We start from the raw sequence: 234,225 nt of genomic DNA on the forward strand, positions 1-234,225 counted from the left end.
ACAATGCAATGTAGAATCAATCATTAAGTCAAGTTACATCAATAAATTTGTAATTGATTACATTTCAAATACAATCCTAAACAGGTGGGTTTTTAGTCTAGATTTAAAAGAAGTCAGTGTTTCAGCTGTTTTACAGTTTTCTGGAAGTTTGTTCCAAATTTGTGGTGCATAGATGCTGAAAGCTGCTTCTCCTCGTTTGGTTCTGGTTCTGGGGTTGCAGAGCAGACCAGAACCAGAAGACCTGAGAAGTCTGGAAGGTTGATACAACAACAGCAGATCTTTAATGTATTGTGGTGCTAAGCCGTTCAGTGATTTGTAAACTAACAACAGTATTTTAAAGTCTATTCTTTGAGCTACAGGGAGCCAGTGTAGGGACTTTAAAACTGGTGTTATGTGCTCTATCTTCCTGGTTTTAGTGAGAATGGGAGCAGCAGCATTCTGGATCAGCTGCAGCTGTTTGATTGATTTGTTGGACAGACCTGTGAAGACGCTGTCGAGAGCTGTTATGCTGCAACTTTTGGATGTATTAATCAATTAATTATGGTTTCATAATTAATGAAACCATAATGCAAGTCAGCCAGATTTTGAAAAAGAGAAGAACCTCTGAACCATCACAAAACTCCCAGATTTTCTGTTTCTGGGTAATTTAAATCTGCATTTCCTCAGATGATGTTCTGGGCTTTTTTAAGGCCACCTGCTTGAGTTTGAGGCATCTTTGGAGTGATATTTGTTGTGATGTTTTCTTGACTTTGTGACTGTTTCCAGACTGGATGTCAATATCTTGTCTTCTCTTTTTTTAACATTGTTACAAAATGTGTTGCTTTTGCAGTTTTTTAATCCACTTCATGTTGTCAAACCAGTTCCGTTTAAGAGATTTATTTATTCCATAAGTCAGGCAGGGTGTGGATAACGAAACTGAACTAGTAAATGTGGTTAATTCAAGTTAATAATTTAAGCAGGGCTATTATGTTTATTTATTTACACTGGGCTTTATGGTTTAGTCTGTTAAAGTTTATTCAATGATCTGAAGCACTGAGGTATGACGAAAAAACAAAAGCAGGAACTCTGTAAGAAAAGGAATACATGTTTTTGCAGAGCTGTAAGTAGTTCACTTCAGATCTGAACACAGGTACAATTACCTGGATGACTCATCCTACTTGCACCTGAGCGGTGAAGCGGCAGATAAATCAGTTTTTTCTCCTTTAACATAACATTCCCTTGCTGGGAGGGTGAGAGCCACACAAAAACGAAAGCCCAGGCATGCAGGGTGAGGCTGACCTGAATTCCCATGTCAGAGCAAAGGCCAGAGATGTTGAATCAAAGGTTATCAAACTGATGATGGGAATATGTCAGGATCCGGCCGACGGCACGAGCCGTTCACACACAGCAGCAGAAAATCCACTGGATTACTTTTACAAACCAGACCAGAAATAAAGTAGTGGAGCAACAAGGTTATCTTTATTTCCAAGAACATGCTCTCTTAGATCAGATTTGCATTTGAGCTGCGATGGAAATTGCATGTAAAAAAATAGCAGTGAGTCCTCTTCCTCCTGAAAACCAGAAAAACAGGAGCAGAGCTGCAGCGACGCACCGGATTTGTCTCCTTCTAGTGGGCAGTCTGCAAACGTTGCTGCACATTTTCAACATCTGAGTCACTTTAAACACATTCTCTTCAAAAGTTTCTAACCATAAATACTGCAAATGTTTTGGCATGTAAAAGTGGATATTTCACATAATAAATACAGTACAGAAGTAAGCATTTACAGGACCTCCTTTTGTCATAAGCTCAATAATTACAATGTCTATTTACAGTAGGAATAGACTGATTTGAACGTGGCTTCACTTTAACAGTACTTGTATGAGGAGATCAGTGCTTCAACAATTGTTTAAAGCTTTAGCGCGGGCTCAGAGACGATTAAATAAACATAAAAACTTAGACATAACCCCAAAACAAACAATATAATCACAGAAAGAAAAGTAAATGTCTCGTGCAGGCAGCACCAGCAGATGTGTAGTTTGTGATGAAGGAGTCCATTTATAGTCCAATAGATATAACCAAAACATTGTTCTAAAACAGGTAAGCAAATATAACAATTTACAGTTATGCAAATATATTTTAAAATCTGTTATATTTTCTTGCAAATGTACAAATAGCGACTAATGTCTGACACCTTTGAGTTTCTAGTCACAAGGTTTGTTGGTAAAAAAAAAAATCTCAAAGTTCTGTCATCAGCAGGGCTCTCAGGATCTTCTCTCGGTCCAGTTTAATTTCCTCTCCGCTACAGACACACAAACGCAAGAAATTAGCATTACAGGATGTAATAAACACGGTTGGAAATAAGCCCGTTTCGATTTTTGTGGGTTTTACAACAGAAAGTGTCCAAGTTTAGGATCAAGAAACAAAAAATAATAAAACAAAAAATAATAAAATCATTATCAAAATAATTAATTATAATAAAATTAACCAAATTTTATTATGATTAAATTTGGTTAAAGAGCATAAAAGCGGGCGTGACACCAGGAGGATAGCATAAGATTCAGCCAAGTTCACATGCAACGGGACATTTTACTAAACGGGCATAAAACTTGAAAGCACACAGGAGAGAAAGTGATGACACTCACATCTAAGTGTGACCAAAGAAAGCAAAAAAATAATCAATGTTTCAGATCATAAGACCAATTTTAATATAAGGCAAATATAACCTGAGTAAATACAAAAGAAGTTCTTAAATTATTTCCTTTATTAGGAGCAAAACCCAGTAACTGTTTGTGCAGCGCGTGGCCAAAATGGCTACCATCACGAATTTTACAGGAAATAGCAATGAGTGGAGGAATTTTGATCCCCAGTTTAATTTTATGCCACAGAGTTTCAGTCAGATAAACCTGGTATTGAACTATATCCAATTTTTTTTTAAATCTAGTTTTTTTATTTTGAAGCCATTCAGAGATCTATTTGCTGGAGGGTTTTGGATCATTATGCTGCTGCTGCGTCACCAAAATATTTATGGAGTCCCCAAAAAAAGACTTTCATTAAACAACCAAAAACCATCTGAAGTTTTTGATCTATGATCCCTTTTCTCCAAAACAACTTGGTTACTTTGTTTATTTAAAAATAATTCTTGCTTGGTTTACTGCGAGTACGTTTGAGTTTAAAGACTGATAGATTTCCACGACCTTTAAACCTGCTTCATGTTAAAATGAAATTAATTTTAACGCTCCAAAAAATGTGGAAAATTCATGATTTAGCAATATAATCGGTTTAGATAGCTCATTGTTGCTATTTTGTATTTACTAGGGTTGCTTTTGATTATTTTTGGATGATCTGAAAGACTTAAATATGAAAGAGCGCATTAATGAGGGGCAAGCACTTTTTCAAAAACAATGAACATTAAAAAAAGGCATGAAAATGGCTGCAAGTCTTACTTGTACACAGTACTGGTTTAAAGCTACTGAGGTGTGGATGTGTTACCTGTTGTTATGGGCAGTGAGGTAAGGGGCCAGGTGGGGCATGGAGCTACGGTAGTAAGAAGGGGAGAGGTGAGGGGAAGGCGAAGGAGAGGTACAACACGGACTACCCAGCTCCAGTGCTGGCATATTATCCACCTGGAATACACATCAATATTTGCACAGGTACAAACAATCATCTTTTCACTCAAATACAGTCAGAGACAGAGAATTTTCCCCCATAGCAGTGAAAGGATGTCCTCATTCTTCTTAAGTTTTTAAAGCTGCAGTATGTAACTTTTATGTTTTTTACTTATTTGTTAACATTATCATGATGGTGTAAGACAAATAATCTGTGAAAAAAAATCAAGCTCTTCTGCCTCTTCCCAGTGCTCCCAGTACTAACCACAGAAATACACCGCTCAGTCAGAAGCAACCAATCAGAGCCAGGAGGAGGATCTTAGCGCTGTCAATCATTCTTATGACTGTGGCTCTAAGAGTAGAGTAGTCGTCTTGTGATTGAAAGGTTGTAGGTTCGATTCCAGCTTCCTCCTGCCACATGTCGATGTGCCCCTGAGCAAGGTCTTTAACCCCAAAGTGCCTACCAGTCTGTGTATGAAGTGCTTTGAGTGGTCAAAATGATTGGAAGGGCGCTATATAATTTTAGTCCATTTACCATTTACGCTCGCTCTCACAAATGCTAAGAATAGTTAGCATGGCCACCAATGACAGCGAATAAATGACTTTTATGAAACTGTGACTTGTTTCTCCCAATTAGCACATTGAGCAGCATTGATTGACAGCGCTAAGACCCGTCTCCTGGCTCTGATTGGTTGGTTTTGTGCAGCTCAGGGATGAGATTGATCTTTTCACAGAATATCTGTCTCATACTGTCACGACACGGTGATAGTTTTAACAAATGTAAAAAACATATTTCTGTAAACGTCACATACTGCAGCTCCAAGGGGTCCATATGCTGTTATAAGCTGAGTTACCTGCGGGTAGATGGACGGTTGAATCTGTTTGTCCAGGGAACTGCTGGACCCTGACTTTCCTGCGCTCTGAGAGGAAATGGCTGCAAGCGCTTCTGGGAGATTATCTTCGTCTTCGTGGTTGCTGTTGAGGATCAGACAGGATGACTTGCATGCCTTACAGGGAGGAGTTTCCGCTTCAAGTACCATTCATCTGAGAAAACATTGCTAGCTGGCTGAGGTTTGCTCACAAGCTGAACTGTCGGACCAGACGTTTCCTCCGGTTGGAGCTCGGGTTGCCCTTGGTCTGCAACTTCTCTGGGGTGAAACTACGATCCTGCCTGCGGGGCGTCTTCTCAGCTGTCACGCTGGAAGCTGCTGAGTCTTGGGATGAACTCTGACACCTGGAGAGCAGAGCGAGGGGACAGGAAATTAAACCACAACCTGCAGATCGAGGTACAAACACAGAAAGGAGTGGGCGAGATCCCAACCTGTCACTGCTGGTGTCATTTGAGCTTCTCCCTCTGGGTGTCGGAGGAACATCCTTCTTCATTGTGCATGAGAGAAGAAGTAATATTCTGAGTTAAGCTGCCAAAGTGGCGGCTAGATGTCTAATCTGTGTTAGATCTCATACCCTGAAAGCTGCCTCCATCTGGGCTTTGAGGATGTTACATTTGAGATGATCTGGGAGCATCACTGGGGAAGCAGGAGGGTGCAGAGACTTTTCCGATAGTTGTTTCTCTTCTCCCTGCCAGCAGAAGGAGAAACATGAGGAGACCTCAGAGGTAACAAGCAGAACTGGAGCACATATTGCAAAAACACAAAATATTACAAAGTATTTATCTGTGAATCTAGAGAAAATATCTTATTACAGTTGAAATAAGGCCAAAGTGACTTAAAAGTAACTTTTCAGCAAAATATAAAATATAGGAGCTTGTTTTAAGTCAATAATTATTTCACTTAAGACATGGGAAAAACATCTTTGTAGAAGTGAAATCATTTGTTAGTGGAACTGCAGGGTGGGCCATAAGTATGTAAGTAAGTAAAAGGTTATCAGTAAGTGAAAGGTTACTTGTGTACTTATTTCAAATGTCTTAAGATATTTGAATGAAAAATAGACAAAAATACTTGGTCAGATTTTGTGTTTTTGAAGTGCATTGTGTGAAAATGTGTCTTGCCCACCTTGTTGTCAATGTTTATGTGCAGCGAAGGCCAGGGAGGAGAGTCCCTGTCCATCTCCAGAGCTTTGAGCAGCGACTGAGAGATGTCCATGCCATCTGCAGGGCAGGGAGGAGCTCGACGTTCTAAAACATACAAGGTTTGTTTGGAACCTGGCAGTACATATTTATGTACTTAATTCACTAACTTAAACAGCACAGTTAAATATATTTCAAGAAACAAAGCAAAAGATTTTAATCATTTGCATTTGCACAAAAGAGCTTAGTCGTCGAGTCTCCAACATTTCTTTTCTTCATGCACTCAAAAGGTGAAGATTAAACCTTAAATAGACAATATTTTCTTTATCTCATAAACGTTTCATTCATATTTAGAGTTTATCCCTATTTAAAACAGAGGAACACAGTGGATGAATGTGCTTCTCAGTGTCCTGCAGAATGTTTCAGGTCATGTCTCATTACAACCACAAACTTCAATGTAGTTCATTGAGATGCTATGTGATTGACCAACAAAAATCAACTCAAATCAGTGAGGAAAAATGATTATTTACATGATTAATAAATTGAAAACATGTATTTGGTGCCTTTTACTTTCCTAAATAGAATCTAATGTTTTCATCTACCTTCTGAGTGGCCTACTCAAAGTCCTCAGACCTAAATACAATTGAGATTTTGCAGCGTGATTTGAAAATTAAATTTGGAAGAGACAAACCGCAACCGACTATTTACAAGTACCTTCTCACTTATGTACTACTTTGCGTTGGTGGATCACAAAAAAATCTTTAAAAAAAATATTAAAATTTGCTGTTGTAACGTGACAAAATGTGAAGCGATGCACTGTAGTACGTGATCTCTAAAACATTAAAGTTAGTAAATCTAACTTTGGCAAAAACTCATATATGCAGTACATCAAATAAAAATTTTTTTATCCATTACATGAACAGAAATATGCATGTAGAGTAACATGTTTAAAAGCAGCACCTATAAGAAACAAAAAAGCCAACATCAAGCCAAGTCTTTTGACAGATTTATCTTTAAAGGCGGAGGGTACTCACTGTTCTTGGTGTGTGTGTGGCAGAGTGTGTCTTGGCTGTGTGTGTGGCGGCGGTGACGATGGTGGGTCTTGCCAGAATACGAATTTTCATTCTCTGATGAGCTGTACTGATGGTCTGAAGCAGAACTGCTCAGCGGGAAGCTGAGGATGACACACGCAGTCACAACAACTCCCTAAACAACAAGCCTCCTAAACACTTTAATCTGGAAAAGTGGAAATAAATGTCCGTCGTTTTAACCGCAGTCATTCTCATGTCTTTATTCAGTGTCTTTAGAGCAACATTTCCAATGAAGCGGATTAATAAACAAAACAACTATGCTATGTGACTAAACCATAATACAATGGTGAGCAGATATAATCCAGAAATATACATGTGAGGTTATTTAAAGATGCTAAATTGCCTAAATGTGGGAGCCATCATAACCCTGAGCCATGGGCATCAAAATGATGCCTCATTATAGGCAGTTTTGAGGCTACACAAAAATGTTAAATTACCCCTAATGTCTTAACTATTTGCCTCCAATTATCTAGAACACGTGTCAAACTCAAGGTCTGTGGGCCGAATCCGGCCCATGACAGCTTTTTATGTGGCTCTCTAAACTGTAGACTAAACACTAAGTGTGCTTAAATATAATGTTATCAATCAAATCAATGCAGTTTTTATCTGTTTACTGCACAATTATATCAATTAGTCCCTCCGGTTTCTTGAGAATTATTGTGGAAATTCACGCAAAATCAACAAATTACCGCATTTTTCGCAATACTACATAATTAGGAGTTTATTGCAGATTTTTTTCAAAAATTGTCAAATACTTTCTTACTTGTACTAAACAGCTGTCTCAACCTTAACTGATGTCAGATTACAGTCCATAATTTAAACAGCGGCTAATAATGTCGCATTTACCGTCAAAAACAAGTGCAAATATCGCAAATATTTCCAGATTAGTACCACAAACACGTTGATTTTTATTGCAAAAAAAAAAATCACAAAAAGAATCACTGAAAAGATGTTCAATAACATAATTTAGTTTAAAGAATTCATTATATTTTAATGGTTTATGAACAGGTTTTATCAATACATTTTGGCACAACCAGCCCTTTGAGAGCATTCATGAAGTTTGGCCTAAAACATAAATGAGTTTGTCAGCCCTGATCCAGACTTTCCTGGGATTTTCTAAAAACCTGTCAGTCAAAAACAACTTTTCAAAAAGTCACTAAATATATGGATGAAGATCATTTTCAGAAATTGCAAGTAAGTCTGGCTATTTGGAAGCTAAATGTAGAAAACAAGAGATATGTTGTCAGTAGTCCTGCATATAACATGTACTGTAAGTATAATAACGTATGTTTGAAAAAAACTCTTCTGATAAAATACATTTCATGGTCATTTTCCTCACTTTATCAACATATGATCCTGTTGAAACATCCATGTTGTGTGGCTGGGTTTTCCTACATAAATAAATATATATTATATTCAATTTAGTTCAGTTCAAAACGTTTTGACATTATGCCATTTCGTCCGTTTTTATGTGAAGCTGTTGGACGTGTTGCCCATAACATAAAGCACCACAGAAAGAGTCTTTGTTAACTTGTTATAACTTGTTTATTTGTCTTAGAAGCAATATGGCAACATTCCTAAAGGTCAAAGGTGATTCAAGTAAACATGAAGGGGAAAAAACAACAACAAAGAAACAAACACAAACCAACAGCAGAACAACACTTATTGTAAACATTTGGTTGATTTCACAAATCCATGACCTGAAATAACATTAACATAATGTTTATTTAAACATTATATGTTTAAATAAACATATGATGTTTATTTAAGTTCTCATATGCAGAGGCCTACTTCTATTTCACACAATACATTCAGTAGCTCAACCTCTAAAGCAGCAAAGACTACAGGCTCCCTTTCACCTGCTCCCAATTACCTCCACTCAGCATTGATATCACTTTACTTCTGATAAATTTAGGCAACTATACATAGCTGTCACAATTTTTATAAGGCTAGGAACAAAAGACAATGATTAAAGCATATTTAATATTCTGAAGTAAACATGCCAGAGACTAAAACCTTGATTGGAAGTAAGGCATTTACACACACTGCAATAAAAACACCCCAATCTGAACTATGTTCAAGTGGAAAATCTGTTCTCTCCTCTACAGTATCTTTAAATAAGTGGACAGAGACACAAGTTGAAAGGTTATTCTGAATCAGAAAGTCAAAATAAATGACTTGATATCAGTTGGAGGCTGCTGATTTGGCTCTGATATCGTTAGATATACTTTTTCACTGCTAACCAGTAAAAGTATTTAAAATCAGCCACACACTGTTAAGTGTTTTGACTGTATATTCCCATTTATCGTTTTTCCACAGACATTACAGGCGACCAATCTGAGTAAAATGTAATTCACCCAAAAAGCCCACAGCTCCAGCAAGAAGATTACATAAACGCATGAACATAAATTATTGTTTATGACTTTTTTTTTTAACTGTTATTTTTTCAGGGTGGAATGATTTTACATTAAATATTTTTAATGTATCAAAAAACAAACAATTGGTTTAGACAAAGTTTATTTTACACAGATTTTATTTTTTCTGATCCACACAGGCCTAACGTTAGCGGCTACAGCTAAGGCCAGAATTATTCATGATTTTTAATCTCCTAAAAAATAACAACAAAATGTAAAAGGAGTATAAAAAAAATTGCATTATATATTATTTATACTCTTTTTAATAATCAGTGGACATGTTTTCAATTAGACTTCTTTAGCTCCTCTACAGATTCGTCCAATTATATTTAAGGCTTCATCTGGACGACTTCAAAATATTAATATTCCTTCCAGTCTGAAAATTTCTTTTGGTAAAATTTAAAATGTACTTTACACCTGCCAGGAGAAATCTGAATAATTTCAGGGTTAGCTGCAGTGGTTTCTTTTTATTAGCATGAAATGATTAGTTTGACACAATAAGTCGAACTAATCACTCATGTTGTAGATTTACACAAGCTGAAGTTTTTCAGAGCAAATAAAACTCACAGAATCCAAGACCATCCGTTTGAACTATTTAACAACTAACCACACATTAGTGGAGGTGTTATTTCTAAATGATTGGCGCTTTCCTGCAACCATTTCACCCTGGAAGAACAAGGTTTCAAATAAGTCCGTAAAAACTGAATGAGTGTATGTAAACTTCTGACCTAAACTGCATCTAAAATGTCTTCAGTGAGTGAATGTTTACGATGCATTATGAGCCTCAGAAAGAGTCAAATACAGGTGTTGTAAAACGATGAACGATGTTGATAAGTCAGAAATATCGGCAGGAAAAATTACAAGAACTAAAATCCCTGAACAAGTTCTGGTCCATTTCACCTGGCACGATATTTTGGCCCCTATTCTGCCCTCTTTGGATGTTTAAAGCCCCACAGTCGTGCTATAAGGATCTTTTCGGCACATAGAAGCAGAATGACGCCGACACTGGAGTTGGAGTGACAGATGAAGACGAAACTGGTGATGAAAATGAAGATGGAAGGTCATCGGCAGAGCTTCCTTCCTTTGGGGCGACAGTCTGTGTCTGAAACCGACTCCGGGGTTTGAGAAAGGTCAAAGGGCGGTCATGACCTTGTCCCTGTGAACCACACTGAGGGATCCTTTGAGGACGGAGACGGTTCGTTCAGAGGCAGGAGGATGACTGTACAACGGACTCGAAGCCTCAAAGGAAGGCCTGAGCACAACAGATGGTGGAGACCACGATCAAGACAAGTGGAGGCGTGTGAGTGACGTGGAAAACAAAGACGACGGAGCCAGGGTGCATGCAGCTTGACTTACCTGTGAGACGGCGTGTGACCGGAGGGCTGCAGGTACACCGGGGGCGTAAGAGCCGTGTGGGGCGGATGCCAAGGCTCGTGACTGATAGGAATGTTGTGTTGGTACTGAAGAGGATCATGGAGAAGCTGAAATTAAAGATCTCTGTAAGCCAGGCTGGTTGCTGCTGCATTTCTGTGTCTGTGTGTGAGACCAGCTGCATTCCCACACTGAAAAAAATAACTCTTTGGATGAACATAAAAAAATTCTGGAAAGGATTTCCACCTGATTACTTTGCTTTATTTCAGCACCATGTGATTCTGTTACTCCTATTTAAAGCAAATGTGTTAGGTCAACTTAATTTATTAAGGTTATTCCAATGTAAAGCAATTGTGTTGGCTCAATTTATGTTATTATGGTTATTAATAACATAAGTTATAACACCCATATTTTCAAAACCCAGCCACCTTACTGTATTTTTATGCTGCAGTTTTTACAGCCACTTGTTACAGTGCAGTTCTTAAATACCAATAGTGCCCTGCAGAGAAAAACAAATATCTATAGTTTAATGTGTAACTAAAACTGCTTTGAAGTTTTCCCAGGCGCAAAACAGTTATGTCGCGTGATCTTCCATAATCTCGCTAGACCCTCCTCAGAGGGAGATTAATCTGACTATAATGAATCATGTCATCTCAACATGATTACATTTCATAAACGTTAAGTTGTTGAATTTCTTGTTTATCCAACATGATTTTATCACGTTTTTGTTTCAAACATAAAATTATTGTGTTAAAAGTGCATGATATTCTTTTGTTAAAGTAATAAACCCCGAAGTTCATTTTTTTTGGCGGGAGATCAATCTGACTAAATTGTATCACGTTATCTCAACTTGAATACACTTTATTCAAGTTGAGACAAAAAACAATTGTTGAGGCAATATTCATGGGAATCACACGAGATATTCCCACGGAATATCTCGTGTGATATCCCGTGATTTCCCATGATCTCGCGTGAACTTGTGTGATATCCCGTGATCTCGCTCGTCGTCTTCAGCACAATATCAGACTGACTATAATGAATCATGTTATCTCAACATGATTACATTTCATAAACATTAAGTTGTCAAATTTCTTGTTTATCCAACATGATTTTATCACGTTTTTGTTTGAAACATGAAATTATTTAGTTAAAAGTGCATGATATTCTTTTGTTAATGTAATAAACCCCCCAAGTTCATTTTTTTCAGCGCATTAACCATGAAGTTGAGCACACTGAATTTATGAAAATAAATTTACTTAATAGAAATGCGGCGATTTTGAAAAAGCTCACTCTTTTTAATAAAAATCAGGATGAGGTTGTTTTTCAGTTATATAGAAATAAATGCATTTCACAAAACTGCGTGAAAACATTTTTTTCACATCACAAGTATGATCAACTGCTGGGAAACCATTATATCCAGAATACGTTTTGATCATACGGGTTAAATAGTGCTTTATTTAAAATGGGAAAACATCCAACAGGAAAATATGATTTTTGTTTTCAAGAAGAGACAGTAAAACATGTTTCGTTGTTCTGCTCCTAACATTCAGTTGAGAGAAGGGAATTAATATGTAGACTCCAAGATAATAAATAACAATTACATATACAAAATATTTTGGACAAACTTTTGACTTTTGAATGTTTTAGTTCTTTACTGAAATACCTTTAGAAGACAAAGTTTGTAGAAAGGATATAGAGAATTTAGTTTTGTTTTGGGTCTATATTAGAAATACATCTCATTCCACTAACATGTTTTTTAATGATTTATTGTGAACAAGGTTCTTCATATGTGGTTTTATTTTAACCCTTCCAGACAAAACGGAACGGCGACGATCCAGCTAAATTTGCAGTACCGTAATTCCGCCACACTTTGCGCTATCTGAAAAAATTCAACGGTTTCTGAAAGGAGAGACATTGCGCCGATATCCAAATATCGGGTTATTACGGTAATTTCACCTCCGCCGTGGCAGGAAGTGAAATTAATCTGAGGAGCGCTCTTTTAATGGACGGTAAATTGCGAAAAATAACTTGCTAGATATTGAAAGTTCCAGTTGTTATGGATAAATGGGCAAATATATTTAATCACAGGACATTTAAAGAACTGCGTACAATTAAAATAAGCAAAAATATCCAGGTGGAGATTTAAAACTTAAGCATGAAAGGGTTAATTTTCTTATTTAATGCAAACACAGCAATTGCGAGATTGTGTTTTGGCAGAAGATAAATCAGAAGACAAACGAAAATTTGTGGACATTTGTAATGGAAACACAGCTAATGAGTGTTATCTACAGTCACTCACCGCATGTGGACTGGGGTTGGGGCTGGCATGCGAGCTGGAAAAGAATGTCAACAATCAGTGGAAGCAGATGGAACTAAATAATACATTTACAGTGAACCAAAAACACAATTTCAATGTTTGGAATGGAGAACAAAACCAGTGATAAAAAATGGGAGCAAATGCCTCCACATCTTTGATTCTTTTACACAGATGGCTAATCTTTGGTGCTTTTGTTAAGGCATTTATGTGGGTTAAGGCCAAGAGTGACTGATAAGACAGTGATGTGATTTGTGCACTGCATATGTGTGCTTTTCAGAGAGTTTTACCTGATATGTAGAGGCTTTGCAGGGGAAATAGCAACTGAAAAAAAAATATAACAGTGAGACATATTAAGGAAAAAGCAGAAATTAAGGTTTGTTATTTAGTCTTTATCTCCATGTTCTTGTTTTTGAGTCAGTTCAGCCTCTTTAGTCTGATCAGTCACAGGTGTTCAGGATGATGATGCAGTGTTGATTTTCTGCCAGGTATGTAGGCCAAAAAGTTTCATTTTTCTCACTTTCTATGTCCCCAACATGGGTTGTTACTTTAAATGCTACTTTCTTTCAGAAGTGGCTTTCTCTCCAACAGAAATGCCAGATTTGTGGAATGTATGAGTCAAAGTTGCTACGTTGACAGATCTCTGCAGCTCCTCCAGAGCTACCATGGCCTTCTTTTCATTTTCGGATGACATATTGAACAGCTTGTTTCAGGAGACTTCTGGTTGTACTGAATTTACTGTTTAAATACTCTCTCTACTCTGATACTAGGGAAACCAAATGCACACCACACTTTTCAGATTTTTTTCTCTCAAAACAATGCATTTGTCCCCCAGCTGACAGTGGTTCACTACTCTTTGTTGGTCTCTTAGATGCAGTCATAAAGGTGACTTATTATACTTCCTTGAACATGTTAGGATTGGTTTATTGGCTATAAAAAACATGTTAATTATATTTTTTGCACAAAATCATTCTTAGTTAATGAGATTTTCGTCTGGTCAGTCCTGCCTCTTTTGACCTTCTTCAGATCAACCTGTTTTAGGGCCTCTTGTCACTTTAAATCCAAATAAGCTACAGCTGGCCACGCCCCCCAACTAAACATTTACACGTTCACGTGAAAATGGCCACAAACATATTCACAATTATACAACCGTACATCTTTGAAACCAACCAACAGGAATGCAGAAAGTTGTTTAAGAATGGTAACAAGACACTTGCTGTTTTTTTCCAGCAGCCATTGTACAGCTAATACAGTGGTAAAACCAGCTGATCCAACATGCAGGAGTTCCCATTGGAACTCCAAGTTGCTAGGTGACAGGCTGGGGTTACTAGGTAACGGCACAGTCAGTGGCCATTGATTGTGACTCAAAGTTCAGGAGGTTTTTTGAAACGGCTCATTTTCCAGACACCAAAACACTTTAACTTATTGTCAAAAAACGCCTAGGTGTTTTTTTTTATGTGCTTGGGCTGTTTTTAGAAACAGTTAAAACCCAAATGGAAGTACAAAAACATGCAAAATGTGAATTTTGCATAATAAGTCCCCTTTAATAAAATGTACAGAAGTCTGTGGTTGTATGACAACCGTTATGATTAGTAAATCTAAATCTTTCAGATGTTTGGATGATGATATACAGTACAGACCAAAAGTTTGGACACACCTTTTAATTCAATGAGTTTCCTTTATTTTCATGACTATTGACATTGTAGATTCACACTGAAGGCATCAAGGCATCAAAACTATGAATAACACATGTGGAAATATGCACTAAACAAAAAAGAGTAAAACAACTGAAAATACCCCTTATATTCTAGTTTCTTCAAGGTAGCAACCTTTTGCTGTGATTACTGCTTTGCACACACTCTGCATTTTCTTGATGAGCTTCAAGAGGTCGTCACCTGAAATGGTTTTCACTTCATAGGTGTGCCCTGTCAGGTTAATAAGTGGGATTTCTTGCCTTATAAATAGTCATGAAAATAAAGAAAACCCATTGAATTAGAAAGGTGTGTCCAAACTTTGGTCTGTACTGTACGTAGTTATGAATGAGCTCACCAGCATATAAGGTGAGCATATATTTTAGGCTTTTGCGCTCGTTAGGCCACCGTACCTCACAGAAGGTGGGAATTATGGGGGCTTTAAGAGCACAGAGAAGAAAGACGATAATAACCTATAGCCTTGAATTTTGCAGCACTTTATGTAAAACAGACCGGCGCTGTACTTAAATCTGCTGAACCTGTCATAGCAAAACATAATATTAGTCATTCTTAAAGAGAAAGCCTTGAAAAGACCCTGCTGCCTCCCAGGCTGGAGCTTTTTTCCTTTCTTTCAGGGCTCTCAATGCTGCAGATTTCAGCCATTTAGGCAAAACGGCGTGTGACCTTTTTGATAAAGCATGAGGCGCAGAGGACAAAACAGGTGCGGTTAGTCATCCATGTTTCCTATGTGCTGATAAGGCTCACCTTTGCCCAGCGACTGTGTGCGGGAGGGGTAGCGTTTGCTCGGCCTCCTTTCAAACGTGCTGGCTCTCCTCAGTCTGCCTCCATGAGTGGCCTGATACTCCGTCTTTCCACTGAAACAAGCACAAAGACGAGTTTAGTAGATGAAAATGGTAATTACCAATCTGTGTTACTGATTTCTGTGGAAGTACTTTAAAAGATCTGACTGGAGTTCAGCAGCAGGATCCTAAAAGCATTAGCATGGGAACTGTGCAGACTCCAGATATCCTTAGTGGAGGCTGATGGGTAAAGCTACATTTTTTATAAGAGCGGATGCCCACAGAAACAGTCATCACTGCAGCTCTGTTACAAAAGAGAATAGAAACAAAAACAAGTCTAAAACTGAATTTCCATATGCTTCCCATTTACTGTGAAAGCTAGCATTACAGCCAAGCTAAATACTACACGAAGTTAGAAAAATACGCATTTTAAAACACCACTGTGCAATTGTTTTAAAGGCTGTGGGTCTTTTTATATGCTGATTATTTCTTTTCTACAATGCGGCACCTTTTAAGCAGACAAATATTGTAGAGTCTGTTTAGTATTTAGCTTTATGCTAATATTACCAATGGTTAAACAAAATCAGCAGCAAAAACCAGCACATTTCTTTATAAATGAAGATGCTAACACAATGCTGTTCACTGAAGCCATGTTACAGGGGACATAAACAAAATTACCACAGCAGAATCTGTAATTATTGGTCTTGTTTATGTACATGTTAGCATTAGCACCTCTGTCCAGCTAAATGCTACTGGGAGTTAGTTTACTCTCAACTGAGCCATGTCTGGAAATACATGTACAAACTGTTTCTTTATCATTAAATATTTTAACTTATGTATCCATGCTGCGAGTGCTTAAAACCTCAAGTCACATTCCTCATTTGTGCACATAATCTTGGCCAATAATGCTATTTTTATATAATAAAAATGTAGGTAACCATTGGTAAAATGATTATCCCGTGTGCCTGAATAAATATGAGCATTTCTTTGGCTTTGTGAATTAAAGATGGCTCAAGTCAAAGCAAGGCAAACATAGCTGCTATGTGAAAGAGAAAAAACAAAGTAGAAGAGGAATTTATTTCCTCTTAGATCAGTTTAGGAGGATACAAAAGAGTGAGAAGGTGACCCAGGTGTGCCTATTACATTAGCTCTCGTAGAGCAGTATTCAAGTGCTTGTTTGCACTTCCACCATCTGCAACATTAGTGTTTGTGCACAAACCACAACAGAGCGCTATCACGGCGCTTTGATCTGCCCGCTCCAACAAATGACAGGAAGTGCCCTTCAAGTGTGAGAATTTGTCTGGTAATAATCACAAGAAAACAAACAATTCAAGGGGAACGTCTCAGTCGCCATAGGAACAGGTGCACGTAACCATAGCTACTCGGTAACCATAGATACAAAGGATCTGTTTAATGTGACACGTAATTTCCCCCATATGCCGGCAGCAAGTGTTGACCACAACAACCCCGGCGGGCCTGAGCGCGTCGTCCGGCCGCGGGGCGGCTCCGCCGGGGGGGAACCGCCAGGAACGAATCTGTGCTCTACCTGAATCTGAAGCGGGAGCCGAGCCGCGTGAAGTCGCTGCGGCTCGCCTTGCCGGCGGTCGGCTGGCGCAGGCGGAAGAAGGCATGGCTCTCCACTGCGCACTTCCACAGGTGTTTGCAGGTCTTGGCGCTGGCCAGCTGGAACATGAAGGTGTGCTCCTGCTCGCGACCCTTCAGGGAAAAGGTTACATTAGTCTTCTTTTTATTTTGAGCCAACAGCTGGTTTGTTTTAGGAATATTAAAGGAGACCAACCTGATCATCGTCTTCCACCACCATCAACGTCAGGCGACTCTTTTTGAAATCCAGCCTGGTGATTTTGGGCCTATGTGTGCAAATAAAAGCAAAAGTGAACACTCGTTTAAATCCATTTATATTATGTAATTCATTATCAATTACTACTAGACAGTTCAACTCACAAACACTAATAATCAATTATATTAAGACCCAAATTTTAATGCTTATTTGCTTTCACTGACAATCACTGAAAGTCAAGTCAAAAGTCTTTCTCCTGTATTTGTGGATTTAGTTATCAAACTTAAAGTAAAGTTTGACTTTATTTCCATGGGAAGGAAATTTATTTCGATGACAACCAGAAGAAATCAGACAAATTAATGCTTCTGTCTTTACATAAATTACACAACTGACCACAAAAATAGATCATTTTTCTTTAAGTAACTTTATCTCCGCATTGTTTCAGCTCTAGTTTACCAAACTAGTCGGTGTAGTGAAACAGATTTAGTATGAATAATGTGATGAAGCCTGATTGCTTCACTACAGCTGTAAACTTTGTTTAAAAAGTGTTTGCTGCCGTGGGTAGTGTACATAATGCCTTATTATTGTTATTTGAACCATAAAAAGTTGTTTGTGTGCTTACCAAAAGAAAAGCCCAATTTTGTTGGAGCCTTCAAAAACTAAGATGCCAGTCGGGGTGAGGCCTAGTGCATATTCTCCTCCATCTCTGCCCTGAAGAAAAAAACCTGAACATTTAGTTTCTTATCTCCACAATGACATGAAGGAAATAATTTGGTTCCAGTCAGAAGTTTACATTCAATTATATTTATTATTTTTGAGACGTTTATGATTAATCTGATCCATGCACGTATGTGGATGTAGCAAGACAACATTTTATAAAAACAAAAACTTGATGCACAACTTCCCGTTGACATTAAGCTAATGGAAATGTCTTCCAAAAGTTGTAACTTTTGAAAATGGGAAATGGGTTGACAGTGCTTAAAAGCAGGGTATTTTCCAGGAAGCCAACTAATTTAATTAAACTTTTTTACTTTCTACCAAGAGAGTCAAATATGCAGCAAGACCTACACTGCAAAAACACAAAACCTTATCTTGTAATTTCTTTCTAGATTCTAGAGAAAATATCTTAGTACACTTGAAAGTTACAAGTAACTTTTCAGCAACGTATAGGAGCTGGTTTTAAGTCAATAATACCTTAATATTGATGAAAAAGTACTGGTTCCATTGGCAGATTATTTAACTTATTACAAGACATTTTTCTCATGTTATAGTGGAAAAATCTGCCAATGGAAAAAGTATTTTTTTTGTCAATATTAAGGAAATATTTACTTGAAATAAACTTTTATATCTTGTCAAAAACTTAATTATGAGTTAGCTTTGTCTCATTTCAAGTGTAATAAAATATTTTCACAATAAATAGACCAAAGGTTCTTGGTAATATTTTTTGTTTTTGCAGTATAAACCAGAAGCCTGCTGATGTTATTAATATTAGTGTATCCATATATTTGAAGCTTTCAGTGTATTTTTGCTCTTGTTTAAATTACACAATAATAATAATAAAAAAACTGTGACCAGGCCAAAAATTCTTGTTTTTAACATAAATTTCGATATTTTGTTGCATAATACAACACTAGGGAGAAAAAAACAGCTGCATGATGAGTGTATGTAAACTTCTGACTGGAGCTGCACCTGTGGAGGTGAAGTAAACTCACACACCTTGACAAAGTGCATATCTACGCCATAAAGTTCCAGCCACTTGCATTTGTTGAGAAAAGAAATCTCTGCTTGAGACGGGCTCTGTCCCCTGAAGGAAAAACACAAGATTAGTTTTCACAGTAAAAATAATACAGTCACAGTCCCAATGCGCTCTCAAAAAGAAATGTATCAGCTGCGCAGTCTGTAACTATCCGTTTTGATCTCACTCTAAGCATAGCCTGCCCCTCGTTTGTGGCTAGGTTGACCCTGTGAGCCACAGCATATATATGCAATCTAATCTGAAAGGGGAGCAATCGGAGCAGAGCTGGGTTAAACACTCCGTAGAATCAATCAAGACCCTTCAGAGATTAATCCCATAATCCTTTACACAGACCAGTGATAGAGAGGCCGAAGCAGAGGGAGCAAGCAAAGAGGGATGGTGAAATTGGAAACCTTCGGATGTGAAAATAATAATAATTTTTTAAAAAGCCGGTGTTGACAGGTGGCAGCAGAACAACTTCCTTTTCTGCTCCAGATTCTGCTCTGCTTGTTAGAACCTCACAGGAGAGAAGCAAGCCTGGGTCAAGTGGCCGGTGGCTGGACGCCCTCCAGTAAGCTGCTTTGACACAGCACAAGGTCTTGGCGACCAGTTAGCCAGGCCACTGCCTTCCTGTGCAACTCCGCTCAAAAAAAAAAATCTAATTTACAGCAGTCTGGACTTTTTCCCTTTGACTCGGATTATCTCCAGTAGATTTTTGACCAGGCCAATCAGCAAACAGAAGGAGAAGTCGTAAACAATGACATCAATTTTCAGAGCTGTTTTAGAATTGCTGTTTGGCGGTAGCTTTAGCAAAAGCAGTGGAGGAAGTTAACAAAACCATTCAGTGTTGTCAACGTTTCCAAATATTAAATTCACATTAACAGATGCCTCGTTTGGGTCGTCTCTTTTCTTCTCGCAGTGCAGGAAAGTTGTTTATAGCACAGGCAACTTTCGGGAAGCTTCTTAGCGTTGAATTGCGGCATTACATACGCCACGAACAAACATTAGCGATTGGGTAAAATTGTAAACTTCAACAGAGCCCACGCCTCCAGGAAGTAATGGTTTCTCAACAGCCAAGAGCCTTGACATCTTTGTACAAAGCAAAGTGTAGGACAAGGTTTTTACCAGGCTAATGTATTAGTGTACAAAGGTCCCGTTTTAGAACAAGGGAAAACAATTTAGCTGCTTTGTTTCTTCATCCCCACCTGAGATCCAGCCAACTGCTGAAGATGTCTGCCTCCATGGCCTCGCTTTGCTTGGGAGTGAAACGAAACTCCGACACCAGCTCCGGGGAGTGCTCCAAGGGGTCGCAGTCGCCCAGCTCACCTGTGAGTGGATGAACGAAAAACATAAGCATCTCCCAAAGATCTGATCATTTCAAGTTAAATCGCTCATCTTTTACAAACAAGAACACGAGTTAAGAGCAATAAAACTGCTGCCTTTCTTCTACCTTCCGCCATTTTTTATTCTTCTGCAAAGAATTACATTGCAGCAACTTCCTGCAAGCTGCATAACAGTAAATTAGATTGTCTTTGTAAACAAAATAATTACTTTTTGAGACGGCTAAGCTGCTCTGAATTTATCGCGCTTGATGCTCCTTGTCGGTGCATCTGAGGAAATCTTTGTAAAACAAGATTAGAGGAAATCTGCAGAGGGACAACATCAATAATGCAAGAAAGCGGTTGAAAATCATAAATTGAGCCTTTTTTTCAGCAGACATTACTCCAAGCATGAATGCCCAGGAGAAGATTTTACAATATAATCAACAATAAAAAAAACAAACCTGTGAAATAAACTTAAATGAGTGACTTAGGAGGTGTTGAAATGACTTTAATAAATATTAGACATGGACATTTGGGATGAAGAGCTAAATTTGCAAATTTAGAACAACCTTACTTACTTTGTAAACAATATGCTGCCAGCTCCACTGACACATCATACGGACATTTTAATCTGAAATTAAAGGAAAAATACACAAATTAAAACAAATGTACAGCCCCTGCTGATATTGACAATATGGCTCACTGCACAGGGTGGCAGAATGGGTTACGTCGCATACACAGGGGAAATATCTAATGAGGAAATTCTGAGAAAGACTTTAGCTCAGAGGTGTCAAGCCACTCTTTATTTCAGGCCACATCAAGATCATAAATGTGGCAACATTTATGATTAAAACTACCCATTAAACTGCTAAAGTATGAATAAATAGGTTAAACAACATTTAACTGTTTTCACATTAATGTAATTTGGCAGAACACAGGTAAAAACTGCTTTGAGTTGGATGATAAAATAATATGTAGGCACAAAACTGTTTTCTTGAAGGCTATATTTATGTGTCAAAAAGTTCTGGTGGGCCAGATTTGGACCTTGAACCTTGAGCTTCACACATGCGCTTGAGGTGCTTCCACATTTAAACCAGGGTCGGCTCTGTTAGCTATCGTTAGCTATTGGAGCGTTAGCATTAGCAGTCTTAGGAATGTTGTGCAGCTATGCTATTTCCCAGCTGGCGCTGTAAAGTATTTTTGTTTTTGCTTCAGCAGAGCAACTTGCTCAGGAAGGTAACAGTACTGCGACTTTGCTCTGGTACTATCCGTGAAAACTAATACTACTTTATGCAGATAGTTATGTGGCTATAGGAACAAACATGGAGTGAATGGTTAGTGGACAATTAAACTTAGCACAAAATACATTTGTTTACAGGCTCTGGAGAGAAATAATATTGACAGATGTTACGTGAGTCCTCTTTATAGGGTTTTATTCATATCCGTTATGTAATCACTAAGATACTCATTATATAAATCAGTGCATCATTTAAAGCTGGATTGATGTTGATATGATATTTGAGAAACCTTTAATCTGTTTATAAAAACAAAGAAAAAAATAACGGTGGGGAGGATTTCTTCTGTACATATTGGTGGGTGAGGGGGGCCCAGAACGAGGGGTTTGCCCAGGACGCCATTCAGGCAAGAACCAGCACTGCCCTGGAGTGATGTCATGTGCTGGAGAGACATAAAGTGGCTGGATGCCCTACACAGTGTGAGTGTGTCAAGGAGGAGAGGAGCAACCCTTTTCCTAAAATAAGCAGCCTCTGCTGTTCTTGATCTTGAGCTTTTATAATGGAGCTGGACTCTGGGGACGAGTGGCCCAGATAGGAGCACTGACACACTGAAGTGAGTGTTTGCACAGTCAGGTCGGGCTTGTGTGTGTGTGTGTGTGTGTGTGTGTGTGTGTGTGTGTGTGTGTGTGTGTGTGTGTGTGTGTGTGTGTGTGTGTGTGTGTGTGAAACAGATGTCGGTGTACTGACTCCACCACTACTGAGAAAACTGTAGTGGAGGTGACCTGTGGGCTAGAGGTGGGACATCCCCGCAGTGGGGAGGGAAGTAGCTCAAAGTGACTTATAAGGATGTTGGCTTTCAGCTGTTTCAGGCTTTATTCTTAGCTAACCAAATTATCGAGTTAAGAAACAATGTAGCAAATCACAGAATATGCAAAAATATAGTACATAGTACATTTTAGATGTAATCACACCCCTTGAAGGTTTTCACATTTTGATTTGCTACAAACGTCAACTCAAACTTCAGTGGATGTGGTTTGACTTTTATGAGCCACACCAACACAAAGTATCAAAGGACTGTTGTAATGTGAAGGGAAAACGTTTCAAGTTTTTTCTTATAAAATAAAAATCAAAAAAGTGTGGCATGCATACATATTCCAACACATCAACCCCTCTACTCTGATACCCGTAAAATATGTTCCAATGAAATAAATTGTCATTAGAATTTGAGCAATTAATGAATGAGGTCCATCTGTGTGTAATTTATGTATCCAAATAATATTGTACACGTGGGCTCAGTTGTCATCCACACTGACCTCAGTTCATCATGAAGACCAACGAACACTTCACACAGATTATTAGAGAGCTGGATTAGTTCAAAGCAGGATTAGGTTATTAAAATCTCCCCAACAAGGTGTTCTGGTAGATGGCACCAAGATTTGACTTTTTGACCTACGTACATGCAATCTAAGCACAGGCCAAAAGTGGCAGAAAACCTGCTAGAAACAGAAATCTGGTTCTACAAAGTACTGACTCAGAAGTGCTGAATACAAATGTACACACAATGAGGATAAAAAATAAAAAAAAATATATATATATATATAATTTTCATTCTACTTCACAGTGTTCCTAATGAATCTCCCACAAACCACAAAATCCTCTCAAGGCTGCAGTTATTCTTATGGCTTATGCACCTTCTCGCCCCTTTTTCCTTCCACTAAACTTTCCATTGATATGCTCCCATGCAGCATGATGTGAACAGTCAGCTTCTTTAGCAGTGACGCATTGTGGCTTACCCTCCTTGTCAATGATTGACTGCTGAACAATTATAAAGTCAGCAGTCGTCACTATTAATGTGTCGGCAATAATTTAACATTTCTGTATCAAAAACCCTTTTTATGTGTTGTATGCAATGAGAAACTACATTTGGGTTTTTATTAGATGTAATCATCAAAAACAACAGTAATAAAAACTACATACAGTATATGTATATTATATATGAGATTCACTTTTTGGCTTGAATTACTGAAAAAAATTCATTTTTACTTTATATTCTAATTTACTGAGCTTCTATTGTGTTTATGGCATATAAACAATCAGCTGCAGCTGCTGTATGTCAGACAGTAATATTCACCTGAATGCAAGGATTTATTAGGATTTACTTTAGTTGTTGGTGCTTTAAAAATCAAAGCTTAAATAATGTCATCTGTGCACCGTGGAGCTTTCTTCTTCTCTGTGTTGGAAAAAGAAACTTACTTGCCAGACAAAATGTCCTGTCGAAGCTGCAGCACAAAGAGATACCTGTTGGTGTAAAAAGAAGATGAATCAATCAAGGTTTTTTCCTCCACTCTGACACATAATTTGCTTTAACAAGTCTCTGTCCATTTGGCCCTGATTTGTATCTGCCCACAGCAGCAAACTAATTAGCCCTACATCCCCTTTGGACCTTTACGGCTGGCTCCGGAGAGCTCCGTCAGCGCGTGTGAATTTTTACCGTGTGAATTCCTCTCGTAGGTTATTTGGCTCTGAAGAGTAAAATTTCACTCTGAAGAAGAGTCGGTAAGGCGGCCCTTCTAGAAGAAATAAAGAGAGACGGGAAAGGGCAGGGACAGATGAAGCAGTGATTCAAGCAACATTAATCAAATCAAAACCGTCTTGTACTTTATCTCATTGTTTAATCTTATCCTTCCTCTTAAGTCTTCCCATCTAGTCCATCCATCACTGTCCCAAGACCAGATCTCTGTATTCCCTCACTTTTATCTGCAGCCTTACTTTTATTCCTGCCTCCATTTTTATGTTAACAACCATCAGATTGTGTCAGGGTGCAGATCCACCCTCCACTCCATTTATCCCCCCCTCCTGTTAGGAGCCGGAGAGCAAACAATGTACGGCTTCCAAATGCATGCGCTAATCAGCGAGTCAACATTAGATAATGCTCCACCTGCTCCCCACTCAACACGCTGCACATTTTCCTGCACAAACCAGATCGACGTACAGAGCCACTGACAACTTACCAGGAATCTGTTTCTTCAAAAACTTGGACATATCCAGCCAGTGCTGGGGGGGAGAGAAATGAGGTGAGAGTGAGTTACATAAGCATGCGGTCCACACTAATTGAGAGAAACTCGTTACTCACGGAAACTTGATCTGTGTCCATGAACTGCAGTCCAAAATAATCCGTCTCAACCAGATCTATGTGGTACATGATCTGATCAAAAAGGTCCTGGCCTTTGGATTTGCTCTGCAACAGAAGAATAAAGGAACTAAATGAGTGTCTTTGAGGGTTGCTTTGAAGGAGCCAGACTTTGTGTTGTCTTTAAAAAGATTCTGATGTGCAGCTTTTTGATCTTTCTTTAGGCTTTAACTCATTTTCTGCTCAGTATCTGGTCAGTACCTGACCGTTTCCAAATCAGGCGAATGTCTTGCTGTGTTTGTGTCTACACACAAAGAATCCTAAGAGACATTATTGCCAGCAATCTGGATAAAATGAAATGCATTTTCTTCATGTTTAGGTGAATTATTACAAAAGAACCGAAGCTAACAATGTTTAACAGGCAGGAGTTGCACTTTATTACCCACAGGTGGTAAAACGTGGCACACAGTAGATGATCAACAGGGATCATACATATCTAAAGTCAGGACTTTGCTGTGTTTCTTCTAATATTTCTCAGGTTTCCTGTTTTTTTTTTTCACATCAAATTACATTTTATTCTGACTCAGTAAAATGACTCAAATTGACTCAAAACTTTAGAGTTCGCGATCCATTTTGCCCCAGTTTTCAGATACAAATGTAAAAGTTTACCAGGAATGTATTAGAGACACTTAAACTGTGGTTTGACTTTAAATATGGAACCTGAAAAAAACATAGCCTGGTAGGAAACAAGGAAGAAACGGAGACAGGACAGATAATGGATGGACGGACAGACAGATGGATACAGGATCACTAAATTAAACGTGAAATATTTTTCTCTTAAATTGCTTCTCCCATAAATCCAAACTTTTCATGTGAAAATAGATGAAAAAGAAACTCCAGAGGGATCAACAACACAAAGCAGCTGGTTTCTTTATGGCAGCGTACAAAGACATTAGGATTGAAATAAAGCTTCTGCACAGTGGACTCGATCTCCTCTGATGAATGAACTCCGTCTTTTATTAAACCGAGTGCAAACATCCAGCTGGTAACAGCAGGAATTGCCTATGAATCCACCTTTTGTCGGCGTGAGAGAGAAAGCTGATGTGAGGGTGTGCTCTGATGGGACGGGCAATCCCTGGAGGGAGAGGCCCGCATTCATGCAGCTTTTGTCATAAAACACAGCCAAGGACACGGATGAAGCACAAACTGCTGCAATTCCTCCTGAACTTTATGGGAGCAGTTTACAGGCAGATGAGCCTCATCGGCCCACATTAAAGCCTGACCCGAGACTGGTCCACATAAAACTCCCAGGGTGTGTAAAAACATGACAGCCTTGTACCTTCAGTGTTGATAACGAGTCCAAACTTCCAAGCAGCAGGTGTATGAATGAGTGAGATAACGCAAATACTGAAGGCAGCATGCAGCGTGTATTACAGAAGTATTCATAATACTTGACCTTTTCCACATTTGTCCAATAACAACCACAAACCTCTGGGTTTTATTTTTATTTTTATCTGATACACCAAGAGTAGTGTGTACCTTAATTGTAAAGAAACTATTTTACAAACAAAAACTTGTGGCTTTCATAAATCAACCCCCTTTACGTGAATACCCCAAATAAAATCCACTGCAGCCTCATTCTGTACATAATGTGGTTTCAGTATTAAAGCCTCAACACAAAGCAGACAGTTTAGGGATAAAGTTGGGGAGATGTTTAATTGAGCGAAGTCTTTATTTCTTCCAACTCTTTTTCAAACAGAAAAGTAGCGATAAGCTAATTATTTTGTTCTTGGTTATATACGCAGATGTTTTTTCTTGTCTTACTGATTCCTTGTTTTCTTGTTTCTAAAACCCTGTTTGAAATAAACAAACAGCTCAATAAATAAAAATAAACATTAGATGATAAAACAATAACTCAAGCACTGAACGTCTGACACAGCATTGAACATGGAAAGAGACTGAAACCACTGCAAAAACTCCGAAAAAAAAACCCAAGACATAAACATCAACCTCAAAAGCTGCTCCTAAAAACTTTTGATAAAAACTGATATGTAACTAAATAGTGCTTTTAAATCTTGAGGTTAATTTAGTAGGTTTTCTAACACATATTAATTTATCACTAATAATATACTCAGATCTGCATTCATTACTGATAAATGCAAAGCGGTGGCTTTATGAACTCTCTGTAGGATCGTAGTTTGATTGGCTGGCTTGGTTTCAGTAAAATGTGAAGAATGAATTATTGGACATGTAATGTAATTAATTATCATACTGGGTTTTCACCATTTCATAATCTCTTAAATCATATTTGATTATTATAAACCTTTAAAGGGAATACAGGTGGAAATTAGCATTTTTTGCTGTAACTTGGTACCATGAATCTCTCCTTTCAAAAGGTTAATGAATTATTGTACATTGTCTTTGTGCAAAATAAATAAACATCCATGAGGGATCATCCAAATTATTCCTTTGTTATGAGTCCATAAACAATATGCTATTTTTCCAAAATATGGAACGTCCACCCATAAACTGTTTTCATCCTCTCTTTGTAAAAGTTTGATCGTTTTCCTAGTAGTAAAACCCAAATATCTAAATCATAAAATATACACTGAATGTATGACACTTAACAAGCTATGGTTTTCAAAATTATCTATTTGTTATGGTTCTGGAAAAAAAATTTACTCTTGAGAAATTAGGTGAAAAGTTTTGTATTGAGCAGAGAAGCAGCCAACAGGCCTGCAGTGACTCCGGAGGAGCTGAAAAGAGACGCAACTCAGGTGGGAAAATCTGTTGACATAATTGTTAGTCATGAAATCCACAAATTGGAAAAATGACAAAGAGAAAACCATAGTTGGAAGAAGACAATAAGTATGTAAGTAATGTTTTCTGCATATTGAAGAAGGTGCTCTAAAAGCAACATGCTATGCATAGCAGAAAACCTAATACACTATCCACATGCTGAAACAGGGAGGTGGTAGCATCATGATATGGGGTCAGCTTTTCTTAAAAGGGACAGGCAAGGTGCTTAATGCTGATCGTTGGAGCTAAATAATCCTAAAACAAAACCTGCTAGAAACAGCAAAACACAATCCTCAACATCTGGAGTTATAGTGGAATGATTTAGACTAGACTATGGTGTTAGAATGGTCTAGTCAAAGTTCACGTCTAAATACAACAGAAAATCTTCATTAAGATGTGATATTTGGTTTTCACCATCCAGTCTGACTGAGCTTGGCAAAAAAAGAGTCTTTAGATGGACGTTTATCAAAGCGATAAATCAATTAACTGCATGATAAATTAAGAAGAGGGCAATAATTTCCATGATAAATTAAGAAGAGGGCAATCATTTCCATTTGCATGCCTGTTTGTGTAGTTAGCCACCATTTTGAAAAATGCTAGTTTGCACTTTTTAATTTCACAAAAGTCCTAAGTGGCAGTTTTGCCTGTTTCCCCAGTCTGAGCCTAATATTTAATCAAAATAAAACAATTTTGCTTTATTGAGATTTCATAATCCATTTCACTAATTGCTTCAGTTATTTTGTTTATTTATTTGGGATATTTAAAGTGTTAAATGTTCATTGGAAATTACAGTTTATTGATTTGTGATAGGATGTCCTTGCATTATTATGCCATGATTATGATATCAGTTGAAATGGTGTCAACACCTTGACATTTCTGGGTCAGTTTATCATCCAGTCCGTTTGCCATTTTTCTTCCACTTCATAAGCATGCACCACTTTGTGCTGATGTAAAATCTAAATAATAATGAAATTTGTGGTTGCAACAAAGTTTAAGCGGTATGACTGATTTCAGTAGGTGCTTCTGCAAGAATACTTTTTAATGTTTTCCTTCACACTGCTAAGCTTTTAAAGGGCTTCAGCTGAAAACGGCGCACCTGTATCTGTTCCCCGAGGGAGAACAGGAGCACATGAACAAACCTGTTCCAAAACACCTGTGACTAAGCCTCCACCTCAACGAGCCATGTTTCACTTTGAGCGGCTATAGCTCCGGAGAAGCTGTCGTGACTTTGTCTTGTTACCATAACCTCGCTGCAGCAGGACAGCAGGATAAAAAAACTCCTCAATGTACCGGCTGCGTTTTTCACAGGTGACGCACGCAACAGCTTCGGTGACACACACGCTCAACCTTTAAAATAATAATACAAAAAAAAAAAAAAAACATCTAATGAGGAGTCACTTACGCACACATGCCCACACACACTTTGCTCATCATCCCACCCACCCACCATCTCTCTACACGCGCTCGTATTTGTGGCACAAAGTCCCCAATTGTGGTAAATCAGATCAGGGAGTCAGGGAATACAGACAGACTGAGGAGGGAGACGGGAAGGAGAGGGAGGGGGAACACGCACAAGAAACAGGGTGGGGAGGGGGAGGAAGGGGAGAGCGATGATGAGCGAAGGGAGATGGGCCACAGAGGGAGTGTAAAAGGAGATTATGAGAGGAGAGAAGCTAGAGCGGAGATTGCTTGAGGAAGATCAGATGTAAGGATGCGGAAGAAAAGAAAGGTGGAAGGAGAGGCTGCAAAAGAGCAAACAGCAGGGGAGATACTTCTAGCTGCCTTAGTTAGACTTCCCTGCAGCCAGACAGAACGAGAAGCGCTAAAGTGTCTCATCAGAGCACCGCCTGAAGCCAACTGTACTGTAAGCATTAGGAACTTCAGCGACATTGCACAGATTTAAGTGGAAAACATCCAAAGGTTGAGTCTGAATTGACTCATTTGTTTGCTGCACAGTTCAAATATGATAGGAAAAGCTACAAACAGGAAGTTTGCTCTATGAATCCAGCAATCAGAATTTAGTGGCCAATGTCCAATCTCTGATTTTTGTCAAGTTTAAACAGATTTATTCAGATTTTTAGCCAATTCCATTTTCTCTTTAAGAAGATATGAAAACAGCACTTAAATATTTTTTTAGCCTTCCTGCCATAGGCAATCATTAATTATTCATAGAAGTAGAGGTGACATATGCACGAGGACAGTCGCTGCAAATAAGCAACTTATTCATATTTTCAAATAAAAAATAGATTTATTTTTAGCATCCCATGTTAGCAATTAGCACATTTATTGTGGCTAGCATTCCAAAAACACCGGTTACTGTGTATATTTTGAAAGAACAAAAAGGCTGCCAACATTTTCCAATCCATCATATTTCATGACAGACGGGCGTTGAAAAGTTAAACGGGTAAAATTAGAACATCTGTCTTCACATTTTTATCTTCCATACTTCCTGCTGAAGAATTGCTCTCTCTTGCTCTGTCGCAGCCTTAATTAACCACAGGTGTCTCTGTATATGTCTGGACATGGCCTTGATATTAGTTTCCTTTCAAACAGCCTCTAGTATTTACTTTCTTAAGAAAAACATATATTTTGGGAAAAATATAACATGTGGTCCATATTTTAATGTAAAGGTGGTGGTAATGCATCTTAAGTTGTTTGCTAACCGCAATAAAAATTCAAGAAAAAGGAAGTCCATGAGAGGGCCAGCGATTGGTGTTCAATCTGAGTGAACAACAAAATGACAACACAAAGTACAACTTTCCTGTGTTGTTTTTATATTTAAGGCTGTAGAGTTGTGAATGAGTGACAGATGATTAAAGTGGGTCATATTTAAGATTTGTTTAGGAATGGCACCCTTACTGATAGGAGAACATCACATCTTTAAGCACCCATATTTATTGGTAGCTTGCGCTCAAAGTTCATGAATCTCTGCTTACTGTCTAATAAATTAATCAAAATTATTTTAAGCCTAACTTTCTCCATGTAACTAAAAACCCACCCAATAATCCATCACGGAGACCATCAAGAAGACCTTAAAGGACCCTAAAGTGTCCCCGAGCCCCACCTTGACACACACTGGCCGAGCTTTGCCTCTCGGTAAACACTCACAGGTAAATCCACGCTGACATCCGTGCCGTCCAGCAGCAGGACGCGGCAGGTGATGGTGCTCCTCGCCGCTCCCCCCGCCGGGATGTGGACCGTGGCTCCCCCGCTGACCACGGCAGGAGCGTGGACGACCTGCTGCTGATGGGGCAGCAGCAGGGGGTTCCCTGTCACCCCTCCTCCGTCCCGCTCGTCCGTCTCTCGCGTCTGGAAGCGGGAGCGGCGGCTGAACGTCCGGCGCAGAAAGCCCATCATCTTCCTGATCCAGAGGGCGACCGGGTCCGCGGTGTGTCCGTGAAACCTGCCCCTCGCAGCGGCCGCTGCGGTCCGCCTCCTTCCCCACGTCCTCCCCGGGGCGAGGAGTCACTTAGCAGGCTTGGAGGAGACTTCAGGGCTGCCGATCAGCAGCAGGAGGACTCCAGCCGCATACTAATAAAATTGAACCAGATTAAACCAACCAGTTGATTTCCACTCGCTGGGTCCGGAGTGAACGTCTGGACTCCTCTTCCTCCTCCTCCTCTTCCTCCTCCTCTTCCCCCCAGTCCTGTCCTGTCCGTCCACCTGCCTCCTCCTCGCTGTTGCGCACCGACTCTAAAATCCTGGAGAAATCCCGTCCGAGGCTCCGCAGCGGGGACCTTGAGTCACACACCGGAGCAGACAGGAGGAGGAGGACGACGGGGAAGCCTCCACACCTCTGGACCGAACGGAACCGATGGCTGCAGCGTCCTTTCCCCACCGCTGAACCGAAACTACCAGTTTACCTCACAGGTATAAAGTCAACCAGCGAAACTGGACAAACAGCATGATCTGCGCCTGCGTAAAAACCCCGAGCAGAACAAACTTCTTTTCCTCCCGACGGGCCGAGCCAAGAGAACCAAACAACCAGCGCCACCTGTCTGCCAAGGACCCCACCTGGAGCACCGCAGGGGCCCGTCCGAGAGGCCCCCAAGCTCATGAAGGAGCATTTCTAACATTATGGTCGTATGTGAGGATTTTTATTTTATTTTTTTGTATTTTCGCATCTGTATCTGCATACCTTTGAAAATAAAAATGGAAAATAAAACGAGCAAGAATAAATATATTCAAGTATGGAGGTCCAAAAGTGCAACAATTTGTAAAATAAATAAATAAATAAAAAATATTTGTCTGTTTTTAATTAAAAATGGAACCACACGAATAGATAATGGATCAAATTCAAGTCAGTAATACATTTGTAAAAGATCTAAACATAAAAAATAACACAAGTGAAAAAACATTTAATAATATAAAACGTTTAATTTTACTTTAAATAAAAATAATTTTGATGCACGATAGTTTTATTTAATTTTTCTTGACATTTTAATATTTTTCAGCTGTTTTTTATTTTTTAGCAAAAAACATTAGGTTACTATTTTTTGGTGATAAGCAGTATATTAAAATTTCCTTAATAATTTAGAAAAGTAGTAATTATATAAAGGCCAGTCCTACAACTTGGCTTATTTATAATTTATAGCTCAGGGATGTAAAAAAACGTGTCAAAAATGTGAAGTTTTCTTTTCAAGATTTTTCATTACAACATAAACAAATAAAATACCTACAACCCAAGTTACCTATCCTATAAAGCTGCATATAGTTTCTACAAGTATTTTCCACAATCTGGAAATTATCTAATCTCAGGAGTGAGAGAATATTTAAAATCTATTCATTTATTGACTCATTGGTCAGGATTATGAATTAATTTTAGACTGCAGTCTAAAATATGACCATAGCAAGATTGCATTATATCACACAAACTCTTAAATATGTATAATTAATCCAAACTGGTATGATTATTATGCAGCTACAAGGACACTACAGTTCTGAAACCAGCATTTCATTTTATAATAGCTTTTTAATCTAATATCTGATCACATCTCGATACTTTGAGCTTATTTATGATGCTTTCACTGTCATAATGCCGCATAAGGACACCACCACGCTTTGGTTAGAGTTCCCATTTTCCAAATGGAGGAAATGACGAAGCAGAACCATCTGTATAAATCAGTGAGTTTATTTAGAGTTTGAATAATTTAAAAAGTGATGAACAGTAAATCTGGTGATCCTCTGGCAGTCACGAAACAGCTCTGCTCCCTCCTTGACCTGATACCTGCTGCAGCCATCTGAAGTCAGCGCTGCTCCTCATCTCAGGAGTCGGAGATAAACTACACATCACAACCGTCTGACTTGGCCTCTGCCACCCTTGATGGACTCATTGATTGGGAAGCTTCAGTCTAAGGCACATGTAGCTTAACAAGTGGAAATGTCCCTCCTGAGACGCCTCTTGAACAGAAATTAGCAGCTCACGTCAGTCCTACATCAGTCTCTATGGAGACCACAGCCTCTATAAGCTTACTGTACCTTTTAGCATAATCTAAGGCCAACTATGTTTAATATTCGTACTCTCTGTTTCTCCCTCTCGTCACAGACAGCTGTGCTCTGAAGCTTGTTACACTCTCATTATCCAGTGCGTGTTCTAGCGCCATAAGCCTGGCAGAGTTTAATCTGCTGGATCTCTGCAGAAGTCCCTCCTGTTAACAGAGGCAGAGCAGCGCGTCTGGTTTGGTCCCATCGTCGATCCGGATTACGGTGCTTTGGATTTCTCCTCTTTCTCTTTGTAGACTCGAAGAACGGCTTCACACACGAACTGGAACTGACACTAAACGGGAAGAAACGGCATAATATGAGAAGTTGGAAGAATGGTCAATAAATCTCACGAAATGTCGTATGATCATTGATTTTTTTTTGTGTGCTTCAAATAAGTTTAAAAGCCTGGTGTATTTGCAAACCTTCACAAAAACTCGGTTGTTCAACATTAGTTGATGTGTGTGAAAATACCTAAATGTGCTAAAAGGGAATTAATAATGAAATGGGAAAAAAAAGACCAAAAGGGGTTTTTAACAAATGTAATGTCAACATGTCCAACTGTTTAATAACAGCAGAAAAAGTGGATCTGAAAAATCATTAAATCTAAATATTCATATCCATCCTTTGATGGATGTTTGGATATTTAACTTGTCACTACTTCAGGGGATCTACAAACAAACTCGACATTTCAAAATCTCCTTTGACCTTAAGATATCAAAAAAACACATTAGAAACAAAATCTATAATATTTCTGTCTGGAAAAAGGTTACAAAGTCTTTTCTAAGGCTTCCAGGCTCCAGAGAACTACTGTACAGTGAGACAAAACATTGGACAGGAGTGAATCTTCCCAGGACTGACCAGCTTATAATTTCAGAGAATTCTTTTTAAAAAAAAGAAGATAATTTTTATGGACGTTTATCTGTCAAAATCATTCCTAAAATCCCCCGCCCAGCACATGTTGCATTTTAAATACAGGGATATGAAATGTCAGCATTGGTGTCGTATCAATGTGCATCGGTGGAGGAGGGAACTAAACTGGAGCCATCTTTAAAAACAATGTTTATTTCCTAGAATCACAAATGTAAATAGGTTCCAACCTCCACTGGTACTTTTACAGGATGGGATTAAAGTTACGAAACACTCCAGGTGTGGTTATAGTCAAACATGCCAAACACGGTGGAGGATTTGTGATGCTGCGGGCCTGTTTGTTGTTTAAACACCCTGAGCATTTTGTAAGAGGGCACAAAATCCTGAGCTCTTTGAAATGCCATAATATTTTAAAGAAAACCTTGGTGCACTTTAAGTTTATTTTGACACCACCGCCTGTAAAGGCAGAAAAACAAATTCTGAAAATCTCGCCATTAGAGACTCGCAGGATTACTTTAGTGGGATATTATGAAACTGCCAAAAAGGCATATATTTATCTTTTTTTAATGGGTTCCAATAATTGTGTATGGCATGTTTTCACTCTTAATATAAACAGAGATAAATGTCCTCTGACTGTGCATGTTTTTATTACGGATACACAAAAACGTAAGGGAGAACCTGAGGAAGTCTTCATCAGCACATCAGAGGATGAAGCTCTGTGGGTCTTTTTCACAATATGGGTGATGGTGGTAGCTGCCGAGCCAAAAGGAACAAGCTGCAATTTTCCCAGCATGAGTAACACTCTCCTGTCCCTCACTGAGGTGTACAGAGCCTGGCTTCCTGCCTCCAACACTCGACTAAAGCCTCTCATCATGACCATAACACCAGAGCAGTCTGGGAATTAATGAGAGTCAGGGACAAGCAGGATTTTTTTTTACTCCTGCTTCTTTGAAAAGTGCTGAAGGTGTTTTTCAGAAAAACCTTGAGTGTGCAACTAAATTTTCACTCTTCCAGGAATTCTTTATTAAACCACAAAGATGAGGTTTTTTTTCCAAAGAAATCGAGATCTCAGCAGAAGTAGAAAGAAAACGTGATGAAATTCATTTTTACTCTCACTATTCCTGTGACATGGGTGTTTTAACTGACTCAAAAGTAAAAATAACTATTTTCTAACTAAAATGTTATATCTAAATGATAGGCATTCGCTTAAAATGTACTCCTGGCTTTTAGTACTCATGTACCACCACCATCAATACATTTTGTTTTTTGTGACAAACCAACACAAAGAAGTGAATAACTGGGAAGTGGAATAAGAGGATATCTGGCTTTAACTTTAATCTGAAACGTGCGGCATGCATTTGTTTTCGTCCACTGTAAAGAGAAAGCCAGAATAATTATTATGAATAACTAAGGGTATTAATGGTCAAGATGAAATCATTTTGAGGTGTTAAAATGGTCCAATCAAAGTCCAGACCTAAATACAGAATCTGATTTGAAAACCGATATTCAGGTATGCATGAAATGACAATTAAAATCACAATATTCTAATCATAAAGAGCTGCATGGATGCAATATTTGGAGGTCTAATGCATGCATCAATTTTGCAATATTCAACAATAAAATCAGAATTGTATTTTTCCTAGAATTGTGAAGAATTAGAAAAAATAAAGACTTCCAGCTTTAGTAGCGTTGAAATGTGGCTCAGCTAATGAAATGTAGTTACTCAAGCAAGCTGAACAGAAATGCAGGCCACACATTTCATATATTTAGCAGAGGAAATCTTTACCTTCCACATCACAATTATGATCTATGAATCATAAAATTCACTAATGGTTGTGGCTGTAACAAGACAAACTGTGAAAGAGCCAAGGGGTGGGAATAGTTTTACAAGGAAGTGTATTAAAATAAAACCTGGATTACTGTGAGGGTATTTTTAATACAAGTTGATGAGTTTGACACTTCCTATAAATAAATCGTGCATTAAAAAGCAGTAGGAAACAAGACAGCTTGGGGTGATCATCATGCAGCATAATAGAGAAATTAATGAGCCAAGTAGCAACAGTGTCGTTTAACAAGCAAGTCTTTTGTTTTTAATCTCTATACCGTGGTCTGAACCATCATGGCTCGCTGGTCTCTTAGTGTTTTCACAATGTCCAGCGGAAAAATTGGCCGACCCGCGTCTATGAGGCCCAGCGCCGTCTCCATGGTGATCAGGACACCTGTCCGCCCAATCCCAGCACTGAGAAGATGATTGAAAGCAAAACATTGGGTACAGTTCACAGGTGCCAGAGGAGAAAGTCTGACTAAACCGCAGCCTCGTGTGTTACCTGCAGTGTACCATCAGCGGCTCTGTGGCTTTCCTCCTCTCCCTCACCGAGCTGATGAAGAGCAGGAAGTCCGAGGGGTCGTCGGGTACGCCGTGGTCCGGCCACGCGACGTACTGCAGGTGTGTGACTGAAAACTCTTCTGCTAACTGGATGTTACAATAAAAATACAAATGAAAGACAATTGGAATATTGCGCGACAATAATCTTGCATGATGAATGTGTAACCTTTGGAAAATGTCACCCCAGTGAGGCGGAAACAGTCCAGGTCAACAACCATGTGATCAGTAAGTCAGATTAGGAAGCAATGTAAACAGAGGATAGAGGGAAAGACCGCAGCAAAAAACAAAGGAAGACTGGGAAGGAAAACGGCTGACTTTGGTGTTTTTAATAGGCATGTGGCCTGAGACTCCATGCAGGGATTAATTCGCTCCGCCAGAGGAGCAGATGGACCCACACAGCGGTATCTGTGTATGCATGTGTGTGAGCGTTCATATTTCATGCCTCCTTGGGTGTAATCTGTTTATTTACCTGTTCGGCATGGAGGCTGATGTGGAAGCTAGCACCTTTAATCTGATCATCTATCCTGATACAATCAGGTCTTTTTGCGTTCCTAAAAAAAATCCTGCCCGATTCCACCCATAAGGAGGCAGAGGGGTGGAAAATTAGGTGAACACGCTAACAACGCACAGGCAGCAACACCCACGCGGAAATGACAGCGTGCCAGGAGAGGCCGCAGCCCGCAGCGAGCTCTGTTATGTGACATATGGAGTGAACATGCTACACGCCGCTGCAACATACCAAGGGAAAATGTGCATGGACATGAAGGCAGGTGTGCAACCAGGGCTGCAGCTGACAACTGTTTCATTGATTATTCATACAAAAAAAGCCTCAAAGGAAGGAAAAAAAACTCATCCAAATTGCTCTCACTCAGCACTGGCACTTCATTGATTATTTGTCAGAAAATTTTCAGTTTATAATTTGACCTATAAACTGAAAAACATTGCTCCACATCATAATTTCCCTACAGGCAATCAGGCTTTAAAATATTCTACCTGAACAAATCAAGAGGTATAAAAACCCTCAGGATGCAGTGCAGCTGCTCGTCTCAGCTCCATCATCAGGTTTACCTTTTTGTGCCTCAGAGTGAACTGCCTCGTCACGTACGCCAGGTTGCACTCCTCTGAGTGACACTTCACCGACAAGTGGCCGTAATCCTTCACCTCCGGCGGATGCGGCCAGTACTGGTGGCACTTGGTCTGCAACACATATGACATCACCAACGTACTGCGTTAGTCCTGGCATGAGTAGCCAAAAAAATGTACTCAAGTAAGAGTAGTACTACTTCATCATCATATTTTTACTTGTAAGTAAAAAGCGAGTGCATCTGAGAAATTACTTAAGTGAGAGTAAAAAGGGTATCCAAGTATCAACAACTGGTCAAAAATCAGTCATTTAATATTTAATAATTACACCAGACAGACCAAAATATGAAGTTATGAAAAAAAGTTGGTATTTTAAGGACAAAAATAAAAATAATATAAATAACAATTACAAAATAATAATATCAGGCAACATATTTTATTTCCTAAATCAATTTCTTTCAATATAAAACTTATAAAACTTTAAAACGGGGGAAAATAAAAATCACATTTTGCACATTTTTATTTTTCCATTTTAGTCTGAATTGCGTCTTAAAAAAACCCCAAACTCTTAAAAATAATCACTTATTGCCATTTTTTTGGCAAAAAGTCAATGTTTTTAGCCATTTTGAAAACCTCCCGGTTGTTAGACCACACTGCGCTGTTACCTAGCAACCCTACCCGAGCTCAGCTCATCACCTGGCAACCCAAATGGAGCTCCAGCACATTTAGTCAGCTGTTTTTTGGTTAAAACAAACTTGTTCTTCATTAAATGAAGTTACTCAGAGTGTGTAAAGCATCCAGATATTTTACTCAAGTAAGACTAGCGATACTTAATAACAAAATTACTCAAGTAAAAGTGAAAAGTACAGTACAGAAAAAATACTCCTAAAAGAAAATTATTTCCAAAAAGTTACTCAAGTAAATGTAACTGAGTAAATGTAACCAGTTACTATCCAACCCTGGACATGAGTAACATGTCAGGAAACAGTTTGCAGCTGAGCAGCTTTCCTCCACTCTAAGGAAATCAAGCTCATATTCAGACAGCCTGCTCTGATCCACAGGGCGGCCAGCAGACAAAAGCAATTCATCAGCGGCAACAAGTGGAGAGCTCAGCGTCGACGCATATGTACGTAGGTGCATGCAGTGAGGGGAAACTCCCAGACACTTGATGAGATTCAGACACAATGATCAATTAATGAGAACATCTGGTTTCTAAGCAACAAGAAAGCCGGGACAGAGGCACGCTCTTGTTCTTCCTCTGCGTCGGATTATTTATCTCATCGGCATCTGGCTCACGCTCGCGTTCAGCCATTCTTTACAGCGTGAATCCCTGTAATTACTCACAACTGAGCCATCGGATCATTGCTGTGTGCAAACTTCACCACTGAACCCCCTCTAATCACTGTAATCAAAATTAAACCTGACACAGCATGTAATAATTTGCCAGTTGTGCTGCGCTAATTGCCATGTTAATGCGTCGCTGATATTCAGTTGCATAATTTTAAGACGTTTCTGCAAAACGGTGGCTCATAAAAACTAAAAGAAAGCATGTTGTACCCGTCCCCTCTCTGTTAGAGTTGTAAGCATGATGATGGTGTGCGTCTGTTGCTCCCATACAGTTTGCCAAAAGTGAGTGCAGGTCTGTGGAAGTGGACCTTGAGCTGCAATGTAACGTAAACACACTCCAGACTCAGGGGGTGCCACCTAAGAGACACACACACACACACACAAGATGAACAGGATGAGTTTACACTAAAAGAGACGGGAGGCAGTTTCAGGTGAGTGATGTTCACCGTGATGTGGCTGGCATTGATGTAGTCTTCCTTCCCCAGCAGCAGCACCACTCGGGTGTCGTCGTCTGAAAGCAGAGAAGGGCAGCAGCTGGTGAGGGTCAGAACAGAGCTGTCAAAATTAAATTTCTCAAAGCCTAACATGCGGGATCCGGGCACAGCAGGGGACGAGCGAAAGCAAACAGGCATGCAGACACAGCAAGGAGCACTTACAAGGCAAGACGTCTCTGTAGCGGTTCTTTTCCTGGTTCTCAGGTTGCCGTGCACAGCTTAGGGACAGACCAGGCTTCCTCTTGTATAAATTCTAGGAATTACAAGCATGCAAACACACGCAAACATGCATGTAAATACACACAGAAAAATACACACACAGGAATTAGAAACATTTAAGGTCATCGCTGATTTTATGAACAGGATCCAGCTGAAGATTAGGGCCAACATCTGTCCTAAAAGCAGCATTTAAAAGTAGAGATGCTCAGATAAATCAGCTGATTTTTTGTTTGATTGGCCCTGACATGCTTGAGATGTTCAAAATGAAGTCAGATTAAGCCCAGAGATGTAAGAAGCGATTTAAAAAGAAGCTTTTGTACGGCATATCAAGACTGTAGACATGATGGCTGAGAGAGAGCAAGCCTTTCATCAGATAACAGGAAGGCTGATAAGAGTAAAGTACTCTCGTTATTTTGAGCAAGGAACATATGCTGCATTTAGAAATCCACTTTTTGAACCTTTTCTTAACTTCTATTAAAGTTGTTTAAAACAAAACACACAGGAATTTTTGGCAATAGGTTAATGATTTTTAGTGTGTGGAAAATTCTTAAGTCACAACTGAAGGGCACTACGCCGTAACCTAGCAACCCCAGTCAAGCTCAGTCTGTCACCTAGCAACCCAAGAAGCTCCAGCACATATGTTCAGCTGATTTTACCGTTGCATGTGCTGTACAATATCTGCTGTTGGTGTTGAATGAATATTCAGAAACAACTTGCTGCATTCTTACTGGTTGTGCAGGAAGCTCTGCTTTTGCTCTTCAAAGATGTACGACACATACTTGTGCATATGTTTGCAGCTATTTTTATGTGAGAGTGTAAACGTTGAGTTGGGGAACGTGTCCAGCAGCAGCTTATTTTCATTTAAAGTGACAAGACGCCCTAAAAGGAGCTCAAAATAGGCAGAACTGACCAGATTGAGATGATTTAAGAATGATTTTGTGCAAAAAATGTGATCATCATGTTTTGTAGTCCATAGACATATCCTAACATGTTCAGGGAAGAATTATAGGTCTTAATACGTAAGAATATAAGGGGATGAGATGTAGATCTTAGCCACAACAAAAAAACCAGTGCATCTCTACTTAAAACACTTCTATATAACAAAAAAGTACCTCAAAATGGAAGGACAGCGTGCCAGACTGTATCCCTCTCTCTAGCTGCTTCATGGATTCCTCCAACGTGGTGACCCGCTCCAGCTGACCCGGGGACTGAGGCTTGTTTTCCTGTGCTGGGATGGTGAGCGAGAGGGCGGCGAAAGACAGTTGCAGCTGAGGCATGACCCGGCCCGAACCTGGATCACGAGGACAGTCCAAGGCTGTGAGCAGCAGTCATTTGCATTTCTCTTTCCATCTCAGCACTTTCCTCTCACATTTACACACCTTTACGTCTTATGAGCAGAGCCAGCTGCCTGGAGTGCGACTCTCGGCTGGCTCGGATGTACATGACGACCTGGTCGTGTGTGTGTTCGGAAATGTCCCGACCGTTGATGAGCAGGACCAGATCGCCCTCCTGCAGTCTGGGTTCAGATCGACCGGCCTAAAAGAAACAACACACAAGCTTTAAATCAAATTTAAGGTAGCAGACAAGAAATGACTTTAGAGGCATAATTTGCCTCCAAAAGAACAAATAAGCTTATTTTTTAAATTAATTGTCATAATTTTAATTTAAAGGATCATCTCAGGTTAAGAAAAATCAACAGTCATCAATTCCCATTAAATAAATTAAACTTTTTTTGCTGTTGACTTTTTTTAAGCTGACCATACTTCTTTTGTTTCGTCAGTAACTTTCTGTTTACTTGGGCTAGAACTATGACCTGACAGATGGCAATTTCTCTTAGCCACTCTTCAAAATGGGCAGGAATAGAAAACATGCCAGTTTAGTACAGGTCTTGGGTCACAGGATTATATTAACAACCATTAGATGTCATATACAGTGGGAAAAACAAGGACTTAATATGCTGCTGATTTTGCAGGTTTTCCCATTTACAAAGACTATAGAAATACTTAATTTTTATCATTGGTTATTTCAACTGTGAGTGATAGAAAACAGAAATCCAGAAATTCAAATTGTGTGATTTTTAAGTAATTAATTTGTATTTTATTCCATAACATAAATAAATCAGAAAAACAAAACTTTGATTTGGTAACAGAAACTTTTCTTTGCAATTACAGCTATCAGATGTTTCCAGAAAACAAAAAACAAAAAAACAACCCAGTATTCCTGTCATCAACTTCTCATTCAGGTCTTTTCTTAATGTTTCTTCTGGAATAATGGACAGGTTTTCTAAATATCATGTTCACTTTTTCAAAATATTGGTTTAAAACCCCAACAGTGAGATTGTCTTTCTGATAAAGGTTTTGGTGAATTCAGAGCCGGTGCTCTAATGTTTTACATTAAACGTGTTGCCTTTTACAACAGAAAAGGAGTAATTTTATGCTAATAGCAAGCTGTCCACTGAACTCTGATCCAGAACCGCACGGCATTCTGGGGGATAAAGGCAGAGAATATACTTTAGTCGCTCAACATCTCTCGGGTAGCTGAAGAAAAGGATGGTGGCGTTAACCAATTAACTCACTCACTCTTTGGTTACCTAGCAACAACTTGCTGGGCAACTTGTGGTTACCTAGCAACAACCTGTAGAGCAACAGCAGTTTAAGGTTTGGCCTCTGTGTGTCATAGCTGCTTAAAAATAAATAACGGCGTAGAGTAAAAACTGTGGATGAAACAGAAAAGATTTAAAACAAACAAAACAAAAATCAGTAATCCATATCGACTCTTACGAAAGACTTAAGTCTACAAAATCTTTTCTGTGTATGGACAAACATTTTAGACAAGCTAAAGAAAGGGCAACATTATTTCCCCCGTAGCGCCGTTGCTTTCATCTTCTACCACTTTCACACACAAAGTTGTTGTTCGGCGTTTTGCTGATTGTAGACCCAAACATTAACACTACAGAATGTGAGAGAGCTCTTTAGTTTCTTAGACGTAATCCTGGATTATTCTTTGACCTTGCAGCAAATTGCACAGCAGTGATCTTTGCTGGCCAGAGACTCCTGAGGAGAGCAACAATGGCCTAGAATTTCCTCCAGTTGGACACAATCTGAGTACGATGTGGTTTGAGTCTGAATGGTTTTATAACTTTTCCAATCCATACGAAGGGGAAACTTTAAAGACTTTCCAAAAAATATCTCGTTTTGTGGTATTTTTGCAAAAATATATATAATACAACCTACAATAAAAACCATATGCTACTATTTGTCCACTGATTTTTTAACGAAGCTTCAAAAACATAATTATTTCAGTCTGTTCTTACCGGGGAGTCCGGTTTAACGTGAGATATGGACAGAGGCATCTTCTGATCCACTCCTCCCTGAGGGGAGTTCAACAATTTCATCAGAGGAACAAATAATCATAAAAAATTTATATGCACCGCGCAAGGAGGACAGAGACATACTTTCACATTAAAGCCAAATTTCCCCTCGTGGTCTGGAGTGATGCATATCAGCATCAGGTCGCCATCACCAAGAGCATCCTGCACGAAGAGCTTGTCATGAATATGCAGAGAGTGACTCGAAACGCAGTAATCAGAAAGTGCTGAGGTGAAAAAGAAAAACCTTGTTGTTGTGGAACGGGCTGTCTTCTTCCCCGATGCTGTCTTCAGTCTGCACCAAACCCTCACCAGATCCTTGACTGTTAGGACCAGAAAAGCTGGAAGACATAAAATATTGACAATGACTCTGCGGCTACATGGTTCATTACAGGTCAGCTGATTTTAACTTCAGTGCTTTGAAAAAAAACACCTATCCCCTGAACAATTTCTTATGTTTCCTCTATGTATTTTTTTGTTACTTTATGTTATAGATTGACACTAAATAGAGCATAAATGTGAACATAGAGGAAAATAAAACATGGTATTTCACTCATAAAATCTGAAGAAAAAAATGGTGAGAAGTTACTGCTGCTAGTCTTTAGGGGTCTGTCTACATTTTTTTTTTTACAAAATAATCCAAGATCAGTCAGATTGAAGGCATCTGTGAATGGAAATATCTCTATTTTTCTACAGATTCTCAGCAGAATTTTGCCTGGACTTTGACTGGGCCATTACAAACACATGATTTTAGCTATTCAGAATAGGCATGTAGGTTCACAGAAAGTATATAATATATAAAAATCAAGACTAAAAACATACTGTACAGTAAGGACTAGAACATAAAATACTGCACAGTTATCAAAAATAGTGTACTCCAATCCAAGGAACTAAGCAGGATATATATTTTTAAAAATTACAAAATAAGTTTGTGTATCTGACCAGCTTCACTGCCTCTGCAGAACAAAAGCATCTCCACAGCATGATGCTGCCAGCACCATGTTTCTCAGTGGGGATGGTGAGATAAGAGTGCAGTTTTTCCATCACACAAGTTTTGCATGTAGATTAATAAACTTTAGTTGATCTGATCTGATCTGACCAGAACAACTTCTTTAGCATGTCTGAAGCGTTCCTTGGTTTTCATCATGCTGTTTGTTCACTAATGTTCTCTTACATCTTCAGAGGAAAGCTGTGTAATATTGATATAAATATTAAATTACGTAATGGTGGACTCCCATTTACTAATTAAGTGAATTCTGCAGTGATTGGTCGCTTTGACCAATTTATTTAGTCAAAGCGACCAGAAGAGTGAACAGAAGAGTGAAAACAAATGTAAATCTGCCTTTTCTTATATTTTCATTTAGAAATGAATAGAAACCGGCCGATTTCCTTCATTTTGGGGGATCGGCTATCGGCCTATACCGAAATGTGAAGCCGGTCTTATCCATGGATCTTATTGACCTCAGCAACCAGGTCATGTCTGCACATTTGCAAAAAGCAATAGTCGCCTCACTGTTGCCAACTCAGCAACTTTCTTGCGATATTCAGCAACATTTCAGACAAACAAAAATTGTTATCAGGCAGAATCAGAATCGGCAAGACAGGCTTTTTAAAGATCGGTGATCGGCAATCGGTGCATCCTTAAAAGCATCCTGAGCTTGTGGAGTCTAGGACATAAAATCCCAATAAAGACGTGAACACAGGAACATGGGCTCCTGTGGTACTGACTGATGAGGCGATGCGTCTCCTTCGCTGTCCTTGCTGCTGCCCACAGAGGCCCTGTACGTGTAGAAGACATCCTCCCCCTCTGACATGTCTTTCAGGTCCGTGCTGAGCTCCACCGATGACGGACGAGGCTTTCTGATCTCATGGCGAACTCGGGGACTTCTCCTGCCGCAGCAACAAATCGGATGTGTAGCTTGAGCTTTTTTGTTTATTTTTATTTTAGAGAAAATCTTTGCTGCAGTTAATAGCGGCAGTTTTACCAGTTGGGGGTTGATGGCGGCGATCTGGAGGGCAGACTCTTGGTCTCGAGATGCTCTGACGAAATAGACCTCCGCAGAACCGGGTTCCACACCATCCCCCCTACGACCTTCTGGCACACTGGACCTCTGCCATGACAGAGTCAAATGTTTAGAAAGCAGCAGATTTCAAGTGAAAAACAAGCAAATATGTGGGATAAATCGAAAGCTCACTCCTCAGTTTTACTGTTGCTCAGGCCCAGGTGCTGCGTTATGAGCTGCTTGTAGCCCTTAACTGTGCTGTTGTTGTATTTGGGGCTCTTGGCAGTCCGGCTGGATGAGAAGAAGGAGTGGTGATCCACACAGGACCGCCATAAGTTCTTACACGTCTTGGGGCAGGGCAGGTTTAGAGACACCTCACAGTCTTGGGTTTCCCCCTGCAACTCAAAGAGTTAAGGGTCTTTTCACATCGTCTCTGTTTTGCAACAGAAGATAAGTTTGCTGCAAATAAAAGACAACATGGTTCAACGTGTTTTTCAGGTTCAGAAACAGGACATTTGCTTAAAAAAATAATATATTCAAAGCCGTAACAAACAGTACAAAAGTAAATAAACATTTTGCATTCACGATATAATATATTCAAGCCAAAACTCCTCAAGTGTCACAGTGTTAACTTTACTTGGTTCAAATGCAAAGGAATGTTGTGTTATTGCATTTTAACCAATCGAATGGTTATTTTCTTGTTTAACAAAATAATAAAATTATTTATTTTTATCTTTTAATGCACTTCTCATATTGTATAAAAAAAGCTTATGTGAAATGAAAAATCAGTCAAATGTGCCAATTTTTTATCCGGGTGATCATCAGAATAATCAATTGTTAAAATATTTGTTAGCGGCAGCCGTATAATGAATAAATGAATAAATAAGTGGATGGATAAATGGACAAAAAGATGGATGTCTGGAGGACAGACAGATCTTTATCCCTACATGTTGGGGAATAAAGACTATAAATACAAATATTTGTCAATTTTTGTAATTTTTCAAACTTATTCAAACCTGAAATAAGTCAGAACTTTTAACAAACTATGTAGAAACCACAAACTCCATTTTCTACACATGAACAATGGATTTTTAACACACAGAAACAACTCCATTGATTCTGATCGTATCTGTGAATCAGCAGAAACGTTTTCAAGAAGCCAGAGACTCACATGTTTACGTTTTAGGTGAACAATGAAGCGTCTCCTCTTATAAGATATCTTGATGATGTTCCCCCTGCATGAAAGTGTTAAATTTACTTGAAGGAAATGCAAAAACAAGCTGAATGTTGAGCGGCAGCGTTACTCACCAGGGGAAGAAACTGGAGCAAATCATATTGCAGAACATTGCAACACCACTGGAGGCCAAACCCACCATTAGAGGCGTATTGTTGGTGTCCTGAGAGACAGCAGGATGGGTCATATTGGGATTAAAAATTGCTTTAACTTCAGTTTTAATTGTTGTTGACTAATTCAAGGAGTTTCCATTTAAGTGCCAAAGTTCTTGGATGATAAACCAAATGTTTTTGTTTAACTGGTGGAGCTTTGGCGATAAATCTTAAACAGGAAAACCCTCCTCTTATTGATTAACTTAAGAAAACAAGAAGGTGTGCTTTCTAAGCTATAGCATATTTAAAGTAACAGCATTACTGTGGCAGCATGCAGCTCCACTCCATACAGCTCCAGCGTCCGTGCAGTGTTGAGAAAACACAGCTCCGCCTCGCTCTGCTTAAGCCCCCTAGGAACACACACGCAGTCACATCCAGCAACAGGAATCATGCAACAAACCTGCCGTTCTTTTCAACTACAGGCACCAAACTCACTTGTGCTGCGGATGCAGGTCTTCCACTTTAGACAAAAAGTCTTCATCCTGTTCGGGAATGAAGTGGCATTTTGAGAGGTACCCCGGCTGTCTGGATGGACAGTGATCCCCCATCTCCGCTGCAGGTGATGGAAACAAACACTAAGCACCCACAGGGAGACATAAAACCCCACCTGCACACACCTGTGTATCCCAACGTCTCACTAGTGTAAGAAAGCTGCTAAATAAAAGCGCTGAGAGAAGCCTCCCAGGAGTAATTACTCAGGCAGATATCATTGCCTCATTAATCATTTTATTTTCTCTTTTAGAGGAGACACGAGACTCACACTGCACAGCATAAGAAGCCAGCACTACAGCTGCACTCAGCGGGCACTGCAACCTGCAATCAGACACCGTGATTACACATCACAAGATCCACAGCTAAACAAATACTGAGCACCGAGGAGGAGGAGGAGGAGGAGAAGGAGAAGGAGGAAGAACGGAGGAGGCGCTCAATGTGAAGCGGGACAACTGACCGTCCTTCCCTGATGTCGCTCCTGATCTGGAGGAAGTACAGGTGCCTGCAGGGGCGACAAAAGAGGAACTTTATCAACCCACGCCTGCTTTCCATACCCTGAAAAAGCCTCTCTTTCACATGCTGGTGTTTGTTAGACACACCAGCAGCTCAGCGTTCAGAGGACACAACCACACTGAAATGTTTAGACGAGTATTGACAGAAAGTAATGGATGTTTTCTACACACTTTTAATATCTCCAGGGAGAAATTGTTTGTGGCTCTGATAAAATGCCTCAGTTACAACAAGAATTTCAATGGAAATAGTTTGTCAACAAAACAATCAGGGTACTCTGAAAGGAAACACATTTTAGTTTCCCAACAAAACGAAAACATACCAAAAGTGAAAATAAAGTCTCAGCACTCCAACCCTTATTCTCCAGTTGATGTATATTTTCCCATTGCAGACACTCAGACAGAAAAGTAATGAAACCAGTGAGTGCACTATAACCTGCTACCTGGTTCACTACCAGCTGCACAACTGGAATAACTGGCAATTGGAATAGCAAACTAGTTCATGTTTGCAACAACATTTTGTCGTCTAAATCTGATCTTCATACAGCAGAGAAGACAGCAACCTCTCTGGCAGGAACAGAGGCAGACAAGTCATTAATTTATGATTTAATTACAGCAGTAATATTCTAAAACATGAGTAAAAACATTCAGCCTTTACTACATTTATGCTACTACATTGGAGGCAGAGAACAGAGATAAACAGGAGCTCTGATCTGGATTATTACCTGGTGCTTTACAGTTACAACTTCTGATATTTTCACAGTGGCTACAATCTGAAATGAACATTAAAACATACAAATATCAAGGAAATTTGTAAATACAAATGCACAAATCAGAGAAATTATGGCTGATTTCTGATCTTCCACTTTGTAAAGGTTTGACCTGCTGATACTAACTGGTTCCTGTTACCTTTAACAATAAATAACACAATTATTTTCCTCCTTTCTGTATGAATTGAATAAACAAATAATTTTACAATAAAATTCAAAAACTATTTTTTCAATTAGAGTTTGTTTTCACACTACTCAAATAATCAAAGTAGAATAACAACAGCAATAATAAGAATCTCCATCCTTACTGTAATTTCAATCGTTTAAATGAGTCTCCAGAAAACTATTCCTGGAAAAAATCCCCCAATTGGAAATGTGCCATAAGTCGTTAAAATGGTAAAATATGACCCCAAATGTTCATTCATTTCTCTTAATTTTAAAGTGGCACTTTATTTTATTTCTGTTTTATGCCATCGCCCTTGGGATCCAAGCATTTTAATTAAAATTCATCAAACGCCCTGATTAGCTTCTTAGGAGTGTGGTTTGCACAGTTTTGGCACAAACATCAAATGATGCAGCTGTCCAACCATCAGAGGATAAAAACTGATGCTCACAAAGAAAAACAAAACGCTTCAGGATATAAAAAGCCAAAAACAGAAGTTGAGACATAAATCAGGAAATAGTAAACAGAAAAAGTGTGAAACAATGAAGCTGGGAAAGCTCAAAGGTAAAAGCTAAACCCGTTTAAAAAAAGAGCAGTATATCAAGGCTTCATAAAGAAACATTTAGCGTAGAATCTCAAACAAATCAGAAAGCAAAGCCTGTTGCAGGCTTTTCCGACGAACCCTTTAAACTGACGCATGACGTAGAAATAAAAGTGTGCAGATATGTTTAAAAAAAAATGTCTGAACTTCATAAACCCACAATCTGAGTTTTTCAGTAATGCCTCAGGCTGGTGTAAGAGCTGGAGGCAAAGGGAACAATTCACTAAAATAAGAAAGAGTGAATTCAGCTAAACAAACCTGCAAATTTAGGAGGAAAACGACACACCCTACATGGAAAAACACCAAAGCGAGAATGGATGGCGACTCTAAAACATCTGATCTGACAGCAATTTAAATCTTGTTCTGGAAGAATGGACAAAATTTAGAAAAAGCCATCTGTCATACCAGTTTGGACCCTTATTGTACCGTTTTTACTTTTAAAATCTGAAGAAATGTTTGACTTTTAAAAGGAAACAGTCATACTTATTTGAGTATTCATAGTACCAAAAACCTGAATATTCATTGCTGACAAGGTTTACTTGCTAAATACTGAAGCTTCAGCAGTTTCAACAACTTTTCAATCAGTTATATTTATGAGAAGCCTGGAAGTTTCCCATCAAGATGTGAACAAAACAGTTTGATTGATGTAAAATGTTAATAATCAGTTCACAGTGACATGGAGCTGGATTATCATGATAGAGAAGTACTGACCTGGTCTGCTCATGCTGCAGAGAGTTGGGATCAGAGATGAAGAACCGCACTCTGAAGGTCAGATAAAAGGGGGAGGCAAGACCTGCAGAAATGATCAAATTGTTTAAAAACATTCCTGTGTCTATATTTAACCACAACTACAACCCTGTTTTCTGTTGAACTCCTTCTTGTTTTGGCATTTAAATGTGGATACTACAGAACATTCACCAACAAAAAAAGATACCTTTTATCTGCTTCTTGAAGGGCTTCTCTGGCTCTACCCATCGCTGCAAGAAGAAAAACATTCATCAGCCATAATAGCTATCTGAGGCTATAACAAATAACATTTATGTAAACACGCCCCACGGTTATCATCAGCTGCAACCAGTCGGAGAAACACATTACAAACTTAAGAGTAAATGCGCGGCAGATGAAGTGTGAGCTCACAGGAGACAGCGTGTTGGCTGTGATGGAGGCGATGGCGGTGCTCGACTCTCTGATCTGAAGACTGAAGAGCTGCTTCTCCTGCAGGCCCAGGTGGTTGAATACCAGGTCCAACAGAACCAAGCCTTCATCCTGCTTCTGAAAGATGGAAACAGCAAACTGGCGTCAAAAGTCAGCCAGACTTCCTGGTTGCTCATTTTGTGCACACTAGTAAAATGTTAGACTGAAGTTCTGCAGGTTCTTGACAACAACAAGGAAGAGTTTTCTGCCAAGAAGGAGTTTGTATACAAACTTCAAACTTCTCACATTTTGTATGACTAAAAACACAAAACTTAATTAATTTACTTGGATTTTATGTGACAGACCAACAAAAAGTGGTGCATAAATTTAAAGTGAAAGGAAAAAGTTACATGGTTTCAAGTATTTTAATTAAGATCTGAAATCTGTGGTGTGTATTTGTATTCGTCTGAGTTAATACTTATTAATACTTGTACAAGCATCTTTCTCAGTAAGTACAGCTGCAGGTCTTTTGGTGTAAATCTCTAAGATAAGATAAGATAAGATAAATCTTTATTGTCATTTATTGTCAGGACAACGAAATTCAAAGGGTGCCATCAGTCGGTGCACATGCCCAAAAACAAAAAATAACTGTCTCACAATTCACACACAACGCAAGAATCAACAAACAACTGGCAGAAAAAAAATAAGAACAGCCACATTCTCACATACATCATTTATGATGCTTAATGCTTGCTCTACAAACTCTACACATCTGGAGACTGAAATGTTTGGCCATTATTTGATACGAAACATCTCAAGATCAGCCCAATTTGATAAAGTCAATGTAAGCAGTGGGCCTTTTAACTTTGACTAGACCATTCTAACACCACCACTGTAGCTCTGGCTGTATGTTTGAGGTTGTTGTCCTGCTGAAATGTGAAAAAAGTCTCAGTTTAAAGTCTTTTTGAGCCTCTAAAAGGTTTTGTTCTTGGCAAGTTTTCTTTTCTACTATGTGTTGTTCGATCACTTTAAAAAAAAAAAAAAAAAAGGAAGAAAATTTGAAGTTGTATGGGCTGTGAATACTTTTTGAAAGGCACTTTATTTCTCCAAATTTGATTTTTTTTTTTTCACCGCCTTCAGGCATACCTAGAAAAATAATTTTCACTTCATTTCTCATAAAACCTCTTAGGGAATACACTCCAATACATCTTAAGGATGCAATGTGTATTCTGAGAAACCAGATTTCGTTTTTAAAAGTAAAACAAGAGGTAAGTCATTTTAGGAAACCACATTAAAGTTTGGGAAGACTATACATTTTTCCCCAAGATTTTAAACTTTGGTTTATTGAAGGTCTGATCTGGTTCACAGGCTAGTTTCACCTCATGTGTAGTCACAATTCTGGCTCATTTCTTGTGTTTAGTAGGTAAAATGAATAAAATAGCAAGATTTAAACAGCTTAGCTAGAAAAAAAGAAAGGAAATACTTATAACTGGTGAGGCACTGCAAATAAATAAAACGGTCCAGAGAAAAGCCTCCGAAGACCTTCAGAAAGCAAGAAAGTCTGGCATGAAGAAGTGAGGAATGACTCAAGATGCTTGCACGATGGTGTAAACTGCACTGTTGCTGTTCAGTGATCTGAAGCTGCACCCTGTTAAAACCTCTCTGAGGCCCCACAGCCTGAAAACCCTTCTGGTTTAAGCATCATGCTTTCTCCTCAGAAAATCGAGTTCTCCAACTTATTACTGCATAATAATATGCAAGAAATAATAATTTGAGATGGAAATGATACGTGAAGCAGGATCTGTTTTTATTTCTGACTAACTCCTGTGTTTTTGATCAGCAACCTTTACTATCCAGACTATTTTTCATCTGATAAATAACATTCAACAGCTCTTTTGTTTTGCTTTCCTTATTTGAAAGAAACCAGGAAATTTGGATAAAACATCATTTATTGATGAGTCTGACCTTGCTTTTTTGTTGACTGAAAGAAACTGTGTTTGCATATTTTATGCATCTTCTTGCGAAAGAAATACTGCTTTTATGTTTATATTGATGATGTGTAAAGAAAGCTACAAATAAAAGAATCAAACAAGTTAATACTTTTCTCTACCTCCTGTATGAATGTGAATATATCTGAAATAAACAAGCAAGTGGTGCCCAAATACAAAGTGTAGAATATTTACTTTGGCATTAAGCTAAAGAACTTTAATTTCATTTCTGTTGTTAAGGTTTTAGATAAAAGGAAAATGAAGGGACTTTCCCCTCTGCTGTCACAGCCTACGTCTCAGCTGGACGATTTTCTTTTAATCTATTGGCACTTAAAAGAACCGAAATGAACCTGCAGTTTATTTATCTTGAATTTATCTTAGTTTGTTTTTTTTTTCAAACTTGTTGACTTCCTCTTTGCTCTGAACCCTGCAGTGAGATTTACAGGGCTCTGATGCAGCATGAACAGACAGAGAAGTTGAATTAAGACTGAACTGATATAAATTGACACAATTATTACATTTAGAGAATAAAAGGAAGTAAGTAGATGACACACATCCAGGCTGAAATCTGGTTTCCAAATGGCCATAAGGAGCAAATTGCTTTACTGTAATAGCTGTTTCATTCGTCGCTCTGAGAGATAACCCACAGCTCATCTACATCCACATCTTGTCTTTCCTCAGACTCTGTTACAGGAAGAAGACTCTCATGTCAGGGTGACCTTGTTCAATGTAAAATACAGCAAACACAATATTCTGACTGCAGAAAACACAACAGACTCCCGTTTATGCAGTAACAGAACCCCCTGCATGCTGTTTTCTTTACGAAAAGGAACAAAATATGGAGATTTAGGTCCTTCTCACACTTTATAACAATAATTATAAGTAAGTACTCTAAGTGGGCAGCTATGTTTAAAGTGTGATACATTTCCTCTCTGATAATTGTATATTTATCACAACAGATATCACTATCACTGCATGTTTTCCTAATACTGTGCACCCCTACAAAGCTTGCTCTGGTAGTTACCACTTCATTAGTTGCACATGTTCATCTGCTTAGTCACACAAGTAATGAATCAGTAAATCACATGGCAGCAGCTCAGTGTATTTAGACTTGGTGCTGAACCTTAGATTGAGCGTCAGAACGGGAACGAAAGGGGATTTAAGTGTTGGTGCCAGAAGATCTGGTCTGTGTTTTTCAGAACCTGCTCGGCTACTGGGATTTTCAGGGCCAACCATCTACTGCACATGTGTCAAACTAAAGGCCTGAGGGTCAAATCTGGTGCGCCGTAGGTCTTTATGTGGCCCTCCAGACTCCAATTTACATCAATAAGTCCTTCCAGCTTATCACAAATATGCAGAATTCACACAAAATCAACAAATCCCCACAATTTTCTGATTTTACTGACATTTTTTCTCAAAATTGGCCAAAAACGTTGGGTTTAAGTGACTGCTAGGTCAGCCTTACTTGACGTCAAGTTATGTCTGTGACTGATACAGCGATTAATAAAAAGTCATATTTAATATAATATATTAGAGCAAATATCGTAAAAATTTCTTACAAATATTTCTATATTATCACCACAAAATCTGTGATTTTGATTGCAAAAAAAAAAACACAAAAACAATCACAAAGTCCTGGATGGACTGATCAGTGTGAGAAGATGTTCAATATTACACTTATTGAATGCTGAAACAGCTATTTGCTGATATTTTACCAGCTTAATGGGTTTAATCAATATATTCTGGAACAACCGGCCCTTTAAGAACATTCAGATTTTTGATATGGCCCAAAAGGAAAATGAGTTTGACACCAATGATCTACTGGGTTTACAGAAAATGATTCAAAGAGGTCAGATGAGAAAGAGCAGCCTGGCTGGAGTTGGCAGAAATTCAATTAATCACTTATTAAAATCAAGTTATGAGGAACATCGTCTCCTGAAGTCAAAGCTGAAGCAGCAGAGCTGCACACCAGGTGCCATTTCTTTTAGCTGATAAGAGGAAACTGAGGCTGAAATTCAAGCGGATTCCCCACAATTACACAATAATAAACTGAAATAAAGAGTTTCAACTTCGTTTGCAAAGTTCAGATAGTAATGTGAGATTTCAGCAGAAAAAACATAAACATATAGCTCCGTTCTGCCTTGTATCAAGGATTCAGGCTCAGTGTAATGGTCATTATTTAAACACTACAGGCTGCCTCAGTGATGTTTCTGACCATATCAGGCCCTTTATGAACACATCTTCTAATGCAACGTGTCGTAAACCTCAGCTCATCTCAAATACACCGGTCGCAATAAGCAATAAACCAATTAGTAACGTGATAAATACAATAAGCTCAATCATTTGAATGACTGTTTTTCTCGTGTCTTTCTACCAAAAACTGAATGAGAAAATGCTTCTGTGTGGTGCATCGATCTAAGCTAGCTAGTTTTGTTTATAGAGACTTTATAATTCATTTTATTTGCTGTTTCAGGTGTTTTGTTTATTTATGTTGAATATTAACAACATCGTCCAGCTCCAGTGTTAAATGTTTATTATAAATTAAAGTTTATTGATCTTTGAGAGGGTATTCTTGCGTTATTATGCCATTACCATCATATTTCTTTAAATGGCCTCAGAACAAGAATGTTAATGTTCATCGCAATAACTTCTGGGACAATTTATCATCCAGCAAAATTCATCTTAATCTCAAACAACTTCCCATAGCAAGACAATGAGTTCGCTGTACTCACTGAATCGCCTTTGGGACGCTGTGGAACGAAGAATTTGAAAATGGATGTGGAGACGATCAATCTGTGGTCATTGCATGATGCTCTTGTGTCAATATGGACCAAAAATGCTTGAGCAATATTCCTGACACCTTGATGAATCTGTACCACAAAGGAAAAACGCAGCAGGGAACGAATCCCAGTAGGATGTACCTAATAAACTGGCCGGTTAGAGCAGATAAGGATGATGGAAAGAGGTTGTCTTATAGAGGCAATGCTGCAAATTAGATGATTCTAAAGTATAGGTGGGCTTTTAATGTATCGTTTATCATGAAAAAATTATCACAATAAGAATTCAAATTTATTGTTTTGATTAGTTCCAATTGAAGATGTTTGAAAAGCCAACTTTTCTCTACTGTGTGTTCCACAAGAGCATCAATCAATATAAATTTGAAACATGTTTAAATGTTTAACTGTGTGATTTTCAAGAGCAGTATTTGTGTTTGTGAATGTTTCATTGCCATACAGTTACCTAGAAAAAGTAATAAATGTTTTTAAATCATCATTTTTGTCATTATCACAACCTCACCCTTAAATTTTGCGATAAAAATCAAAGTCCACATCGCCCACCCTTACTCTAAAGTGTGATAAGCATCGGCACGCTGCAGGAGAGGAGTGTGTCCTTCAAACAGTGGGAAGAGGTGGACTATTAGTTGAAAAAAAAAATAAAAAAGGAGAGAAGAAGAGTGTGCCAGCGCGGCGGATCAGAGCACCGTGTAACCTGACATCCACGGAGGAATCAGCGCGCGTTTCCACGTGTTACGTACGCTGACTCTGAAGGTCTCGATGGTGCCGTCCAGCAGCTGAACGAGGCAGAGCAGGTCCGGCTTTGGCATGTCTGTTACCACGGTAACCCCTGCCTCCCTCTCAAGACAAACACGCCGCCCTCGCCTCGCCGCCGAGAGGGGACCTGGACACACACACACACAAGCACAAACACACACACATGACCACAAGAGAGTGTCAGATGTTTCCAAGCTGCTGCCCTTCCAATGAAAGCGCCTCCCTGGGGATGACACTGCGCTGTGAGTAATTCATGCTGCTGGATGCAGCATCAGCCTGGAGTGAGTAATGCGCTGTGAATGCAAAGGAGTGACTGACTGTACGTAATCTCTTATTATTTGGCCTGGGCCTGAACATGTCTCTCTCTCTCTCTGCCTTTCGAAAGCAGCTGAATGATAAGAATGTTAAACATTTTCAGATTTGAACACGCCCCATCACCACCAGCAGCAGCAGCAGCAGCTCTGCTGGGAGCAAGGACGTACATAATAAACACGTTCACTACAAACGCATGCCCTGAAGTCTGAGCGTATCCCCGAATGCATATGTTCATACATGTGTCCTGTCTTGAGTTTCCAGGTGGGTTGATCTGGCTCCCAGCACACTTTCTGAAAGAAACACACACACAAGGTCTGGGTTAATGATTGAACACAGTGACACACACTGAATATATTAAAACTGAGCTGGTCCCAGACGGGTGGCTGTTTTCCACAATAACCCTCTCACAGGCGGCCATCTAATGAATTTACAAGTAAATTATGAAGGAAGTTGGTTATTATGGGGAAATTGGGATCTCACTGGCTGCTTTGCATCTAGTTATGAGGAGGTGAAGTTTGTCCAAAATTAGCAAACAAATCTTCCAGCTTTAGTTTATGAAAGACATTTAACTTCCTCTGAAGTAGTTAAACGTGTAAAAACACTTCGTAAGAATAAAATCCTGAGCTTTGGCTGTTTTATTTTACATGTCAGCCAGTAAACAGGGTGGATCTGAGAGTTTCAGGCCCATGTTTCAGTTTCCAGATAATGAACTCTGCTGTAACCTCGCTGTACTTTGAGCCACAGCCCGAACAAGGAACCTGTTAACAACCCCGACTCCCCTGCAGCTACACCCAGACGGCCAGGAACGCTCCGCCGACAAACTTTCCTCCAACCACGGCGGGGCTCGCCACAACAGCTCCGGCCAAGTTCACGTTTCTTCTGGGAAGAGAAAGAAAATGCGATAAAACAGTCGAGTTAAGCGGTACTACCTCGGCGGTGTGGCGTCAGAGAGCGGGGTTATATCCTTCAGAGTGTCCGCGGCGAGGAGCTCGGGACGGGGCGCGTCGGAAAAGCCAGGTAGAGTTAGGTAAATATCCGGGACAAGTTTCACATCCCTGGCTGCTGTGACTCCGCGCGGCCCCGCCCCTAAGCTGGGCGCGCTCCCGGTGCGCGACACCTCCAGCGCAAGCTAAGTAGTACAACTAGCTTGCTGAAGCTGTGTGCAGGTTGTGCAGAGAAACATGAAGGGCCATCTGAGACGCATTTTTCCTTTTTCATACATAAATTTGATCTTTCACAAGATTGTATTTTACGTCTTATATGCATTTACTTCACATGCATTTCGTCTCGCTCACAGATGTTTTATGTCAGCTTCACTCAGCTTGTTTAATGTCTTATGAACTATCTTCAAATGCATTGTACCGCTCATATAGATAAGTACATTTTGTGCATATTCTCCCTTTTTTTGTTAAACAGGCTTTCTGTTGCATGTTTTTCATTGTGCATTATTTTATCATAATATTTATATTGTTGGTTTTCTATGCAGCGTTAGTAATGGCTTTGTCTGTGAAAGGAGATTAATAAATAAATAAACTTTACTTAGTGGCTTATTTTAGATATAAAATTCCTCTTCATAGACCTTGTTTCAAGAAACGTCTAGATTGACTCAACTCATCTGATTTAGTGGTTTGACCTAAATCTAAAAACTTCTTGAGATCCATTCTGTGACATGTATTTGTGTTTTTTATATATATATAAAGCTATAGCTTGACATTTTCATTTAACTGATTATGTTTTTGTATTTGTTACTGCCTCTTGAAAAAGTAGTAGATTGCATAATCATGCTACATGAACACCTTGTAGCGTGTATGAATGTGTGAATGTATGTATGTAAAGTTTATGTCTATGTTCCAGAAAAATTGGTATCCTGTAATAGATTATTAATGTATTTGTATGTGAGAGTGGAAGAATCAATTATGGCTTAACGACCCTTGATAAAATCCATTAAGCTGATTAAATGCTATTCAGTGTTATTTTGTGGAATATTACAGCAGCGCCTTGTAAAAAGTCTTCACACTTCACGACCTAACTAATAAAGAGTTCACCTGTGTGTAATTTAAGTCAGTATAAGAGATAAAATGCTGCTTTTTATGTTTTATTCACAACACAGAATACGTTTTAAGTATTATTTGAATTTCTATTTGAAACATGGCAGTGGCGGCATCATGCTGGGGAGATTATTTCCTGCAGCAGGAACATGGAAATTGGTCAGAAATATAGAGGACAATGAAAGAGAACCTGTTAAAGGATGAGTGGAGCAGAGGTTCGCCTTCCAGAAGAATTAATTAATCTACACAGAAATCTGTTTTAAATTTTTTGTTTTTTGTTTTATGCACTAAACCATTTTGTTGAATGGTACCTCATCCTGAGAAATAACTCTTACATTTCATTTAGATATTCATGTAAAACCAAAGTTTACAATATTGTAATATTTTATTGAGTAGATAAAAAAGAAATCACACTCAGATAAATAATAAATGTTAAGTGCAGCAAACAATCAAGGAGAGATACACGTACATATTGTAAATAAAGATGCAAAATATCTGTTCGATGATACAATATTAGTCTAAGATGATAAAGATGTTTTAGCCCTGCCACAAACTGCTTATCTTGTATTTTTTATCCACCTGAACTTTAAAGTATTTAGTTGAATTTAAGAATGTTAAAAAGAAAACTTGTACTCACCTAAAACCTGTCAGAAATTAACTTCAATAATGAAGCTACAATTTAACCTTTTTAAAATGTACTACCTTATAAAAGGGAAGACTGTTAAACAGTGTACAAAAACACTAAATAAGAATAAATTGCTAAATCAGATTAAATTGAAACGATAGACTGCTTTCCAGCTTCCTGTGGGCAACCTGCTGTCGCCCTCTACAGGATACTGGAAGTATTTCTGACGTTTCAAAATCAATTTTATTTACTGTCTGAAAATACTTTGTAATAATAATAATAATAATAATAATAATAATAATAATAATAATAATAATAATAATAATAATAATAATAATAATAATCTCAAATTCCACAGAATAAGACCAAAACAGGAATAAAGAGATGATAAAACTCAGAGACAAAAAAAAAAACAAAATCAAAAGTACACCTGTGTCTATCCATTATTTTAAAAACAAAGTAATTTCTGCTAAAATTTATTTTTATGTTTTCTTGTAAATCTATATGAATTTTTAAGTCAGGCTCAATTTCGAGAAAAGTATTACACTAAAAGTCAAACCTGGAAAAAATGTTTTTTATTTATTATTTATTTATTAAACTTGATTTTAAATGATTTGTTTTGTTTCCCAGTGTTTCTTAACATTAACAATGTATGACTGTAATCAAATCACATGACAAACTCAATGTGCAAGAAAACCTCAATAAATCCCTGGGAAAAAGCTGGAGTACAAATTTTTGTCTTGTCATAACACACATTAACAGGCAGCAAAATTCATAAATAGCTGAAATTAGCTCTACTTATGAGCTTTTTCTTACTTGGTGTTGTGTTGTAAGTCATTTTCAAACTACAAAAACTCCTACTTAGACTGCTAACAATAAATTAATCAAGTGTATGTGATTAACATTTCTTGCAGTTGTCCCTCTAAGTCGTCTGGAAGCAGCAGGATCGTACTGAGAGTCATGGAAACGCTCTTTTCCGTCACGGCTGCTCCTCCAGCGTTAGTGCAGCACATTATAAATACGGTTTGCAGCAGAGGTGAGAACACTTTCCTGCAGTCTTAAATGTCAGATGACTCAAAGCTCCATCAGTTTTCAGAAAGTGCCGCACTTCAAAGCTCAAAGGTATTTGCTATAATGCAACTCGAAGGAGTTATATCACAAAGCATGATTTTTTTTTTATTATTTGTTCAGGCTAAAGCTTTGTTAGTGATAGAATGTAAGTGACCTTGCTGAGATGAAGCCTGATTAATTATATATAACAGATTATAGTTTGGAATTGAACTCAGGGACAAAGATCTTCATTTTTGGAGAAATTTTATGTGACCTAATGAAAATAAAATTAAAGTTTTTGACCACAACATCCATTTTTACACTTTGAGAAATAAGACCACAATCCCACCTGTGAAGTGCCAGCATCATATTTTGGTTGGTGTTTTGTTATTTTTTATTTATTCATTTATTTTGTTTGCTCTTAGAGGAACTTGTGCATTTTACAAAATAAATAGCGTCATGAGAAAAAAACATTATGCAGAGATATTAAAGCAACATGTGAAGACATCAGCCAGAAGCTTCAATGTCAATGTTCAAGTCCAATTGTATGATGACCCAAATCATCCTGCTGATTACATTTTTTGAGTATCTGTCACAGAAAATCACAAAAGCCGAAAACAAATGTGAGAGTAAGGATTCCTTTCAGCCTGGTTACTCTGGTTCTGTCTGGACAAAAGGGCCAAAATTCCAGCAAATTATTGAGAGAAGCTTGTGGAAGGAAACCTAAAACATTTGACCCACCACGCCCTACAGTTAAAGAAAATACCAAATGCCAAGTAATTATACATAAACCTCTGAATTTGAGGACAATTTAAAAAAATTTCTCGTCATTCTGATATTCAGTGAAACAAAAATACTTATGGAAATCCTAACTGAACGAAAACGCAAAAAGGTTAATAACCAACAACAAAATAAATGTTGATTTTATCCAGTATTAAGTGCAAACATTCATCACTTCCACTTGGAAAATTTTATGTAATATTTTAATAATTCTAACGAGTTTGTTAATGTCATGTCTGTACAATCGAAGCTGCAGTTCTGGAAACACTCCAGACCGAAGAGCTGGAGCTTCCTCGGCGTCCCCTCTGTCCTCACATGTAGGAATGCTGTTGAGCGCTCAGATGTTCTGCGCCACTTGTTGCATTCCCTGAGAGGAGAAACCAGCTCAGACCAGCTCGACGTTCGCCACTGAGGGCAGCTGGTTGGAGACCAGCACAGACTGGTTGGTTGAGCCTACAGATTGACTGGGAGCAGAGGGGTGTTTACTCCTTCCCTCACAGACACAGTCTCCATGGCAGAAAGGAAAACTCCCCCTGTTTCTGTCAGAGGATCAGCTTTCTGCAAACCCAGAGCCACGGTGCCCTCTCCGCTCTGACCTATGCAGTGTCTCCAAATTTAGACCCCCAGAGACACAGGAACAAACCCGATGTTATTTCAGTATCAGAACTTCATGTCCTCCATCTGATTTACATCACTTGAATAAACACAGGTACAACATTTTCATTCATTGTTTCCTACAAAACTGTTAAACTCACACTCACACTGAGAGCCATTGTTTGTTTTTCTTTTCTATGCATAGTTTTACTCCTCGTCTTTACCTCAGACATCGCCGTTCTTTTCTGTTTCACTCAAGAATTTGTTTACCACCAGCAGCAGAACCGGACCCAGCCTCTCTTTTCCCCCCTCATTACATAAGAACACATTAGTGTCAAAGTTTGGTTATATAAATCAGTTCTCGGTAGAAAGCCTTCCTAATGTCACTGGGTTGCTTGCATCTACATTTTGCGCAGCGATTAACCGTGCTTGTTTTATTTCCAGAAAGACGTCTAAAGCCTTAGTGGAGAATTCAAAGCCGAACACGATTATTGTAATTCAGGTTTTTCTCGTGCTATGCTGTAAAATTATTGAAAAGGGCCAAAATAAACAAACAAACAAACCAGGGCTTTAGAGAGAGTCTTTTTACTTCTTAATGATTTTAAGATCCAGCATAGTTCATTTTTATTGAAAGGTCATAAATCCACAGGTGGAATTTGTTCTCATGTTGCTGTTTGTAAATGAAGAAAAACTCATACCTCTTGTCTGTCTCACCCTGAATTTAAAAAAAATCTGCTTCTTAAAGCTCTGCTTGTTCAACAAGCAGTATAAGGTGCCAATCAGCACATTTTCAGCCAGATTTATGAGCGTGATACTGAAGGAGCTCACAGTAGTGATTGAGTCCTTGAACATGTGTGGGGTACACTATATAAGATTTTTTTTCTTCAAACTACTCCTTTTCACTAGGAACTTATGTTTGTGTTAACATGTGACATGTTCACTTTTAAATGAATGAAGTAAACGAATAAATAAATGTTCTCTTTGTGAATGCATGGATTTCCAACCACAGTCCAGAAACATGACTGTTATGTTAATTGCTTCCTCTAAATTACTCTTAGAAATGTGCGAACACCAACATAAATACTGCAAAATTGAACTTCAAAACTAACAAGTCCGTTAACCTTTCTGTATGTATGTACACATTTTTGAGCTAAAACTTTTGTTTTAGTTATAGCATTCAGTCTTCTCACAAGTGTCATTAATTAGAGAAAATCTGAATAAAGAGTCCTAATGATAAACAGATCTACTGATTCTCACGTGGGTTTCCTCAGTTCCTCAGGGCATGATAATGTATGCTTATTATTGTTACTTTTGGAATTAAAAACAACAAACATACATATAAGTCATTGTATTTGGCTGTTTTGGACTCTTTTTTTCATTTTTTAATGTTTAATATTCCCTGCACACATGTTCACACTTCACAACGGGAGGCAGATGCTTCCCTCAAATCAATTATTATGGACCAACCGCAGTAGAAAGCTATAAACATGTTATGCCTTCATCTCTCAGAACAGGTTTGAAGTCTGACTTGGGATGAAATTAATTCTCACTTGACTAAGTTTACATATAAAACCTGCTTCTGCTCTGCTTCAGAAAGAGAAACAGATTTCCACCAGGATAATGACAAATAAAACAGAACCATAAGAGAAAATAACTCACCGTCACAATAAAGCGAGTATGTGTAAGTTAACTTCTGAAGTATGAAATGACACGAGATGGAAACTGATCACAGAGGCAACAAAGAATGATTTTTATGCTATTGGCTGTTTCTCCAGTATTTCCTGTATGTCTAGATTCAGTAGAATGACAGTAAGAAGACATGGGCCTGGCGAAAATCTCCTGAAATCTTATAGGAGATTTTTTTAAGCTCTGATGAAACCAGTCTTTAACTTTTGGTTCTCAATTACTGAATACATGTTTTCCACAAAACAAAACTCTGTACACCGGCAAAAGAGAATAATATCTGTCATAGTGGAACATGGTTAGGCAGCATCATGCTCTTTGTTGAGGAAGATGTGACTCCTGCATTGGAGGTTAAAATTAAATATACACTTTCTTAACAAGTAAAAGGTAAATCTTTTAAATCCTTTCAATAAATTGGGCAGAAATTTAATTTAGAAACCAAGAATCTGTTCCAAAATCTGCAGCTAGGAAGCTTTCATAATACAGTGGTCAACAATGAGATCCCTCGGGTAGGTAATGAAGTTAAAGACACAGGTACAGCTGTAGCACATCATTTTAAATGAGTTTTTAGCTACGTAAGGCTTTTTTTTTTTTGCCTTACGCAGGCACTCTAACATAGTTCATGTTACACAGCGGTAGGAAAAAACTTGAGCAGCAGTTTGAGCTGTCAGAGATTCTCCAGTCACGTGCAGGACACAGCAATACACAAAAAACTGGAAAACGTCAATACATTTATTTATCAACCCTCAAAGAAAATGCAAACTATTGGGCATAGATGAGACATTATTTAGTCATGTGCAAAAGTCTAAGTTTTTATAACCCGTATAGTATGTTAGGATGCAGGAACCAAGTGACCCTGCAGTGGTGTAGCCCTTCAAAGAGCGGATCAGTGTCCCTTCATGCTTCTTATGGCTGCAGGTTAGAAAGCCATCAGACGCACACAGAGCTTTGGTAATGGACAGCGCATGAACTCAAAATGCTGCAAACAGAGTTTTAGTTTAAGGGGATACTGACTTTGACAACCAAATAATTATCTGTTTATTTATTTTTAGTTTCACACTTGTATCATGCAGAATAAAAGTCACAATAAAGGTTGAAACAAGATTTGTAATAAATCCATTAATCTCTCATTTTTACACTACAAATACATTTTAATGCACCCTTTCGATACCAAATGTGTAGATATATTCAGCAAATTATAATACAATTGAAAGGTTCATTTATTTCATCTACTCAGATTACAGAATAAAACACATTATAAAGATTAATTACACACAAACCGATGTTGTCACGTCTTTATTTCTGTTAATTATGATGAGTTTGTCCTTACCAATAAAGATCAAAGATTAGAATATTACTACAAATCAATTAAAAAAAAGATTTTTCATACAGAAAAGTGAACTCAATGTCTGCTTAAATGTTATTTTTAAAAATACCCAATTAGCCTCATCAAAACACATATTCTAATTTATTGAATATGACTCTATTCTGTATGAAAGTGCAATAAATTATATTCTCACTCTGAATACAAGTAAAAATGTGTCCAATCAGATTGCTGTCTTGACAAATCACTCAGTGTCAGTCAACACGTTAGCAGTCATCAGACCGTATCACAGTCCTAAAACTGGGTCAGTAATGATCCAAACAGGCCCTGCCTGTTTCCCAGACGTGCCACAGACAAGACGTCTGATAGCACATGTTTGGAGCGCTGTCAGGAATTTACACACGTAGTACAGTTTTCAGAAATCAAAAATAGCCCTAAACTAGTGGGTGCATTCAGAAACTGAGAAGCAAATCATGAAAGCTGAACTTGTCAGTAAAATTAGGGCAACACGTGATGACAGCACTTCATTTGAGTAAACATGCTCCTGTCTGTTTGCTATTATGCAGGGTCCTTCCTTCCTATAAGTACTTGTGAGTAGTATAGTAGCTATAGCCATTTGGCTTTTGTGTTTTCTTGATTAAAAAAATATACATTTCTGTTTAAGATCATCAAATAAAATTTGGTTTAAAACAAAAATAAAAAAAAAAAACATGATTTGTGTATAATTTACCTAGGATTAGCCATGTCTTCTGGTTCAATTTCACTTCTCTCATCCAGATCTGATTACTGCCAGACCAGTAAAATAAAGAAATGGATTTAATAAAACCTACATGATGACATGAAGTAAGCTCAAAGTTCTCAGAAAGCAACTAAAGAAATAAATTTTTTTTTAGTTTTGACATGGCTAAGCACCAAATGTTTTGAGACTCCACTCCACAGTAATGAACCTTCCCCATGTATCCTCCTACCACAGGCCCATCTCACATTTGACAAAAACATTTTGATAATATTTGACTGACAAGACCAAAGAAGAACTCTTTGGAAGGTGTGTGTCCCGTCACACCTGGCACAAAACTAACAGAGCATTTGAAACAAACGATGATACCTGCAGTCTCTGCTTCTTCTGGAGCTGGGTGAATTGCTGTAATTGATGAAACCCTGAATTTCTCTTCCAGAAAATGTTGGGTGAGAATGACATAAAGCACATCAGTACATCCTCTGTAGGGCTCAATAAAGGGACAGTTCTGGGGTCTGGATTAAAATCCAAATGGGATGCTCTGACCTTAAACAGGCTGTTCATGCTTAAAAATGTGTCACATTACTTTGTTCAAACACTTCTGCAAAGAAGAGTGGGACAAAATTCCTTGACAGCGATCTAAGAGACTCGCTGCCTGTTAACCCAAATGCTGAAAGGCAGTCCTTAACGCCAAGTGTGGCATAGATAGATATCAGGGTCAGGCTACTTTCTCACCTGCTTTAAACCGCTAACATGAGGCACCATGCAGTCATGGATCTGCTTTGGAGCTTTTTCAGTCATGGGTGCTAAAATCGACTGCCAGGATGCTTTAATTGCAACGATTATGTTGTAAAACACAGCTATGAAGGCCTTCCCTTTCAAACTTAAATACTTGGTGAGAACAAGTAATTGTTTAATCAACACCGGTAATACCTGTAGCACAGCTGTAGAGAAGAAAGTCCCTCATACTGGCCATAAGCGGCGCTCATGTTGAGCCTCGCATGGTGTATTTATAAGTTGTCCGAGGGAACTTGAACGCATCGCCTAATGCGTCACAGGTCTTAAATTGAGCAGCAGGGCGGTTGAAGTTTCAGTCCCGACGGTCCGGTTTGAGAAGGACGGTCGGTCTGAAACCAGAACCAGAACTTGTTCTCTTTTTAATTTTATTTTTTAAATAATTTTTTTATTATTTAAATTTATTTTTTAAACAAAACTTCCTCCAGATGACTCTGACTCAGGAGCGACCGCTGACTTATGCCAAAATGAAGGGGCTTGTTACATTTATCTCAGGTAGGTCGTCATTTTTAAGCTTAATTGAAAAGTAAAATTAGCCTAAATATCGTCACCTTCCTAAAATACTGGAATAAGTAAGTTTGTGCTAAAAGTGTTCCCCCCCCCCCCCCCCCCCCCCCTAAATCGTCTTTTGAAAGCAAGAGGTGGCAATTAAAAAAAAAAAAAAAGCCTTTAATTTCTTTTTTCTTTCTTTTTTTTTTTTGTGGCCAAAATCACGTTTAGCAAATTTTGACATTATTTTACGAAAGTCAATATAGGAAACATCGCAAATTATTTGGAAAATGCCTTCAATAAAATATTCCTCAATAGGAAATATGAGTTTATATTGAATAATTTCATTTATAAAATTAATATTAAAATAATTTAACACAAAATTGCTTGTGGATGTCACTTAGTTACTCCAGAAAGCTATTAAATTTCGTTTAATGTTCAGTACGACCTCACTCTGAAAAGCTGCCAGACATAATCAGACTAAATCCAGCTAGTACATTCTTATGTAATGGACTAACCCACCCCCTCTCTGCCTGTCCGTCCGTCCATCTGTCTTACAGATGTGCTGAAAGAAAAGAAAGTTGGCTTCAGCGATTTCTTGCACAAACTTGTTTCCACCCACAAGCCCTGCCAACAGTAAGTTAGCAAAGAAAATAAGACTTTCTTTTTTAAAAACTTTGAGTCCAGCCCTTTAACTCTTAGCTGTGTTTGACCTCCCGATTGAAGCCTGGACACCCAGAAACTGCTGAAGAGACAGAGCAAGCTGAGGAGACAGAAGCAGGAGAAAGCTGCCTCGGTGAGTTCAGATCTGGTGGAGGAATCTTAGGAGACGCTGCCTCGACAGCGGATGAAACCCAATCCCACCTTCTGACTGACTATCCCTCCCCTCTCTGTCTGTCTTATTTTTTCAGAGCCTGGTGAATGCAGAAACCTCACAGTGAGTCACACCCACTCACAGCGTTTTTCTTGGCATGAGAAAAAGTTTTGGCTTCACATTACAGAGCAACCCCTTTCTTTTATAGCAGTCAATTGAGAAGCACAGTGAAGGTCCATGGGAGGGTCCCCTAATTGGCTCCTAACCTTGTGAGCCCACGTCACAGGTTGTGGCATTAGCTATTATGAGGGCTTTTTGAGAAAAAACAAATAAACTTAAAAGAACTAGGGTTAACTTATTATGTGGCCACATTATGTGTGTAGCACCATCACTCCATTTACATACTTGTCTTACAATCATTAATACATTTCTTGCTACTTACCACTGTTTTCTGTCTTTGTCTTCATCAGGGTGAAACCCTCAGACTTTGACTACCTCAAAGTTATTGGCACAGGAAGCTTTGGAAAGGTATTTATTTTTTCATTAATATATTAGTTTTTATCTATAAAAGCTGTGAAATGATCAATTAAAACATTAAATGTATAACAGGTGTTGCTGGCAAGACACAGAAAAGAAGGAGGTTACTACGCAGTTAAAGTCCTGGACAAGCAGATGATCATCAAGAGGAAAGAGGTCTGTCCTTCTGTGTTTCGTTGTGTCTGTTTGCCCATCTGTGTGTCTGTTTTTCTGTCTAACTGTGTCTGTGGGTTGTGTCTCTGCAGCAAAGGCATGTGATGGTTGAAAGGAGTGTGCTGCTGAAGGGTCTAAAACATCCATTCCTGGTGGGGCTGCATTTCTCCTTCCAGACGCCGAAGACGCTCTACTTTGTCCTGGACTTTGCAAACGGAGGAGAGGTATGTGGGTTAGAGAAATCCTTTGTTTGATTGAGTCGCACAAATTCTCTCTAGAGTTTTATTTCTGTGTTTCTTTCAGCTGTTTTACCACCTGCAGAGAGAGGGTTCGTTTCCAGAACCCCGAGCTGCTTTCTACGCTGCAGAGATTGCCGCTGCGCTGGGATATCTCCACTCTCTGAGCATTGTTTACAGGTGCACAGATGAAACATGGCTTTGGATAACTCTGTCAGCAGCTCTGCAAGTTTGGCTAAAGTTCAGTTAAAGAGCTTATAGAAAAAATAGTAGACTTCTATAAATTATGCAACATAACTAATCATTAGCTGAAACATTTAGGCAAGTTAAAATACACATTTATTCTCTATGGTTGGTGTTTTTACTTCATATATTAAACGTAATAAGAGGAAAACTACTGAAATCCCTGATTTCAAGTCAAACCTTAATTATGTTGTTTTGTTCACAGTAAATGAGCTCGTCATAAATAAGTGATGCATTTTTATATCCCAATGGAAACTAACTGGTTTAGTCAGAAGAGCATTTTTCAGAGACAGGACGGTCTACCTTACTTTCTCTGAATGGGTTTTTACTGCCCTACATAAGGAGCTTTAAAGTTTGTCAAAGTGTAAAATTGCCTCAATTTCTCAATTAGAACTAGAGAACATGAAACAAATTAATGTCACCAAAGTGTTTCTCAAAAATTAGAAAAATATGTAAGTGAAAGCATCATAGAATGAACAAAATTTCAAATTATGAAGCTAATGAATGTTATCTAGAGGTAATTGAAGGTCTTATGAGAAATCTAGGGCCTACAACGAAAATGATTGACTTAGAGATATTTTATTTACTAAACAATAGGCCTTTCACATCAACAAATTTTGCTGGATGTTAAATTGTCCCTGAAGTTATTGCAATAAATAATAATAATGTTGTTTTTAGACCATTTTCAAGTAATATATTAAAACGGCATAATAATTGAAGAACACATTCTGAAAACTCAAAGTTTCTATTGAACATTTAAAACTGCAACTGAAAGATATTTTAAATATCAGAAATAAACAAAACAACAAATAAAATTAATTATGAAGTTTCTGTAAACAAAACTGTCTTTCGAAAAGGAAGAGCCGGACTGAAAACTTTTGTCATCCAGTTTTTGGTAGAAAAAAAAGAAAAGACAAAAACAATAAATCATGCAAATGTAAATTATTGAGCTTGTTTTATTTTAACAAGCGATGAGCTGATTTATTGCGACAGGCCTACTGAACACTTCTTTTCTGCTCCATGTGTTTCTGTGCAGAGACCTGAAGCCAGAAAACATCCTGCTGGACAGCGAAGGCCACGTGATGCTCACAGACTTTGGTCTTTGTAAGGAAGGCGTGGCTGTAGGTGGGATTACACACACCTTCTGTGGGACCCCAGAGTACCTGGCTCCAGAGGTTCTGCTGGGCCAGCCATACAGCCTGGCTGTGGACTGGTGGGGACTGGGAGCGGTGCTGTTTGAGATGCTCTCTGGACTGGTGAGTCTCACTGGATTAAGCTTCGTCTTACTGTTTTCTGCATCTTTAATTCACTGTATCGCCTGTTCTGCTTCCCAGCCTCCGTTTTACAGCTCCAGCAGACTGGAGATGTTGGAAAATATCCTCTACTCTCCTCTACGGCTGCCCAGCGGCTTGTCTGAAGGCGCCCACTCTCTGTTGAAGGGGTTGTTGGAGAGAAACATCTCCAAGCGCTTGGGCCAGAGACTTGATATTGTAAGTGCTTACAGAACAGAGAGCATCCAGAATGAATGAAGAGGCTCATGACCACAGGATTTTATTTCTGCTGTTTTCTCAGGAAGAGCTGAAGGAGCATCAGTTCTTCGCTTCCATCAACTGGGACGACCTCGTAGCCAGAAAGGTCCGGCCCCTATTCATCCCTAAAGTGGTACGGATAAATCAGAAAATGGTCAGAAACATAATTTCAACAAGTTCCCAGTTGGTTCTGATTGTCTTGTCGTTTTCTAGACCAGTCCTTGTGATGTGTGTTACATCGCTCCTGCGTTCACACTGCAGCCTGTCCCTGCCTCCGTCAACGACAGGACGGAGGCAGCCGCTTCCAGCGCAACCTTTTCTGGATTCTCCTTCATGAACCCAGCAGAGCCAGACTCATAACGCCACCAAGTCCTCCTGGAGTGGGATTGCTTAAATATTTATTAAGTTATATATTTTTTTATGTAATGTCTATTTTTTGTACTTGAATGGGATATTAAAACCCTGATATGGTAATTTGCAGCATGTTTCATTTGTTGATTTTGAATAAACAGTGATATATTTTTAGATTTTCACTGATTTCTCAATATGAGTTATTTATACAGGAGAGGCGGGTCACTATTTCAAGTCCTTCATATCTAAATAGCAGAGCCAGGAGCTGGTTTATATAAAAAAATGTTTATATGCTTTATTGCACAGGTCCCACTTATAAATACATTCACTAGTTACATCTTATCTTACTGGCTTTTTTTAATATTACATACTTAAAGACAGAAGCAGAGCACATTGCAAACGTAACAGGAAAACTCTATACATGGCACTTGTATACAACACACAGCTGAATTCCATTATTAGCAAAAATACATACTGCCCTTTGTGTTGTGACAAACAAAACAAAAACAGTTTATGAATATCAAAAAGCTGAATTATATCAGAAAATATAGCTAATTTATCACACAGAGTGATCTATTTTAAATATTTATGTTTATGGCTTACAGATATTTAAAACCCCAAATTCTGTTTCCCAGAAAAATACATAAGACCAATAATTTTCTGTATAGAAATGTAATGTCATGCTCTACACCAGGGGAGCCCTAGTCCAGTCGTTAAGGGTTACAATCCTGCGACTTTTACATGCATCCCTGCTCCATCACGCTTGAATCAAAAAGCTGAATTCCCTCATCAGCAGTCAGTCGGCTCTGCAGAGGTGATTCGTTTAATTCAGGTGTGTTGGAGAAGGGATGCGTCTGAAAGTTGCAGGATGGTAACCCTTAACGACTGGACTAGGGCACTCACAGTCGGTCATGAAGAAGACTGCTGAGCTGACAGTCTGACAGCCTCCACAAAAGATTGTTGCTAAGGAAGCTGACTACTCTCACAGTGCTGTATCAAGGTATATTAATGGAAAGTTTAGCTGAAGAAAAAAGTATGAAGAACAGCTTGTTCAACAGTTAGGGAGAGATTCACATGGTGTGGACTGGAGTCAATGCTTCAAGATGCAGGACATGAGATACAATTATCAGTCTTTGTGTTAAGCTACTCCTAAACCAGAAACAAGGTCAGAAACATCCGTTAGCTGGGCTAATAGAACGAGAACCGGACTAGACATGGCCCAGTTACCGGTATCAAGTTGTTCCAAAGGTTTTTCACAGTTACAGTGTCAGAACTGCGAACATTTTCAGTCAAACTTTTCTCCATGTTTAAGTCCTTTTATTGAGATTCAAGAGAAACCGCTGCAGTGACTGGACTGTTCTCTGGTTATAAGGAAACAACACAGTGCTCCCCTCCCCTACATGTTTCTGCACACTGCTAGTTAGCTGCCTCAGAAAGGCTTTCCCTCCCTACAAGGAAGACAGTCTGCTTGGTTGCAAGAAACATGGACGGTTATGGTAACATATTTTTCTTAAATTATACAACCAACAGTATTAAAATAATAAAAATTAACTACAATATTTTAGCAGCTCCAGAAATAATGAATTTTTTGAAAAAGTACATAACTTGTAGATCCCTTCTTTTCAACACGCTTGAATCAAATGGCTTGTCAGTATCTTTTAGCTCTACAGGTGCCTGTTATCGAGGCATTTGATTCATGTGTGCTGGAGAAGAGAGGAATCTAAACGTTTTAGGACGGTAGATCTCGAGGACTGGACTTAGGCACCACTGTCACAGAGAATCAACGGCTCGCTGTAAAAAAAGGCAAATATGAGACATGAAATCCATAAAATGGATACGAGTGACAGAAAGGAAACTATTAACACAAAAGCAGAGACTGGTCGCCTCCATGAAATAAGTCAAGCAAAAGGAACCCTCACCATGATTGTCTGTGTTTATCACAGCAGAAACATTTCCAAATAGCCAGATTTGTATTTCTTGTCAGTGAAGGAAAACAAATCAACCTTTTTTAGGCTGCTAACTGGTAGTGTGTAGCAACATGTAGGGGAGGGGCGCACTCTGTTCTTCTGTGACCCCTAAAGCCAGAGAGAAATCCCATCACTCCACTACTTTCTCTGGCATCTCACTGAAAGAACCATAACCAATGAGAATAGTATGATGGAAAGCTTTGGCGGTTTTGAAACTGTAACTGTTTAAAGCCTTGGTAAACCTTAAAGCTGCAGTTGATAACTTTTATTTAAAAATTATTTTTTTTTTTTTACATATTTGTTAAAACTGTCTCTGTTGTGACAGTATGAGACAGATAATCTGTGAAAAAATGTTTGCCCCTCTGCCTTCTCACTGTGGTCTTACTGCCATCTACATAAATCCTCTACTCCAATCAGAAACAACCAATTAGAGCTAAGAGGAGGGGCTTAGCACTTTCAGTCATGCTTGTGTATGCGCTGCTCACACGTTCCTCCACTGCCGTGAATGCTTGGGCTAGTTAGCTTAGCCACAGATGACAGATAAACAGTTTTCTGAAACAGCAAGTTGTTTGTTGTTTCCCTGATTGTTTTTGACTGAGCTGTGAATTTCAGATTGTCAATCAAGCTCCTCTGCCTCCTCCCAGTGATCGTACTGCTATCTGAAAGTCACAGCTCAGTCAAAAACAACCAATCAGAGCCCAGAGGAGGGTCTTAGCAATGTCAATCACCCTTATGTACGCACTGCTCAATGTGCTAATGGCAGAGAAACAACTTACTGTTTCAGGGAACTGTTTATCCATCATATGTGGCTAAGCTAACTAGCCCGAGCATACATGGCAGTGGAGGAAAGTGTGAGCAGCGCATACACAAGCATGACTGAAAGTGCTAAGCCCCTCCTCTTAGTTCTGATTGGTTGTTTCTGACTGAGCTGAGAATTTCTGCAGGTAACAGTAGGACCACTGGGAGGAGGCAGAGGAGCTTGATCTTTTCACAGATTATCAGTCTCATATTATACAGTCACAACATGGTGACAGTTTCAACAAATATGTAAAAAAAAAAAAAACATATTTTCTTAATAAAAGTTACCAGCTGAAGCTTTAATACCAGTAACCAGTCCATGCTGAGACCAGTGGGTTTTCTCTTTTGCCCAGTTTGGAGGTTTTTGTTGTTTCTGGTTTGGGGGTGACTAAACATGAGAACAGGACAGTTGTAGCCCATATTCTGTCAGTGGAAGATCATGAAGCTCTGAATTCAACTACTGTCCAAGTCTTGTAAATCTCCCACTAAACACTTGACTTCACTGTAATCACCCCTTTTCCTACTTTTCTAGTATTACTATTTTCTTTCCACTAAACTTTCCATTGATATGCTTGGATACAGCAGTCTGTCAGGAGTCAGCTTCTCTAACAATGACCTTTGTTGACTTACCCCAAACTGGAGGATCTGCTAGCAGTCTTTTACATTTTAACAATCAATTTCACTGGTTTTATGTAATATTTGAATTTTCTAAGAGACAGAATTTGGGGCTTTTATTAACTGTAAAACATAATCATCAAAATTAACAGTAATAAAAGCTTGAAATAGATCACTCTGTGTGTAGTAAATGTATATAAACACAAGTTTAACCTTTTTAACAGAATAATTTAAATGAGCTGATGTTATCCTAATTTTTTGCCTTTCCAGCTTGTCAGTAGTAGCTGAAGGTGGCGTAGCTCTGCTCACTCTGACATGTGAAGTAAGCAATCAGCTGACCATTGCAAATCATCAAAAACAAGCCGCTAACTGTGGAAAAAGGGACACAGAGAATGAATAAAGAATAAACTCATTATTGATGGTTGCCATTGATGTTAGCTTACCTAAAGCCAGCCACCACTGCCAAACTGTAGGAAACTCCAACATCACTGCAACGGAGAGGCAAATCATGCAGTTACACTGCAGATTTGGTCATTTTGCTGTGCACAAATGTAGATGTGCTGTTCTGCTCACCCAGGCTGGTGATCATGACATGAAGAAGTGTGACAGTGAGGGCGTAGTCCCAAACCCGCCTCTTCACCACTGCAGCAAACAGTATGCCACTACAAAAGTAGGTCAGCTCCAAGGAGAGGAGGTTGACTGGAGGACACAAGTAAAGTGATGAAATATGTTACCTGTAGAAAGCTGACAATCAGTGCTGCTGATCACACTGTGTATGGGATATGCTCACCCAGGTATTTGGAGTTAGACTCAGCAGGTTCAGTTTTAAAATCGAATGGAATCAGCCCGTCAAACTGATCCAACCTACATAAGGAAACATCAGCTGTTAGAGCAAAAGACTCATGTTTTTATCATTGTCTAAACCTAAAAAGCAAATGGATATCAGTAGAATTGTGCACAAATTTCTTATTAGTCAGACTTTCCTGTTATCTTTTGAAGTGGATATCATTAAAGTATTTTTAAAGTTTCTCTTTTGACTTTGGCTGCTGTTTCTCCTATTTCTTTTACTTGACCATAAAAGCATATTTTGCTTTGTGTGGAAGGAGAACAAGTGGAGGATTAAATAGAAAACGTCAGGCCTAAAAACAATCCAAATGTAATTAATGGTGATATTAAGGCCCAGTTTGCAAATGAATAAGAGGGACAGCCTCTATTAAAGGCGTAAAACTCTAACCTATTCAGAAAGCCTGAAAAACAGTTTTAAAACCTCCCTTTAATGTTCTGGTTCCTTGGAAGTGAAATGTTAGCCACACTTATTGGTGGCACTACGGATAAAGATGTCTAAAAGGAGTATTCATATTTTCTTGCAGTAGCATGATCTCAGATTCAAAAGAATAATAATAAACCATAATTTTAGAACACTTACTCAGAAGTAAAAACAATCTATGGCAAAAATTTTGATACATAACATTCATTTTACTTTAAATGGAAATAAAGCATGTATTTTAATTCTATACATTTATAAGACTTTGTAGGAATTTGTGTTCAATAATGCATGACTTTCTGTCTCCTTGGGGTATAAATGTGACATAATACAAAAAGATATTTCTTTAAGGAACTTGTCACTCAGCTGGGTGAGGAGCTACCGCTCGATGTCAAGGGAGTTACAAAATATCCAAAGCTTGCATTCAGGGGAAACCAAGTCTCCATAATAATTATTAAATGCTGTTTACATTCCAGCTATCTGTTTGTGAATGGTGCCTAAAGATGTTCTTTTCTGTCTTACCATCCGAAACATAAACATGTGGAGTTTGCTTTAACTGGGACTGTTTGTTTTTGTCAATAAGCCTGAAGTAAAAACTCCAGGTCAGTCTGGTTTGAGAAAAAAAGAATAAAAATGCTGATAAAATACCTCATGTTCCAAACACCCTTGGAAAATTCTTAGATTTTATTGTATTGTGAATTATTTGAAATATACAGGATTTAAATAAAAGTCAGGTGGACTTGACCAGCAAATTAAAAATGCTTGTATTTGGCTCTTTTAACGGGATCAGTGATCTACATAAAACACTGTTAAAGGAATAGTTAAAGAAACTCTATGTTTCAACCTTGTGAAATGTTACACAATGAGGCTAAATGATGTCCTGTTATCAAAAAATGTATGGTAGAAAGTATTAACCACCGGGCTACTGATAATGTTTCCATATGGTTATTTTGTTATAAACAGTTATTTCTTAGGGTTATATTTAATCCCCTACGTTGAAAACTATGTTTGCAAATGGATGTTTTCCCTTCACATGTTCAGTGTGAGATTATCCAAAACCTGGAATAAAAGATTAATTTAGTAGAAGACATTGTACGATTCTTGACAATCAGGCAATTCATATAGAAATGTAAGATGAAATGAAACATAAAACACATTTATGAGTCAAGTAAGGCATCAAAAGACTTCCGACACGGTTTAATTTGTGTAATTTTAACTAAACTACTTCTAGCAAGATATAGGATACGCCTTTAAAAAAAACTGAGCATTGATTTCATTTGAAAATTGCCGATATTTAATTATCTCGCTGCTATCTGCGTTTGAAAAACGTCCCCCCTGCAAGATCAGGGTCGCTCGCTCTGCGTGTTAGTAACCGCGTTGCTGGGCATTGTTAATTCCTGCGCTTGTGCTTGTGCGCATGCGTGGGAAATTTCTACTCACCTGAAAGCACCGAAGCACACACTCCCGATCATGTAGAAAAGGGAGTAAAATATGAGCAGGCACAGCAGCAGATTGAGCAGCACGGTCTGCGGGGACAGAAAGACAGGATGCGCCACCAGTCAACAAAACCTGAAGCTGAACATGCACAGTATTAAAATGTTAGTGTGGGATCCACGTTATAGGCGAGCAGGGAGCTTTCTGACCAGCTGCTGAATCATGCATGAGAAAATCGGAACGTGACACAGTGAAGCGTGTGGCATCCACACCACGACTAGCTGGTTTTACAACACATCATTCGCCACAGAGACGCTCCCGCGGATTGCTTTAGTGCAAACAGCAGCACATCACAATCTATTGCCGCTTACCTTTGAGTCGACCGCTTTGCCTTTGAATGCCATTTCATGGTTTGCAGCTTTGAAGCCACTTGATGATGTAACGCAAAAGGGATGCAAGCTGCAATCTGCCGCTAATCCCAAGGAAGCTGGGACACTTGCGCCATCTAGCGACCAAACGATCACAAAACACGGAGCAGCGTCCGCCGCCGCTTTTACGTCCAAGGAGATGAACTCATTTCGTCGCCATTTCGGAACTTTGCATATGTGGTCATTTCGTACACCACGTCTTCGGGTAAAGAAGCAGTTCTGAGGCCAGATGTTTCTCTGCGTTGAAAGCAAGCTAAGCAGATGAATAGATCGTTAAATAAATACATAAATAAATAAATGCAGAATTCAAACTTAAAATATGTATAATACTGTCTAACCATGGGTGGAGGTGGTGGGAGAGAACATTTCTACTGCTGTCCATTATTCCCCTGCCGCCATCTTTGGTAACGCCACTTCGTAACTTTTGTGGGGTTGTTTGGTCGTTTCGTACCCTACGTTTTGATTAAAATCCGTTTGCTGAACCTTCCTCCAGGTGAATTCACTTCCTCCTCAGTTTGCACCCACTTGTTGACATGTCACACTGTCCTATTCGTAATTTTTTAGACAGTAAAGAATCCACTTTTGAAGTTGGGGAAGTGTATTTATTTTCAAGAAATACATGAGTCATAAAAAATAAAATATTAAATCGGATTTACTGATAACTTTGTGCGGGGATTATATAACCATTTATTTTGTTGATCTAAATTAGGGCCTGCTAACTTGAGATTAACACCCCAGCCTTAAAACTGCTCAACTCTGGGCGATCTCCTGTTGGAAGATATTATTAAATATTCACAGGAGTCCAGCAGGCAATCAGTAAATTATATTTTATTACTTAATGTCTGCAGGGATGAAATAGGTGCACATTCTAACACCGCAAAGGTGCGGAATGACAAAGAGCTGAAAATAAATAAATAAATAAATAAATAAATAAATAAATAAATAAATAAATAAATGGGCATGCAATGATTTCAGAACGTGGTTATGAAACGCGGAAGCAGGGAGCAACGTAACGTCGGTATGGCGTGGTGAATTGGGCAAGACTTGACCATAAACCACTATAATTTAATATTCGCGTACGGAGGAGGACTTCTGTTAATCCATACAGTTCAAGTATGTCAGAAGCATTGAATCCACGTCTCCAGTGTCTTGCCTCAAAATAAGACGACACGCGGTGTGCATTAAACCACAAATAAAAACACATTACAACCACAAAACGTATTGCGCATTAATTCGTACAATATGCGTGGTTAAACTCGGGGTTTTTTTTGTTGTTTTTTTTTACACCATGGCTTCGTTTTATTGTTGTGACGCAAACTGCTGCCAGCAACACTGTTCGGCTAAAGCCAGTCTGGACTCTTGTGTTACAATGTGTTCAATCTGTTAAGGCAAGAAACACCACTTCACGTCAGACTGTTGTGTGTTAGCACGCTGGTGTGACAACGTGTTTCCGTATGCCGTGGACCACACTCGTATAAATATGCCGTTTAACGGAGGTGGAGTGTTGAAAGCAGAGATGCAAACGAACGTTTTCACCATGCAGGAACCAAACGCTCTCCAGCGGTTATAATGGAGCCGCTGCAGCCCCTGTCTGCGCTCCGTGGATACCCACACTCCTACTTCTGACAGTGGGGGAAGGAGGAGAGAGGGATATACTTTAAACGCCTGTTCGAGAGCAACGGGGAAGTTCGAGCCCCACTAAGGCTCCTAGTGTCCTTTAAATCAGTCCCGAACCGAGTTTTGGGGCGTGCTGCGAGCAAACGGCAGGCCTACCGACAGCGAGCTGAACTTTTCCCGAGACCCAAACTTGTCAGGCAGCCGCATCTCACGCGCATGCGCATCGGTCTTATCCAGCTCTAAATAAGAGTTAAAACAGAAACGAGGTGAGTTCCACAATTTTTCTAAACAAAACGACCGTTAATTCTTTTTTTTTTTTTTTAAATCTCTGTTAACGTGAGGAAAAAATTTAAAACCCGATCTAAGATTGACTAGTTGGCGTTTGTTCGCGTTATTTCCACTTTGATTTAAAACGGCGTGAATAAATCGTTTTTTTTAAGTTTCTATTGAAGAAATTAATCGGGCAACATTGTCAAATCTCATAACAGCAGCGTAGTTTTATTGTTTATGCTTTTGTGATATTCCTTGAAATATCGGCATTTTCAGATAGTTATTAACCGGGAAACTTATTTATTACAGATTGTCCTTATCTGGCTGCATCCAGTCACAATGCTACGGCTAGCTGTTTAGCAGTCGTCCGTTCATTTCTACGGAGCGGTGTTGTGCCGAAAAAAGCGCCCCAGCCGTCAAACGCATCCACCGTTTAGAACCGCATTTTGGGGCATTTATTTTCACAAATACAATCAAATAAATATAGTGGTGGCGAGGTGAGAAAACATTTCCCAGTCACTTCCATCTGATTTATTGGTGCAAATATGCGTCTTAAAACTGGGGTCTGTTTTGACGGCAGGGGTGCTTTCTACGGCACAACACCGGCGCTAGCTGACGGTTAGCTTCAGCTAGCTACCGTAGCAACCTGGGCTGACATTCCGTGACAAGGAGAAAGTGAAGAAAAACGGGCAGACTCAATGAAAACACTCGGTCAGGAAATTACATAGCCAGCCTTAGCTTTTGTTTGACGCGAAGGGACCTCGCATGATTAGTTTAAATGGGCAACTTGAGTAATTAACATAGTTTAAACATGTTGGTGGCCTCTTCCTATGCTCCGCCATTTTGTATAGGGCGAATGCTAATCATGGGCGCTCTTACATACACTTTATTTATAGCTGGTATAAAACTGATGCATCAATTGCAACGTCAAAACTCAAACAGGACACATTAACCCTCACTGTTGTTTACTTTGCACATGGTTGTGACGGCGTTGCAAACAGAAAATAGGACATTAATTCAGTGTTGAACATGCGTCAGGACTAAAACGTTTAATCGTAATAACATGCGTTTTTAAACGCTTTTAAGTTTGGACAGTCGGTGCAGAAAATAGTGTTCTTTGTGAAATCGATGAACAAATTGCCATTTCGCTTGCTTGCAACCAGGCAAACTCTGGTTTTTAAGAGATACCGTTAAAACAAGGAAAAGACGAACTTTTGTGATTAACTCCAAGTTGAGACGTATTTTCCCTTGTTTGTCAATGGTGTTAACAAACGTTTATCCTAATGAGGTCGTTTGTTTGTGTATTTGCCCGTTAGTTGACCGGCAAAACAATATTATTATTGAGTGTTTTGTCTGAAACAGAAGTGCATGGTGTACCATTGCAAGCCTGCACGCACTCGCCATCTAGTGGTGATGTTGGGTATCACTGTTTACAAGCGCAGGTTGAATCTGCGTTTTGGTATTTGAGAAGACAAAAACATAACACCGACCGCCTCACTGCAAATAAAAAAAAACATCGATAGTTTAAATAAATGTACAGACTACTCATAGCTATAGGATTCAAGTGTTTGCTCTTCTGTGGATATTATGGCTTTCCAGGTAGGTCATATCAGAGGAGTGGGAATGACTGACACTCCACCCAGTGATGGACCCTCCCAGGGAGCTGAGTTTGACATGATGGGAGCTCTGGACTGGAAGGATGGTATTGCTACACTTCCAGGCAGTGATATCAGGGTACACGTTTTTCTTTGGTCTTGCTTTTAATCAAATATAGTGCCGTTCAAAAGTAATCGCTCCTCTGTTTCAGATTTTGTAACCACTAAGGTCAAAGGATTACATTGGTATCTTTTTTAATAGACCAACACAAAATAGTGGATAATTGTGAATGAAAGGGAAAATCTGTAAAGTGTGGCATGCTTTTCTATTCATCACTAAAACCTATCATGCCTTTGCTGTAGTAACGACTGCAAGCCTTTTTGGAGTATTTTTCTGCCAGCTTTGTGCATGTAAAACCTAAAAGCTTTCCTCATTCTTCTTTGCAAAATTGCACAAGCTCGGTCAGACTGGATGGGGAACAACAGTGAATGTGCAATTATAAATCTTACCTCAGATTCTCTACTGCATTTATGTCTGGACTTTGATTGGGTCTTTCTAACACAAAATATGCTTTAAAGTAATGCTCTGTGGTTTTGGCTGTATGTGTGGAGTTGTCTTCCTATTGGAAAGTGAACCTCCATGCCAGTTCCAAGTCTGTTGCAGTCTTTTCTTGGGATGTTCAAAGATTAAGACATTCTTTAATAAATTAACCCTGCTTTAAACGTCTCAATATTTCCCTGACCTGTTAGCTGTGTTTTTAGGTCTACAGAATGCAGTTTTTTTTTTTTTTTACTAATGTTTTCTAACAAACATTTGAGAAAAAGAAGAGCTGGATTTATACTGGTATTCATTTACACACAGGTCATCAGTATTTTTTAATCAGTTGGCGCCTGGAGGTGACTGGCTGCACTGGATCCAATTTAGGGCAACTAGAATAAAAGGGGTCTAAATGTGTGTTACTATTCTATTCTTTGTTTTCTTTCCACTTCTCTGCTGTGTGCATGTTTATCACATAATATCAAAATTAAAATACATAGCAGTTTGTAGTTTTAACAAAAAGCAAAAAAGTTTAAGGGTTATGAATACTTTATTGTAAATCTTAGTTTAAATGCAGAGAAATAATTTTGCTTTACATAATTATCTGGTTTTCCCAGGATCTGAACAGGAGATAAAAGAATCTGGAGCATGGATGCAAGTCCTGATTGGTATATCTGCTCATTTCTCTCCTCGTTTCAGTTCCGCATGACAGAGTTTGGTACCCTTGAGATTGTCACAGACGTAGAGGTCAAAGGGCAGGAGGCAGAGGCTAATCGTGAGACCTTGAACCCAGTGCCGTCTCACACTCCCACCCCTCCACCCGAAGTCCAGTCACAGGCCAGCACGGCCACAGCTCTGGTCAATCGGAGCAAACCGGGCTCATCTCAAGCTAAAGGTACGACGGTCTCCGTTAATCACTGACATTGTAAAGAATGTGAATTATTTAACTCTTCAGAATCCCCTTCTATTCAGTAACATAAATCTTTCAGTTTAGACCCTCTTATATTACAAGTGTTTGAGCTTCTGGGGCTGTGCTCTTGTTTTCAGAGGGGGACCCTGGCATGGAGGTTGGCCCCAGGGTTAAAGCTACTTCTGGTACAGATCCGGGTCCAAACGGGGAGCTGTTAAGGTGTCGGTCCTGTGGTGGACCCGTTTCTAGGAACGCCCTTATAGAGGGAAAATACTGTAGCTCTTGTGTTCAGCCTTCAAGCGGCAGGTAAAAATAAATATATGCAAGATTTTCTCAGTGCTGCCTTCTGGTATTGTTTGATGTGAGCTTTCTTATTTTTTTATTTTTTACATTTTTTGTTTTTTGCAGATCTTCTCCAGCAGAAGCCCGTGACAGTCAGGCAGTGGAGGGTGAGCGACTGGGGAAACGTGTTCGGAAAAAGAGGAAGATCTACATGGATTCTGGTGATGAAGAGGATGACAATCAAGAAGAACCAGAGGTGAGGACAACAGCGTGAACATCACCTTGAAATTTAGTCAATTATTGGTTATCTATGTTTTTATAGAAGTTGTTTTACTTTACTTTTTTGATAGGAAAAGGCTAAGTCTACCAAAGGCAGGAGGGGAGCCAAAATGGCCAAACTTGGTAGGTTACACTGAAATGAAGAAATAAATAAAGTTACACAAATAAATGAGAGTAACAAAAATAATTGAAACTTAACCTTGAACAAATACTAAAAGTCATTGAGAATAATGAAAATGTAGGGAGATTTACACTTGTATATAATCTTAGTAACTCTAAAGGGAAAAATGAGACCAACATTTCCCATCTTTTCTATAACTTTTATCCATCCATGAATACGTATGAAAAAAAGAAAATATGTTTCTTTCCAGACATCAATACAAATTCTTTAAATTTTTTTACATTCATCCATGTGTGTTTTTTCAGGTTACATTTTTTTTATTTCTAAATGCTATAATTCATTATCAAATTTTCCGTTTTAAACTTTTAAAATGTGCTAAAACAGACTGAGAACTCTCCATACATCAAAAATGAACCACTCTGGCATGACAAATGTTTAGGAACCCAGTCAAACATCAGTTATATGTCATATTTGTGTTTGTTTTAATGTCAGTGCCTGCCACGCCCAATAAGAAGCGGGCATGGAGCTGGCCGGCTTACCTGGAGGAGGGGCGAACTATTGCTGCACCTGTGAAACTTTTCAAAGAGGTACAAACTGTAATTTTACCATCACTTTATTTAAATTTTTGTTTTTGTTTTAATGTGGTGTCTTATTTATCCAATCTAATGGCGTTGTGTATTTGCCTTGCAGCACCAATCGTTTCCTCAAAGCAGGAACAGTTTTAAGGTTGGAATGAAGCTCGAAGGTCTTGATCCATCTCACCCGTCTCTCTTTTGTGTGCTCACTGTTGCAGAGGTCAGAATACAGATAATATCTTGTCTTTCTTTTTCAGAAATCAGAAATTTCATCCTCACAGACTGTTTTCATGTTGTGTTACAGATCCAAGGTTACAGAGTCAGACTCCACTTCGATGGTTACCCTGAATGCTACGACTTCTGGGCTAATGCTGACTCGTGGGATCTGAAACCAGCCGGGTGGTGTGAGAAGAATGGACACAAGTTATTACTGCCTAAAGGTAATCCCAAACATGATTATTTATTTTACATGAGATTGGAGACAATCTTTTCTAAAAACCAACTGTATGGATTTGTCTACGTCACTGTAGGCTGTAAAGAAGGAGAGTTTAACTGGAGTACGTATGTGAAAAACTGCAGAGGCCAACTGGCTCCAAAACATCTTTTTAAGAGCCTCAACACAGTGAGTCCTACACAAACGATGCACCACTACATAATCTGATTCACCCTGACTGTGTTGTAATTCATTTAATCCTCGTTGTTGTTCTGGTTGTAGTCTGTGACTCCATCTGGATTTAGAGCTGGGATGAAACTGGAGGCAGCCGACAGGAAGAACCCCTCGCAGATCTGTGTTGCAACAATCGCTGCTGTTGTCGACAACCGCCTTCTGATTCATTTTGACAGCCTGGATGACACACACGATTATTGGTAGGAAGTTTATTACCCAGGGTTATTTCCCTCTCTGCACGCTGACGCTTTCTGTATCCCCCTCACTATTTTCTACCTCTATTGTGGGATTATGTGGATAAACATGCATAAATGTCCAAATCTTTTGGTTTTTAAATATCTGTATATAAAATCATATTTATGTTGCTATACTGCTTGTTTTTACTATGTAAGGTGTGATGCCAGCAGTCCGTACATACATCCTGTTGGTTTCTGTGAAGAAGCTCAGTTGACTCTAATAACTCCACCCGGTAAGACGCTTCTGGCTAGTTTTCATGCAACAAACATTACTAATATCTTACTGTTATCACAGATAAATGGCAACAAAATGATAGAGTCTGTAACTAAATTGAATTGTGCATGTCGCTCATTCATAAATGCACTGTGTAAATAATGTGTAATCTTTGGTGTCCTGTAAGGTGTGTTTTTTTGTTTTTTTTAACAAGGTATTAAAAGTGAGAAATTCCACCAATAATTCAAAGTTTCTTCTTCTTAGAACATAAAGATCCCAAGAATTTCTCATGGGAAAAGTACATGGAGGAAGCGGGAGCACAAGCTGCTCCTGCAAGAGCTTTCAAACCGGTGCGACTGGTTCACTCATATTTACTGTATTTTTGTTTTGTCTCTTAGACCAAAGAGGCAATGCTGCCTAAAATATTTTTGTAGCTTCATATCTGGTCTCTGCAGACACAAAACACCAATAAGGATTTAACTTATGGTCACTGTTGCATTTTTATTACTCTCTGCTGGAGATGCATGTTGTGGTTTCTGTGCCGCTAAAATAATCTTTATGTCTTGAGTTGAAAACAAAGCTGACTGTTTCACTAATGTCCAGAAAATGTCCAGTTTTCTCTATTTTGTTCTTCATCTTAATTTTTTACGGTTTTGAACCCATTTTATCTTTGCAGCGACCTCCTCATGGCTTCCAGGTTGGGATGAAAGTGGAAGCCGTTGATAAGAGGAATCCCATGCTCATCCGTGTAGCTACCATAGCGGACACAGAGGACCACCGACTGAAGGTATGAAATGTCTCCAGAGGCATTTTTCAAACTCCCTTTCTGCTTTTCTTACACAATTCATATTTATTCTCCTTCCTCCTCTCATGTAGATCCACTTTGATGGCTGGAATATGGATTACGACTACTGGGTTGAGACAGATTGCCCAGATCTGCACCCAGTCGGATGGTGTCAGAAAACTGGACACCCATTACAGCACCCCAACAGTAAGACATGCTTTAACTCAGCCTGCCTTTTCATGCTAAACTTCAATAAATGAGTTTGCAGAAATCCCCACAGCATTGCGTTAATGCTGCCTTGTGTTTGTTTATTTCAGGCACAAGTGATTTATTGCCTGCCCCGGGACAAGGCTGTCCCACCCCAGGATGCAACGGGGTTGGACACATAAGGGGACCTCGCTATGGGACACACTACACGTTAGTTGCTCATGTTTAGGTTTAGCTTCCTCTAGCCAGTCTGCAAAAGTATGAAAATTTGGCCTGGAAAAGCATGCAGGAGCTCTGTTTACAGTAATTCATCCACTCCCTCCTGCCTTACTGCAGGAAATATATGTTCTTTGTTTCAATTGCTCTATGTTTCGTTAAACTGAACTGCCGCTCCCCTGTAAACCCGAAAAATACCCTCCTGCTTTCATCATATTTAGTAATGGTGTAAAAAGAGGACAGGGGACTTTGTTCTCAGATGTCAATAATATTTGTGTGGGTGGCTCGCGATCTAAATGTGTTGCTGCTCTCTGTGTTTGTGAGAATCAAAGTGATAATGGCAGCCTCCACCTCCTATTTGTTGCAGGATGTTTGTTGCCAGAAATGTAAAATACATCCAAATGGCTGTTTTCTGCCCGTATAAAACGTTTAGCTCTTCCTCCTGTGTGCAGCCAGGTGAGCTGCCCTTACTCTGAGGTGAACCTGAACAAGGAGGGCTTGTTGCCAGATCGTCTCGGTGGAGAGCGACCTCTCGTCCTCAGCGGGCCTCCGGCACGGGGGCGACGTCCCGACCCGCACTCGAACAATCCAACCCAGACCACAGTGGCGCCGGCACAGAGCGAGCCGCTCCTGGATCCTCAGAGCAGGTCTGCTCCTGAAAACAATGTTTTCACAAGAATCAAAAGCAATTCACTTAAAAACTCATGAAAATCACAGCGGTGGTAAAAGGTTGGAGGCTTGAATAGATTTAAACTTATTTCTAGAAAACGTTTCAAAATATATATATGTATGTTTTTGCTTGTTCACCTCTACACTCATATTGTGTTTTCAATCATGTATTTATAGGAATATTTGAAAGGATTTGTATCTGAACTATAGTATCTGTTGCTAGGAAACCAGCGCCTGTGGAAGCGGAGCATTCAGAATGCAACAACCAGTCAGAGCCACTAGGTGGAGCCAACGAGCAAAGCCACAATGGAACGAGGCCTAAAAGGTGGGACTCATCAGCGCGACGCTTTCCGGCCAAAACTATCATCTAAACTTTTATGGGTTTTTTTGTTTTTGTTGTTTTTTTCAGAATGGCTCCACTGCCCAAGTATCTAAAAATGCACTATGTCAAGGATGAGATTAGTGATGGGAAATGTAAGTGGGGGAGCTCTATACTATAAAGCAGGCACCTCGGTGCTGCATCCCACTGACTGCTCCTTTGTTCTCCGTCTGCAGCGTCTCCAGAAACCATCTCACTCCAGCAAGCACTACACGAGTCAGTGTTCCCCCCCGGCATCTCCGCCTCCCCCCCGCACAGAGTGGCTCTTTGCTGGGACAAACACTGCCAGCTGCTGCCCGAGGTCCTGGGACTGACTGCCAAGAGAGTGGCCACTTGGAGCGCTGAGGAGGTCAGACATGCCTACACACTGTTTAACACATTAAAAACAGACATGCTCCTCATTCACTGATCCAACATGAACACAACCGGCTGTTCAGATGAACGGCAACAGTGAATGGATACTCAAGAAAGAGCTTTTCTGATCACCTTCTCTGCCTGGAAGGTTACCAAGAGGTGTTTGAATTTGTAATAACTTACGATATCAGGGATGCAAGAAGACATTTGAAACATCCCAAGATGTATCAGCTTTTATACAGTAGTTTTATATAACGGGAAGGCTACAATGTTGCCTAATTTTTTTCTTTAGAGCTTTTAACCTCTGTTTCTTATTGAACATGGTGGATTTGAAAGCGTTAGCAGCTTTTTCAGCATCTCAAAGTTAAAATACATTTCTAAATTCTCTGGGCCGATGTCCTTCAACTTTTAGATGCGTCTCTGAATCAAGTAATTAGCAGGACGCCGTAGTACGTTTTTGTATGCTGAGGACATAGATAGATAGATAGATAGATAGATAGATAGATAGATAGATAGATAGATAGATAGATAGCATTTATTGTCATTGAACAGAATTCAACGAAATTTCCATTGTCTAATGGTTCCAGGACTCACCCAGAGCGCTGTTTTATAATCCAAGCCTTGATAACCAGGCTAATTTCTAATAAAATGTCGACTTTGTCCTTTTCATTAAAATCCTGTTTCACAGCTACTGCTCTCTCACACATGCTGCGTGATGTTGCCCTTACACTTAGGATAAATAATTGATGACAGCTCATGGCACCAAGGAATCTATTGTGAATGTTCTTCTTCTGTCGTCTTATATCATATTTCTTAAAGAGAAATGTAACCAAACCAAGCTAAAGTCAGAATGTCAGGCTTCACAAAAAGCAGAGCTTGGCGATCAGGCTCAGAACTGTGATCGATGTATTTTTACAGAACGAGTCGCAGTCTGCACTGGTCAAGATGATTTTTGTCTTGGTGTCTTTGTCCACTAGGTGGCCGGTTTTGTCAAAGGACTCCCAGGATGTAAAGAGCACGCTGCTACTTTTAAAACAGAGGTGAGCACTTCCCTTTGTTTCCTACGATTAGAGGTTCAACTAACACCTGGTCATTACAGATAACAACCAATATATTCAACTTTTTAAAGTCAAGCAGCTTAATGAAATAAAATGAAATGTAGACGCAATCTCTTTTTCTGTACACTTCAAAATCGAACTGACTAAACTGTTACTGTTGATTTAAACAAATGATACTTAAATGAGGATAATTAAATTAACATGGGAGGTCAGTCCAGTGAGAGGCTTCTGTTTTTCTGCTCACACAAAAAGGAAGTGGCTTCCAGGTTAGTTTTTATGAAGCAGATTGGGACAAGGACTCTAATACAGCAACTCTGCAGCCATAATTTATTGTGTTGACTCAGTTTGTTTAATATTTAATTATTACTGGCAAAGATGTGTCATCTGGTGTTTGGGGTTCTTTGTTAGTTTGCATGCTGTTGCTAATTTACGCAGTTTCAAGCATTTTAACTATAATTAAAAACATTTAATTAAATATCTCTTGCTAATAAGATGAACTTTATACAAAATGTGATTTTTTTTTCACAATAGGTTCCCTTTAAGGTTTACATTCTTGTCCACATTAATATTTGCAAATTCAGGTTTACATGTTTATACATCTGAACACAAGCCTTCATTCAAGCTGATTCAAAATATACAATTACTGAAGTTGGAAAAAAAATAACAAAAGCAATTTTTTTTGTTCTCTTTCTAGCAAATAGATGGCGAGGCCTTCCTGCTTCTCACCCAGGCAGACATCGTTAAGATCCTGTCCATCAAGCTGGGACCGGCTTTGAAGATCTACAACTCCATCCTCATGCTGAAGAACGCTGACGAAGAGTGAGACCCGACTGCAGGGGGAATCTCTCCCTCCACGCCGGTCTCGACTCAAGTCTCAGATCGGACCTTTTGTTAAATAGAAGAGAAGAAAATCAACTAGAACAAGGCCAATTAGTTTCTCTGCAGTGGTGCAGCTACGAGAGGGAAGAGAAGAGAAAGCCTTTGTCTGGAAGGTGTAGCGTCTCGCCCCTCTTTCTCTACGACGGCCAGCTTGGGAGAGCATTTTAAGGCACCATGAAGATTTATTAACCCGAGTTGTTTTGTTTACAGAATCTTGAAAACATGCAGGCGCCTTTAAGGCTTCTTAACATTGTACAGTTTACAGATTGGATTTATTGTCCCAGATGTTGGATTCTTGTTTGTTAAGAAAAGGTGCTGTGGCTCCGAGCAGGTAGAACAAGTATTATTATTATAAATCTTTTGTTTGTTTCGTTTTGAGAAGCTGCAAAATACAATCGGAAAAACGGCGAGAAGATTTTTAAAATGTGAAACCCAGAGGAGCAGAGGCACTTTGGCTTTTCTCCTATAAATTAGAGAGAGATGACTGCTCAGCAGGCTCAAAGAGCATCAGTGTTTTGGTCATTTGGAGTTGGCAGGAGGTTCGATTCAATAAGAATGCTTGAAACGGCGTCCTTGTTTGTGTGCAGAGACGATTACGTGTATTTGAGAAACGGAGATGCAACTTCCCACTGTTCTGTGTATGTTGCGTTTCTGGTCCGCGGATCGTTCTGAGCCGAGTTGCGACGGCTGGCTCGGTAAATCAAGGAACCTTTCCCGTCTCTGTAGATGCTGAACCAGCTGTTTTTGTTTGTTTTTTTTTCGTAGAAAATACATGAATATGAATGTTAAACAACTTAAAGTTGTTTTGATATCCACCTTTTTGTTCCTGGTTCGAATAAGCTCTGACTTTGAGTGTAAGTAGAGCTAAAGGAAGAAGCCTCTCTCTTTCTTCTACCAGAGTTCAGTCCTGCTTTGTTATGCAAAGACTAATGATCTTTCTGTACAGGCAAGAAGGACGTGAAGACCGTGAACTGACTAAACAAGCAATTTTAAAGGCAAGGGGAGATTCCTTTGTAAATATGCCACAGCGGGTTGGATGTGTACATCAGTAACGGTTCATATGCAAACAGCTTTAATTTATGTTTTGTAAATTATGGGATAATGGTACGCTGCTCTGCCTCCTCTGAGGGAACGTGTGAATGGGAGACAATAAATGAGATGCACACTGTCTGCTGTCCTCATTTTAACCCCCGCCTTGTCGCACACAAACTCACTGATCATCTGAAGCTGCGCTCCACGTCTCTGTTGTTTACACGTCGGCCATGTTTGGCTAATCAACCACAGCGTTCTGAACGCTTCGTCAGAAGACAATCTGATTTCTGACTTCAGCAATAGTCAAACTAGTTTTTAATTTTATATGGGGTTTTTTGTGTTTGTATGAATGTGGAAGTGGTGAAGTAACTTGTAGTGTCCTCTGCACCTCATATATTTATTCATTGGTGTGGGGGAAAAAATCCCATAGGACTAAATGATTTGTTCTAACAAAACCACCGTTAGAACAATTATGGGCACCACTGTTGGTTATACTAATGCCGCCCCCTGTTAGGAGGTGATATCAGTGTTAACACATTTTTGTGTATTAGATAGTAATATTCTAATAACATTAGTACACATAGTATCCTTTAACACTTCACAAGGTTTGACCTTTCGTTTCTCTACAGTAGAGCAGTGGTGTCCAAACCTTTTACTCCAAGGGCCAAAACTGGAAAATTGTAATTACTGGTAGGCCATAAAGTTCACTAAATGAAAAAAATTTAAACATTAGTTTATTGGGATTTATTATTTTTTTTAGTCTTACCTGCTCAACAATATAAACTTTTATGAAATCTGTAAATCATTGAAGATCCAAAACATACAAAAGACTGTTGACTTTTTAAAAGAAAAACAGGATTTCCACACTTCTGGGGGCATAAATTGTTTTCTATTTTGACGGCCAAATTCTTTAGCATTCTTGACTTGTGGTCAGGAGTTGAACAAAATCATTTCAAGGGCCACAAATGGCCCCTGAGCCACTCTTTAGACACTCCTGCTCTAGAGAATCCAAAGTCTTTGGATTCTTTCTTGCGCTCTCTCTGTTCTCCCAACATAAGTTTTCTCACAGTATTTAAATCGGGACGGGGATGTCCATGGAAGAAAATAGATTTGGACTTGATAATAATCCTACATTTCAGCTGAAGCCATCAAAGTTTTTTCCAAAATGTCGCGGTACTTCAACAGCCACCTCATGACCTTTGGAAGAGAAACAGACCCACAGCATTGAAGAACCTCCACCGTGCTTACCAGATGAATATATATATTTTTTAAAAATCTGTTTTTATATATATATACATATATATATATATTCATCCTTTGTCTCAAGTCAAACCAATCTGGAGTGTTTGACTCAATCTTAGTCAGGAAAGGTTTTTTACAGGCATCTCTCCCAAGCAGTCAGTGTTTATGTCAATTGAGTATAAATATTGTACTTAGTAAACAAGTTCATTACTGCAGTGATTTAAAAGTGAGTTATTTTTGTAATAAATGTCCATCAGAAACTCGGCGGTGACAACATAAGCAAAGATTCTCATCTAGCCTCATTAGTCACAAACGTAATTATTGCTCAGACTGTAGATATGGACAACTTTAGCTAAGCGGGAGAGCTGCACAGTATATCGAATTAAATTATAATTGTCATTGCAATATTAGTTTTGCAATATTGCTGCTACACTGGTGGCAGTAAATGGTGGTGTATCATGTTTCAAAGGCAATGCATCTCCCCCTGCATGCCAACAGTATGCAAGAGTTTGCAGGAAATGGAAGGGGAGTTGTGATGTGTGCTGACCATAATTAATACCACAATAATTAACAGAAGTATTTAAATTACACGTCTTGCTGCATCATGCAGTCCTAGAGAGAACCAAGTTATGAAGACAAACACACATCTGCCTTTCTGCAATCCATTTTGAAGAGTGGAGCAGAGAGAAACGTGTCACGTCACGTTCAAAATTTCTTAGACATTCAGATCAACTTTGTAATTACAAACATTATTCTGTTGCATCATTGCGGGTGCCGGTAACTGTCACTGATGATTTTATACATAAGTAAACCCGGGATTTTTCCCTTACAACATGTTTTCAAATGAAAATTCTGATTTCTTTTAAAGTTTTCAGGGAGGGAATATGGCGCTGAAATGAAATATTCATCTGAAGGCTTCTTCACATCTTTACCGTTGGTAAGTGTGGAGAGTGCTGTAGTGCATAAGCTTACTTCCTGTCCTTCAAAAGGAAGTAGTATAGTTCATTTTTAAACAATTTTGAGTTAGCACCAACGTGTTTATCTAACTGCACTTTGGGTAAATGTAATATCCCCACATTTTTTTTTACTCATAAATGTGTTTTAACCAAAAGTCGTAAGATCGTTTGTTGCATAGCATAAATTTGATCAAATTTTCTTTAATATAAAATAAGACTTCTTGGAGTTTTGAAGGACGCTCAAACTTAAATCAGTTAATGTAAAGTCCTGTGACATGAATGAAAGAGTCAAATGTGGCCTAAATTTTCAGTAAATGTGTGCTGCTGCTCTGTTTCACATTGAACTCAAACCCAGACCTGCTGCGTGTGTCGCCCACATGCACAAATTGACCTGAAACCAGCGATATTCCTGTGTGGGCTAGATCCGGCCCACATGCACCGAAATGAAGCTCATTAAACTACCTTTCTGCATGAAGTTCACAAACAAAGTTGCCCTGTGTTGCATTTGCTGGCGTAACATCTGGTCCTGTGACACGACAAACCGAGACACAAGGGGGAGGCGGCGGGGGAATCAACATGTGGCCCAAATTTGAGGTAAACCAAATAAAACTAAATTCAGTTCATGTGAACCACACAACCTCCACAGTTCTGCTTCAGCTACACTGTTAGACCTTTTATTGTAATTTTACAGTAACTTACTGGCAACAGTGTTGCCAGTAAGTTACTGTAATACTATGTACTATACCCATAATGCAATGCAAATTACAGTAACTACTTGTAAAGATGTCTTATGGTAGTTTTACTGGCCTTTTGTGGTATTTAACTGTAAAAAATACAGCAAAGGCTAACAGTGTACAAACTTTGAGATTCGTTGCTTGTAGAAGTGTCCACACAGTTTTCACCTTTTCACATTTAAGGTGTTTACAGCCACAACCTTCAATAAATATCATTAGTGTTGATCTCTGCATAAATCTGGCTGTTCTGTGAAGACCTCAGAGGTTTATTAGAGAATAATCATCATCAGAAAGACCAAGAAACTCTGCAGACAGGTTAAAGACAAAGGTTAAAGCAGGGTTATATTATGAAATATCTAATGAGGCCATGTTCAATCTATCATCTGAGGAAGACGGGGAGACGCACCTGTAAATCCAGAAGCTGCACAAGACGAGCAATAATCAGCAAAAATCTGGCCTTTCCAGAAGAGTGGCAAGAAGAAAGAAGGCCTGACAGTGGAGATGAGGTGCTCTGGACAGATGAACTGTTTTACCACCTACACCGTCTCTCATCCTGAACACACCAGAGATGATGGGAAATGAAGATAAATACAGGGTAACACTGGAAGAAAACCTGCTAGAGTCCACAGGACTGGAGACCAGGGCGGAGGGTCACGACCAGAAACCTTCAGCCAGAGCTGCAATAAATCAATGCAAAGTCCAAACATAAATGCATGTAAAGATTTGACAAGACTTGAAAACTTTCCTTGATAGTAAAGGAGAGTGGACTGATTCAAAATCTCAGGTATTGGATCGGTACTTTAGCTTCAGATTCACTTTTGAAATTTTACTTTTGTATATTAGCTTCTCTACCTCAAAAAAGATTTTGTTTTGATTTGCTCCTAAATTATAATATTTATGCCCTTAGCTGTTTTTCTGTTTAGTTTTTCTATTGATATTGATACTGTTTGTCATGTTAGTAAGTTATTAAAGTATTTTAATAACATTTTGTCCAAATTCTGTTTGAACAAAATAATTCAATGCAAAATACAAAAGAAAGTTTGTCAAACTTAAATAAAAAAAGTGTTGGTATCGATATTGGTATCAGGAATGGTAGCCCTGCATTTAATCTGACAAAAATGTAGCTTTTTTCCAAATAAATTCAATTCAATTCATTTATGTAGCACTAGAGACACGTCACTTTACAAAAAAAGGTCAACTCAATCCAAAACAGATTTCAAGTCAAGTCGATTTCAAACTGATCCAAGTTATCAAGCAGTGCAGATAATTTTTCAGATTAGTTATAAAGTTTTCCATCTGGAAACCCAGCAAATGTCATGAAGTCACTCCTGGGTGGCCATGTAGCAACAATCTGACTGGAAAAACAGCAGGCCAACATTTCAATCTCTAGGTCACAAAAATTACTAATAAAAAAGTGAAACTTTCAGTTGACAAATTCTGGGAAATTCAAGAGTTGTGGTAACTTCCGGACTACTACTACTAATAAGCAGCATTTAATGTTTTACTTGGCATAGAATGGTGGCTAAATTTATAAGAAAATCCTCCCTCAAATCTAGGACTGCGTGTATTTTCAGTCAGCAAAGATGTACATGAATGATAATTTATAATCAAGTGGCATCATTTCCTTTGCTGGGCAGAAAAGGGGGGCTGCACTTTCTGTAACTTCTACAGAAAACACGACTGACTGCTGATGGGTGAGGATAAATAGTCCCACGGTGGGCTCACCGTGGGACTGGCCTGGACCAGCCTCAGATTCCCACGACCCCTCCTCTCCACACACACAGAGGAGCAAGCAGGCTGCAGAGGCGCACAGGCGGACAGCGCGCAGACAGAGAGGCAGAGCAGCGCTGCACCACTTTTTTCCTCTTATTTACTATAAAAGCTACATTTCAGGCTCCGCTGTTGCGCATTGCACTGACTCACACTGTGCAGAGAGGAGGGTTAAAAAAAAACCCCACCTAAAACAAAAACGTCCAGATCTCAGGAGGAAATGAGAGAAAGAGTGGATTAGCCGAGGATCAAGAGTGGAGGAGTGGGAGGAATAACGAAACTCGGGATTATGTATTCTGATAATGCCGAGGAGCCGGTTTCTGCTTCAGATTCACATCCAAAACAAGGCAAGTACCTACTGACTGCATGCACACCGCCTCAACACATTAAACGGGTTATTGTATTGAGCAACAGCGCAGATGGATTAAGATGAACGCTACAGATTCATGCGTAAAAACACTTCTCCTAACTTGAAATACGGCCGGTCTCAATCCGCCCTCTGAGTCCACTCTCCCCTCGGGGGCAAATTAAATTATGAGTTCAGTTCAGAGGACTTCCACGGAGCCGCTTCTTAAGACCGCAGTGAGATCGTGAAGTGAAATCACAAGCGCTGATGGAGTGGTCCAATAACAGAGAAGTCCGGGTTCGGGCTGAGGAGGCTGTGTTGCTCCACAGGGAGGAACTGCAGAGAGGTTGGCATCTCATTAACTCGACCACATGTCTTATTAAAACAGCTATTTCCTGTTGTGTGCAATGCAGAGTAAAGCGTCTCCCTCCAGCCGCCAGACGCTCATTCACAGATGCTAAAGGTGGGCGGATCGATCCAAAATATCGATACCTAGTTGGTATCAGTATCGGATTGATGCTAGAGTGTTAAGATTAGATTAATACTTTAGTTATTTCATGTTTGGTATTGCAGTTTCTCAACTACCTTAAAAACATGTTTCTTGTTCTCATTTATACAATATGAACAAAAATCTGATTTATTTTTCTACTTCTGCTTATCAGATTAATGTGATAAAGCATTTTGTAGACACCTAAAAACTGTTCAAATTCTGTTTTGAGTTTGAGCAAAAACAAAAGATTAAAGGAAAAACCACAAAAACATCTAAATATCAGAAATTTGAAGACATATGAAGCTTGAATAAAAAGTATTGGTGAGATTTGTGCTGTATTTATTTGGTATTGTATTGTTATTAGTATAACACAACTCTAACAGATGATGCATTCAAAAGAAAAAGAAAAAAGAGCTCCGTAGGTTCACTGAGGTCACCCAGCGGATAATTGGATGTCCTCTCCCAAACAGAACTGGATAGTTCTCGCTGCTTCAGCAACATAAAGAAAATTCTCCAAGACTCATCACACCCCAGACATGCACTGCTTGAACGCCTGCATTTATTTGGGGAGACATTTCAGATCTCCAAATACTAAAATCAACAATGAGGAACAGTTTTACCCACCAGCCATCACCATGTCGAATGCTGCCAAGTGGTCGATTTGACCTCGTTGACTTTTTACTCAAGGGATAAGTGTAATATAAGTAATTATTTTGTCTGTGTTTTTATCTGGAGAATTGCATCCAAATTTTGTGGTACAATGTTTCATGAAGATTTTATTCCATTCTGTGTTTAGTCTGAGGATGACGGCTGCCAGTCCGCCCTGCAGCCCTGCCTCCTCCCACTCCTCACCCGTCTGCCTCCCGGCCTGCCACAAACACCTGAAGAAAGGAGCAGCACTCCAGACCAAGCTGCGTCTGGGCTCCCCCCCGGGCGTGTGGCTCATGCTGGGCGCAATGGTGGTGCTGGTGGGGATGAGCGTGGCGGTGGCGGGCTACGTCTCCGCCGCACCGAGGCCGGCCGTGGGCGGCCGTGGGAGCACCCACGTTGAGAGGATGAAGCTGGCCGGGCCGGTGGTCATGGGAGTGGGGCTCTTCATCTTCATCTGCGCCGCCACGTTGCTGTACGAGAACCGGGACCGAGAGAGTCTTGTTCGAGACCCTCTGAACGACCTGGAGGACCTGAAGGGGAGCAGCTGCTGGGAGGATACTCAGGAGCAGTGGGAGCACTCGGATGAGGAGCAGTCAGCGTGGACCAGCCCGGTCCACATTCTGCCTCCCGCCAGCAGTGACTCTCCTCCTCCTGATGCAGGAGGTGCAGCTAATGAGGAGGGAGACCAAGAGCAATATGAGGAGGAGGAAGAGGAGGAGAAGGGAAAGTTGATACTGCTCACCCAAGTTCTGCACCACCAGGCGCCCAATCCTCACCCATCCTCACCCTGCCTGTCCGCTTCTTCTGACCCGGTTCACTCAGATTCAAGCAACTTGAGTGAAATCGACTTTAATGACCGGACAGAGTCTTTAGAGCTGCCCCAGGACTGACGCTCCGCCTTGCACAACCACCGGACTATGCACTGCTCAGTGAAGAAGAGCTTAAGATTTGTTTGTATGTTATAGTGCCTCTGAGTGGCACACTGAGTCACTGTCTCTGAAGGGTGTTTTTGTCCTACATTGCTCACTGACTCATCCACATTTGAAAAATTTTAAGCTGCGCTGTTTGATGTCAACTCGCCATCTTGTCTCACAGCTCCGCCCAGCTACCCATAAAACTCCACTTCTGGAGTGACCAAACATGGACCTGCTGTAAAAGTTATTTGGGTGCCAACGTGGGTGATAAATGCTTCCTCTCACACTCATCCTCTCCCCAGAGGTGGACTTTTCCTTTCTTAAGAGGTTCACAAAAGAGGATGAGCCAGATTAGGTCCTGAATGAGTCTTTATCTTATCTCACGTGCAGTATAATCTTCTCTTTATCTCGGGGAAAGTTGTGTTTCGGTGTAAACAAGAGCAGCACTAAAGCCACACTCCTCTCACTCGACTCCTACAGCCATGCTATTAATACCAGCTGGTGCTCGATTGCAAGATTCGGACTTCTTACTGTAAATTTCAACAGTTTCTTTGGATTCCCACATTCAGCTGTTCACATTCCTCCCCTTCCTTTAGTGCGGCGTCGAGAGATCTGAGAGAATCTGAGAGTGGACGAACAGAAACGAGTAACAGCATTTAAAAACACAAATTCTGGTGAGGCTGCGATGAGTTATTCTTGACGTAACTGAGAAAAATCACTCCTGTCGGTTTGAGTAAGTGATGCCTCACTCTCCCACCATCGCGACCTCTCATCTCCCATCTCTTCATCACCTCGTTTCCTACGCTTTATTCAAATTTTCATTACTCTATCTCAATTCTTGGCTTGTGCACAACTGAGAAAAGAGCACAAAAAGTAAATAAAGCACAAGAAAACATTTGCAAGTACAATTAAAGGGATGTTTCAGAATAAGATTCTGTTGTAAGGAGTTAATATTATCTCTTATCCCATCTTTAACTCTTTGAATTAGTTGAGCTTCGACAGTGAAGATACCAGATAGTCTAAGAGGGAGATCAAGACCAAAGTGGACTTCTGTCATCTTAAAAAACCCCAACCTCAAAAACATCATAGCGGTAGAAAAAAAAAACAATATTTGATTGATTTTTATAAAGGATCACTTTCCTATCAGATTTTTCCTGACAAGCAATCTTTGAGATGTTAATTTTCAACTTGTGCTTCACATGGAAGATTATTGGTGGGACTCCGCCTCCAAGCTCCTTCGCAGGTGTAAATAACTTGAGTATTTTCTATTGTCAAATGCTCAATGCCAACATGAAAAAACCCAAACTCAAACATCCTAGACGCTTATGTAATTATAGTAACAACCTTTAAAATGTTCTAATTGCATTGGACTGTTATTTTATTTTATTTTCTTACAGAAGACACAGAATATTTACAGCTGAAATAAAGCTTAGAGGTGGTGCACTACCAGTAATCTCCCCTGCAAAACAAACTTAAAATACAACTCAGAGCAACTATCTGAAAGAAGATGAATGTACACTTAGCACACAATAAGAGAATTTGTGTTTGGTTAATAATTTCTTTATTCTGACAATGCTTCTAAGTAATAAATCTTATGCTTTCGGAAAGCCTGTTTATCTCCCTTTCAATGGTGCTGCATTTGTAGGCAAAATGTATTTGTAGAATATAGTAGGGGAAATAAGTATTTAACACACCGCTGACTTTTGAAGTTACTTACAAAGAATGGAGAGGTTTGTAATTTAATAAAAATAATTAGCATTTTACTGCATGAAATAAGTATTTGACACAATAGAAAAATGTAACTTAATATGGTTTGCAGAAATCTTTGTTCCTGTAGTTGTTGACCAGGTTACACACGCTGCAGTAGTTATTTATTTTCACCAGTCCTTCATACAGATCTGAAGGTTTTGGGGGCCACTCCAGGAAACTGAAATGCTCCTAAGAAAGATTCCTTAGTTCTCTTGGTGGTGTGTTTTGGGTCATTGTCATCGTGGAAGACCCGGCGATGACCTGAGGTTGTTGTCCCAAGATCTTGCGATGGAATCCATCCATCCATCCATCCATCCATCCATCCATCCATCCATCCATCCATCCATCCATCCATCCATCCATCCATCCATCCATCCTCAGTAAGTTCAATATCCATCTAATGACATGATTATTTGACTCAGGCGTGTTGAAGCAGAGCCCTTAAGGAGTGGATTTGACGATCAATAGTTTTGGTTCCTTGGACAGCTTTTTGGTCTTACCTGTGGTGTGGAGAGGTTGGAGTCTGAGTGTGTAGATAGGTGTCTTTTTATTCAGGTAATAAGTTCAAACAGGTGCAATTAATACAAGTCGGACAAAACTACTTCTTAAAGACAAACTAACAAGTTCATTCTTTCTGGTAGGAAGGGAGTCAAATACTTATTTAATGTGACAAAATGCTGCTAATTAATTTGTTTAAAATCATACAATGTGATTTTCTGGATTTCTTTTACATTCTGTTTCTCACAGTTGAGGTGAACCTACAATGATAATTACAGATTTCTCCATACTTTGTAAGTAAATCGACACTGAATTAAATATTTTCCCCACTGTATATGGGGTTGTCCCATAAAAAATTTCCCAAACTCTCTATGCAAATGTGAAAGTGCTGTTTTTGGTTTCATACCTGAATTGGATGTTTAACGCTTATAGAAACTAAACGAATTGTCAATTTAACTACAAACTAATCCCAACTAACTTTAAAAAAATTAATTTAACAAACATGAACCTCAGTAGTGCCTGTCAGAAGTGTCTCAAAGTTTGAACAAAGAGTGGGGAAAAAAACAATCAACAGGTATGAGTTTTTAGAAATGTAAATTCTTTTGGTGAACGTTTACTTTGGTCTTGGTCACTTTTAGCTTCAGCATCCAGAACCTACTAATCAGGATTTATGCAAAGCGAGGACATAGAGAGCTATGTATTGCAGGTAGGGTATTAACTACTTATTTAGACAGAAACCCAGTTTACAAATCCTGACCTATCCCTTTAAGCCAAAATCAGCCCATTAGCACAGATGGGGAGGAAAGAGGGTTGGATTTTATTTTAATTATCACCAGCTTTTTTCTCTAGTCTCTAATTAAACAGGAGATCAGTTTGAACATTTTTATAGGTACCTAAGGACTGCTAAGTATTTCCTTGCAGGTCGGGCTCATGCTGAGATCCCGCCATGTAGATGACGAGTGAGACTGGAGTTTACAGTAATCTGCACCCATCCATATCAGCCGCAGCTGTCTTGGCAGGAGCTCAATGCTGTTTTAGGATGCAGGATGTATATTTCAGTTGCAGCGGGTGAAAAATGGATCTTGATTTGAGCCGTCAACATCTTCCACAAAAAGAAATCTGCCCACTCTTCCCTCTCACACTTAAGGGGAGTCCTGCTCAGTGTGAGATGATCTAATGCATTTGAATTCAGTGAGAACGAGGCTGTGCTGTGAGGCTGCAGTCACTGATAATTTATTTATAAAACTGAGTGTGACAGTAAACCGACCAGAGGGAATAATGTCAGCGCATATCTAAATGCATGCAGAAATGACTGCCGCTACACAAATGGAGAAATCTTCTCAAACGTAGATCTGTGTTTGTGTCTGTGCAGCAGCGTTACATAAGTCAGCAGTGCAGGTTTTATGCTGCATTGACAGTACAACTGAATCAAATCCTTTACTCTCAGAGAGTATTGTGCTCATGTGAGTGCATTGATACATATCTGAGCAGACGGACAGGAAGCAGTAAGCTACTTAGCCCTGCGCTGACTCAGTATGCAAGTATTTCTCTGTTCCCTATAAGAGAGAAGCTTCAATCAACATTTTTTACCTAGACTTAACCAGCTGGAAAAAATTCTGTTTATTACTTAAATAGAGACACACCAGATCCCAGACCAGCGAAATCAGCTAAGAAGTCACGGAAAGTTAACGGCGCTAACGAGGAGAACTGTGTGTCACTGAGAAGGCATTTACTTTCTGACTGAAACAATATGTCAGCGCTTTAAAGGTGTAACATTGACATTTAATCCGTGTTTAAAACTGCCAATAAACCAAATAGTGTTTTATTATATTAAAAGAAACATTCTATACAACTTTCTATGTGAATTTTATTTCTTTTTCTCTGCAGCTGCTGTCAAAACTTCAATAACCCACAGCCCTTCAGCAGCTATGATTGGTTCTAAAGGTGCATTGCTTAGCTAATCCAATTTCTACCCAGCTCCCACTTACGTGGCGAGTATTCATGGTGCAGTCAAAGGGAGATACCTGCTCAGAATGAAAGGACTACTGTTCTGTGTTTTTGTCATCATGATGCTCACACCTGCTCAAGGTAAGCCGGCTTCTTCCCAAAGTCTGGAGGTGTTTCTGCTGCCCTCAGAGGGGCCTGGGCATTGTTGCATGGGGGCGTTTTCAGCAGCAAGGCAGGACCTAGTTGTCTAAGTAGTGTTAAATCCAACAGCTTGTTCTGTGGGAAGCCTTTACAAATGACTGTAGGGATTACATAACAGTCCAACAACTGGATGTCGAAGTTAAAAACACCTTTCTGAAGGCTACATGTGAAAAGAATATTCAATTAACAACTTACGTTAAGTCTGCAGACTAACCTGCATTTGTGTTTGCTTATGATTAAACTGAAAATTAATATTATGATCAATAAAACATAAGAAAAAGCAAAACATCCACCAGATAAGTAATTTTCATTCCCCGTTTTCTGCAATAATTGCTCCAGAATCAAAACTCATTACCTTCATTATCCGGGGAGCAAAATCTGCTAATGATCATCTTCAGTAAGGAAATGTTGCTTTTCAATATTAAATAAATCCCTGGCTCATCATTAAAGCTTTTCTTCAAATCATTTCTAATAAAAAAACAAAATAGAAACTGATCTACAAAAGTGTTTGTGGTTAATTTGGGCATTATTTTGCAAAATCTCTTTCATATAAAAATTGCAGACAGAATATTAAAAAAAATCTAAAATCAGATTTGTCAAACAGTTCATCCAAACCACAGCTAAACAATTTATTGGATTTACTGTTGCTCTGTCGCTTTTGCAGAATCAGAGAAATAACAATGCAACAAAAACAAAGTTGGACCAAGCCCATGAAAAAACAAAATGTGTCCTTCCCTCTGACTGAACGCATCTTCATTCCTGTTTAGTCTGTTGGGTTAACTGAGCTCACACTAACGAGATCAGAGCAGATAAGGATTGCGAGTCTCTGAAATACGACACAGCTCACACATCTGAAGGCCCTCAGGAAGAGATTAACTAAATCTAAAACTACCTGTGCATTAATGTGCTGTCCACTAACTACATTAACAGAGGAAGTAAACAAATACAATTAAGTGGTATTCTTAAATAAAATAAAACACTCAATGTAGTAACCTGAGGAGGAATAACTGAGGTAGGACTTGCTCATTTTATTTTACAGACAAACTTTCCGTTCATGCCATCTACTTATTCCATTACCTTCTTGCTAGAAAAAAAACTAAGTGACTAACTAACTGACCAACTAAGGTAAGGTATCCACTTATAGAAACACGTTCCCCCGTTCCAGACTGCTGCAGAGTAAACAAAACATTTCTGAGATGTTTAAGTGCTAAACAGAATGTGTTGCATATGGACTAGTTTGGTTTATGTCCTCTTACAACCCTGTAACACATCCAGAACCACTTCAGTAAGTTGACAACCATGCTTGATGCCTTTCTACTAAAACCTTCATTTTAGGTTTTACATGTTTTCATCCTAAAATTCAAAACTTTTCCCCTCTCAGATTTCCTAGGGGGATATTTTCTCTACCGTTTTTCTAAGATCTGGGACCTTTCAGTACAAAATACCCACCTTGAAATGTTTAACTAGTCATCGGGTAAGTTCCACTTATCATGAGGCAACAAAGCTGAAATGAGTTTGTATTTTAGGAGTGTAGTATAGGGTGATTTTACTGCTTTTTTCCAGCATCTGGACTAACATAAACTAGCCTAGTAAGCACAATAAATGCTTTCAGTGTTTGGCATTTTAACCAAACATCTCCAGCTCTGGTTCAAGCTGAATTTTAAGTTTTCTATAGTTCAAAAAGTGGAGAGAAATGGCAGTTTTTAAATGTTTGAGAGTGCATCCTGTTAGTGAGTCAAAGTACTGACAAATTAAAGACACAAACAATCATTTAAGTATAATTCACTATAAAAAAAAAAATACTTCATGATAAAATAAAAGTCTTGAAAGTCATTTTTACACCCTGAGCAGAGGGTTCAACTGTGTCAAAACCCTCAGTATGAAGTCACATTCTTCAGCTAAAGAAAATACATATTTTCTTTCCTTTAAAATCAATTGTAATTCAAAAAAACATAGCTCTATTACGGGATTATCATTGCGACTCATTGTGCTCAGGTGAGGAAGAGGAGCAGCTGATGGAGTTGGAGGGACTGAAACCAGAGGAATCGTACCTGGAGTGTTTCCGCTGCGATCTGGGCTTCTGGGACGCCTGCTACACGACAGAAACCAACTGCAGCCGCGGGGAGCTCTGCTACACGGGCCGAGGGAAGGCAGGTGTGCATCTGTTCATCTAAAGGCACAAAGAAACATGTAAAAGTTAGATTCATAAAGTTTGATTCATATATGGATTACTCTGACTGCACTTTACCTCGTCTCCTCAGCTGATTCTCTGGATATAAAGACGCTGGGCTGTGCGAAGGCCGAGGAGTGCAACGCGAAGACGACGGTGGCGCTTTTTTTAAATAATACAATCTTTATTATGACCAAATCCTGCTGTGACACCCCTTTCTGCAACTCTGCACAAGAATTACCCATATACACAGTTTTTCAAATAACTTTGGCTGGTTTAACCATCAGTCACATCACTAAAGCCTTGGTTGGATAAAAAAAAAAAATACTTTTATTCAGTTGTGTTGTTGAAAAAACACAATTTATGTCGCTTCAAGCAAAAACACTACCAGATTTGCAAAATATTGGTATTGAGTATCAATAAGTAAACACTTGATATATGTAGCACAAACCTTGTACATTTATACAGTAATTCCTTCACAAAATAAACAATGTGCTTGAACTGTTTTTTTACATCAATAAATATCTTATTGTTATTAGCATAACACTCTGTAAACATCCACCTTGTTTGGAGGTGAATCTCCGTTTTTCAAAAAAAAAGCAAACCCCAAACATTTTCTCACTGAACACGGAGCGGAGAAATGCAGAAAGGTGTTTGCAGCACTTCCAGAGTCTAGCTGCGGTTCAGGAGCTCTCCAGCAGAGGGCAGAAGCTCATCTTTCATGAAGCTCTGCAGATCCACATCTTTGTCCTCCAGATCAAGACTCAAAAACTTCTGCACCACAGATTGGCATCTGTTGACAACATACACTTTCTTGTCTCAGATAAGTTTCTTAACTCATTTTACATGAAATAAAGTTCAACAAACCTCTTGGCCTGCTCGTCTGATGATGCTTTGTCAATGCGTTTGATGGGTTTTCCTGTTCGGTAATGTTCAGACGCCTTAGACAGAAAACACAGTCCATCTGTGAGCATGCCCCTGTGTGAGGGAGTGTGTGTGTTTGCATTTCCTGACCTCCATGGCTCTGTGTACAAGGCATGTTGGCAGGCCTGCCAGTGCAGCAATGTTGGCAGCGTAACTGGATTGGCAGATCCCTTCCTTCAGCTGGTACAAAAACACCAACTCATCTCTGTCTACAGCTGTTTCTAAAGTCTAAAACAAAAAACCAGAAACTAGTTTGAGGTTTTGTTCTTCAACTATTCGGTCAGATGTTTCCTTAACATCTTAAAATGACAATATTACAATGAAATGCTGCAGTAGACACATTTGTTTATGCTAGGTTGGTTGTTTTTTCTCCCTACCAGAAAAGACAGCATGCCAGTGATTGGTAGCAGCCCCAACTGCATCAGACTGTGGAAGTTTGTAGCCAACAGGACGTGAGGAACATCCACCGGAGGCTTTTTTAGCCAAAAAGAGACAGATGCAGCGAGTAAAGACAGCCCATCAACCTGAAGGAGAACATTAATGCTACTGTGAAGCTATTGGCCAAACAGCTCTCTTGTAATTCAATCAAAGCACTTCACATAAACTGCAAACAGCATGTTTATTGATCTGCTGTCAGAAAATCAATTAACAAGACGTTCCTGCCAATAAGCCTGGAGAAACAACATATCTTTCCTTTCTTTTAGTTTAAGCAACAGTCTGCAACTATGTACCGGTAACTAAATACTAAAAACAAACAATCCCTTCACATACAGTGTTTCCTGTTACGCTTTATGCTGAACAGATTTAACAATGGAAACATTTGTTTTCATGCTATCCTGTTTGATTCTCTGATCATGTCACCATACACCAGCATGCATCTCCTAATAGAAATAAAGCAACATCAGCAGCAGCAGCAGAGTTTTATGTCTATCAAGTAAATCCATCCAAAACTTGGAAAAGATTTAACATTGTACAGAAAACACTGTTCCTTCACAGGCTGGATTTACAAGAAATTAATTGTTCTGGAGCAACAACAAGCAAATAACACAACTTCTTATTTATCAGGAATCATTTGTTCATATGTGGCACTGTGATGTGACATATGCAACAGAAAAAAAACATGCAACATCCTTAATGTCTTTAAATATAATCTATCAGAGGTGTGAGTAATAGTTTAACTGTACACTGTTGTACTGACTCAAAATTCTGTTATTTTTGCATTTCCACAACATTCTGGATGTCTGAGAACAAAACATTCACCTTATTGTTTTTTATTATCATAAATGTGTACATACATCAATTATGTATGATAATAATAAGATTACTGAAGTTGGCTTCAGCATAAAAAATTCTGTGCAGTGTTTTTCTTATATCTGTACTAACATAGATCAGCTCTACTTCAATTTCTATAACTCTTTGATTCTTTAAATGGAGTTTGTTATATTTATACAAAGGGGGAAAAAATATTGTTTGCTTGGTGGCATCTAAACAAGAGTCAATTCAACAACAAAAGGTTCAGATTAAAATCCGGATCTAGAAGACGTAAGTTTTAAAGCTTTGAATGACTCAGCACAGTTACAGGTGGCAAATTAAAGAACAATGTAAAAAAAAGATCTTATTTTGTCTTTTAAACAACACAATAATGTCTGGAAAGTGTAACGCTTTCACACACTAATTATATTTTATCCAAGACCAAGACTGCTTATCAAACTCTTTGTTAAAGGTTTACTCTTGCTTCCTAAATTATCAGTCCCAGAGTTCATTTCCATACAATCAAGTAAGGCTGCACAATATATCAAATAATCTTAGTGTGCATATTCACAATAATTAAGTACAACTTTGATGAGCATCTGGTAGATTGTTATATATTTCAAGGGGCATACCTCTTTAAATGTAAACTGCATTTGGCCAGTTGGATTGGCCTTGATGAGCTAAATTGAAATAAACTTCAATCAACAAAATGCTTATGCTCAGAGAAAGTGGTGTAGATATTATGATAATGAAGAGAGAGCGAGAAAAATTTGTGTTAATCACAATCAATATAGTCAGCACAATCAGTAACAGGAAGTAAATTATTTGTCCTCCTGCCCTAACATAAATGATTAAACAGTCAATGCTTCATTTCTTCTACAATGGTATTATTTTGTTCATGGGTTTTTGTCAGAGAGGAAATTGCATGGATTTAAACAGCAATCACAGAGATATTTATTTGTGCAGATTTAAGCATTTGCTGTTGTTCTCATTGAGTCTGGTTCTGCTTTATTTTGAGGTCATTGGATTTCTTGCACAGAGTGCTGCAACAATTTTCTTCTTACTGTGTTGGTGCCCTTTCCAAACTCATCAATGAGCACCAATGAGCTGCCAGTGCTGCTGTTAAGAGCCAGGGCCATCTGGAGAAAAAGAGCAAACCCTTAAAGGAAAATTGCTGTTTCTCTTTGTTCTTTGTGTTTGCTCCAGCTGTAGAAAGAACAACCTGGGTTTATTAAAAACATGTAACAGGTGAAGATTGGGAGCAAATGCACCACTGTTTAAAATGTATAAATCCACATATAGAAGCACATGCTGGTGGTTAACAATGTATCTGTGACGTACCTGGTTGAGATCTATCATAAAGGTGCTGAGGCCCACAGACACGGACTCTCTGCTCTGCATGCGAGTGAAGATCCCGTCCACCAGACCTACCTCTGCCTCTTTAGCAGGCACGTCTGAGCCAATCAGAGCCATGAACACAATCAGACCCACCTGGAAATATGAAACAGCAGGGAGCAGTGACTGCAAGGCCACATATGGACAAGCGTGCTGAAAATGCCACATCGGGTTTTTCATAAAAAGTCTCAGTCTCTGAAAGCTAGAGTATAAGATGAAAACAAAATAGTTGTTGCTGCTAATTTGGTTAGAGGGCAATTATTTTATTCATATAGGCCCAGGTTGGCTTGGATCCTCCTCCTTAATAAATGAAATCATTTGAAAACTTTTTTTTGTATTTAAACTATTTGATAACATCATGTGTGACAAGAAAACAAAATCCGAAGGGAGTCAAACACTTTTTCACGACACTATTTAACCCAAAAGTAGGCCAGTGACTACATTTTACCATGCAAATGATAAGTGCCTTGGTTTAGATTTACATTAATTTATGTATTTTATCAATAACTAAACCAAGTTAAAAATCTTACATCAGCAGATATGGTTATCTGAAATTATTCTAACTTTGGGACTTCAAGTAAAACAGTCATGCATGTAAAGTTTCATTTAGCAATACAGTATATAAAATATTTAAATTGGTAAGTTAAACAAAAAATAAGATGAAATTGTTCCTAAAATTTTTCAGATTTAATATATCAGAGAGCATATTAAGTCATATACTCAGCCACTTATAAAAACAAAGAGTTGAGAAAGGAGCAGACAGACATAAAATAATTAATCACAGTTTTAATTGCACCATACAGATATCTCGATACTTGTTTTTTATGGCCAGGATCAGATGCTTCTACCTGTTTGAGGAAGATGCTCTTGCCAGATGAGTTTGGACCAGTGATGACCTTGATTCTGCCCTCTGATTCAGAGCTCTGGTAGGAGTTGGCCACAAACACCGGAGAACACAGTTCCAGCAGCGGGTGTCTGGAAAATCAATACAAAGCACAGGAAGAATATCTGGGTCCATCTTGCAAATTAGTCACCACAAGAGGGAGTCGGTACCTTCCCTGTGTTATTGCTATTGTTCTATGTCTGGCGAGCTTGGGTGAGGAGTAGCTGTACTCCTGAGAGGCGCTGCTCATCGCCATCAGACAGTCCAGCTCAGCCAGGATATCCAGTACCTAGACAATTATTACAGTGAATATTTTAGGCTTGGCAGAGATAAAAAAGCAACTATACTTTTTTCAACCATTGCACACAACAATACTATGGACTGAAAAAGCAGATTAAGCTGTAATAGTGGCATATAACATGGTTGACAACACTGAAGCACAAATTCACAAAGCTATTTGTGCACATTAAATCTGTGCAAAGTGAAGTTTGTATGTCCCTCTAATTCTCAAGCTAAATGCAAAGAAAGATGTCCTCTAAACTGTATCGTCTCTATGCATGTAGTTGGGGAAAGGTCTGCCTACTTTCATTGCTATCCTAGAGCAAAATGTCTTTGTCTGAAATACTAGAGCTGTTTGCAGTTGAGCGTACAGAAAACTTAGCTACTACAAGCTGGTGGGAGGTTTGACGCAGGTGGAGAGAAAAGGAAAAATGTGACCTTCTGCACTGGCAGCTTTACAAAAAAACAGGGCACGGATGTCACAGTAGCTAGAACGGATCTTCTCTTCCGATTAGGTTTTTCTGAAAATCACGTATCTTGTAAAATAAGTGTTTAAAGTTGTTTTTAAAAACAACTGTGTTTTTTTTGTTGGTTTCTTTTTTGTAAAATTCACAATACAAACCTGATTACTGTGAAACGTTCAAAACAGAAAGAGTTCACAAGCAGATTATTAATCATGAAGCTTAAATAAACTCAGATGAGACCTGGAATTATATACAAGTGCAAATAATAGGATGTACTTCCTGTCAAGAAAGCAAAATGTGATCAGTGCAGTATGTATTTATATAAACTAGATGGAATAATCTTACAATCTGATACATTTTAAATTCAATCTATCCTTTTAAGTATTGAATGAATATATTGAGGGGATAAATTCTTCCCCTGGGCTTAAAAATCTGCAGTGGTGCATTAAAAGCATCCACATCGAGGCAATTTGAACCAGATTCTTCCCCCATAGTCAGCTGAGAAGAGCCTCATCAGGTCAACATCTGGAGCTTCCAGCGATCATTTCTACACCTGCTGTGTTTGTAGCTGAGCTGAGAACAGCTGTGAGCTGATACACACCAGGTGCAAATTGCTTGCAGCTGCTTTCACTTGTTTGCACGCAGTTACTGCAATCTGTGATTTAAATCCAAGGCAGAAGTAAAGCAGCTAGCACATGCAAAACATTTGTAAATATTTATCAGTCTGAGCAAGTGTTATTTCCCAAATTGCCCTCCAGAGAGTTCCATTTTTATGCAGTGAGAATCCCTATATAGAATCCCTATGATAAAACAAAACGTATTGCTTCTATTACATTTGCCTAATAGTTGATACACAGACTATCCATTAACAACAATGCATCAGCTGACCTTAAACTTCCCCTTAAAAATAACATTTGCAATGATCCGTTAAGAAACAAACATTAAAACTTCTAAAAGGTCTCCATATTTGTTTTTGTTATAAAGTGAACAATTTAATTAGATGAAAGCATTAATCACAACAAAGTCCACCCACATGCATTAAAAGCTTTACACTGATGCCAACAACAATTTTATCACAGTGGGAGTCATTTTGAAAACACTGGAACCTGCTGTTCTGAATGACGCCCACCAACCTGATACAGAGAACTGCTCCTTTCCAGGATGGCACTCTGCAACTGTGTCATCACTGCAGTCTCCATGTCTGAGAAACAAGATATTTACTCTTAGCTGAACAGAAACCAGAAAATTGCTTGGTGAGGGAAATTAAAAGACCTCTAATGTCACAGTGCAAGTCTCCCAGGAGGCTGTCCAGCTCTCTGGTTCTTTGACTACGGTAGTGCAGCCGGTCGTCTGAGAGGAACTGGCTCATAGAAGCATGCAGATGCGTAAAAGACAATGTTGACAAGTGAGTTAATGTAAAAACCTGATCAGACCTTTTGACCACACAGACACACCATGAACTCAAGTCCCTCCATTTCAAAATCCTCTTTTTCCACCATGCTGGGCAGTCGAGGCACAGAGAGCAGAAATCCAATCTGGAAGGAGAATTTTACCTTGTTGTATTATCAGTTTTCATAATTAGAATAATATGAGTTATAACTGGCTGAGGTGACAAAAAAAATCTAAATATGTGGAAGTATCTGACCAGGGGGAGGTAAATGACACAGCAGGAGGAGATTCGAGAGTCCAGATGTTCAAGCTCTCTTCTGGCAACATCAGTCAGGAAGTCAGACAGCCCCATCATCCTCCTTTTCTCTGAAAAAAGTAGAGCCAAGACAGAAGCACATAAAGATCCAGCACATCAGAGCTGAATGGGTGAATCTGTGTGCATACTCTCATCAATGGAAAGATCAACGTTGGGTTTGACAGTGAAGCGGTTCTCTTCTAAGCTGGCATCAAAATCCACCTATAAAAATATTACTACACTCATTAACATCAACTCTGTCCAGCTTACAATAACAAAATCCATAAGATCTCAATGAAAGTATAAAGTTTTATGAGTAACAATGGATGCAATTTAAGAGGAAAAACTCACAACTTTGTTTATGAGAGCGGCGATGTAGTGAAGATCCTCAGAGAGTTTCTCACTGATCTCCCGAAACAGCTGAATAGATTGAGGAAGGTGCCGCATTGAGTCCCTGATGCACACTGCGCTGTATACCGTCTGACATCCAGACAGAAACATATCAATGTTTTAGAAGCTGTGTCAAACAATAAAGACACATAACAAAGCTACAGAATAGAATGGTTCCAACCTTGTAGAGAGTCTGCCAGTCACTGACTTTGGTGCTGGAGAGAGTCATGCGACGCAGGACACCCTAACATGTACAGATATCCATGAAAACTTTCTTTTCTTTTAAGGATATCTTATTATATACAATGCTTTACAAAATTATACACAACTCTTCAACCATTTTCACAACCTTTCATGTAACAACCACAAATGTTTGTTAAAGTTCAGTTGGTTTGAATACCGTATGAATACCGAGAGGCGTTTAAAGTGGACAGATCCAAAGTTAGTTACTGGTATGTTTCTGATGTTCCGTATCGAGGCCTGCAAGGTGTTCAGGACGTCCGAGTTTCGAGGTGAAGTAAAGAAACGGATCACTTCCTGTCTTCTGTACAGCACTGCAAGGTCTCGTGTAGGTCGAAGAAACCACTGACTGTCAGACAAAAGCAAGAAAAATAGGATTTCTTTACACTGAAATATACCAAACAAAATATTTACTTGTTCATAATTTTGAAGATAATCATGATACCTGAATTTGTTTTATTTTGCATCACTGAACTTATAATTTCTCACCGTAGCAATTTGGATCCAAATTTGCTCCTACATCGGTTCAATATTCCTGTAGTGCACACAAACAAGAATTAATTGATATAAACTGTTTTAAATAAGAGGAAATTACATCAGAAAAGTTCTACCATCTGAGGCGCTTACCATAGAGACTTAGTCCTTCCTTTTCACCTGACTGCAGTTTGTAGACTGATGGGTGCAGATCTGATTTAAAGATCTGAAGTACACTAGAACAGAAAAAACACCATCATATACAAAGCTAAGCATAGTTGAACTGATTTACCTTTTTACTCATTAAAGTAGAATGCATTTATTTTACTTTATTTAACTGAACTTGTAGTGAAAAAAAGATAAAGCAGAGACAATCAAATAAATCTCACAAAAGTGAGAAACACTTAAATGACTTTATTTTAAAAATTACTGCTTTGAATGTAAAGTTCTGCATGTTTACCAGCTGCATCTGTCACTGTTTAAATAACCTGATTTAAGTGATGAATAATTTGTCATTACCATGTCAGAAACTAATTGTTCACTAACTTTGATCAGGTGTGTTTCTGTCAGATAAACATGGTGACTACAGAACACTAAAGGCCAGGATTGAATAAAAGATTGTTTCTAAGGTTTAGATTAATTTTAAAGGTATATTTTGAATACTTGCCTGTAGGTGTCCCGGTCGATGTAAACCACTTCTTTACTATAAAGAGAAAAAAAAACAGACTAAAATTTTGACCTTCTTTTATTAAAAACATTTAAATCACTAGTCTTGGAAATATATGACTTTAATAAAAAGTATCAGAGATTTTTTTTTTTTGGCTTAATCAAATGCTATAATCACTCAGATATCTCTCAGAATAAGAGACAAGCAACACAAAAGGGTTTAGAACCACAATGAATGAAAACAGAGTGTAATATAAAATCTTCTGAAGTAATTTCAATTTACATTGAATTATGAATGAGATTTACAAATATTTTATTTAATTTATTTCCATAATTTGTCAAAATTCTAAAATATTAGGAAAAATTAACTGATACACGGGTTAAGCACACTGGCACGTAATGTTTTGTTTACAGAACAAAATGGAAGTAAATTGGGATAAAACACAGAAACATTTTGATGAAGGGGCAGCTGACTTGAAGTACCAAGAAACCTTTTAGAGGGCCTCATACTGGAATATAAACAGACACCTTAAGGTGCTTGTGAGTGTGTCTAACTGCATGTTTGTGTGTCTCACAGTGTGTAGGCATGAAACTGCAGGATTGGGACTCCAACAGTGCTGTCTTCCAGTTCTACTCCCACTCTCCTCCTGTCCAGACATTTCAGCAGAGCTCCCACTGCCCTAAGCTTTCCAACAGGAGAACAGACCCTTTCAAATGCTAGAACACGACTGATTCATATCTGGGCTATAAGGACAGGGTAACATAGAGATCTGGCTCACCATCAAGGGTGAGTCAAAGGTGATACAGGAGGAAAGATAAGACATTTTGTCCCTCTCTGAAATGCAAGCTGGGAGGAAAGGCAGATGGGCGGAAAGAAGCCTCTGCTTACCGACCTCCAGACCTGCAACATTTAAACATGATGAGCAATTTTATGTTTGTTTTTGGAAAATATTGTTTTTTTCTTATAAATCTTTAGCCTGAAAACTTAAGAGGAAGTATGGAGTTTGTAATTGTGTATATTTTTTACCAAAGTCAACATATGGATAAGTAACCACCTCGGGTTTATAGTGTGGGTCAGAACCTGAAATCCAAAACATGAGTTTAGAACAATCCTGATTAACTGATTAGTTTCACTTAGTCCTGCAGCTTTCCTAATTAGGATAGCTGGAAAAACAGGACACAACCGCTTTCACAATCAGTTTTCCTCTTATCACATTTACCAGCTGCAGTGTCAAACATCTCTAATCTCAATAAGTTCCCTTGACACAGAAACAACTCATCCAACAATACATTCAAACAAAATACTTAACATTTTTGTTTTTCACTTGTTATCTGATATTAGTGCTGTTTTTTCAGAGCTCACCAAGTTGCTGCAAATATTGGGTCAAGCAGCGTTCCTGCTTTGCACTGGTTAGAATTACATGGGGCCTGACCTCCTGAATGACTTAACAACAGAAAAGAGAGATGTGTTGGAGTTTAATAGGAGACGAAAAATAAAACGCTGCTTAAAAGATGAAGCTGTAACCTCATTTGTAAGAGTGAAAGGTTTGTTCTTTACCTCTGGACAACAAGTGAAGCTCATAGTCATCAGGAGAATCCACCATATAATGTAAAGACGAGTCTCCACTTTCGTAGAAACAAAGGCCCAACTGTCCCCGCTGCACTAAAACACTCAATAAAACCTAGAAATAAAAAATGTAAATATCACAGAGTTTATTCTGATGCTTTTAGAATCAATGCCTCCAGTAGTAAACAAGTCCATCTTACTGCTGCTGTGTCATCTTCCTCCTCTTCATCTAGATTGCTGCCAGGGTCCTTGAAACCTATGGCTCCTCTTGGATCTTCAAGGGCAGCTGCCATTAGTCTGTTAAGAAAGAGCTGAATTAAGCTGATACTGGATAACTCTAAAATGTAATGGTCCTTTTAAGCACTTAGAGTACAACTACCACAATTGTGGATTACTTTGTGTTGATCATTTACATAAAATCTAAGTAAGGGAGGTTAAGATGAAAAGCTAATTACTGAGATGTTTCTGATGTTCCGCTAGGTGGCTTACACCTTCAGGACATCCAAGTTTTGAGTTGAAGAGAAAAGACAAATCACTTTCTATCTTGTGTAGCAAGGGTCAGAGAATACCTGTGACAAGACAACAGCAAGAAATGTTGCACTAAAATAATAAAGATGAATAAACCCTATAAATATTCAACTTAAACTGTGTATCCATACATATTTTTGATCATTGGTCCCCACTTTGTGTTGTAATTATTTAATTGATGCCTTGTAGCTACAGAACTATTTTTAATTATTTACATCATTTTTTTAAATCTTCTGATATGTTTTAACAGTAGCTCATTTGAATACGTTAGAAATAGTAATTATATCCCCACATTATTATTCATGAGTGCAGGTCTTATTTGTAAGTTCAGTAAAAAGTCTGAACTAAATTTGATCAGCTGTAATTATGAACCGTAAAGTACCTAAAATTACCAAACCTGAATTACTGTGAAGTCAGAATTGTTTCAGCAGCGTTTGAGATTTGTAAAACATTTAATCTGACTGAAATTATTATTCTAATATATATATATATATATATATATATATATATATATATATATATATATATATATATATATATATATATATATATATATATATATATATATATATATATATATATATATATATATATATAACACTCTTTGAAAATATAAAGTAAAAATAAAAAGATTCTGTATAAATACCCTCTACCCAACCACCAGCTACGAACGTTGACGACTGTAGTTAGCAAGTTAACAAAGTAAGCTAACTCGTCTTAGCTAGGTCATAAATGTTTTTCTTTCCCCACCAGATCAAACCGTGTTTATTTCCGTACCTACTTGAGGCCTATCTCGTGAATAAAACTAGCCTTAAACTTTTCCACACGCCTCTTAAAGCAGCTCTTATATTATTACGAAGAAAAGTTTTTATTTGTGGTCAAAATCCGAATATTCAGTGCGCCTTTTCTCTCGCGAGCCTTTTCCTCATCTTGTTGCTGTGGCAACAACGCTCTCCCCATCCCCGTCTAAAAACATTTAATACCTCTGGCAGCAGTTGGATTTAATGCTTCTGTTTTTAAATAAACTTATAAAAGAATCACATAAATTTATAGTATTTCGAGACTGTTTTAGTCAGCCCAGGCTGTTTTGGTGAACGTGTTTGCATCAATGCGCGGTCTAAAATGGTCTAAAAAGGACAGATAGACATAGAAGGTGAATTTCACTCTCTGTTCTCCAATTTTGAAGCTTTTATTGTCTTTGCACAATTTGTTTTTCACATAAAAAATATCCAGACTACAACTAAATGAAATCTGTTCAAATCATTTAGTATAACAATAGCGGTTCAGACACAGTTCATCAAATACTGGTGGAGTAATAATTGCACCATCAAGTATTACCTAAAACAAACAGTGACACAGAAATGACATGTCAGCATCAATATACATGCATGTTTGGATGGCAGAAATTGGTAGATAAGTTCAAAATAAAATTTTTGACTGGCCCACATTTTGGAGTGGCCCAGTCAAAGTTCAGGCTTGAACTGGAATTTGAACCTGTGGGAAGAGGATGAGGTGGCCAGCAGTAATAAGAAGTAACAAGAAGGATTAATTACCTGTAATGCCAATGAAGATTTTACCATTGATTATGGAAATCATTTTTGACAAGTGATTTTTTTAATTAAAATGTAAACATTGTTTGTTTTGTTTTTCAAAGCTGATACCCAGTATACATTGTTTTATTGCCTCTTGAGACATACCTGTCTTATTCCATATCAGAAATGCACTTGTTGGTGGAAATAAAACAATATGAAATTTAAATCTGCCAGGTGTGGATAATTTTGTGCTTAACTTAATTTAAAACTATGAATTCGATGACATTTAGGGAAGAATAATAAATACATTAAGAAAACTAGAACTTTTCCGTTTTAATCATTTCAATAGCGTGAACAAAAAAATATGCTGTAAAATAAACAACAAGATACACGTGCACTCATCATTGGATGTTTCTTACAACTCATCAAAGTTGCATTTTCTGGATCACAACCTGAAATCACATTTGCTTCAAAGTATTAAAATCAATTTCAACAATTTAGGAATATTGTTTTCAGCATGACTGTTTTTAAGCTTAGCGTGACATTTCCATCTACCAGCTTGAACAGGCCGTACTGACGATGCTTTAATATTTCAGAAGTAAAAGGAAAAAAGAAAGATCTGATACCTGGAAAAGGTTTATGTATCCGCAAGTCTGGTTTATTAAAACAAACATTCAGACTATTTACATGTGTTTGTAGTTGAAGGAGTCCTTATCAGGCTTGTGTGAAGGTTTTTAAATACCATTATCCAAAGTGAGTTTCTCAATTATAAAACTATCAATAAATAGTTGATACAATACAGTACAAACAACTTGCTGGTATTGCACAAACAATACAAACAAATGTATTTAACAGAAAATGCAAAAGCGTTTGCATGTAAATGTGCAAGGGAATTAGAAAGAGGAAAGCAGGTAGTGTTGGAGTAAAGGTGGTAGAGGCAGTTTGTCCACTTGGTTCTGCCCTTGTTGCCCTAAATTCTGCAGAATTGATAGTCCACACAGAGCCTTCAGGGCAGGAGGATTACCTGCAAATGTAGTAGAAACAAATATGTCAGTATTAAACTTGGTTTGTCAAGACAATTCAAGTGTTGGGCCCTTACGTGTAGTTCCATTCAGATAGCGCAATACAATCTGTGCTCCTCCTCTCACGCTGCTTACTGCTGGGAACAGTTCCACTCCAGGAGGAAGGCCCCTGAATGCAACACCCAGGAAGCTGCCATGGACAGCAAACCCCAGAGTCCCTGCATCAGCATCCAGGACCAGCTGGACGCGTTCAGGAATACGGAGAGGTGCATCTGTCTCTTTGCTGTGCAGTGAGTCTGAGGATTTCAATCTAAGAGACCCCCTCCTTTCACACGGAAAACACGCCAGAGTTTCTCCACCATGCCAGAGCTGATTGGTTTGTAGTTCCCATCCCCAAGACAGGGAATCTCCACCCACCAGAACTTTATAACCCGAGTCTTGCAGAGGACAGTCCTGCCTCGAAATTCCTATGACTGCATGACTTCCTCTGTGCTCAGGGTTCCAAGTTACCTCCCACACATGGAGCCCACTCTCCACCCCCACCTCGGCCCTGACCCCATCGCTGCTGAGCTCGGCAGGTGCGCGTGTCACTTCCTGCTTGCACTGAGAGAGCTGGAAGTGAGGAGAGTGGTGCTGCGAGCTCCAGTGTGAGCGTCTGTCTCCTGGAGACACTGCGGAGGAGTTCAGGATGAGGGCGACTCTGGACGAGGTTGGGACGGCCAGCGGAGGGAAAGCTGATGGAGAAGAGGGGACTCCGTCAGCTGCTGGGCCGTTCAGCCAGGCAGACAGGATGAGACCCATTAGGATGAAGATAAATCTGTGTCAAAGAAGAGCTGTGCAGGAAACAGAAAAACAAACACGCTTGTTAAAAAGAAACAGGGTAAGGCCAAGATATTTGACCATGAGTTAAAATTAACATGTAGGTCAGCAACTGGTGATAAAAGTTACAAATAAACACAGACATGGACAACAAAGATAGTCTAAGAAGCCTTGAAATAAACACGACTTTCTATTTATTACCTCTGGTATGAGCACATTTATTTAGCATGGGAAATAAAATCCATCAGTCCTCAAAAAAAAAACCCTCAATGATAGGGCAATGGTTGGCAGCCCTCTTATTATTATTAGTAAGACAGCACTTAGTATGCTTAACATGTGGTGGAAAAACATAAATAAAAGTCCTTGCAGTGGCGACATTTATCTAGGGCAGCGTTGGGTTAATGCAGTAGTGGTGGGGTGTCGTTTGATCAGTTCCTCTCTGAATTAGTTTTGTGTTGTTTACATGTATCAGTAATAAGTTGTGTTGAGTAAGCGCACCCTGCTTGCTGCTGATCTTAGCACGCCTCGTCTGAGGGGATTTCCAGGATTTTGATTGGTTTTTAGGAACTACGGCACAACAATCCTCCACAGGATCCTGATTCAGCGTAATGAAAAATAGTTGAAAGAAATAGTTCACTGTGCCACATTATATTCAGATTTTTCCCAGGAAAAAGGAACTCCTGAATCACTAATAGGAAGTTGCAAGAAATCAGATCAACTTAAAAGTAACGTTTAAGCTATAAATGTTTGGTTACATTTATTTTTTAAAGGTAATGGTAGAGGTACCGGCAGTGGTGGCTTTCGATATGGGCGACATGGGCGAAAGCCCAGAGTGGCATCTTATGGGGGACGGCATAAGCGCACACTTCCTTCTTCTCCCATCCGGTCCTCAAATGCCCCAACTCTTAAGTGCCCCCAAGCAACAAATTCGTTGCAGGGTGGGGGGATGGGGGCGTCAGAGAGGCTAGGACCGCCTCTGGGTTCATGGGATAAAAAGTTACATTTTCTAAAATATAGCAAAATTAAGCTTTTGTGATTGAAAATTTATTTCCAGGCTTTTTGCACATATTTACCAGTGAGACCAACACATTTGTCTGCAACAATAGATCAAATCCGGGCAAAATATAAATAATGTCTCTGGATGTACTACACTACATTAATTCAGTGATGGAAACATTCCTGCTTTTATTGGATTTATAAATATATTACAGGCATTAATCTCTATCAGATCCCTATACCGAATCAGAATGAAATATTTCACCTTTCACTTCACCGCGTCTTCCTTCAGATGGCATCAACTAAATTTTGATGAAACAGAAATTTGTGATAAATGAAAAACATAATTAATTTAAAGCTGCTGCTTCTCTAGCTGGCTCAGAGTATTTCATCTGTAGGGTAAAACAAATAATATCCTGTGGATGAAATAAGAAGTTGAGTCTTACCAGTTGGTTTGGGTCCTACCCTCTGTCTGCACAGCTCTGTGTCTCTGCTTTATAGTCATCTCTTATCAAGCATCCTGCGGGTCTTATCGCTGCCCGGTGAGGTACCACCCCCGTCTGACCTGGTTTTTGGTATCGACCTCCGGGACAGGAACAGCACAGTCCATCACTTGGGTCTGACGCCATCCTCGCAGAGACAAGGACGAGAGATCCGTGACGTGTTTGTAAATAAATGAGACGGATGCTGGACGGAACGACCTACATCCTCATCACTTTGCCTGCATCGACCAGATTCAGCTGCTTTTTTCCTTCCCTAGCGGGTTCTGCAATGGATGTAAACATAAATGGCGAAACACAGGAATAAAATCACACTCGGGCTTTTGATTAACAAGAAGAGAAAAATGAAATAAAATCCAAAGCGGCTCATTATGTTGGAGCATAAAGGCGGCGTTGGCGCAGGCAGAGCGCAGGGCTAATAAGCCCTGCGTAGAGTCTTACAGGCGAATGTTCCCTTCTAGTTACTGATCAGACATTAGGGTTTTAATTTGTCAGTCATTCAGAACAACTTATATAAAAGGCGCATTTATCTGTGAAACTTGGTATGACACGTTGAAAATGCTGTTTCTATAATCTAATATCTGGGGCTTTTACCAATGTCTGTACTTAATTTTTGGGATGGACTGTGTCTTGTAATGTCTTGCCCCTAGTTATTATTCAGAACTCAAACAGTAGATAGGTCAAGTTGTGACAGTTGTTTCAGTTTTAATATGAATTATTTAGCAAATAGCAATGCTTTTTCTTTTTCTAACTGACAGCTAAAGTTTAGTATGCTGTATGTTTCACCACAGAGCAATAATCTCTCCAGCTTTGACTGTAAATTAAAAAATGTATTAGGTCTGGTGCAACGATTTTCTTCTGAAAGATTCCTCAGCAAATATCACAACAATTATAACAGGTTCTTCTTCTCTTAGCATGAAATTTATGTTTGAAGTATGTACTTTAATTTGCCCAAGACAAAAGTAGAACATAAAGTAGATAAACACATTCTGACATCTGCTGCTGTGTGTATTTATACTCTTTATAGATATCTCTTATCAAGCAGAGGGTTAAATTAAAGGAAAAAACTCAAAAACTGAAAAAGAAATTCACTCTTACCAACTTGACTAATACAACTTGATTAAATGTCACATAAAGGTAAAAACAAATAAATAAATTAAGATACATTTTAATTTATTTTCTGCTAATTATAAAATTTATTTCATAGTTATCAGGAATACACATAAAAATGAGTTGTACAAATCATCTTGTTCTTTCATATAAAAATACACACATTTATATAGATTTTAAGCAGTACGCTTACACACTTTCATGCTTGCAGAAATAATAAAATAAATAATGATATGAGTAATCGACCTCATTCAAATACATTCAAGCAGGAGCTTTGACACAGCCATGGAAAAGTCTATCATTGATCTTGACTCGATAAGTATGCCACAAATAAAACTGATTGGTTTTCCCAAATTTTGCACTTTTTCTAATCTCTAAAAGACAAAAATCTAATTGTAATTGATGCAGTGGATTTCACAATGATTTTTAATAAAGTGACATCCTTTAAATATGTTTTGTCACATCACAGATTAATTTGAAAATGTTACCCAATAATTTAGATTATTGTATGATAAATCAAAAGAAAAAAAAGGGACTTTTCACTACCTTTGTGGACTTTTTACACAACCTTAAAATCAGATTGAAGTGGCCTTGCAGTTCTTAAAATGGGTCTTGTAAAAATGCCAAACAAAGCATTAAGCTGGACAATGTTTGGTCCCTTGTCCAGTGTTTCATGGAGGGAGAAGCTGCAATCAAACTCAACACCTTTTGCAACTGATCCAGCTAAACTTAAACTTAAAGGTTGTTTTCGGGAATCTCCTGTAGAATGTATAAAAGAAAAAAATAATGTAAAAATTTTTTTTTTTAAATCACTGAGTTAGATAAATGTTTCTAGAAATGACTAATATATTGACTGAATTCAAGAGCATACCTCAGTTGTTGGGACTCTCACCTGCTCTGCTGTCAAAAAAGCAAGAAAAGCAATTGACGTACCTGCCACAGCTGTACCTCTGATTAGCTCATTTGGTTCCTTTTATCATTTTCTACTTCTGCTTCAGTGTTTGTTGTGTCTTTGCTGCATTCCTCCATTGCACTACTTCTTACCCTCCCAATGCTCCTTGTCCTATCAATCTCATTCAGAACCTGTAGGTTTTCTTCTTTTATTATACAATAAAACCTCATATTCCTCAGCTGCATAAAAAATATTCCAAGCTAAATATGGCTACCAGAGAAATGCACCTCTGTCAGGTAAACCTACGTTTCAGATAATTAAGAATAGTTTATAATCTTGTAGGTCTAATTCAGCTTAGTGGGCCATTTTGACCTAAACTGTTTGATCAACAAACCAAATTGGTTCTCTACATTTTAGTAACAATAAAAAAGCAGAGCTGAGAGGTGAACAAACAACATTCCTTTGCACCACCTGTCATGACAGTGAAGGTGTCCAAGTAGTTCGTAATTAAGTGCTAGGTGTGGCTATTCAGAGAATCAGGATAAGTTACCGTTCTCACAAACAAACGCGTATTAACTTTGTTGTTAAGTATGAGGAAGCATCAGGGCCTCAGGGTTTTTCACAAGTGAGACTCACTTGTAGTGACTTTAAGAAAAGAAAAAGTATAAGAAATATATTCTAAAAAGAAAATTACTGACATATCCCAAATTGCATAAACTGAAAATCACATTATAATCATTATAATTGGCAATCACCTAATGAATGCATTGTCTGGATATTTTTCAGTTTTAAACAGATTTGTATTGCTTTCTAACAGATGAAGACAAAAATCTGCCACTTCTCTCCTGTTGGTTTTCCTGTTTTAGTCACTTCACTGACTTGCTGGTTAGTGGACTGAGATTCCAAGCTCAGTGGTTTTTAATTTAACCCTAATCCTATTCCTAACCCTATACACATAGTTAAACAAACACAGAAGGTTAAAATAAATTTTAATTATTAATCTTGTTTGCATGGTTGTTTTTTTTTAAAACGGGTGCAATTTGTTAGTTTGATTTCAAATTAGTCAGAAGATTGGTTTAGATAGTGATGTGGATTGTTTGGGCAGTATCTCGACGTTAAAGGTTTTTAAAATGAAATGCAATGACTTTGTATTTGTATCATCCCAGTGATGAACTGGAAGAAAATGACAAAGAACAGGTTTATTTATTGCAGTTTTACAATAGTGTGTTAGTACAGTATGAAATAAATATGCTGCAATATTTTTGTCTGCAGAAATGTGTAAAAGGCTAAATGATAAAAACTTCAGGCATGTGAAGGCTTGTAGTCTCTCAAATATTAAGACCAGTTTCCAGTGGTTGATAGATGTGTGTGGGGCTTCTCAACATTTCTGCAGCCTAAAGGGTTTCTTCTGGACATACATCCTAGATAGCAAATAAATAAAGTTATTAATCAGGTGTATACAGGTGCACACAGAAAAGATGAAGAGAATAAAACTCACCTCTGTTGTAGGCACCACCACCCGTCCTGGATTTTTAAAAAAACATACCAAAAAAGGTTAGAAAATGTTTCAATAAAATTGATTTAAACATGAACATAATTTAGATACTGAAGTCAGCTATAAAAGTGTTTTTAAGTTTAAAGTGAAATATTGCCTCACCATTTGATGTTGTCTTGTAATAGATGAAGCCAGCAATTGAAAACACCAAACCGAGCAGCAGCCCTGCTGAGCCAACAACAATCTTACTCCACTTTGAATCCGGCTCCGGCTCTAAAATCAGATTCATCATAAACACTAAATTAAACTGAAATGCTCCATATTTGTTTCAATGTCTGGTTTTACATTTATGCCAGTGCACCCATCTATGCATTCATCTATCCATTTGCCATCTTATGAAACAAAGAAGATTTTGAATTTAGAGAGGAAGTTAAACACTGTGTCTCAGTTTGACACAAACTTAATGTGTCAGATCTGACATGGTTTGACTACAGTCATCAAATTACTATCATAATATTTGGGGTGCTCATCATTGAAGTGTTTTCATAAGGAAGACAGTCTAGATGAATAACCGCTGACGCCTTGAGCATAAAATGGTTTATTCATATAAACATTTTCTGTGTGCATGAAGACGTTCTCACCCCAGTCATAAAGATTTGGTTTCTTGAGGCTTGCATGCTCCACCATGCAGGTGATTTTCTCTCCAGGTTTAGGTGTGAACTCCAGGTAGGTGTGGATCTGATAAAGCCAGTTCCCATTGGGCAGCTCGTCCGTGGATGTCACATCAGATGTGGCCTCCTTTCCGTCTCTCAGCCACGTCACCCTGATTTGCTTTGGATAGAAGTCGTACGCGCTGCAGATGAGCATCTGCTGATGTTGACTGTACTCTGCCTTCTCTAACCTCAACTGAACATAGGGCTCCACTAGAAAACATGGACAAGACAAAAAAGATTAGACTGTATTCAATCCAGGGATGTGTATTTCATCCAGAAAAATACATCAATTTGATTTCCCTTGTGCTGCCTTGTCTGTAAATTACCTGGTGTTAGTAGTTTTTGTGCCAGTGGAGTATTTCTTTTGCAGAGGTTTGTTTTCCATATCTCGTGAGTAATAAACCCAGTATTGTTGTTTAGAAAAATGACAAGTGCTTCAACTTTTTCTGTGTACCCAATCGCTTTTCCTACAGTGCTGTTGTATTGTCCTTCCAGTATTTTGTTGAAGTAAATCTGATCCAGTAACACGGCATCATGACCGTCAGTTGAGCTAAACTGGCACCGTTCCAGCACAGTCAAATAGAAAGCACCTAAAATAAGGAAATATTTTCATTAAAATGGCAAATGCTCAATGATTACAGAAACACATTTTACATCTGAACAACACAGAAGCAACTGTAATTGGAAAGCAGTAAAAATACAAGTTGCATTAGCTTAAAGTGACTTACCTCCTGGTGAAAACGCCAGAAAAAACACCAGGAAAACAGAGCAGCCCTGAGCCTGAGCCATCCTCTTAGATTGGCAACAGAGATCCGAGTGAGAGCTAACTGGTTCTGATCAACAACAATGAGGAAGTACAGAAACAAATCCACCAATGTTACTGTTTTCAGTGCAGGCGTGGCGCGCTTGCTTATCCATAAATAGTTTTTGTTCTCCAATTCTGTTAATGTCAAATAATCTGTCTAACATGCAGTTTTAGTAGTACAAAGAATAAATGTAAGAAATAATCAAGTGTTTGACTCTCCTGTTGCCTTTCCTCATGTCACTCATTTGTTTCATATTCTCTCTCTCTCTGTGTTTCTACCAGTTTGAGTAAGTTTCTTTTTATTCTTTTAACTGTTTCATTCTTCATCATCATCCTTCGTAGTACAAGTAACATCACTTCAAACCATAGAAACATGACTTACAGCTTAACACTCACACCAGTTTTTTGTTTATTAAGCAAGGGTGAAAAAATACAGACAGTATTTATAATTTTTTAAAATATTTATTTGCATTTATTTTCCAAACATATATTGAAAGATGTGTGTTAAGGCAGTGGTCCAGCTCTCCACAACAGTCTCAGTTTCTTATGTAGTCATTTAAAAAACATCAAGTGCCCACCCCATGAAATCCTGAGGTAAACTATAATTTAGGCCTCATAAATTTAAAAATGACATCTAATGTGGTGTAAAACATTTTGTTTATGAGTAGTATGCAAAACATTATGGGATGCTGTACATGGGACCTAAGAACAGAGACCATCTTTGGCAAAATAAAATTGTTATGAATAATAAAAAGAAAACTTACAGAGGGTAGAGCAGAAAGATTGAGCAACAAACAATCAGGAGCTGAATTAATGTCACTCCTGAGGTCACAGCACAGCTGGAGAAGTTGGTATCTCAACATGGTGATGCCAGAGTAGCCATTGTTTACAGTATCTCTTAAAAACATTGATTTAAGCTTTATTTCCTTGAGAAAACACCACTTTTAATTTATTCAGCAGATGCACTACAAGTGTGTCTTGTAAAATAAACATGTTTACACCACAATATGTTGTTGATGTGAAGTGCTACCAGACTGAAACGCAAAGTTACTCCAACTACCCTAGCTTAGGGTAAATGGAGTTTCTCCAAAATTTTTAGTATGAAGCCCAAATTCAGGGGGCGTTCCAGTTGCTTTTTTAGAGTGGGAAGTCGGATTTTCCGAGTTCCAACTACAGATGGGAGCCTCAAAAGAAACTACAGACTAAGGATAAAATAACAAGACTGATCTAAAACAACTACTAAATGTACAACAAAGAAAGCACAAGAATAAACTAAGAAATTAAACACAAAGTAATAAACTTTATGACAACACCTTTCTGACAATAATGAATACAGAAATGAACGGAATATGGCAAGACCTAACAAACAAAATAAACAAGGAAATGATTTTAAAAAACACAAATGAGAACCATAACCCAAATACCTGAAGATTGTAACAATTTACCATATTTAAAAACTAAAAAACTATGCTACATGTTGACTCTTGACAATGAAAAACACGCCGACTGTGACTCCCAACAAGCCCACACCAAGACCGACTCCACAGTAAATATCAGGCCAAAGACTTTCATCCTTTTTGATGATTTCTGCTTCTGTAGAGAAAGTTAATAAATATATGAAATGCCTTACACGCACAGAAACAGCCTTTATTGGTCTTTGTAATATTCTGCATATATAATAAAACTCTTTACCCCAGATTCTTGTTGTAGGTGACTCCAGTGCGGGATGCTCCACAGTGCAGGAGTAAATGTCCCCCTCACTCGGTGTGAAGGTCAAAGTTGAGAACTGGCGGAAGGTTTGATCTTTATTGGGATGATATCGACTGAGTGACACCCCCTCTGATATTGGGTGGCCATTTTTTGTCCAGCTGATGTTGATGGAAGGTGGATAGAAATTATTTACAAAGCAGATGAGGCTGTTTTCAACTTCCAGCTCCACCTCTCTAGAGGAGAAGATCATGGAGTTCGGAGCATCTAACGAAAGTCAAAGAACAAACCAAAGTTTCACCAGCATTTTATCAACATTGTCATCACAGAAAACTAACGATAGGGTTTATTTACCTTCTTTTTGTGGAGATTTATCTTTGTATTTCAGCACACCTAGTATTTCTGAACACACTTCCTTGTTATCATGAGCATCACGAAGGATACTCATGCCAACTAAAACCTGGCCAGGGTCAGGATCAATGAAGGTGGGTACAGTGTAAACTATCTCGTCTGTTTGGAAGTCAACATATAACATTTCCTCACCATCAAATTCAAATTGTACCGCAGTGTTGCCATTCTCAAAGCAGCCCAGAAAATATGTTATTTCATGGGGAACTGAAAAACAACAAAGAGGAAATAAACACTTAAAGTTGGATACAGAAGAAAAACACGTGCTTCCTATTTCTAAACATGATTTTGTAACATTTTGTATACACCAATACATTCAATAACATCCAAAGTATAACATTTAATAAACAACATTTAACTTTATAGTTGAGTTTGAGCAAAGGTCATTCTTACCAAGAGAGATGACGTTAACAGTGTTCAGAAAGAAGATTATGGCAGTAGAGCGCTTCATGTCTGAGTGACAGCTTCTCACTAACAATTAGCTTTTCTTTATAGGTGTGGCCAAAAAGGGAGTTTACAGGTAAACATGTGACAACAGTAGTTCAGGAGAAAACAAGCATCACTTTAGAGAAACATTGGATGATTTTGCAAAACATGACCAAAATAATAAAAATCAAGCTTAGTTTAAGTATACAGGATTCTATTAGAGGTATTATGAGCTAAATTAGACACACCAACATTATGTTATATTTGAAACCTGCCTGCTCTTGCCATAAAGTAATACAGATAATTAATAAGATAAGACATGCCTTGTTCAGATTAGTGTATCATTGTGACTCAAATTATTTGGCCGGGGCATTAATCAAACATGAAGATGTTCATTTAACACAACACTAAATAAGGAAGATATGAAAGGTGAACAAGCAACATTCTTCAATGCCATCTATTTTTACCAGCTTTCGTATCCAAACATGTTTGCTACTAAGATTTCCTGGTTGTGGATCTGGAGCGTCTTCCAACCAGAACCAGGAAAGTACCGTAGATTTTAGTGGTGGATTAGCAATGGTTGGTGGGGCTTTTATGAGCTATCAGCTTGGATTATCTCTGGAATAAACGTAATGGTGTCCTGGTGGAACATAAATGCTAACAAACCATGTGTTTTTTTTATATTTTGAAATTTAGAAGGTAAAAGTGTAAAATGAAAAAGCAGCAACACATCAAAATGTGTTGCAACGTTCCTGTTTTGTCTCCTAAATCATTATTTAATGTCGAGGTAAATCCCATGTCCAATTTAAACTGAGTTTTCCATCTTCTTTTACTTTTCAAGCCTGTTTTTTGGGTGCAAATGTAAATTATAAAATAAAATGTTTGGCTTTGGTTTTCCATAAATAATTTATATGCCATTCTTTTGTGAAAACATAAAGAAGATAGAAATATTAAAAACATCAGTCACATTACAGACTACATCTGTTCTTTTTTCTTTATGTCAGTGTCTTCTAGACCCTTAAATACACTAATTATGTATGGATTTTACCAAAGTACATTTATAGAATATCTGAGACCCAGAAAAAAAAAAGTTTTTGAATTTTTTTTTTTTCACTACATGACTCTTTGGAGTGAAAAACATCACTACAATTGAAAAAGTTTCAAAACATGTTATTATTTATTTATTACAGTATGTCCTTTGGAGAGGACATCGGGACTCTCTTGTGGCAAATATGAACACATTTTGAGGCCCAGGATGTCCTCTCTAAGGACCAACAGGATTTAACACAGTGGCATGTATGGTTTCAGAGTTATGAACAAAAAAACCTATGTCCTCCACAGAGGACAAAAATGTATTGCTGGGTCTCAGGAGGATATGACAGGCAAAGAAGATTTAATACACAGCAGAATAGAAAAGGTTCTGCAATGTAAACAAAATCCTCAATGATAACAACACAACACTAACTTTTACATTTTCAACAAAAATAATCACATTTTAATTATATTTTATTGTAGACGTATCTATGTGACAGTATATAGCGTAGGTAGCATCCATCCATCTGATAATAAATAAATAGATAAACTGAACACAGATTGATCTTAATAATCATGAGCTTATATAAAATGTTAAAGTGCATTAAGAAATATTAACATATATGTAAAATGTCTACATTTATAATAAAATAAATGTGAAAATCATTACAAAAGTCTTTCAAATTTAAAACATTACATATCCCTTTGCTGAAGCATATTGTGAATTAATTTATTTCTGTCAGCCTTGACTGTCAAAGTGAATCACCGTGAATAACACCGTTAGAAAAGGTAAATAAATAAATAAATAAATAAGGTTTTAAACTAAAAATATTTTCAAGTTTCATTTGCTTCTTAATTAAACAACTGTAAATCCAGTGCTTTTCAATTAGTGCAGCGTTTCCCAATTCCGGTCCTCAGGGCCCCCCTGCTCTGCATGTTTTAGATGTGCCTCTATTCCAGAGCAGCTGATTCAAATGATTGCATGACCATCAAGTGCTGCAGAAACCTGTTGATCACCCATATATTCAATCCAGGTGTGTAGCAGAAGGGAAACACCTAAAACATGCAGGGCAGGGAGGCCTGAGGACCGGAATTGGGAAACGCCGAATTAGTGAATTTACCATTATAAGAGGCTAAACTGAGGAATGAACAGAAATCATTGCGCTTCTTTACCAGTAGGTGGCGGTAGACCTCCATAGATGTCAGCGGTGCTGCGCGTGGAGCAAGCCGCCTGTTGGTGCTGTTCTGGGGCATGAGGCTCAGAGGAATGGGGCCGTCTTCCTCCCTGACCCTGGCCCGTCGATAGAAAAAAAAAGGGCTGGGGATGCACGACGCGGCAGATGAAACGCAGCTCTCCGGGCATAAAACCAGGACTGCTGATGCCGCAGAAACATGGAGTGTCGCATTTTTTGCGGAATAAACGCAGTTGTTGACCTGCAGTGAGTTTTTAAAGTCCAAACGTTTGGTTTCTACTTTACTTCTTGAGCCGTTTTGCTTTGATACCAACATCTGCAATGATGTGGGCTGTGGACCGGAGCCGGACCGCTGTGATTGTGCTCTGCCTTTTGGGACACCTTACCTCCAGAGCTGCAGCCAAAACCTCAGCGGAGGGCGCAGCGTCGCAAGGTAAAAACGAAAAAAAAGTTAATTTAATGTTTTTGCTTTTTTTTTGTGCGGTCAGAAAGGAAGGCTAGCTGGCCGCCGTAGAAGCTAGCGGAGCGGCTAGTCAGCTCTGATGCTGAGGGGGAATCTAACCAAGCTAACGTTAGCATGTTAGCTGGAAACACACTAAAACAAGAAGTTTACCCTCTTTAAAGTGGTGATAATACACTGTGAGATTAAACTCATAATTTAATAATTCACTCTAACCTACGGGAATATATACATAAACCCCAGGATGGTTTAAAGAATACTCCAGCTGTTGGGATTTGTCTTTTTAACTTAGCCTTGTTTTTCTTAAGTAAACAGTTTTAACGCTCTTCTTTGTGTTAAAACATAGTGCACTTTATTTCAAGTGTTTCGATATTAATATTGCATGCTTTAGGTGTGAGGAAGTTACCATATTACCTATAAAACTGAGCATTCTTGTTTAAATCAGTGACCACATTTAAACCAGTGCAGGTTCCCGGTTTATTATCTTCACTTTAATTTCTTCTCAGTGTTGTTGTTGTTTTATCTGTGGGGTGAAATATTGAAACAGCACAAAATAACAATAGATAACCGTATTTCTATTATTTTAAAGCACAAGTTTATGTCAGAGATAAAACAGAACAAAAATCTGTCTTTAATTGTTGGTTTTTATGTGTTGATATGCTCACTTAAATTACTATTTTACTTTTTGCAATTGACAGCCAAGTGATTTGTTCTTATTATTTTATTTTTACATATCTGGATGCAGCATAATAAAATTAATTTTATGTTGAGTGATGCATTAAAATTGTGCTACAATATAATTTTCAATGTATAGATGTGAGTTTGAGTTATTTTTAATGTCAGTGTTTTAAACTTATAAAGCAGAGCTCAGCCAAAATGCTGCAAAACAAAACATTCAGTGAAAATGTTTTTGTTCTGCTTTCTGTGCTGTTTTTATGTGAGATTTACTTTTTAACATTATCCAAAACAAAAGAAAATGTTTGTTTTTTTTACTACAAACTATATTTAGTATTTTTTTTATTCAAAATTCACAAAAACAAAATTTCACACCACATTTTAAGATAACTAGTAAACATACAGAAAAGACTTAATAAACAAATTGCTGCAAAACATCTTTGCAGACTTTTGATTGTTCTCTTTCAGTTCCTCCTGGCTTGACATGATCTCTACTGGTATATTTTATTTTGTGATATCTTAAATACTGAAATAGGCACCGAACATGGCTGAGTTTTATGAACAAGCTCTCCTAATTAAAGGTGTTTACCTGGATGTAGACGCTAGTAGCTTACTCCATTATAATAGTCTTGAAATTCAATTTAGTCACCGTGCAGAGAATATGATAACAGAAAACAGGATTATGAAATGGATTGAAGGTGAATGTTGAGTACTTCAACAGTGCAGATAACAGCAGCTACAGATGCCTCAAAGTGGATGTGTAAATTGAACATAACCCTGCCTTCTCTGGCAGGTTTGTACAATAAACAGATCTGTCAGGGTGTCTTTTCACCACACAAAGCAAAGCCCAGCAAAGATTTAAAGCGGCTATAAATCCCAGTTATCTGTTTGCATCTCATCCAGTTGCTATCTTCAAAGCTGCCTTGTCATAGTAGCTAGTAACATGGAATCACATCTGTTTTACTCATCACTTTTATCATCACAAGCACACACACGTCGCTGTTGTCTGTGTTCACTTACTGATGGCTGGCCTACATTTGGGCCTGTCTCAGCACTTGTTTTTACAGAGGGATTGTAAATGTAAACATACAGTAACTTTCCCCTTAAATAACCTAAGAGTTTGTAGTGGAGACAGGTTTTCCTTTAAGCTGTTGATTTAAAATGAGATGCAAAAAAATAAAAAATATCCTGATAATTTTCAAGATTGTGAAACTTTTAAGTTCATTCTGTCCTCTGGTCTCTTGTTTCTGCTCCTCTGGTGTTCACTTTGCCTCAGACTGACCTTTAGTTGTCTCAAAGGAGAACGAGCTCAGATCGATACTCGGCCTTCATCCTGATGTATCATGCAAGCAGCCTGGATGAGTGGAGCCAGACAGTCATTCTCCCTGCAGATATAGATCTCGTTTACGTTACTGCTGCCCGGAGGAGGCATGGTGTTGCGTCCTGAAGGGAGAAACATTTTGTGATGCAGACAAACCAAATCACATCATCACCATCTAACAAAGCTTGGCTTTAGAGCACTAGATCTTGGTGTGAAGACTAGCTTGTGTCAGAGCATTAAGAGCGCTGCATTTAGAGATTAGGTCAGTGACCTTTTAGCCTCTATTTTGACAGGAACTAAAGAGAGTCCATTTGCTCTTCAGTCTGATGACGTAATCTAATTATCTCCCCCTGCTGGTGCGTTAATGAGGCTGGCATTACCTTTAAATCCAGAGGCAGGTAAAAATAGCAGTCTGGACCCGACTCTAGCTTGTTTCCTTACCTGCAGTAGTGGCGCTACCTTACTTAAACTTGGGATTTGTGTATGTTTTGCATTGCCAACTTTGATCCGTGCTGGCACATAAGATCCTGTCCTCCCATTTTGTTTGCCCTTTTTTCACATTGACATGTTATTTGTTACTTTACAAGTAAACAGCAGCACTGACCCTGCAATGTATAAGAAGCTAACCAGACAAGCAGACTCACTTTTTTGTGGAGGAGTTAAAATAAAGAAGCTAGAATAATTTTGTATGTCAGAGTCTCTACTCAGTTGCAGTCTACTTCAAAATATTCACTTTTTCCCCCCTTACAAAGCATAAGCCGTTGCTTGCGAATTTTAAAGAGAGAACTATGTAATAAAGTAACAAAATGCACAATTAACTGAAGGGAAAAGTCTAAGTGAGGACAGAAAGAAATGCAGTGCTTGATAAAAATTAGTTATTAATCTAATGGAAAATAAAGCTATGAGGACCTGAACATATTATTTACTATACAAGTAGAAAATTGTGCTTAGATTTTCAGATAATGGGTTAGATTTTTAAATGATCCAGAGTAAGGATTTCTGTTTATTTTTTCCTATTAAAAATTATTAATTTGGATCATACTTGTTGTTAAGCTTTGAAAAGACTGGGACTCGCTTCATATTTTGCCTTGGTTGTACACTGGGATTCCCCCAGCAGCCTTCAAACAGACAGCAACTTGTAGTACAGAAAGAAACATCAGAATCTGCAGGATTTATTTGAATAAAGGGCAGTTCTTGCTTTCAACCAGGGGTCTCAGACCTCAACATCTGGCATCCTGCAACTTTTAGATGTGTTGTAGGGCTGCATGATGTTAAGAAATTTTGTGATATCAGGTGGGATTTATGTCCGTTTACTTCTTTCCACACTGCACATCTGGACACATTTTAAAAAGGTCAATTATTTCCTTAAAAAGCCAGTCAAGTTATGTTGTAAGAAAGAGATATTTTTAAAGTGGAACTGAAAACAAACTTGATATAGTTCAGCTGCGAAGCATAATATTGCTATTTGTCCAAACGTTTTTGCTAAACGTCTTAATTATTTCTATTTAAATTGCTTTCCAGGAAAGGCTGCTGAGAAGCATCCACACAGCATGATACCTCCACCACCATGCTTCACAGTGGGATGGTGTGTTTGTGGTGATGTACAGTCTTTGGTGTCCATCAAACACAGAGCCTTGTCTGATGGCCAAAAAGCTCAATCTTGGTCTCATCAGTCCAAAGGTCACGCTCTTTTCACATGACGTCACACATCTTACATTCTGACTTGAAGCATCTTTACTTGCTGATGATAGATGATAGTCAGTAATACATCTGCTGCAAATACGCTTTGATGCAAACCAAAGAACTTTCATCCAGAAAGAATGGATGGAGTCTCCCACATGCCGTTTGGCAAACTAGTCAAGCCTTGATGAGTTTTCTTTAACAGTGTTTTTGTCGTTGCCGCTGTCATTTGACTGGTGAAGAACCCAGGCAATAGTTCTTGACTCTCTCATTTCAGTTGCTGAAGCTTGTAAATCCTCTCTCACTAGCCTCCATCTTGTCACTCATTTTGTGAGGACAGCTTGCTCTAGGTAGATTTACACATTTTCCTTCCATTCCTTAATGATGGCATATTCAGATGGATGGATATTTTTTTGTATCCATCCACTGACTTGTACTTTTCAACAATCCTTTGTCTGCTTTGCTTGGAGTGTTTTTTTTTGTCTTTATGCTGTAATGGTAGCCAGTACTGACTAACCATTGATTAGACCTTTCAGACACTGGTGTCTTTGTCAGACACTCGAGTTGTCTACATTATATCCACTTGTCATTATATCCACGACCAGGACTAACTGGTTGGACCGCTCTTGAATTAGTTCAGTCACTTTAAACGAGGTAAATCTTTATTCAGTCATTTAATTTATACTATAAAATATCTTTGTCATTATTTTTTGTAGAAATTTGTTTTCAGTTTGATATTATGCTTGTTTGTAAATTATTTTAACAAGAAATCTTAATTTTTGACCTGATTTATTTGTAAAAGCAAACCAATCCTCCCCCAATGAAGAAATTAACTTTAAATTTAAGGTTGTCTACTTATTAGATATCCAGTTAGAACTTATGCTAATGCAGTAAAAGATATTTTAATATTAAGTCTTTTTACTCTGGAGGTGTCAATAAAGTTGGAGGTGCCTGTTTTTGTTATGTTTTGTTTTTTTCAAGCTCCTCATTTTCCTTTCGGTGTTGGTGATCCATTTGTTGTAGTTGAAGAAGTCAACCCAGTAATACAGTTACACTATTACAGTTCAACAGTTCAAATGTTGAATTTAATCATTAATATTCCAGCATGTTTATTGCCATCGTACTGCGTAGTGTCTGCAGAATAACAGCAGAAGATGCAGTGAAAGGCGTCTTCTGCTCTTTAACGCTTCTCACATGACTGCAGGATGTTTTTCTAATTAACCATGTGCTTCTAATTGAGATGATGAATTGGCCCTTTTTCAGATTACTGCTCTGTGCTAAAGTGGTGAAACTATTTGTTATGACATTTGACTCACTTCTTTTTACTTTTAAGTATTATTTAAAACCGCAGTATAGCATTTTTTCACACTCTTAATACCTGGTGTGGTTTGTTTTGCATGATTTGTAATTGGTTATCTGTGAGTTTTAAAGGTTTATCAGAAAGCGTGGATTGGCATTTCTTTGAGAATAACAGATTGTCTTTATTATATATAAGAGAACGACATAAGACTTTAAGTCTTCAACTGTGAGTGCTCAATAATTATTTGTAATAACAGAAGAAGCAACATCAGGGGAGTCCTGTAAAAGAAAAGAAAAATCTGGGGATTTGGTGGGTGAAATGGTTATTTTAAAACATAGATGAAATTATGTCAAAGCTGACATTTGAAACCTCTTTCATTATCTCATATCTATTTATTTAGATTTAGTATTTAGCTATTGACGTGCCAGCTGTTCTAAAATTATAATTCTTATATGTATTCTCTTAGGAATAAAGCCAAAACTATTCATGCTCCTAACAGATAAGGGTTATAAAGCAATCCTTTAATTTGACTAGCAAATTCTTTCTGATTTATAGCAACATTAATGTTCTGGAACAGCTCACCCAAATCCTGACTGAATCTGATCAAGGTGATGGTAAGGACGCCTTCTAAACTTGAAGATTTGGACTCATCACCAAAGATAAATCATCAAAATATCCATGGAAACGTGCTAAAAGCTGGTCTGCAAAGGTTTTGATTACTGTAATGCCAGTAAAGAGTTTCCCATTGATTTCTGAGAAGAATATAAATACTTTCTGACCTGCTCTTTTAAAAACGTGTAAATAAATCCAAATTTTTTTCAAATTGATTATTTGTCATATCAGAAACAAACTTTGGTTTAATAAAAGACATTTTAAAACTAAATCTTTCCAGGTTATAAATTATTTTGATCTTACACTGTAGATCCTTCATTCTTGAGATCTCCAAAAGTTTACCAACATTTCCAAACTCAGCGTGTTCATTGACGGACAACAATTAGAAGCTCTGAAAGAATTAAACTTTGCTATATCCTGTTCAGCCTTTCTGTTATCAGCAGGACGCCTTGCTCTCTTGCAGCCTGAATGAATCATGAAAAATGAAAGTTTTCTTTTTTGGAGCTTCTAATAACATATAGTCTTCTTCTCTCAATAATGTCTTCGTGACTGAAGATTGTTCTCAGTGCAATCTGTAGCTCTTAATGCGGTGCGTTCACTGATCTGATTTTTGAGTTTCCATCTGGCTAGTCACACTGAAATCTATCAGGTTCTGGTCACCAGCCCATTTTTTGGTGAACTTCAACGGACCCACAAGTGAAAGTTACTCATCGAACATGCAAATGTTTGCAGTACTAACAAAGTACTATTTTTACTGGAAAAATAGCTTATTAGGTAAAATATAGATAATTTATCCAATACAATATATTTAAAGCCCTGTGAATGACTTCTATAAATACCAGATATGAGGTTAAAAACCAGTGTTTGGTTGCTAAAACCTCAGTTGACCCCTAGTGGTGAGATAACCACTAATTATGCTACACCAGTGAATCCTAGAGCGTCTATTATTACGCTAAGTGTTGTGAGCAAGTAAGACAACATTTTCTCTTCCCCTGTTTGGAACAGCATCTAAATATTTCACACACCCAGTGGAGGCCAGCCGCACCATCCATTACCAGCTCATTACGCCTCTGGTGAAAGGTGCACCAATGAATGGCCTCTCCAAAACATAATCCAAGGTGTAGCATGAGTAAACATGCACATGTATTCTGTCCTCCTCCTGCGCTCTCTGTGTGGTCATTGATTCTGCTTGCATCCAAACAGAGAGCCGCCCTGCTGCTTTGGCTGCTGTCGTAGGTGATAATTAATCTGAGATCGCAGCATTGGTCAGATCAAACGCTTTCATGCCTCTATTTTCCACCCACAGATAGGAAGTCGGTGAATAAGAAGAGGCAGATTTGGAAATATAGAGGCTTGGACCAGACTGATCGCCTCCTTTTTTTCTGTGTGTTGGAGTAAAGAAGGGAGACTCTTAGCTTGTTTAACCATGATGTCACCTCAGTAGTGATTTATTGGATGAGCTCTGGGAGGAGACTGTTGGATTTGTACTTGTGATTTAAGCCCGACTCTCTCAGGGGAGTGTTTCTTTTTTAAGTGAACACAGCTGGTACCCCTAGCAGCATATCTGTGGGAGTGGGACAGGACGTGAGGTCATAAAAGGCAGTGGAGACTTTCTTGTTGAGGGGGGAAGAAATCCAGGCTTGGATTAGAGTGGTAGTGAGTGAGGTAAAGACTTGAAGCAGATCTTCACTCTGGAGGATAATCATCTGTTCAGCGTGAGATTGACACACTGTTCTGCCAAATCTGGCCTCGCACTAAGCACCAGTTACCTTCCACCCATTTATCTCTGGCAGAGGAACTATTGTTAGGTGGAGCCTGCACTGTGGCTGAACTCTCCTCTCCATGTCGACAGAGTGGTTTCCCACTGACCAGAGGATCCCTGAGTGGGGGTGGGTAACATGTCTAGTCAAGGATAGGTATGTCACTGAGGGTGGGGCTTCAAGAGGGAGTTGTGACAAAATCCAGCTTCGGAGAGCTCGGGGGAGTGAACACGGTTTAGTGAAGACAGAGAGGTGGAGAAACCTTTTAGCTGTAAGTGAGAGGTCGCCATGGGTCAGACTGGGTCCTTCTTGTCATGTAACAAAAACTGGAGGACTGTGGCTTTGTGTGTTTGTGAAAAATATAGTGTTTTTCTACTGAGATTGTTTTTGTTGTACTCTGGGCTATGAGGATAAAATGGATGTTTGGTTCCAGCATGTGATTTGAATATTTGAGTTGAGTATTTTTAAACCAAACCACCTTTGGCTCTGTAGTATGAAAGGAACAAGCAGGAATTGAGGATAAAATAAAAGTCTATCTCACTGTCATTATGTTGTCCTCATTTTGCTGTAAGAAATAACTCATACTGACCTAAAGGTTATTTTAAAGCGAACCTGAAGCATTGTTTAGAATAGAATTACTTTATTCATCCCAGCAGGGAAATTATTTCGCAGTTACAGCAGCATAGAGACAATGCTGCTGTAACTGTCTCTATGCTGAATACTGAATTCGACCTCTTAAAACTTTTTGCATTTCCAGATAAATACAATTGTCCCATAAAAGATATTTGAAGATTAAACCTTCTACTTTATGTCAAAAACATACTTTGAAAAGTTAGTATTTTGTAGGACCATTTCTTTGCTCCAATAACAATAACAGCTACTGAAGTCGTCTGGGGAATGTCTCTACCTGCTTTGTACATCTACACTTGGAAATTTCTGCCTGCTATATGATCCAAAAATAGCTCAAGCTTAGTCAGATTGGATGAAGAGCATCTAGAAATCAATTTTTAAGTCTAGCCATAGATTCACAAAAGAATTTAAATCTGGATTTTAACTGTCAAAGGATTATACTTTCATCCAAAGTAGCTCTGGTTTTATGTTTTGGGTTTCTGTCTTGGTGAAAGGCAAAGTGCCCCAGGCTCAAGTCTTTTGCACCATCTAACAGATTTTCATCTAGTATTGCCCTGAATTTTCGGCATCAGTTTTGGATGGTGTATTCAGAGTAATGTACGGTATTGGTTTTCTCCACACATACTGTCTGTAAATGACAACTAAAGGAGGTCAACAGATTTTCCCAACTGAGTTACTCTAGAGTTACCAGACTTCTTCTCCTGTCAGTCTAGGTGGACCGCCATGTTTTAGAAAGCTTACAGTACGACTGCATCATCCTAAGAAGATATTCAACTCCAATATTGATGCTTTTTAATGTTGTGAAGATGATCTGCCTTATGAAAAACTCACGTTTTCCTAATTTTTTACGTTTGTTGTGATGTCATCTCTGCTTTTCATGAACCTTACCATGCTTGTCACAAAAATTCACATCTGGGTTTGACATCAAGAGTAGTGAGAGTCCACCGACTCTCCACCGAGAGTCCACCGATCAAACGCTTGTCACTTGAGCGGTAGCAGTCAACCAAATTTTGCCTCCAAGCAGTTTTATCCAAATGCGTGATGACAGTCGTGATCCAATATATTGTGCAGCTCTAGTTTACAGTTGATGATTTAAGATTTACGCTGTGTTGGATGTTCAAAACTGGGGGTATTTCTTTTTGACCCAACCTTTCTTTAAACAACTTTCTCCCTGACCTGTTTGCTGTGTTCTTTGGTCTTCATGATGCTGTTTGTTCCCTAATGTTCTCTAACAAACCTCACAGAACAGCTGGATTTGTATTGAGGACTGTTCTCATATTAAATTACTAATTAGCTGATTAATGAAGGCAATTAACTACACTTAGCTTTTGAAGAGGTGGGAGAGTGAATAGGGCTGACCACCACAATTTTCAGATTTGTGCAAAAAGGTGAAAACCATGCATCATGTTTTTCCGTACTTTGTGTTTTTCTAGCACACTTTAAAATGCATTAAATGTTGTGGTTGAAATGTGACCAAATATGATAAAGTTGAAGGTATGATTAATGTGGTGATGAAAAAATGAAGTGGCTCTTTGTTGACACATAGTCCTTTAAAGTATAAAAAAGCAATAAAAGTGATACTGTATTACTATATTACTTCTAGAAATGGGCATCTAGAAATTAATACCTTTTTAATGTTTTTATTTGTAATGCTTCCTTCTTACATCTTCCTCTTTTTTTAGTTCATTACTATTAAAAAAAAACAAAAAAAAAACAACAGTTCATTAAGTTCTTAAAGGGAAGTGAAAATAATTTGGTACTTTTATTTTTTGCTCTCCATTTGTTGTAGTTGTTTAGATTCCCGGCCGACGGTCAAAAAAGGTTTGCTAAAATTGTTGCCAATCAACAAACATCCAAAAAGTGAAATTATTCACTCTATTCACACAGCACTCAAAAGTTGGAAAGCTGAAATATTGATCTGTTAGTGCTAATCAAAAGCAGTTGCAAACAGTTTTTATGCTCTGACTTACCAGTTAAACATCTAAATCAGCTTGACTCTTTTACGACCCTCCAGGGGAGCCACATGTGAGGCAATCAGCCCTCCATGTTGCACTGCTGCTCGGCAGAGTATAGAAAAACATCTATTTATATACTTATATTACTGGTACCACTATGGTGATGTAGCAAGTTTTATTCCATACTTCTATTAGAGTTGTTTATAAAGGCAGCTGTTTTTCCATCTGGTCCAAGGCTTCTTTGACAGAGGGAAATGGTCCATTGTGTTGGAGGGGAAGTGCCATTGGCTCAGGCCCAGAAAATGGTCAGACGGCTCTCATTTTCTGGGATGTGGATTAGAGGCCAAACGTCTGGCACAGAAACTAAGCCCAGATAATGAGACGATGGTATTTTAGATGACTGTAATTATAACACCTCTATGTTTTTCACCCATATATCACTCAATTTTCACTATGATTTAGATGGTAAATGCTGCGCTCTGACTGGATTGTTTGTTGTTGCGTCCACAGAAGTGACTCTGAAGGTTCATCTGAGTGACGCCAGCACTCAGCAGCCCTTGCTCGGAGCAACCATACAGCTCTTCGCCAATCACACTTCTGTAGCCACAGAAACCTCGTCAGCTGATGGCAACACGTATTTGCGCTTCCCTTACCGCCTTGGGACGCCGCTTGTTGTCACCGCAACCAGACAGGGATATGTGCCAAACTCTGTTCCCTGGACTCCCTCCAAATTGCCGGGTAGGTGTTTGTGAGATATTATGAAGCAAAAGCACTGAAAACAACAATGGACTTTTTCCAATGAGAATGTTTCTTTCTATTATCTGTACATTATAGTCCCTTCCACCAGTTTGTGTGTAAAATAGACACCGCATGTGTGTGAGCTTATGATGAGTGGAGTGCTTCATTACTAATTTATTATATTAGATGCCAAAACCCAGCAAGGGGTCTTCCTAAGCCTCCCTTTCAGTAACGCACACGCACACACACCGTCAAAATGTATCCCAAGAGCCTGTAGTATTGTGTGTGTGAGGGGATGCAGGGGGGTTTATTTGGGGAAGGTTATTATGAGGGAACAGAACAGCAGCCAATTGGATTATCACGCTTACCAGCTCTGAACAATGAAGGAGTGAAAAGAAGGAAGGAAGAGGAAAGAGCTACAGTTTGCTGGGTCAGGTTTCAGTCCTGTGCTGGACACAGGATGAAAGTTGGGCTATTAAATATGTAGAATGCAACATTAATGACTTGTAATGTCTGATAACGATCAGTACATTGCTCAGGTAGTTGGCTGATTGTTAATAAGGCAGTGAATTTGAGTGATGTGCTCACTGTGTGGTTTGTTTTTTTTCTAGTGTTTTCCTCCATCAGTCTGGATCTGCTTCCAGAAAGAGCCGCTACCCTGATGGTGTATGAAGATGTTGTGGAGATTAAGTCAAGTCTACAAGGTAAATAAGTGTTTTTACGTGGTTTTAAGCTGACAAAGGCTTGTTATATATGTTTGTAGTGCTGAAAATGCTGTCAGAAATCCTCACACTCAAGTTTTAGAGATTCTCCCAGAATTTGGTTGTTCACTAAAATTTCAGGTTAGGGTAGTCAATTTTCATATTGCCCAGCTAGCCAGAAACTACATCTGATCTTTTCAGTCACCATGCCAAGAGGTTTGCTACCAGACAGCCAAACCTCTTGGTGTGGTAGCTGTTACTGAATGAAGATTCGGAGCCAGCAGTTTTCTGTAGAAATAAAGCAAGAATGTGAAATGCTGCTCAAAAGAAGTCCATGTTTGTTGTTTTATCTAATAATTATTCAGATGGGTTATTTCCCCCCTTTGCCACTTGGTACTTTTGCACCAAATGGCTGCCACAGGATGTCCGTTCTTGAGTATATTTAGACAAATCAGCAAAGGCACAATCAGAGGACAGGAAGCCTGTTTGACCTTTCAACCTCTGTCTGTTATGAAGTATGATAGATTTGTAAAAGTGAAGACTGCTGTCATACAGCAGCCACGTTTGCCTTAGATAATGATTTATAGAGAAGACAGTCTGTTTCTATTCAATGTGAAACATCCTCTGCAAAACAGAAATTCTTCAAACAAGAACATAATGTATTTAATTGAAAATAAAAGTCTAAAAATTAGTAGAATTTGTTTGTTTCTTTTTTTTTTCCATAAGAAAATGACCGGCTGGTACGACTCTGTGGTTCGATGCGGCGAGCTGCAGCAGCAACAGTTCTGCTGTTATCAGCTGGTTCTGCAAGCTGGCATAATTTTGTTTGCACACGTCATTGTTAAATGTGGCCAGCTGGAGTGGTCGATTTATGACCTACCAGAGGCAGCTTGAAGACGGGCTCATCCTGCAATTAAACTGCAGGCAATTTCATGAAAACGGTCCTTAAACTTAATCTGCACCCAGGCCTTTGGTAATCCAGCAAATTGTGGTATTTTGAATTTCCCACTCCCCTGTTATTCATTGCGCAGTTTAGGCTGTCAGAAAATAGCTGTGCAAACTCTGCCAAAAAACATCCTTTGACGCCATCAGAAGTCTGTGCATAGATTTTAAAATCGTTGTAAGATAAATAACATTGAACATTTTTTACTGTTGATAAATTTTAGAATTTCAGCAGATTAAACGTAGATTAAACGTGAAAGAATGACTACAGAAAATGGCTTTCAATAGAAAACGTTAAGTTATTTGTGCAAATTGAATGATAGTAGAAGTAGAAATCCAATTTGCGGAAAATGATTCACAATTGTGTCCTTGTAGTTTAGCTTTTTTGTTCAGGACAAAATGACATTAGACAAGGCTGTCTTAGTCATGTGAATTAATTCACTTTCTTTGTTTGCTGGCTCTTTTGTGTATTTGTGACCAGCGGGGGTGTAATTCATTCTTTTTGTCTCTGACAAAGAGTTAAAAAAAAAAAAATCAGCAGACTCCATTAATGTGAAAACCTCCTGAAAGCATGAGGCTCAGCACGTGCCGGAGTGCAGTTTCCAACACTTTGTTTCACCGCGTTTTGTGTTGCTGCAGGAGCACCTTGGGGATAATAAACCTTGGCATGTGGCACCAAATAAACATAATAAAAGGGGAGAGGAAGAATACAGTGTTCTGGGTTATGGGGTGCTGGTTGGAGCAGTTTGGGAGGATGGGGGGGTAAATGCTAGAAAGGGGGATGGGCAGAGAGTGTCCAACAGAAGGAGGAATAGATGAGAGGAGAAAAAGTGGAGGGAAAAAGGAAAGTTGAAGGAGGGAACACACAGATCAGTGAAGGGATTGCTTTGTTTTTCAAAAAACAGCCTCACAAAAAGGAAATGACGTCAAAACTTGAATGTTCAGAGCAAGTTTTAGAAAGGAACATGAAAGTGGACTTAATTCTGCAGGCTCAAAAAAATCACACAGCACCAGAAAAAGAGTGGAGCCGGGAGCACTGGCAGGCTGCTGGGCCTGCCTCACTGCTCAGGAATGTGCTCTCTACACAGGCCACAATGACATCACCTTGCTGAGTCTGGCTACATGCGCTCTTTTTATTGTATTAAATATGTAACGTATGGATGAGCATGGGATAAGTACATAAAGGGCAGCAAATATGAGAAATTACATGGGAGCTGTTTTTATTCTGCAGGGAAATGTCAGATGTAGGCGTCAGAATGGTTGAGAGAAAAGTTTGACCTGTGCATTATCTTTACGGCATCGATCCCCAGTTACTTCCATTAAGCCTGATTGATGACTGAATTTATAAAAATGCATTAGGCAAGGACGGGAAAAGTAAAAATGCTTTGTAAAACATGCGGAAACAAACACTGGTGAGAAAAAATGCATGTATTTATTGCAGTGTTTTTAGGTTTTGACATCTACACAGAAACAAATTGAGTGACTAAATTTCCCCTTTACTTTCTTTACTCCAAATTTGGATTTTCTTCATTGAAAATCTGCAAAGTAATATAGTCTCAAAGTTCTTTTTTTACTATTAACTGTAATTGAAAATGTACACTGTGTTTTTGCTTTCTTATTCTCCTCTAATTCATAATACTGCTCAATCTTGATCCCTAAAAGCTCTATTAAAGGACACACTCAGCTAAACTTTAGAGCTGCTTTAATCACTGCCAGCAAACTTAGCCAACACACAAGCATTTTGTTAGTCTCTGGGTATTGGTCTTAAAGTGCATAGTTCTTTTTAGCAAATATTATTGTAGCAGGGTTGTGAATGTCTTATTGGGTGCAGCAAATGTTTTTTTTTTAGAGCTGGAAGACTTGCAGATACGATACCTGTGTTCATGAAAATAATGTGTGAAATTGTTCCTTGCTTTAATTTAAGAAAAAGCAACAAACTATCTAATATATTTAAGAAAAGTAAGTTAAAAAGTAAAAGTAAAAGGAGAGTCATAGCTGGTTTAACTATTTCATGAGTGACTTGCAGCATCATCAGCTTTCTACGGCATGTGGCAAAAATGGTTTTTGCAGTTCCTGCGTCTTCTGGTATTGCTTTGGATGGCGGACCGTGTCCCAGGTGTTGTATATAAACGCACAGTGGGCACATCTGGACCGTAAACCAAGGAAGCACAAATCTGTGAGCTAGTTTGTCTCCGTGGGCAAAAACTCATTAAAGGCCCAGAACTTGAAAAGCAAGCTTTTTGCTAATCAGATGGAAAATCTAATGCGTTCTGCAGAAATATGCTGAAAACCCCCTGATCTTCTACTTCCTGCACATGTCTTCCTCTACGGCTGTTCCAGGAGGGATTCGAGTGGGGTTTATTTCTCCGTCAGTTGAAATCCTCAAGACCTCAATCATAATGGTTATTTTTCTTTTTCTTTTTAGAAGAAAATCAAACCATAAATCTTGAGTTTGATTAGTTGTTTTTTTTATATCAGCTTTTATTGTAGCTTCAAAGCAACATTTGGCCCTTTAGCTCATGTTTAGTCAGTCCCTCCAGAATGTTGCAGTGTTTTTTTTTTTGGTTGTTAAGGCCTATAATTACTGATCTTCTGGCCCTTTTTTCAAAAAATTGTGGTCAAAGTTGTGAGATATTTTTAGGCCTTATTATAGTCTTACAAAAAGGTTGAAATTGCTGCACATAACCTTCCCCCCCAAAAAGCCAGGATTCTACCATAGTTGATGTTTAAAGTGCAAATAACATTTCCAAGTATCTTTTTGAAGTAGCACATTTAATACAAATAAAATTATGTCCTGAGGAGCTGTCAAAGTGCAAAAGAAGAATTGAATATTAGTCATTCAGGTTAACGTGAACCGTATACACAACAAAGCAAATCCTACAAAACATCTCACAATGATTTTTTCAAACAAAAAATATGCCAATGTTACTGTTTTGAATTACACATTCTTTGGCTTTCAAGAGACATGGTGAAACAGGAAGTTAAATGAAAAGGGTTAGAGTAATTTTAGCCATTTCTTTTAGTTTTATGCTATATTTGTGTAGAATATGTCCACAACAGAATGACATTTGATGTCTAAGGGAGTAGAGCTGCTGCTGGTGACAGGAATCAGCTGATTTTACAGTTGATTGTAGCCTAAAAAGCTAATCTTTCTTCTAATCAGCGAATGCAAACAACCCTGAACTGATGATAACATTGTTTAGCTTACATAAAACAAAAAACAAAACAACTGACTCATAGCTGTAATCACTGCATTCTTCCTGTTGCCCTTACTGATACAGAAAATGACTAATTTGGACACTTCTTCTTCAGTAACGGTGTCCACACTGAAGAGTGTGCAAGCAACCTGATAGCGAGTAATATGGTGTTTCTACTGTCTGGAGCTTGATGCATTTTAACTTTACTTCTGATTAGGCTGGAAATCATCAGAATCCAGCCACCAAATTTAGTTCATGTTGTTGATATTAGCAGGAAAACAACAAGTTGAAACCATTCTTTTGGTTATGGAAAGTGTCTCATCAGTCTCAACGTCAATGTTTTTGCGAGCTTTAAAATATTTGCCTTATTTGATTTGAATAAATTGTTCTATGACCTGTCTGCTATTCTCTAAGGATTAAGAGGCCAGCCCAGCATCCATTTCCTGCGCAGAGCTCTCAGTCTTCCTGCCGACACGTCCTTCGCCAACTTGACTGCTCTGCTTACTGTGGCAAGCTCGCCGTCACGCATCCAGCACTTTCCCCATCTGCAGGTTCTGGGCAGCAACAGCACAGGTGAGGGTCAGACTACAGCTCCAGCACAAAGTAGATGTAGGGCCATTTTTAAAACAAGTCACAGCAGAGAGGAATGTAAAGCTGCAGTGAGGGAGTTGAGTGAGTCAGGAGAAGTACAGCCACTACCTCTGGAGCCCTTTCAGTCTCATCTACTGAAACACAATAAGCCCTTTGTGTGCTCTCTGTTCTAACACAAGCCCCATGGCTTTCAGGGACTCTTATCCACGTCTTGATATGTGTTATAATTTTGTACATCCCCAATTCTCCTTAAGCTTGAGCAACTCTCCAGATATCAGATATGTTTCCTGCTGGCATGTTCTTGCTTTGTGACACTCAACATCTTCTTGTATCCAGGTTTCTTTCCACTCTGTTTCCTTCCTTCCTGTTTTCCCTTGCTTCCTTTCCTGTCCGGCTGAATGACTCTCCTTTATCTAAGTTGTTTGGTTTTCTTTGTAACAACCCCGCTGTTTGCTCCTGTCTCCACCCCGCCTCCTTCACTGTTACCTTCCTCTCGCTTACTTTCCGTTTTGCTGCATTTTTCTCTCTTGCGCTCTCGCAGGCACAGAGAAGAAGTTTGAGCTGACTCCAGTGGCAGCCATCTCTGTACACCTATTGGCCAGCGATGGAGCGGAGCTGCAGGTGAACGGACCAATCACGTTCTCCGTTCCTCTGCCGGCAGACAGCACCTTGAGGGAGAATGATCACATCCCTGCTTGGAGATTTGACCCTCGTTTAGGTAAGTAGGAGTGAGTTTCAAACACTGAGTAGAGAGGAATATGTGACATTAAGTCATTATATATGTTTTTGAATTTAATGTGCATAACTAATTTCACTAGTTGTCAAAATCAAACAAGTTTCGAGGCTTTTCAGGTTTATTTATTTCACTCTTCTCTATTGAGTTTTTAACAATTACACTCTGAAATTTATGTGTTTTAATATGTATGAAATACCACAACTAATGTTAATCAATGATTGTGTATCACAGAAGAATATAAAAGAAAACAAGCTCAGCAAATAGGTAATTATGAAAGATACTGTTTCTAACTTTATGGTTTGTATGAATCTGAAGCTTTTTTTCTGTAATAATCAGGTTGATTAAAACAATAAAGCTTATCTGATCCAGGGTTTTATGACCAAAAGATCTATTTTTATTTATGTCTGTTCTAATCAGGAGCACTGAGGAAAAATGGAATAGCAGGAAATGATGGAGACCGCCAGCGAATCAGGCAGCATTCGCTCAGGACATTTAGGGAGAGTGTCTGTTTTCGGCTGTGACTTTGGCTTAGAGATGAAGACACAGGATAGCCCTGCTTTAAGTCGAGGTCACTTAAACAGCAGTGGTGCTCTTTTACACCAAGTTTGTATCTCTGAAGGCTTTTCTCTTTGGATTCAGAAACAAGTTATTTATTCAAATAATTCAAACTCAGGAGAAGTTTCTGAAAGCTGAAAGACTTGTCTAAGATTAAAAATACAGAAATGGCATCTCACAGCACTTTAAATACACAAGCTAGTCTATTTGTACTTTAAAATCTCCATAAAGTCACAACAAATCTAAGAAAAATCAAACAAACAAAGTTGAGATGGGAGGATAAAGGAGTTTGTTAATAGAATAGAACAGAAATATCCTTTATGGTTCAACAGTGGGGAAACCATAAACAGTGCTATCAAGTGTTGGAAGTTATACATTACAGGGATTACTGTGCCATTCAAACATGTTAACTGAGAAAATATTTACAGTTGTCAGGTGATTTGCAAGTACCAAAAAGTCATTTTTTAAACCGTTTCCCTTAGCACTCCCCCTCTGCTAAATAAAAACATTTGGGACTCACTACCTCTTCAAAATGTCAGGTAATGGATGAAGAGTGAGGGGCTATTGGTGAAAAGGGATTCATCTTAAATGGTCTGGTAAGCAGAGCCACTTTGAAGATGAAAAAAATCAAAGGTCAAGGTTGCTTCATGTAATTATTTGAATCTTCACTTAAAGGTAAATCACTAACTAAAATACCACAGTATTAAAATTATTACAAACCATGTGCATTCTCTTACTGTGCAGCCACTCAGGTCAGAGTCAGTAATGAATAACTTGATTCATGAAGTCACACAATGACCAGACCCAGTTCCACATTAATCTGCAAATCAAAGTAGTGTTAGACATCACAAGTTTGGCCCATGAATGCATAATCTCCCCCGGCTCTGCTAAATCCCAAACTAAACAATAGCAAAGAGTTTTGCAGCGTTGGTTTATGAACCCTTAAAGCCTCGACATACCTTCTGATGTTTTTCCAGAAATCTGTGTTTACCAAACGTCCCACTGTGTGACACACCCAGTTCCTCTCGGACAGTTGGCTCTGAAAGACAATGAAGCGATCATAAGTTGCACAAGCCTGCACTATTAAACATTCCTCTGCAGCCACATTAGGCTCACATGTCCTGACTTCTTCTATGTCTTTGTCGTATTTGTGCTCTTCCAGTGCAGAAAAATGTTTTTAGGACATTTTTTTTCCTGGTGAAATTAGATGTGCTGCAATGTTTTATCTAAAACTGAAATAGTTTGGTAGTGGTAGCTGAGTGGACTAACAGGAAATCATAACATTTATGTCAACATATAGCCTGCAGAAGCTAGCAGTAAATGACATTTATCCTCTTACTACATGTACGGTACTCTTCATAATGACTATATTATGTCGTGGAAGGTTTTTCAGCCATATCGTCCAGTTATACCTTATCTCAGGATTCGACAGATTCTGTTTAAAGGCTTTAAACACGAATCTTTAAAGAGCTCAAGGTATCCACAGCCAGAGTTTACTGAGAATAGTCTGATGGGAACCTAAAGAGGACAGAAACACAGCCTGTATTGGCGTATATTTCCACAACAGAAGCCCAGACCCTTCTCCAGGCTACACCCCACGTTCCTTAGCAACTCACCAACTGAGTGACAACAGAGCCCTCACTTCTGAATAAGACTCTTCTCTGGACACATGGCTGTTTAAAATACATATTTGGAGTTATGTAGCCATGATAACCATCCAACAATGAGGAAACATTGAAATCCTTTAATGCTTTTGGGGCCTGATAAAAGCCGGGATACAATGAAAGTGGTTTTGTTTATGAAATGTCCACATGGACGACACACAGAAACCTGTTTGTCTTGTATAACGGACGAGCTGTTGCTTTGTTGGATGTCAAGCTGGCATGGAGCTAAATGATGTCATATACAAACAGATCGAGTTCACCTGCTGCCTCTGTGTGCGTCTGCGGTCTGCAAACAGACCCACCTTCATCTTGAGGTGGGAGTCGGATGCAAATCAGAGCAGCTCCCTGAGACAAGCCTGCTACTAACTATAGCCTGCTGTGTTGACTTTGCATGGACGAGTGAAAGGGTTGTGCGCTTACTAAATGTTTGCAAAGCTTTAGGAGTCACTATTTTACTTTTCCTGCATTGCATTGTGTGGAAGCGTGGGAACAGTCATTAAATGTCACTATTAAACGGGTCAGCCACTCTCTGAGAGGAGTCCCTTGTGGAAACGGTTCAGACAGGACCTCAGTGGATCCGTGCAGGCCTGAACACAGTGAGAGGAGCTGAGTCACACAGCTGCTCTCATTTCTTTCATCCTGTCTTTCATTTCTCTTATCTCTCATTCCATTCCTCCTGTCTGTTTCCTCTGGCTGGCATGTTTTTTACCCTTTGACCTCTATTGTATTTATATTTTTAGCTCTTAAAAACTACCCCACCTACCTTTTAAGTTTCCCTTTTTTAAATGTCTGTGCAAATTCCTGAATATTTCTTGTTTGTTTGTGTAAATATCATCTATTTGTCTCTAAAACACAGAAGTGTAAAGGCTCCATTGAATGTTTCCTCTAAGTGCACATTCCCTGTAAGCCAATCAATCAGTGCCTTTGGCTTTGTTGTGGTTTTATTGTAACGACATTGCTCAAACTGCTGCTGTGTTTAGTGATTTCCTTTTTGTGGCTCTCTTCTGGTATTTTTAGGCTGCCTCCTTGTGATGGGTTTGGATATTGCATCCTTTCCGATTCAAAAGTTGAACTTTTCTAGCTTTTAGTCAAATATCCTCAAACTGTGCAAATAAAATGCTTGTTGTAGTTTAACTTAGGTACTCTGAGAGAGCAGCTGTTATGCCCGAGGTATTCTGGTCTTTTGAAGCAATGCATCAGGCTTCTTATCAAAGTCACTTTATGGACTGAGTAAAATGTTTTCATTTTACATCACTATTCAAAGAAAAGTAATATTGACCAAGGCGTAGTGACCAAATTTGGTCTTTTTCAGGGTAGCATACACTCCTGTTCTGTGTTACACAACAAGCTAACAGAGTATTAGTAATCAGCATGTTACCTATTCTTTACATGTCGACAAATTGTGAAAGAACAAGAGAAAATGAGGGCAGCGGGAAAAATATAAGAAGACAAATTGGGGATTTTCTTGTTCACAATATTGGTATGTTCTTATTTAAAGTTAAATCATTCTCTCCATTTAAAACTATTAATGCAAAGTTGAAAATTGTGGAGCTCTAACAACTGTATACTACTTCTTATGTTGGATTGATAATAATTCTTGCACAAGATTACAGTAGTGCTCCATTGTCTTTACCTAATGACCTAATGAGGAAGAGTCAGATGGGAATTTAGTCTGGATCATCCAGTTTTCACTTTGTCACTTTCTTCTGAATTTTTCTTTGAGACACTGTAACTTTTGGCCAAGTTAGATTTTAATCAATATGGTTTTGCCTCTTTAGGTGCCTGGATCAAGAGCAGTTCGGGTCAGGTACAGAAGGTGGGGAACCAGCTTACTCTGACCTACCTCGCTCCCCAGCTCGGGTATTGGGTGGCCGCCATGTCTCCTCTGAACTCAGGTAAGAAATTAGAGAAAAATTAGAAGTAAAGTTTATTTGTTCTGTTCTTAGGAGTTGTTTCTTTGTCTTTTTAGTCAATAATGTTCTTTTTTTTTTTTTGCAGGTCCAATAGTGGCAAGAGACATCAGCGCTTACCATACTATGTTCCTGTTGGCCATACTTGGAGGCATGGCTTTTATTCTGCTGTCCCTGCTGGGCCTGCTCTTGTACTACTGCCGGTATGTATAATAATCAACTTTTTACAGCAACATGTCTTACTGATTCACAAGGGGTTGCTTTTTTGCCTTTGTCAAGGACTCTGAAAGTCAGTCAGTTAAAAATACCTTCATCAGACCTAATGCAAAGCTATTTGGGATTACAATTGGATTTCCTGGGAGAGAAAATGCAGATTCACACAAAAATAAAAATACAAAAACAAACAAATAAGAATAAAAGACTGTGCAGTAAGGGGAAATTTAAAACATGATTTGAAAAATACAGTGTAGTGATTAGAAATTACATACTTAAAAGAAAAGAATTAGAGGAAGGATCTGCGATAACGTTCCTTTGTACACTAAAGATGCAGCACTCTTTCACTAAAGTAGCTTGGCAGCTTAAAGAGCATTAATTTAAAGCAGCCTACCTTACTGTATTTTCTAATGCTACACTCCAGTAGCGTTACAAATACAATTTACATTCTTTTGGATGTAAGCATCTGGGTTTACAAGTCAACGGTAGAAATTGGGGTTGCTGAGTATTAATGATGGGAAAAATTATGTGTTTTGTTGTTGTTGTTTTATATGCAACAACATATAGAAGTAACACAAGTTAGACGACTAACTCATGTGCTCCGCTGTGTCTGTGTTGAACAGACGCCGCTGTTTGAAGCCTCGAGGGTCTCATCGCAAGTTCACTCTGTCAGCTGGTCTTGACAGCACAAAGAAGGATCAAGCAACCTCCATGTCCCACATGAACCTCATCAGCAATGAGGTCTGTCTACTTAATTATTCATTTTATAAAGAAAACAAACTCTTCTGCTTTTTACATGTCAACGTTTTTTGACCAAATGTTACCACCAACTGCAAGACAGTAGAGGTTTGCAGTAGTTTCTGTCAGTCAGCAGCACAAGTTCGTTTTTGTGGTTGAATCTTGTCGCAGTCGGTTATTGTGAATCGATCACTGAAAGCCAATAAAATAGAGTCACTACAAAAGCAATGAGGTGATTTTTATTTAGTTATTTTTATATACTTGTATTAATTTTGTCTTAGTGGTAAAAATGAAGAAAAGAGAGAGACACTCAGATATTTAAGACTAAAATGTGAAGCCTTTTAAACTCATTTCTGAGTAAATTAATTTACCTTTTGATGCTTTTTAGCATTTTGGTTGTTTTTTTTCCTTGTAGAGCACTTTGTGCAGCCTGTGCTTTTGGAAACATGCTTTGTAAATAAATTTCACCGTGACCTCTTTGACCTAAATAGTTAAAGGTTATTAACATACAGCCAACATTTAAAATACTGTATAAACAGAAAGATAAAAATGCTTTCTTTAAACAATAATCTGCTGAACTTCCAGTGTGAACTTCATGTCTTTCCAAAATTTGCAAAGACTGCGAAAGTCCTGTAGTCTGTCCCCAGATTTAGATTGTGGAGAGTAAAGCAGTAAGTGTATCTGGAATTGAAATCAACAGCTGTGACAGCCTCCTCAGTGAGTCAGACTCTGCAATGCCTGCAAGCTTTTCAGAAAGGATTCACTCTGACAGCGTTACACCTCCTCTCTACGTTTGAAGAATCAAAGATAAGCAAGAGCGACAGAATGGGGAAGTCTTGTGCATCTAGAGCACCAAAACCTGTGCAGTCTGAAACCATCCAGGTTTTAGGACTCAACTGATCCATTCATCTTACATTCCAGTTCCTCCTTTGGTTTTAAAGGTTATATATGTTATGTTTAACCACTCTGGGTTTGGAAAGTGCTTGAATTCTGTATAAAATCCTTGAAAATGTTTGAGGTTCAGGCTGCACAGTTTGATAACAAAGTGCAATATGATGTTTGATTAAAAGCCTAAATTTGAAACGCTTTATTTATAGGTGAAACCAGATATTTAAAGATAATAAAAAGACACATTCACATTTTTTCTCACTCTCTGAAGTTAAGTTAGCCCGAACAGAATTACCAAAATTATTTCTGTTTGCTAAATTCCAGAAAACTTTGAGAGAATATTTATTGGAGATTTTATTGTAACTTTCTCTGACCAGTCAGGTGTGGAGGGTGTGTGTAAGAAAGATGTTTAAAAACATAAAATGTTATGTTTTGAACATGTTTAAGATCCTTGAACTAAAAAACTGTTCTGCTAAAGAAATCACGTCTTATTTTGTTAGTCCGGTGCTTTACAGCTGTACTCAACACTGAATGAATGAGTCTAATACAATTTATTTGACCAAATGTTATTTTGTTTAGGTGCAGCTGGAGCTTGTTTCCACAGCAACCGAGCCTGACATGACCACGCCGATGTTGAAGCCTTCTTCGTACGAGCCCACTCAGCGTCAGCAGAGTCTGATCCACCTCAGCAAACACAGCCGCTGCTCTCTCGGCAACAACAGCCACCACGGCTCGTCCCTCGGCAACCTGACGCCTCGCAGCAGGGACTACCGGCAGTCTGCAGAGACTTTCCAGCTGAAGGCGGCCCTGTCTTGCGGGACAGAGAGGGGCTACCGTCAGTCATACACCTCCGTCTGCTCATCCAGCAACCAGATTTCAGATGCGCTCTCGTTGTCCAATCACGGCCAGGTGTCTGCTACCCAGCTGAGCAGCGTTGGCATTATTGACTGCATCTCTCCGTCTTCTCCGCCTCACTCCCCCTGCAGAGGAGAAGGAGGGGAGTGCAGGGCGCCCGACCACCTGCTGTCCCGTTCTGTAGACCACCTGGAGCGCCCCAACCCTCAGTTGCTCTCCCGACCGGGCCAGCTGCTCTGCTGCGGCTCGGTGGACCTGCTGAGTGCGGGAGAGGGCTACTCCAGAGTGCGCCCCACACTGGTGATCCCCGCACATTACATGCGCCTCCCTGGTGAACACCCGCTGTCTGGTCAGGCCCTGCTGTTGCAGACCGATGAGCAAAGTGACTTGGAAACCATCCAGGCTGAGCTCAATGCCTCCCATTCCCAGCAGCCCCTGGGGCCCAGCCCGTCCAACAGCGCCCCGGACCCCAACAAGCAGGGCAAGGCAGAGGCTCTCGGCCTGTCGGAGTCTCTGTCTATCCCTACTGCTCTTGGGGAAACAGCTCTTGTTGAAATAAACAAAGAGGATACCTTGTTGGCTGAAAAGACTTTAATGGCGCTGAGAGGAGGAAAACCTCTGCCTCACCCCCGGGCTTGGTTTGTGTCTCTGGACGGACGCTCCAACGCTCACATCCGCCACTCGTACATCGACCTCCAGCGGGCGGGCTGTCAAAACAGTTCACAGAGCTCAGGAGATCAGCAAGATTATGACAGCAGTGGTAGGCATGGCAACGACGCCAGTCTGGACTCTGGTGTGGACCTGAATGAGCCCAGAGCGGGGCGCAGAGGGGGAGACGCAGAGCGGGAAGAGAGGGCCTCCGGGAGAAAGACTGCCACACCAGCCACAGCTTACACCCAGCTGGTGTATGTGGATGATCTGGAGGGGGGAGGCGGCGTTGAGGAGAAACGCAGCCCAGAGGCTGAGGGCGGGAAAAGAGGACCCACCTTGTCAGACAAAGCTGAGCGTAAGGGAGAGAATCAGTTATCAGGGCTTGTGGAGGGGAAAACAGTCGAGGATGTCCAAATACTAGAGGAACCACCCTCGGCCTCCCCGGCGTCTCCTCCTCCTCTGCCCACGCCGGAGGAAATAACTTTCAGGACTGATCGCGCGCTGCTGTCTGTCTCCCCAGATGATGATGCAGCACATGAGGATGGAGAGGAGAAGAAAAGCCCCTGGCAGAGAAGGGAGGAGCGCCCCCTGCTGGCCTTCAACCTTAAATGAGTTGCAGAGGCTGGTCAAGGGAGAGGTTTACATTTTTCTAGTTTGTCCACATTATATAATCACAAGCCATAATTTTGCCAAAATCATTTCTGGAAGTTTCTCTGTGTAAAAAATCTTTATGCAAAGTGACTTCAGTGTAACAACCCAGTTTTAAAATTCACTTTAAACACATTGCAGGTGCATCTCAATAAATTAGGATATTGTTTAATACTTGTAGAGATTCATTATCTTATATCTAAAGTGTTTATTTCTACTAATTTTGATGATTATTGGGAGAATTTAGCTGCCTCCAATATATTATGAGCCATACTATTACATTTTATTATTAAACATTACTTTTTACTAGTCTGAGAAGCTAAATTTGTAGTTTTTGTTTACTGTAAGCCATTATCAATCAAATTCTCAAACAAATACTTGAAATATGTCACTCAGTGTGATGTGTGCTGAAATAAACTTAATGATATTCTAATTTATTAAGGTAGACCTGTATTTAATGTTCAGATGCACATAAAAGGGAGGGTTTTACACTAAAAACATGCTGGAATTTGAAGATGAACTTGTGATTTCTTTGAATTTTACACTATGATAATAGAGATACATAGAGAATTTATATGCAATCATCTTGAACAGGATGAAAAATGCAAGAAAACAAACATGAAACTGTTTTTATCAACAAACAAAAATGTAAACCTCCCCACTGCCAATTCTCCTCGACTGCTTCAATAAGACCATGAAGGATAAATGCTTTTAAATTCTCACCTTTTGCTCTTATGAAAGCACTGAGAACACATTTCAGCACTGGGATCTCTTCTAAGTCCAGAACTGAACAATTCAGGTCCCTCTAGGAACATCTACCAGACGACCACTGAGCGGCTGACAAACAGACTTTGGAGCCAAGATATTGGGAGATTTTATGCACAACAAATATATGCCTTTTTTTTATATAAGGAGCCTTGTAGGTGTAAATGGACTGTGGTGGAAATAATCGATGACTTGATCGTAGCAGCCGTTTTTTCTTGAGCCATATTGGCAAAATCCCAGGAAGTACCCATTTAAAGTGAGAGTAAAACCCCAGTTAAACCACGGTGACTGGTTTTAATGGCTTTGGAGCACATGTGCACTACAGGACATGTGACTGTACAGTTTAATAGGAATCTGTAGACTCTGCTTTGAGTCCTACTGCAGCATCAGCCTCAATATAAACATGTGAACCCTGTACTTTAAATGGTTTTCAGTATGACGGTTCACATCACCTGATGGGTCTGATCAGATTAAATGACTACATGCTCCTTAGCCGAATCAGATAATGTGACACCAGTTTGCTGGTAAATCACCACTACAAAACACATAGTTTCACTCTTTATAATTGTGAAGTTGATCTTATGAAGGTTGTTTTATATTTGCTGAACCACTGATTTGCATATTTTTGTTTTTAAGGCTATGCATCACTTTTATACGTCTGCTTCAGATGCTTTTTTTTTTGTAAACGTTAACCTCTATTATTTTAAATGCCAACATGAAGTATTTTACCTGAAAATGGGCAGTTTTTTTCTTTTTTGTAACATATTAAGGGCTTTTTCTTCTTACTGTTGGAGCTGAAACAAATGCTGCGTAATATTTTGCCTACTAACTCTGCTGCGTTTTAGCTTTTTTTTTTTCTCCTTACACACATAATCCAAGTGCCTTTGAACAACCTGATTCTGCAACTTTATTTATTTGTACCTTTGCTTTGCCTTTAGCTTTCCTCCTCTACCTCAGCGCTCTCTCTTTCCCTTGTGAAGGGAAGCATGCATTGTGCTTTCCTCAGCACGCAGATATTATTACAGCTACACTGCAGACATTTCAGAAAGTGTCTACCAGCTGCTGCAATCCTCAAAGCCTTTACAGTAATTCCCTGAGAGTTCCCTGAGAGTATGTAGATTTTTCAGGAAAGATGAAGCTAAGTGTGATTGTACGTGAAGCTACCCTGTTCTTTGGTTTTTGGAGAATGAATGTTTATTTCAGTGTGTTTTTTTTATTTTTTATTATTATTTGAAAACATGGTAGTGTCCATTTGTGATGCTTCTGAGTCTGACTATTAAATCATCAATCCAATTAAGATTTATGCACCCATAGTAATCATGTTACAGAATGTGTATAGTTGTGTTCTTACCTCTGCTCTGTCAGTTTTTGTAATGAATGAGGTTTTCTTCCACAGTGTCCCACAACAACCTCCAGTTCCAAGTGGAGCAGCAATACAGAATACTGAGGGTGTAAATCGATTGGTTGCATTATATTTTAAGCCTGTTATTCTGAATAAACAACCAAGCTGGAATTATTTGTGGCATTAGAACTCTTATTTACGGTTTACCACAAGCCATGTAGGTGATACATCAGACATGGACAAAGGCGTTTGGGGGGATGAGAGAGAAATTGTATTTTTTTGGTCTACATGCATTACGTAACATCTGAAGTAAAACTAACACTGCACATCATAATAAATAAGTCATCCAGCGGACAGACATGTTTTTGAGTTTTAAAAAATGTTTAAAGTTTATAAGCAATTTGAAAATATCACTTGATAGTTATGTGTTATTGGAAGATTAATCCCTACCAACACTAACTATAAAGTCTTAAAAAAGGCAATGATTAAAATAACTAAAATAATTAAACAATACTAAGCCTGGTGGGGGCACAAGTAAAGCCTGGTGGCCCCCCAGGCTTATAATACACTGTGGGAAACCCTGACATGTGAAAATGTTCAAAGGTTATAATAACAATTCAAAAAGGGTCCCAAGCTCTATTTCATCATTTTGGTTCAGTATCTTTTCATACAACATAGAACAAGGCAAAAAGAGTTGCCTCGTCCATAATTTGTTTTTATTTTACCCGCAGACAGCCAGTTCTTCATGTATTTTTCAGAAGGTATTGATTGTTGAGCAGGCTTTCTGTAGTGCTTAAACCATTGGTATCAAGCTGGTTACTCGCTAATTTCCAGGAATTATGTGTTGTCTTATATTAAACAATGAAATATTGTTTGTTTGTTTTTTCTTTTTCATTTTTTTGTTCTGTGCCCTCATATATCATTAAAACAAACAAACAAACAAAAACATTTACCTATATTCCGCTGGTAAATTTGGTCATGAAGCGCCAGTGTGTATGTGGGAGTTTTGCCAAACGACAAATGTCTGTTCCACCTCACTTTATCCTCCAGGGGGTGCTATTTCCCTCCCGACACTTTCTTTGTTTTTATTTTTTTTTCTCTCCCATCTCTCGCCTCCTGTCAGTGAGCCTCTAAAAAAAAAAAACCGCTTGCTGGCAGTTTTTTAAGCATCTTGATGATGGCGGAGGACAGTGAGTCCGCGGCAAGCCAGCAGAGCCTGGAGCTGGACGACCAGGATACGTGTGGGATAGACGGAGACAACGAAGAGGAGAATGAGCATCTGCAGGGGTGAGGGTGGCCTGTCCCGGCGGTGCGGGGGCAGAAATGCCCCAACGTTACTGCGAGCAGCCTGAGGCTAGCGCAGTTAGCTAGTCAGTGTTAGCTGACACAAACACAACTAAGCGACAGACAGGCAATTGTTTAGAGTTTTTTTTTAGTCTAACTTGTTTTATATCGCTAGAATATTTGACCCTTTTTTTTTGTATTTGTTCCTGTTATTTTACCCGCCTGGATGACATGACAGCCATTAGAGCAAACCGTTAGTCGGCTAGCAGCAAGTAGCTCAGCTGTCAGTGGCTGCTGTAGCTGAGGTTAGCTTTGTGTGTGTGTGTGTGTCCAGCAGAGTCAGTTAGTCATTTTTGTCCTGTGTGTGTGTGTGTGTGTGTGTGTGTGTGTGTGTGTGTGTGTGTGTGCGTGTGCGTGTGCGTGTGTGTGTGTGTGTGTGTGTGTGTAGCAGTCCGGGGGGAGAGCTGGGAGCGAAGCGGAAGAAGAAGAAGCAGAAGAGGAAAAAAGAGAAGCCCAGCTCGGGCTCTGGAGCCAAATCTGACTCTGCTTCTGACTCTCAGGATATCAAGGTGATGAGAAGGATGACAGTGGAGCTGCACCATATTAGTGCTGTAAAAAAAGAAAAAACTTTTCATACCTTTTGAATATTTTCTTTTTATTATTTGACTCCTCATAATGACAAACGTCAATGTCTTTTATTTTGATTTTATATGGCATACCAATGCAAAGTATAATAGTATAATTGTAAAGTTATAAAGACCAGTCATGCATTTTTAATAATTGATTTTATAACTAAAATTGCAAATAATATTGAGTGCATTCATACTGATCTTCCTTTACTCTCATACTGCTAAATAAAGGTAAGCTGTTGCCTTAGTTGTATCTAAAAGTCCACCTTTGTGCAGTTTGAACTCCATCTTTCCATCACTTCAGACCAGCTGTCTCTGCCTCTGAGGAGGACATCCATCCCCCACACCATGATGTGGTTGGATGATAAAATTCCTTTTCTTATCCCACATTGCAATTTGCACAAAAAGTTTTGGATTTTTCATATTTCTCTCCTCATCCTCTCTATCAGTTTAGGTTGTGCTGTATTCTTTCCATTTTGTGGTGATATATTGAACAATGGTTTGTTTTTTGTTTTTAACTTTATGATACTTTACTTGTTTTAATTATATAACACGTGAAGCAAATTACTTGCCCTGAACTTTACTGGTACACTACTTTGAAGTTTGCAGTTGTAAAGTGGAGAAATGTGACAAATTTCAAGATATAAATACTTCTGTAATGCATTACAGGTAGGCTACAACTTCAGGATATACAGTTGTTTGCAGTAATAATCAGCACCAAGCTTACTCAACTCCTACTTATTCTGTAAACTAGGCTTGAATCCAGAAAGCCAAATTAGCTTAATAAGAGCAGTCAAACCATCACACATTGTGCAGGAAAAAATTACATGACCAAAGCAGCTTAAAGACTTACATACATGTCATGTTTATGCTTTCAGAACCCTGGCTTGCCCATTCAGAAGCTCCAGGACATCCAAAGAGCCATGGAACTGCTGTCCTGCCAGGGTCCAGCAAAGAGTATCGACGAGGCAACCAAGCACAAATACCAGTTCTGGGACACCCAGCCTGTCCCAAAGTTAAGTAAGTTTCAAATAAAGTCAGCAAATAAAAGTACAATCAATGGTTGCTGTGCTGCAGTAAACCCTGCTTTGTTTAGCAACTGTTTACAAAGGACATTCATTTTCTAACTAATGACTTTTATTTCATCCTTCTGAGTTGCTCAGGGTTCAGTGCTGCAGAAGAGTGTTAGCTATACTGCACATCCAAGCTTTTCCTTTGTGAGTCATTATATTAAGCAGTTTCCATCCCAACTCTTGCCCGTCTTTGTAGCAGGTTATGGGGACGCCTGGTCACCTTAGGACCAACACAAGCAGGATTTAACCTCTCAGCTCTTCTGCAGTGTTATTAAAAAACAGACTCTTCCACTTTTTGACATTTAAAATATAGAAAATGTTCTCTTTCTTCTTGTGTTGTTTGGAAAATAATTCACCACTGAGAGAGAGATGTGCTATTTTTGTAGATGAAGTCGTGACGAGCCACGGTCCAATTGAAGCTGACAAAGAAAACATCAGACAGGAGCCATATTCTTTACCTCAAGGCTTTATGTGGGACACTTTGGATCTTAGTAATGCAGATGTAGTAAGTGGGATGCTTGTATTGGGTAGAAGAAACTAATGAGGTCACTAATAATGATCTAATTCTAGGTGTCTTTCTGGTTGTAGTTGAAAGAGTTGTACACGTTGTTAAATGAAAACTATGTGGAGGATGATGACAACATGTTCAGATTTGATTATTCACCAAACTTTCTCAAATGGTAAGTACCTTCTGCGATTGTTTACGGTGAGAAGTTTACATACACTCATTGTGTGAATGAATATCATAATATTACGTCTGCTTTAATTTCATTTGAACCACTATATAGTTTTAGGTTAGGGCAAATTTGAGTAATTTTAAACAGAACTTTAAATTTTACTTTATTCAGATTTTCTCTAGTCCTCACAGGGATAAATTATACATGCTGAGTCAAAAATCTGCATATACCTTCACTAATATTAGGACAACGGTTTTTTAGTACGTTGCAGAGACGCCACATCCTATTTGTAGACATCAACAAGGTTCTGTTATATTTTTGTGTGGCTATTTAACCGCCATTATTGACAGAATTGGTACTTGATTATAATTGACTGGCTTGCTGGCACAGACCTAGCTTTTAAACTCAAACGACAAATTTTCAATATGGGTTAAGATTAGGGCCGTTTTAGAAGCTTAATGTCAGAAGAATAGAAAAAAGCTTTATTGTTATTAGTTTGCTTTAAGTGCTACAAAACCAATTCTGTGTGATTTTCATTTGCATGATTGTTTTTCTCATGTCTCTCTTGCTCAGCTATAAAACGACTGAAGGACAAATTCAGTCTGATGCATCGGTCTCAACTAGCTCCTTTTTTTTGAGAATAATTTTGTTTATAGAGAATTTAATGTCCATTTACTTTATTTCAGTTGTTTTATTTGTTTGGAATATATAAAATGTCTTCCAGTGAAAACTGTTAGTTAGAAATAAAAGTTTATTGATATTTGTGTACTTGTGTTATTATACGATTAACATATTTCTTGAAAATGGCCTCAAAACAACACTATTGCTTTCCTCAATAACTTCTGGGACAATTTATTGTCCAGAAATCTTAACAACTTGCTGTGAAACAGTCAAACCCTCAGCATGATGCTGCCCCCACCGTGCCGGTCAGCTGGATAACTGTTCTTGGGTTTGAAAGCTTCACCTTGAATCCTCCGAGAACATGCTTGATGTCATGGATAAAAAGTTACTTCTTATCTGAGAAATGTACCAAAGCGACTGAGAAAAATTGTACCGACAACAAAAAGACTGATTATAGGGTTTGGCATATTTTTGAGGCTGTATGGTTGAAATAAAATGCACAGTAATCACTGAAGCTTTCTGCTGCGTAATTGTTCCATGCTGAAACAATAAAAAGTTCAAGTGTATCTCTAAAAGCTCCAAATTAATAACACATACATTTTCATGACGAGTCAGTGTAAACTTCTCACCAGCCCTTTTACTTTTACTTTATTATCCACCTGCTGGAAATGTCGCTGTCCCTCAGGGCTCTGCGTCCACCTGGTTGGTTACCGCAGTGGCACTGTGGAGTACGAGTGTCCTCAAATAAGAAGCTTGTTGGATTCATCAGTGCCATCCCTGCAGACATACGCGTCTATGACACGTGAGCTCAGCTGACCGGGTCTATAGGTTCTGCAGCAACTCAGGCAGTGATTCAACCCTTGTTGTTCCTTGTTGGTGCAGGACAAAGAAGATGGTAGAAATCAACTTCCTTTGTGTTCATAAGAAGCTGCGCTCGAAGCGTGTTGCTCCTGTGCTGATCCGAGAGATAACACGGAGGGTGAACCTGGAGGGAATATTCCAGGCGGTGTATACAGCCGGAGTTGTGCTCCCTAAACCCGTGTCTACATGCAGGTCTGACGAACCGTACTCGATGTAGAACATGAGAACATGGTGGCACGGCATCGTCCCGTTTCATTACCCTGTCTTTTTTTCCCCCCCGTCAGGTACTGGCATCGTTCGTTGAACCCGAGGAAACTCGTGGAAGTGAAATTTTCCCATCTTAGCAGAAACATGACGTTGCAAAGAACCATGAAGCTCTACAGGCTACCAGATGTGAATGATTACACTTATCTCACTCTTTTCTTCTAGTAAGAGAAAATAAACAAATGTTTTTGCTTCTTTGTTGCATGAAGAGCACTAAGACTCGAGGCCTGCGGCTGATGGAGAGACGTGACCTCCACCAGGTCACTGAGCTGTTGCAGAAATACCTGAGACGTTTCCACCTCGCACCGTCCATGGGAGAAGAAGAGGTTGCTCACTGGTTCCTACCACAGGAAAACATAATTGACACTTACGTTGTAGAGGTCTGTACATCTACTTCCTGTCCTCAAGCTAACAACTCTTTTTGTTGTTGTTCTTATAAAAAGACGAGCTTTTCTCTCTTTCAGACTGCAGGTGGCGTACTGACAGACTTCACTAGTTTCTACACTTTACCCTCAACTGTGATGCACCACCCTCTACATAGGAGCCTGAAGGCAGCTTACTCATTCTACAGTGTTCATACTGTAACGCCACTACTGGACTTAATGAATGATGCACTGATCCTGGCAAAAATGGTAACTAAGCTACTTCCTACCAAAAACCTCAGTTTCACAGTTGATGACAGATATTTACACATATTGCATAAAAACATTTAAGCAAGTTTTCCTCACTGTCTGACACTAAACCGTTTGTGGTTTTGATCATTTACTGTTACCAAATCATTCCTTTTTTGCTAACTATCTGAGTAAAGAAAGGAAGAGAATATTTTCTGGAAGTGTTTAGATCATTTTCTTCAAATTTAGTAGATTTACATACATTTTCTTTATATTTGGTATAACTTGGGTTTTCCTTCCACAAGTTTTTCCACAATAGTTTGCTCAAGTTTTGACCCCAGAGCTTCTGTAACTTAGTTTTGTTGGCAGCTTGGTAAGACTGAAGCAATTGCCAAGAAGGAAATTCTGTCATTAAATATTATCATTTTAAAATGACACTACCAATAAAAATGTACTTGATAACAGTGATAATAAAATCTCACCTGTTTTTCTTTTATTGCTCATGAAAGCAGCATGTCTCAGTAAAATTGAGATATTTAATCTGGACATTCCCATGGTGTTAATAATTTTCTATAAGTACTTGAAGAGATAAACGTGGCGCCTTCAGGAAGTTGTACCCAAGAATGAAGCAGACATGTGGAGATCAACACTTCTCCTGGTATCATTGCCTATCAGTGTTTTTGAGGTGTTGGCTTTAAATGCATCTGCTAGTGTGAATCAGGTTGTGAATTAAACTCGTTACAAGCTCACAATTTTACAAATTGTTTAAAAGTAAAAATCTGGTATTTAGCAAATAAAAAACAGGGAATGTTTAGTTTGATTTATTGACGAACTGAGGAAAAAAAATGTGATGTCTCTTTTTAAACAGTGTATGTACATATCTGAACTGTATACAATTAAATGTAGAAACCTAAGAAGGTGACTCGTCATCTCAGTGTTTGTTGTTGTGTTTGACAGAAAGGTTTTGATGTTTTCAATGCCTTGGATCTGATGGAGAATAAGGTGTTTCTGGAGAAGCTGAAGTTCGGCATAGGAGATGGAAATCTGCAGTATTACCTCTACAATTGGAAATGTCCCCCTATGGATCCTGATAAGGTCAGCAGCATCTTAATAATAATTGATATTTGTACTTTCATGATTTATTCTCTCCCTCACTGCCTCAATGTCCTGGTTGTTCTTTCATTTATTCTTTCACTAGATTTCCTATCTCACTTCCTTCCATCTTCCCCTTTTTGTGCTTCTTCTTTCCTTGTGTCCTATATCTTCTTTTCTTTTCTGCTTTATTTTCCTTTGTTGTCTTTGTTTCTTGCTTCCTTCAGACCGCCGCCTGTAGGATTGGCTAACTCAGTTTCTTTGTGAACTTTAGTATTTTATGTTATAAACTGAACACAGAAACTAAAACTAATGATGCACACGACTATGAACTGTTCCACAAGGATGATGCATTGAATCTGAAAACAAAGGTTTTACTAAGTTTTAAGGTTAACTTTATTAAGAGTTCCATTGTATTTATTGACATCAGATCTTTTCAGTGTTGGTTAGTTAGTTTGTTAAGTGAATAAATGTAGTGTTAGAGCTCATCTAATAATCTGCTGATGCTCGTCTTTCAGGTCGGTCTCGTCCTTCAGTAGCGGCTCGTTTCACTGCTGCTCCACAAACAAGCGTCGTTACCTTCGGCTTCTGGATTCTCCTCACTTGGACCTGCGGGTCGCCCGAGCTCAACAGTGACATCTTCCACAAGTCACCCAACCTCGTGACCGGGCGGTGGTCTCATTAAGAACTCCTGCAGTCCACCGGGAGGTGAAAACTCTTCAGTCATCATCCTGAATGTGAAGTCATGCTATGCCTGAGATATCCTTACAGTTACAGTGCTGTTGACATGCGCTCCCGCTCCTAAAACACGACGCTCGGACGTTCCAGAGGATGCCTTGGCATTGTGAATTTTGCTTCTATTTCTTCATTCTCTACAGACATTGTCAGCAGGGGGCTGGTATGACATACCTGTTCATATAGCTACAGTATGTAAGTGATGATCAACGAGGCAGTTACCTTTTAACATGTTTATTCTCTCCAGTCTGCCATCGTGCCGCTGCACCATTTATTGTTTCCCTCTGTTTTCATACCACTGTGGTCAGTCATGTGGCTGTTTTAGGCCTATGTAGGATTAGAAACTGTAAAAAAGTGTTTCAGACTCCTACCGAAACACTTTTTCTTCAGTAAATATATGTAACAAAGGAAATCTCGTACAAGACAACACAAGAACTGTAACATGTAGTTTACATTGAAAACAAAACCACATTTATTCCTGTAGTTTGAGTTGCAGGTTTGTGAGGGCTGATCTAAAACCTTCTTCTTCTTCTTCTTAAGTTGTGTAGAAGTCGGTGGCTTTTTAATGACGAATGTACAGCATTGATGAAGCACAATTTTACAAACAAATCAAATGGTTTGCTTATTAAGATCTTAAACGTTTGGTATTGACAAATGGTGGGAACTGTTTTACGTTATAAGGCTGACGTTTTGTAATTTAACATTAAACCCATATATGTGGTAGCATTTACTGTTGCACTCCATCATTGTTGTTTTTGGTACACTTTCCAGTTAGCGGCAGCTCTAAGAGGCAATATATTTCATTTTCATTGGGATTTTTGTACAAATTAAACTGAAAAATGGCTTATTGGCTTCAAAATGGAATAGTCAAGCAACCACGGTCTCATGTTTTTAGTTTAGCCATTGCCACTTGCAAAAAAACTCAGCAGAGAAATTCTCTGGTGCAGATAAGCTACTATAAAGTGGCCAATGGTTCAGAAGTGCAATAGATATCCATATGTCAAAACATTTAAAGCCAACCACTGGATGATCTGAACCTGGGTTATAAATTCAAACTTTAATTAATCAAGAAGTCGGAGGAAACATTTAATACATTTCTGTAAGTTCATCACACATTTTTCTTGGTTTTCTGAAATCCTTTTTCTTTTCTTTCAGACATTAAAATATGTAGTGGGTCATTTTGTTTTAGTGTGATGTGCAGCTAAATGTATAGAAGTTGTGATATTTGTTAATGTAAAACATCAACTTCAACTCTCCCTTTACTACTTTTTTGAGGGCATTTAGCAGTTCTGTGTGCTTCAATGAGCAAAGGTTTTGACCGACCACTTGTTCTAAGCTGGAGTCTCTGTTTTTGTTTTACATTCTTTTTGGTGGTTTAATGTTTGTGATTCTGCAAAATGCAAGACAAACAGGCAGCATCTGCTATTTTTTTGTTTGTTTTAATTACTATTCTGTTTTTAATTGCTCATTTTGTATTTGTTTTTCTCACATTCCATAAAGATCGGCCAGAACAAAAAGCATTGGTCAGTAAAAGCTCTGAGTCCAACTCACAAGGAGATGCTACAGTCATTAATTTAACTCTGAAAACCAGTTTCTGCATTGACAGCGTGCCTCGTGTTGCCTGCAGCGGCTCAGATCAACTGTCTGTCGGTTCTGCTCCCATGTTGACTCCAGCATTGATGGTTTACAGCCACAAACTTCAGTGGCTGAGACAACCGCCTTGTTTTTTGTTTTGTTTTTTTTTCTTTAGGAGATCTGCAAGGTCGGGCGATGAGTGTATGTCTGAATTAACATCCAGTCAAACTGAAGAACAATGTTTTTAATTTAGAGCCATTGTAAACTGTGAAACAGCTGAAGAACCTGTACCAGCATCATTTAGGCATAAACCCAGTGCGAATACCAGTCTGTTACAACACATCAGCTATACCAGCATGGATATTTGATTGAATAAACTCTTAAATTTGAAAAAGGAACGTGGCTGAGATGGAGCTTCTTTTTCTGTCATTGCTGAGATTTATTTTAAAGATGTCCTCCTGTTAGGTGTTTCTTTTTTTTTTCCTCCACTAATGAAGTTTTGATTTCTGCTGAAGAAATTAACAAAATGTTTTCCAAAAAGTAAAGAAAAAGCAACATGCTAACTCTGTTCTCTCTGTATTTGGACTGATGACATCACAAGAGGTACGAATCCAAAACTAATCAGCTGGTTTTAACATGTATTGGCAGATTGACACATTCTGACGCCTGTTGCATTTAAGTTGCAATGTGTTCATTATGTGTTAGAGCCATATTATTACAGCTTTAAAAAATACATAATACAGAACAAACATGAAAGTCTCTTGGTGACAAATTTAGTATAAAGTGAGTTTGATTTTTATAGAAACGTTTGGATAGCAGATTAAAAACACAATGTGGTTATCTGGTACTAACAGCACATTTAAGGTTAAATAATGACTATTGCATAACTAAGTACTTTATTATTGGCAATATAATAAAATAAATATATATTACATATATATGTAATATATATTTATTACATATATATGTAATAAATTCATATATATTCATAAATATACTTTTATGAACTCTAAGATCACAACATGCTCCTTTGAGATTTTTAAGATTACACACATTTCATGCAAGAAAACTTTAGAAATAAAACACAATGCATCCATTCTTAACTTGAACAGAACTGTATTTTATTAGATTCTGCAAAACAACTTTTAAGCATTATAAACAAGATTCATGAAAGAAGAAATGCCGTAAAGATACAGATGAAAACTATAATGTTTTATCACAAAACTGTAAAAAGATCAGATTAATTAATTGAAAGCTCAACTTTTATCAAAACTGATATGGTTAAAGCTGTTTTGATGGCTGTCAAAGTTCCAACAATATGCAAACAAAATAAAACAACAGAAGAAACAGGTGAAGATCTTTCACTTCTGTTTCTTCAGTTTTGTTTTTCTTTTCTTATCGGGGTTTGGAACAATTCTCTTTACTTTCAGAGGCCGCAGAGTGCAGGATAAGGCAGAGTCTGTGATTTCAGATTCAATCTCCAGTTTCCGTTTTTGTGCTCTTCTCCCACCTTCCTCCTCCTCCATCTGCTCCTCTCCCTCCTCTTCCTCTTCCAGGTCAGCCGTGAGTTCAGCTGGCACTGCAGCTGCTTCATCTGTCAGCCAATCAACTTCCAGTGAAGGCACTCTGGGTATAATGGCATCCACCGTGTCTCTGAACATCTCCTGGTCTTCAGAAGAACACCGCCTGAACCCCAGAGAGAGGACGCTTTTGAGCCCCAGGTGCTCCGCCACGCTCTCGCTCAGGCGGGGCACCTGGCAGGCCGGCACGCCTCTCGTTGCGCTCAGAGCGATCAGGTGGTTCGTCATGAGCTGCGGTCTGACGGACTTACAAACAAGCAGCAGCCGGAGCTGGTTCCTCTCTAGGGCCTTGGTGACCTCGTTGATGCCGATGGCCAGCTGCCGTCTGGCCGCCGTATCTGTCCAGCCGTTTCTGGTCGGATTGGGCCCCTGCGCCTCCTCACTCGCCTGGGGAACAGGCTCCACAGCAACATCTGGTTTATTCTCCTTCTTTTTCCTCCACTGGTGAGGCATTTTCACCTCTTCCTTCTTCAGGCCTGTGGCAATTATTTTGTCCTTTAATGTTCTCAGGATGAAATCCTTGTCTTTCGGTAAAAGTGGGCTCCATTTTGCACTGAAGGGTGACGTAAAGGAGGCCTTACTTCGGACCTGCTTTTTGAGAGCTTTCTTAGATGGTTTTGCTGCAGATGTCATGGCTCATCTAGATCGCAAAACAAGAAAAATCAACTTAACACAGAAACTTTTCTGTATTTTCAGCAACATTCCTCACTATGATCTTTATGTAATGTTTTGAGGCTGTCTCTGGATTCCTAAGTATATTTTTAGTCTTATTTTGTCTTATTTCTCAACCATTGCTGATTTGCTCCTAATTAAATGAATCCATTCTTTCCTCAACCTGTATAATTTTCACTGTTACCATGACAGTAACACAAATTTGATGAATAAGCCTCTCCTGTTTCAAAACGAGGCTTCTTTTGCACCAGGAGTCATTAAAACTCATAAAGTTTGTGGCCATCTTTGCTTTGAGGCCATCAACAGTTTGACTGGATAGATAAATAAATATGTCATCTAGATAGATAGAACATAATATATAAGAGTTTATATTTTTTCTGTTTCTCTGACCTGACTCAGATAAATAGTTTTCTGAAACTTCAACTTAAATGCCACATGTCTGAACAGAACAAAATAAAATAAAGTTAATCGTTATATATATAGGATTTATTTCCCTTTCTTGGGTTTTGTAACTGCAGGCTTCAGCTGTTATTGAGAAAACCATAAGTTATTTTATATCAAATTATTGCTCAACAATTCTATATTAAACGCCACTTCGTTACTGATCCTGTGTAGGAACAATATATACAATTTATCGTTATAAAAAATGTCCTATTGTCTTTGTTGAGGTTTGTTACTGCAGGCTTCAGAAGCTGTAATTCTGAGACAGTTTTAAAATGGGTTTATATCGAGATATTTCTGATTTAAATAAACTAACGTTACCTTTCGCTGTCCTTTCACACGTTAACGATATAAAACACATAAAAGAAGTATGTTACTGTTTTAAACATACCTGCATTTATGTCGTCACGCTTAGTTTATCTTTATTTTTTTAATGTTGGATTCGTGTCTTCAGTCCTGCACGGACTCACAGGGCGCTGCCATCTTGTTTGAATTTAAAAGTTTACAGTCAGAAACAGCGCCCACTAGCGTTATGGTGGCAGCATGACAATTACTGATAAGACGAGCAGACAAGACTCTGGAGCATTATTGTCAAGGTTTTACACACCAAATCAAATAAACTGGGGCAGCAATTATTCAGGATTCATGTTTGGTGGGAGAAGAGGGGGTGCACTAACATTAGCCTTTTCCATAAAATAATTATTTTAGATATTTTCTTCTGAGTTCCAACCAAAAGGCACACTTTGGCATGCCCTATTTAAATTTCTACAGAAATGTTCTAGCTGGGGCCTGCCATAGCAATGCATAGCAGAGCAGTGCATTAACTTGAGAACTGCAGACAAAACCTTCAGTGCAGTGCAGGTTTTATCTGCACTGCAAATCTATCAGGATCTTGATAGATAACCTGCAATTTTGATAGGTTTTATCAAGATTGCACTGTAAGTTAGACAGACTTACCATGAGTTTATTTAAACTGCCCAGATCAAACACACACACATGGTCATCCATACAGAGAAAATATCTAAGTAAGGAAGGAAGTGCAAGAAAAATCTCAAAGAAATCACAGGAAGAAATATTCTATCCTGTCCATTTCCTAACTGCCTGATCCCTTTGTTAGTCCTTCACTGAAAATCTTGAATCGCTCTTAGTCTGATCCCTCCCCAATGGCATCCTGTCCTAGGAAACCTCACTAAAGGCTGAACCTCAAGACAAAATCTCCATCTGGTTCATAGGGATACTCAAACCCCTCCACCACGTTAAGGTGGCGATTCTGCGGAGGGGTCACCAGCCGATCGCGATGGATGTTTAGTCCAAGGGATCCCCCATCCTGAGCAAGCACAAGGCAACAGTGGAGAGGATAACTCCCTTTAAAAGGAAGAAACCTCCAGCAGAACCAGGCTCAGGATGAACAGCCATCTGCCGAGGCTGACTGGCTTCAAGAGGGCAAAAATAAAAAACACACACACAAAAAGAAACACATTAAAACACAGCTGTAACAGAATCTCTGAAAGAAGAAAAACACAGTTTTGACACCAGCCACCAGCCACTGACGAGATCCAGGCTCCGACACCAGCTACTGGCGAGGCCAAGGCTCCGACACCAGAAACTGGCGAGGCCAAGGCTCCGACACCAGCCACTGGCGAAGCCAAGGCTCCGACACCAGCCACTGACGAGATCCAGGCTCCGACACCAGAAACTGGCGAGGCCAAGGCTCCGACACCAGAAACTGGCGAGACCAAGGCTCCGACAAGAGACACCAGCCACTGGCGAAGCCAAGGCTCCGACACCAGCCACTGACGAGATCCAGGCTCCGACACCAGAAACTGGCGAGACCAAGGCTCCGACAAGAGACACCAGCCACTGGCGAAGCCAAGGCTCCGACACCAGCCACTGACGAGATCCAGGCTCCGACACCAGAAACTGGCGAGGCCAAGGCTCCGACACCAGCCACTGACGAGATCCAGGCTCCGACACCAGAAACTGGCGAAGCCAAGGCTCCGACACCAGAAACTGGCGAGACCAAGGCTCCGACAAGAGACACCAGCCACTGGCGAGGCCAAGGCTCCGGCATCAGCCACTGGCGAGGCCAAGGCTCCGACACCAGGCAGGAGCCACTGGCAAGGCCCAGACACCAATAGCAACCACCAGCAACTAGCCAAGCCCAGACACTGACACCAGCCACCAGGAACTGACGAGGCCAAGGCACTGACACCAGCCACCAGAGGCTAGCGAGGCCCAGACTCTGACACCAGCCACCAGAGGCGAGCGAGGTCCAGACTCTGACACCAGCCACCTGAGGCTAGCGAGGCCCAGACTCTGACACCAGCCACCAGAGGCTAGCGAGGCCCAGACACTGACACCAGCCACCAGAAGCTAGCGAGGCCCAGACTCTGACACCAGCCACCAGAGGCTAGCGAGGCCCAGACACTGACACCAGCCACCAGAGGCTAGCGAGGCCCAGACACTGACACCAGCCACCAGAGGCTAGCGAGGCCCAGACTCTGACACCAGCCACCAGAGGCTAGCGAGGCCCAGACTCTGACACCAGCCACCAGAGGCTAGCAAGGCCCAGACACTGACACCAGCCACCAGAGGTTAGCAATGCCCAGAGACCGACAGCAGCCACCAGAGGCTACCGAGGTCCAGACACTGACACCAGCCACCAGAGGTTAGCAAGGCCCAGACTCTGACACCAGCCACCAGAGGCTAGCGAGGCCCAGACACTGACACCAGCCACCAGAGGCTAGCAAGGCCCAGACTCTGACACCAGCCATCAGAGGCTAGCGAGGCCCAGACACTGACACCAGCCACCTGAGGCTAGCGAGGTCCAGACTCTGACACCAGCCACCAGAGGCTAGCGAGGCCCAGACACTGACACCAGCCACCTGAGGCTAGCGAGGTCCAGACTCTGACACCAGCCACCTGAGGCTAGCGAGGTCCAGACTCTGACACCAGCAACCAGAGACTGGCGAGGTCCAGAGACTGACACCAGCCACCTGAGGCTAGCGAGGTCCAGACTCTGACACCAGCCACCTGAGGCTAGCGAGGCCCAGACACTGACACCAGAGGCTAGCGAGGCCCAGACTCTGACACCGGCCACCAGAGGCTAGCGAGGCCCAGACACTGACACCAGCCACCTGAGGCTAGCAAGGCCCAGACTCTGACACCAGCCACCAGAGGCTAGCGAGGCCCAGACACTGACACCAGCCACCTGAGGCTAGCGAGGCCCAGACACTGACACCAGCCACCAGAAGCTAGCGAGGCCCAGACACTGACAGAAGACACCGCTTCCCAGGGTCTGACAGCAGCTAGTTGCTGTGAGAACTGTGTTTCTCTCTGTAAATTAATATTTTTGCTAAATTAAATAAACATTAAACAAAAACAATACATATATGAAAGACGGTGTCCTCTTCATGCAGCAAGTTCTCCATGCACTCTAAAGTTGTAGAGGCATGTGTAGTCTGGATGGCCCCAGTTGCTGTTCACCTGTAGGCTCACATGGGTGAAGGAGTCAATTTTATAATCCTGTGAGCCAAGAGAGATACAAATTATTAGGGTTAGATTAATAATCCATAGCTACAAATAGACAAGACAATGGAAACATAGGAGATCTGAATAAAGTGAATGGAAGCCTAGTTCAACTGTCCTTACTGTAAATATATTTTGCATAGATTTTTGAAGATACCATGGAATTATACTAATATCTTCCTAACCAGAAAACAAAATGTTATCCAGTAACACTGGGGTTTATTTTCATTTGTTTCTTATCGTGAGGCAACAAAAACGACTGTTTTGTGATAACAAATTGATGTATTTTGCTGTCAAGACATAATAAAGGTTGGTCTGAAGAACCTTATGGTTGTATGTTATAAAAAATTACCAATATTTATAACAGGATCAGTCACTCTGGGCTTCTGTAAGAACTGTTGTATTTGGTTAATAAAACATTAATTTGACATATTTACAGGAATTTTGAAGGTTTGTATCCTGCTGCCATCTTCTTCATATTGAAAAGCTCCCAAGAAACTCTCCTCATCGTTTATATTCTTCTTTCCCTGAGAGAAAATTAGATAGAAATGCAGTTCATTATCCTGTTCTTTCTATATATATGAAAGTTAGTTGGTGTATCTAAAAACATCATATGCTGATATAAGCAGAAAATTCATTTGTGCAAACAGAAAGTTTGCATGAGATCAGGTGATATGTTACTAAATCATTGCTAACACTTTTTAAAGCCCCTTCATCCACAGTATAGGTGGACGAATATGTGATACATGTGGTGTTGCTTGACTTACATAGACAGAGAATTCCCTCGGAGCACTGGAGATTCTGGAAGATGGGGATATTATCTTAGGAATATGACCCAGCGACACATGAGTGACAGTGGCTTTATGGGACAGTTGCACGGATAAACGTCCTGGGAATCCTGCAAAGGCCCAGCATTGTCCAGGATTCAGATGAGTTCTTCCCTGAAGTCAGAGTATAAAACAAAATTTAGGTGGGGTACCAAGACTAAGAGAAAAGGAAATCGTAAAGCCTAATATTTTATCAAAAAGAAACACCACTTTGCCTAATATTCATTTAATGTTCTGAGTGTTGTACAGACCTGAATGACAATGTTTGGGCCTATAGGTTCTTCTTGTAAAGGCATCCCAAATAATCTGCATGGTCTGTTGCTCTCAAATGCTTCTGAGGTCATCGTGTGCACAAGTCTGGCACCTGCACAAAAAACAGAAATAGTGAGTTAAGAAACCTTAATACTGAAAATTTGCAATCTGGTTTATGATCTTCTTTCTAATAGCTCACCTTGAGACTCCAGAGCAAAGTTGGGCAACAGATCCGCTGGTGGTAGAAGGTATTCAAGTTTCTGCATCACCTCCTGCAGATCTTCGTGGAAACCCTCTGGGAGCTTTTCTTGATCCTTATCCAGAGACAGAAAGTTTGACACAACATTGAAATTAACAGCTTGTTCTCAAGTTTGTTCAGGATATTTAAATCAGAGTTAAGATTAGGAAGAGAAAACCTACCATGTCCACTGGAGTTACTGAAACTATTGACTCTGACGGTCTTAAGTGCAGAGCAGAAAATATGCAGCTACATCCTGATGAACATGAGCAGAAGATGACAGTCAGTGACATAACATAGAAAATACAGACTTTCTACAAAACTTTCAAACTGTTTGTTTGTGGAAGGAGAGAAATTACCAGACAAGAGCAAGATGACAAAGATGATCCCATTACGTTGTAACGGACTGATAATCCCATCTTTTACAGTGAAAAGCAAATCATTCTCTTGGTGGTTATCTTGCATTTTACTGCAAACTGGGCGTCTTTTTGTCCTACTCCTGGCACAAGATGGAAAAAATACAAGTGTTAAAATATGTGCATTGATCAGCAGATGACTGTTAAACTTAAGGGATAAAAAAAAAGCTTATATATTATACCTGACTCTCGTCTCTCGATAGGAAATTGTTGGTTTCCCATTAGAGTCATAGTATCCATTATTCATTAAACGAAGGCTTCGTTTCAATGGAGCTGCACAAAAAGAGAAAAAACAAACACATGGAAGAGGGGTTGCTGACTGACACAAAGCATCTTAAATACACACACACATTGTATATACACATACAGTATATATATATATATATATATATATATATATATATATATATATATATAAATATATATATATATATATATATATATATATATATATATATATATATATACACTATATATAGTGTATAGATAGATAGATAGATAGATAGATAGATAGATAGATAGATAGATAGATAGATAGATAGATAGATAGATAGATAGATAGATAGATAGATAGATAGATAGATAGATAGATAGATAGATAGATAGATAGATAGATAGATAGATAGATAGATAGATAGATAGATAGATAGATAGATAGATAGATATAGATAACTCGGACAACTTCGCTGAAACAAGTTGTTTGAGCTTTCACGGTGTCCGTAGTTCTGTAGATGAACGCTCTGAACAAGCGCGTGCTTGTTACGCGCGTGCTTGTTATGAGCGCTGGGGGAACCGTATCTGATGGGGAAACGCGAATTGACGTAACACCTGTTGAGGTGGGTCAGGTTTGCCCTGTGTATTGTCTTGAAGGCTAGGCACCTGGTTAAACTGTGGAACAAATTGGTTTCCCCCAAACATGCAGAAGTTTGTGATTTTGAAGCTATTTTATGTATTTTATTCGGTCTGATAACTAATTGCAAAGAAAAAAATGTTAAGGAGAAGTATTTTTGCAAAGCATGTTCACTAGTCTAAGGTTAATTATTTAAATTTGGGTTTGCAGATTATTTTTGTTTATGCCCAGAGTGAAAGTAAAATCAAAATTTAAGTGCTGAAGTCCTTAAACATTGCAATTTAGCAAATTGTTAATATTGAGTACAGTTTGGGGAGTGGGGGCTTCGCCCAGGACGCCAAACAGGTGAGGGTCGCCCCAGGACAGAAGGCCAACTTTGTAACGGTCTTTACAAAGTCAGTTACAAAGTCAGATTTCAGGCCAGATCACTAGCTGATCAGATTATTAATCTCTTATCACAGTGAATTTAATATGTAAAGTGAGAAAACCATAAACTGGCTTTAAATTGTGTAAAACCTCTTACTATGTTTATGCTGTTTTCATGTTTGCTCAGTGAAGTTGTCAAATATGCAAAAAAAAAAAAAAAAAAAAGGTGCTAGAAGCAAACTGAGACTTTTGATATTTGCCTCAAAAGTAACTAAAATGATTTGAGCTCAAAAACAGATTTCTCACAACCTTAAACAGAAAATGGGTTTGCATTTTATGTTGATTCACCTCCTCAATTGCTGAGGTGCATTTGTGTTTTATATATGGCTTCTTAGAGTTGGGACACTCATGTTTCATGACTTATACAGGCAGAAAAATATTTTGGAGCACTGCAGATTGAGCCAATTGGGGGGGAAATCTTGTGACTATGAGCCAAGGACACATGAGTAACGGAGACTCAAAAGTAACTAAAATTATTTGATGTTGTGCTAAAAATCAGATTACTCACAGCCTATTGTGTGTAAACTATCTCTAACATTGCCATCACAATTTCCTCAGAAATCTTACACAAAAATTAGATCTGGTTTCTTTGTCACTAAATTAAAAAACAAAATACTTACTTTTACCGTGTTCCACCATGGTTTAGTTGAGCTATCAGGTCTTCGAAATCTGACTTTCTCCTTGAACTGAATTGCAACAAAAGTGAGAAATCTGAGTGGAACTCGTCTCTTATTGACAAAAGCTCCAAAAGCGCCTGATGACACATCAGCCTATGTGACATCACAATATTAAACAGAGGCTTTCCGCATATAATTAACTGCTGGACTTCATGAGAATGTTTTAAAACTCATTTTAGATCATCTTACAGCAAAAATTTATTCAACTCTTATGCTGCCAAATGAATGTATCTTTCTTCAAATCAGACAAAAATGGTTTGTCCTAAGTTTGCATAGCAACATTTTTTGTTTGTTCATATTCCTTTATTTAATCAGGTAAACCCCGTTGAGATCTAGATCTCATTTTCAAGAGGGACCTGAGCAAAAAGGAGAGTGGATAAATATGCTGGGGTTAGACCGAGTAAACATTTATACATCAGGATCATTAAATGATTGTTTCTCCGTACACTTAAAGGAGGCCATTCAGCTTTTGCGTACAAATCACAATGATGTGTCAGACGTCGACTACCGGTTATAAACCTTAAAGCGCAATGATACACAGTATTTAATGATCGAAGACATTTGGTCGAAGCATTCATATATAGAACATCTCCATAATCCAAAAGTGGCAGGAATGTCGCTGCTACCAATTTTCTTCTAGCTTTGAGTGTAAAACAAGATCCATTTCGATAATAAAACCCAATTTTCCTTTTCAATGTCCGTAGTAGATTTGCTATGTGATTTTTAAAAGAGAGTTCATTATCTAGAATAAAACCAAGATATTTATAATTACTGACAAACTCGATTTGTGCTCCTACAGCAGTGGTAAGCAATAGGGAAGTTTCTGGTATTTTTCTGGCATGTGAGAAAATCATTGCTTTTGTCTTGTCCACATTCAAAACCAACTTCAGAGTTTGTAAACGTGTTTGAACTACATTAAAAGCAGTTTGTTTGTGCTGCTATCATTTTAAAGATATTAAGAAATGTTTCCAGAGGTCACAAAAGGTCAATCTGCCCCACCCACCTTCTGCAAATCAAACAAAATCAGTGTCAATCAACCTGACTACCTTTAGTCAGTTTGATTTTGTAAAAAGGGGGCAGTGGGCGGCTGGTTGACCTCTGACCTTTAAACTTTCTTTAATATCTTCAAAACCAAAGCAGCACAAACAAAAATGTTTGCTGCACAAACCAGCACAAATGCAGTCGAGTTGATTGATAACCAATTTTTTCTGATTTGCAGAAGGTGGGAGAGGTCAGTCCCATACTTATTTGGAAATGGTGGCGCTATTTCCTATATTATTCATAGTTTCAATTATTTTTCCTTTGAAATGTTGTTGATTTCCAGTCATGATTAAAAGATAATAATGAAACACAATATATTTGTAAACATATTGATTGTACTCAATCAATATATTTATTGATTAATGAGTTACATTGATAATAACATTTATTTTATTATTAATGTGCTACTATTACAAAATAGTTTGTAATGAAAATGCGTTACATTGATAAATTAGTTCACAGTAAACAAATTGTATGTCTAAATTTATGCTTATAATGGTTAAAACGTGTTGAAATTCAATCAGAGTGGCTGTCACTTTGACCAACGGAGGCACTGCGTCGAAAGGAGGTGAGGCGAGGCAGCAAAATCTAGTTGGAGCAGCTTTATTTGGTGCTGCAGGTCACCATTACACCGACCAACATTTCCTCAGTGAAACAAAGAAGCTGGCTTTATCCTTTGGCCAATTCCACCCACAACAGGTAAAGGGGTGACAAACAAAACAAGAAATTATTTACACAAACCTAACACAAAATAATGGTACAAATAAATATTTACATGCATGCAAATTAGAAACAAACTAATCTTAAGGTCAATCAAAAGATTAAATTAAACTTAATAAAACTTTCAGAGCATAACCCCTATTAGTTGACATGGTATGCTCCAGCTTTTAACTGCACCTGGAGCACTTGTCTCCCTTTCTGCTCCACCCTTCTGAGGAGACACACCCGAAAGGTAAGACTCAATTAACCCAACAAAAACACACTGAAATAAAGAAATGCAACAAAAAGAATTTGTTCTGTAAATAAACATCAATAATCAATAGGGATGGAGCCCCTGGACTCCATCACAGTGGCATATGTATTACTCTCTATTTGCACACAAGAAAAATCTCAAAGAAATCACAGGAAGAAATATTCTATCCTATCCATTTCCTAACTGCCTGATCCCTTTGGTAGTCCTTCACTGAAAATCTTGAATCGCTCTTAGTCTGATCCCTCCCCAATGGCATCCTGTCCTAGGAAACCTCACTAAAGGCTGAACCTCAAGACAAAATCTCCATCTGGTTCATAGGGATACTCAAACCCCTCCACCACATTAAGGTGGCGATTCGGCGGAGGGGTCACCAGCCGATCGCGATGGATGTTTAATCAAAGGGATCCCCCATCCTGAGCAAGCACAAGGCAACAGTGGAGAGGATAACTCCCTTTAAAAGGAAGAAACCTCCAGCAGAACCAGGCTCAGGATGAACAGCCATCTGCCGAGGCTGACTGGCTTCAAGAGGGCAAAAATAAAAAACACACACAAAAAGAAACACATTAAAACACAGCTGTAACAGAATCTCTGAAAGAAGAAAAACAGTTTTCACACCAGTCACTGCTTCCCAGGTTCTGACCGCAGCTAGTTGTGAGGACTGTGTTTCACTCTTTAAATAAATACTTTTACTAAATTAAACACATTAAACAAATACAATACATATATGAAAGACGGTGTCCTCTTCATGCAGCAAGTTCTCCATGCACTCTAAAGTTGTAGAGGCATGTGTAGTCTGGATGGCCCCAGTTGCTGTTCACCTGTAGCCTCACATGGGTGAAGGAGTCAATTTTATCATCCTGTGAGCCAAGAGAGATACAAATTATTAGGGTTAGATTAATAATCCATAGCTACAACTAGACAAGACGATGGAAACATAGGAGATCTGAATAAAGTGCATGGAAGCCTAGTTCAACTGTCCTTAATGTAAATATATTTTACATAGATTTTTCAAAATACCATGGAATTATACTAATATCTTCCTAACCAGAAAACAAAATGTTATCCAGTAACACTGGGGTTTATTTTCATTTGTTTCTTATCGTGAGGCAACAAAAACGATTGTTTTGTGATAACAGATTGATTACCAATATTTATAACAGGATCAGTCACTCTGGGCTTCTGTAAGAACTGTTGTATTTGGTTAATAAAACATTAATTTGACATATTTACAGGAATTTTGAAGGTCTGTATCCTGCTGCCATCTTCTTCATATTGGAAAGTTCCCAAGAAACTCTCCTCATTGTTTATGTCCTTCTATCCCTGAGACAAAATTAGATAGAAATGCAGTTCATTATCCTGTTCTTTCTATATATATGAAAGTTAGTTGGTGTATCTAAAAACATCGTATGCTGATATAAGCAGAAAATTCATTTGTGCAAACAGAAAGTTTGCATGAGATCAGGTGATATGTTACTAAATCATTGCTAACACTTTTTAAAGCCCCTTCATCCACAGTATAGGTGGACGTAGGCCTGTCGCGATAAACCGTAAATCGATTAATCGTACGATAAAAAAAACCTATCGACGTCATTTAATTTATCGTCCATATCGTCTCTGCTTGTATTTTTCTCTTTCTATTGATGACGCTGGATGTGTAGGCTCAACTCCGGCGCTATCCACTGACCCCTCCCTTCCTCATTTTTTAGGAAGGGAAAAATGAGAAGGGAGGAGGAGGGGACTATTACGTCAGGTAGTCAGCGCGCACATCATTTTGTACTGCTGCAGCTTTAGAGCCCCGTGAGGAGTTAGCAAGGTAAAGAAACACTATCTCATATTGGGGGAGGAGGGACTCGAAATGGAACTCGTTTCAAAGCCGAACGCAACTGCCGCAGTGTGGGAGTATTTTGGATTCAAACCAAATGACCGAGGCGAACCGCTGAACCTTTGCGAGCCGGTATGTCGCATTTGTCATAAAATAGTAGCAACTAAGGGTAGCAATACAACCAACTTGTACGTGCACCTAAAGCACAACCATCCAGTAAAGTTTTTCCAGCTGAGGAGGAAAAGTACAACCGGTGGCCCGTCTTCGTCTTCAAGTTCGCGACAGTCCACCGTCATTGAAACATTTCATCGACAGGAAGCATACAAAAAGGACGGCGCAAAGTGGTGCGCGCTCACAGACAGCGTAGTTCGCTTAATTGCTAAAGAGATGCTCCCATTTAATATTGTTGAAAAGCCGGCATTTCGAAAAATGTTGCAAACTTTTGATAGACGGTACGAAATCCCCGGAAAAACATACATATCACAAACGGCAATTCCACAACTTTACAGCAGTATTAAAGAGGACATACTGAAGGAGATAAAAGACATTTCATTTTACTCTGCTACGTCGGATATGTGGTCAAGTTCAAATATGACTCCTTATATGAGCTTGACCATTCACTATATAGCTGCTGACTGGACCCTGCACTCTAAATGTTTAGAGACCAGGTATGTCCCAGTTCCAGTGTTGAGTGTTCTTTTGAAAATAAAGGATATACATCTTTGGCAAGAAATCGCATGCATTATTTCGTCATTTCCATTAAATCAGTGTAAAAAGGTCTTCAGACAATACTATCGTCTATCGCAATAGTTTTTTGAGACAATTAATCGTTCAGCAAAATTTGATATCGTGACAGGCCTAGGTGGACGAATATGTGATACATGTGGTGTTGCTTGACTTACATAAACAGAGAATTCCCTCGGAGCACTGGAGATTCTGGAAGATGGGGATATCATCTTATGACCCAGCGACACATGAGTGACAGTGGCTTTGTGGGACAGTTGGACGGATAAACGTCCTGGGAATCCTGCAAAGGCCCAGCATTGTCCAGGATTCAGATGAGTTCTTCTTCTGGTGGTAGAAGGTAGTCAAATTTCTTCTTCATCTCCTGCAGATCTTCGTGGAAACCCTCTGGGAGCTTTTCTTGATCCTTATCCAGAGACAGAAAGTTTGTCACAACATTGAAATTAACAGCTTGTTCTCAAGTTTGTTCAGGATATTTAAATCAGAGTTAAGATTAGGAAGAGAAAACCTACCATGTCCACTGAAGTTAGTGAAACTATTGACTCTGAAGGTCTTAAGTGCAGAGCAGAAAATATGCAGCTACATCCTGATGAACATGAGCAGAAGATGACAGTCAGTGACATAACAGAAAATACAGACTTTCTACAAAACTTTCAAATTGTTTGTTTGTGGAAGGAGAGTATTTACCAGACAAGAGCAAGATGACAAAGATGATCCCATTACGTTCTAACTGACTGACAATCCCATCTTTTACATTAAAAAGAAAATCAATATTCTGGTAGTCATCTTTAATTTTACTGTTTACTGGGCGTTTTTTTTCGGCTACTCCTGGCTCAAGATGGAAAAAATACAAGTGTTAAAATATGGAAATTGTTGGTTTCCCATTAGAGTCGTAGTATCCATTACTCATTAAACGAAGGCTTCGTTTCAATATAGCTGCACAAAAAGAGAAAAGACAATGTCATGGAAGAGGGGTTGCTGACTAACACAAAGCATCTTAAATACACACATACATACATATATATACAGTATGTATATATGTGTGTGTGTGTAGGGGACAACTTCGCTGAAACACGTGGTTTGAGCTTTCACGGTGTTCGTAGTTCTCAAGATCAGTGGTCCTCAACCCCTGGGCTGCGGACCAGTACCGGTCCGTGGACCAATTGGTACCGGGCCGCGCAAGAAATAATTTTTGATTTTCCAAACCTCTGTGACCACACACGACACGAGCTGATAAAAGTCCAACAGATTCAATCGGTTTGTGTGTCCAGCCTCACAGCAGGAGCAACACACCACACATTAACCGATTCCACTCACGAACATCTCGATTCCAGAAGAAAATCCAGTCAAAACCCCAACATACCAAACGTGAATTTAGAATAATCAAACATGGATGACAATGTAGAAGCAGTAGTGATAGTTTGTGGACTCATTTTAAGCGATAGAAGACATAACAAAAGAAAAGATGTTTGATAAAAAGACGGCGGGAGCAGCCGCTCTACTTGCTGCACTATGATTTGGAGGTGAGTTATATTTTTTTGTAGTTAACATTTTTAACTGAATAAACATAACCACATATAATAAACATATATAAAAATGACCTTTACACATAGAAATAAACATTTCCACATATCAGTCCAACGGACTCTCAGTTGCCATGTCAACTGTTTGGGATTCCCGCCTTTCTTACGTCACCGCGCTTTCTGATTGGCTGTCACATTCAGGGGCGCAACTACATACTTTCCGAGGTGTATGCGAACATGTCATTTTCCCCTAAATAACATAAACTTGTACAAGTCATCTTTAATTAAGGTATCAATAATAAATGTACATATATGTGAATAAATTGCTGCCTACAGGGCAATTAAAAAAAGAATGAAACAAAAAACAGGGCAATATTTCATAATGTAATATATTTGAGCCAAAGAGCCACTTCTGTTAGCCTGTGTCTAGAACCGCCTGTGTGCTGCAGGTCTGAGGTATTTTGTTAACATGTTTTCTATCATTCTTCTAGCTTGATAGGAAGCCTTACCTCCCCCTCTTCCGTTTTCTGCCCCAGAGATTTTTTCTGCCCCATCTTTAGCTCTCTGTTGTCCAGTGCATTACTATAATTCAAATTTTAAAGAAAAAAACCCCGCCTCAGCTCGTTCTCGAAAGGCCTCTGCCCAAGATACCTGTAGAGGGGAGATGCGCCTAATCAGTGCTGTTCCTCTGTTATTGATCATCAACATATGCTTATTGTGTGTGTTAACAATATCAGAAAAATTATCACCCGAAAGAAAAGCAAAAATAACAATAATAATTAAGTCTCTTTTGGGGTACTCCGGTCATCCTGTCATGGTTTGATTTAGTTTGCGGACCAACATGCAGAAACCACACGCTGGATGGAAAAGGTAAGTGATTTATTTACAACAGGACAAATTATATTCAGTTCTCTGGACTTCGGCAGGAGGGCGAGGGTCGCCCGACCAGGTGGCCTGAAACGAGAGCTGAATTATAATGGGCTCGGAGTGAGAGAGTGTGGAGGAGGAATCAGGAACTTTCTTACATTTGGCGTGGATCTTTCAGAGCGTGGGGGTGAGGTGCGAGGGTCCCCACGCCTTGAGAGGGTCTTCGCTGCAGCCTGCGGAAAGGGGCGGTGACGGACCACTGTCAGTCTCATACCTTATATGGAAATTGGACTATTACATTCCGGAAATGAAGGGGGCGCTATTTTCACAGTCACTAGTATAAATACCTTAAAGAAGCGGGGTAAGAAGTTTGAGAGGTTTCACCACTGACATTTGCCACGCGATCCACAATGCAAAAACCAGGAAGTCAGCAAAAGGTACTTTCTACCGTATTAAATCCCTTTTTTACAGAGTAAATCAATACGCTTTTCTAGATTAGTTAGAAAATATAATTGACAGCTGTAAACGAGTGAAATTCGTAGTTCGGGAAGGCTAATTTTAGCATGTAGCATAGCTAATTATTTCGTGCAGGCCACCGTTAGATAAAAATCTAAAAGTAGAAAATGTATAATTGAAAAATGTATTTTATGCTCAAAATTTGTTTTTTTATTTAAATTTCACAGATGCACGTATCAATTTGTAACACTGGGATCGGAGCTAAAATTGTTCCGTACTGCATGAACAACAAGTACTACTGTCCCCTTTGCTCATACAGTGCGGATGAGTCTTACAAGGTTAAGAACCACATTGCAAGAACTGCTGTGGTTCAACATAACGGTATGGAAAAATACACTAATGAATGTTTTTTTTTACACACTTATCAGTTCTCTCGTGTTTTTATTTTATTTTATTTTTTAAGGTTAATATTTTTTAAAATATGTTTTTGTACACCAATGTTCAATTTCTGGAAAGTCTAATATTTTTTATAAACTAACAGCTTTCTTTATAAGCTATCAGCTGCCATCATAGTACCCAGAGATGAGTACATCTCTGGGTATTTTCAATGTATTTCAATGTATTTTTAGTAACTGTGCAGCAAACTACACATTTAAAAGTAACAAAGTATTTTGTGAAATGGCTATTATTAAGTACTGTTTTACTGATTATAACGTGCAATGTAATATTACCCATTTATTTAAGCAGACATTAATAAAAATGAAGTTATGTGCACTGTTAGGTATTTTAAAACCAAAAAGGAAACATTTTAATACAAGACAACAAATTAAGGTTAGAGGAAACCTAACATAAACAACTTTTATCTGTGTATCGTGTTTAAATTTTTTGTGTATTAAAATGTGTTCTTCATTCAGTGAAGTTACTCACATTATGTTGCATGTAAGAGTATAACATTTTGAAAAATGGTCCTAATTATTTATTTTTTTGTCAAAATTACAGAGTAATTGAGTTAATCTGATTAGTTAATCTCTGCCCATGGCTGTTTGAGCAATATCACTTCTAAAATTTAAATTCATTTTTTGCAGAATATATATTTGTTATCTGGAAGCCATTAATTGTTAAATCCTACAAAACAGTAACAATGTTAAGGAATGTACAGTGATTAATTCAAACATGGCTTTTTTTCTACCAATCAATTGTGTATTTAATAGCTACTACTTTTATTGTAGTAGCTATGAGGCTACTAAGAAAAACAGGGATTCATTCTCCCTGTTCTGAGGGATAATGAATCACATCTTGTTTAAACATATCTGCAATGTATATAAATGCTTTTTTAAAATTTTACTCATTTCTTTTTGTTACTGCAGAATTCCATATCTTCAGATGTGGCCTACCATGTAGAGACACCACTCACTTCCATTGTCCTTACTGTTTTTCCACCATTGACAGAAGGGACAGGTTTGTTAATCATTTGGTTAATCACAGAATGACTTTTCACATGGTGTCCAGCTGTGCAGCAGCCCAGCCACCTGTCCACCTACCAGCTACAGACATCCAGGCTACACAGGCGCCTGTCCGTCCAGCAGCTACAGACATCCAGGCTACACAGGCGCCTGTCCGCTCAGAAGATATGATTACATGTGAAATGTGCAATCTGCGCCTGAGAAAAAAGAATCTTCGTATTCATTTGAAAAGAAAACACCATGAAAAAGTGGAGCTGATTTCACAAAATCATCATTTAAGGAGTCAGTGTGTGGATGCAAAAAAAGGTGTTTTTGCTGTTCAGAAATCCTTTTGTGGTCCATCAAAACCTATACATGTAATCAAAAACACCTGGTCACAATTTCACAGATCAGAGTGTGAGCTTGACAGGTGTAATGTGAATGCACAATTTGCCAAGCGAAGTGGGATTTTGCCTTTTGAGTGTGAACACATTCAATCATTACGCTTTTGTCCACGCGCCACAGACTCAGAAGGACCTCTGTCTGAAACTACCCTCAACATCCTGGTTGACAACTTATGGTTCAGTGTTAAAAGAAAAGAAGAACTTTTAAAAAATCAGCAAGAGGCGCTATCAAGTAATACGCCGTTTTCAGTTCTTCTTTTTGGCAGTGGGACAGACACAACTTTTCACGTGTCTATCTTTGAACCAAAAATGGCATTTTTCAGCAGACTTGGAAGGGTGATTGTCACTTACGACAAAGGAAAAAATACCTGGCATTGTGCATGTACAGAGGGCAAAAGGTCCTGTACGCACAAGGCTACGGCAAAGTGGCATCTTTTTGAAAAAATGCCAGACATGTTCAAAGCAGCAGTACATTCAGAGGAGGATGTTATGTGTGGGACAACAGTATCAGAATGTCAGGAGGAAAGTGGTTCCATTACTGATGATGCAGCAGAGAGGATAATCAAGTATTTGATTTACCACAAGAAAATACCTGCTGATCTTCCTGACAGTCTTATCACCAGAAGTAGAGACGCCAAGTCTCTCAATGGGTTCCCCAAACATCTGATCCCATCAGAGACTGAATGCACAGAATGTGGACAGCACGCCAGTCTTGGTGACCCTCAGTTGTTGTCTTCCACTGCTAAAATAGTGACTCTGACAGGAGTAGTTAAAGGTTAGTAATTTAATGTACTCCGCTGTAAGTACAAGTGCACAGATTTATTTTTATTTCCATAAGAATAATATTAATATTTTAATTCTATCATGTCAGCATAAGATCTTAATAGTAACCTTTTTAATATTCTCGTAGGTATATCAACATACAGGAAGACTTGCCCCAACTGTTCGATGGTTTACCGATATCAAGACTGGGAAGATGGTATTCACAACTTCAACGATCACTTGCTGCTGTCCATACATTTTTGTCTGGTACTGAGGAATGCATTGCAGGTTAGTTGCATTTTTTAATTATTTGTGTAGAATGTGGATATTATTTTTAACACAATACAATAAATGGTTAAACATGCATTAATGAGCTTTTCATCTAAAGGCATCACTGTGACTTTGTAAATGTGCCTTACTTATTTCTGTAGACTCACACTGCTGTAAGTCGCATAATCGAAACTATCGAATACACAGAAGGAGAGAACTTTCCTTTCAAGGATCGAATCCTGCAGGCATATCTGTCGTTTGAAGGTCTAAGTGACCATGATTACCAATACTCATGTGATTCATGTGGGTATCATCCTGCAATTGTTGTCATGGATCTACATAAGAAAGGTGTTTTCAGCATGCCAGGTAGGTCTTTATGTTTGAAACCTGCATGGATCAAAATACTGTTATTTGAAATTTTTGACTCATCTGAAATTAACATTAAAAAAATAAAATCCTGTGTTTTTTGTTTTATTTTAATAGTTAGTGAAATACCAAACCCACCTCAGCAATATAATGGCGAAGTTAATGCGCGCTCATTTTGGGAAGCGGTTACTATGGAAGTGATTAGCCGTGGACTTTATCCACGTAAGTCTGGTGTCTACTCAACAGATAAATGGGAAACATTTTGTGTACCAAGTAATTCATGTATTAATGTGACTCAAATGTTTTTCCTTGTCTCCATTGTATTTCTCAGCTGGCTGCAAGAATCCTTTTGTTGTAAAGCCTACTTATCACAACTGGTCCCCCTGGATTGGACCACAGACAAGACGATCTGACATTTTGATCAACACAGAGAGTGAAAAAGTCCACTTGCCTGATTCCGACAGTGATGTAGACCAGTTTCTCACAGAAGAGCGGCTTGCAGATGAGGTTCTCAATCTCAAGGTAGTCTCTTTTTTTTAATTTATTTTCAGAATTTTCCGATTGTGTTTGTCTTTCAGGACAGTTAAATAATATTAAAAATAACTAACTTTTGGTTTTATTTTAAAGCTACCTGAGATCAGGAGACTCTGCAGTCAATGTGGAATTGACAGCAGAGGTTCTAAGATGGATCTTGTGCTCCGTCTGCGGGACAAAATGGCTTCTAGAGCCACATATAACAAGGTTTTTGAGAAAGTGTGGGGTGCCTCTGGTAAGTGTGTGACAACTCCTAACAGAAAATGTGTTAACCCATAAGAAAGTATGACCTTGAGAAAAATAGAAATTACCAAAAAAACATGCCTTGTGTATCTGCTATTTTGAACATATAACACGTTGTCATAGTAATGTCAATGCTATTGTTAAGCTTAATTTAGTACACAACAACAAGGACCTAGATAAGTTGTATGCTGTACTAATAAGAATATGATTTGTTGTTTCAGGTGGATGGGCTGTAATCACTTGTCCCTGTGGCATTATTTATTCTGTAAAGTTTAACCTGAGAGCGGAGAGCCCTAGAGACTTTGCAGACCTTCTTTTATCCTGGAAGTTTTTTCCCAATATTACAGTGTATGACTACCCCAGGGGATTGGTAAGTCATCTAAAGAAGAGGTGTGCTAAGGATACCCCATTTACCATCCATGATGGTAGATTGGTTGAGGCCACCCCTGAAAACATAAGACAAGCTACTGAAAAAAAACTTGCTGTAAACTTACCCTGGTTGAAGCACAGGAAAGAACCAGAAGACAAGGGAGGGCATCCTGTCACTGGCTCATTAGAGCATTATTGTCTGAGTGACGTTTTCCACCAAGGCAATAGTAAGGATGAGAAGGATGTCTTGCGGAAGATTGAGATGGTTCCGGAACTGGCAGGAAGATTAAACAGCCAGTGTGCAGAGCAGTGTTGTATAGTAACGAAGTAAAAATACTTCACTACTTTACTTAAGTATATTTTGGAGTACTTCATACTTTCCTGGAGTATGAAAATGTTTGATGACTTTCACTTTTACTTCACTATATTTCCGAACTTAATTGCGTACTTTTACTCCGATACATTTTCAATGTGTGGTTTAGTTACTCGTTACAAACACGCGAGAGAGAGAAACAAAGTGTTTTGACCCCACCTACTGATTAGCAAGTAGCAAGCAGGCTACCGAACAAAGTCGTAGCCTGCTTGCCTGGGCTTGATCATCACCTCCAATAGGATACACCTGTTTCACTTCTCCCATTGTTGGGGAAATCAGAAGTCAGAACACCTTACACCGGGCGGGTGGGGGGGCCGAACACAGAAGAGTGCTGCCCACTGACGCGGCTCAGGGATTACGTGACACGCAGCGCCGTGCCCTACAATGCACTGTAAGCTATGTAATGTGTTTTGAGGCAATTGACCAAAATCCCGGACAATTTTTAAATTCCCCCCGGACATCTTTTTAGGTCTGAAAAGTAGGACATGTCCGGGAAAAAGAGGACGTCTGGTCACCCTAGTTCAACGGGGGACAGAAGCCATAGCGATAGCAATTTAGACTAAATTTAACGAATATAGGAAAGGCATGCAAGTTCAAAACCACAAACCATTAACATGTGCTACTCTTTAAAACTGGAACAATTTATTAGCAGGTTTCATTTTGCCTGCACTTGGTTGGGTACATTATTTTAAGTTTATTTGACAAGTTTACCAAAATATAAGAAATGTCATTCAAACTTGCCTTGTTTTACTTTTTACTTGTACTTTTCATTACATTACTTGAGTACATCCATTTTTACAGTAATTTCCATACTTAAGTACAAGAAGTTTCAGATACTTTAAGACTTTAACTCAAGTAACATTTCAGTCAGTGACTTCGACTTTTACCAAAGTCGTATTTTGGAGAGGTACTTGTACTTTTACTTGACTCTGAGATTTCAGTACTTTATACAACACTGGTGCAGAGCAACTATTTGCAGGCATGAGGAAAAATAACTACTTCCTGAATATGCTCAACCCATCCACGCACATCTTTCTGCAAAGAAACATCCTCCACCATTTCAATCTTAGGAAGAACACAAAAACCAAACAAAACATTCTAAAAGTTGCGGGGCCGCATGCAAATTTGGTCCTAGACAAAAATGGATGCATCATAATGGGTAATGCTCAACTTTTGTGTTATCGTTGTGGTAGTCTCTGAAATTAAAGCACAACACATATATTAATGTAGGACTGTTTCTGTTGATAAAGGCTGTGAGAAAAACCAGCAACATGCTTGCAGTTTGGAAGCCAGCGTTATTCAAACTCACCAATGTTCTCTTGATGACTCTTTGACAAGCTTACAAACAACTGGAGCAAATAAATTCACCTGGACTCAAAAGCCTAATAACACAGAAATTACTTTGGTAAATATTTATATCAATTTTGCTTGGTGTTTGTTTTTTTAATATTTCTTTCTGTGTTTTTTTTTTTTTCAAATAATTTTTAGTACTTATAGTTGTGACATGATCAGGTGTTTGAATTTTAGTTTAAAACAAAAGACACTGCACAACAGTGTTCCCAATATTTTTCTGTTAGAGACATCTGTTATGATGTGAAATTTCTAACAAACAAGCAGTATAAGCACATTGTAAGTTGTGGATATCAGTAAACATACTTGAGGAATGCATGATATTGTGCAAAATTAAGTTAATAAAATGTATTTGTCTTCCATTTTTCTTTCCTAAGCTTGCTCAAGTATTGGACCAAACCAGAGATCCAGCTGAATATGTTGCTTGTGTTGATGGGCAGGTCCTCACCAGAGGAGACATGTTCACTCTTGGTTTATCGCAAGACATGAATGGGCAGGTGAGTTTAAATATTTTTCAAGCCATATCAGTGTTAAAGTTGTTTTTTATGTTGTTAAAATATGACTGCTACAATTCTTCAAAGATTCTGAACTCCTGTCTGAAAGTTGTTGAAAGAATGTGCATCAACAAGGTATGTCAATTTATGTAACCTACATTTGTTTCATGATATTTGAGAGGTTGGAATCGTATAAAAACTAAAAGAGTAAATCTCATAAACGTGGAAATGAAAAACAATGTCAGGCATGGTTTCGGATGTGAATTTAACATAGATGACAAAAAAGTGTCTCTTTACTTTGAACTTCTTGATTGTCCCTTTTTTATTATTATTTCTCTAGGGCATCAAAGTTTTTGCAGGAAACAGTCATGTAGTCCACACCTGGTTTCCACCTCTTTCCCTTGACCCAGCACAACACCTACCAGTACATCCTGTTGATAAATTTATGTTCACCTTTGGAGGTCAGATTCACCACAATATATTAATTATTTGATTTAATTGGAAGCCGCAGGCACAAGATCTGGACTGGGTTCTGATTCCTGTGTGGCATCCTGGACATTGGACACTATGCGTTAGTACAATACTTATTTGATATTCACCTTCATATTTACTGCCTTTCTTGAAAGTAGTCAAATTCATTCATTAATGTGCAGTAGTGTTCACCATCAGTGCGACATATTATTTCAGATTCTGAAGCCTAAACATAGGGAGATTTTCTTCCTTGATTCTATCAATGGCACTGGCTTCACTGATGAAAACCGCATCAGAACATTAAGGTTTTATAGGAATAAGTTTGAGTGTGGCATGTGTTCAATATGTTGTTCCGTTGTTCCACGGAGGCAAAGGTTCAGCATTAATCTTCATTTTTATGTAACAGTAAATATACAAATTGAATTTGTGAATAACATTTTAATGTCTGAAATTTGATAAGACACACATTTTGTAAGCAGTTTCTTGTTTCTTTTTAACAAAGACATGGGTTAAAGCTGGACCATCAAGAGACCGTTCTGTCTCACATCTGTCTTGCATTTTCATACATCTTTATAATTTTTATGTTGTGAAATATACCCTTGCTAATTTTTAACTTCTCTTATGATTTGCATCATCAGAGAAGTCTGTCTTCAGATGTCATCTGGTCCATGGACAGAATTTGTTGGCAACGATGTTGAGGTGAGATGTTATGATGGGACACTTGTGGTTCTTAAGAGCTGCTTATTTCAAACCGTTCCTGCTTTAAATGTTTATAAGCAATACTGTGGGTAAGGCTGTTGTCCTTTACCTCAATTTTATAGTTAAAGTAATGACGCATTACTTTTCTCTACCCTGTTTGAATTTTCTCTTAAACACCACAGGGATTGCCGAAACAAGGACTGTCCAACAACTGTGGAATGTTTGTAGTGATGGTAACATCCGCTTTCACCCACCATATTGTTGTATGGTTTGTGTAGATGTAATAATCAAAATTTTCTCAACAGTATGCACTGTACTTTGTGATGGGAGCATCATTTGATTTCAGCGAGGTAAAGAAAAAGATGAGAGTCTATTATTTCTGTTTGATATTTCATTAAATTTCAACCTGTGATGTACACAGAATGATATGATGACAATACGAAGATGGTGGTCTCTCACTCTCTTGACAAACTTCCCTGTGAAGTAAGAACAATAATGTACCACATCATGTTACAAATATGACAGTTTTTTTAAGAAAACATCCCTTTGTCCTTTTTAAAGGTCCAGAGAAGAACTGCAAAAGGAGAGAAAGCGGAAAAAAGTTGAGGAAAGGGAAAAATGTGAGGTGAGTTGTAGCTAAAATTCATGACTTTGTATTTTCAAATCATGTAATTTCTATTCACAGTACACTTTTGGTGTATGCTTATTTTTTTAAGTCTGAAATAAAATCAGGATAGAACAATTAAAAGGGTTGAATGACTTTTTATGTTATTTGGGCTTGCATTAATCTTCCACTTAAAAAAATCTATATTTTTACAGACTCTGTTTGCTGATGACCACAACTATGCCAAAGCAACCGAGGCACAAATTGAGGTTAGTTTTTAAAAATATGCATAACTAGTAATTTTGATTTGTGTATCTTTATGTGCAAATGAAACTACAACTCTAAATGATTTAGGCAAAAAAAAAAAAGTAAAATGTATTATTTGGACAGCGTTTTTTATACCATTACAGATGGATAGGATAAGGTACTGACAGATACTAAGTCTTAATTATTGTTTCATGCTCGTCACCATTCAGGTACAAAGTATACCGCCAATCTTACAGGTAAGATTCATTCATAATCATGTCATAGCCATTCTTCCAGGATAAGTCTTGCAATGCACCTGTTTTTTTTACTATCATTATTTTCAGATGCCTTTGATTGTCCTGGAAGCTATTCTCCAGGAGGTAATACTGGCACAGGGAGACACAGCTTACCTCACGTTGGCATTGACATGCAAGTCCTTTGAAGCCATTGTGTCTGACCCAGTGTTCAGGAAGAAGACTCACTTTGCTTGGTTGGATGGTAAGGACCTTTCACTTTTTTCACCTAAAACATGTGAAATTAGATTTCCACTACATAAAATAAGTTTTTCATTAACAGGTGAGATCAACTGGGAAAATTTTTCTGAATCATTCAAGGCAGAAAACAGGATTCCTTTTGCGGTTATCCAATGTTCTTCCTGTAACCGGCAGTATAAAGACTCTGTGGGCTTCACCGGGCATGGAAGACGAGGAGAGTTCCCTCGTTACTATTGTGATGGCATACCTGGACACTGCCCTGAATGCCAGTACTAAATGCAAGGAAGATATTAGTTTTTTTTCTTTTTTTTTTATGATGAAGCACATTTGCCTTTTTTCTTGTTCAGTCATTTGTTTTTGAAATATGTTAATAAAATATTATGTACATTTTTGAATGTTACTTTTGTTGTAACTCATTTGATTGAAATTATTTAGTTTTTATAGAAATGGTGTCATTTCCACACAGTTACATTGTGGCTGTATTTTGTTGTAGAGTAGAGCCAATAAAATGGTTGTAAATATATTGTAACAGTGTTGTTTAGTATTTGGATAACCTTGATTTAACAATTTAAAATACATGCTAAGTTCATAATTTTCAATATTTTATATGTGTAAATACAATGTTTCCTATACTTTTTCAACAATGACTGGAATCAATACAAATTTCATTTACAAACCTGACATACGGCACAAACAGAAACACAAATGTTTCTGCTTGTTTTAACAGTCAGAATGAACTGTTTTATAATAAAGCAAGCACATACAGAAACATTGTTTAGTTACAAAGTTATAATCCAAACATAAGATTAAAGGTAAGCTGAGCAAAAGTAGAGATCAGGTGGAAGTGATGGAAGCTCAGGTGAGGAGCAGTTGCACATCAAGCCGGAGTTTCTGAAGGGTGGAGGAGATAAGACCGGCGCCGTGATCAGGTGAGATGAAGACAGTTATAGTTACAATTTACACAGGTTTAATTTATGTATCCAGTGAATTTATTAAAAAAAGGTTTTCATATAGAAAAAAATAACTCCTGAACAGCAGATCATTCTCTCTGGCGGTGACCAGCGCAGCGTCTACGGCCGGGTCCGAAGATTATTTCTTATCAAATAAAATTTCTAAAACCTACTTTCTGTGTGAGTCTTTCCAGGTTGAAGCTGAATTTAAAGTTTTAAATGAATCACTGGGTTCTGCAACAATTGCATATTTAAGGTCTTTGGAGCGCAGTTTATAAATTGATTGCAATTAGAATAGATTTGTAATTTCTAAATGGAATAGTGGGACACCAACCAGTTTACTGGTTAAGACATTATGGTAAACAATAACAGTTGAGCTTGTTAGAAGTTCAAAAGTCATTTAATTTGTTAGTGAATTATATTCAAGATATGAATAATAAGAAAAATATTTGGCAAATAAACAGAATTGTGAATGAACGGACCAGGTTGGCCAAAATTGTTGACCAAACCTCTTTTCCATCTAGTCCTTATGAAATAATGAAAAGGACATTGTATATTAGATTTTAACTTATTTATTTTAAGAATACCATTCACAACATCTAAAACTATTATTTGAATTTCAACACCAGCAAGTATTTGTTTATGGATGGACTGGCGATGTGTCCAGGGTCCATCAGCAGCTCTCACCACCCCGCTATATGTGTATAATAATTAATGGAATGGATAGATGTGTTCTTAATGTAATGTACATTTGTCTCTAAAATATTAATTTAATTTGTTTTATGACTTTTGTTTGGGATAGTTAGGGTGTAAAGATAGATAAATACATCTCCATGATTCCTTCTTTTAGATTGTTTGTTAATATAATTTTAACATCCGAAAAGAAAGATTTAATAAACGTAATATATAACGTATCTCATTTCCTTAACGTTTAATTTGTAATTAATTTTAAATGTTAAAAGTGTTATTGGGTGTTTTGAAAAGTTTTGAAAGTGTAAGTTTTGAAAGGGGTAGTCAAATAAAATGCGTTATTATTATAATTATGAAAACACGGCGCACCCTTCATTTCCTTATTATTGTTTATTGTAGATTGTTTGTTACTAATGTAATTTTAACATCCGAAAAAAAGATTTAATAAAGATAAAAAAGCGGACATACCACGTGACTGACATACCACGTGACTGACATACCACGTCACTAACATAACGTAACACGTGGTATGTCATTTCCTAATTAGTAATTAATTTTAAATGTTAAAAGTGTTTTTGGGTGTTTTGAAAGGCGTTGTGAAATAAAATGCGTTATTATTATTATAATTATTAAAACACGGCTGGTACAGGAAATGGTGTCACTGGCGCCCCCTTCATTTCCGGAATGTAATAGTCCAATTTCCATATAAGGTATGAGACTGACAGTGGTCCGTCACCGCCCCTTTCCGCAGGCTGCAGCGAAGTGTACTTGCACGCCTTGCACTGCCGAAGCAGTGCAAGGCGGAATCGCGGGTGGTTGGAGCGAGATGGGGTCGGTGGAAACGGCGGAGCAGGCAGGTATTCTCGGCAAGTTCTTGAAAAGAGAAGACAAAAATTTCCTTAAACAAACGAACAGGACTCAGAGAGCTAGTCGCTACGAATTGCACAACAAAGTTCTAGAAACAAGATCAACAGGTGAGGCCAGAGTGACTACCGGTATGCGTTAACCATCTAGCGAAGACTTCTTCTTCTTCTTCTTGTTTTTTTTTTATGGCGGTTGGCAAACAACTTTTAGGTGCATTACCGCCACCTTCTAGACTGGAGTATGGATCAGATGTAAAGTCACTATAATCTTCCCATAATACCTGTTCTCCTTAGAAAATTAAAAATACTATTAAAAACTACGTCCCCCGATGATCTTTGAAGCAAACTTCTAATATCTAATGTATTTTTATTCCTATTTAAATTTCTAATTAACTCCCCCCTTTCTCGAACATACTTACGACATTCTAAAAAAAAATGTTGTATTGTTTCTAATTTCCCACAATAACTACAGAAACCTGTATCATGTTTATTTATTATTTTAAGAGTACTGTTTAAACCTGTATGTCCAAACCTTAATCTAGATATAATATCTTCTTCTTTTTTATTCCTGCTACATTTCCTATATTCTCCAACTTTTCTTTGGATGCTATAATAAAATCTGGCATTGCTTCCTTTATCCCACTGTTCCTGCCATTTATCCTTAATATACATTTTACTAATATTTTTAACCTCATTTTAATTTTTAAATCAACAATACACTTTTTTGCTGCATTCTTAGCAAAATTATCTGCCAGCTCATTCCCTATTACTCCAATGTGAGCAGGAACCCAAACTAATTTGACCAGAGATCCATAACTTTTAATCCTAAACATTAACTGATTAATATCAACTATAATATCTTGCCTTGATTCTGAATTTTGTTCTACAATACTTACTAATGCACTACTTGAATCTGAACAGATTACAACCGCTCTCTCTCTTGTTTCCTCAACCCATTCTAGAGCCATTAAAATTGCCATTAGTTCACCTGTGTATACTGTCAATTTGTCTGTTAGTCTTTTATTTCTCATAATATCTAAGTCCGGAATTATAAAAGCTATTCCTATATTATTATTTGACATTTTAGAGGCATCTGTATATATTTGTATATATTCCGCATATTCATTTCCAATATAATTTTCCACCTCTTTCTTTTCTAATTGTTTTCCTTTTTCCAGTAAACTTAAATCAACTTCCGCTATCTCAATTATCCATGGTGGGATAACAGGAAGAACAATCACAGGACTAATTAAACTATGATTTATTCCTATATCTCTTATTTCATTTTTTATAAACCATCCAAAAGTATTAATTTGCTTTTTTTCTTTTTCTTGACAAGATTGTAACATAATATATGGAGGATAACTTTCTTTATGTCCTTTAATATTTGCCCAGTAAGTTATTGCTAATTGTTTCCTTCTGAGCTCCAACGGCATCTCACCCATCTCAACTTGTAGAGCTGAAATTGGGGTACTTTTCATCGCTCCACAACAAAGTCTTAATGCTTGATATTGTATTCTATCTATGGTTTTTAGTAAACTATTTGAAGCTGAATTATATAAAATACATCCATAAACAAAAACTGACCTGATTAGACCAATGTAAATTGTTTTTAAAGCTTTCCTATCAGCTCCCCATTCTTTTCCTCTTAAACACCTCATTATATTTAAGATTTTTTTTACTTTTTTCAACTATTTTATTAACATGAGTCTTCCATGTAAGTTTTTTATCAAACCAGAATCCTAAATATTTTATTTGATCTATCCTTTCAATAACATTCTCATATAATTTCAGACTTGTAATAATATTTAACTTTCTATTTGTAAAAACAACAACTTTAGATTTAGATATTGAGATTCTAAATCCCCATTCTAAAGCCCAAGCTTCTACACTATGTAATGCCTCTTGTAGTTTCCTATTTACAAATTCAATATTTCTTCCCCTCTTCCAGATAAGGCCATCATCTGCAAATAATGAAACACCAAAAGATTTATCTATATTATTAAAAATATCATTAATCATTATAATAAATAGCATAGGATTTATTATACTACCTTGGGGAGTGCCATTTTCGATTTGATGCCTTGAACTTAAAACGCCACCTACCTTTACTTTTATATTTCTTTCCGTTAAAAATTTTTTAATCCATCTATATATTCTGCCCCTTATCCCCATTTGTTTTATTTTAATTAACAATCCTTCTTTCCATAACATATCATAAGCTTTTTCTATATCTAAAAAAATTGCTATTAGACTCTCCTTATTAATCTGAGCCCGTCTAATTTCATATTCCAGACATAATGCAGAATCTATTGTACTTCTACCTTTTCTAAAACCAAATTGATAAGATTTAATCTTTTCTTTCAACTCTAAATAATAAATTAATCTATTATTTACCATTTTTTCCATAATCTTACCAATACATGATGTTAAAGCTATTGGCCTGTAACTCTCAGCTGAGTGAGGATCTTTACCAGGTTTACAAATAGGTATAACAATTGCTTCTTTCCACTTGTCAGGTAATATTCCTTCCTTCCATACCTTATTATATAATTCTAATAATTTTTTTACTCATTTCACTAAGATTACTTAGCATACTGTAACTAATTTGATCATTCCCAGGAGTTGATTTACTGGAATTCTTCAATGCTTTATTCAACTCTATTAAAGAAAAATTTATATTAATAAGGTCCTCATTATCTTCATCATTATACAGTAATTCATTTTGATTCTGCAATGTAATTTCACGTCCTTTTTTTTCTTTACTATTTAGATTTTCCGTGCTATGTATCTTTGTAAATACTCTTGCTAATAATTCTGCTTTACTTTTACTATCTACTATAATTTTATCATCCTCTTTTAATACTGGAAAGAAATATTCTCTTGATTTACCAGACATTTTTTTTATAGTATTCCAAACCTTATCTAATGCAGTATTTCTCCCTAAGGATTCACAATATTTCCTCCAATAATCCCTTTTAGCATTTCTTATAATTTTCCTGACTTCTGCCTGTCTCCTTTTGTAATTTATTAAATTTTGGAAACAAATAATTTTTTAAAGAATTTTAAAAGCCTTATTCCGCATTTTAATTGCTCCTGAACATTCTGACGTCCACCAAGGAACTATTCTCTTTTTTTTTGTACCATTACTTCTAGGAATGGCTATTTTTGCTGTGTTAATAATGCTTTTACTAATTTCTAAATTCAATTCATTTATTGGTTTACTTGTATCTATATTTACCATATTAATCTCATTTATTATTCTAAATTTTTCCCAATTTGCATCCCCAAATCTCCATTTTCCCTCACTTTTTATCTGGTTTTCCGCTATATCAATTTCTACCTCAACAAAAATTGGATAATGATCACTTCCTATTGTACTTTTTTTTGCATATTCTCCAGCTGCAATTTTCCGCAAAAGATTGCGACACCAAAGTCAGATCAATAACTGATTCTTTCCCTCTGATCAAATCCACCCGAGTGCCTACACCATTATTTAACACTACCAATTCTTTTTCTTCAATCACTTCTTCTAAAACTCCTCCATTATAATCATCTTGCTCTCCCCATAAAGTACTGTGTGCATTAAAATCCCCACACCAAATTATCTTCCCTCTCCAATGTCTTAGGATTGTTTCAAGTTTTAATTTTTCCAAGTTTTTACAAGGATTATAATAATTTATTATTTTGATATTTCCATTATTTGTCCAAATTTCTACAGCAATAATTTCTAGATCTGTTATTATTTGAAGCTGAATGAATTTAATATTTTCTTTTATAAATATGGCACATCCTCCTCCATTCCCATTTATTCTATCTTTACGTAAAACTGAGTAACCATGAATATTAAATTGCAGTGATGATTTAAGCCATGTTTCTTGAATACATATTATGTCTGGTTTTGTATTTAAATTGTTTATGAAACCTTTAAATTCCTGTCCATTAGCTATTAAACTTCGAGCGTTCCATTGTAGAATTTGAATTATGCAACAATTAGAGAAGCCTCATTTTCAGATGATCCTTCCCCATGTCTAAGTTCATCATGAATTTTTTCCCATGACAGATCTTTGACATTAAAAAACTTTGTAGCTGCCTTTACTATAATTTTTATTTTTTCAGTCTTAGTTCTTGCTTGTTCTGAGCAATTAATGATATACGCAAGAAAAGGAATTAATTTTTCTAACGTGACATTACCCTGATTTTTATTAATCCCTTCTTCCTTTCCATAATTTGTTTTTGGATCATTTCCAATATTTTTCACCTCTTTCACTGCTTCAGCATATGTAATTCTCCTATCAATTTTAACTTTTTGAATTTCGGCTGCTTCTTTTCTAACCATACATCCTGCATATGCTGCAGTATGATTTCCTCCACAATTACAACATTTAACTGGGTTACTTCCACACTCACCATACGAATGTTCACCTCCACATCTACCACATCTCTGTTTCCCTTTACAAACATTCGCAGTATGACCATATCTTTGACACTTATAGCATCTGAGAGGCGGTGGAATATAGGCTCTTACATTAAAACTCATGTAACCAACCATCACCTTATCAGGCAGAACTTTATCTTTGAAATCTAATAGAATAGATGTACTGTCCATTTTCTCCCCATTCCTAAAAGCTTGCAATCGTTTGATGCCTATAATCTCTCCTCCTTTCATTACTTTCTTAAGCTCTTCCAAATTTTCTCCAACAGGGATCCCTGATATTACCCCTTTCACCCCTCTTTCTTCCCCCACTACCTTTCTTTCTAACACTTCTTTTTTGCATACCATTTGTAGTTTTATTGCCTTATTCTTTTGTTCAGCATTCTTACAAATAATAAGCAGGCTCCCATCTCTTAAAACTTTAGCTAGCTCTACATCTCCGATGACTTTCTTTAATCCATTTGATAGATTGATAGGACTTACCCCAATCATATCTTGTCCAGCCTTAAACTTTAAAATAACTTTAAAGTCTTCCATCATTATTTTCTTTTTTATTTCCACTCTTTCTTCCTCATCTTCAAGAGACCTTTTACCGGCATTTATTCCCTTTTTACCTTTATCCTTTCCCCCTCCCCCTCTTCTATTTTCTACCATAGACCATCCTGTATCCATATTTTCATCTTCTGAACACCCTCCACTACAACTAGCCATCTAGATCCACTCACAGCCCAGATTATGCCAAAAACCACCTTAATACTCGCCAAAATAACACCTAAACGCTTTCTGTCTCCAAGCTTCCTGCGATCCGTGTGCTCACGTGACCTCTCGGCGTCGACCCTCTAGCGAAGACTGAAGGGTTCTGCCGCTCCTATATTCCAGCACGCTGATGAGGCAGATCAGCTTCACCTGCGCTGGCTCCACAGACTCCTCACGAAGATCCTCGCTGAAAGAAGATGCAACACTCGCACTCACACTCTCATGCACAAGCTCTCACACCGGAACTCTGACACATCCGATCTGTTACGAGCAGCAACATTTTTTAGCTAGCGATTTAAAATATATCCCTAAAATTGTATACATTACAAGTAAAACAGACAGAAGAAATGTACTTACATATTATTTCGTTTTTTATTTTATTTATACTGATGACTTGCAAAATGTTTGCAGATATATGAAAAAACAAATGCTTAAAATTTTACTCACGTCTTTCTCACTTAATAATGAATTTTGTTTGAATTTATTTTCTAAACATTTTGTAACATTTTTCACAATGGTCTGATCTGAACTATTTCTCCAAATTAGAATTTAATCCTGTTGCGAACAGGCTGCAATAAACTTTTTGGATAAAACAGACTCCTTCACCCATGTGAGGTGAACAGCAACTGGGGCCATCCAGACTACACATGCCTCTATAACTTTAGAGTGCATGGAGAACTTGCTGCATGAAGAGGACACTCTCTTTCATATATGTGTTGTATATGTTTAATGTGTTTAATTTAGTAAAAGTATTTATTTAAAGAGTGAAACACAGTCCTCACAACTAGCTGCTGTCAGAACCTGGGAAGCAGTGACTGGTGTCAAAACTGTTTTTCTTCTTTCAGAGATTCTGTTACAGCTTTGTTTTAATGTGTTTCTTTTTGTGTATGTGTTTTTTATTTTTGCCCTCTTGATGCCAGTCAGCCTCGGCAGATGGCTGTTCATCCTGAGCCTGGTTCTGCTGGAGGTTTCTTCCTTTTAAAGGGAGTTTAAAATTTAAAAAAAAGCAAGGACAAAAGTCCTCTCTGAACCACGACCTAATTATGAGTAAGCAGCAGAAGATGAGTTTAGTTTACATGACATGGCGCACATTTAAAACAGATGATGTCATAAAAGTGTTAGAAGACATCCAGAATGGACTGGACTGGACTGTTCTAGTGTAAAATAATAAAAATAAAAAATATTAGGGTTTCAAAGTGTAGCTAGTACAATACTGAACTGGTTTAAAAAATAAAGCATTGCAGCATTATTTTTAATGGCAGTATCCTGGTCCTCTGGAAGCCTAGTGTTTGTAAATGAGCCGGACACAGAGATCATACAGTGAGCATGTTTTAGGTTCAAACATTAGCCAGGCATGGATGTTCTGTTCTATCAGCAAAATATATTCTCCTTGGATGGTGACCTCCAAGACGAGGTCACCATCGTCTTGGTGACCTCAACAATGGTCGAGGTTTCCCTTTTCTAAAAAGAAAAACTTATACAATTGCTTCTACAATTTACCTTGTATCAACTCCATTAGAGGCCAGTTGAGTAACAATTGCCTTGGCAAAGACCATCAAGCTGACATCTTGGGTAATTTTTATAAAGTTTTAATAATCTTGCTCTTGGAGTTTTTGCTTACAGTGAAAAGTTTTAAAGTGACAGGGTAACCACAGTGTCTAATGTTCTGCAATTTTGTCCCATTAGCCTATATAAAAAAGGACTAGGATCTACATTTTCCTGCCCAGGTCTAACCCATGTACGGTCAGCCCATGCTTAGGTCATGTGGGTTTAGTGTGGTCAGCCCACATGGGCTTCCCATGTTGAACCCATGACACTGAAACCACATGGGTCCCATGTAGCGTTGCCTATTTCTGTCCCATTCCCTTTTAGCCCACATTAATGTTGAATAAGGCCCATACATTTAGCCCAAATGGGCCAACAATATGGGTCCCATTTTAGGTTAACCATATGGCAGTTCGCCCAGATAAAATCCATGCCCACTCATTACCCATGTGGCCCACAACAAACCCAAGTGGGGTCCACCCACGCATGCTGGCTGGGTCTTGGAATAAAAATGTATTCCTGCCAACAGGTTACGAATGTAGGGAGGTTTGAATCGACGACGGTCGAAACAGTAAGTGATAAAAGCGAGAACTGAAGGTATACTGAAAGGGTAGAGGGGTATTTTTCGAGCCGCGCAGAATTTGGCGAAAGTTTGCCAGGCAAATGTGTATGAAGAAAGCGTGGAGGTGCCGAGGCCTGATTTGATGTAATATCGAGCTGAGTGAAGGAGGGAGTTACGTGAGCCGCTTAGTTCAGAATCAGGTCCTCGAAGGCTGGAATTGGGGCGGGGTGAGCGTCGGCGGAGGGACACAGCTGGAGGAAAACCTGAAATTTAGAGCGGGACAGAGCGTCGGTGATGCTGTTAGTATAGCCGGGGACGTGCCGAGCTGTAATGATAAAATTGTCAGTTACGGCCTGCCATGTGATGCGACGAATAAAAGGCATCCCAGCCAGCATGCGTGGGTGGACCCCACTTGGGTTTGTTGTGGGCTACATGGGTAATGAGTGGGCATGGGTTTTATCTGGCGTACTGCATGGGGCCCATATGGTTAACCTAAAATGGGACCCATATTGTTGGCCCATTTGGACTAAATGTATGGCTCATATTCAGCATTAATGTGGGCTATCTGGGAATGGGACAGAAATAGGCATTGCTATAGGGGACCCAAGTGGTTTCAGTATCATGGGCCCAACATGGGAAGCCCATGTGGGCTGACCACATTGAACCCACATGACCCAAGTCCTTTTTTATATGGGCTAATTGCAGAACATAGAGACTGTGGTTACCCTGTCACTTTAAAACTGTTCACTGTATGTCAAAAGCAAAAACTGCAAGAGCTCACTGTATGATCTCTGTGTCCGGCTCATTTACAAACACTAGGCTTCCAGAGGACCAGGATACTGCCATTAAAAATAATATTTTTTCTTTTTATTATTTTACACTAGAACAGTCCAGTCCAGTCCAGTCCAGTCTGGATGTCTTCTAACACTTTTATGACATCATCTGTTTTAAATGTGTGCCATGTCATGTAAACTAAACTCATCTTCTGCTTCTTACTCATAATTAGGTCAGGGTTCAGAGAGGACTTTTGTCCTTGCTTTTTTAAAATTTGTTGATCAATTGGATGTTCAGACATCCAAAACGTTTATTGCAGCCTGTTCGCAGCAGGATTCAATTTCTATTTGGAGAAATAGTTCAGGTCAGACCATTGTGAAAAATGTTGCAAAATGTTTAGAAAATAAATTCAAACAAAATTCATTATTAAGTGAGAAAGACGAGAGTAAAATTGTAAGCATTTGTTTTTTTATATATCTGCAAATATTTTCCAAGTCATCGGTATAAATAAAATAAAATAATAAAAAACAACATTTCTGTTAATGATTCATTTTCTACATTTTCATTTGGTTGCAATTGAACCTTTTTGTTCATTTTTTGTTCTGTTTGCACCGTTGTCAATAAAGGTTGGTGAATTGTAGTAGGCACTTTACACATCCACTGAAGAAAATAGTTCCACAGCACATTTGAATAAGGAGGACTATATTTATCTAATTTCATTGAGAACGTTTGTGAGTGCTACATCAATTTTACATTTGTTAAACCGATGAAGCACTCTCAAAATTAATCTTGTGTTTCTCGGAAAACGTAAAATTGTTAACTGCGGATGAATATGCGGTTTCAAAATCAAGCGGATTTTCTTCAGCAGTCCGTTGGCGCGGAGTCTGCAGGTTGGCTGTGCTACGAAATAATCTGTAAGTACATTTCTTCTGTCTGTTTTACTTGTAATGTATAAAATTTTAGGGATAGATTTTAAATCGCTAGTTAAAAAAAATGCTGCTCGTAACAGATCGGATGACCGGAGTACCCCAAAAGAGACTTAATTATTATTGTTATTTTTGCTTTTCTTTCGGGTGATAATTTTTCTGATATTGTTAACACACACAATAAGCATATTTTGGTGATCAATAACAGAGGAACAGCACTGATTAGGCGCATCTCCCCTCTACAGGTATCTTGGGCAGAGGCCTTTCGAGAACGAGCTGAGGCGGGTTTTTTTTCTTTAAAATTTGAATTATAGTAATGCACTGGACAACAGAGAGCTAAAGATGGGGCAGAAAAAATCTCTGGGGCAGAAAACGGAAGAGGGGCAGGTAAGGCTTCCTATCAAGCTAGAAGAATGATAGAAAACATGTTAACAAAATACCTCAGACCTGCAGCACACAGGCGGTTCTAGACACAGGCTAACAGAAGTGGCTCTTTGGCTCAAATATATTACATTATGAAATATTGCCCTGTTTTTTGTTTCATTCTTTTTTTAATTGCCCTGTAGGCAGCAATTTATTCACATATATGTACATTTATTATTGATACCTTAATTAAAGATAAGTTGTACAAATTTATGTCATTGGGGGGGGCGACGACATGTTCACATACACCTCAGAAAGTATGTAGTTGCGCCCCTGAATGTGACAGCCAATCAGAAAGCGCGGTGACGTAAGAAAGGCGGGAATCCCAAACAGTTGACATGGCAACTGAGAGTCCGTTGGACTGATATGTGGAAATGTTTATTTCTATGTGTAAAGATCATTTTTATATATGTTTATTATATGTGGTTATGTTTATTCAGTTAAAAATGTTAACTACAAAAAAATATAACTCACCTCCAAATCATAGTGCAGCAAGTAGAGCGGCTGCTCCCGCCGTCTTTTTATCAAACATCTTTTCTTTTGTTATGTCTTCTATCGCTTAAAATGAGTCCACAAACTATCACTACTGCTTCTACATTGTCATCCATGTTTGATTATTCTAAATTCACGTTTGGTATGTTGGGGTTTTTACTGGATTTTCTTCTGGAATCGAGATGTTCGTGAGTGGAATCGGTTAATGTGTGGTGTGTTGCTCCTGCTGTGAGGCTGGACACACAAACCGATTGAATCTGTTGGACTTTTATCAGCTCGTGTCGTGTGTGGTCACAGAGGTTTGGAAAATCAAAAATTATTTCTTGCGCGGCCCGGTACCAATTGGTCCACGGACCGGTACTGGTCCGCAGCCCAGGGGTTGAGGACCACTGATCTTGAGAACTACGAACACCGTGAAAGCTCAAACCACGTGTTTCAGCGAAGTTGTCCCCTACACACACACACATATATACATACTGTATATATATGTATGTGTGTGTGTATTTAAGATGCTTTGTGTTAGTCAGCAACCCCTCTTCCATGACATTGTCTTTTCTCTTTTTGTGCAGCTATATTGAAACGAAGCCTTCGTTTAATGAGTAATGGATACTACGACTCTAATGGGGAACCAACAGTTTCCTACCAAGAGACGAGAGTCAGGTATAATATATAAGCTTTTTTTTAGCCCTTAAGTTTAACAGTCATCTGCTGATCAATGCACATATTTTAACACTTGTATTTTTTCCCTCTTGTGCCAGGAGTAGGACAAAAAGATGCCCAGTTTGCAGTAAAATGCAAGATAACCACCAAGAGAATGATTTGCTTTTCACTGTAAAAGAGGGGATTGTCAGTCAGTTACAACGTAATGGGATCATCTTTGTCATCTTGCTCTTGTCTGGTAAATACTCTCCTTCCACAAACAAACAATTTGAAAGTTTTGTAGAAAGTCTGTATTTTCTATGTTATGTCACTGACTGTCATCGTCTGCTCATGTTCTTCAGGATGTAGCTGCATATTTTCTGCTCTGCACTTAAGACCTTCAGAGTCAATAGTTTCAGTAACTCCAGTGGACATGGTAGGTTTTCTCTTCCTAATCTTAACTCTGATTTAAATATCCTGAACAAACTTGAGAACAAGCTGTTAATTTCAATGTTGTGACAAACTTTCTGTCTCTGGATAAAGAAGGATCAAGAAAAGCTCCCAGAGGGTTTCCACGAAGATCTGCAGGAGATGAAGAGGAAACTCGAATACCCTTGGCCCAACTTTGCTTCCCCGTCGGGGAATCGAACCCCGGTCTCCCGCGTGACAGGCGGGGATACTCACCACTATACTAACGAGGAGATTTGAGAGCAACAGACCATGTAGATTGTTTGGGATGCCTTTACAACAAGAACCCATAGGCCCAAACATTGTCATTCAGGTCTGTACAACAACACAGAGCTTTCATCTACAGAACTACGGACACCGTGAAAGCTCAAACAACTTGTTTCAGCGAAGTTGTCCCAGTTATCTATATATATATATATATATATATATATATATATATATATATATATATATATATCTATACACTATATATAGTGTATATATATATATATACTGTATGTGTATATACAATGTGTGTGTGTATTTAAGATGCTTTGTGTCAGTCAGCAACCCCTCTTCCATGACTGTTTTTTCTCTTTTTGTGCAGCTCCATTGAAACGAAGCCTTCGTTTAATGAATAATGGATACTACGACTCTAATGGGAAACCAACAATTTCCTATTGAGAGACGAGAGTCAGGTATAATATATAAGCTTTTTTTATCCCTTAAGTTTAACAGTCATCTGGTGATCAATGCACATATTTTAACACTTGTATTTTTTCCATCTTGTGCCAGGAGTAGGACAAAAAGACGCCCAGTTTGCAGTAAAATGCAAGATAACCACCAAGAGAATGATTTGCTTTTCACTGTAAAAGATGGGATTATCAGTCAGTTACAACGTAATGGGATCATCTTTGTCATCTTGCTCTTGTCTGGTAATTTCTCTCCTTCCACAAACAAACAGTTTGAAAGTTTTGTAGAAAGTCTGTATTTTCTATGTTATGTCACTAACTGTCATCTTCTGCTCATGTTCATCAGGATGTAGCTGCATATTTTCTGCTCTGCACTTAAGACCTTCAGAGTCAATAGTTTCTGTAACTCCAGTGGACATGGTAGGTGACTCTCTTCCTAATCTTAACTCTGATTTAAATATCCTGAACAAACTTGAGAATAAGCTGTTAATTTCAATGTTGTGACAAACTTTCTGTCTCTGGATAAGGATCAAGAAAAGCTCCCAGAGGGTTTCCACGAAGATCTGCAGGAGGTGATGCAGAAACTCAAATACCTTTTACCACCAGCGGATCTGTTGCCCAACTTTGCTCTGGAGTCTCAAGGTGAGCTATTAGAAAAACGATCATAAACCAGATTGCAAATTTTCAGTATTAAGGTTTCTTAACTCACTATTTCTGTTTTTTGTGCAGGTGCCAGACTTGTGCACACGATGACCTCAGGAGCATTTGAGAGCAACAGACCATGCAGATTATTTGGGATGCCTTTACAAGAAGAACCTATAGGCCCAAACATTGTCATTCAGGTCTGTACAACACTCAGAACATTAAATGAATATTAGGCAAAGTGGTGTTTCTTTTTGATAAAATATTAGGCTGTACGATTTCCTTTTTTCTTAGTCTTGGTGTAAATGACTTTTCTAATATTTTGTGTCTCCTCATGTCATGTATTTGTTGACATGATAATCGATGCTTTTATTTTGAAAGGGCTTGGAACGGTAAGGTGACTGACGCAAAACGGTAGAAGTAGCGCGGCCGTTGGGGCAGAGAAAGTTGACATGAACGAGTCGGAGTGAAGGGGAGATAGTTGGGGTGTGATTCAGGGTGACAATCGGTTGGTTGGCGCTTGGTTGATGAGGGAACAAGGTGAGTGTGTTGTCGTGTATATATGTTTATTTTTCCTGCGGAACGTGTATTTCTCTATTGGGTGTGACGGTTGTGTTTTGCCACTAGATGGTGCTGATTTACTATGGTCAACCGTCAACAGTTGAAATACGTTGCATTTTATTTCGTGACAGGGATTTTGGATTTTAATAAATACATCTATTGTAAAACATAATTTTAGCACAGAAGGTAAAGGATTTATATGTTAAGGTCAGAACAACACTGTTTGAGTACTAATGTTATTTTATTTGTATATTTTGTAGCTCTTACGGTGAGTTCACAATAAAAGGCTGTTCAATAAAGGACTGTGAACCATCAGTTTAAGAGACCATCTTATTCAACCGGGACGCTACACTTGGTACCCCACCTAAACTTTGTTTTATACTCTGACTTCAGGGAAGAACTCACCTGAATCCTGGACAATGCTGGGCCTTTGCAGGATTCCCAGGACGTTTATCCGTCCAACTGTCCCATAAAGCCACTGTCACTCATGTGTCGCTGGGTCATATTCCTAAGATAATATCCCCATCTTCCAGAATCTCCAGTGCTCCGAGGGAATTCTCTGTCTATGTAAGTCAAGCAACACCACATGTATCACATATGTGTCCACCTATACTGTGGATGAAGGGGCTTTAAAATGTTAGCAATGATTTAGTAACATATCACCTGATCTCATGCAAACTTTCTGTTTGCACAAATGAATTTTCTGCTTATCTCAGCATACGATGTTTTTAGATACACCAACTAACTTTCATATATACAAAGAACAGGATAATGAACTGCATTTCTATCTAATTTTGTCTCAGGGATAGAAGGACATAAACGATGAGGAGAGTTTTTTGGGAGCTTTCCAATATGAAGAAGATGGCAGCAGGATACAGACCTTCAAAATTCCTGTAAATATGTCAAATTAATGTTTTATTAACCAAATACAACAGTTCTTACAGAAGCCCAGAGTGACTGATCCTGTTATAAATATTGGTCATTTTTTATAACATACAACCATAAGGTTCTTCACACCACTTTTATTATGTCTTGACAGCAAAATACATCAATCTGTTATCACAAAACAATTGTTTTTGTTGCCTCACGATAAGAAACAAATGAAAATCAATTCCAGTGTTGCTGGATAATATTTTGTTTTCTGGTTAGGAAGATATTAGTATAATTCCATGATATCTTCAAAAATCTATACAAAATATATTTACATTAAGGACAGTTGAACTAGGCTTCCATTCACTTTATTCAGATCTCCTATGTTTCCATTGTCTTGTCTATTTTTTGCTATGGATTATTAATCTAACCCTAATAATTTGTATCTCTCTTGGCTCACAGGATTATAAAACTGACTCCTTCACCCATGTGAGCCTACAGGTGAACAGCAACTGGGGCCATCCAGACTACACATGCCTCTATAACTTTAGAGTGCATGGAGAACTTGCTGCATGAAGAGGACACCATGTTTCATATATGTGTTGTATTTGTTTAATGTGTTTAATTTAGTAAAAGTATTTATTTAAAGAGTGAAACACAGTCCTCACAACTAGCTGCTGTCAGAACCTGGGAAGCAGTGCTTCGTGTTAAAACTGTTTTTCTTTATTTCAGAGATTCTGTTACAGCTTTGTTTTAATGTGTTTCTTTTTGTGTGTGTTTTTTATTTTTGCCCTCTTGAAGCCAGTCAGCCTCGGCAGATGGCTGTTCATCCTGAGCCTGGTTCTGCTGGAGGTTTCTTCCTTTTAAAGGGAGTTATCCTCTCCACTGTTGCCTTGTGCTTGCTCAGGATGGGGGATCCCTTGGATTAAATATCCACCTTGATCGGCTGGTGACCCCTCCGCAGAATTGCCACCGATTCGCCAACGATCGGAGCCGCACTGCGATTTCTCACCGAGATCGCGGTGGATCACAACCAATGCCCCATGATCAACCAGAGCCCTGGTACGAAGAGGCGCCGTACCATCAACCGAGGGCCTGCTGGGAACCGCCGCCGCGGTTTTGACCTGCGTCGCTCTTCCAGCCGGTACCGCCCTTCCATGCTCCATCTGCACGGCGCTGGGACTCGGGACCACGTGGGCAGCCTGCACCACGTTGGAACTCGGGGACACGGCGAAACTCGGTGCCACGTCCACAACCTTCACAGTGCCAGCAACCCAGATTGCAACGACCGTCACAGGGACGCCGAAGACAGCGGGCGCGCAACCACTCTGCCCAGCGTCTGCAATCCCAAGCGGAGGACCTCACGCTTCCTAACCAGGGGGGAGTGGGCCAGGCGCAGTCCACAGATGACGGGGGTCGGTCGGACGATCCAGACTTTTCTAAAAATGTCTGGATTGTCCACCGAATCATCAAGGTGACCCACCACCTACATAATGTTGCCGGGGACGATACGGAGGACCTCCCGCCGTCCCTAAGGCGCCTCATGGACCACCTGGTGGGGGTCATAGTGCCCGCCTTCCCCACAGAAGAAACAAAGGCGAGGATCGAGGCTAACGCCAAGGAATGGACAGTTAACACCATCCAGATTCTGAGGCAGCACTAGAAATCCTGTCTAGAAAGGAACCTGTACCTCTTGTTAGAGACCGGTCCGGGTGATTGGGAGTCCACTTTCGTCGTGGCTACCAGGTGGGCTCGGCGTAACCTGGGATGCCGCCTGCAGGACGCTACGGTGCACCAGGCTCACGCCTGGCTAGAGGAGCGGCTATCTCAACCTGAGCCGGTGGCTGGTCCCTCACGGCTCAGTTCTGGGACCACAACGGAACCACAGGTCCAAACCGCGGGAGACAATCAAGCTACTGTTCCGACACTGAACGTAGCCCGCCCGGGTTCCGATGTGGACGGTCGGGGAAAGACCTTTCAGTCGGTTGGAACCATGACTGATCCGGTTCCATCCGACTGGCCTTCAAGTCGGGCCGGGTCGGAGGCCGACGTAGCAGTCCCCAGTCCTTAACGTGGTGGAGGGGTTTGAGTATCCCTATGAACCAGATGGAGATTTTGTCTTGAGGTTCAGGCTTTAGTGAGGTTTCTCAGGACAGGATGCCATTGGGGAGGGATCAGACTAAGAGCGATTCAAGATTTTCAGTGAAGGACTACCAAAGGGATCAGGCAGTTAAGAAATGGATAGGATAGAATATTTCTTCCTGTGATTTCTTTGAGATTTTTCTTGCACTTCCTTACTTAGATATTTTGCCCGTATGGATGGTCATGTGTGCAAATAGAGAGTAATACATATGCCACTGTGATGGAGTCCAGGGGCTCCATCCCTATTGATTATTGATGTTTATTTACAGAACAAATTCTTTTTGTTGCATTTCTTTATTTCAGTGTGTTTTTGTTGGGTTAATTGAGTCTTACCTTTCGGGTGTGTCTCCTCAGAAGGGTGGAGCAGAAAGGGAGACAAGTGCTCCAGGTGCAGTTAAAAGCTGGAGCATACCATGTCAACTAATAGGGGTTATGCTCTGAAAGTTTTATTAAGTTTAATTTAATCTTTTGATTGACCTTAAGATTAGTTTGTTTCTAATTTGCATGCATGTAAATATTTATTTGTACCATTATTTTGTGTTAGGTTTGTGTAAATAATTTCTTGTTTTGTTTGTCACCCCTTTACCTGGTGTGGGTGGAATTGGCCAAAGGATAAAGCCAGCTTCTTTGTTTCACTGAGGAAATGTTGGTCGGTGTAATGGTGACCTGCAGCACCAAATAAAGCTGCTCCAACTAGATTTTGCTGCCTCGCCTCACCTCCTTTCGACGCAGTGCCTCCGTTGGTCAAAGTGACAGCCACTCTGATTGAATTTCAACACGTTTTAACCATTATAAGCATAAATTTAGACATACAATTTGTTTACTGTGAACTAATTTATCAATGTAACGCATTTTCATTACAAACTATTTTGTAATAGTAGCACATTAATAATAAAATAAATGTTATTATCAATGTAACTCATTAATCAATAAATATATTGATTGAGTACAATCAATATGTTTACAAATATATTGTGTTTCATTATTATCTTTTAATCATGACTGGAAATCAACAACATTTCAAAGGAAAAATAATTGAAACTATGAATAATATAGGAAATAGTGCCACCATTTCCAAATAAGTATGGGACTGACCTCTCCCACCTTCTGCAAATCAGAAAAAATTGGTTATCAATCAACTCGACTGCATTTGTGCTGGTTTGTGCAGCAAACATTTTTGTTTGTGCTGCTTTGGTTTTGAAGATATTAAAGAAAGTTTAAAGGTCAGAGGTCAACCAGCCGCCCACTGCCCCCTTTTTACAAAATCAAACTGACTAAAGGTAGTCAGGTTGATTGACACTGATTTTGTTTGATTTGCAGAAGGTGGGTGGGGCAGATTGACCTTTTGTGACCTCTGGAAACATTTCTTAATATCTTTAAAATGATAGCAGCACAAACAAACTGCTTTTAATGTAGTTCAAACACGTTTACAAACTCTGAAGTTGGTTTTGAATGTGGACAAGACAAAAGCAATGATTTTCTCACATGCCAGAAAAATACCAGAAACTTCCCTATTGCTTACCACTGCTGTAGGAGCACAAATCGAGTTTGTCAGTAATTATAAATATCTTGGTTTTATTCTAGATAATGAACTCTCTTTTAAAAATCACATAGCAAATCTACTACGGACATTGAAAAGGAAAATTGGGTTTTATTATCGAAATGGATCTTGTTTTACACTCAAAGCTAGAAGAAAATTGGTAGCAGCGACATTCCTGCCACTTTTGGATTATGGAGATGTTCTATATATGAATGCTTCGACCAAATGTCTTCGATCATTAAATACTGTGTATCATTGCGCTTTAAGGTTTATAACCGGTAGTCGACGTCTGACACATCATTGTGATTTGTACGCAAAAGCTGAATGGCCTCCTTTAAGTGTACGGAGAAACAATCATTTAATGATCCTGATGTATAAATGTTTACTCGGTCTAACCCCAGCATATTTATCCACTCTCCTTTTTGCTCAGGTCCCTCTTGAAAATGAGATCTAGATCTCAACGGGGTTTACCTGATTAAATAAAGGAATATGAACAAACAAAAAATGTTGCTATGCAAACTTAGGACAAACCATTTTTGTCTGATTTGAAGAAAGATACATTCATTTGGCAGCATAAGAGTTGAATAAATTTTTGCTGTAAGATGATCTAAAATGAGTTTTAAAACATTCTCATGAAGTCCAGCAGTTAATTATATGCGGAAAGCCTCTGTTTAATATTGTGATGTCACATAGGCTGATGTGTCATCAGGCGCTTTTGGAGCTTTTGTCAATAAGAGACGAGTTCCACTCAGATTTCTCACTTTTGTTGCAATTCAGTTCAAGGAGAAAGTCAGATTTCGAAGACCTGATAGCTCAACTAAACCATGGTGGAACACGGTAAAAGTAAGTATTTTGTTTTTTAATTTAGTGACAAAGAAACCAGATCTAATTTTTGTGTAAGATTTCTGAGGAAATTGTGATGGCAATGTTAGAGATAGTTTACACACAATAGGCTGTGAGTAATCTGATTTTTAGCACAACATCAAATAATTTTAGTTACTTTTGAGTCTCCGTTACTCATGTGTCCTTGGCTCATAGTCACAAGATTTCCCCCCCAATTGGCTCAATCTGCAGTGCTCCAAAATATTTTTCTGCCTGTATAAGTCATGAAACATGAGTGTCCCAACTCTAAGAAGCCATATATAAAACACAAATGCACCTCAGCAATTGAGGAGGTGAATCAACATAAAATGCAAACCCATTTTCTGTTTAAGGTTGTGAGAAATCTGTTTTTGAGCTCAAATCATTTTAGTTACTTTTGAGGCAAATATCAAAAGTCTCAGTTGTGCTTCTAGCACCTTTTTTTTTTTTTTTTTTTTTTTGCATATTTGACAACTTCATTGAGTAAACATGAAAACAGCATCAAAATAGTAAGAGGTTTTACACAATTTAAAGCCAGTTTATGGTTTTCTCACTTTACATATTAAATTCACTGTGATAAGAGATTAATAATCTGATCAGCTAGTGATCTGGCCTGAAATCTGACTTTGTAACTGACTTTGTAAAGACCGTTACAAAGTTGGCCTTCTGTCCTGGGGCGACCCTCACCTGTTTGGCGTCCTGGGCGAAGCCCCCACTCCCCAAACTGTACTCAATATTAACAATTTGCTAAATTGCAATGTTTAAGGACTTCAGCACTTAAATTTTGATTTTACTTTCACTCTGGGCATAAACAAAAATAATCTGCAAACCCAAATTTAAATAATTAACCTTAGACTAGTGAACATGCTTTGCAAAAATACTTCTCCTTAACATTTTTTTCTTTGCAATTAGTTATCAGACCGAATAAAATACATAAAATAGCTTCAAAATCACAAACTTCTGCATGTTTGGGGGAAAACCAATTTGTTCCACAGTTTAACCAGGTGCCTAGCCTTCAAGACAATACACAGGGCAAACCTGACCCACCTCAACAGGTGTTACGTCAATTCGCGTTTCCCCATCAGATACGGTTCCCCCAGCGCTCATAACAAGCACGCGCGTAACAAGCACGCGCTTGTTCAGAGCGTTCATCTACAGAACTACGGACACCGTGAAAGCTCAAACAACTTGTTTCAGCGAAGTTGTCCCAGTTATCTATATCTATATACTGTATCTCTTTCTATCTATCTATCTATCTATCTATCTATCTATCTATCTATCTATCTATCTATCTATCTATCTATCTATCTATCTATCTATCTATCTATCTATCTATCTATCTATCTATCTATCTATCTATCTATCTATCTATCTATCTATCTATCTATCTATCTATCTATCTATCTATCTATCTATCTATCTATCTATCTATCTATCTATCTATCTATCTATCTATCTATCTATAGTGTATATATATATATATATATATATATATATATATATACTGTATGTGTATATACAATGTGTGTGTGTATTTAAGATGCTTTGTGTCAGTCAGCAATCCCTCTTCCATGTGTTTGTTTTTTCTCTTTTTGTGCAGCTCCATTGAAACGAAGCCTTCGTTTAATGAATAATGGATACTACGACTCTAATGGGAAACCAACAATTTCCTATCGAGAGACGAGAGTCAGGTATATTATATAAGCTTTTTTTTATCCCTTAAGTTTAACAGTCATCTGCTGATCAATGCACATATTTTAACACTTGTATTTTTTCCATCTTGTGCCAGGAGTAGGACAAAAAGACGCCCAGTTTGCAGTAAAATGCAAGATAACCACCAAGAGAATGATTTGCTTTTCACTGTAAAAGATGGGATTATCAGTCCGTTACAACGTAATGGGATCATCTTTGTCATCTTGCTCTTGTCTGGTAAATTCTCTCCTTCCACAAACAAACAATTTGAAAGTTTTGTAGAAAGTCTGTATTTTCTATGTTATGTCACTGACTGTCATCTTCTGCTCATGTTCATCAGGATGTAGCTGCATATTTTCTGCTCTGCACTTAAGACCGTCAGAGTCAATAGTTTCACTAACTCCAGTGGAGATGGTAGGTTTTCTCTTCCTAATCTTAACTCTGATTTAAATATCCTGAACAAACTTGAGAACAAGCTGTTAATTTCAATGTTGTGTCAAACTTTCTGTCTCTGGATAAGGATCAAGAAAAGCTCCCAGAGGGTTTCCACGAAGATCTGCAGGAGGTGATGCAGAAACTCGAATACCTTCTACCACCAGCGGATCTGTTGCCCAACTTTGCTCTGGAGTCTCAAGGTGAGCTATTAGAAAGAAGATCATAAACCAGATTGCAAATTTTCAGTATTAAGGTTTCTTAACTCACTATTTCTGTTTTTTGTGCAGGTGCCAGACTTGTGCACACGATGACCTCAGAAGCATTTGAGAGCAACAGACCATGCAGATTATTTGGGATGCCTTTACAAGAAGAACCCATAGGCCCAAACATTGTCATTCAGGTCTGTACAACACTCAGAACATTAAATTAATATTAGGCAAAGTGGTGTTTCTTTTTGATAAAATATTAGGCTTTACGATTTCCTTTTCTCTTAGTCTTGGTACCCCACCTAAATTTTGTTTTATACTCTGACTTCAGGGAAGAACTCATCTGAATCCTGGACAATGCTGGGCCTTTGCAGGATTCCCAGGACGTTTATCCGTGCAACTGTCCCACAAAGCCACTGTCACTCATGTGTCGCTGGGTCATATTCCTAAGATAATATCCCCATCTTCCAGAATCTCCAGTGCTCCGAGGGAATTCTCTGTCTATGTAAGTCAAGCAACACCACATGTATCACATATTCGTCCACCTATACTGTGGATGAAGGGGCTTTAAAAAGTGTTAGCAATGATTTAGTAACATATCACCTGATCTCATGCAAACTTTCTGTTTGCACAAATGAATTTTCTGCTTATATCAGCATATGATGTTTTTAGATACACCAACTAACTTTCATATATATAGAAAGAACAGGATAATGAACTGCATTTCTATCTAATTTTCTCTCAGGGAAAGAAGAATATAAACGATGAGGAGAGTTTCTTGGGAGCTTTTCAATATGAAGAAGATGGCAGCAGGATACAAACCTTCAAAATTCCTGTAAATATGTCAAATTAATGTTTTATTAACCAAATACAACAGTTCTTACAGAAGCCCAGAGTGACTGATCCTGTTATAAATATTGGTAATCAATCTGTTATCACAAAACAATCGTTTTTGTTGCCTCACGATAAGAAACAAATGAAAATAAACCCCAGTGTTACTGGATAACATTTTGTTTTCTGGTTAGGAAGATATTAGTATAATTCCATGGTATCTTCAAAAATCTATGCAAAATATATTTACAGTAAGGACAGTTGAATTAGGCTTCCATTCACTTTATTCAGATCTCCTATGTTTCCATTGTCTTGTCTATTTGTAGCTATGGATTATTAATCTAACCCTAATAATTTGTATCTCTCTTGGCTCACAGGATTATAAAATTGACTCCTTCACCCATGTGAGCCTACAGGTGAACAGCAACTGGGGCCATCCAGACTACACATGCCTCTACAACTTTAGAGTGCATGGAGAACTTGCTGCATGAAGAGGACACCGTCTTTCATATATGTATTGTTTTTGTTTAATGTTTATTTAATTTAGCAAAAATATTAATTTACAGAGAGAAACACAGTTCTCACAGCAACTAGCTGCTGTCAGACCCTGGGAAGCGGTGGCTGGTGTCAGAGTCTGGGCCTCGCTAGCCTCAGGTGGCTGGTGTCAGTGTCTGGGCCTCGCTAGCCTCAGGTGGCTGGTGTCAGTGTCTGGGCCTCGCTAGCCTCTGGTGGCTGGTGTCAGAGTCTGGACCTCGCTAGCCTCTGGTGGCTGGTGTCAGAGTCTGGGCCTCGCTAGCCTCTGGTGGCTGGTGTCAGAGTCTGGGCCTCGCTAGCCTCTGGTGTCAGTGTCTGGGCCTCGCTAGCCTCTGGTGGCTGGTGTCAGAGTCTGGACCTCGCTAGCCTCAGGTGGCTGGTGTCAGTGTCTGGGCCTCGCTAGCCTCAGGTGGCCGGTGTCAGAGTCTGGGCCTCGCTAGCCTCTGGTGTCAGTGTCTGGGCCTCGCTAGCCTCAGGTGGCTGGTGTCAGAGTCTGGACCTCGCTAGCCTCAGGTGGCTGGTGTCAGTGTCTGGGCCTCGCTAGCCTCTGGTGGCTGGTGTCAGAGTCTGGACCTCGCTAGCCTCAGGTGGCTGGTGTCAGTGTCTGGGCCTCGCTAGCCTCAGGTGGCCGGTGTCAGAGTCTGGGCCTCGCTAGCCTCTGGTGTCAGTGTCTGGGCCTCGCTAGCCTCAGGTGGCTGGTGTCAGTCTCTGGACCTCGCCAGTCTCTGGTTGCTGGTGTCAGAGTCTGGACCTCGCTAGCCTCAGGTGGCTGGTGTCAGAGTCTGGACCTCGCTAGCCTCAGGTGGCTGGTGTCAGTGTCTGGGCCTCGCTAGCCTCTGGTGGCTGGTGTCAGAGTCTGGACCTCGCTAGCCTCTGGTGGCTGGTGTCAGAGTCTGGACCTCGCTAGCCTCAGGTGGCTGGTGTCAGTGTCTGGGCCTCGCTAGCCTCAGGTGGCCGGTGTCAGAGTCTGGGCCTCGCTAGCCTCTGGTGTCAGTGTCTGGGCCTCGCTAGCCTCAGGTGGCTGGTGTCAGAGTCTGGACCTCGCTAGCCTCAGGTGGCTGGTGTCAGTCTCTGGACCTCGCCAGTCTCTGGTTGCTGGTGTCAGAGTCTGGACCTCGCTAGCCTCAGGTGGCTGGTGTCAGAGTCTGGACCTCGCTAGCCTCAGGTGGCTGGTGTCAGTGTCTGGGCCTCGCTAGCCTCTGGTGGCTGGTGTCAGAGTCTGGACCTCGCTAGCCTCAGGTGGCTGGTGTCAGTGTCTGGGCCTCGCTAGCCTCTGATGGCTGGTGTCAGAGTCTGGGCCTTGCTAGCCTCTGGTGGCTGGTGTCAGTGTCTGGGCCTCGCTAGCCTCTGGTGGCTGGTGTCAGAGTCTGGGCCTTGCTAACCTCTGGTGGCTGGTGTCAGTGTCTGGACCTCGGTAGCCTCTGGTGGCTGCTGTCGGTCTCTGGGCATTGCTAACCTCTGGTGGCTGGTGTCAGTGTCTGGGCCTTGCTAGCCTCTGGTGGCTGGTGTCAGAGTCTGGGCCTCGCTAGCCTCTGGTGGCTGGTGTCAGAGTCTGGGCCTCGCTAGCCTCTGGTGGCTGGTGTCAGTGTCTGGGCCTCGCTAGCCTCTGGTGGCTGGTGTCAGTGTCTGGGCCTCGCTAGCCTCTGGTGGCTGGTGTCAGAGTCTGGGCCTCGCTAGCTTCTGGTGGCTGGTGTCAGTGTCTGGGCCTCGCTAGCCTCTGGTGGCTGGTGTCAGTGCCTTGGCCTCGTCAGTTCCTGGTGGCTGGTGTCAGTGTCTGGGCTTGGCTAGTTGCTGGTGGTTGCTATTGGTGTCTGGGCCTTGCCAGTGGCTCCTGCCTGGTGTCGGAGCCTTGGCCTCGCCAGTGGCTGATGCCGGAGCCTTGGCCTCGCCAGTGGCTGGTGTCTCTTGTCGGAGCCTTGGTCTCGCCAGTTTCTGGTGTCGGAGCCTTGGCTTCGCCAGTGGCTGGTGTCGGAGCCTTGGCTTCGCCAGTGGCTGGTGTCGGAGCCTTGGCCTCGCCAGTTTCTGGTGTCGGAGCCTGGATCTCGTCAGTGGCTGGTGTCGGAGCCTTGGCTTCACCAGTGGCTGGTGTCGGAGCCTTGGCTTCGCCAGTGGCTGGTGTCGGAGCCTTGGCCTCGCCAGTTTCTGGTGTCGGAGCCTTGGCCTCGCCAGTAGCTGGTGTCGGAGCCTGGATCTCGTCAGTGGCTGGTGGCTGGTGTCAAAACTGTGTTTTTCTTCTTTCAGAGATTCTGTTACAGCTGTGTTTTAATGTGTTTCTTTTTGTGTGTGTGTTTTTTATTTTTGCCCTCTTGAAGCCAGTCAGCCTCGGCAGATGGCTGTTCATCCTGAGCCTGGTTCTGCTGGAGGTTTCTTCCTTTTAAAGGGAGTTATCCTCTCCACTGTTGCCTTGTGCTTGCTCAGGATGGGGGATCCCTTGGACTAAACATCCATCGCGATCGGCTGGTGACCCCTCCGCAGAATCGCCACCTTAACGTGGTGGAGGGGTTTGAGTATCCCTATGAACCAGATGGAGATTTTGTCTTGAGGTTCAGCCTTTAGTGAGGTTTCCTAGGACAGGATGCCATTGGGGAGGGATCAGACTAAGAGCGATTCAAGATTTTCAGTGAAGGACTACCAAAGGGATCAGGCAGTTAAGAAATGGACAGGATAGAATATTTCTTCCTGTGATTTCTTTGAGATTTTTCTTGCACTTCCTTCCTTACTTAGATATTTTCTCTGTATGGATGACCATGTGTGTGTGTTTGATCTTGGCAGTTTAAATAAACTCATGGTAAGTCTGTCTAACTTACAGTGCAATCTTGATAAAACCTATCAAAATTGCAGGTTATCTATCAAGATCCTGATAGATTTGCAGTGCAGATAAAACCTGCACTGCACTGAAGGTTTGGTCTGCAGTTCTCAAGTTAATGCACTGCTCTGCTATGCATTGCTATGGCAGGCCCCAGCTAGAACATTTCTGTAGAAATTTAAATAGGGCATGCCAAAGTGTGCCTTTTGGTTGGAACTCAGAAGAAAATATCTAAAATAATTATTTTATGGAAAAGGCTAATGTTAGTGCACCCCCTCTTCTCCCACCAAACATGAATCCTGAATAATTGCTGCCCCAGTTTATTTGATTTGGTGTGTAAAACCTTGACAATAATGCTCCAGTCTTTTCTGCTCGTCTTATCAGTAATTGTCATGCTGCCACCATAACGCTAGTGGGCGCTGTTTCTGACTGTAAACTTTTAAATTCAAACAAGATGGCAGCGCCCTGTGAGTCCGTGCAGGACTGAAGACACGAATCCAACATTAAAAAAATAAAGATAAACTAAGCGTGACGACATAAATGCAGGTATGTTTAAAACAGTAACATACTTCTTTTATGTGTTTTATATCGTTAACGTGTGAAAGGACAGCGAAAGGTAACGTTAGTTTATTTAAATCAGAAATATGTCGATATAAACCCATTTTAAAACTGTCTCAGAATTACAGCTTCTGAAGCCTGCAGTAACAAACCTCAACAAAGACAATAGGACATTTTTTATAACGATAAATTGTATATATTGTTCCTACACAGGATCAGTAACAAAGTGGCGTTTAATATAGAATTGTTGAGCAATAATTTGATATAAAATAACTTATGGTTTTCTCAATAACAGCTGAAGCCTGCAGTTACAAAACCCAAGAAAGGGAAATAAATCCTATATATATAACGATTAACTTTATTTTATTTTGTTCTGTTCAGACATGTGGCATTTAAGTTGAAGTTTCAGAAAACTATTTATCTGAGTCAGGTCAGAGAAACAGAAAAAATATAAACTCTTATATATTATGTTCTATCTATCTAGATGACATATTTATTTATCTATCTAGTCAAATTGTTGATGGCCTCAAAGCAAAGATGGCCACAAACTTTATGAGTTTTAATGACTCCTGGTGCAAAAGAAGCCTCGTTTTGAAACAGGAGAGGCTTATTCATCAAATTTGTGTTACTGTCATGGGAACAGAGAAAATTATACAGGTTGAGGAAAGAATGGATTCATTTAATTAGGAGCAAATCAGCAATGGTTGAGAAATAAGACAAAATAAGACTAAAAATATACTTAGGAATCCAGAGACAGACTCAAAACATTACATAAAGATCATAGTGAGGAATGTTGCTGAAAATACAGAAAAGTTTCTGTGTTAAGTTGATTTTTCTTGTTTTGCGATCTAGATGAGCCATGACATCTGCAGCAAAACCATCTAAGAAAGCTCTCAAAAAGCAGGTCCGAAGTAAGGCCTCCTTTACGTCACCCTTCAGTGCAAAATGGAGCCCACTTTTACCGAAAGACAAGGATTTCATCCTGAGAACATTAAAGGACAAAATAATTGCCACAGGCCTGAAGAAGGAAGAGGTGAAAATGCCTCACCAGTGGAGGAAAAAGAAGGAGAATAAACCAGATTTTGCTGTGGAGCCTGTTCCCCAGGCGAGTGAGGAGGCGCAGGGGCCCAATCCGACCAGAAACGGCTGGACAGATACGGCGGCCAGACGGCAGCTGGCCATCGGCATCAACGAGGTCACCAAGGCCCTAGAGAGGAACCAGCTCCGGCTGCTGCTTGTTTGTAAGTCCGTCAGACCGCAGCTCATGACGAACCACCTGATCGCTCTGAGCGCAACGAGAGGCGTGCCGGCCTGCCAGGTGCCCCGCCTGAGCGAGAGCGTGGCGGAGCTCCTGGGGCTCAAAAGCGTCCTCTCTCTGGGGTTCAGGCGGTGTTCTTCTGAAGACCAGGAGATGTTCAGAGACACGGTGGATGCCATTATACCCAGAGTGCCTTCACTGGAAGTTGATTGGCTGACAGATGAAGCAGCTGCAGTGCCAGCTGAACTCACGGCTGACCTGGAAGAGGAAGAGGAGGGAGAGGAGCAGATGGAGGAGGAGGAAGGTGGGAGAAGAGCACAAAAACGGAAACTGGAGATTGAATCTGAAATCACAGACTCTGCCTTATCCTGCACTCTGCGGCCTCTGAAAGTAAAGAGAATTGTTCCAAACCCCGATAAGAAAAGAAAAACAAAACTGAAGAAACAGAAATGAAAGATCTTCACCTGTTTCTTCTGTTGTTTTATTTTGTTTGCATATTGTTGGAACTTTGACAGCCATCGAAACAGCTTTAACCATATCAGTTTTGATAAAAGTTGAGCTTTCAATTAATTAATCTGATCTTTTTACAGTTTTGTGATAAAACATTATAGTTTTCATCTGTATCTTTACGGCATTTCTTCTTTCATGAATCTTGTTTATAATGCTTAAAAGTTGTTTTGCAGAATCTAATAAAATACAGTTCTGTTCAAGTTAAGAATGGATGCATTGTGTTTTATTTCTAAAGTTTTCTTGCATGAAATGTGTGTAATCTTAAAAATCTCAAAGGAGCATGTTGTGATCTTAGAGTTCATAAAAGTATATTTATGAATATATATGAATTTATTACATATATATGTAATAAATATATATTACATATATATGTAATATATATTTATTTTATTATATTGCCAATAATAAAGTACTTAGTTATGCAATAGTCATTATTTAACCTTAAATGTGCTGTTAGTACCAGATAACCACATGGTGTTTTTAATCTGCTATCCAAACGTTTCTATAAAAATCAAACTCACTTTATACTAAATTTGTCACCAAGAGACTTTCATGTTTGTTCTGTATTATGTATTTTTTAAAGCTGTAATAATATGGCTCTAACACATAATGAACACATTGCAACTTAAATGCAACAGGCGTCAGAATGTGTCAATCTGCCAATACATGTTAAAACCAGCTGATTAGTTTTGGATTCGTACCTCTTGTGATGTCATCAGTCCAAATACAGAGAGAACAGAGTTAGCATGTTGCTTTTTCTTTACTTTTTGGAAAACATTTTGTTAATTTCTTCAGCAGAAATCAAAACTTCATTAGTGGAGGAAAAAAAAAAGAAACACCTAACAGGAGGACATCTTTAAAATAAATCTCAGCAATGACAGAAAAAGAAGCTCCATCTCAGCCACGTTCCTTTTTCAAATTTAAGAGTTTATTCAATCAAATATCCATGCTGGTATAGCTGATGTGTTGTAACAGACTGGTATTCGCACTGGGTTTATGCCTAAATGATGCTGGTACAGGTTCTTCAGCTGTTTCACAGTTTACAATGGCTCTAAATTAAAAACATTGTTCTTCAGTTTGACTGGATGTTAATTCAGACATACACTCATCGCCCGACCTTGCAGATCTCCTAAAGAAAAAAAACAAAACAAAAAACAAGGCGGTTGTCTCAGCCACTGAAGTTTGTGGCTGTAAACCATCAATGCTGGAGTCAACATGGGAGCAGAACCGACAGACAGTTGATCTGAGCCGCTGCAGGCAACACGAGGCACGCTGTCAATGCAGAAACTGGTTTTCAGAGTTAAATTAATGACTGTAGCATCTCCTTGTGAGTTGGACTCAGAGCTTTTACTGACCAATGCTTTTTGTTCTGGCCGATCTTTATGGAATGTGAGAAAAACAAATACAAAATGTGCAATTAAAAATAGAATAGTAATTAAAACAAACAAAAAAATAGCAGATGCTGCCTGTTTGTCTTGCATTTTGCAGAATCACAAACATTAAACCACCAAAAAGAATGTAAAACAAAAACAGAGACTCCAGCTTAGAACAAGTGGTCGGTCAAAACCTTTGCTCATTGAAGCACACAGAACTGCTAAATGCCCTCAAACAAGTAGTAAAGGGAGAGTTGAAGTTGATGTTTTACATTAACAAATATCACAACTTCTATACATTTAGCTGCACATCACACTAAAACAAAATGACCCACTACATATTTTAATGTCTGAAAGAAAAGAAAAAGGACTTCAGAAAACCAAGAAAAATGTGTGATGAACTTACAGAAATGTATTAAATGTTTCCTCCGACTTCTTGATTAATTAAAGTTTGAATTTATAACCCAGGTTCAGATCATCCAGTGGTTGGCTTTAAATGTTTTGACATATGGATATCTATTGCATTTCTGAAACAGTGGCCAAAATGAACAAAATAATTTAGTAAAAATAAACTAGTCTGGCTGCCCTCAGTCTAATAATGACTCTCAGAGCCTCCATGTTGTTCAGACTTCGGGTCCATGGTGAGGAGGGGGCGGATCTGTGTCCTCTAACTATCAAATTATGGGCAGGAATATTTTTTCATACACTGGTTTGTGAATAAAAACATAGGTCTGATGTTGATGTTAGAAAAACTGTTTCTATTTATATTTATATTATATATAAACTTATTTGCAAGTTTCAGAAAACCGGAAATGTTGCACAACAACCACGAAGTGGTCCACGTATTAATATGTGTAATTAAAACAATGCTAATCATATAGAGCACATTATATAAATAAGAACGGTTGTCCAATATAAAATGTTTCTTTTTTCTATGGAAACTTATGGCCCATCCTGTAGATATATGATGTAGATATGTAGAAATAGAAATTCAAATCTACATAAGGAGCAGTGCAACTTGTATATACAACATATAGAATAAATAATTCAGGGCAAAAACTCCTCCCCCATCCAGCCAACATTGTACCTTATTATAAAATACTTATTTTAAACACCTGGTCTTTAAAAAAAAGTCCTTAGAAGTAAAACCTCTGGCAAAAATACAGATGGTAGTGGGAAGACACAGGCTAAACAATCACAGTGAAGTTTAATAGGGGCATTAAAAAATGTGTCGGCGATATTCAGTGCTTGACATACATCAAACATTAGTACAATGAAAACACGGTAGTTATAGATAGAGAAAAGAGGAAGTTCAAGCTGATTTCTCCCAGAACCCAACCCACCCCGTCCAGGTCTAAGCACAAGACAAACAGCCAGCAGAGATCCAGTCCCTGCAACAGCTTCTAGCAACACGACATACACACACATCCATCCATACACATTCCAAAGGAGGCAGAAAAAGAAATAAAGAAAAAATAATACTCATACTAAGTAAATAAATGAATATATATTTTTACGTTCGTACTAGTAAATTACACCAACATACAAATAAAGAGAAAAATAAAATAAAAATAAATAAATTATAAGACAAAGAATATATATCGGTTAAAAACAAAAGAATTGGATATCGATGAGAAGGCCTACAAATAATTTAATTTCCTTCTGAATCAGGTAGCAAAGTCATGGTACCCACTACAGATAGGAAAGGTCTCCAAGTCTCCATAAATTTACTGGTGGAACTCTTGAGTGAAAATCTGAGTTTTTCCAGTTTCAGGTTATAAAGAACTTCTCTGACCCAGTGGTCATGAGACGGGGGGACATTTAGTTTCCATCTAAGTAGAATAAGTCTTCGAGCCAGAAGGATGGTGAAGGTGTCAGTTGACTTTTTGCATTTGGAACAATGCAGAGGTGGTTTTGAGTACATTCTGGTAGTGATGGACCACTATACCCGCTTCGCTCAGGCCTACGCAACTACAAACAAATCAGCAAAAACGGTGGCAGATAAACTGTTTAATGATTTTTGTCTCAGATTTGGTTTTCCAGAAAAATTACATCATGATTTAGGACGAGAGTTTGAAAACAGGTTGATACATCACCTGAAAGAACTGTCTGGTGTTAAGGGGTCACACACCACCCCCTATCACCCACAAGGGAACGGACAAACAGAAAGATTTAGCAGGACTTTTCTTTCTATGTTAAGAACGCTAACGGAGGAACAGAAAACAGATTGGAAAAATCACCTCGACAAAGTTGTACGTGCATACAATTGCACTGTTAATAATGCCACCAGTTACTCTCCCTTCTTCTTGCTGTTTGGGAGGTCGCCACAGTTACCAGTTGATCTTCTGTTTGGCCTTGAGCGAGAGCAAGGTTCGGGTTCCTACCAGGACTATGTGGACAGATGGGGACAAAGGATGGCTGAGGCATACAGCATTGCCTCCAAAAACACAGCCAAGTCCGCTGACCGAGGGAAAATACAGTACGACAAGAGAACACATGGTCCAGGACTGCGAGTCGGAAGCCGTGTACTTGTTAGAAATGTGGCAGAAAAGGGAGGGTTAGGCAAAATCCGCTCCTATTGCGAAGATAACATCTACGTGGTTAAGCCTCAAATGGGGGAGGAAAGTCCTGTATTCGAACTGGAGGCAGAAAATGGAAAAGGCAGAACAAGAGTTTTGCACCGAAATATGTTGTTGCCCTGTGATTTCCTCCCTCTGTGTTCAGATGAGAACATGACTGTAGCCCGTACAAATACAAAGAAGAGATATGACAACAAACGGAGGCGAACGCGTGTGGAACAGACACAACAAACGGGAAGTGAGGAGGCTCCAGAGGAGGATTTCTCTGATGCGCCACATTGTGTCACATGTAGGGTACCCCAAGGTTCAATCCTAGGACCCCTTTTATTCAATATTTATATGTTCCCACTAGCTCAGGTTATAACAGGAAATAATATTAGCTACCATAACTATGCAGATGACACACAGCTCTACATTACGATGTCACCAGGTGACTCAGAGCCCATCCAATCACTGAACAGATGCTTAGAACAGATAAATGTGTGGATGTGCCAAAACTTTCTCCAGCTGAACAGAAACAAAACTGAAGTTATTATTTTTGGACCTAAAGAGGAACGATCTAGAGTCAATGCACAGCTTCAGTTATTACAACTGAAAACCAGCGATCAGGCCCGAAACCTGGGAGTAGTGATGGACTCTGACCTGAACCTCCAGAGCCACATAAAGACAGTCACAAAGTCGACCTTCTATCACCTGAAGAACATTTCCAGGATTAAAGGACTAATGTCTCAGCAAAATCTAGAGAAACTCATCCATGCATTCATCTTCAGTCGTATTGATTATTGCAACAGCGTCTTCACAGGTCTGTCCAACAAATCAATCAAACAGCTGCAGCTGATCCAGAACGCTGCTGCTCGCGTTCTCACTAAAACCAGGAAGATAGAGCACATAACACCAGTTTTAAAGTCCCTACACTGGCTCCCTGTAGCTCAAAGAATAGACTTTAAAATACTGTTGTTAGTTTATAAATCACTGAACGGCTTAGCACCACAATACATTAAAGATCTGCTTTTATTGTATCAACCTTCCAGACTTCTCAGGTCTTCTGGTTCTGGTCTGCTCTGCATCCCCAGAACCAGAACCAAACGAGGAGAAGCAGCTTTCAGCATCTATGCACCACAAATTTGGAACAAACTTCCAGAAAACTGTAAAACAGCTGAAACACTGACTTCTTTTAAATCTCAACTGAAAACCCACCTGTTTAGGATTGTATTTGAAATGTAATCAATTACAAATTTATTGATGGAACTTGACTTAATGATTGATTCTATGTTGCATTGTGATTCTGTGTTTGTAATGATGTAAAGCACTTTGAAATGTCTTGCTGCTGAAATGTGCTATACAAATAAAATTTGATTGATTGATTGATTGATGTGGTTTTCAGATGGCCTCTTCCAGAGCCTAGCAGTATACCGGACCCCATGGCTACAGAATTTGTGCCACAAATGGACAGTTGTGCCAACAAACCCCTGCACAGAGCAGGGGATGGTCAGGGTGATTGTGCAGAGACTGTTGAGGAGGGTGCCGGCATTGCCAAGCCAGAGGATGTGGACATCGTGGTCTCAGGGGATGTGGAAAGTGGGTCTAACATTGAAGAGGCTGTAGAGGCAAGACAGCCAAGTCCGCGTCCAAAGAGAGAGCGAAGGAAACCACAGACGTTGACATATTTTGCTCTTGGAGAACCAAATTGCACAGACAGAACAGTGGCCACGAAATGTGTACAAGGTTACTGGCGGCATTGGTAAAACAGAGAAAGTTGTACTGTAACCTGTATGTCCATTCCATTCTCCATACATTAATGACCAGGTACACTTGAATGTCGAGACGACATTTCTAAAGTGAGGGAGAGTGTGAGAGACACCGAATTCATTAGTTTATTTATTTATTATACTGTTCATGTGTATTATAGTTCACCGGTACCCCACCCAATTTGTTTTGTTTATTATAATAAGTTCATTCATTTTTCATTGTAGCTTGATAACTTAGTAACTGACATTTCCTTTATGTCATTGAATGCGACTGTGTTGGATGTGTGTTCCTGGAACCACGGAAGGGGGGGGGGGGGGGGGGGGGGGGGGCAGTGCTCGGTTTCCGTTCTTCTGGGGAGCGTTAGGCACCGAGTATGTCAAGCTGTATTTTTGTATAAAGGTAAATAAAATCTTTTTTTTAATTCGCAAAGACAACTACGAATGTCATCTGTGCCTGAGCCGAGCAACATACGTATATATATATATATATATATATATATATATATATATATATATATATATATATATATAGTGGAAAAGCATGGCTTCATGATGACCACCAGAGGGAGCTGTGTGTAGATGAGCCCTGAGCTTTTGCCGACTCGTTAGAGTAAGGGATGACACACGTTAGACCGGAAGGAGTAGCTTTGTACTGTTTGCTACGGTATGCTAACGTGCCTCACGGTTTTTCTACTGTCCTAAAAAAGAAGATTTCCGTGTAGAACTGTGGAGCTCGTTCTGTCTTAATATATTATGAGTTTCTGTTAAATGATATCAGGTTACAGTTAAACAATAACCTGTTGTTATTTTACTGAATGTATGTTAATCTGACCTTACTATAGTGACAGTTAGAGCGAATGGCCAGTTGCCACCAGCAATTTCGAGTAGTAAGCAGAGTTTACTAAGTGAGTATTTTAAGATGTTGTATTACACTGAGTTGACCATATTGTAAGAAGTCTGTGTAATTTTATTTATTTTAATTTTTTTAAAGCGTGCCTGCTTCAGTTGTTTATGCACTCAGTTTTAAACTTATAGTACAGTGTTTTATACATAACTTTGCTTAAAAGAAAAGGGATTTATTTGATTTTGCTATTTTAGTAGCTGAAAGATTTTTGTCTAACAAAAATTCACAATTCTGTAAAACTCCAAATTAATTTTAACACTACTATCCCTTTATTAGAGTATTTGAGAAATAAAACCCCATTTATAAGTTTGTCTGGTTCCCTCATTCTACCAGGCTCTATATATGTATTGTGTGTGTGTGTGTGTGTGTGTGTGTATTTAAGATGCTTTGTGTCCCCCTCTTCCATGACTTTGTTTTTTTTCTTTTTGTGCAGCTGCATTGAAACGAAGTCTTCGTTTATCAATAAATGGCTACTATGACTCAAATGGGGAACCAACAATTTCCTACCGAGAGACAAAACGCACTTAGATCAGCAAGGGCCAATCTAAAACGTACCATCAACTCAGCAAAAATGCCTACAGTCAAAAGATCCAAGGTTTCTTTCATGGTGCCAGCTACACCAGACAACTGTGGCAGGGCATCCAGTCTGTGACTGACTATAAAACCACATCTCCATCCTGCCGAGATGACATTAGCTTCCTTAATGAGCTCAAGATTTGACACCTTAAATAAAACTCCTGCCAGGAAAGCTACCCCTCACCCTGATGAACAGGCCCTCAGGCTCGAAACATCTGCTGTGCGAAAATCCCTGGGGAAGGTCAACATATAAAAAGCTGCAGGTCCTGACAACATTCCAGCAAGGCTGATCAAAGAATGTGCAGACCAGCTAGCCCACGTGCTCACGAACATCTTCAATACGTCTCTGCACCAGACCATTGTCCCCTCATGTTTTAAGTCATCTATTATTATTCCAGTGCCCAAGAAACGAATCATCGCATGTCTGAATGATTTGCCACCCATTGCATTAACATCTATCATCATGAAGTGCTTCGAGAGAGTGGTTAAGGATCACATAATGTCTATACTGCCTCCATCATTTGACCCATTCCAGTTTGCGTACAAATCTAACCGCTTTACTGAAGATGCCATCTCCACTGCTCTTCATCTCAGCCTGGTACATCTGGAGAAAAGAAACACCCACGTACAGATGCTGTTTTTGGACTTCAGCTCAGCATTTAATACGATCATTCCCCAGGATTTGGTATGCAAGCTGGTCTCCATGGGCTTCAACACTCCACTATGCAACTGGCTGCTGGACTTCCTCACTGACAAAACTCAGTCTGTCCGTGTGGGTAATAACATCTCCAATGTCATTTCTTTGAACACTGGTTCCCCCCAGGGCTGTGTCTTGAGCCCCCTGCTGTTTACCCTGATGACTCACGACTGTCGTCCCAGGTTTAACACAAACCACATCATGACATATGCAGATGACACAATAATTGTGGGACTCATTCAGGACAACAATGAAGTGAACTACAGAAAAGAGGTATAACATCTTGTGGACTGGCGCAGAATAAACAACCTGCTCCTGAACGTTGACAAGACAAAAGAAATCATTGTCAACTTCAGAAGGTCTCGACTGAACCACACACAACTCCTCATTAACGATAAAGCAGTGTAGATCGTTATCAGCACTGAGTTCCTGGGGGTTCACATTACAGACAACCTCAGCTGGACAACTCACATCGCTTCACTGGTGAAAAAGACTCAGCAGCGCCTGCACTTTATGAGACGAATGAGAAGGGCTTCCCTCCCGCCTCCCATCCTCTCCACCTTCTACAGAGGAACCATTGAGAGCCTGCTGACCAGCAGTATCTTCATCTGGTCTGGGAGCTGCAAGGCCTCAGATTGGAAGTCTCTGGGAAGAGTGGTGAAGACAGCGGAGAGGATCATTGGGACTCCACTCCCCCCTATCCAAACCATTGCACACAGATGCTGTTTAGCCAGAGCATCCCAGATCCTCTCTGACTCCACCCATCATCTCCATGGTCTGTTCATCCGGTTGGCATCTGGCAGGAGATTTTGTAGCATCTGCTGCAGAACAGTCAGACTCAGAAATTGCTGTCTCCCACTGGCCATCAGATTGCTCAACAATTCCATCACTTAAACTGTCTGAGACTGCTTGAAAATTCTAAGTTATATATATATATTTAGCAATACATTATTATTTATTATTATGTAATTATAGGCACACTTGTGTTTCTGTATGTGCTCCGGTGGCCAAGCGATGACATTTCATTGCCAGTTTTACTTATGTTTCTTGAGCAATGACAATAAAATAAGTCTTAAGTCTAAGAGTCAGGTATATTATATAAACTTTTATTTTTGCTCTTAAGTTTAACAGTCATCTGCTGATCAATGCACATATATAAACACTTGTATTTTTTCCATCTTGGGCCAGGAGTAGCCGAAAAAAACGCCCAGTAAACAGTAAAATTAAAGATCACTACCAGGATAATAATATGCTTTTCAATGTAAAGGAGGGCATTGTCATTCAGTTAAAACGTAACAGTATCAGTTCTGTTAAATTCTCAATCCGTCTCTGTTTCAGGATGTTCTGCTCCAAAGTTGCTTCACACTGTTTCAGCGCTCTTTGTCGCTTCTCTTCTTTCTCAGCCACAAACTTCTCAAATTTCATCTCCTCCTCTTTAGTCGTTTAGACATCTTTGTCATCTTGCTCTTTTCTGGTAAATACTCTCCTTCCACAAACAAGCAATTTGAAAGTTTTGTAGAAAGTCTGTATTTTCTATGTTATGTCACTGACTGTCATCTTCTGCTCATGTTCATCAGGATGTAGCTGCATATTTTCTGCTCTGCACTTAAGACCTTCAGAGTCAATAGTTTCAGTAACTCCAGTGGAGATGGTAGGTTTTCTCTTCCTAATCTTAACTCTGATTTAAATATCCTGAACAAACTTGAGAACAAGCTGTTAATTTCAATGTTGTGACAAACTTTCTGTCTCTGGATAAAGAAGGATCAAGAAAAGCTCCCAGAGGGTTTCCACGAAGATCTGCAGGAGATGATGAAGAAATTCGACTACCTTTTACCACCAGCGGATCTGTGGCCCAACTTTGCTCTGGAGTCTCAAGGTGAGCTATTAGAAAAACGATCATAAACCAGATTGCAAATTTTCAGTATTAAGGTTTCTTATCTCAATATTTCTGTTTTTTGTGCAGGTGCCAGACTTGTGCACACGATGACCTCAGAAACATTTGAGAGCAACAGACCATGCAGATTATTTGGGATACATTTACAACAAGAACCCATAGGCCCAAACATTGTCATTCAGATCTGAACAACACTCAGAACATTAAATGAATATTAGGCAAAGTGGTGTTTCTTTTCTTTTTTTTTCCCCTCCAGGAGGTCTTTTTGTGGGCTCTAGTGTCCCTTATATGATAGTGGGCTGACAGGAAACGGGGATAAGTCAAGCAACACCACATGTATCACATATGTGTCCACCTATACTGTGGATGAAGGGGCTTTAAAATGTTAGCAATGATTTAGTAACATATCACATGATCTCATGCAAACTTTCTGTTTGCACAAATGAATTTTCTGCTTATCTCAGCATATGATGTTTTTAGATACACCAACTAACTTTCACATATATACAAAGAACAGGATAATGAACTGCATTTCTATCTAATTTTGTCTCAGGGATAGGACATAAACAATGAGGAGAGTTTCTTGGGAACTTTTCAATATGAAGAAGATGGCAGCAGGATACAGACCTTCAAAATTCCTGTAAATATATCAAATTAATGTTTTATTAACCAAATACAACAGTTCTTACAGAAGCCCAAAGTGACTGACATTTTGTTTTCTGGTTAGGAAGACATACAGTAAGTATAATTCCATGGTATCTTGAAAAATCTATGAAAAATATATTTACAGCAAGGACAGTTGAACTAGGCTTCCATGCAATTTATTCAGATCTCCTATGTTTCCATTGTCTTGTCTATTTGTAGCTATGGATTATCAATCTAACCCTCCTAATTTGTATCTCTCTTGACTCACAGGATGATAAAATTGACTCCTTGACCCATGTGAGCCTACAGGTGAACAGCAACTGGGGCCATCCAGACTACACATGCCTCTATTGTCATGTTGGGGTCTCCTTTTCTTGCCCACATGCAGAACACCACAGGGAAACGGATAATCAGTAAAAATGGTTTATTGAATAATCAGAAAATTAGCAGAGGTGCGTCTGCTCCAGGAAATACGGCTCTCGGGAAATGCGGCACATTGCAGAGTAGATGGTGAAAGTCCGGGAGGGTTTAACTGTTGGATCGAGGTCGTTTAGTCCAAAGGGTCTTCTCAATGGGTCCGGGATTGTCTGAGAACCAGCTGGGTCCAGGAGCTGGTGGCGGACAGGCAGGATCTGGCGGGCTGGAGACAGAGGAGTGTTCCGACTGACGAACGGTGTTTCCCAGGGAAGGTGCGGGGACTCGGGCAACCAGTGGGTAATCTCCACGGCGTCACGAGGGAATGGGTTCCGGAAAACCAGGGGGAAAAAATCCCTTAACAAAGGAACTCAGCGTCTCGAGGAGGACACCTGGAGGAGGAGAACAACGAGAGGAATTACTCGGGAAGTTACTCAAGTGGACAAAAAGCTTTCGCTGGAGGGCTCTGACTACCATTGCTGGCAAACACTCAGGCATCGAAGAACCGGCAGTCAGCTCCTCTTGAGCTCCAGAGATGATGAGGAGATGCCGAACAGGTGTGTTGGAGGTCGGCACGCCCCGCCAATAAAAGCAGTCTGTGGCGCCATCTGCTGGAAGGCTAGTGACTAGCCGAAAAAAGGACCCAGACACGAAAAACCCCCAAAAACCCCAGAATCCAACATCTATAACTTTAGAGTGCATGGAGAACTTGCGCCATGAAGAGGACACCGTCTTTCATATATGTGTTGTATATGTTTAATGTGTTTAATTTAGTAAAAGTATTTATTCAAAGAGTGAAACACAGTTCTCACAACAACTAGCTGCTGTCAGAATCTCGGAAGCGGTGGCTGGTGTCAGAGCCTGGACCTCGCCAGTTTCTGGTGGCTGCTGTCAGAGCCTTGCAGTTGAGGCAACGCTCTGGTTGACCTCGGAGGACGGGAGGATCAGCGCGACCAGATTCACATACTGGCCCTGCAGGATCTTAGACCGGAGCTTGGGGGAGATGAGCGCGTGCGTGGACAAGTACGACCCGCCGGATGTGAGTCCTGGGCGGACGTTAAAGAGAGTAAATGCGGCTGGGAAAGACCTGGGTTGTGCGACGGACGGGGACAGAGCCCGAGCCGGAGCGGCTGAGGTGATCTCCTGCAGGCGAGAGGAGAGAGAGGACACGGTGCGCTGGAGGAGGTTGACAGAGGAGATGAGGGCCGAAGTAAGTTGATGGATGTCCGCGGGACGTTGGCTTCTTTAGATTGTTTGGGATACCTTTACAACAACAAAGTTTAGGCCCGAACGTGTTTTCGTCGGACAGAGGCACGCCTACTCGGAGGAAGAGCCGACGGAGCTTTGCTAAAGACGGGCCGGGGGAGGCAGAGGAGGGGTCGATAAGGAGAAAATCGTGGAGAAGATGAAGGACCGTGGGCAGCCTTAAGACATTAAGGATCTAGCACAGGGCTTTGGAGAGCTTGTCAAACAAGCGGGGACTGCTCCTACAACCGACGGTAAGCCTTACTGCAAAATAAAGGGAACGATCCCACTTAGCACCTAGCAGTCGCCAGTCGGAGGGGTGAACTGGCATCACTTTAAAGGCATCAGTGATATCGGCCTTAGCGAGCCAGGCTCCCCCGCAGGCGATTTTAATAAGGGAAATTGCGTGGTCTACCGAAGCATAAAAGAAGGAGAAAGGAGGTTTGGGGATGAGGCTGTTAATACTGGGGAACGGGCCACTGTGAGGGGTGGAAAGATCGAGAATGAGACATTTTTTACCGGAGTATTTACAGTAGCGACGCCGAGTGGGCTAATTCGACGGGGAGGAGCGGAAAGGCCCGATCATGTAACCTTTAGAGACCTCTTCTTCTTCTTGTTTAAATTTATTTGCGGTTGGCAAAAAACGTTGGGTGAGCATTACCGCCACCAACTGGTAAGGAGTGTGGACCACATGACAAAACAAACAAAAAAAAAGTTTGGAGACCTCGCGATGGAGTAGGCGAGTTACGACTTCCGGTTCGCTGAGCGCGGACTGGAGGTTCGGACAAACCGAAAGAGGACGCTGAATGAGACCGGAGTCTATGCGGAAAACCTAGGGAGAGACCGGTGGTGGCCGACTGCGGAGCAGGTGAGGCACGCATGAATTGGGGGGTCGTCTGTTCAAACCCCTCCCAATTTTGAAATTGGGTTTTGTTCCGTGTCTTCTCTCGTTCTGTTGGCAGGGGGGGGGATTTTCTCTTGATGATTTTGTGAGTTCACCTTCTTGGGTAAAATTGGAAAAATGTAGAAAAGCAGACCTGCTTATTGTGGCTGACCATTATGATGTTCAGGTATCTTGCAGTGATCGAAAATCGGAACTGAAGGAAACTCTGTGTGAAAAACTGGTGGAGAAAGGTGTGTTGCAAACAGCTGCAGTGGAGGAAGTCGGGAGACGCCGCACTTGGAGCGGTTGTTGACGC

At 39.1% G+C, this 234,225-nt stretch overlaps 16 protein-coding genes, 2 long non-coding RNA genes and 1 other non-coding gene across 33 annotated transcripts; 9 read left to right on the forward strand and 10 right to left on the reverse strand.

Annotated features, from left to right (window-relative positions):
* Nucleotides 1-1,431: 1,431 nt before the first annotated feature.
* On the reverse strand, nucleotides 1,432-31,471 carry epb41l4b (erythrocyte membrane protein band 4.1 like 4B). Of its 2 annotated transcripts, none has more exons than XM_023330885.1 (23): nucleotides 30,420-31,471; nucleotides 24,516-24,620; nucleotides 24,394-24,436; nucleotides 23,874-23,952; nucleotides 23,636-23,680; nucleotides 20,726-20,778; nucleotides 20,031-20,151; nucleotides 18,807-18,894; nucleotides 17,713-17,801; nucleotides 17,091-17,160; nucleotides 16,839-17,008; nucleotides 15,258-15,367; nucleotides 13,092-13,125; nucleotides 12,787-12,820; nucleotides 10,473-10,597; nucleotides 6,646-6,785; nucleotides 5,598-5,719; nucleotides 5,050-5,163; nucleotides 4,907-4,962; nucleotides 4,667-4,819; nucleotides 4,440-4,560; nucleotides 3,470-3,514; nucleotides 1,432-2,279 (listed from the first exon to the last, which is right to left on the reverse strand). In XM_023330885.1, the coding sequence occupies exons 1-22, from the start codon at nucleotides 30,666-30,668 to the stop codon at nucleotides 3,476-3,478; spliced, it is 2,160 nt and encodes a 719-aa protein (XP_023186653.1). In that variant the 5' UTR covers nucleotides 30,669-31,471; the 3' UTR covers nucleotides 1,432-2,279; nucleotides 3,470-3,475. The 2 variants fall into 2 exon arrangements, with proteins under 2 accessions (XP_023186653.1, XP_014328609.1); XM_014473123.2 differs by having other exon boundaries at nucleotides 3,470-3,603.
* A 950-nt stretch (nucleotides 31,472-32,421) lies between these two features.
* On the reverse strand, nucleotides 32,422-55,730 carry ptpn3 (protein tyrosine phosphatase, non-receptor type 3). The gene is made up of 26 exons (XM_023330772.1): nucleotides 55,638-55,730; nucleotides 55,140-55,282; nucleotides 49,620-49,754; nucleotides 49,417-49,459; nucleotides 49,194-49,275; nucleotides 46,897-46,941; nucleotides 46,708-46,760; nucleotides 46,383-46,500; nucleotides 46,210-46,297; nucleotides 45,870-45,958; nucleotides 45,733-45,796; nucleotides 44,754-44,956; nucleotides 44,544-44,669; nucleotides 44,287-44,448; nucleotides 42,806-42,899; nucleotides 42,646-42,723; nucleotides 42,505-42,561; nucleotides 40,571-40,727; nucleotides 40,304-40,482; nucleotides 39,135-39,225; nucleotides 38,925-38,989; nucleotides 38,689-38,835; nucleotides 37,117-37,245; nucleotides 35,990-36,135; nucleotides 35,766-35,901; nucleotides 32,422-33,087 (listed from the first exon to the last, which is right to left on the reverse strand). The coding sequence occupies exons 2-26, from the start codon at nucleotides 55,206-55,208 to the stop codon at nucleotides 33,013-33,015; spliced, it is 2,631 nt and encodes an 876-aa protein (XP_023186540.1). The 5' UTR covers nucleotides 55,209-55,282; nucleotides 55,638-55,730; the 3' UTR covers nucleotides 32,422-33,012.
* A 9,663-nt stretch (nucleotides 55,731-65,393) lies between these two features.
* LOC102224351 (serine/threonine-protein kinase Sgk1-like) lies at nucleotides 65,394-69,580 on the forward strand. Its single transcript, XM_005810584.2, has 12 exons — nucleotides 65,394-65,600; nucleotides 66,155-66,230; nucleotides 66,321-66,390; nucleotides 66,506-66,531; nucleotides 66,879-66,936; nucleotides 67,018-67,101; nucleotides 67,191-67,322; nucleotides 67,402-67,514; nucleotides 68,614-68,833; nucleotides 68,912-69,067; nucleotides 69,150-69,239; nucleotides 69,320-69,580. Exons 1-12 carry the CDS (start codon nucleotides 65,534-65,536, stop codon nucleotides 69,464-69,466), a joined length of 1,239 nt encoding a protein of 412 aa, XP_005810641.1. The 5' UTR covers nucleotides 65,394-65,533; the 3' UTR covers nucleotides 69,467-69,580.
* A 1,060-nt stretch (nucleotides 69,581-70,640) lies between these two features.
* LOC102219597 lies at nucleotides 70,641-76,773 on the reverse strand. Its single transcript, XM_005810566.2, has 7 exons — nucleotides 76,302-76,773; nucleotides 75,907-76,216; nucleotides 75,542-75,627; nucleotides 73,628-73,701; nucleotides 73,411-73,536; nucleotides 73,281-73,325; nucleotides 70,641-73,206 (listed from the first exon to the last, which is right to left on the reverse strand). Exons 1-7 carry the CDS (start codon nucleotides 76,343-76,345, stop codon nucleotides 73,112-73,114), a joined length of 780 nt encoding a protein of 259 aa, XP_005810623.2. The 5' UTR covers nucleotides 76,346-76,773; the 3' UTR covers nucleotides 70,641-73,111.
* Nucleotides 76,774-76,914: 141 nt separating this feature from the next.
* l3mbtl3 (L3MBTL3, histone methyl-lysine binding protein) lies at nucleotides 76,915-88,981 on the forward strand. Of its 2 annotated transcripts, none has more exons than XM_014473129.2 (22): nucleotides 76,915-77,846; nucleotides 79,450-79,584; nucleotides 80,683-80,878; nucleotides 81,031-81,199; nucleotides 81,302-81,431; nucleotides 81,526-81,577; nucleotides 82,068-82,162; nucleotides 82,266-82,370; nucleotides 82,455-82,590; nucleotides 82,681-82,772; nucleotides 82,866-83,017; nucleotides 83,210-83,286; nucleotides 83,532-83,617; nucleotides 83,944-84,054; nucleotides 84,144-84,258; nucleotides 84,369-84,468; nucleotides 84,927-85,121; nucleotides 85,367-85,468; nucleotides 85,553-85,617; nucleotides 85,699-85,871; nucleotides 86,854-86,916; nucleotides 87,629-88,981. In XM_014473129.2, exons 2-22 carry the CDS (start codon nucleotides 79,474-79,476, stop codon nucleotides 87,755-87,757), a joined length of 2,454 nt encoding a protein of 817 aa, XP_014328615.1. In that variant the 5' UTR covers nucleotides 76,915-77,846; nucleotides 79,450-79,473; the 3' UTR covers nucleotides 87,758-88,981. The 2 variants fall into 2 exon arrangements, with proteins under 2 accessions (XP_014328615.1, XP_023187379.1); XM_023331611.1 differs by lacking the exon at nucleotides 76,915-77,846 and adding an exon at nucleotides 78,276-78,561.
* A 4,473-nt stretch (nucleotides 88,982-93,454) lies between these two features.
* Nucleotides 93,455-100,003, forward strand: LOC111608203. Its single transcript, XM_023331578.1, has 2 exons — nucleotides 93,455-93,894; nucleotides 95,180-100,003. Exon 2 carries the CDS (start codon nucleotides 95,187-95,189, stop codon nucleotides 95,922-95,924), a length of 738 nt encoding a protein of 245 aa, XP_023187346.1. The 5' UTR covers nucleotides 93,455-93,894; nucleotides 95,180-95,186; the 3' UTR covers nucleotides 95,925-100,003.
* An 81-nt stretch (nucleotides 100,004-100,084) lies between these two features.
* Nucleotides 100,085-102,833, forward strand: LOC111608204 (sperm acrosome membrane-associated protein 4-like). Its single transcript, XM_023331579.1, has 3 exons — nucleotides 100,085-100,283; nucleotides 102,339-102,497; nucleotides 102,605-102,833. The coding sequence occupies exons 1-3, from the start codon at nucleotides 100,229-100,231 to the stop codon at nucleotides 102,826-102,828; spliced, it is 438 nt and encodes a 145-aa protein (XP_023187347.1). The 5' UTR covers nucleotides 100,085-100,228; the 3' UTR covers nucleotides 102,829-102,833.
* A 331-nt stretch (nucleotides 102,834-103,164) lies between these two features.
* On the reverse strand, nucleotides 103,165-113,023 carry msh5 (mutS homolog 5). The gene is made up of 25 exons (XM_023331577.1): nucleotides 112,931-113,023; nucleotides 112,722-112,845; nucleotides 112,527-112,607; nucleotides 112,191-112,244; nucleotides 111,943-112,064; nucleotides 111,739-111,848; nucleotides 111,165-111,200; nucleotides 110,651-110,733; nucleotides 110,513-110,558; nucleotides 110,195-110,372; nucleotides 109,965-110,027; nucleotides 109,745-109,873; nucleotides 109,543-109,615; nucleotides 109,355-109,464; nucleotides 109,164-109,244; nucleotides 108,982-109,069; nucleotides 108,843-108,910; nucleotides 107,137-107,255; nucleotides 106,932-107,058; nucleotides 106,030-106,179; nucleotides 105,753-105,827; nucleotides 103,815-103,961; nucleotides 103,528-103,665; nucleotides 103,381-103,454; nucleotides 103,165-103,306 (listed from the first exon to the last, which is right to left on the reverse strand). Exons 1-25 carry the CDS (start codon nucleotides 113,021-113,023, stop codon nucleotides 103,186-103,188), a joined length of 2,490 nt encoding a protein of 829 aa, XP_023187345.1. The 3' UTR covers nucleotides 103,165-103,185.
* A 1,411-nt stretch (nucleotides 113,024-114,434) lies between these two features.
* On the reverse strand, nucleotides 114,435-118,834 carry LOC102223577 (SPRY domain-containing SOCS box protein 2-like). Of its 2 annotated transcripts, none has more exons than XM_014473133.2 (3): nucleotides 118,074-118,834; nucleotides 115,890-116,645; nucleotides 114,435-115,814 (listed from the first exon to the last, which is right to left on the reverse strand). In XM_014473133.2, the coding sequence occupies exons 2-3, from the start codon at nucleotides 116,611-116,613 to the stop codon at nucleotides 115,684-115,686; spliced, it is 855 nt and encodes a 284-aa protein (XP_014328619.1). In that variant the 5' UTR covers nucleotides 116,614-116,645; nucleotides 118,074-118,834; the 3' UTR covers nucleotides 114,435-115,683. The 2 variants fall into 2 exon arrangements, with proteins under 2 accessions (XP_014328619.1, XP_023186222.1); XM_023330454.1 differs by lacking the exon at nucleotides 118,074-118,834 and adding an exon at nucleotides 117,893-118,018.
* A 2,474-nt stretch (nucleotides 118,835-121,308) lies between these two features.
* Nucleotides 121,309-123,159, reverse strand: LOC102219346 (HLA class II histocompatibility antigen, DQ beta 2 chain-like). Of its 2 annotated transcripts, none has more exons than XM_023329344.1 (6): nucleotides 123,066-123,159; nucleotides 122,664-122,927; nucleotides 122,266-122,547; nucleotides 121,787-121,849; nucleotides 121,628-121,653; nucleotides 121,309-121,550 (listed from the first exon to the last, which is right to left on the reverse strand). In XM_023329344.1, the coding sequence occupies exons 1-6, from the start codon at nucleotides 123,124-123,126 to the stop codon at nucleotides 121,524-121,526; spliced, it is 723 nt and encodes a 240-aa protein (XP_023185112.1). In that variant the 5' UTR covers nucleotides 123,127-123,159; the 3' UTR covers nucleotides 121,309-121,523. The 2 variants fall into 2 exon arrangements, with proteins under 2 accessions (XP_023185112.1, NP_001273222.1); NM_001286293.1 differs by having other exon boundaries at nucleotides 121,524-121,550; nucleotides 121,787-121,897; nucleotides 123,066-123,126.
* A 380-nt stretch (nucleotides 123,160-123,539) lies between these two features.
* LOC102223319 (H-2 class II histocompatibility antigen, A-U alpha chain-like) lies at nucleotides 123,540-126,055 on the reverse strand. The gene is made up of 4 exons (XM_005810580.3): nucleotides 125,651-126,055; nucleotides 125,204-125,464; nucleotides 124,835-125,116; nucleotides 123,540-124,735 (listed from the first exon to the last, which is right to left on the reverse strand). Exons 1-4 carry the CDS (start codon nucleotides 125,706-125,708, stop codon nucleotides 124,608-124,610), a joined length of 729 nt encoding a protein of 242 aa, XP_005810637.2. The 5' UTR covers nucleotides 125,709-126,055; the 3' UTR covers nucleotides 123,540-124,607.
* Nucleotides 126,056-127,964: 1,909 nt separating this feature from the next.
* On the forward strand, nucleotides 127,965-155,606 carry fam171a1 (family with sequence similarity 171 member A1). The gene is made up of 9 exons (XM_005810579.3): nucleotides 127,965-128,341; nucleotides 138,812-139,039; nucleotides 139,651-139,743; nucleotides 144,294-144,452; nucleotides 145,012-145,188; nucleotides 149,204-149,320; nucleotides 149,424-149,538; nucleotides 150,172-150,289; nucleotides 151,754-155,606. The coding sequence occupies exons 1-9, from the start codon at nucleotides 128,230-128,232 to the stop codon at nucleotides 153,290-153,292; spliced, it is 2,658 nt and encodes an 885-aa protein (XP_005810636.2). The 5' UTR covers nucleotides 127,965-128,229; the 3' UTR covers nucleotides 153,293-155,606.
* Nucleotides 155,607-156,519: 913 nt separating this feature from the next.
* Nucleotides 156,520-165,255, forward strand: nmt2 (N-myristoyltransferase 2). Of its 3 annotated transcripts, none has more exons than XM_023331492.1 (12): nucleotides 156,520-156,722; nucleotides 157,168-157,288; nucleotides 158,227-158,368; nucleotides 158,808-158,926; nucleotides 159,010-159,101; nucleotides 160,405-160,521; nucleotides 160,602-160,772; nucleotides 160,865-160,973; nucleotides 161,054-161,224; nucleotides 161,309-161,476; nucleotides 162,413-162,550; nucleotides 163,066-165,255. In XM_023331492.1, exons 1-12 carry the CDS (start codon nucleotides 156,610-156,612, stop codon nucleotides 163,084-163,086), a joined length of 1,482 nt encoding a protein of 493 aa, XP_023187260.1. In that variant the 5' UTR covers nucleotides 156,520-156,609; the 3' UTR covers nucleotides 163,087-165,255. The 3 variants fall into 3 exon arrangements, with proteins under 3 accessions (XP_023187260.1, XP_023187259.1, XP_023187261.1); XM_023331493.1 differs by having other exon boundaries at nucleotides 156,526-156,722; nucleotides 157,171-157,288; XM_023331491.1 differs by having other exon boundaries at nucleotides 161,054-161,476.
* A 707-nt stretch (nucleotides 165,256-165,962) lies between these two features.
* On the reverse strand, nucleotides 165,963-168,056 carry LOC102224696 (ribonuclease P protein subunit p38). The gene is made up of 2 exons (XM_014472794.2): nucleotides 167,942-168,056; nucleotides 165,963-167,077 (listed from the first exon to the last, which is right to left on the reverse strand). Exon 2 carries the CDS (start codon nucleotides 167,068-167,070, stop codon nucleotides 166,219-166,221), a length of 852 nt encoding a protein of 283 aa, XP_014328280.2. The 5' UTR covers nucleotides 167,071-167,077; nucleotides 167,942-168,056; the 3' UTR covers nucleotides 165,963-166,218.
* Nucleotides 168,057-181,729: 13,673 nt separating this feature from the next.
* LOC111608050 lies at nucleotides 181,730-181,932 on the reverse strand. Its single transcript, XR_002752508.1, has 2 exons — nucleotides 181,893-181,932; nucleotides 181,730-181,821 (listed from the first exon to the last, which is right to left on the reverse strand). It is a non-coding gene; the product is annotated as an uncharacterized LOC111608050 (long non-coding RNA).
* A 5,985-nt stretch (nucleotides 181,933-187,917) lies between these two features.
* Nucleotides 187,918-191,671, forward strand: LOC111608047. 2 transcript variants are annotated; one of them, XM_023330357.1, is made up of 12 exons: nucleotides 187,918-188,112; nucleotides 188,204-188,358; nucleotides 188,681-189,368; nucleotides 189,907-189,967; nucleotides 190,150-190,200; nucleotides 190,273-190,317; nucleotides 190,389-190,450; nucleotides 190,529-190,592; nucleotides 190,787-190,840; nucleotides 191,048-191,074; nucleotides 191,162-191,315; nucleotides 191,394-191,671. In XM_023330357.1, exons 4-12 carry the CDS (start codon nucleotides 189,923-189,925, stop codon nucleotides 191,585-191,587), a joined length of 696 nt encoding a protein of 231 aa, XP_023186125.1. In that variant the 5' UTR covers nucleotides 187,918-188,112; nucleotides 188,204-188,358; nucleotides 188,681-189,368; nucleotides 189,907-189,922; the 3' UTR covers nucleotides 191,588-191,671. The 2 variants fall into 2 exon arrangements, with proteins under 2 accessions (XP_023186125.1, XP_023186124.1); XM_023330356.1 differs by having other exon boundaries at nucleotides 188,681-189,967.
* Nucleotides 191,672-202,328: 10,657 nt separating this feature from the next.
* Nucleotides 202,329-210,418, forward strand: LOC111608049. Of its 8 annotated transcripts, none has more exons than XR_002752501.1 (13): nucleotides 202,329-202,800; nucleotides 203,058-203,199; nucleotides 204,297-204,387; nucleotides 204,486-204,625; nucleotides 204,729-204,802; nucleotides 204,910-205,147; nucleotides 205,421-205,511; nucleotides 205,609-205,748; nucleotides 205,852-205,925; nucleotides 206,033-206,147; nucleotides 206,235-207,275; nucleotides 207,512-207,601; nucleotides 208,041-210,418. It is a non-coding gene; the product is annotated as an uncharacterized LOC111608049 (long non-coding RNA). The 8 variants fall into 8 exon arrangements; XR_002752506.1 differs by lacking the exon at nucleotides 202,329-202,800 and having other exon boundaries at nucleotides 202,862-203,199; nucleotides 208,041-208,079; nucleotides 208,380-210,418; XR_002752507.1 differs by lacking the exon at nucleotides 202,329-202,800 and having other exon boundaries at nucleotides 202,862-203,199; nucleotides 208,041-208,079; nucleotides 208,384-210,418.
* Nucleotides 204,996-205,067, reverse strand: trnad-guc. Its single transcript has one exon. It is a non-coding gene; the product is annotated as a tRNA-Asp (tRNA).
* An 8,625-nt stretch (nucleotides 210,419-219,043) lies between the features above and the next one.
* LOC111608048 (ribonuclease P protein subunit p38-like) lies at nucleotides 219,044-221,151 on the forward strand. Its single transcript, XM_023330358.1, has 2 exons — nucleotides 219,044-219,171; nucleotides 220,036-221,151. The coding sequence occupies exon 2, from the start codon at nucleotides 220,043-220,045 to the stop codon at nucleotides 220,892-220,894; it is 852 nt and encodes a 283-aa protein (XP_023186126.1). The 5' UTR covers nucleotides 219,044-219,171; nucleotides 220,036-220,042; the 3' UTR covers nucleotides 220,895-221,151.
* The last annotated feature ends 13,074 nt before the right edge of the window (nucleotides 221,152-234,225 follow it).

Source organism: Xiphophorus maculatus, chromosome 3 (assembly GCF_002775205.1).
Source record: "Xiphophorus maculatus strain JP 163 A chromosome 3, X_maculatus-5.0-male, whole genome shotgun sequence".
NCBI lineage: Eukaryota > Metazoa > Chordata > Actinopteri > Cyprinodontiformes > Poeciliidae > Xiphophorus > Xiphophorus maculatus.

Excerpts from the sequence above, each read along its gene's own strand:
- epb41l4b (XM_014473123.2), bottom strand. The coding sequence starts at position 30,668 with ATGATGGGCTTTCTGCGCCGGACGTTCAGCCGCCGCTCCCGCTTCCAG. Across the intron at positions 20,779-23,635 it reads CAGGACATTTTGTCTGGCAA|ATTAAAATGTCCGTATGATG; the intron begins GTAAGTTTCTTT and ends CTTTAATTTCAG. Across the intron at positions 17,802-18,806 it reads TAGATATGCACTTTGTCAAG|GGCAGAGATGGAGGAGAATA; the intron begins GTGTGTGAGTTT and ends TTTTTTCTTCAG.
- ptpn3 (XM_023330772.1), bottom strand. The coding sequence starts at position 55,208 with ATGCCAAAGCCGGACCTGCTCTGCCTCGTTCAGCTGCTGGACGGCACC. Across the intron at positions 45,959-46,209 it reads TGGAGCTGCATGCTGCCACA|GACACCAACAATACGCCTCT; the intron begins GTAATGCTGTTA and ends GCTGTCTCTCAG. Across the intron at positions 40,728-42,504 it reads ACGTTAAACCGGACTCCCCG|GCCGGTCGATCTGAACCCAG; the intron begins GTAAGAACAGAC and ends TGTTTCTTTTAG.
- LOC102224351 (XM_005810584.2), top strand. The coding sequence starts at position 65,534 with ATGACTCTGACTCAGGAGCGACCGCTGACTTATGCCAAAATGAAGGGG. Across the intron at positions 67,323-67,401 it reads ACTTTGCAAACGGAGGAGAG|CTGTTTTACCACCTGCAGAG; the intron begins GTATGTGGGTTA and ends TGTTTCTTTCAG. Across the intron at positions 69,240-69,319 it reads CCCTATTCATCCCTAAAGTG|ACCAGTCCTTGTGATGTGTG; the intron begins GTACGGATAAAT and ends GTCGTTTTCTAG.
- LOC102219597 (XM_005810566.2), bottom strand. The coding sequence starts at position 76,345 with ATGGACAGCAGTAGAAATGTTCTCTCCCACCACCTCCACCCATG. Across the intron at positions 76,217-76,301 it reads TCCCACCACCTCCACCCATG|CTTGCTTTCAACGCAGAGAA; the intron begins GTTAGACAGTAT and ends TCATCTGCTTAG. Across the intron at positions 73,207-73,280 it reads GCAGTGGTGGCTGGCTTTAG|TTAGCGGCTTGTTTTTGATG; the intron begins GTAAGCTAACAT and ends CTTTTTCCACAG.
- l3mbtl3 (XM_014473129.2), top strand. The coding sequence starts at position 79,474 with ATGACTGACACTCCACCCAGTGATGGACCCTCCCAGGGAGCTGAGTTT. Across the intron at positions 82,773-82,865 it reads TTTTTAAGAGCCTCAACACA|TCTGTGACTCCATCTGGATT; the intron begins GTGAGTCCTACA and ends TTCTGGTTGTAG. Across the intron at positions 85,618-85,698 it reads TGAGATTAGTGATGGGAAAT|CGTCTCCAGAAACCATCTCA; the intron begins GTAAGTGGGGGA and ends CTCCGTCTGCAG.
- LOC111608203 (XM_023331578.1), top strand. The coding sequence starts at position 95,187 with ATGACGGCTGCCAGTCCGCCCTGCAGCCCTGCCTCCTCCCACTCCTCA.
- LOC111608204 (XM_023331579.1), top strand. The coding sequence starts at position 100,229 with ATGAAAGGACTACTGTTCTGTGTTTTTGTCATCATGATGCTCACACCT. Across the intron at positions 100,284-102,338 it reads GATGCTCACACCTGCTCAAG|GTGAGGAAGAGGAGCAGCTG; the intron begins GTAAGCCGGCTT and ends CATTGTGCTCAG. Across the intron at positions 102,498-102,604 it reads CACGGGCCGAGGGAAGGCAG|CTGATTCTCTGGATATAAAG; the intron begins GTGTGCATCTGT and ends TCGTCTCCTCAG.
- msh5 (XM_023331577.1), bottom strand. The coding sequence starts at position 113,023 with ATGGCAGCTGCCCTTGAAGATCCAAGAGGAGCCATAGGTTTCAAGGAC. Across the intron at positions 110,559-110,650 it reads GGAAGGACTAAGTCTCTATG|GAATATTGAACCGATGTAGG; the intron begins GTAAGCGCCTCA and ends TGTGCACTACAG. Across the intron at positions 103,307-103,380 it reads TCAGACGAGCAGGCCAAGAG|ATGCCAATCTGTGGTGCAGA; the intron begins GTTTGTTGAACT and ends TGTTGTCAACAG.
- LOC102223577 (XM_014473133.2), bottom strand. The coding sequence starts at position 116,613 with ATGGGTCTCATCCTGTCTGCCTGGCTGAACGGCCCAGCAGCTGACGGA. Across the intron at positions 115,815-115,889 it reads CTATCTGAATGGAACTACAC|GTAATCCTCCTGCCCTGAAG; the intron begins GTAAGGGCCCAA and ends CTACATTTGCAG.
- LOC102219346 (NM_001286293.1), bottom strand. The coding sequence starts at position 123,126 with ATGGCTCAGGCTCAGGGCTGCTCTGTTTTCCTGGTGTTTTTTCTGGCG. Across the intron at positions 121,898-122,265 it reads ACCAAATCTTTATGACTGGG|AGCCGGAGCCGGATTCAAAG; the intron begins GTGAGAACGTCT and ends ATCTGATTTTAG. Across the intron at positions 121,654-121,786 it reads TTACAAGACAACATCAAATG|GACGGGTGGTGGTGCCTACA; the intron begins GTGAGGCAATAT and ends TTAAAAATCCAG.
- LOC102223319 (XM_005810580.3), bottom strand. The coding sequence starts at position 125,708 with ATGAAGCGCTCTACTGCCATAATCTTCTTTCTGAACACTGTTAACGTC. Across the intron at positions 125,465-125,650 it reads TGTTAACGTCATCTCTCTTG|TTCCCCATGAAATAACATAT; the intron begins GTAAGAATGACC and ends GTTGTTTTTCAG. Across the intron at positions 124,736-124,834 it reads ACCTACAACAAGAATCTGGG|AAGCAGAAATCATCAAAAAG; the intron begins GTAAAGAGTTTT and ends CTTTCTCTACAG.
- fam171a1 (XM_005810579.3), top strand. The coding sequence starts at position 128,230 with ATGATGTGGGCTGTGGACCGGAGCCGGACCGCTGTGATTGTGCTCTGC. Across the intron at positions 139,040-139,650 it reads GACTCCCTCCAAATTGCCGG|TGTTTTCCTCCATCAGTCTG; the intron begins GTAGGTGTTTGT and ends TTTTTTTTCTAG. Across the intron at positions 144,453-145,011 it reads TCTGGGCAGCAACAGCACAG|GCACAGAGAAGAAGTTTGAG; the intron begins GTGAGGGTCAGA and ends GCGCTCTCGCAG.
- nmt2 (XM_023331491.1), top strand. The coding sequence starts at position 156,610 with ATGATGGCGGAGGACAGTGAGTCCGCGGCAAGCCAGCAGAGCCTGGAG. Across the intron at positions 158,927-159,009 it reads ATCTTAGTAATGCAGATGTA|TTGAAAGAGTTGTACACGTT; the intron begins GTAAGTGGGATG and ends TTCTGGTTGTAG. Across the intron at positions 160,773-160,864 it reads AAACCCGTGTCTACATGCAG|GTACTGGCATCGTTCGTTGA; the intron begins GTCTGACGAACC and ends CCCCCCCGTCAG.
- LOC102224696 (XM_014472794.2), bottom strand. The coding sequence starts at position 167,070 with ATGACATCTGCAGCAAAACCATCTAAGAAAGCTCTCAAAAAGCAGGTC.
- LOC111608047 (XM_023330356.1), top strand. The coding sequence starts at position 189,890 with ATGATTTGCATCATCAGAGAAGTCTGTCTTCAGATGTCATCTGGTCCA. Across the intron at positions 191,075-191,161 it reads GTATACCGCCAATCTTACAG|ATGCCTTTGATTGTCCTGGA; the intron begins GTAAGATTCATT and ends CATTATTTTCAG. Across the intron at positions 191,316-191,393 it reads TCACTTTGCTTGGTTGGATG|GTGAGATCAACTGGGAAAAT; the intron begins GTAAGGACCTTT and ends TTTCATTAACAG.
- LOC111608048 (XM_023330358.1), top strand. The coding sequence starts at position 220,043 with ATGACATCTGCAGCAAAACCATCTAAGAAAGCTCTCAAAAAGCAGGTC.